General features: G+C 37.1%; 12 protein-coding genes and 1 pseudogene across 17 annotated transcripts; 5 read left to right on the top strand and 8 right to left on the bottom strand.

Annotated features, from left to right (window-relative positions):
• Positions 1-6,915: 6,915 nt before the first annotated feature.
• LOC119630140 (U1 spliceosomal RNA) lies at positions 6,916-7,047 on the bottom strand (annotated as a pseudogene).
• Positions 7,048-40,964: 33,917 nt separating this feature from the next.
• Positions 40,965-143,618, top strand: LOC101741678 (A disintegrin and metalloproteinase with thrombospondin motifs 7). Of its 2 annotated transcripts, none has more exons than XM_038018510.2 (20): positions 40,965-41,467; positions 77,373-77,759; positions 86,698-86,917; positions 101,581-101,743; positions 111,437-112,039; positions 112,121-112,297; positions 112,383-112,633; positions 125,174-125,287; positions 131,688-131,834; positions 133,013-133,083; positions 133,637-133,803; positions 135,082-135,269; positions 136,228-136,358; positions 137,197-137,319; positions 137,982-138,130; positions 138,717-138,832; positions 139,179-139,293; positions 140,374-140,548; positions 141,298-141,434; positions 141,860-143,618. In XM_038018510.2, the coding sequence occupies exons 2-20, from the start codon at positions 77,564-77,566 to the stop codon at positions 141,992-141,994; spliced, it is 3,378 nt and encodes a 1,125-aa protein (XP_037874438.1). In that variant the 5' UTR covers positions 40,965-41,467; positions 77,373-77,563; the 3' UTR covers positions 141,995-143,618. The 2 variants fall into 2 exon arrangements, with proteins under 2 accessions (XP_037874438.1, XP_037874439.1); XM_038018511.2 differs by lacking the exon at positions 40,965-41,467 and adding an exon at positions 76,466-76,616.
• LOC101737958 (G kinase-anchoring protein 1) lies at positions 143,608-150,421 on the bottom strand. Of its 3 annotated transcripts, none has more exons than XM_004929601.4 (7): positions 150,292-150,421; positions 149,881-150,097; positions 149,305-149,421; positions 148,955-149,144; positions 147,082-147,387; positions 146,485-146,624; positions 143,608-145,651 (listed from the first exon to the last, which is right to left on the bottom strand). In XM_004929601.4, exons 2-7 carry the CDS (start codon positions 150,055-150,057, stop codon positions 145,565-145,567), a joined length of 1,017 nt encoding a protein of 338 aa, XP_004929658.1. In that variant the 5' UTR covers positions 150,058-150,097; positions 150,292-150,421; the 3' UTR covers positions 143,608-145,564. The 3 variants fall into 3 exon arrangements, with proteins under 3 accessions (XP_004929658.1, XP_004929659.1, XP_012548802.1); XM_004929602.5 differs by having other exon boundaries at positions 149,881-150,093; positions 150,292-150,393; XM_012693348.4 differs by having other exon boundaries at positions 149,881-150,108; positions 150,292-150,392.
• On the top strand, positions 149,636-154,703 carry LOC101737826 (leucine-rich repeat protein 1). 3 transcript variants are annotated; one of them, XM_038018513.2, is made up of 4 exons: positions 149,636-149,702; positions 153,147-153,238; positions 153,788-153,942; positions 154,202-154,703. In XM_038018513.2, exons 1-4 carry the CDS (start codon positions 149,651-149,653, stop codon positions 154,614-154,616), a joined length of 714 nt encoding a protein of 237 aa, XP_037874441.1. In that variant the 5' UTR covers positions 149,636-149,650; the 3' UTR covers positions 154,617-154,703. The 3 variants fall into 3 exon arrangements, with proteins under 3 accessions (XP_037874441.1, XP_062530696.1, XP_004929657.1); XM_062674712.1 differs by lacking the exon at positions 149,636-149,702 and adding an exon at positions 150,719-150,873; XM_004929600.4 differs by lacking the exon at positions 149,636-149,702 and adding an exon at positions 151,584-152,584.
• Elp1 (elongator complex protein 1) lies at positions 154,694-163,591 on the bottom strand. Its single transcript, NM_001195077.1, is given in 8 exon segments — positions 154,694-154,758; positions 155,222-155,372; positions 157,213-157,417; positions 158,075-158,294; positions 159,172-159,338; positions 160,118-162,566; positions 162,660-162,882; positions 163,253-163,591. Coding segments are annotated over 8 exon segments (3,819 nt in total).
• A 2,927-nt stretch (positions 163,592-166,518) lies between these two features.
• Positions 166,519-172,030, bottom strand: LOC101737548 (large ribosomal subunit protein mL65). The gene is made up of 5 exons (XM_004929598.4): positions 171,339-172,030; positions 170,960-171,098; positions 169,425-169,566; positions 168,516-168,671; positions 166,519-167,356 (listed from the first exon to the last, which is right to left on the bottom strand). The coding sequence occupies exons 1-5, from the start codon at positions 171,776-171,778 to the stop codon at positions 166,587-166,589; spliced, it is 1,647 nt and encodes a 548-aa protein (XP_004929655.1). The 5' UTR covers positions 171,779-172,030; the 3' UTR covers positions 166,519-166,586.
• A 766-nt stretch (positions 172,031-172,796) lies between these two features.
• On the bottom strand, positions 172,797-179,223 carry LOC101737692 (beta-ureidopropionase). The gene has a single exon (XM_062674711.1). The coding sequence runs from the start codon at positions 175,533-175,535 to the stop codon at positions 174,378-174,380; it is 1,158 nt and encodes a 385-aa protein (XP_062530695.1). The 5' UTR covers positions 175,536-179,223; the 3' UTR covers positions 172,797-174,377.
• On the top strand, positions 172,823-173,868 carry LOC733143 (eukaryotic translation initiation factor 2 subunit 2). Its single transcript, NM_001044213.1, is given in 1 exon segment — positions 172,823-173,868. A coding segment is annotated over 1 exon segment (933 nt). The 5' UTR covers positions 172,823-172,889; the 3' UTR covers positions 173,823-173,868.
• Positions 179,224-182,867: 3,644 nt separating the features above from the next.
• LOC134200914 (uncharacterized) lies at positions 182,868-183,797 on the top strand. The gene has a single exon (XM_062674795.1). It carries the CDS (start codon positions 182,868-182,870, stop codon positions 183,795-183,797), a length of 930 nt encoding a protein of 309 aa, XP_062530779.1.
• A 4,012-nt stretch (positions 183,798-187,809) lies between these two features.
• On the top strand, positions 187,810-195,126 carry LOC101737405 (microfibrillar-associated protein 1). The gene is made up of 9 exons (XM_004929597.5): positions 187,810-188,965; positions 189,134-189,327; positions 189,475-189,686; positions 190,016-190,128; positions 190,322-190,503; positions 191,281-191,405; positions 192,887-193,030; positions 193,179-193,275; positions 194,277-195,126. The coding sequence occupies exons 1-9, from the start codon at positions 188,893-188,895 to the stop codon at positions 194,460-194,462; spliced, it is 1,326 nt and encodes a 441-aa protein (XP_004929654.2). The 5' UTR covers positions 187,810-188,892; the 3' UTR covers positions 194,463-195,126.
• A 3,756-nt stretch (positions 195,127-198,882) lies between these two features.
• LOC101737118 (uncharacterized) lies at positions 198,883-202,781 on the bottom strand. The gene has a single exon (XM_004929595.4). The coding sequence runs from the start codon at positions 202,633-202,635 to the stop codon at positions 201,955-201,957; it is 681 nt and encodes a 226-aa protein (XP_004929652.1). The 5' UTR covers positions 202,636-202,781; the 3' UTR covers positions 198,883-201,954.
• A 1,613-nt stretch (positions 202,782-204,394) lies between these two features.
• On the bottom strand, positions 204,395-210,611 carry LOC100862799 (acyl-CoA Delta(11) desaturase). The gene is given in 5 exon segments (NM_001309565.1): positions 204,395-204,789; positions 205,440-205,625; positions 206,545-206,750; positions 209,019-209,149; positions 210,382-210,611. Coding segments are annotated over 5 exon segments (999 nt in total). The 5' UTR covers positions 210,587-210,611; the 3' UTR covers positions 204,395-204,518.
• A 5,489-nt stretch (positions 210,612-216,100) lies between these two features.
• Positions 216,101-222,405, bottom strand: LOC119630094 (uncharacterized). The gene is made up of 3 exons (XM_038018406.1): positions 220,918-222,405; positions 220,654-220,833; positions 216,101-216,175 (listed from the first exon to the last, which is right to left on the bottom strand). Exons 1-3 carry the CDS (start codon positions 222,403-222,405, stop codon positions 216,101-216,103), a joined length of 1,743 nt encoding a protein of 580 aa, XP_037874334.1.
• Positions 222,406-281,897: the final 59,492 nt, after the last annotated feature.

Genomic DNA, 281,897 nt, shown 5'->3' with positions numbered 1-281,897 from the left:
TTTTTTTTTTCGCGAGATGTTTTCGAGAAATTCCTTATTTAATTTTCAAACTTGGAGCTATGACTTGACTTTATACTAAGAATATGTAGTAATCTAGTATGTTTTAGGAATATCACCTGCGCGACCACCCACTTCGACCAATAATATCCTGAGCGAGGAAGTTTTAGCTATCCTGAATAAATCAATGACCTGCTTGTTTCTACTTTATTTGACTGCGATCGCGTCGAGCTTTTCGTCGGCCGACTACCCGATGATCTTCAATCGGAGACAAATATTCCTTCGTAATAAGTTGACACTACACAATTGGCATACGTCCAATATTGACCATGCGATCGTAGTGTTAGATCATGCCGCTGACATTTACCTTCTTCCTCACACATTTCCTTTAAAAATACATTTCTCCTTCTGCAGGATAGCTGTCAGAGCACCGTGTTACGCAATACCGTCTTTACCATAAGGGCACACAGGGCCCGTGCCCAGGGCCCCCATTCTCAGGGGGCCCCGAAGGACCGACAATTTCTCTCACACATTTATTCTCAAAACATTTTTGTTCGGCACATTACACTTTTTTCACAAATCAGTAATCTTATCAGAAGGTATTTTCAAGGCATGTACTACGCCATTATATTGATGACTACGCCTATTTCTACTGTACTAATTAATAATATTTCCGAACGCATCCTACCTAATTTACTTAGCACACCATCTAGATCCACCATCACGATAACGGTTTCCGTTATCGTGATCCGGTAATCGTAACCAAAAAACCAGTAGCATTCTAATGTCATTAATGATCCATTCCGACAGGAGCCCTCTTCTTCGATATAGCGAAGGCGTTCGACAAAGTCTGGCACAACGGTTTGATATACAAACTGTATAACATGGGAGTGCCAGACAGGCTCGTGCTCATCATACGAGACTACTTGTCGAACCGTTCGTTCCGATATCGAGTCGAGGGAACGCGTTCCCGGCCCCGTCACGTCACAGCCGGAGTCCCGCAAGGCTCCGCCCTCTCCCCGTTACTATTCAGTTTGTATATCAATGATATACCCCGGTCTCCGGAGACCCATCTGGCGCTCTTCGCCGATGACACCGCCATCTACTACTCGTGTAGGAAGAAGGCGTTGCTTCATCGACGACTTCAGACCGCAGCTACCACCATGGGACAGTGGTTCCGGAAGTGGCGCATCGACATTAACCCCACGAAAAGCACAGCGGTGCTCTTCAAAAGGGGTCGCCCTCCGAACACCACGCTGAGCATCCCTCTCCCGACTAGGCGCGTCAACACCCCCGCCCCCGCCGTTCGCCCAATCACGATGTACGACCAGCCCATACCGTGGGCCCCGAAGGTCAAATATTTAGGCGTCACCCTCGACAGTAGGATGACATTCCGCCCCCACATCAAGACGGTACGCGATCGTGCCGCCTTCATCCTAGGACGTCTCTACCCGATGATATGTAGGCGAAGTAAAATGTCCCTTAGAAATAAGGTGACACTCTACAAAACTTGCATACGCCCCGTCATGACCTATGCAAGTGTAGTGTTCGCTCACGCGGCCCGCATACACCTAAAATCATTTCAAATTATTCAATCCCGTTTTTGCAGGATAGCCGTCGGAGCCCCGTGGTTCGTCAGGAACGTCGACCTCCATGACGACCTGGACTTAGAGTCCATCAGTAAGTATCTTCAGTCGGCGTCCATGCGCCACTTCGATAAAGCGGCACGACACGAGAACCCTCTCATCGTGGCCGCCGGTAACTACATTCCCGATCCTGCGGACAGAATGGAAAGCAGTCGACGTCGCCCTAAACACGTCATCTCGGATCCTCCCGATCCACTAACGGTGCTTTTAGGTACTTCAAGCACCGGTCACCGTTCTCGTCGAACCCGTCGCTTGCGACGAAGGGCTCGACGAGTAAATTAACTCTCAGACACAGCCCACTGAGTTTCTCGCCGGATCTTCTCAGTGGGTCGCGTTTCCGATCCGGTGGTAGATTCTGCGAAGCACGACTCTTGCTAGGGTTCGTGTTAGCAACATCGTCAGGTTTGAGCCCCGTGAGCTCACCTACTAAAGTTAGGCTACGCTGAAATAGCCGCTAGGGCTATCAGCTTAGGTAGGAAAAAAAAAAAAAAAAAAAAAAAAAAATGACATTTTATATCATACTGTATTTGATTATCTATAATAAATGGTCATACTCAGTAAAAATATCTTTTTTTACTTTCCAAAAGGGCCTCAAATTCTTGTGTGCCCAAGGGCCCCAGCCTAATTTAAGACGTCCCTGGTGTTACGTGAGGAACGTTAATTTTTACATCGATCTGCGGAACCCATTGAAATGTATATTAAGACAGTGTCAGCAGGTAATTTTAGTCCAGTTATGTTCAGATGGACATGACACTTAAGACCGCTGAGCTTCTCAGTTTTCTCTGCATCAGATTTTCTTAGTGGGTTGTGATTCCGATACACTCAGTTGCACCCGCAAAACCATCCGCCCTTGATTTTTTAGGTCTCGATCCCAAAAGAAAGGTATTTAACAAAACGTTATGAAATCTTCCATTGCTCTTCAGTTTCATTGATATTTCTGTTTCTGTAGGTACTACAATTACCTTTTACCAATATAGTAGGTGGTCTTAATGTAACTAGTACCTACTCATTTTTTTAAATACCGCATACTCCTTTTTTTCTCCTTTTAGTTAGAAGGTATATTTCACCAAATAAAAGCTTATCGTGTCCATAAACGTATAGTATTGTAATCATGGTAGGTATTATAATAAGACTGTTTGGACCATTAAGACTGTAAGGATGTAATTAAAACTACTGTTACGGTTTAATTTCGCGATTATTTTAAAGGTATATTATTATTTGCCAGGTTTCAAATGCTTTACAGTTTTTGCGAGAATAAAAATGCGCAATACTACTGTAAAAGTAGTTTTAATAGTACCTCTTCTTCCTTGCGTCGCATTCCTCAATGCTGAGGACCGTGACTCTTCTGTATCACTGTATCTCGCACGACCACAACCTTTATGTTTATGTGTCTGGTGGTGTGGAGGGCGTTGTCAATTGTGGAATCACGATCCATGGGAACTTTTTTTTGGGGCCGAGGGCCGAGCCTCCAACGAGGTCCCCACGCCTAGGGGGCGCCCGGAGTATGTGGGACTTGATGATCTGCAGATTTTGGGAGCAGACCGCGGGCTGAATGGAGAGAGGCGGACCTGTGTTAACTGTATCAACGACTCGTGATCACGGAACAAAATATTATACCTTTCAGACGCAATACATGATGAGCAATACACGATGATTCTAAATTCGGACGGAGATCGGACTGCGACGAGGGTGTAAGAGAAGTCGTTTAGTGGATAGAGCCCTAAAACATCTTTGGTCAGCGGTCAGATTACAATATCTGCAGATCGTCAAGTCCCAAATGACCCGAGCGCCTCCTAGGCGCGCTAGGCTGATACGAGGAGACACCTCGTACCAGGTTCGGATCCAGCCCGAAAAAATCGTGTTTCGAGAATCTACAGTACAGTACAGTACACTTGCAATGAAAAAAACGAATCGTACGAAAACATTTAAAAGTTTTAAACAACTTTCCATCAAATTCATCATTCAAATAACTCGCCTTTTGGTTTGTGCAAATATAATAAATAAATGTAAATAGTATTTCCATACAGTATAATAACCTAACAAGAAATTATTTTAATTTGTCTACCGACTTAAGAAGACTACACACCAAAGGATAACTCAAGTTCAATCATCACTGAAAACTACTATTAAATTGGTTGAGTCATTCTGAAACGCGCAAATGCACAGAAAAACTGACAAAATCTATTTAAGCTGTTAATATACATATAGAGATTTAAAATAGATTCCGCAAAACCGCAGGTAGCTGCAATTCCTCTTGAAATATAAATAACCACATCATTTTATTATTCTTACGTCTAGACAAAACTATTAGACAGCTAAGAAGTACAGGTGTTTTCCTGACCCTTATTGCTCACTAAATTAGATTTCCAGTGAATAAACAGAGCTATACCAGGCTTCTTGTGGCTTATTGCAGTAAAATTTATACTAACAAACATTTGGCAAAAGTGCTACTTTGTGGTTCGTTCCGTAAACCTCAAGAACATAATGTTATAAATGTAGAAATATACTGTTCAATTTTCGTACAGTTAAAAATTCGTTTCACTTGGCTCGATGCCACGTCTAGATTACCATCGTAGTTTAATTATTTTAGGTTCGTAAAACTTATGGACACAGTCAATGTAACGTTTGTCATTCGCATGACTTTAAGGGTCGCTTCACAATAAATTTTCAAAGTAAAAAGCTCACCTCAAATTGACACTAACAATTATTTTATTTTTTGTTGCCCTTGTAATCAGACGAGCATACAGCCCACCTGATGGTGAGTGGTCACCGTCGCCAATGGACTTCAGCAATGACAGGGGCAGAGCCAAGCCGCTGCCTACCGCTTAATGCTCTCCACAAGCCTCGTTTGAAGAAGGATATGTCATAACGCTCGGGAAACACCGTGGTGGAGAGCTCATTCCAAAGCCGGTTGGTACGTGGCAAAAAAGGTCTCTGAAAACGCACTGGTTAGTGTTGAATTTACACGCAATTAAGTTTGAAGTTTCAAATTGAACTTGCTTGACTACCCTACTCTTCAAACTAAACTATGCTAAATGATGGCATCCAACAGCGAAGGCTTGTTGCACACCGTGCGTCCACTGCATACATAGAAATTAGGTGGGCTAGAAGCGAACTGAATGCTTAGAAAGGTGATGGGAAATATTTACTGGTGGTAGGACGTCTTGTGAGTCCGCACGGGTAAGTATCATCACCCTGCCTATTTCTACATTGAAGCAGTAATACGTTTTGGTTTGAAGGGTGGGGCAGCCGTAGTACTGTTAAAACTGAGACCTTAGAGCTCTTGCCTCAAGGTGGGTAGCGGCATTTACATTGTAGATGTCTATGGGCTCCAGGTTCCTAAACATTAGGTGGGCAGTGAGCTCGTCCACCCATCTAAGCAATAAAAAAATATATCTGAGATTTGCTTGAAGAGTTCAAGGTTAGCTTACAATATTTTTAATTTAAATTCGATATAAACCTACTGTCAATCTGTAATTAATGAAGTTTCGATATTTCGCTTTTTTTTTATTGCTTAGATGGTTGGATGAGCTCACAGCCCACCTGGTGTAGTGGTTACTGGAGCCCATAGACATCTACAACGTAAATGCGCCACCCGCCTTGAGATATAAGTTCTAAGTTCTCAGTATAGTTATAACGGCTACCCCACCCTTCAAACCGAAACGCATTACTGCTTCACGGTAGAAATAGGCAAGGTGGTGGTACCTACCCGTGCGGACTCACAAGAGGTCCTACAACCAGTAATTACGCAAATAATAATTTTTCGGGTTTGATTTTTATTACACGATGTTATTCCTTCATCGTAGAAGTCAATTGTGAACATTTGTTAAGTACAAATTTCATTAGAAAAATTGGTACCCGCCTGCGGGAATCGAACACCGGTGCATCCGCTTGCCCTAAACACGTCATTACGGATCCTCCCGATCCATTAACGTTGCTTTTAGGTACCTCAAGCACCGGTCACCGTCCTCGTCGGACCCGTCGCTTGCGACGAAGGCCTCAACGAGTAAATTAACCCATAGACACATCCCATTGAGTTTCTCGCCGGATCTTCTCAGTGGGTCGCGTTTCCGATCCGGTGGTAGATTCTACGAAGCACTGCTCTTGCTGGGGCCAGTGTTAGCAACGTTTGCAGGTTTGAGCCCCGTGAGCTCACCTAAATGTCAAGATGAAGCTGAAATAGCCTCTCAAGGCTATCAGAATAGGTAAGAGAAAAAAAAGATATTTCGCTACCACTGAACTTTTTAGAAAAAAAGTTCTAGAGGTTTGATTCAAATTTTATTACATTTCCAAACTTGTTTCGCCAATTTTTCTCCAGTCTGTCAGTCGATACGGTCACTGACTTCGACAGGCGTCTACATTTACATTAAAGTATTTCAAAATTAAATTTATGGAAAAAAATGATCCTAATTTCACTTTTATGGGCCCGTTACACTACGGAAATAAACTCAAAACAATCGTAAAATTGAATGTATTTGTTTTATGTCTTGTAATTCAGTGGCTTAAATATGAGTGTAATTTAACAATAAGTACGATAATTAATGTGCATGTATAAAAAAATACATTGCGACCGAATAAAAATATCAACAATCATGTATGAATAAGCTGCATATTTATTTGTCGGTAATGGACCATCGTAAAATGTTTTAATTTAATAAATTTGTTTAAAGGTATATTCTCGGGATATTTCTCTATCATATTATAGCATTGTATATATAATATTACATATTACATATTATATATGTGTATAACAGTGATTATGTGACAGTGACTAAAAATCAGGTTATCTTTCTGTCGTTTGACTTTAATAATAAAATCTGGATCGCTTTGAGTCGAATTACAATTTTTTTTGTATTATTTGACATATTTAACGCGCATTTTAAGGGCAGCAAAATATATAAAATTATATAATTAGTAGTAATAGGGAGTTTAGTGAACCTTGGAGCTTAAGCTGTGACGAGTATGGAAGGACCATCCTGCCTATTTACAATCGCGAAGCAATCTTGTCGGTGTGAAGGTTGGAATAGCCGGAATACAATACTTTTGAGACTTTGACCTCATGTCTCAAGATATGTGGTGGGATTCATATTGAGGTGCTCATACGTTTCGCTAATCTTTTAAAATTGAGTACCAATAAAAGAAACAATAATTTAAAAAAAGATATGTGGTGTCGTGGGACACCGGATCAGAACGAAGTTCCTTATTATAAAAATATTAATTTTAAGTTCTATTCGAGGTATAAAGAAAATAATTATTCGGGTATACAATACATGTTTTATTATGATTTTTTATTAATTACAATAAAAATAATCGCAAGGGTCAACCACTCCGCAGTGCAATGGAGAAGCCTCGCCCTGGGGGAATCGCCTGCATGATCATGGTATCCCCTAAGCCAGGTAAGTATGATTTAGCAAGAGAAATACAAGAAACTCTATCAACTGTGTAAAATCTCGCCACCGCGATTTAGGAATTGTTGAATTTACGTGCAGCGACATCTGTTGATAATAAACTGTATAGAAAAAATCTTACGTTACGGACGTTTTTTCGCGGTTGGGGTACCCCTCCGCATCGTCCCATAAGAAACTTGGTTCCAAAACAACGTAACAATTTCCAAATCTACCACATCATCACATAAAATTGTAAGCATGGACGTTTGCCTTGTGCGCAATTCAATTAAGGGTTTGCATGCAATGTTCATTTGTCTTGATATCAGATTTCAGTGCACCATGCAGTCGTCTCAAGACTTCAACTAATTGATGCGTTCTTGATTGATGAGAACGATGGCCTTTATCTCCATAAAACAAAGGGAGCGATTATAAATTTTACAATGTCGTTTGTTAAATGGGTCAGATTATTATCATTCAATGATTACATTTGGTAGTAAGCAGTAAGTGCGTAAGCCTAGCACGAGACAATTGTAGACAATTGATGCGCGGAGAAGTGGTGTACGGCGCCAGTTGTGATGTCACCGATCCTTAAATATTGGTCTGATTTGACTGTAGGTACATACATTTTGATGGGGATTAATTCACAAACGACTTCCACGATGACGAACTAATATCGTTTATAAATTTGCATAACAATTGGTAATAGGTGGTCGTGGGTATGGTATAATATAAGACACAAAAATATTCATAGAGGATTCGTAAAATATATTTAAACGTATGCTGCCGTAAACTTTTATTAGAAAGTGTACTAGAACAATTTTGTGGTTCGTTAATTTAATTATCTGTAATAGTCTAGTCAGTTAGTCATAAAAGTGATTTTCCAAGCCATTATAACGGAGTCTAGCTTCTTTGCCTTATATACATACATATGTATATCTATGCACTAGAGGTAATTGCGTTAGAAAAAACATTAAATTTTTTGATTTAATAATGAAAAATTCTTTTTTTTTTTTTCGAAATTAGTACATAATGACAATGGGAATTTAGGGTGAAGTGACAGAACTAGCAGTAAATCTAGAGAAGATATCCATGGTTGGTGTAGGTTTTAAGTTTCTAGAAACTTAAAATTAGCAATCATGTCCTACATTACTATTTTAATGTCCATCAGCTCCATTACAATGTATTTGATTACATCATGTCGCATGTTATTTGTCAATATTAATCACTCGCTGGCACGCAACATCTTGCACTTATTCCCGGCATTGTCAGTAGGCATAAATGTCAGTAACCCTCGACGAGAGTTGGGCCTTAGATTCACCTTCCTTAGACGTATTTAATAAATTAATAAAAAAAGATGTGTGGTGTCTTAGGACACCGGATAGGAACGAGGATCCTTATTACAAAAATATTAATTTTAATTTCTATTCGAGGTATAAAGAAAATAAAACTGGAGGTTTCGCAACAACCCACGGTCATTCGGTAACGTGCGAACTTATTGTGGTACACTTCATTCACGCTTGTTTGCATAAGAGTTAGTGTATTGCGCAAACGAACGCTCCGAGATCGTGGTCAATGAATGATAAAAAAATATGTTATTTTTGTACGTTATTACAAAGTTAAGTCGTACACTGTATGCATTACTAATAAAAATCTTACGTTACGGACGTTTTTCCCCGGTTAGGGTAACCCACCGCATCGTCCCATAAGTAACTTCGTTTCAAAAAGCTTCAATAATATACATCAAATAATTGTTCAAATAAATAGATACGAGTACATCGAGAGGACGGCACATTTAAAATAATTAGCTATGCGTGTTTCATACAAACAATGTAGTAGGCGCCACATCTCATCGGGATGCACCTCAGGTACAAGGTACTCTACTCGGTGCTCTAAGTACGTAAAATAATGTCGGTTCCCATACTTATACACGGGATTTAAATCGAAGCCAATTTTCGTTACTCGCTCTTTATACTATTAAAATTTGATTGAAATGTCTAATTACTCCTAAAATGAATCAGTTTTGAATTTAAAAGTAAATAATCCTTATGTTCCGTTTTCCCTTTACTACATTCACATTTACTTTGTCTGATTACAAATCCTGTTTTAATAGAACATACTAGTACAGTTGCTTTTCTTATGTGGGAATTCTATAAAATAATTATATTACTTCGCATTCGTAATTCAACGATATTTTATTAGAAGATTCTATTTTTCTGAAAGTAATTTTCTGCAAAAAGTATGTGATTAGTTTATGAGTAACAGTTAGCAGTTAGCAATATATTTGTACAATGTAAGAGAACTGTTGCTAAGCAAATAAAAATCTCCTAGCATTTTTACTGCAGACCAATTTGTTAAAATTCAGTAAGGTTTTAAAGTATTCAGTTTATTTCAATCGTCTAACTTTTTTTGATGAGTTTATTGTTCATAATTTGATAGTGAATTCCCAGTGGAACGTTTTGCAATTAACGGCGAGCCAATGTTAACGAGTCGAGTTGAACTGCGGCTAGACGAAGCATTCGTATTTACCTAGACTAAATTAAGAACAATTTACAATATGGCCGTTTTAATGTTTGCAGACAATTTGGTTCACGGTTCGTTGGCGAGTATGAATTTCTGTATGCGCTAACCTAAATTCCTAAATGCAGCTTGTCACAAATTTTCATGTCTTGATAGTTTCTGTTATTCATTTAATATTCTAGTTATGATTTATTATTCTAATTCAGTTCGAATTATTTGTTTATTTATATATGTATATTCTTTTATTTATTTTCACAATCAATTTCAGTGTAGATATGTATTATTTGGCAGTGCAGTTTTCAATAAAAAACTTTTTTTTTCTTGTTTTACGTTCTAACAACAATAGTAAATTTTTATTAACTTCATTATTGAAAGACACACGTCAAGGATGCGTGTGAGCAACGTGTCTTGTTAAAATATATAAATGTCTAATCAATCGTTCATAGAATAAAATGTTTCATTTAAACCACCTATAGGTAGTGGATTTTTTAATATATGCCAATACATTAAGAGTTTGAATACTAACAACCGTTTATATTTCTTGGTACCAACTGTTCAATCACAAATTTTAATTCTTAACTTCCAAATTTATATGCAGGGTCCTATCTTGTATTGTTGTTTCTTGAAATACATTCAGTAATAGATCGTAGGCGAATGTGTCAATCATTTAAAAATGTTTGCTCTCACAATTGTGTAATAATAAAAAAAATACATTTTTAAATGAATTCATTACGTTTTTTTTTATTGCTTAGATGGGTGGACGAACTCACAGCCCACCTGGTGTTAAGTGGTTACTGGAGCCCATAGACATCCACAACGTGAAATGCGCCACCCACCTTGAGATATCAGTTCTAAGGTCTCAAGTATTGTTACGTAAGTGATGTACGCTATTTCTGCATTTTAGACAAAAATACTGACTTTTTTAAACACTAGCCTTGTTGTATCCTAATTACGAATACTCATTTATATGATGATGTCGAACATCTACAATCCGGTAATTAATATTAATTCATCTACAGACATCTACAGTTCTTAATGAGTTAATAAATATTTAAAAAAAATTAACATCAGTATCTTCTAGAATTAGATAAAAAAACTTTGTAAATCTGTTGAATTGAAAATGATAAAAATACGTAGATCCTTAATTTATAACCCATTGAAATTTAAAATATGCCCATGAAAATAATGGCTCATTCAATTCCTTGTGTTCCATCGATCGTGTATAATGCCATCACTTATCTACATGAACATTTTTAAGACACTAGCCTCGAGAACTATGACTATTGTTTTTTGCATTAATCAAGATAACATTCTTTACATTGAGAGCTTTTAAAATACTATCGTATCGAATGGATTTAAGTCGTGCCATATTTTCTTTTGAAATCGGATGTGTAATTAAAAAAGTAATGTTGCACAAATGTGTATTTATTTTGGTATGACTTTTGACTATTCATTTCAAATTGAAACATAGTCGTAAATCTGTCGCTAAACGATAGTTGTTGTTCCAAATTTATGAGATGTTCTTCCATGTCTCAAGGCAATGGAATTCATGTCGTTTACGAGCTCGTATAACAGATTAATGCCAGGCGGACTGTGAACAGGTCAAGCAATCGTATGACAGGATTCCATTTGCAGCCGGATGGACTTTTTATCTTCTCAACTTAATGAACAAGCAACTTTTCATTGGACTATTGAGACAGCTTCTGAATTGAGACGGACAGCAATTAGATTGCGTCAAATTAGTTCATGATGTTATCGAAACTGTTATTAATGGGTTCGATTGTTCGTCACAGTTTTTTTTTCTTCTGGAACCTATTTAATTCATGGCTATCCATAAACGTATCTCACCTTTTGCGTTTAGAAAGGCCTTGAAGGTCCTTAGTGGATGATAAGTATGTAGCTTGCCACCCATTATTTTGTGACGTGAAATCGTCCAAATTCATACTGATGACGTCATTGAGTTCAAATCGGGCGACATAAAGTTCATTTTCGAGTCTAATATAGAAACGAATTATCCTAAACTGCGAATTTGTCTTAAGATTAATCTAGAGCCCTTATATGATTTGTGTCAATTACCGACATACACTTACCTTTTAGGTCACATTGTTGCTTAGTGCAGTTACAACTTAATTGGCTGACAGCGAAAGGCTCTCCGTGTCAGTGCGCTAAAAAAACATTAAATTCCTTATTCACAGCAATATTTTATTTACACATTTTAGAATTTATCGGAAGGTGGTAAATGACTTAAATTATTCAACGTTAAAGGATTGTGCATAATGGAAGAAGTATTGTTCATTTCTATGCAAATTAGATCCTTAATAATGCCAGTTGGAAATCTGAAAATGTTTTATGGTATCTTTAATGAATCATATGCGGTATATACATATATATGACCTTGAGCACATGCGTTTTTGTTTCACAGTGCTTAGTAGCTAATATTACTCTCAGAGCGGAGCGTTCAAATTCTTCGTTGCAAAAACACACATAACGATAGTATTATCAGTCGACAGAAAGCATTGACATTTAAAATACGTTAGAAAGAAAAGAGAGCGCAAGGCTGAGATAGAGGAGGAGGAAGGGCTAGATTTAAATCCTTAAGGTTTTCTAAATATCTATATCAAACCATACATATATTATATTGTATTGGCTTTGGTGTAATATTGGCTTTTCATACATTTATCCTATTAGATGTCAGTATTTTTTTTGGGATCGAGGTATTTATTGAATGTAACCCAGGGGCCTTTTTAGCTTCACCGGGGCGGGTGGGCGAATATGAACTCGGTCAGGAGGGCTTGGATTCGGGCTAACCGCTATCCGAGTAGGCACTTAGGTAAATCGGAGGCCCGAATGAGATCTACTTCGCGAATGAATCTACTATCAGATTGGAAACGGGACTCGCTGAGAAAAATCCGCACTAAATTCAGTGGGCTGATGTTGTTATCAATTATAAAAAGTCGCAAACATATTTTTTCCTTATACGTTTATTTACAACCCAGTGTTCAAGTTACATTGTCAAGGAACCTTTAATAATGTAATCTTCTAGATTTGGTGAACTAATAATAATTGCCATATTTAATTTTATCCGTAAAGTTATATAAATAGCGTGGCGTGGCTGAAATATGGTAGTTTATTAACAGTAGAATTAAATGGCCTGCTTATTTACAATGTCTTGAACCTGAATAAATTTATGTTGCGGCCTTAATTCTAAACTTAATGCAGCTGAAACCATGAGATACAAATAGTGTATTATTAATTTATAAACTATGAGTCTCTTAGGGTTCGTGATAGCAGTCACATATAGTTATTGGTAAACATCGGAATCTAAATAATTATTGAATTAGCTTTACGAAAAAAGTACGTGCACGTGTGAGAAATCTTCGGTGTACGTTACATCGCCGACCAGATGCAGGAGAGCAGGCTCAGATATTTGGTAACGTAAAAAGGCTACATCGGAAATAAGACGCGGCTACTCATCCTCTTCGTTCGGAGACCTAGAAGAAGACTTAAGACAACGTGGAAATATGTAGTGTTGACGGAGAAGAGGGAATGCAATGCTACTGACGATGATGCCGAAGACAGAGCAAAGGGGAGTAGATGAAACAAGGAAAGCTGATCCAACCACCATGCGGGATGAACAGCTAGGAAGAGAGAAGGAACTTTACGAAAAAATACAGGTAAACTTAGAAAATTACCTCTAGCTGCTAAGTCATCTAAAGTATGAAAATTTGCTGCTATAATTAAATTTAAACGTGCTTTCCCAAATGCTTTTTTGTTTTTTGTTTTTATTGCTTAGATGGGTGGACGAGCTCACAGTCCACCTGGTATTAAGTGGTTACTGGAGCCCATAGACATCTACAACGTAAATGCGCCACACAACTTGAGATATAAGTTCTAAGGTCTCAGTATAGTTACAACGGCTGCCCCACTCTTCAAACCGAATCGTATTACTGCTTCATGGCAGAAATAGGCGGGGTGGTTGTACCTACCCGTGTGGACTCACAAGAGGTCCTACCACCAAATTCTAATTAATTTTAAGGGATATAAATAATTCAAATGCATATTGGTAGAGACGGATGTCACGGAAGTTACGGTATCCTTTGTGACTCATGTGTAGTGTCGCGGCCTTCACCGTCTGTATTGTTCCATGTACTTTTTTTGTTGCTAATTATAGAAATGTCACGGATGAGACAAAACATACTTTTTTCTAAGGCTATAAAAAGACATAATATTATACCTATTATTATGTAGAACCTATATTTACACATAAGAGACCTATACCTAGAGACCTATTTGTGAGTCCGCACGGTAAGGTACCGCCACCCTGCCTATTTCTGGCGTGAAGCAGTAATGCTTTTCGGTTTGAAGGGTGGGGCAGCCGTTGTAACTTTTTTTTTTTATTGCCCTTGTAGGCAGACGAGCATACGGCCCACCTGATGGTGAGTGGTTACCGTCGCCCATGGACTTCAGCAATGCCAATACTTGAGACCTTAGAACTTATATCTCAAGGTGGCGCATTTATGTTGTAGATGTCTATGGGCTTCAGTAACCACTTAACACCAGGTGGGCTGTGAGCTCGTCCACCCATCTAAGCAACAAATAAAAAAAACTTACTAAAGCCATTGACGACATAATATTCAGTCTCACATAATAGTTTAAAATTTTACCTTTTAACGTTAAAACAATATCATTTTATACTAACATTTTTTCAATCCTTATTATTCATACCATTATTAAACTATAAGCGTCTGTACACTTTCTCGTGAATAGTCCTTTAATAGCAGAATGTGACACAGACTAGACGAAATTATAAGGGGTCCGATTTTTTCCTGCGGAATCCTAATAGTTAGATTATTTATAGCCTTGTAATGTCTGGAACCTGTTTTAATTATTAAGTGATTGAGAAAGTTGAATAGTCAAAATCTGGTATTTTTAATACTGATGGATTTTGTTGATTCTATGATTAACAGACATGTTAATAATTTTCAGGTTTTCTTCTTATAGATAACAGCCTGCATTAATGTTTATTTTTTAAATCTTAAATAACTTTTTAGATCTACTATTCATAGGTTGGTGTCAATTTAATTTCACATGCTAAAGCACCAAATAATTGTGTAATGAGGCTATGGATGGCTAGAATAAAACGAACGTAACTTCAAATATCAAACATTTTCAAAAAAGAGTCGATGAAATATACCTAATATTAAACCTTTGACTATCATGAAGGCCACTGGTGCCCTACGCGGCGTATTGAAGTAATTACGTCGATTTCTGTTACAAAGCGCCTGAATTGTATAACTTTGCCTTTTTTTGTTCTTATTGTATATTATAGTCTTTTAGGTCTCTTAAAAATAGATTCATTCTCATAAAATGTGTGGTGTCGTGGGACACCGGATAGGAGCGAAGTTCCTTATTATAAAAACATTAATTTTAAGTTCTATTCGAGGTATAAAGAAAATAATTATTCAGGTATACATTTTTAATTATGAATTTTTTATTGATAAAAAAAAAAAACTACTTTACAAAGTTATCAACTTTATTTAATTTACAATGATTTATAAAAAATATATAATAATTATATACAAAGAAACAGCTATTTATATGAATAATAATAATAACTGTCATCACGTAGACTATACATTAAAAACTGTATAGCCATCATACTAAGACTATACATAAAATTAAAAATCTTACGTTACGGACGTTTTTTGCCGGTTAGGGTACCCCTCCGCATCGTCCCATTCCAAAACTTCGGATTCGTCTTCTCCAGAAGTCTACTAGATATTCCGGCGCCTTAGTAACAGAAATCGACATCATAACTTCAGTGCGCAACGTAGAGCACCAGTGAGCTTCATGTTAGTCAAGGGGTTAATAAAATAAAACGTTTGATATTTACCTAAAGTAAACATAAAATTTCGAGATGACAAACTATTATTTTACGTTGAAAAATGTATTATATATATATATTAGTTAGTAAACAGGACCATGCGTTTTATTCGTATTGTATAGAGCATCATCCTAGTAGAGCTCGGTGATCTGCCCACGCCCAATGATCCGACCATTACACGCTTGATTACTTTCAAATTATCTCTTTGAACATCCACGTCGCTATGTCAGATGACGTTCTATAAATGGAAATAACCAAATGAATTTTCCTATCGATCAATTATAACAAACTATAGGTAAATAAAATAGAACTAAGTATCCTCGTGCTGATAGAATTTTCTTTCTACGTATAACATGCAGGATTTTTTATTTTTTATTGCTTAGATGGTTGGACGAGCTCACAGCTCACCTGGTGTTAAGTGGAAACTGGAGCCCATATCTACAACCTAAATGTGCCACTCACCTTGAGATATAAGTTCTAAGGTCTCAGTATTGTTACAACGTCTGCCCCGCCCTTCAAACCGAAACGCATTACTGTTTCACGCCAGAAATAGGCAGGGTTATGTTACATACCCGTGTGGACCCACAAGAGGTCCTACCACCAGTGAAAATTGTAAAAGAAAACCGGGACGAATTCCTTAATGTGTAAAATTATGTTATCAGAAAACCGTTCTGTATCTGCATGCAAAGAGTGCATCTTGTGAAATGCACACACCCATGTCGCGTTTATGCAATTCTTAATGAATGACATCGTTGTAACAGAGTGCATTGAATCGATTCATTAGCATGGGCACAATGGGCCTATCGGTATCAGTCTGCTTGCACTTAAGACCCTCTAAAATTAATGCTTATGCATAAGTATGATTGAACTTACACAGCTGATGCGTTGGCGAGACAAAGGTAATGTCGAAGTATTGGTTAATGATATGCTCCATTTCACAATACCAAAGCAAACATGAAATTACACGAGCTATGAAAGGAGTGTAAGCATTATGTGAGCGGATCGCTTATCGATTTGATTTCTTTAAGTTTATTCGGCACTATCACGTTCGAAGAAGAAGAACTAGGTATTATTGAAAATTTCATATGTTACATTAAATCTTAAATAACTATTTTTCAAGAAGTTGGCGTCAAAAGTAATTTGATTTGGCCAATAGTTTTAAAGAATTTATATGTAATACCAAGCCTTTTTGGAAGGTCTTCACAAATCAGGTTACAAATTGGTGGGTTGTTTAAATTAGGTGTCCTTCATACTACTACTACATGCTGGTGATCGGAAATAGTAGGAAATCTAGGAGACCTGGTCTAATTAAAATGGACTTGCCAGAAACCTAACATGAAATGCCAACAACAGAAACATACCGGTCCGCAGAGAACATACATAACAAAAAAAAATCTATAAATATTATAATAAAATTAATAGTATTTTATGCTTCATATTAAGTCGTCTGTTTATTGTATCTGTATTTTTTATTTTGAGGTTTCATTAATATTTTCACTTATATCAAAATCTTTATAAATATAAACAATAGTAATTTTACGGTTTAACTTCGCCATTGTAATTGTCATTATATTATTTCCGAAGTTTCGAATACTTTATAGACGGTAACGTCAAATTTAAACTGTAAAAGTAGTTTTAATTAATATTATGACTCCCGAAAACCGAAGAAAATACTAAATAAATATGTATATCACACATCAAAAACTAACATAACTTCCAAAAGTAATATACCTATTTATAATACTCGTAGTACTGCCTTATCTTTAAAAGCGGCGCCTATATCACGACACAACCAATTGTTTTAAAATATCGATCCAATGTATTAATTTAAAGCACAATGGATGATTGACGTATCAGCATATGATATCTTAAGTATAAAAATTAGATTTTCCTGTGGGTGGCGACGTGCGCGTCTCCTACGCTGATACTGTTAGCAACAGATGCGCAAAGGAAGTTGACTCAGACGTAAGCACTCAGTTCCTTAGAAAATAAATTTCAATTTACTTAATATTCAGAACGGACGGTTGGACCTCCGCAAATCGTTCTGTGCAAACATTATTTTCGACAGGATCTGACGATACAATCGGTGCATTGGACAATTAAACCATTATGGCCTGACTTGGAAGAGCATTGGTTTAATTGAATCAATCACAAAAATATATTCCATTAATTCTTTTAAAGCATAGCCGGACATCGCACTAGCTACATGTAAAATTACCTATGTATCATCTTATCTTACTAAATCACGATTTCTTGTAATATAAAAATAACCACGAAGAAATGGTTATTGATGGACTTGATAGACCGATTTGCCTACCCTGAATGTCAGAAGAGCTAGTGTTACACCTACTTTTTTTATTGATTGAATTTCATTTTTTTCCTACCTAAGATGATGGTCTTAAGAGACCACTTCAGCGCAACCTTAACTAGTAGGTGAGCTCACGGGGCCAAACCTGCCGACTTTGCTAACATTAACCCTAGTACGAGCCGTGCTTCGCAGAATCTACCACCGGATCGGAAACGCGACCCACTGAAAAGATCCGGCGAGAAGCTCAGTGGGCTGTGTCTGTGGGTTAATTTACTCGCCGAGCCTTTCATCGCAAGCCACGGGTTCGACGAGAACGATGACCGGTGTTTGAGGTACCTAAAAGCACCGTTAGTGGATCGGGAGGATCCGAAATGACGTGAATTAATCCGTGAATTTATACTACACTACTTTTCACTATCTGTGCGTATTGAATTACTAACTGCGTGGTGCAGTAGTAAACGCCCTGACCTCTGGGCCGAGGGTCGTAGATTCGATTCCCACACGCCGATCTTTGTGTGGTTGTGTAGCATGTTTTTATGTAGGTACGTATATATTTCAAAGTGCTATGTGTGTATCATGTATTAGGTGTGTGTATCAGTATCTGGTCCCCATAGTACTGGGAAACCTAATTTGGGATCAGATGAACGTATGTGAGTTTTTCTCCCGGTTCTTCTAATATAAAATTATGGATACGCCCTTAGTCACTACTAATCTTTTACAATAAGTATACTATTTTTATCATTATATTAGGATATAATCATACCACTTACTAATAACATATACAAAGTGTACAAAAAATACACAATACCAAGGATTTATTTTAAATAATAAATTAAATATGAATTAACTATAAATAATAAAGTATGCTAAAATTGCCAGCTCTGATTAATTCTGAAGTCGGATATTTTTTTTATTTAGGAAGGAAGGATTACTGGTGGCCTGAATGCCTTTCCAGTTTTACCGGGACAGGTGGGCAAGTACGGGCTCAGGCAGGAGGTAAAGTAAGGTAAGGTAAAGTAAAGGTAAAAAGTACATTCAAATTTCATGACCCGACTGTACCGGCGTTCGAATACCGTAGGTAGGTACAAAGTTTTCCAATGAAATATTTACTTAAGAAATTTTGTTCACTAATAAATTCCACAGTGGAGAATTAACATCGTGTGATTAAAATCAAATCAGCAAAAAAAAAAAATTGTGTAATTACTAGTAATAGGGCGTCTTGTGAGCCCGCACGGGTAGGTACCGTCGACCTGTCTATTTCTGTTGTGAAGCATGCATTTCGGTTTGAAGGGCGGGACAGCCGTTGTACTGTAAAAACTGAGACTTAGAATTCATGTCTCAAGGTGGGTGGTGGCTTATACGCGGCTGATGTCTATGGACTCCTGTAACCACTTAACAATAGGTGTACCATTGGTGGGTGAGCTTGTCCACCCATCTAAGGAATGCTATTTGCAATTCCAACTCGAATGCAATGAAAAAATGCAATTGTTTGTATCTATAGAATTTATCTTTAGAACAAAATACACTATAGTTTAAGGTAAGATAAACAATTGTTAGTGATTATATTAAGGCTGGCGATCCATGGAAATAAAGAGATAAACAGATTCTGCACTTTTTTCTCGAAAGTCATAATATATCGTTAAGTTTAAAATTATAAGGTAAAACAGATCACCCACTTTTTCTACGAAAGTTTTGTTTAGGTACATTAGATTTTCTCGTCAATATCGATTCTTTATAAAATTACTCAGTTGATGGCCTGCTGGTTGAGCTCTTTGTGAATAAAGCGCTTCCTATTTTGAGTGAATTTTCTTGTACATACGTGAGTCATACAGAACGAAGGATAGAAGTTATCGACATTTTAAAATTACCACGGAAACGATCGAAAATTCTGATTACTGAAATGGTAGTGAGCTCAGTAATATGACAGTTGTGGTCTTGAGAGGCGTGCCTCGAAAGTAAACATGAAATCTTTTAAAAGTTCTCATAAACACCATTAGTGGGTAGGAAGTATGGCGTCGTTCCACTACCCGTTGCTATTAAACATTTCACTTAGACAAGTTCAGTCCAGTTGGACATACGAGCTCATAGAATAGCTGGTACTAAGCGGTTACTGAAATCAACCTCCAGCTTTGAGACGTGAGGTTGAAATTCTGGTTGCTATGGAGTAACATCGTGTAATAAAAACAATATTAATTTGCATAACTGCTTCTGGTAAGTCATCTAGTGAGCCTGTACGGCTAGATACCAGTACTCTGTCTATTACTATTGCCCCGAAGCAATAATGTGTTCCGGTTTGAAAGGTGAAACGGTCGTTAAACTATATCATTGAGACACAGACCTCACATTTCAAGGTGGGTCTGGTAATCAGTTAACACCCGGTGGGCCGTGAGCTCTTTCGCATATTTAAGTAATAAAGAATATTTTCTACCGTCGAATCAATGTCAATCCACTATGTCTTAAAAGAGACCGTGTCGTTGAAGATTTGCAGTCGTCGTGGCCTAAAGGATAAGACGTCCGGTACATTCGTGTTGAAGCGATGCAACGGTGTCCGAATCCCGCAGGCGGGTACCAATTTTTCTAATGAAATACGTACTCAACAAATGTTCACGATTGACTTCCACGGTGAAGGAATAACATCGTGTAATAAAAATCAAACCCGCAAAATTATAATTTGCGTAATTGCTGGTGGTAGGACCACTTGTGAGTCCGCGCGGATAAGAGGTACCACCGCCCTGCCTATTTCTGCCGTGAAGCAGTAATGCGTTTCGGCTTAAAGGGTGGGGCAGCCGTTGTAACTATACTGAGACCTTAGAACTTGTATCTCAAGGTGGGTGGCGCTTCTACGTTGTAGATGTCTATGGGGCTCCAGTAACCACTTAGCACCAGGTGGGCTGTGAGCTCGTCCACCCACCTAAGCAATAAAAAAAAAAAAATGTGTGCGTGTACTAGTGTACACACGTAAGAAGTGAAACTTCTTTATGGCCTTATTTTTCGAAAAATGATCTACATGCAACTTTCTAGAAATTGGTTAAATAAAGTTAAATTAGATAAAGTTTAAACAAAAGGATTTTATTATCATAGACATGAATACAAAAAAGATGGCGCGTAACGGAAAAATGTGACGCGTAACCGAAAAATGTGACGGTAAATTTTTTTCCAACGCCGATAAAGAAGTTTCACTTCAAAAATGTGTGCGTGTACTAGTGTACACACGTAAGAAGTGAAACTTCTTTATGGCCTTATTTTTCGAAAAATGATCTACATGCAACTTTCTAGAAATTGGTTAAATAAAGTTAAATTAGATAAAGTTTAAACAAAAGGATTTTATTATCATAGACATGAATACAAAAAAGATGGCGCGTAACGGAAAAATGTGACGCGTAACCGAAAAATGTGACGGTAAATTTTTTTCCAACGCCGATAAAGAAGTTTCACTTCAAAAAAGATACGGAATCCCAACATTTTTTTCAGCCATATTCATACATATGAAATATTGGTCGTTGCACACGTACTTGTGAAAATTAAGTCAAATTAAATTATTAATTTGATTATGAATATGATTTTGGCTTTACAATAGTGTGCTTCTTTAAATTGAGGAAAATTGTTTTGTGAGGTATTATTAAAATTAATTAATTGAAATTATTTTTTGCAACCATAATAATATGAGCCAGTTCACAACCTTGGTCATCAAAGGCATGAAGCGTTTTTTTTATTTTTCTCCATACGACTCACATTAGTATTACGCTTACGCTTGTTCGTCTACGTTATATCGGCAATAAAACCCGCGAAATCGTGAATCTCATGATATCACTGTGGCGTACTAATTAAGAACAATTACGAAAGATTAGCGGCTATAATTATCATTGTATTGTACATGAAAACTGTACGAGTATCTGGGAACCAGTTCCCTTGGCGCACGGCGAGATAATTTTCCATACGTTAAGTTTTACGATCTGCTAAAAATCGAACGTTCTTTAGGCGTTTTCACAAGAGGCACCGCGATTAACCGTGTCGGTGATGATGAATACTAATTGCACACATCAGTAACTCAGACTGCGAGGCGCTTTGTTTTCAGATCAATCACGGCAGAGTTAGTTGCGGGATCTGTTTATCTGTGCACTCGTTTAATTAAACTAATTAACAATGATCTATTTGATAGCCGTGTGAATAATAAATAGTCGATACTTTTCGAGGCATTTCGTAAAACACGGGTCGTCAATTTCGCGTTAGAAACTTGGAATATTTTAAAGATGTTAACAAAGAGTGTCGAAGAACCTGTTTTTGGTTTGAACGTCGACTACTGTATATAATTGCAAATTGGTGGATAGATATTATGTATTTACGTAACAAATAGTTGTGGATAATATAAAGCCCGTGAGCTAATCTAATGTGTTTCTCGACAAGTTACCTAACTTTGTTAAATTGTGAGAAATAAAAACTTAAAACCGAGTAATTTTAAAACAATGATAATTGCTGACGTGCCGACAAAGCTTTCCGTGGGCGTATATTTATTGGTGTGCACGGGTGAATAAAGCTGTACAATAGAGACGGTAACGGCCCGAGACTTTTGTGACCAACCCAGCTCGCATCGTAAAATTCATATTCCTAGGCGGAAGGATTTCAGTCTCGAACATTACCTAAACAAAACTAGGGCGTCTAGTTTCTCCCGAGAAAGCGTTTCATAAACACAGTCAATTGGTCTAAACGAGAGAATTTTATTCTGGGACGATGAGATCATTAGGTGAATGGCCGGTGTCTGAACGATTTTGTGGAAATAGGTCGCTGGGACTCCACCATGACATTGATTGGTTCAAAACTATTAAATGTAAATGAATTTCGAGCAGTTATTCTTTTTCAGTAACCTGAAGGCATTGTGCGCTGATGAAAATTCAATATAATCTTCAAAACTGACTGAATAAATTAACAATTTAAAATTAAGTGAGAAATGATAATAGTATTCAGTTTCAATAATCATTCAGTTATTCTACTTTTTGACATCCTTATAATGATTTCATTAATACTCGTAGTAATATAGCATCTGTTTTGTGTACAAGTTTTTTGACGCCATTTTATTATTGAAAAGAACATTAAATAGAATCTATACAATTTTAGATACTTCTCTATTGAAGGAAGTTATCTTATGGTTACTGAAAATGTATTTTGGATCCCATTTTAATATTGCTAGGAATCTGAATTTAAGGTAGACTTTTTTATTGCCCTTGTGGGCAGACGAGCATACCGCCCTTCTGCTGGTGAGTGGTTACCGTCGCCCATGGACTTCAGCAATGCTAGGGACAGAGCCAAGCCGCTGCCGCTGCTACTGCACTGTAGATTAGAGTATAATTCAAAAAATCTTGTAATGCATATCGCCATCGATAAATAAGTCTACCAAATAAAAAATCGCTATAAGCTTGATTGATGTCGGACGCGTTTTCATCGAGTTACAATTAAATAGTGAGCTTGGAACTTGAAATTTGGATCTCATAAAATGGCCCCTGGCTATTAAAAGTACCAAGTGTGATATTTGATTTGTAAAACTCATTTGTTGCGGGGCCCAAGCATGCCAATAAATACGAATAAATAAGTTCGTTAATTATTTACATATAAGTAATAAATAAATATAAATGCGTCGATTAAATCGAAAAACCGCGTGAGGCCGTGTTGATGGGCACTAAAAAAATCGACGGTGTGCGACAACGAATAAATTAAACCTATGTTATGTTAGCTATCGTCAACAGCGTTAAGGTATAGTAGAATAGACTATGCTTTATTGTACAGCAAAATAAACGCAAATGCAAAACCATTAAGTATCAAAATACAATGGGCGACAACACGTTAAGAGTGATATCTTCCAAACAACTATCAGGTGAATAAGAATAGCTTCAGGAAAGAAATTGACCATGGTGTACTTATTGATATAAAAAAAACACATGTTGAAATAAATAAATATCAGCAGTATAATGAGAATATTGCTACTTTACACATAAAAAAATACATAAATATAAATAGTTACGAAAGAATTTTTGTATATACTAATTATATTTTTTTATTTTTTTATTGCATAGATCGGTGGATGACCTCACAGCCCACCTGATGTTAAGTGGTTACTGGAGCCCATGGATATCTACAACGTAAATGCGCCACTCATATCACTCTAAGGTCTCAGTATAGTTACAACGGCTGCCCTACCCTTCAAATCGAAACGCATTACTGCTTCACGGTAGAAATAGGCAAGGCGGTGATACCTACCCGTGCGGACTCACAAGAGGCCCTACCACTAGTAATTACGCGAATTATATTTTTTGCGGGTTTGATTTTTATTACACGATGTTATTCCTTAACCGTGGAAATCAATCGTGAACATTTGTTAAGTACGCATATTGCTACTTTATCCATAAAAAAATACATAAATATAAATACTTACGAAAGAATGTTTGTCTATACTAATTAGAATTTTTTCCTAACACAAATTAAACAGATTAACTACTAATTGTATAAATAATTATTTTTAATAGGTAATTTGAAGGGAAAAATGAAAGGCATTAATGATATCACACTAACTCAGAGCTAGGGCACCGAACTCTACTTCACCCTTACCCCTTTCTCTATTTTATTAAGCTTAGTAGGCCATTTCTCAAGTGATCAAGACTTTGACACGGGAAGCTTGTTGATGAATAGTACGCAATCAATCTGGTTGATTGGTGAAATTGATAGCGGCGTCAGACTGAGTCTATGACTCTATGTGCTCCAAATTAATCTGACTCATCTGGCTATTGGCTACGCAGTAGGGTAAGCCGTGCTATTGCTGATACAAAAAGTTCATGGTACTATGACTTACGTTTTCAGAAAAGAAGAACAGACTGAAAAACCGATGAAAAATTTTGTTTTTATTTAGAATAATCATAGGGCTTGTAAAATTAAAAGCATACATTGTGGTACCATTGAAACCGCCAGTAATGTGCCGATGATTGTCACAGAATGTCAAGCATTGTAAAGTCGTCTCCAACATAACTATCATCATTGAAATACTATAATAGTAAAATGATAAAAGAATGAGTATTTTGATAAATAATAGTGAAATTATATAAGAGTGTGTTTTTTCAAAAACACATTTAATAAGCGCCATTTTATAATATATTTTATAGACCGGGTAGATATATAAAAGTAAAATTAACGATATAAAAACAACTAAATATATATAAGCAACGAACAGACTAAAGATCTAAATTCAAATGAATCTATAATAAAAACAACTTTTATATGTGCTGCTCTCGATTTTGCCTATAAAGTAATGGCACAGTTATAACAGATCAAATATGTTAAATAAATAACTTGTCATGCATTAGCACCTGCGGAGTGTTACAGTTTACTTGAACATTTCAGACTTCTGGTTCATTCAGAACGTTCATTCAGTTACTATACGTATATTATACAGTCAATGAAAATTCGGAATCCCGTTAATTCGTGTTAATACTAACACCCGGGAACTTTTACGAAAATATACATTTTTATTATAAAAAAGTTTAACCGTTCCAAATTAAATAATTAATATTAAGTTTTAGTTAGTTCCATCCGTTTCTATGGGAATTCGTACAGGAAAATTTAATTTCTACAATTTTCAACATATTAATTAGAATAAATTAATAAAAAACATTAATTAATAATAAAAAAAAGTAAATAAAATTTATGTCATGTGCACTAATATTCAAATAGGTTATTTATCCGTATGATTACTCAGTTGGGACAAATGTGGCGTTGTGAATTATAAATTGAAGAAGAAATGTAAAAATTATGTCATCGATTTTTTTTCGCCATCCCTTGTGTGAGCACGCGAACGTGATGTGATGGTGATTATTTCATTACTTCATCAAGATGCATCCTTGAAACGGCTAGCTGATGTCAGCTGTTAGATATACGATACTTTATTGATTTACGTACGTTGACCTACTATTTATTAAGTATCAAACCTAGTGATGTTGTATTTGATGTTAGGGTTCACCAAAGACCATGGGTACTTTGCCTTGTAAATACCATCGCTCACTTTGAGACACAATGTCTTTTTACTGGTGGTAGGACCTCTTGTGAGTCGGCACGGGTAGATTTCGGTTTCAAGGGTGGGGCAGCCGTTGTAACTATACCGAAACCTTAGAACTTATATCTCAAGATGGGTGGCGCATTTACGTTGTAGATGTCTATGGGCTCCAGTAAGCACTTAACACCAGGTAGGCTGGTGAGCTCGTCCACCCATTTAAGAAATAAAAAAAAGCGATTGTATTGGAATAAAAGCCATTCTGATTTCACAAATGTGCTATCATAGAACAGAAGATATTTGACAGGTGCCTGAATATAGCTTACGACAGTTTCAAGATAAGCTTGCATATATAGTACAAATTTCGAAAAACAACATTAGGACGGTCGGTCTACCGAGAAATATGACCCGCTCGGTGAAAGATTTTCCCTTTGTCGTATACCTCTACATTGGTTACCTGCGACGGAACTATTGCAGCCTTCACATTTCATCATCAGCGTGTCAAGAACTTTGACTACCACAGCTCCCCCACTCTCGCAGCTAAAAACAAGTCATCAACAGACCATCGCTGCCGACCCACCGCGCTTCCGGGTCCTACGGCACGCACCCTCACTGCCTCATCACGCCACTACAGCCCATCGCAGTCCACGACCGGATCATCAACGCTTCGCAGCTCTGCATTATATGGACTACTCACGGTACTCACGCAGCATTTAATCTCAGTTTCAACTCACCACAGACTTCGAACACCACTGGCACTTGTAAGCTAATTTCAGCACGGACAACGCAAAAACTTAACGGCACGAACTCCGGTCTCGGAGGGCAGAGATGCGAATACCAGCAAAGAAGACAAAAGAATCGTTATAACAGATGCTACGTAACACAAACCACGTGCACTGAAACACCCGCATACTCGGATTCGTCTTGTGTCCTCACAGTAACGTGAGCATATATATAAAAACTAGCAAACACGTCACCCCTGTGTAGAAGACAGGGAGGCCACAGGGATAGCGGATTCTTTTTGCAGATGATATTTACAACAGGACCTTACTATAGACATGCTGTTTTTAAAATGAGTAAACATGTGAAGTTTATCCGTGTAGTTAGCAGATAGTAACGTCAAATAAAAATACTTGACACACTTCGGTAAACGTGGGCGGTCTCGGTCTATGAAAGTGGCGCCTGTCGTAGACCGCCGCCCCAATCACAAATCATACAATTTGGCAGTCGGCCGAACAAAGACTAAACAAATATAAGACAGCGCAGAGACAACAGTTTTTTACGTTACATATTATGTTTATAAATAATTTAAAATCCCGATTCGAATGTGATTTTTGTTCAATTAAATGTCAAGCAACAAAATAATTAGCTCTAAAATACATTTTTTTCAGTCTTCATTAATTATGTGCTCCAATTTTAACGCAGCCCATATACGTCTGGCGGAAAACCGCATCCTGAGTTCGCGTTGGCCTGTTTCAGTTGACCATTAATCGTATTTTTTGATAATTTTAATAGATCAGTTGTCAATTACGAGTAAAATAAGCAACATCTCAAGCAAAGCTGACTCGTTTTTCCCAAAAAAATTTTGAAGCATGTTGAATTTGGTGTTTTTGTAACCCTTACTTCATCTGTGTATTTACCAATTTTATAGGCATACTCATATGACTTACACTTTCAAGATATTACATCATAAACATATTTTGGATACCCCACTTTGGAGCGTGTATCGAGTGAACGGTCTACTTTTGTTAACGAGCAGCGTCTCCCAGACGGGTTAGTTACTAGGATGAAACGTTAGTCTAGTATAAAATTAGCACCGCAATAGCCATATAACGTAATATTTCAAGCAATTTACGTTGACACGTTTAGTGTCACAATAGCAGAAAGTAAACCAGATTGTGACGAAATCTTGTTCATTGTTTTAATTGGCTTATGACGCGGAAGTGATTGTCGTTAATGGTTTCTATGATGCTGACTCAAATTGTTTAAGAACTATAAAAAACTATGTGAAATATGGCGGTTTTGCGACATAAGACTCATTACTTATTCGTGTAATATAAAGTGCTTGATTCGCAACGACTCCATTCGTAAACGACATTAGAAGTTGCATTAAGATTCACTTAATCCTTGTCGCATTAATAAATCACAGTGACTAGAATATCTTTTATTGAAGAGAGTTGAAACTGTCTTGAGTTAATTAGTATATTTATTGGTTCATTAGACACTTTTATTGCATGAAAACTGGTAGTCATTTTCTTTGAGAAATGGTGTAAGTAAACACTAAGCGGAATACGTATTTCTCGAGCCAGCAATAGTTAGTGGTTTATTTGAAGTGGCGTCGCCTAGTACGGGCTGCGATGTTATTACAAGATATAATGTCCAGACACGAGTTGTTTTTAGATTCACTACACTAGTACAGTATTAGAAGCGTATGTTTTTGTGCTAAGTCTAGCTAAGATAAGGAATAAAGGAAAGGAAGAAAGTGGCAAATATGTCAATTTTATTTTGAAATAAGATTTAAGATCTAAGGTTTACAAACGAGATCAAGTTATAGTGGTTACTGGAGTCCATAAAACGGAGACTTCGATATTGCGACTCTCCTGGAAACACGAGGTTGAAGTGTCAATCATATTGTACGAAAAAATACTCAGGAAAAAAAAAACTGTTTTTGCTCTGTATTTTTGAGCTAAAATAGTTAAGGTATACAGGTAGCTAGATAGGTGGTTATCTATTTGGGTATAAAGATGTGTTGCTACCACGCGGAAGAGATTTGCGTAACGAATATGTTATTTTTGTACTTGGCAGGAAAAACAAATTTAAGTGATCTGATCTGTACCGAGTAAATTTTTATTCATATTAAACAATAAAATTTTAGTGCATTTTTAGTAACAATAAAACGCACGAGGCGAACGCAGTTCTGAAAATTAATAAAATCGTGAAACAGATTCTTCTCTTTCATACAAGCTCACGGTACCGGTACTTAAATACTGCTTCTGCTGCGTAGATGTCATGACTTTTTGATTTAAAAAAAAAGGGGATAACTTCTATATTTTAATACAACTGTGAAATAGATTTTCATAGAAATGGTAGGGACATGGGCGGTGGGTTTATATTAGCTCTTATCTCCAAATACATGTACGCCTTGAGCCTGTAAGCCCAGTTAAAAAAACAAAGAAAAGAACTGAAATCATAATTTGAAGACTGGGCCGTAATGTCAGCCGGCAAGGGCTTAGATAATCGTCCAGACTATTTCTTGAAAAGAATCTAGAGTTTTGGGTTGAAGGGTTGATTATTGACCTTTACTTCTATGTGCTTCATTACTCATTACAATTCAATTTACTTCAAATATTTCATCTACATATTATTTTGGTGTCACCACACATAAATAATTCTATGAGTAAACAAATGAAACCTTTTACGAGGTAATCTTGCTTGTCAAAGAATTCTAGATAATAACAATATAACGAAGAGCCAAAAGTCATACACATGCACATTTTGATAGTTTTTTTCACGGCCAAAGGCAAAATGGAAATGCAATATTTTTATGAATATCTATTTCTTAAGAATTGTATCACAAGAGGTGTATGCAATCTTGTTATATATATATATGTACATACATAAAATATTGTAGCCTGCGAGCTATTGATCGATTCTTTTAAACTGTCCATTACAGTACTGAATTACAAAATTCCATGTCTAAGGATAAGCTTACATTTGGAATTGCATGTAACGACCACGTGTTGATGCTACCGTCATGGTTTTAAAGTGATATGAGTAAGTCGAGTGATTTGATCTGACAACTGGTTGACACCTATCAGACCACACGCGCTCGAGAATTAAGCAATTTTAAGAACGTTTATTTCGACGAGAGCTCCTAATTCATTCGAACAAATTTCACGCTCGGCTCAAGAATTTGCTTGGATTCTCCCTTTGTTAATAATGTCCTACGTTTGTTTAAAAATATAACTTTTCGTGTTATTTGGTGAAATTGATATAAACTTCTCAGTGTGAAGCTATTTTTAAGCTATTGCATAGCTTTTATCGCGGGCCTTGAGCGCGGCGGAATCATGAAATTCCGTAACGAAAAAAACCTTACACCCCTCACTCCGCCTACCATGTAGCTCGCGTTCAACACATTCACACGTTGCAATTGTCATTCCGATAGAGGCACCCGTCACGTGCGGACGTGCTCATCGTCCACTCGATCGCCCGGTCTTTGTTCGCCCGGCTTTTGTTAGCCCGGCCATTGTTCGCGCGGCCTGTGTTTGTGGTACATCTGCCGACTAAGTGCTCTTTCTGGAAGTTTTTATTTGTTTTGTTTCCTTTTGTTGTTTCTGTGTTCGTGGTACATCTGCCGACAAAGTGGTTTCCTGCAAGTATTTATTTGTTTTGTTTCTTTTCGTAATTTCTGTTTTGTTGTGCTTTTTCTTTGTCCTGTATTCAATACCACCTGTGTTCAATAGAACCGCTCAGGTCCGAGAAGTTGGGGCCTCGCCGCAAGGCGAGTGTTTTCAAGACCCGGGGCCGCCCCACCTGGGTACTCAGCGATCATGGACGCTGTATTCGCGGAATTCCTCCGACTTCGCCACCCACAGCTCGCCTCGGAGTTTTTGGCCTTCAAGGCCAATCACACTGCGAGCCCTCTCGAGGACTCCGCCGCGCTCGCTGCTCCTGCGTCGCCTGTACCTGCGTGCAGAGCTTCTGCATTGAGCACCGCAGCCTCTGTCGTGCCTGCCGCTCCCGTGTCGCCTATACTGGCGAGAAAAGCTGCTGCGTCGTCCGCCGTGACCATCGTTTCAGCTGAGCGATCATCCGCGGCCTCCGTCGCGCCCTCTAAAACACCTACACTTGCTCGTAGGTCGCCTGCACCCGCCTCCTCGTGCTCCGACTCTGACTCGGACATGGAGGTCGACCTCGCCCCCGCCTCATCGACGGATGGATTCACCCTGGTACAGAAGGGTAAGAAGCGTGCCGCGGAGTCTCGAGCTCCCGCGGCCGCTAAAATTAGCAAAGCCGTGAACGCGTCGCGCCCCCGCCCTCAGACTCCCGTTGCGCCCCCAGCCCGTGCCACTCCGTCGCCGCGTCCGGTGGCACAAAATAAAACCCAGACCCCTCCCCCGGTTATCCTTCAGGAGAAGGCAGCTTGGGATCGAGTTTGCCTGGCCCTTAAGGCCAAAAATATAAATTTCACGAATGCCCGTAACCTCGCGAACGGCATTCAAATTAAGGTTCAAACACCCGACGACCATAGGTCCCTCTCTTCTTACCTCCGTAAGGAGCGTATAAGTTTCCATACGTATACGCTCCAGGAGGAGCGCGAACTCCGCGTTGTAATACGCGGAATCCCTAAAGAGTTAGATGTAGAGCTCGTAAAAGCCGACCTGTTAGAACAAGGCCTACAAGTGAATTCTGTGCACCGTATGCACACCGGTCGCGGTAGGGAGCCATATAATATGGTTCTAGTCGCTCTCCAGCCTACCCCCGAGGGTAAGAAAATCTTTAACACACAGACCGTCTGTAGGCTCTCTGGTATCGCTGTCGAAGCCCCCCATAAAAAAGGCACTCCTAGCCAGTGCCATAACTGTCAATTGTACGGGCACTCTTCCCGTAACTGTCACGCGCGCCCCCGATGTGTTAAGTGTTTGGGCGATCACGCCACGGCCCTCTGCGCTCGCGACCAAAAAACCGCGACGGAACCGCCTAGCTGCGTCCTGTGTCGAACACAGGGTCACCCCGCGAATTACCGTGGTTGCCCCCGAGCCCCTACAATAAATCGCCGCGTCGCCCGCCAAAACCGCCTCCGAGCTTCCGGCCCAGACATCAAAGCCTCGGCACCCTCTGCGTCGCAGGCTAAGCCAGCGTTCGTTCCGGCGGCGGTGCCCAGTGTCTCGGCCTGGGCAAAACCGCTGCCGTACACGAACACGGCTACAACTCCCTCCTCCGCGATTCGTCCCGCCCCCGCGACTCGTCCCTCTCCCGCGACTTGCCCTCCGACCGCGTCCGACAATCTCGCTTTAGCGATCGACTTCTTTCAGTCGATCAACTTTGAGCGCGTTAACGCTTTGGGCGACGCCATTCGCGCTGCCTCCACTGCACAACACTTTATCGCCGTTGTGCAGGAATACGCCGACGTATACGCGTCATTAAATACGTACGTCCTCCCCTCACTCCGCCGGTAATCAATGGCGTATATAAGTAGAATAAAGCCCCTATCCGTAACGATAGGATTTTTTAACGCTTACGGTCTCGCAAATCAACGTGATCAGGTTTCTGACTTTTTGCGTGACCACCAAATTGATATCTTTTTAGTGCAGGAGACCCTACTTAAGCCCGCGCGCCGTGACCCTAAAATCGCGAACTATAACATGGTCAGGAACGACAGGCTCTCTGCCCGTGGTGGTGGTACCGTCATTTACTATAGAAGAGCCCTGCATTGCGTCCCGCTCGATCCTCCCGCGCTCGCTAATATCGAAGCATCAGTGTGCCGAATCTCACTGACGGGACACGCGCCGATCGTTATCGCGTCCGTTTATCTTCCACCGGATAAGATCGTTCTAAGCAGTGATATCGAGGCGCTGCTCGGTATGGGGAGCTCTGTCATTCTGGCGGGCGACCTAAATTGTAAACACATCAGGTGGAACTCACACACCACAACCCCGAATGGCAGGCGGCTTGACGCGTTAGTCGATGATCTCGCCTTCGATATCGTCGCTCCGCTAACCCCGACTCACTACCCGCTAAATATCGCGCATCGCCCGGATATACTCGACATAGCGTTATTAAAAAACGTAACTCTGCGCTTACACTCGATCGAAGTAGTTTCAGAGTTAGATTCAGACCACCGTCCCGTCGTTATGAAGCTCGGTCGCGCTCCCGATTCCGTTCCCGTTACGAGGACTGTGGTGGATTGGCACACGCTGGGCATCAGCCTGGCTGAATCTGATCCACCATCGCTTCCGTTTAGTCCGGACTCTATCCCGTCTCCTCAGGATACCGCTGAAGCCATAGACATCGTAACGTCACACATCACCTCGACATTAGATAGGTCATCGAAGCAAGTTGTAGCGGAGGACTTCCTTCACCGCTTCAAATTGCCCGACGATATTAGGGAACTCCTTAGAGCTAAGAACGCCTCGATCCGTGCGTACGATAGGTATCCTACCGCGGAAAATCGTATTCGAATGCGTGCCCTACAACGCGACGTAAAGTCTCGCATCACCGAAGTCCGAGATGCCAGATGGTCTGATTTCTTAGAAGGACTCGCGCCCTCTCAAAGGTCTTACTACCGCTTAGCTCGTACTCTCAAATCGGATACGGTAGTAACTATGCCCCCCCTCGTAGGCCCCTCAGGCCGACTCGCGGCGTTCGATGATGACGAAAAAGCAGAGCTGCTGGCCGATACATTGCAAACCCAGTGCACGCCCAGCACTCAATCCGTGGACCCTGTTCATGTAGAATTAGTAGACAGTGAGGTAGAACGCAGAGCCTCCTTGCCACCCTCTGATGCGTTACCACCCGTCACCCCGATGGAAGTTAAAGACTTGATCAAAGACCTACGTCCTCGCAAGGCTCCCGGTTCCGACGGTATATCCAACCGCGTTATTAAACTTCTACCCGTCCAACTCATCGTGATGTTGGCATCTATTTTCAATGCCGCTATGGCGAACTGTATCTTTCCCGCGGTGTGGAAAGAAGCGGACGTTATCGGCATACATAAACCCGGTAAACCAAAAAATCATCCGACGAGCTACCGCCCGATTAGCCTCCTCATGTCTCTAGGCAAACTGTATGAGCGTCTGCTCTACAAACGCCTCAGAGACTTCGTCTCATCCAAGGGCATTCTTATCGATGAACAATTCGGATTCCGTACAAATCACTCATGCGTTCAACAGGTGCACCGCCTCACGGAGCACATTCTTGTGGGGCTTAATCGACCAAAACCGTTATACACGGGAGCTCTCTTCTTCGACGTCGCAAAAGCGTTCGACAAAGTCTGGCACAATGGTTTGATTTTCAAACTATTCAACATGGGCGTGCCGGATAGTCTCGTGCTCATCATACGGGACTTCTTGTCGAACCGCTCTTTTCGATATCGAGTCGAGGGAACCCGCTCCTCCCCACGACCTCTCACAGCTGGAGTCCCGCAAGGCTCTGTCCTCTCACCCCTCCTATTTAGCTTATTCGTCAATGATATTCCCCGGTCGCCGCCGACCCATTTAGCTTTATTCGCCGACGACACGACTGTTTACTATTCTAGTAGAAATAAGTCCCTAATCGCGAAGAAGCTTCAGAGCGCAGCCCTAGCCCTAGGACAGTGGTTCCGAAAATGGCGCATAGACATCAACCCAGCGAAAAGTACTGCGGTGCTATTTCAGAGGGGAAGCTCCACACGGATTTCCTCCCGGATTAGGAGGAGGAATCTCACACCCCCGATTACTCTCTTTAGACAACCCATACCCTGGGCCAGGAAGGTCAAGTACCTGGGCGTTACCCTGGATGCATCGATGACATTCCGCCCGCATATAAAATCAGTCCGTGACCGTGCCGCGTTTATTCTCGGTAGACTCTACCCCATGATCTGTAAGCGGAGTAAAATGTCCCTTCGGAACAAGGTGACACTTTACAAAACTTGCATAAGGCCCGTCATGACTTACGCGAGTGTGGTGTTCGCTCACGCGGCCCGCACACACATAGACACCCTCCAATCCCTACAATCCCGCTTTTGCAGGTTAGTTGTCGGGGCTCCGTGGTTCGTGAGGAACGTTGACCTACACGACGACCTGGGCCTCGAATCAATTCGGAAATACATGAAGTCAGCGTCGGAACGATACTTCGATAAGGCTATGCGTCATGATAATCGCCTTATCGTTGCCGCCGCTGACTACTCCCCGAATCCTGATCATGCAGGAGCCAGTCACCGTCGACGCCCTAGACACGTCCTTACGGATCCATCAGATCCAATAACTTTTGCATTAGATGCCTTCAGCTCTAATACTAGGGGCAGGCTTAGGGACCCCGGTAACCGTACTCGTCGAACTCGACAAAGAGGTCGACGTGCAACCTAACCCATGCATCAGCCCGCTGAGTTTCTCGCCGGATCTTCTCAGCGGGTCGCGATTCCGATCCGGTAGTAGATTCATTCGCGAAACAATTGCTCTTGAGTTGTTAGGTCTCCTTCGGAGGCGCTCGGGCAGTTGTTAGCAAATCCCACCCCTCTTGGCTGAGCCTTTGCTCGCCCACCTGTCCTGGTGAAACTGGAAAGGCCTTCGGGCCACCAGTAAACTTTCAATAATAAAAAACGTTGCAATTGTGTAGTGTTTGTGAATAAGCGCGCGGCGTGACGTCACACTGCATGCGCATCATGAAAAGTCTGCCCATCTCTCTTTCGCGCGTTCTAGCTTATGAGTGTGAAGGGGACAGTTAAGGTTTTGCTTTTATTAATGTTTAATATAGCGTGATCTTGTTTTATTATTGTTTTAATATTAAATTATCATTGTCTGATTATAATTGCATAAGTTGATAAAAATGCTATGCAATAGCTTTACCGCGGCAGTTCCCGAGTGCCACACGTTTTTTTTTTTTCATTAATATATAGAGAAGTTAGAGGAACTATCAGAACATAGTGCTAGGCAGCTATCAGCAATGATGGACCTTAATTTAAAACTGAGCTGAACTTAAAATTTCAGAACCACAAACAAACCGAAATGTATGATGGATAAATTCTAGCAAAAATACAAGACTAACTTCTGCGGGTTCGAATTACCAGAACAAGTTGCGGTTACACGTCTGATTTATTGACTCATTAAATAAGAAATCAATTTAGAATGATTTTTATTAAGAATTCATTCATGAAATCAAGACAGCATCGAAAATAAGTAGTTTTAAAGAATATAAAGTAAGGATTGAAATTGCAGCGAACTTTTTGATTACTTTACAGTTTTTAACGCAACGACCAAAACCTCGGGAATTATAGAATAATTGTAGAGTATAATATGCGAAATGAAATGGTAAATTTTTTTAAAATATTTTTATGTGCACCATTGATTTTTTTGATGCTTACCAAAACTTTATAACTATTAGTGAGTATTTCCTCGAATTACTTTTTTATAAACTTTAAAAAACTTAATCGCGTTTTTCACATGTGTAAGTCTGTCAAATGTTTCGAGAACAGTCGATATTTTAGAATGAAACCAGTGTACCGTAAAAAAACAATATCATGTATCAACAAAACATATAAGTATAAATCTTCTAAAACTGTAATAAATGTTAATGAAATTGCCAAGTGAAGTTTGTGCTCACACAACTACTGTAAGAATAATCCACGCGTAGTTTGCTTGATGTCGTTTCAAAGATCTGTTTAAAAAATAGAAACGCCAAATAAATTTGATGATGCGATCGAGAGGGGCCCTAATCCTGGCAAATGGTTTCGATAAATCAGTTACAACGTTTGGTGACATCATCGTCTGTGACCTTCCAGTTAATAGTGTTGTTCTATGATAAGTAGGTTGGTATCGGTGTCAGTTAGTGGGTCGGGATCTCTTCAATGACCGATGATGTTTTATGAACGTGTATTTCGGTAATGACTTTTATAACAGTTTCGTGAATAAATTTATATCGTTGTTCGACCTTTTCAATCATCAATACATCGACAGTTTGTGGTTTGCTTTCGAAGATTTATTCGGAAGATTAAAGGAAGTTGTAATTGATTTAATATGATTAATAAGTATTATTGGCTCACACTACCAAAACGTCAAAGGTTATTGTATATCTAAGTATAATTAAAAATACTAGTGTTCCCCCCGAAGTTGAAATTTGTTCATAATTAATTTAAATTATAAGTTTGAACATTATTATGGTTCTATTCTCACATTTATATAATCATTGTTCTTTAATCACAGATTTCACCAAGACTAGACTATAGACAAATAATATTAAAGACAAACATAATCTTTTTGCAATTAGACCAGAGACTAACAATAAACAAAAGAGTATAGGTATATGCGTGTGTGTGTCAAATACATGGTAGTGCATGTAATGTTTATTTATTTATTGATTTATAGATTTTTATGCATAAATTTAAAAATATATTAGCATTATGCACTCCTTCTCTATATCCTTTATAAGTGTGGGAAATTTCATACTCCGCAGTCCGCGCAATTTTCGTACAAAGTTTTTGCTTCACGTACTAATATATAGATTAAGATGTATGACTATTCAAAATCTTTTGGATTCGTCGAGGCCCAAAAGTTAAAATTAATTATGTACTCGTGTCAAACTATGCTACTATGCCGGTGGTCACATCCTATAGACACGTATAAGTTTCTCTACGGAAATACGTACTTAGCACCTGTTCTCAAGCGATTTCCACGATGATGGAATAACATTGTGAAATAAGAACTAGGCTTGTAGAATTTATAAATTTGCGTAAATACTGTGTTGGTAATGCGAATTGTAAGCCCGAATGGGTAGGTATCACCATCCTACCAATTTCTATTGCGAACCAGTTGGGCGTTCGTTCCAGTTTGAAGGGTGATGTGGCAGCCACTTTACACTTTTTTTAGGTCTTTATTTAATATATTTCATTCTTTATTTGTTACGTGCTAGATGTACTTGGAGCTTACACCCGCAGTAAATGTGTAAAGAAAGAATATTTTTCAGACAAAGTTTTTATTTTTATTAACATTACACAACTGAATAAAATCTACACATATTAACATTCAACTTAAATAGAAACAGTATATAAATACTGACAAAAAGCATTCAAAATTTATAAAAGAAAAAAAAAGAAAATTAATGTTTAACATTAAAAAATATATATTTAATAAAATGAGCTCTACCGCTCAGTGCGGATCGCGAATCTTAAATTTATTTTAAGTGAGGCTAGAGAAGCGTAAAAGCGAAAAAAATTCATCACGTATACTATTCAGTCAGTTCAGTCAGGGAAGATATACGATTGACAGGAGAATTGTAGCCAAGATTACTTTTAATTTTTGATTCATTGAAAATTTTCCGATTACATAAACGTCTGCCTGAGCGCGGTACACTTATGTAAATACATTCAAGTGTATCTGGGGAATCTGTTCTTTTATGTATAAGCTTATATAGAAACACAATGTCAGTTACTTTACGTCGTGTTCTGAATGACTGCATCTCATAAAAATAACGATTCCCTTTTTTGCGAAGGTTTTTTTTGCTTAGACGGTCGGACAAGCTCACAGCCCACTTGGTGTTAAGTGGTTGCCGGAGCCCATAGACAACGTTAATGCGCCACCCACCTTGAGATATAAGTTCTAAGATCTCAGTATAGTTACGATGGCTGCCCCACCATTCAAACCGAAACGCATTACGGCTTGACGGCAGAAATAGGCAGGGTGGTGGTACCTAGCCGTGCGGACTCACAAGAGGTCCTACCACTAGTGAAGTCGCGGGCTCAACCTGAGAGAATATGCTAATATCAGCTCTAGCACTAACAGCGCTTCGCAGAATCTACTACCGGAATCGCGACCCACTGAAAAGATCCGGCAAGTAATTCAGATTTTTTAAAATATTTTTTTTTACGGTATATTTTTTTTTGCTTTTATGGGTGGAAGAGCTCACAGCCCACTTGGTGTTAAGTCGTTGCCGGAGCCCATAGACATCTACAACGTAAATGCGCCACCCACCTTGAGATATAAGTTCTAAGATCTCAGTATAGTTACAACGGCTGCCCCACCCTTCAAACCGAAACCCATTACGGCTTGACGGCAGAAGTAGGCAGAGTGGTGGTACTAACCAGTGCGGACTCGCAAGAGGTCCTACCACTAGGGAAGTCGCGGGCTCAACCTGAGATAATATACTAATATCAGCTCTAGTACTAACAGCGCTTCGCAGAATCTACTACCGCATCGGAATCGCGGACAGATTCAGATTTTTTGAAATCAAAAATTTTACGGTAATTTCCACAAAATTTCACGAATAGTATTTTAGTCTTCTGTAACGACGAAAACTGGAAAGTAAATAATAAACGCAAGCTTAAGCTGTAAAAGTAATTTTAATTATATGTACGACTAATGAAAACCTAAAAAATACAATTATACGTGGTTTTGGTAATAAACATTTAAACATAAACTTCACACATTTTAATGTTCTTTTTTTTGCATTTAATCACTTTTGCGAAAGACTTATGTACAATATCGTTAATAATATCTTAAAATACGAAATAAATTTGGGGCTAACATATACTACGTCAATTTATTGTTGCATACATTAATTCTGAGGTATACTATTTATTCAGATTTTTTATCTATTATCGTTTGAGTTTTGGAATTAAATTAAATTATTTTGTTGGTCGAGTGCTTGATGTCATTGACTACTACTAGTTTCCCGGAGGTACTGGGTGCGAATTCCGTTAGGAGAAACTTTGCAACAGATAATTGGTATTAGGAGTCTCTATTTGTGTTTCTGCCATTCATAAAACAGAAGACAATCCAACTTACCGTTTAACATATTTATTTTGATATTACAATTATTTGAAAATGTTAAAACATAAAATGTGTCTATTAATCGGGAAGGCAAGAGCATATGTGCCGCCGACGTTTGTATACTTATGTCGGAAAAACGCATGCAAGCTCCGCTTAATTTTAAAATTGGGAGAAAATTTGCAACAGAAAATTGGTATGAGGCGTCTCTATTTGTCTTTCTGCTTTTCATAAAACAGAAGACAATCCAACTTACCGTTTAACATATTTATTTTGATATTACAATTATTTGAAAATGTTAAAACATAAAATGTGTCTAATAATCAGGGAGGCAGGAGCATGTGTGCCGCCGACGTTTGTATACTTATGTCGAAAAAACGCATGCAAGCTCCGTTTAATTTTAAAATCGGGAGAATCTTTGCAACAGATAATTGGTATTAGGAGTCTCTATTTGTCTTTCTGCTATTCATAAAACAGAACACAATCCAACTTACCGTTTAATATATTTATTTTGATATAACATTTTTTTTAAAATGTAAATCCTTGAAAATTGTAAAACGAAAAATGTGTCTAATAATCGGGAAGGCAGGAGCATGTGTGTCGCCGAAGTTCGTTTATGTGGGAAAAGCGCATGCAAGCGCCGTTTAATTTTAAAATCGAACAAAACTTTACAACAGATAACCCCTGGGTCTGCGGAGGGACTTCTGTTCCCTCTGTATTTTGTACCGTATGTTCCATGGGGAGTGCTCTGAGGAATTGTTCGAGATGATACCGGCATCTCGTTTTTACCATCGCACCGCCCGCCACCGGAGTAGAGTTCATCCATACTACCTGGAGCCACTGCGGTGATCCACAATGCGTTTCCAGAGATCTTTTTTGCCACGTACCATCCGGCTATGGAATGAGCTCCCCTCCACGGTGTTTCCCGAGCGCTATGACATGTCCTTCTTCAAACGAGGCTTGTGGAGAGTATTAAGCGGTAGGCAGCGACTTGGCTCTGCCCCTGGCATTGCTGAAGTCCATGGGCGATGGTAACCACTCACCATCAGGTGGGCCGTATGCCCGTCTGCCTACAAAGGCAATAAAAAAAAATTAGTACATATTAGGCGTCTCTATTTGTGTTTCTGCCATTCATAAAACAGAAGATAATCCGACTTACCGTTTAATATATTTATTTTGATATTACAATTTTTTTTAAATGTATATCCTTGTGAATTTTAAAACGAAAAATGTGTTTAATAATCGGGAAAGCAGGAGCATGTGTGTCGCCGACGTTCATATGCTTATGTCGGAAAAGCGCATGCAAGCTCCGCTTAGTTTTAAAATCGGGAGAAACTTTGGTACAGAAAATTGGCATTAGGAATCTCTATTTGTGTTTCTGCCATTCATAAAACAGAAGACAATCCAACTTACCGTTTAATACATTTATTTTGATATTACAATCATCTGAAAATGTTAAAACATAAAATTTGTCTAATAATCGGGAAGGCAGGTGCATGTGTGCCGCCGACGTTTGTATACTTATGTCGGAAAAACGCATGCAAGCTCCGCTTAATTTTAAAATCGGGAGAAAATTTGCAACAGAAAATTGGTATGAGGCGTCTCTATTTGTCTTTCTGCTATTCATAAAACAGAACACAATCCAACTTACCATTTAATATATTTATTTTGATATTACAATTATTTGAAAATGTTAAAACATAAAATGTGTCTAATAATCGGGAAGGCAGGAGCATGTGTGTCGCCGACGTTCTTATGCTTATGTCGGAAAAGCGCATGCAAGCGCCGTTTAATTTTAAAATCGGAAGAGTAGAAGATCGACAGCAGCCGTGTGCGCGCGAGTAGTCAGTGGCCCGCAAGACTCCGCGACGCGCGCTCACTCTCCGAGCTGCTCTGCCCACGCTGCCGCATCCGACATTACCCGAACGCACTTACATCCAATAATACACCTATAAACACCGTTAATTTAATATCAAATAAATTAAAATTTATTTTAGACGACGGTAATCATATCTCTATTTATAATACACGTGTTTAATAATAAATATATATATATCTGGCGCGAACTGAATTTTGGTGCCGCGCATCCACGTTTTTCACGACAAATGAATAAGAAATTAGCGTATTGAGACTTCGTTCTTCGCAAGAAATTTCACTTTTTACTAACGAAATTCGACTCGCCGGTATCGTCTACGGAGCGTCTACTAACGACTCCGACGCATGAAACGCAACCTTCACTGGAGTGAGTATGCACCCGTCTTTTTTTTAAATGGTTAGCCAGCGTTAAGGTATTTTTATCTTAATTAACCGAGTTTATCAATTCTATTGAACCTGAATTATGATCGCACACTAATTATGTAAATTTAAAAATTTAAGTTAACCTTATACACACGTATAAGTTTTTGTAATGAATGTTGTAATATTTTTTACATCTTAAACATCATAAAAGCGATTTCATTATAATATACGAATGTACTATAATACGTATAATATTTGCTATAACAACATAAATAAACATAACCCGTCGCTAAGTAATTGCATACTACTAACTGGTGGTACTTTCTATTATCCAAACACATACTTTATCTCAGATCTTTATCGCACGTCAAAACATATTGAGTCATTAAAATAATCCTTTAATTATGTTATGTAATACTTAAAAGTAAATAAATATTAGATTTATTACAGAGTTATTATAATATATAGATAATTCTATTTTTTTATTCATTGACACACTTTTAATACATTGCTTAAATTACTTGGGAATTATATGGTGTGTTTTGTAAATTTTGCATAATTTGATTATTAGAATTGTGTCTTTAAGAAAGATTAATTAAGAAATATCAATTATATCGTAAAAAATTTAAATTGCAATAATATCATACTAAAACTATTTTAATTAAAATGCAAATAAATTGCAAAACTCGTTGACTCTTATAAGGTTCTTGGGAGACGTAGACATAAAACTACTTTTACGGTTCTACTTAATAAATACTTAAAAGTATATTAAACCGTAAAAATATTTTCAAATATAAATATATTAAATAAAATTTAACGAGGACTTAATGGCGTAGAATCAGATCGCTGCAAAAAGCTATCTAATAATTTATGCTTAATTTAATTTGACTCTTCTTTGACTTGAACTTGAAAATTTTAAGATTTAGAATATATTTGTTGACGCAATCGCGGTGCAGCCATCAAATTTTGTAATTTCATAGTAGAAGTGTTAATAACCTTTGCTTTAAATTTTTTCGAACAAAGTAAATTTATGGAGAAAGGAGGCACATCTAATTTGCCTTTCTAACATGAACAGTTCAGCTTCAAAGAGCTGTTATCTTCTATCTTCTTCTTCTATATATATATATATATAAAAATGAATTGCTGTTCGTTAGTCTCGCGAAAACTCGAGAGCGGCTGCACCGATTTGGCTAATTTTGGTCTTGAATTATTTGTGGAAGTCCAGAGAAGGTTTAAAAGGTAGATAAATATAAAAATCCTCGGAATTAAATAAAAATAACAGTTTTGTTTTTTCTTTTATATGTCCCCCGTCGGACGGATTCCTTTTATTTGTTTTAAGTTTATTTTATACAAAGGTTTACGTTTAGGCACTACGAAGTCTGCTGGGTCAGCTAGTAAAAAGATAAAAATAATAATTAAATAATCGTATTTTTGATTGAGCGTTAAATTTCATAAAATTTTGTCTTTCATAAATTTTAACAACAGCCCACGAACCTATTATAAATGTAATAGCAAATATATTGCTCATTTCATCAATTATTTGAACAAGGTTTTAACAGTTAACTTTACATAAAAAATGTAACGATATTTTATATACATATTAAGAACGTTAAAACATTTAACGTTTTTGGAAATTAGGTTTTATGTTACCAAATCGTAAAAATGATGATCTGTTTTAAACAAATTAATAATACTTCGAATGAATTGCGGCCATTGAAAAAATTCGAAACCGCTAATCGCCGAGTTATAAGGTTGAAATTAAAGTAATCGCAGACTAATTTAATGTAAAATCAATCGGGTTGAATGTCCATATTAATTTGCATTGCGTAGACCCAAATAGCCACTAAGCCACTGCGATCATCCAAAAACGGAGCCACTGCGATCATCCACAGTGCGTTTCCAGAGGTCTTTTTTGCCACGTACCATCCGGCTATGGAATGAGCTCCCCACCACGGTGTTTCCCGAGCGCTATGACATGTCCTTCTTCAAGCGAGTCTTGTGGAGATTATTAAGCGGTAAGCAGCGGCTTGGCTCTGCCCCTGGCATTGCTGAAGTCCATGGGCGACGGTAACCACTCACCATCAGGTGGGCTGTATGCTGGTCTGCCTAAAAGGGCATTAAAAAAATGCACCTTTGTTTACATAAAAAAATCAACTATCAGAAGCTAATCATCCTTGAGATAAAAAAAATGGACAGTAATAAAATCGTGTCATATGCTCTGTGACATTTGACACGACTCGTTTGAATCCGTTCGCATTCGCGTTCCTCTTAGATTCATATTTGTCAATTTCTTACGAGTATAAAGTTTTGATCATTGCGTATTTTACGTGTTCCGATATTACGAGTAACAAAGAATTTTTTTATTAGTCATTTTTATTATCTCATAACTTATTCAAAATTATTCATACATAATTATTCATATTTCAGAACAATAAAATTGATTCTTAATCAAGTATAGACCCATCTGGCATTGATATGAAATTAAATGATGGGTTATTCAAAGTTGTGATTTACATTTGAAATATAAAAAATGTGTTACCAGAAACTGATAGAACTGACACGGTTTACATATATACATACACCGATGTCGGTTTCATACTTTTTTCAATTTCCGAGATTACGAATATTTCAATATCTTCATACGGACAATGCTGTTATTTTTTTAATAAATATACTAGTGCATATTAATTGATATTTAATTTGATATTTGTTTAACATATAAATACGAAAATTTGTGAATTTTGTGTACATGTTGGGCGGCGTTTATCCAATATTAATGAATTTCGGTACATTTATTTGACAATATACGACAGATGACACGCAAGTCATTTCCCCGAATGGCTTGTATGTATTTCATGTAATATTTCGAGAACCTATCCGTAAAATGTGGCTAGATTTCAACAATAGACAATCTAATATATAATAGTGAAGATTATGTGTTTGTTTGTTCTGGATTAATGCCTTTAAGATCTTAGATTCAATTTACTTCAGACTTGGTACAGTTGTTTCATGGACACCATAGAAGATTTTTTTAAACATAAAACAAGTAATAAATCTGTCGCTTCACTAGTTCCACATTGAAATTTCTTCACAAGTTTTCCGTACTGAAATTTTAAATCAAGAGCATTTTTAAAGCGAAGTGAAACTTTTGGCAAATTACCTGATTTTTCACATATAGTAGGTACTTTAACAACTGTATTTTATTAGCGGAATAAAATTCCCAATAAGTATATACACATACATGTTGTTGCCTTCTAACATAATGATGAGAAATTTAAATACAGGTTAATCATTATTTTAATTAAAACAGGAATGCTATTTTAATTCGACAGTCATAGTGGATTTTTCGGTAACACAATAAACAGCTCACACGAAATTAGAATGAGTACATAGTCTTCCTTATAGGCAAATTTAGTACAACGAAATATTTCAGTCGCCCCTTCACTGTTAACATCAATTAAAAATACATTATTAATTTTCGCATGGGACTCGTGAGAACAAATGTAGACGCAAGGGTTAGAGGTTGCCCTTGACTTTTAATTTAATATTCGTAATTTATTATTATTGAAGTTGAAGTAAATAAATTATCACGATATGTTAGTAAACGTTAAATTTATTAATAAAGAAATAATATTAATTTCACTTCACAAACTTCAATAAATCAATGTTCGAATACACAAACCAATGGATGTTGGGAATGAAGCACAATTCTTTTTTCTCAACGTTTCGAGCTAACATGCCGGCTAACCGATAAATAACAGACCGAATTAGAACAGAGATACATTTTGTATTCTTTTTTCACTTTAATTTTAAAATGCAACCTAGTAACAAACACGTTGCAGCAGCGAATGATATCGTTTGTATTACGTCAATGAATCGGTTTAATGTACCGAAGCAATAAGTACAGCCCTCACCCTGAACTCACGTGGCTCGCACAGCCGCGGCCCCGCTGAAGGCTAAGATAAAAACAAGAGGCTACAACACACTATCTGTAAATAATAATAAATATGCGTAATGTTTCACTTTCAGTTTTTTTTTTTCTCAACAATGAAAATCGATACGTAAGAATATAAATTTTACAACTGTAATACACACATTCAACGAATGCTGGCTACAAAAACAAATGTATTTCAGGCTTCGGGTATGTAGAGTAAGAATATTTAATGAATTTTAAATTCTTATTTCTTCCGTGCTGTGCTAAATGTGATATTCACCGAACAATGTGTATGAAACACGAGATCGTTTTTTAACAAAGATAATTTTTAATAGTTTTTTTTAAATAGGCGCCAATAAATTATCTGTGACGTCGCATTGAGTTGTGATGATAAAGCGGTCGTTGAACACTCATGAACTTGGTCCGTGGCCTTCGTGGCTTACACCGGCTTATTGTTTAGACATTGTCACCAATTCAATGTAACTTTAGTAATTTGATAGTAAAGGGTAATGCTATCGATTTAGAGAGTATTCAAAATACGAACAGTGGTCGTACAATGGGTTATTTTAAAATAAAGACATCTCTAACACTGCAAATTCTGTCAACTGGCTTACATCCAACCGATTATTGAACTTTGTAAAAATACGAAGGAAAAATTCACGCATAACACGAATACCTTTCCACTATACAAAATTCTGTAACTAAAACATACTTTTATTTTGATAAGCAAATATTCAATACTACTGCGTACATTATGAGAATGAAGTCGAATTTCCGCATTATTTACAACTGTCTCAAAAGTTTTTGTATTCTACAAAAGGGATTCAAATAGAAAGGTACAAAACATAAAATATCTAGTACATGATTAATCAAGCGAATTATAGATATAGAATTTGTTAAACAGAGGTAATAGATATAGATGTGGTGTACGTGCAGAATGGGCGCGGTTGTTGGTCAAATTCATACGTAAATGAGGTCGTTTTGCAGCCATTGTATAGTCCACCCGATCGTAAGTGATTTTCGTCAAGCTGACGACAGCAAAGGGCGAGGTAGAGCCAGATAAAATTTTGCAGCCTCCTACTGCCACCACTTTTCGATTCCCTCGATTAACGTCCATAATGAACATCAACACCAAGAGCAGTGTCTATCGTTCTTCGTAAATGATTTCATAACTTAAACTCAACACCAAAATTTGCTCTTTGACGTTGAGGGATAAGTGAGTTTTATCAACGCATTAGATAGTATTAATTAAATGGATGTCATTATTTTTCCTGCTCAACAAATTGGGTATTAGTTGGATATTTTTACATTATAGTATAAGTGGTTTAATATTTATTAAATACATGACCAATTGTGCGACGAATTAACAACAATGTTACATTAGATTTGGGTCGTACGTGATCGTATCCGTACCATCGAACGAGTTCGAATCTAAATCCGTTGGGACCCGTATAGCCGGCCCCGATATGAAGCTTAAAATATATTTCGGTAAACGATCACGACATATCGCATAGTTAACTCTCGACGTTACAGTTCCCTTAGTGACAGAATCGCGGCTTTAAAAACAGAAGCCTGACATATTGGCCTAATTTTCACGGTTCAATAAAACGGTTTCAACTCCTGCTGGCTTCCCTGAACTTGCACGCGTACGAACCGTAATGCGGAACCAAAATAGATCCCAGAATACATTGACTAATAAAATACATATTATGACGACTGGCCATTTACATGCCGAATGTTAGAGACGAAAAAGTAAAAATGATTCTTTATTTTCTTTTTTAATTCTATTCTATTCAGTGTTAAATTGAATTTGTTAAGAAAGTATCATGTATTATTTTACAAAGTATTTTTGATATCAATTTTTAGATTATAAAAAAATTTCAATCAGACATGTAATGGTTTAGTGACGTACATTTGGTATACATTACTTTACATATACATACGTGTACATCGGGGAGTTGTGTTGTTGTGTAGATTTTTATTTTGGGCGAGATCTCTGCACGCTGGCGTACAGTCGTTAAAATTTAACTGCTGGGCCCAGCCCGTAGTAATACTGGCCACATTGTATAGTTGTGTAGTTGGACAAGTAGCTGCGATGTAGATCAAGATCAAATTGCTAGTATTTATTTAATTTGAAATATAGCATGAATGTATTTTATTTATACATTTTTTTTATGTAAAAAGGATCAAAAAAAATTGAATGGCAATTTCTCAGATCGCGGACAAAGTTTGCGGGAGGGCTCTTGGCGATTCCATACAGCTTAAAGGTATTTCATGCGCGATCAATTGGGCTTATAGCAGACGTGCCAGCAATCTAATCTAATCATGAGAATGAGATGCTGGGGTATTATCATCGACACACACGCATTATTGTCCTAAATTTGTTCTATACGGCTCTTTTCTACCTCTTTGACTTTAATTTCTATACCTTATCTTTCCTTTGCCCTTTTTAAATCTGTTTAAGTGGTATCGATTGCGATATGCAACTGTGATATGATTTGAGATCATGTGTGGCATTGGATGTATGGATTATTGAATTCCAGGCAGTGACACGATGCAAAGCTGACTTTCAATAGAATATTAGAATACTTTATTAATTACATAACAAAATTAACCCAATACGATTTCAATTTTTTTTTTTTTTTTATTATATTTTCATAGTATTATGTTTTCGATTTTCTCTAGTCGTAAACATAAATAACGCTAAGTACTTTTACGGTTTAATTTCGCGTTTCTTATTGTCATTACATTAATACTCTACAGGTTTCGTGATAACCACAGTGTTTGTTATTCGTCGACTTTTGATTATTTTAGTGACTACCGTCTATTTTACATCAAAAAATTTTTCTAGACTTTTACGGTTCAATTCTATGATTTATGACGACGAAAAAGCAAAAATAAAATAAAAATAGTTTAAATTACATGTTATCATATTAAGGAGCGTATTGATATGGTGACCTAAGATATACCTACGACCTCCGAAATTGCTTTACAATCAACTGAAGATTAAAAAAATGTGATGTAAGTTTCTCGTATACATGTACTAACCAGTTCTTGTGTAAATTAGTATTATTATTCTTTTTTTTTTATTGCCCTTGTAGGCAGACGAGTATACGGCCCACCTGATGGTGAGTGGTTACCGTCGCCCATGGACTTTAGTAATGCCAGGGGCAGAGCCAAGCCGCTGCCTACCGTTTAATACTCTCCACAAGCCTCGTTTGAAGAATGACATTAATTGTTGGGACTTCCTTTTCCTTATTCCTTCCTCAATCCCCTATCCACGCCATCTGTTGACACTACGAGAAAAACTACGCGCGTATGAAAATGGCGCGAAGTGTGTAAAAAAAAACTAAAACATGGTGCCGGTGCAAAAACAATAAAATTGTGATTTGTTGATCAATCAGCACATATAACTCTCGCCAGTGAGAAAATTGAATAGTGCATCAACGAAATACAGAGTGAGTCCTAAAACTTATCCTTTTCCCAGTCCCAAACATCTAAATTCAAAACATATTTAGTGGTCCTTCGAGCCGGATAACCTATGGTAACTAGGGGCATATTCGTTAGAAAACTCTAGTTCTACATTTCATTTCGCTTTAATCTTATCCTAATAACAATATAACTATTATTTTATAATATTATTTTACTATTTAAAGCATAAAATAACAATATTTTTTTTATAAATCTCAAGTGACGTAGGTAGTTTAAGAAATTTCTCGGTTGTAAAAATAGCATTCATTTGCAACATAATTTTTGTATTCAAATTCCAATTATATTTGTATTGTTACTATAATTTACGTATTCTATAATGTCAGAACTCAAATTAAAACTCCTAACAAGTCAACGTGAATATGTTTTTAAGGACATACAAATACTTTATAACTTATCACAACAAATTGCATCAGATTCGTCAAAATTATCTCAATTCAATGTTCGATACAAACGTCTAGATGTTTTACGGAAAGAATATTTAGATCTAACTAATCAAATAAATGCGATAAAACTTGAAATTAATCCTAAAGACAAAATCGATATGCAAGTTGTTAAGGCATTTGACGACATGTATTACGCGATATCGGAAGCGTGCAACGCCGACCCCGGCGACGCCGGCGCACTCGCGTCGCATTACGTCTCACCCAAGCCGTTTGGTCAGCAAGTGCGTTTACCAAAAATTAATTTAATCAAGTTTGATGGTAGAATTGAGCAATGGCGGACTTTTTATGATACATTTACGTCGCTTGTACACGAGAATGAGAATATTACAGCAATTGAGAAATTCCATTATTTAATATCGTGTCTATCGGGTGCTGCTTTATCGATTGCCAAAGGGGTACCTGTTACATCTGATAATTATCAAATAGTTTTCGACGCACTAGTGGGTCGATTTGAAAATAAAAGATTATTAGCTACATCTTATTTAGACAAAATTATACAATTTCAGCAATTGAAAAGTTCTAACATTAATGATTTATTGACATTAAATAATTTATTATACGAAAGTGTCAATGCCCTCAAGGCAGTTAACATTCCTAATCTTGGTGAATTTATATTATTCTATTTGGCGTCCCGTACTTTAGACAGTGACACTCGTAAAAGATTTGAATCACAGTTACAGGAAAATTCAAATAACCTACCTACTATAAACGACTTACTAACTTTTTTACAAAACTATGTTAAGATACTAGAGGTTAGTGAACCAAGCTCGCCATCTGTTGACACTACAAGAAAAACTACGCGCGTATGAAAATGGCGCGAAGTGTGTAAAAAAAAAACTAAAAACATGGTGCCGGTGCAAAAACAATAAAATTGTGATTTGTTGATCAATCAGCACATATAACTCTCGCCAGTGAGAAAAATTGAATAGTGCATCAACGAAATACAGAGTGAGTCCTAAAATTTATCCTTTTTCCAGTCCCAAACATCTAAATTCAAAACATATTTAGTGGTCCTTCGAGCCACTAAATATGTTTTATTTATTTTTTTATTGTACGTATACAACAAACTAATAAACAACTCACAAATTATAAGAGTACACCTCGCAATGAATGTTTTTCTAAAAAACCTTATTTGAAATCAACATCATTGCCCGTTAATTCAAATATATCTTCAAGTGTCAACACCGGCGCACCGTGTAGCTGTTGTGAACAACAACATAATCTATATGTGTCCTAAATTTCAAGCTTTAGGCATACAGGACCGGCTTAATTTAGTGACATCAAAATCTTTATGTAAAAACTGTTTACGCCCAAATCATAACATTAATAAGTGTTATTCAAAATTAAATTGTTTTACTTGTGGACAACGACATCATACGCTTCTCCATGAGGTCAATACAGCTGTGAGTGGCATGGTCACAGTTGACGTACGCCCGGACGAGATCACACGTAATCATACCTTCGAGTCTAGCACTGCAGCCTCCACTAATGCGTATGTGGGCTACAGTCGCTCGGTGGTTCTTTTGGGTACTTGTGTAGTTCGCGTTCGTCATCCTCGCAGTACTAATCAATCATTTCTTGTACGTGCGTTGATTGATAGTGGTGCTCAAGATTGTTTCATTACCAAGTCATGTTGTCAACGTATGGGCTTACCATTACGTCGCTGTCCATTAGCTGTAGTTGGTCTAGGTCAAAATGCTGTACATCACGTGACTGGAGTTACTTCTTGCACTGTACTTTCTCGTACTTCAGAAAATCCTCATTTCAACATTAATCCTATCGTAGTAAATACTATAACGAGTAAAATGCCTGCTACAAACTTACCTACTAATCTTCGTGATTCTTTTAAACATCTGGTCCTCGCAGATGAGAATTTTGATAAACCATCAAATGTAGATTTACTACTTGGCGCAGAACTGTTCCATAGTATTTATGACGGTCAACGCGTTCAGCCCAGTCATAACCTACCGGTAGCTTTACACAGCGTGTTTGGTTGGGTCATCACCGGCAAACTTAATACAAACTATTTACCTCCGCCAACAATATCTTCTCTCTTAGCATCCACACGTTCTCTGGACGAGGGACTCAAGCGATTCTGGGAGATAGAAGAACCTCCAAGTCAGGTTATCTTAAACCCTGAAGATATTAAATGTGAACAAATGTACTCAAATCTAACGTATCGTAATCCCGACGGCAGGTATGTTGTACCTATGCTTCTCAAAGAACCTATCAGTCAACTAGGCGATTCTTTCAACCAATCTTTCTCTCGGCTCGTTAACCTAGAACGACGCCTTGATCGAAACTTAGAGTTGAAAAAAGAGTACACCGCGTTTATGCGCGAATACAAGTTGTTAGGGCATATGGAGCTTAGCGCTGACTCGAATAAAATCGGGCAGTATATAATTCCTCATCATTGTGTCATTCGCCCGGAAAGTACAACGACTAAACTTAGGGTTGTATTCGATGCTAGCGCCAAAACTACCAATGGCAAATCTCTTAACGATCTTGTATATACTGGTCCAAAACTTCAAAACGATATAGGAGATATACTTACAAAATTTCGGTTGCATGCTGTTGTTTTTACTGCCGACATCAGTAAGATGTATCGAAACATCGAACTCAGGCCAGAAGACCGAAAATGGCAGCATATACTTTGGCGCGATTCTCCTTCTGATCCTGTAACTGAGTATGAGCTGAAAACGGTAACCTACGGGGTTACGAGTTCCCCTTATCTGGCAATACGTACTCTGCATCAATTAGCCTCTGACTACGAAAAAGAGTGGCCCTTAGCTGCTGCTAGTCTTCGTCATGATACTTTCATGGATGACATCACTGTTGGAGCTACATCTATTGAAACTGCACTGAAACATAAAGAAGAGTTAATACAAATGTTAGCGCGTGCTAAGTTCGAATTACGTAAATGGAGTAGCAACTCACCCGAATTCCTCACCCAGATACCAACGGAACATTGTCAAGTTCCAAAAACATTTTGTGATGAAAAACAAAAACAAAGTATCAAGATTCTTGGAGTCCAATGGGATCCAGCTGATGATAACTTTACTTATGCTTTATCAGAACTCGCTCCAGGGAATACAAAACGTGCTATTCTATCAAACGTCGCCAGAATTTATGATCCACTCGGATGGTTGGCCCCAATGGTTCTAATAGCTAAGCTTACCTTACAAGAACTATGGCGTCTTCAGCTTGACTGGGATGAAACTGTACCGTCAGATATGTTGTCTCAGTGGCATCTATTTACATCTGAGTTTCACTATCTGAAGGATGTTAAAATTCCTCGACTAATTGTACCTCTTCATTCAAAATCATACGAACTTGTAGGTTTTTGTGATGGATCTACCAAGGCTTATGGTTGTTCTGTGTACTTACGTATAACTACCGACAGTGAAATTACATCTCACTTGCTTATTGCAAAATCTAAAGTAGCTCCATTAAAAGTTCTTACTGTCAACCGATTGGAGCTATGTAGTGCTGTATTACTAGCAAAAATGTTGAAGCATATTAGTAATTTACTAAATGAAACTCAAACCTCAAACATAACAATTTCAAAGATATGGGCATTCACTGATAGCTCAACTGTACTATCATGGCTGCAAACAGCACCTCATCGTCTTAAAACTTTCGTTGCACACCGTGTCGTGAAGCTGTTAGATAATTTGTCTGTCGAAAATTGGTATCACGTGTCAACGTATGATAATCCAGCAGATTACTGCAGTCGTGGTCTTACCTGCTCTCAGCTTGTGGCTTGTTCCACTTGGTGGACAGGACCCAAATGGATAGTCTCGAATTCTTCTACATGGCCGGTGTCTGAAAAATTACCTTATTTAAAGGAATTAGCCGAAGTAAAATCCAGCTTCTTGTGCCATGTTCTTTTGGAATCTTCTAACAATAGTATTCTAACTCAGTTAATTGAGAAGTACTCTTCATTGTTGAGGCTACAACGCATCTTTGCCTGGTGTCGACGTTTTATTGCAAACGCAACTCGTCCGCCAGAAAAACGTATCAAATCTTTTTTAACTTTTACAGAACTAGAAGACTCTCTCTTTACCATTGTAAAACATGTTCAATCTCTTACATTCGCTAGCGAAATTAGTGCGATTAAAAGTGGAAAATCTTGTTCTCGCACTATAATAAAGTTAGCGCCAATTCTCGATCAACGGGGTCTGTTACGAGTGGGGGGACGATTAAAAAATGCAAACTTGCCACAATCAGCTATAAATCCGTTATTGTTGCCAAAAACCTCCCATCTTTCTCTGATTATTATTGATTATTACCATCGTTTATTTCTACACTGTGGACCTCGTGCGTTACAATCTTTAATTCAAAGAAAATTTTGGATCCTAGGTATTCGTAATCTTATTAGATCGCGGCTTTCAAAATGCGTCACCTGTTTCAAAGTAAATCCTATACCCCTTCAACCTGTAATGGGTGATCTTCCCTCTATCCGAGTTCAAGCAGCTCGTTGCTTTCAAAATATAGGTGTCGACTTTGCAGGGCCTTTTATCGTGAAAGAAAGTCGCAGACGAAATGCCAAAACATATAAAACTTATGCCTGTATATTTGTCTGTCTAGCGGTTAAGGCAATTCACATTGAATTGGTAACTGAGCTCTCCACCTCGGCCTTTATTGCTGCTCTAGATAGGTTTGTGTCCCGTCGTGGCTTATGTAGTACCATTATTTCGGATTGTGGTTCGAATTTCGTGGGTGCTAAACGCTATCTTAGCGAGATGCATCAATTAATGCTAAGTAAGAATCTTGAAGTTGAGTCTATTTTGATAAACCGGGGAATCCAATGGAAACTAAACCCGCCAACCGGAAGTCATTTTGGAGGTATATTTGAAAGTAGGGTAAAATCGATGAAGTATCACCTGAAACGGGTAATCGGAAGTCAAATATTAACCTTTGAAGAGCTAACAACAATTCTTACCAAAATCGAAGCTATTCTCAATTCACGACCATTAATTTCGGTATCTTCTGACCCCAACGAGGTAGACGTATTGACACCTGGGCATTTCTTGACAGGGAGCCCTCTAGTGAGCTTACCCGAGCCTCTCCTTGCTGATATACAAATGTCAGTTCGTTCTAGATGGCAGATGCTACAAAAGTTAACTCAAAGTTTTTGGCGTGTCTGGCATTTGGATTATCTTCATACATTACAGCAACGCGCTAAATGGTTTAAACAACACGGTAACGTTAAGCTGGGAGATATAGTTATGATCGTGGATCAAAACCTTCCACCGTTGGAATGGCGTATCGGCAGAATTAGCATAATTCATCCCGGTTCTGATGGCGTAGTACGGGTTGTCACTGTCCAAACAGCTCACGGTCTGCTGCGCCGACCAGTTACAAAGTTGTGTCCTTTGCCATTTCACGAAAACTTGTAACCTTTATAATTTACTTAATACTATTATCTAATTTAATATAATAGTTTATTTATTCACATAATTATTATTTTTATCTTAATTATTACTTTATTCTTAGCATATTATTATCTCTAATTCACTAGGTACCTTAGTTACCACAGCTTATTATCTTATTAAAATCTTTTGAAATCCTCCAATGATTTCAAGTGGGGGGAAATGTTGGGACTTCCTTTTCCTTATTCCTTCCTCAATCCCCTATCCACGCCATCTGTTGACACTACGAGAAAAACTACGCGCGTATGAAAATGGCGCGAAGTGTGTAAAAAAAAACTAAAACATGGTGCCGGTGCAAAAACAATAAAATTGTGATTTGTTGATCAATCAGCACATATAACTCTCGCCAGTGAGAAAATTGAATAGTGCATCAACGAAATACAGAGTGAGTCCTAAAACTTATCCTTTTCCCAGTCCCAAACATCTAAATTCAAAACATTAATCAGTAACATTCTCGCAAGTTTTTACCGACTTAAAAGTGATTTCACATGTAGCTATGCATTTCTATCTATACTTAGTCTGGCCATAAATACTGTTACAATAAAAAATAAAAAAAAATGTATTGCAAATAACATTTATTACTTTTACAGTCTGTTAGTTTAATACATAAATATAAAACAATTTAAAGTATAAAAAGCTTATTCGAAGTGGTCTCCATTGGCTGCAATACAGTCCTTAAAACGTTGAGACCAGTTATCAATAGAAGCATGCACTCTTTCCATGGGAAAATTTTTCACTGCCAATCGTACGGATTGTTTTAGGGATTCCAAATTATCATGGCGTTTAGAGCAAGCCGTACTCTCTAAAACTGACCATAAATCATAATCCAGCGGATTAAGATCGGGACTAGACGACAGCCAGTCTTCAGCTCTGATGAAGTCCGAAACGTTCGTTTCCAACCAAGGCTGCGTAGACCGAGCTTTATGACCTGGCGCCGAGTCTTGCTGGAAGGACCATTCTTGATTATTGAACATGGTGTTGTTAAGGAGCTTCACCGCCTTCTCAAGAATGGTATCTTGATACACTTGTGCCGATGTTTTGATACCTTTTTCACAAAAGTATGGCTCAGTCACTCCTTCATAGCTAATCCACCAAACCATCACTGAAGTCGGATAGTGCCCACGTTGCACTCTGTCAACTAATTGGGAAGCTTCCTTAGAGCTTTGAGCATCAATACGGTCGTTTTGTTTCTTAAAACGTTGCTCAAATGTAAAAATGTTCTCATCCGTAAACATTATTTTTCTATGACCTCCCTTTGCGTACCGCTTCAGTAGTTGCTTCGATTTTACCACCCTATTCCAGTACGTCTCTTATAGGCTGCAAGTCCTAAGTCATCTTTTAAAATACGCGGCATGGTTCTAGGTGCTATCTTCATCTCCCGAGATAAAATATTTTGTTTTCGGACAGGATTTCTTCGAATTCTTTCCCTTACTGCTTTGACCACCTTTTTCGTACGAACACTACGTGGACGGCCAGATCTTTTTCTGTCACAAACAGAGGAGGTCTCGTTGCACCTATTAATAGCCCGGTACACAAACATTTTACTAATACCAAGCGTATGGAGTGTTTTAAAAATTGCATTTGGCTCCATACCTACTTTGTGTAATGCAATCACAGCGATTCGGTTCTCTTTATCACCCCACTCCATTTTAATATCGCAAAATAATGTACAATGTATTGGCGCCAAAATGAGAAAACTCAATGAGCTATCATATAAAAATGACAGATTCCAAATTCAAATGTAATATTTTGTTTATTTTTAATTGTAACAATATTTATGGCCAGACTAAGTATATTAATACGTGAAGCAAAAACTTTGTATCCCTTTTTACGAAAATTGCGCGGACGGAGGAGTATCAAATTTCCCACACTTATAGAGAATATAGAGAAGGAGTGCAGAATGATAATATTTTTTTTTAATTATGCATAAAAAAATCATTAAATCAATAAAGAAAACATTACACACACACTACCATGTATTTCTGCGTTTATTGTCAAACTTTTGTTATTGTTGAAAGTCTGTGGTCAAATTGAGAATAGATTCATATTGTTTGTTTTTAATACTATTTATCTATACTGTAATTTAGGCGAAATCTGTGATTATATTATAGAAGTCAAATAGTGTTTGACAATATAACCATAATAATGTTTATAAATAAAATTTCAATTAATTTATAGTCGAATTTCGACTACTGCGAGACCACTAGTTATAATTAAAACCTTTTTTACTTCTTATTTTTTTTAATTAATTTCGTTTAGTCTTTTGTGTGGACCAATGTGACCCTGCTTATCTGTCCACAACTGCACAACATTTATGTATATCTTAATGATGAATGAGTCATTACAATTATTATTGTACCTATCGAAATATTAATGATTAACAGTAACGCGTCGCGTTAATTTCATTCCGAATACAGTAATTTCGGTTTCTACAACTCAGCTCTGTGTTGTTCCCTGCAACTTTGTTATAATCTGATGATAAAACATTTTAGATATAAACCTATTTGAGATATTTAAATGCAACCGGTTTTAATATTGCTGCGTATTTGCGAAATCATTGTTGGTATGACTGTAACCCTGCTGCGAAGCGGTCATGTTTACTGGTTTCTTGATGGGACAGCCTTATATTGTTATTCGACCTCATGTCTCAATGGTTGAGCTTGCCCACACAACCATACTATACAGATACCATGTATTGTTTAAGCATTCTTATAATTTGCAGATAATCGTTACTGAGTTGTACGATCAATCTATAATTATAATAGTAATTCGAGAAAAGATTACCTTGTCAGCAATATATTTGTTTTCTTTCTGTCTACAGCTATAATTTTAGCCTTAATATTTTGTCAAAAATATATAGCAATTTCAAATATATAAAAAAGTAGGTTTTAATTAGCGTGAATCATTATTTAACGTAACTAGCGATAAGGTGTCAAAGGGCAGAACTCACAGACAGAATAACTTTAGTTCGAAGAATATTTTGCAATGGAACAACCTTGATCTCACCATGCAAACGCGCTAGGTGCTTCACGGCAATTATATGCAGAAAGCCCTACAGTGCAGGTTCTCAGGCCTTACCACAAATACTCAAGATCTTAATTAAGGGGATATAGGGTAATGAGGGCGATATTACGGACGATGAAGAAGTAGTCCGGCAGTAAAAAAATTCGCATAGCCTAATATAAATTCGTCAAATATCCCAAAATCCATTGCTATTGTATCCGAAACAGAAATTTGAAAAGTATTGATCATGGCACAAGCAGCAACTAGGTATTCAGAACACGAATAATTTAGAAAGTCAAAACAATTGCTAAGTACTAGTTTACTAGTCCAGTATTAGTTACGTGATGAAAAATTAAAACATTTGTACTGTATGCAGATATTTTAGTTATTTAAAAAAAAGAAAAAAATTTTTAATAAAGAAAATATATTTTGTATTTGTTGTTTAATGCTGTTCCGCAATATCGTTTCTCCACGTTGACACTGCTTAATGAATAATAAACAATTGCATTTGTGCTGAAAGATGTGAACGCAACAACTTGTTGGCATTTAAGCTGTAGTATTGGATACAAATGAGAAGAACAAACACAGAAGCGTGGTCTTGTCGCACACTTTGTTTGAACATAACACTGTTCCACTTAACCCTGTTCATCTCGGTATGCAATCCAACACCGGGCTTCTTTCTAGCTTCGTACTATACTGACTTAACTCACATATAAAATGTGAGGTAATTTACAATTTATTCGTAGAAAATATATTCTATTTCTTGATAACAGTAGCTGAATAGTTTAATAGTAGTACACCAATAGTCTGCATCGTTCAAGAAGCCTTTTATGAATTAATTTATATCGATTAGATGGATAAGTGATTGCGGGTTGAAGTTTCAATGGTTTTGTATATTGATGGTGCTAATCTGCGCACGGGAGCCTTAGATTGTTTCGCGACAGTAATAAAACAGTCTAGTTTTACTGGTGGTAGAACCTCTTGTGAGTCCGCACGGGTAGGTACCGCCACCCTGCCTATTTCTGCCGTGAAGCAGTAATGCGTTTCGGTTTGAAGGGTGGAGCAGCCGTTGTAACTATACTTGAGACCTTAGAACTTATATCTCAAGGTGTGTGGGCGCATTTACGTTGTAGATGTCTATAGGCTCCAGTAACCACTTAACACCAGTTGGGTTGTGAGCTCGTCTACCCAACTAAGCAATAAAAAAAAACTTAGATACATAACATGCTCCCAAATAATTACGACAGAATATCGATACAGAGTTCCTTAGCAAAATGACTATTTTAAATAATTTTATTAAAATATTTTAAGGACATAATGTGTAAAATACTACATATCGTGCAGGTCAAAGTTCATTTGGAATCCATTTCCGAGAACATAATTTTTATTGCCCGCATATCTTTAGTACCTTTCTTGTCGTAAACTTTATAATTTTTTGCACAGTTTATTGGCCGAGTCGCTTACGGAAGATGTTTATGAAGGCATTTGCTAGTCGTTAACAGCTTAGGATTTTTTTCGTAACCATAATGAATTGTCCGCCTAATTAATACGCGAGTCTTTTATAAATTAATATGTGCTAAAATGCGAACCGATCATGTGCTTCCAAGAATCTGGAGCAATGAAAACTCGATTCTATCAAATATTCTATAATAATAACATAAAGTTTTTAAGAGCTCTAATATATGAATATAACTTATCTCTAATACAGTGTATGTGTTATTTAAATGATATAGAACGAAAAGAAAATTTAAAGTGTTTGATATCTAATTTGCATGAAAACGGTATTGTTGTACAACTATAATAGATGCAAATGGATTGTATAACTTATCATTAAAATACGGAGACTTAATATTGAAGAACTAGTGACATTTTATTTAACAAAGTATTCCTATTTCAAAGCTGACGATTGAAATGGCGATTTTAAGCCGTTGTAGGTTTGAATTTGTTGGTGAAAGATTATAAATAATGCAGGCCGCCCACAGTCTGCTGAGTTCAATGTAAGGTACGTTTCGTTTCACGATTTTCTCTCAACAATCAGAGACAGATTTATGGATCCATTCCTTGGCCCACGCGTTACTTCTCGTTAGAGGGAAAAAGAGGCATCCTATTCGCTTTAAAAGATTATTCCACAGAGATAACATAAACTATAAATCAATACTTGCGGTGCGTCTATAATGACGTATAATCGAACCGATAATTTGACACGTGTTTAGAACTGCGATAATAGCCATATATGACGAAGCGAATGGTTTATTAAAAAACTGTGGCGACTACGTGATTAATAACAAAAGAACGACGCAAAAATTAGATTTATCAATGGTAAAAACGTAGTTCTGACGTATTATTAATTATGATTCTACTGTATTAAATATATAAAAAAAAAAAACTGTACTAATTTATATGTTCATTCAGTCAATTCTTATATATACAGCTAGTTTTTAATATCTACTGCAAAATACTATAATATATTTTTTAAATCGTAGTAGAATTTTCGTTCACCTTTATAAAAAATTAGAGATTCAAAATGAAACTTCTAAAACATTTAAACATACATAATATTCAATAAGTGATATGGTTCCTGAATGCAGTTTATTATTGTCCACCTGCTGATGGTGTTAACTCACTAGTGAATGGGATACAAAATGGTTCACATTTTATCGACAACTACGAAAACTGCGTGACTTACAATTGAACGTGTGCTTCACTAAATGTATGGAGAAATGAAGGTAAATAAAATGTGAATTAAAAGAAACAAATAATGACAGAAATAAACATTCCATCACGAGATGTTCTTGGTCTTAATTAACAACAAAAACAATTGGCAAGACCGATTGCAGAAATACAAAACAACGTTGATAAAAAAATAATGTAAACAGACTGCACTGACTGTAGCGAGGTCAATTTAGTTTAAAAATTAGTAATTAACACTATTAAAGATTTATGTTTTTTGTACTTACTTCAACACTAACACTTCATCTTCTTGCCCTTAAATGAGAAGCGCAGCATGTTCTCTTGTCATGCTGCATAAAATTTGGCATGAGTTTTACAATCAACCAAATATTTTAATCAGAAATTTTTGACATCGCAAAACGAATACATATAATAAAACGAAACAAAAAAATTAACATTATATTTTTTATTAAAATATTCTAAAGCCAGTCCTATAATTATGATAATCGTAGATTGTATCGATAGAACATGTCTCATCACTAGCGGTCGACCTTTCTGTACGCAGCCCGGGTAGTCACCGAACGGGTTGTAAGTCGTCGAACGTTTCTTAAGGGCTCCTACACACTCTACGATTGATTTAAAAAAAGTGATTTTATTTTAGAAATTCGCGTACTCATCAGTGTTCAGTCAATCAAGAGGTTTCAGGTTCGAGTTTAGCCTCGTACCACTGTGTAGATTGGAAGCCTATTCTAGGGAAGTGCCACTTGCTTTAAAAGTTTTTCTTTAAAACAATTACATAATTAATATTTAATTTAAATTACTCTCTGGCAATTGAATTACTGAATATGTTTATGCAAATAAAGCAGTCACGTGGAACTGTTAGGGAGTATAAAGCTGATTTTAATTTAATTTGACACAAATATCGTTATCATATTAATTTTAATTATCGAATACGAACATTGTTTTTTGTTACTGTAGGTAGACGTTGATGTGATGGCTCACAAAACGCCCTCCCACTGGTAATAACGCAACTTAAGATTTATTTTATTACATAATGTAATCATTCACTATGTCAGCCGTTCGCGAACTTGGGCTCGAAACACTTATAACTGACCTTGGATTTACTTGAATAGTTTCGTAGATGCGGATACAACTATTCTTCTATCCTTAGCCCTCCGCCTCACCAGTCCTTCAATCAATGCATGTTGATTTGTTTCATTTACAATCACGTACTACAGATTAATTTGATACACACTTTTTTATAGTATTATGCGCTGCCGTCGAGTCGGGGTCAGTAGAAAGGCTCACACCTAGTTTTGGCGATCGTAAAAACCATCGCAGTGCGGTAAAGCACTCTAGTGCATCACCCAGAGTTTAACTAAAGAGAGACCGGCTGGCGGAGTATCACGTTTTGATTCGGAACGTTTGTTCTGGTTCAACGAGGTATCTCTAAGAACCAGCGGCACCAGCTGAGTAGCCCATCAGGCTACCGATCGTGACGGGTGAAGTCGCGTCGTTTTCTCCAACGACAATCAGGCGTCTTTCAAATGACCACGTATGGTTGTAATGTTGACAGTGATCGACCGTCCTACATGTACCAAATTCTGTCTTCTGCATCGATTTTAAAATTAACTATGATCGTTTTAGTATCGTATTAGGGTATACACATTTTATTATGTTTTTTTTATTGATAAAAAAACTACTTTACAAAGTTATCAACTTTATTTTATTCGCAATGATTTTAAAAGAATATATGATAATAATATACAAATAACAGCTATTTATATGCATAATAATAATAACCGTCATCACGTAGACTATAGATTAGACACTGTATAGCCATCATACTAAGACTATACATAAATAATAAAAATCTTACGTTACGGACGCGTTTTCTCGGTAAGGGTACCTCTCCGCATCGTCCCATAAGGAACTTCGTTCCAAAAAGAACGTAAGAATATGTACTATAGCTTTCAAATCAAATCAAATCAAATCAAAAAAATTTATTCAACATAAATGAAAGTACATACTTGTTGAACGTCAAAAGAACTACCGCCAATTCACAAGAACTAGCCTCCGTCCTGAGAAGAATTGGCAAGAAACTCAGCGGGCATGTCTTTTTTTTTACATATAAAATTATTATTTATTTACTTTTTAATATTATTATTTTTTTAAATATGAATTTTTTACACTGAGTATTATAACGTAACAATTACTACAATATTGAAATGCCTGGAGCGAGCAACTCATTCCCACTTTGTGCAATCTTCTTTCGTAAGCGGATGTAGATTGGTCGGTGTGCTAGCGCCCTTAGACGCGGCACGGCGATGCATGCAAATCGTATGCGGCTGACAATCTAATTAACACTATATCGCGTGCGCCGTGTTGTTTGCTGATACTGCATCCAATTAATTCGTGTAACGAAAAGTAAAACATTTCAGTGAGCCTCGTTTTTGCATTTATTTGCGTAGTTATTTCAACAAGCCGTATTTCAAATTTAGATTCAAGCTCTTCCCCCAGCTTTACTTATTACTTAAGTATATAACTAAATTCCGTAACAAGAAAAAGTCGATTGAATATATCGATTTTTTCTACTCACATTCGATTACATAGTTGTATCACAATTACTATATTTGCACCAACAACGAACTAACAATTAACACATTTATTTTATTTTATTTATTTATAAATTTGCTTCGATGCTTATGCACTTTATGCACTTTGACACATATTAATAAGTAGAAGTAAATGTTAGGTTTGTAAATGTTTTGCTTTTTATTTATTTATTGCATAAATGGGTAGACGAGCTCACAGCCCGCCTGGTGTTAAGCGGTTACCGGAGCCCATAGACATCTACAACGTAAATATCGCCACCCACCTTGAGATATGAGTTCTAAGGTCTCAGTATAGTTACAACGGCTGCCCCTCCCTTCAAACCGAAACGCATTACTGCTTCACGGCAGAAATATACAAGGTGGTGGTACCTACCCGTGCGGACTCACAAGAGGTCCTACCATTATTAATTAATTATTATGCTTATTTAAAAAATCTTCCAACATATTTAATTCATGAAAGTTCATAAGAAACAAATAAGTTCCATGATAGTTCACGGAAAATAAACCTTTAATATTAATCAATCACGTCCTTCGGAACCGTAAGTTACTTGCACATTTACATAACTCGCCATTTACAAACGTGAGAAGCTAGTTTACTGCTAACTTACTAATTGAATAAAATTCCTATATCGGCACGTTAGTTATTCAGACATAATAAATTACATAATTTACGAGAGCGCAGGTTGAACTCATTCGTTTCGTCTAGCATTCAATGTTGTCTGTAATGGGGTACGTCTCATACAAAGTCGGGTGCGAATTTCGGAGTTTTACTTATTTAAAACGCGTATTGGGTAATTCGAAGTCGATCCTCGTACGGGTCAACGGTGCGACCTACATTTATTTTGTTGTCCTATTAACATTCTTTCTGACAAAACCGGTCTACGGGAGTAGGAACTAAATGACGTGTTTTACGCATGTCTAATAGAAATAACATAATTTTAATCAAAGCACGCGCCTCGTGTTTTAATTTAATAGGATTTGTTTTATCGGATGCCGCGTCAGATTCACACGTGGATTGATGATTCGAAAACAGCGTCCAATAAACAAATGCAACTATGATACTGATTTCAATCACGTTACAAGTTAATTAAGTCATTGCGATACCATTATTTCTGTGCACTAAAATATTTTCAAAATAAACCATAAGGAAGAATGGATACGTTTTATTAAATTTCCCCTTTCCTTGCATTGTGACCTGAATAAAGATCTTTATCGGTGCTATCGAATACAATAGAACATTCTACGATATGTGTTCCGATAAGTCTCAACCTACGCGCTACATGCATAAATGCGCACGCGATCCTAAAACGTTATTCTCCGAAATTGACAGACCGCTGTAGAAACAGCGAAATCGCAGCCAATGTCATCAAACGCCTGTTCTACTCAAGTTTCATCCATCCGCCTCTAGTTCGTTTGTGTAGCATTTGAGAAAACCAATTCACATTATAAGCAGACTATTTTACTATATTTAAAAGTCATTCAACTTTGTGTATGTTTGCGATTTAACGAAAAGTGTTAGTCACGTATCTATCACCTTTGCTTTCATGATCGGTTGAAATAGTTTCAAACAATAAGTCTTCCGCCAAGATTAAGAACAACACTGTTTGGTAATATTTGTATTAGGTACGAAATTAGAATGAAATCAGGCTTTAATAATCAAGTATTTTTTTTCTATTAAATGTTTCTTTTAAAGACATTGATTGTCATTGGACTTTGTATTATTATAATTTTTTTTGGTATACTAATATTGCAAAACTCAATTATCATTCATTAACTTGATGTAAAAAACCCAGACCAATCTTTTTAAATATCTCCCAAGCGGATTTCTTCAATTCACGTGGCCTACTGCCCAGATATGATTAAGCTACACCTCCGCTACCAAAACAATGGATATGAATTATTCATGTATCAAAATAAGACTGTCAGCATACCCCTCTTTTTCACACACACACCCGTGCTTCATAATGAGTTATTTAAATTTAGCGTTCTCACTAACCTAATAATAGCGTTAGCGAAAATGTTATGACGGGTGCACGTAGACGCGAGCCGATATTGCGATTCCGATTTTTATTTATTGTAAACAAGACTTTTTTGAGATCCATCAACACTAAAAGCATAGGTTCTGCGCCCAAGTTTACATAATACAGCAATTCGCACAATTTTCATTTATTTATGTTAAAGTGAATGTGAAACTGTCCAATTACATGATAAAGCAATGAACGACGTGATAAAGTGATCACTTGTCTCTGTCAGATCTGATTGTATCTGAGACCGGTGATTTAACGAGTGACATGACGTATAACAACTATATTACTCGCAAGAGAACCTTTTAAAAATACTTGTGCCCGGTGGTCAAAACCACCTGAAGATTTAGATTCATTTTAATGCATTACATTGTCCCTTTTGTTTTGTTATTTCTTCTTGTAAAACTTTTTTATTGACAGTATTTAAGCTTGGTATAGAAAATTGCCTTGAATTATTTTGTCTTTACTATCTATACTATTATAGACAAATATTAACAAAATAGACAGATAAATAAAAATGCGTACCTACAAGTACATAGTTTCTTCGCTTGTAGCGTTATGTTAACGATAAGAAAATTATATTAGGGAGAATCATATTATTGATAACCACTTGCCGGATTGGAAAACAATTTAAATGTCGAATTAGGTATCTGATAGTACTATTTTTGGGTGTCAATAGGACGACTGGTGCCCCTTAAAAAACATCAGTTATCCATCAACTTTGAGATATGAGATCAAAATTAAATAAAATTAAATCTCAATGTTACTACGAGAACGCTGATCCTCGCCGAATCAATACGAATTAATATTAATTTGCTGCATAAATAGGAAACGGTTTGCTGTGATTGGCGGCGGCTTTCTCGTAGTAGTGTCTATGAGCATTCATTGTCGATTCAACACCGATTTATCTGCGAGTTTGGCTACTTGTCTAAGTACACAAAGAAGATATGTATACAAACGGTATTTGCTAGTAATAAATTCTTAATCCGAACGATGATTGCATATTAGCACCGTAGATTAGCTAGACAAACACTGCAGAGTCGAGACTTGGCGATTTAAAATCTTGATCTAAAAGTTCAACACCCGAAACTGACTTATCGCCAACGTCATATCGAACGTTGATAACGTAATTTTCTTTCGTTTTGTTGATGTTTGGCTAATAATAATGTGCGGCCGTGTTTTTCATTCGTTTATTTAAAGGCTTGGAAATTTTTACGTTTAGTTTTCGAAAAATCGACTGTTGTCATTTCCCGTTCCCCGGAAACCGAAAGAAAACTATGATTTTTTTTATCAATAGAAATGAAAATTCAGTTTGAAATCCCTTTAACATACTCTTTCTTTAAACCAATGAATATTCAGTAATTTTTTTGCGAATGATCTCTCTCCTCACTATTTTTTAACGGAACCCATAGGCGCATTAACGTGAATGATTCCACAGCAGTAGGCAGTAGCTTAATTATGCCACTCGCATTGCTGGTGTCCGTGACTATTTACTATCAAATGGACCCGGTGGTCGTATGCCTACGAAAACACGAAATCAAGGCTTTGGAATGACAGACCTCATTTCGCAACATGATAGGCTTTACTGTTAACGGCAGATATGAGAGATGTCGGCAATCCCAACGAGTACAATGGTGTACAATACACCATTCCATTAGTGCTCATTATAGAACCAAAGGGGAGAATCAATAGTAAAGTGAGGCGTTAGCAACCCAAACGCAAGCACGATGGAGAAGTAATAGTTGACGGGATCTAGGTAACATGATTCATAGTCAAACAGACTCTCCATCTTTTGATTAATAGTTGGACAGACCTATTTATAACGGCGGATCCAGGGGGGGGGGAGTCATGACCCCCCCTGAGCTAGTTCCAGGACTTGAACTAACTTGGACTAATTGAGGAACATCATGATTTATTTATTATCTATTGTTATCAAAATTAAATTATAAGTTCTTAACTTGCCCACGACTATGTGACCCCCTCCTGGCGCCAAAGCTGGATCCGCCCTTGCCTATTTACTATGTAAGATCTGACGAAACAGAAGATAGTTTGTTTGATCTTCGACGTAAACGTTCCGATCGCTTTAACTGCTTTAACTGAATACCGCAAAGTGGGATGGACAGCCGTCATTTGTTCCCGTCATTGCTAATGGCTTTTAAAAGTGACGGACTGTCGTATAGACAATGGCCGGAAAAAAACAACTACACTGAACAGCTCGCCGAGACTGCCTCCGTCGCATGCTTCGGATTCTTGCCAGCTTCCGGGTGAACATTCTAGAATTGTCACTCCCGGGAGCCTTGTTGTGATGGAAGGATGTAATGATTGATTCATATCTTTAACAGATAAATCATCAACGGATTTTGTTATGTACAAAATTGATCAGTATCTATTCAAAAGTTTATATACATTTTCATGGTTCAATATTTTTACAAGAAAACCAAAAGGGTTATGAACCTTACATTTAATTTCATGATTTATTTATTTATTGCTTAGTTAGGTGGACAAGCTCACAGCCCACCTGGTGTTAAGTGGTTACTGGAGCCCATAGACATTTAATGTACCATGTACCATGAGTACCAGTACCATGAGTCTCTGAATGTTCTAAATAAGAAATAACTCCTATTTTGGTCATATATAGATATTATTTAATCGAAGAATTTTGCTTAAGCAGAATAAATAACACATGATACTGGTTACTGGCCTATGATAATATTTACTATAGGTATGCCTATACCAAAAACAAAGTAACATCTTCCTAGCTCAGGTATTAATATTGCACTCCTAAATGAAATGAGAAGAAAAATAGAATGAACCTCAATGTCAAATTGAGCAACAGAGTTAATAATTCAAGAAAAAAATCAAAGTCAATTGTTCATACAGCGCATTTAGTCAAACAAATTCTGACTCTCAAATGGAAATGATCCAGCCGCATCCAGAGGATTTAATGAAAAGCCGTTAACGAATTGGTACCCACTGTATAAAAATAAGAAATGTCAGATTACTTAAACTATGGAGGAGGTGACATCGTGTAAATCTTAGGAAACTAGACATGCCCAAGATAGAGAGATACCAGGAATATTTTGGAGGCGGTGTTTCTTGGTACAAGCAGCTATTCCACCCAATAATATTAACGTAACAAGACCGGTATGTACAAATGAAATAAACTAATTTATTAAGTACTAGCTGACCCGGCAGACTTCGTAGTGCCTCAATCGATAATTAAAAGACCTAAACTTTTGTATAAAATAAACTTAAAACAAACAAAAGGAATCCGTCGGAAAGGAAAAACAAAATTGTAATTTTTTATATATTTTCGAATATTTTCATATTTGTCTACCTTTTAAACCTTCTCTGGACTTCCACAAATGATTCAAGACCAAAATTAGCCAAATCGGTCCACCCATTCTCGAGTTTTAGCGAGACTAACGAACAGAAATTCATATTTATATATATAGATAAACTAAGCAAATACATATAAAGAAACTTCTAAGCAAAAAATTCGTTAATTTTTTATTGTTATAACAACTTGGTTTCAAAAATTGAAAATGATTTTTAAACACTTGATAGACATTATCGATTCTAAAACAAGACGTTTGATACTTGAGCTACAACCATAAGTTTATTTTTAATAGCAGAAGTTGTGCATTCCGAAGCCATATATCATTATAAAATGACACGAATAATTATTTAAATAAAGTAATTATTAATATTATATTTGTAGATTATGCAACAAGTGAACAGACGGTTAACAATTATTTGGAAATTAACTTGGAAGCCGATGAGTGAAACAGTTGTCTAACTGAAATAGCAGTTAAAGAATTCGATTCTGTTCCCCACCGAGGCTAGAATAGTTATGCAGCTACCGTGCTTACTTGACAATTTCGTGTTACGTAAAATAAACATTTATAGATTTCGTAGAATTACGAATATGAGAATAACGTTTTATGCTTGACGTTTATGGTCTCTAGGCTTGCTTTGATAGAAACTAATGATCACACGATTTATTTTTAAGTCAGGAATCTTACTAATCTATTCCAATTTTTTTTTCTGTCACTTCAGATCTTTTTCCATGTATTTTTATTGCAGAGTTCAGACGTACTGGAATCGTTGCTTTTATCCACACCACGTATCCAGGAAACATTTATAATTTTTTTCCTACCTATGCTGATAGCCTTGTGAGACTATTTCAGCTTCAGATGCTAACGTGTAGGTAAGCTCTCGGGGCTCAAACCGGAAGTGTTGCTAACACTGGCCCTGGTAAGAGCAGTGTTTCGTAGAATCTACCAACGGATCGAAAACGCGACCCACTGAGAAGATCCAGCGAGAAACATAGTGGGCTGTCTCTATGACAATTTCTAGATAATATATGCCTTTTTATATATACATACCATGCGACTCTGAAGTAACATCCTCTTCATGTGATTCCATAGCGCTGCATTCACTTCATTAGAAAAGGGCCCATGTATGCAGGTTTATCTGTATCCCTTGCAGTGTTTATGTCCATGATCGATGGTGACTCAGAAATCATCAGGCATCAAATAGCCTGTGTGCTCATCTGACTAGCAAGGTATTAAAAAAAAATTGCGTCACCGCTCAAAAACCTTCTTATTCAAAAGTACCGTTGACTATCTCGGCAGCCCACTGAGTTTCTCGCCGGATCTTCTCAGTGGGTCGCGTTTCCGATCCGGTGGTAGATTCTGCGAAGCACTGCTCTTGCTAGGGTCAGTGCTAGCATCACTCCGGTTTGAGCACCGTGAGCTTACCTACTAGTTAAGGTTACGCCGAAATAGCCTCTCAAGGCTATCAGCTTAGTTAGGAAAAAAGAAATACAAAACACCAAATTTTCGTCTAAAGACTTAGCTATTTCGAGCAGTATAGGTCCTTGGTGTGTAATATGTATAAGGCTATACATTAATTGGAGCTGGTCGCAACCGGCGCTACCGGTTCCCACAATGGCCGCAGCCTACAGACAAGACAAAGCCGCTCGCGAGACGATGACGGATGCCGGCAGCATTGCATTTTTAAGCTAACTCCACACACTCGAATTAACATTCCCGAAATATCTTATCAAAATTTTCGTATACTCAGAGTTCGGTGATTGAAAAGTCATTCATATCGTTTGTCATTTAGTTGATAAATAACCATACGACATTTATATATTTTATAGCATTTATTATTTATATATTTACAATATTTATTGGTTTACTGGTGATTTTTCAATATATAATTTTGCGGGTTTTTTTATTTATATTACACGATGTTATTCCTTCACCGTGGAAGTCAATCGTGAACGTTTGTTATGTACATATTTCGTTAGAATAATCTTAAAGCATACATACTTGCTTGCTTATGTATACTCTAAGAGAAAAATTGGTACCTGCCAGCGGGATCCGAATACCGGTGCATCGCAAAATAAGAATGCACCGAACGTCTTATCCTTTAGACCACAACGACTTGCGACGATATTGCGAGAACCTAGATAGATTCGATAAGAATATACCGAACGTCTCATCAAAAATTAACCACGGACTCTTACAGAATTGTAAAATACAATTGAGACTTCACATTTCGGTCACATATTATGAACATATACTTAAAAAACAATAGGCATACTTACGTTTGAACGCATTTATTTTTTCGCCCACAGTTTCAACCTCGTGGACTACACTTTATGTGGCGTGGGCAGAGACCTGTGCTCTGCAGTGAGATGAAAGGCATCATTAATTCTTTCCTGGAGCTAAATAATTTTTAATACCGAATTTCGATAAAATAGGTTTTGACGTATAAACGCAACAGATAGACAGAGCTAATTTCGTATCATACTATTTGTATGGATATAGTATCTTCTTCTTTTTTCTCTTATCCCATATTAGGTGGGGTGGACACAGCATATCGTCTACTTTACAACCGGCCACTTGCCTGACATTAACCCTTCTTAGGTCACAAGTAGTATAAACATTATATGGAAATATACATAGTATTTTTATTTATTTAAATCATTAGTAAAAAATGTAACTTAGGTAAACGAAGAATAATCGCAATTTCTCCAAGAATATGAAAGTTATTTGCTCTCGAAATACGTTTATCTAACCTAAAACAAAGTAATCTGGTTATTTACTTAATTGTAACATTTAAGATCCCCGGATTATCTCTGAACGAGATGAGCTAGACATTATCTCAACTGCTCACGTATTACTTGTTCAACATACGTGCAAGTCTTGGACTCAGTAGGTATGACACAAATATACTAAATCTATGCTAAATCTATTACAGAAAACTATAACGAACAGTTAAATACAAACTATAGTAGACTTTCGATGCCATTAAAAATGGACTGAATGCTTAATTTGAAAATTTTGAAGCCGTGGTGGCTGCAATGCTAATACGCCTAAAATACCAAGATTTTGTTCAGGAAATACCAGGACGATTCGACTATGTTGGTGTTCAAATCCCATAGGTAGGTATAATTTTTTTGTAATGAAAAATTACCTAACTCATTTTCACGAATAACTTCCACGATGAAGGAAATTATACGGGTAACATTATATAATAAATATCACACTTATAAAAATTGTATTATATTTGCGTAATTACTATACAATTGTGATATAGATTTCAAGTCTAATGGTGGGTGCCGGCATTCACGTTTTGATGTCTATGGGCTCCAGTAACCCAGGTGAGCTCGTTCACACATCGATGCAATAAAATAAAAATACACATAGATTGATTAGACCCACGTATTCACATATTCAATTCATTAGCTCTGGTTACAGTTTTTTTATTTTTTTTATTTGTTGAATGACCAATAAAACAGAAACCTGTGTTAGGTAAATATAGATTTAAAATTGCTACTAGCTGAAGAGAATCAACGAAGGAAACCTTTTAAGAACTAGCGGCTGATTCTACATTTTCGAAATATTTCGGTAGCTTTTTTTTTCCTACCTAAGCTGATAGCCTTGAGAGGCTATTGCAGCGTAACCTTAACTAGCAGGTGAGCTCACGGGGCTCAAACCGGAGTGATGCTAGCACTGACCCTAGCAAGAGCAGTGCTTCGCAGAATCTACCACCGGATCGGAAACTCGACCCACTGAGAGGGTCCGGTGAGAAACTCAGTGGGCTGAGTCTATGGGTTAATTCGCTCGTCGAGCCCTTCGTCGCAAGCGACGGGTTGTTGTATCTAAAAGCACCGTTAATGGATCGGTAGGATACGTAATGACGTGTTTTGGGCGACGTCGACTGTTTACCATTCGATCTACAGGATCGGGTATGTGCCGGTAGCAGTTACATTCAATGTAAAAGTATGTGTCGGTTAGACAGTGGCGGCTTGTACCCCTTGCGTTCATGAGTGACCATGACTATTCACCGTCAGCGCAGTATGTTCGCCTGTCGATGTATAAACGCATTTAAAAAACGCATTAGACATTTACATCGTGAACAAAAATCAGGTCACATTTACTGGTGGTATGACCTCTTGTAAGTCCACGCGGGTAGGTACCACCACCCTGCCTATTTCTGCCGTGAAGGAGTAATGCGTTTCGGTTTGAAGGGTGGGGCAGCCGTTGTAACTATACTGAGTTACTGAGATCTTAGAACTTATATCTCAAGGTGGGTGGCGCATTTACGTTGTAGATGTCTATGGGCTCCAGTAACCACTTAACACCAGGTGGGCTGTGAGAGCTCATCCACCCATCTAAGCATTAAAAAAAATTAAGGCGCCAGTTAATTAATTACTTTTGGAAAATTTAAAAAGATTATTCATTACATCATAATAACTCGCTGAGTTATATATGTATTTACAGTGATAAGGTGGTTTTAAATTTACGTTATCTTTGTGTTTGATCAAGATGTCGTTTCGGAAGTCTAGGTCGTACGTCATTATTAGACTAAGTACAAATCGGGTCAGCATTAGATTAGCTACAAGTGTATCTTTTCAGACATATTATCTACAAACTGATAACTGTGGTACAACTTTTTAGCTGGAAATCAGAGTTGTAAAGATTGCTATATTTATTTATTTTTTAGTGCGATAGTAACAGTTTAGTTGTTAGGCGACGTGTAGACGTCTGAATAATACGTATATTAATAAGAAAGTAATGCTGAAAAGTAATTATGTATATTGATTTAAATATGTACATACATACCCCGCAGACTTTGAACACAGTATAATTTTAAGGTGTTAATTGTAAATTAGTAATGTATGCAATTTAAAAAAAAAATAAGCGTCTCTGTGTAATTAAAATAAATAAAAATTTAAGCTTTTTACTGCAAAACTATGAAGTTATATAGTTATGATGGTTTTAAACAAAAAAATGTATGTCTGTGTATTTGTCCCGGCTAATTCCAAAAACTGATTCTCATGTCTCAAATGTCTCAAGTCGATGTCTCAAACCCTAATACCGATTTTGACGGGGCATTAATTGGCAGATAACTAATATTGTTAAGAGTAACTTAGGTTCCTCCTCCTCCTCCTTCAGTCGATCGCTCATTGCTGAGCATCGTAATGCGCCCGCCTGTGACCTTTTTTTGTAATTTGTAGCCACTTTTGTCGGTTAGTGGCACAGTGAAGTGCTTGGCTTAGTATTACGTCCAGACACTCGGATACTTGTCACTCCATCGTTTTCGTCTCCGACTTCTGGATCGTCTTAGGTTAGTTACTTTTATTGTAGAAAAAGCATTTAGGGTTCCGTGCAAAATTGCAAACCCATTAAACTGATTCAAACAGGGAAGTATTATTAATATCAAACAAAGCGTGTCAAATTACGAGTACTTTGTGTAATAAAATCGTTTAACGTCAATTTCAACACAAGATTCGCCAACCATATACAAATGTTCAACAATGTCAATCATGAATGAAACACGAATTACCGGAGTCACTTGAAACATCCAATTCACTTGCTCAAATACGTATTTAAATCGACCTTTTTACCCTCGCTGTTACGCAATCGATATTACAATGAGACTTGGGCAAAGATTTGAACAAGTGTAAGTTAGAGATCGCGCGACATATCGTTGCGACGCTTGTGATACAGGTGCTGGTCCGGCACGCGGCTAATGTAAATGATACATGCTTACAAATTATCGTCATGTTTGTGAAGCTAATCGGGTAATATTTTCACTGGTGGTAGGACCTCTTGGGAGTCCGCACGGGTAGGTACCACCACCCCGCCTTTTTCCGCCGTAATGCGTTTCGGTTTGAAGGGTGGGGTAGCCGTTGTAACTATACTGTGACCTTAGAACTTATATCTCAAGGTGGGTGGCGTATTTACGTTGTAGATGTTTATGGGCTCCAGTAACCACTTAACACCAGGTGGGCTGTGAGCCCGTCCACACATTCAAGCAACAAAAAAAAAATTGTAAAAAAATATATATAAATTCTCCTTTAGGAAGTTAAAGACGTTAAATTGATCGCAATGACTGAAACATAAGGGCGGGGTCTGTAAAATCGCTTAAAATCAAATGAAACACAGCGTTAAATCAGCAATGTTAAAAACAAATTATTAAAACAGCTAATTAATGTACGAAAATAACTGCAGTAATTGCAATTGCAAGCGGTATTACATAAAAAACAAACATTAAATAATAAGCTTTTTTTTTTTATCAGACATCGAATAAGAACTCTGCGCAAAAAGTAATGATCTAAAGTTTTTGTAAAATAATTTGTTTGTTTGTAAGGTACCTAGTAAATTCGCTAAGATTTGTAGTAAAACGCTGGCTCGAAAGTGAAACTGTCAAAGAGACAAATTCTTAACCAAGACAAACGATATTTTATTTCATTCAATAAGCATGAAAGTATACTAACGCTTTATCGTTACGCGCGTATATATTGAATTTTAATGAAACATTTTTAATTTATGCATACGAAGAAACATTGTTTACTTAATACTAAATCAATACGAGTCCGTTTTGTAGTCCGTTTACGTCTCGACAAGCAGTATTTTTTTAAACAATCGTGGCGCCATACTTTCGTTCTCTCGTCAGTGGGGCCACGCGGTGCAACAAAAACCCTACGATAACGTATAATGGACTCACTTAGGGCTGACAAATGATCCAGTCTTAATAATAAACGCATATTTATGCATAAATAATTATAATAAGATGTTATTGATATAGTGTATCTATTATATTTAAAATTATGGCACATAGCCTGTTTTTTGTTTAATCTACTGTTTCTTTTGTTAGCGTCAATTCTTTCGTTGCCAGCGTAACCCAGGGTACTACAGCTATGTTTAACGTTGAATATGCTCACAAGTGCTCAAAATTGGCAGTCAGTAAGCATGACGACAATTACATTGAAAATTTGCTTCCCAGCATTAATTTAGAAAACAGTACTTAATAAGAGTCCCACACAAAGGGATTTTCATATAATTTTAAAATAATCTATGAATGGTAAAGAAAATAACTAAAATAAGGGTCAACCCTAGACAGGTGGCCAGAAGCTGGCGCCTGTCTTATCTCAAGGCACGTGGGCTCCACCATCGTCCTTCCATCATCCTAATTCCCGGAATGCATTCCACACTTTTACAAAGACATTTTACGCTAAACTTCTTATCTCATCGAATACTGGTTCCAGATTATGGTTCGCTCTCTGATATTCTGAACATTTAGGTTATATATTATGTGGGTAACACTCTGCATTCAAGTTTATTTATTTATGGTTTATTCGCCAAAGCCTGTCAATCATTCTTGTTTTATACAGATTCATATGAAGAAAGCGTCGCCTTATAAAGTGCAGTCGACTATTCAAGAGTTAATGTATCAAGTTTTTATGTCCAGTAAAGTAATATCTGGCACTGCAGCGCTGTGTCCACTGTCTTTACTATAAATATTTCAACGATTTTATTTAAAACAATTATTTTTGCTATTAATAGAGTGAATTAAAACAGCATGATTTATAATCTTAATAAATGTTGTACGAGAGTCAGCGAGAAATTATCGTAATTAAAAAAAATAAAAACTGTAATCAACAAACCAGTTATATTTACATGTTTTATTATATTCTAACGTTATTGATCACATTTCCAGACAACATAATTAAGCTACACAAAGCAAATAACAATTCTATTTCGTAATTTAATCTGAGACTTCGAACTTTAATAGCTTACATGTTGATCCGGGAATAGAAAATTCAATATTTATTATTTTACACGGCTATATTTATAGAAATAATGTAATTAATAAAAAAATTGTAATTAATTGAATAGTACTATTTTTATTTAATGTCACAACATAATTTGTTAAATATGATTAATAATTCATAATAATTCATTCGCAGCGATCTAAAACACAATAAAATATGAAATACACGATAATGTTTGAGAGGGCTTTAGAGATAATACGTATCTAATTATGAATAGTTATGTAACCCATGGTTCTGCGGAGATATTATAGTGATAGCAATCTGAGACAACGGTCGTGTACATCGTACACTATAATATTATATTAGGTTTGAGATCATTGAACGGATTTCGTGAAAATTTAATTCTTTCTAATTTAGTTCTTTACATATTTCATAACAACGCAATATTTTCTTGTTGGTGGTGAGTAATTTTTATTAATTATGTTTTAGATTTCATAATTAAATAGTTTAAATCTTTTTTTTTAATGCGTAAGAAACTTTAAAAAAGTTTGTAATAACACTTTTAATATTCGGTGTGAGTTTGTGTACTGCACAACGCAGTCCTGGTTTTATTTTCTGAGGCAGTCAGATTTCTCGAGAAAAATATTTGATTTTCAGAATCTGATTCTTTTTCTGACATTCTTAAATGTTGACAAAATGCATGCGAACGCTAAAGATCTGAATAAATTGATAGTTAGGTGTGTGATAAATAACAATAATTAATAAATATTTTTACATTCGTATTTTTAGTATAAAATGTTTTAATTCAATTGTATGTTACATAAAATACAACATAATTCTATGATACAAATAAACATACACAGACCTAGTAGTCTACAGAATAAGAATTAAAATAAAAACGTGATATAAAAACAGCAATAAACCGAATATATAAAATCCAAACATTTTACGAACAACAAAATGAATATCTTCGAGTGATTACCATAAACGGCTTATGATTGTGTGAGAACTAGTTATTTTGAAATAAATTATTTCACAGCTGAGTTATCAGATGTGTTTTTTTTTAATTCAGTCAGTCATTCATATGTTAAATGGCCCTGCGGACAACCTTCGATATGAAATTAATTGAGACTAATTGATGTAGTGTGATATGATTTGACGTGACGTTTTTGTTTTGATTTTTATTTTTTGTTAAATGCTATTTATATCTTTACAGGTAGTCAATAATGACAGCAGACCAGAGTAGAAGAAGAATAACGTTCTCTTTATCAATATCCAACTACAAGCATAAAGCGTCCTAAATGTCATTGTATTTAATGACATTTTTAGTGAACACGAATCAGTAGTGCCGTGGTTATGTTAGGACACTGAACTCAGTAAGATTAAAGTTTCAATCGAGAGACAGCGATGCGCGCGAGTGAATCTCGGGTGCTCAACAAGATGGAAGTGCGGTGTTCATTGTTCAAACTCTTGCTTTTCCAAATGCTGGTAGCGTGGTGCGACGCGAAGCACGTCTGGACTGATGACATGACGAGAGTGGAGCTTGGTTCCGACGACGTTAACCGAGAAGTCCAGGATAGCATAGATACATTTATGCACACTGGTGAGTTTTTTTTATTTTTTTATTGCTTAGATGGGTGGACGAGCTCATAGCCCACCTGGTGTTAAGTGGTTACTGGAGCCCATAGACATCGACAACGTAAATGCGCCACTCACCTTGAGATATAAGTTCTAAGATCTCAAGTATAGTTACAACGGCTGCCCCACCCTTCAGACCGAAACGCATTACTGCTTCACGACAAAAATAGGCAGCGTGGTGGTACCTACCCGCGCGGCCTCACAAGAGGTCCTACCAGTAATATTAATGACAATATTTATTTTTTAACGGCATATTTTGTGGAAGTCTGATAGTAATATAATTGTTTATTTTCAAACGTTCAAGGTGGGATCAAATTAAGGAAAATATTCAACAATCATATGAGAAAAAAACAGTGTTTCTTTTTGTTGAATAAAATAACTAAAAAATAATCGTTTTTGTGACAGTAGAACTACAACCAAGTATGCTGTGATGTAATTGTTACGATGGACGTTGAGTACAAATTTAAATGAATTAATGTGGAATTTATGCGTAGAGCAACGTTTCAACAATTTTAATAAAATTGACATCTTCTTCATAGAAACGGACACCGTGTGAATAGAATTTGAGAAAATTAGCATTCGAGCCGAGGTAATTGTTAGTCTGCATGAATATCCGTAGTTTGTCAGGTAGTGTATTCTGTCGTTTATATTAATTCATCACGTGCCGATGGAATAATAAAAATTAAATTTTTCTACCCGAGAGAGATCATGTTACGAGAAAAAAATAAAAAAATCCAAATCTCGCGTCTGATCAAAGAGGAATTCAAAATTGATATCTCGTAAACAATTAGAAGTGACGGGTGACATGGGTTCGCAAACGTAAGGATTTTAAACAAGATGGATTTCTTCAGTTTTGCCTTCGTGTTCCCATGACGCCGGACCTTTTTGTGTTTGTCAAATAGTTTGAAACGTCTGTAATTGGATTAAGGCTTCCCGGTACCTACGTATACTTGGAATTGGAATATTTGGAATTTAATTTTAATTTTTACTTATTAAGGAGATTAGCGAATGTCCCAGATTTATAATAAAACTAACCGTACTCGCCCGCTTCGCTGGACATTTAAAAATAACATTATTATTTATTGTAATTATTATTAAGGACTGATGTTTCCCGAGCGCTATGACATGTCCTTCTTGAAACGAGGCTTGTGGAGAGTATTAAGCGGTAAGCAGCGGCTTGGTTCTGCCCCTGGCATTGCTGAAGTCCATGGGCGACGGTAACCACTTACCATCAGGTGGGCCGTATACTCGTCTGCCTACAAGGGCAATAAAAAAAAATTCATATAAATATTAGCCTATCCATTAAGTACATGTATTTTCTACATGGATACCAAGTTTCAAGTTAATCGGATGCATGGTTCAGTAGTTATAACCGAACATCCGTAAAAATCACTGTAGATTTATATATTAGTATAGATGACGCGCATTCGAGAATAAATAAATATGAATTCTGAAGTTAAATAAATGCTTGAATATCAACTTACTTACCACAAATACATTTTATGAATTGCAATGTAAGAAAATCTTTTTGTTTTATTATTGACACTTTTATTGATGATCAAATCGACTTTGAGTTTCTTTATGAATTCTATAATATTATGTTTCAATTTTTACGAACAAAGTTTATGGGCATACGGAACATCAAGCGTTTCTCAGATTTCGGATAAATTGTCGTTAAACGGTAAATTGGGAAATTGTATGCAACCTAAATAGTGTCATTGATTTCAAACTTCAATTTTCTGTTATTTTAATATTTAATCCCAAAACTCGAAAATTAACTGTGATTAATTGTTATTTAGTTCGAGTTCAAACTTTTCTTGAAGCATGAATTAGCAGAAAATCAACTCTTGAAATTGTATTTAATGCCAAATACAATGTAACTTAACTACATATAACACATTTACCAAAAACGACCGTTTTTATCAAACATTCTGTGCTATACAATATTCATTGACAGAAAATTGAGAACGTAGTTTTAATAACTAATTTCAAACCTCTGGCATAAGTATCATAATTATGCAAAAAATTACCCGAAGCTTCGACCCTTTGATTTTTTGTGTCACCCGCGCTTAACCACATTTAATTATCATTATAATATAAAAAAGTAATCAAAGTCATCTAGGAAAATCTGAAAAACGAATTGTGGACTTATAGTCACGGCGCCGGCGCGCGGCAGTTCAACATATTTCTGCATAATTAAAAACAAAAAAATATCTGAAGAACTATGTGTTACTAGAAAAATTCATTGAAGACATTTATCTCTATTTCAACATGTACGTATGTATACAAATAGTCAATAATAACTAAGTAACAATTTAAAAAACATTTTTTAATTATTCCGTTATTTCTCCGTTTTATAAAAGCAACTTTTCCAAAACAATCCGGCTTCAAAACAACAAGGAAAATTAACAAGCCATTTGATGAGAGCGCTATAAAAGATTTAATTAAAATATTACCGAATTTTTTTATCTCCATAAAAAAGTAAAGTATAACGATCTTGATTCGTTATCGTGTAAATTCAATATTTGTACGCGGAACCTTATCTTCGTAGTGCAGAAAAGGCGCGAATCCGTTGGTCGGGGTGACGTAGGTGGTGACGTAAAACTGTCACTTTACACACGATATTATGTGCATTGAGGCCACTCAGTCCTGAACGTTTCATAAAATCATGCACATTTTAAACGAAACATACCTTTACCATATTTTGTTAGTAAAATATGATTGGCGTTTTACGTCAGATAATAATTCAATCACACCAACACATGTATTTTCATTAAATCGATCTTCTTCGTCTTAAAGTTTCTGCAATAATTTGCACACTTAATAGAACTGCATGTAATTTATTTTGGGGAAATCAGATGTCTAATAAATACGATCTGAAGCCTTTTAATGTTACCTTTTTATTCGGGGCCTTTTTTTTCTTAGTGTAGTTATTAAATATCACCGTTTCTAAAGATAGACGAGCGAACGATCTTATCGTGAAAATTAAATGTATTTAGTCACAAAATAAATAGTTACGCAGCACGTATTTTTACAGGAAACTCGTAAAGAGTTTGTTCTTGTCACATCGCCGTATACACGTATAATGCCACAGTTTACATACTCTGATTATGCTCGAAAAATGATGTAATACCTACATCTATATTGTTGGCTCGATCTACTTTCGGGTGCCAATTTCATTTTCAATTTTTTTCACGTCACGTTGAGAAAAACGATCCATTGCGACCCTATTAATCTTAAATATTTACCAGAGGCCATCACACTTAAAAAAAGTTAAAAATTCTAAAAACCGATAGATATCGATAGACAGCGATAGAAATAGAAAGGACGGAGGAACACTAGTACAAAAATGCAAATGTACCATGTTTTTTTTAAATTTCAATGGTGATTTAACTATAAACAATTTACAAACATCTTCGAGATTATCCTGTAGCTAAATTGACTTGAAATAGGTTTAGGATCATTAAAATTGACCTTGACCAGTCTACGGACCCCAAAATAATGAATATGATTACTGCAATCCCAATATGGAGGCAATAACAAACGTAAATATCTCCAAACTGCTTGTGCTGTGGCATTCAGACGAAAAAACAATTAATTCTGTTAGATTACAGACACATTATAACCACGGGGGTTCTGTAACTGTCTAGGGACCGTTCTTTGTTCTTTGTAGTATAATGTAACTTACGTAAGACACTGGATGTGGCGCCCTATTGCGTTTCATTCCGATTTTATCACGCCTCACAGAAGTTTAAGTACTTCGATGAATATAAAGTGATTTTAAATCAGATAAAGATAATGGAATAAGTGCTCTTTCAAATCAATAGGTTCTACTAAATCGTTGTACAAAAAAGTGGGCTATGTTGGACAATTTTAGACAGTTTTGCTTTCCACCTACACGCGCACACGTGAGGCGCTAAGCAATTAGGTCGGTTTACAGAATGGCCAGGCGGTTTCGTGGTATTGTAACCGGTAATAACAAATAATTTATTTCATCTTCCAGTTATAAAAATAAACTTTAATCATTCGGCTACACAGCTCTTGAGTGCAGATTGCCATTTTCCCTATTCTTCTACTCCCACCGTGATTGTTTTGTCCACGATCACCCGGCTTCTCGGTCGAGAGCCTACTCGAAGCACGTCAAACGCTAACTCGTATTTCCAGGATACCCGCTGAGTCAGATCCTATGTGGGTCGGCGATATAACCTATCACCGGCAGCTCTATCGCAAGACGCACGTAGAGAGCAACTTACACGTCGTCTTCTTGGTCTCCAAAATGGCATATACTGAAGAGGACCTGAAATACTTGGGGGGTCAAAATTTTAATGAAACCCTTATCTCAGCTCTAGGCTCAACGACGACGGGCAGGTGTGGATAGATAAGACCATTCTTGCTCATGCACCGCCACTTGCTTCTACGGGATGATGGACTCGCAAACATCGCCCGCCACGTCTTATCACTGTAGAGCATTGCAAACATAAAGCTTATAATATTTAATATTTACGCCGATAAATATTACATGTGAATGCTAACATTAAAACAAATGAAACTTGAAGTTTCAGTTGTATCCAAGTAACGGCTATTCACTGGAACGTGTGAATGCTTTGCAACAAGAATAGCCAGACCGACGATACTTGCTTGTGCCGGCGTACATCACGTCCTACCATCAATTTATCTCTAAATAGTATAAAGCAAAGTCGTATTTTGTTTTTCACTTCGGGTAAACTATGCAGCCGATTTCGATACGGTTTCCACGAATAGAAAGAGCGAAAGCCGATGAGGGTTAGTGTAAATAAATTGGTCAATAATTTGGACAAAATGGCGAAATCATGACGGTGTTATATTAATAAAACTATTTAGTTGTGTTTATATCGCTAATGTTGTCTGAATCTTAACAAAAATTGTTATCCATGCAAGTGAAGCTGTAAGCCTAAAGCTAGTGATCTATAAATTGTATAAATCCGAAAATTCACAGATCGGTAACTGCTTATTTCAACATAATTTATTCCTGTGTGAACAGGGTATAATTTATGAAACTTCTTATTTGAAATTTACAGTAAGTACACTGCGTAATGCAAGGTGTAGTCGAATAAGGTAACTAGATCGGACAATAACATTTTTTACCATGTTAGAATACGTTGTTGGACCAATATGGTTGGCAAGTACAAGTGGCATGTATAGAACTTGTGTGGCCTTAAATGCGATATCGTGTGTCTAGCGCCGTTTGGTCGCTGACGGAGCACGCAGAATTCATATGAATTTGTTCATACGATGAGCGATAAAACTAACGAATGCAATTGTTTGTTACAAAATAGAATTTCATACCGAGAAACCGTTTTCTATGATTTTTTCACATGGCGTTAACATATATCAGATTTCATATTGTTTCACTTTATTTAAAGAACCTTCTAAATTGAAATTTGTCACAACAAAGGTGAATTATTTTAAATTGAACATTGAGAAACATTGAATGTATGGTACAACCTAGGGTCCCTAGAAAGGCAAACTATCTGATTAAAGCCCAACGCGTTTATCCATACTATTCGATGTTAATTTGAAAATGCATGAAATGTAATCTATTCGTGCTTGTTGTTAGTGACTAGCCTCATGGTATAAAAATAAAGAAAATTCTAGAAAAATGCTTCAAATCATTTTTCTAGAGAAAACTGTGAATTCAATGCATTAGGAAAAAATTATCAAAATAATTGAACGTTTAAGCTTAAAACTGAAATAAGGAAACACAAAAAGCTTATTACCATTTAGTATATATAGGGCTATATATATATACGAGTATTTATGTGCCAAGTACACAATAATTCTAATTATTCTTTTTATCAGATGGATAACAGATTCAATATCTTTTATGATTATTTCGAAAAAGTGCAATTCTTAAGATAAATATCGCAATAGTTAAGATTTTTATTTTCGATTAGTGTTTTAATTACGTAAATTCACCTGTCGTGCCGTATTCATTCACGGCTAAAACTATTTTATCGGCGACGTAAATCAACGTCAACGTATTCCATAAATAGAAAACGATTTTCGTGTAAAACGTCACGTACACATTAATTGTCGAACATAGACCTTTAAAGTATTGTCGAAGATACGTATTATGTCATTAAGATTATAATGATTATACATAAATTTATTTGAATGTACGGAATGATGGCGCCGTGCTATGGCGCCATGTTCAGGGCGCAGGGCACGACATTGACCCGCGCTCTCGTACAAACGCGCCCGTCATGCTAATTATATCGTTACATTTCTTTGTTTCTTTCATCGTTTTTAGAAAAAAAAAACAATTTAAAGTACTCTCATACAAAATCAGACTCGATTAATGTTTAAGTAAAGGGTTTTGTCTATCTACGGATTCAAGTAAATAAAAAACTTACGTGATGCAATTTAGCGTAGTATTCATTATTATTTTTTTTAAAGGAAATCGAGTTCTATTTTATTATAATAACAAATTTTCGTTTTACGATGATAAATTTAGAATAGAATATGAAATTTTTCTTGCCTCAATTTTTTTTCTATTTTACCATTGAACACTAATTTCAGGGATATTTGACAAATTTAATTTAAAAAAGTTGAATTAATAAACGAAATTATATCACGAACAGCGCTATACTGGATAACATTTAATCAGAAAATTTAAGTTTAATCTTGCCAATAAAAGAAAATGCATTCATAGTAGAAGTGAATTGAATTATTGATAATTTAAAAAAAATTAAAACAAGTAATAATTATGATAATTAAATTCATTTCGAATATCAGATTTCTGATATGGTTCGATCGTAATTGCATCATCAGTTACCACGCGTGATTTGTTGTATGATGGTTTTATTTATTTACTACCATCAGCGTTTACCGGCCGTCGGGTCAGTGGTGCTGCTGCCTTTGTTTGTTTCCGTTTTTCCTGGAAAGCGCCGTCATATTCGAAACAAAATGCAAATGCTATTAACGCAAAAATCAATGGCAATATGTATGCAATGTAGGTTAGCTTTCGTTTTTAGTTAGTTTTGTTATATTTTGAATCTTTACAGCTGATACAATAATTCAATACCGTATTTTTATGATAGTCGAACCTCGGGGTTTGTGTTAGGCGATTAGCAACGCGTATGGACATCACTACCTACATTGAAAGGTGAAATGGTAGTTTCAATTGTGAAATTTTCTGATCAGAGGATACACGGCTGTTCGACACGGGTATACTGAAGCTACTGTTTGCCACTATAAATGACCATCTCAGATCGATTTTTCGGAGATTGTTTTTTTGATCATACAAGATCGATTTTTTTTATTATATGTAATTGAGTGCACGAGCTCGCGTCTAAACTGATATAAAGTGATTACCAGAGCTCAAAACATGAAATAGGCAGGATGCCATTATTATTATTTTTTTTACTTTTTAAGATAGATTGATTATTTTGTTGTGCCATGCTGTTCCAAACAGACAAAAATGGCTAATTCTAGTTACTGTCTGATATCAATTCACCCGATTGATGATAGTATCGATTAAAAATTAACTGTGTGTTTGATCTAGAATACCACTACTCTATCTTTTCCGGTATATATCTTAAAATAATATTAAGGGATTCACTGGAGAATAGTGGAGTAGCATTTTCTGAGTACTGTATCGAACGTACAACGATCGACATTTTTAATCAACAGCAACCATCCTCCATCCATCCATATCTGTCACAATATAGTCATGCATTCAGGTTCGAAAGGTGCAAAGCCAGAATACAATATAATTGAGACTTCTTATTATTGTAATATAATGTCATAAAGCCGGCTACACTCTTTATTTCATCTTCCCAACGTTTTGGCTGTCTTCCTTTTTTTCTACAGCCATCCCGTGGATGCCACTCTGTAATTATTTTAGTCCATTTTTCGTATTTCTCTCTTAAGATATGTCCTGTCCATCTCCACTTCAGCGTTCTACTTATTTTGATTGCGTTTTTAAATTTAGTAAATCTTTTTATTTCCGACAATCTTACTTTGTCTCTTCTCTTGACACCAGTGACACTTCTTTCTATGCTGTTCTGACATACCTGTATTTTATTCAGTCAGTCAGTATTGGAGTTGAATGGCCAAAAATAGAGAATATTGGCAATCTTTAGAGGAGGCCTTTGTCGATGACAATGTCGAGACAAGCTGTTTTGAAAACCACACCGAACGCCGAACGGAATACTTGTTTATAAGTTGCAGTTAAATTTAATTTATTAAGTTAGTAATTAGTAAGTAAAACAGCAATAAAGGCTTATTATTATTATTAATTTCACAAGGACGGTAGCGCCATTTTCATTGTAATATCTATGGCTTCCGATAACAAGTATTAAGGCTTAGCACCAGGTGGCTTGTGAGCTCGTTTATCCTTATCGTTCAATAAAAATGGCCGTAAATCCGTCTTCCTATCTTAACACGTCTTTAGACTGGATACATGATTGATTCGCGACAGAAATAGAAAGTAGTTACTACCTACCTACCTGCACTCGGTCAAAACACAAACAACGTAAACAGATAAAGTTTTTGATAATAGAAAAAAAAATCTAATGATAAAACGTACTCGTATTTACTGGTGGTTGAACCTCTTGTGAGTCCGCGCGGGTAGGTACCACCACCCTGCCTATTTCTGCCGTGAAGCAGTAATGCGTCGTAACTATACTGAGACCTTAGAATTCATATCTCAAGATGGGTGGCGGTATTAACGTTGTAGATGTCTATGGGCTCCGGTAACCAATTAACACAAGGTGGACTGTGATCTCGTCCACCCATCTATGCATTAAAAAAAAGTTGCATCGGAAGATTTTAATCCGAGATTCCTTTAGACTTTTAATTTCCAAGATGTAAATGATGTATTTAGATCATCATGAAATATTAAGCTCCCATCGTTCACACAGGTATCTACTCCCATCGACACCTGGATACGTCGCAGGTGCAAGTGGTGCGCCCGTTGAAAGTGACCCGTGATGGTGAGCTGGTCTCCCACGTGGTGGATCACTCCCACGAACACGGGCACGCGAGGGCGCGCCGTGACCTGCATCACACGGAGCATCTGCAGCCGCACTCTCTTCACTATAACCTCACCGTTGACGGCAGACAAATCAGGCTGGACCTAAGGTAAATTAAACATACCATAATTATTATATACCATGATAATCTCTATATAAAAAAATGAATTGCTGTTCGTTAGTCTCGCTAAAACTCGAGAACGGCTGGACCGAATTGGCTAATTTTGGTCTTCAATTATTCGTGGAAGTCCAGGGAAGGCTTAAAAAAGCTCGGAATTATATAAAAACAAACAATTTTGTTTTTCCTGTGATTGTTTCCCTTGATGTGTCTTTTATTTATCGATTGAGGCACTACGAAGTCTGCCGGGTCAGCTTGTAAATAATAAATATTAAATATTTACTAACAATCACGCCACGTTAACTGGTCCCGTGTTAAGTTCGTAAAGAACTTGTGTTACAGGTACCAGATAACGGGAATATATGTAACATTTTTATTATACACATACACGCGGTAGGCAGCGGCTTGGCTCTGCCCCTGGCATTGCTGAAGTCCATGGACAACGGTAACCACTCACCATCAGGTGGGCCGTATGCTCGTCTGCATACAAGGGCAATAAAAAAAAATAAAAAAACCTATATTTTAATATACCTACATCCATAACCCTGGAAAAGACATTTTATATTTAGCATACAAATATCTTCCCTTAGAGGGATTCGAACCCGCGACCCCCTTGTGTAGTGACCATGTCACTTACCACTACACCATACGGCCGTTAAAAATACTTATAAATACTTTAAAATTATTTTATTGCCTTCGACATGATAAATATTTGATGCGAATATAGAAAATGTTGGATGACGTTTAAATTCATTGTGAGTAGATAGGTGTTATTGCCTAACAGAGAGTACCGACAAGAGATTCGAATTAACAAAACATAAGAAGAAATTCAAAGATTTTTATTACCAATTTGTCATTCCCACCCTTCAAACCGGAACCCATGGCTGCTTCTTGGCAAAGCTAGGCCCGGTGGCGATATATCTATGTAGTGTGCCGCTAAGAGCAGTTCCATCTTTTTTTTTTATAGTATTGATGGTTGGACTAGCTCACGGCCCACCTGGTGTTAAATGGTAACCGGAACCCATAGACATCTCGAATGTAAATGCCACCACCCACCTTGAGACATAAGTTTTAAGGTCACAGTTTTTACAGTACAACGGCTGCCCCACCCTTCAAACCGAAACGCATTACTGCTTCACGGTAGAAATAGGTGGGGTGGTGGTACCTACTCGTGTGAAAAAAAGTTCGACATAACTGTTTAAAATGTACTTAATAGCCTGAAAGTGTATCGATTTCGTGAGATTTATTCCGTTGTCAAAACTCTTAAAATAAAGACATCTTCATGAACAAACATCCGTCTTCAGATGCACAATCACAGGTTTTCACGTCAAGAAACGGATCTTATCAAATACTTATCTGTAGTTATACGATAGTAAATACAAGAGCATACAACAAAGATAACGTTAAGTTCATGGGCATCGTGTGCTTAGAGAAGAGCAGCTGATCGTGAATTTTCAGTTACAAAACAAAAATCTTTAATTGAAATGCGATTAAAATAAAAAATAAAATATTGAATTATTTAACTAAAACTACTTTTACGGTTTCGTCTCGTGTTTTTTATTGTTATTACAATATTATTTGCAAAATTTCGAATACTGTACAGTTTTTGTGATCATCATTATCATTATCATCATCATCATCATCAACAGCCCACAGTCGTCCACTGCTGGACTCACAGTTTTTGTGATCACCGACGATTAAATGTCATTCGTTGACATCTACTATTCGCTGACTGTTTTTTTAAATCTTTACATCAGTAAAAACCATACATTTTGTTAGTATTACTTATAACCTGACATATTAATATCTGACTGTTTATTACAATATTTTTTCCTAAGTGCCTACTGCAAAGGCTATTAACCAGCAGTCCCTCGATCTTGCTTGATATGATGCTCAGAGGCATTAAAGCATTTTAAACCTGTAAGGCATTCGAACCGTCGGAAATAATATAATGGCAATAAAAACCGCGAGATTAAACCGTAGGTAACAGTTTTAATTGTGGCTATGACTCGTCAATACCGACAAAAATTATATAATACCATTAAATTTCATTTTGTTGAAGTTTATTAAATTAATTTTTTATTTTGAAATACAATTAATAATTTTTTTGCCTTATAAATCATGAAAGATAAGGAGAGAGATGTGCGTGTGCGCCACTATCTGTTGCCAGCGTCACTGACACAGTTTATTTTTTGCCTATCGCGAATCGTCCGACCTTCTCAAATATTTGAACTTGGCTTTTCTATATCGTACAGCTAACTTTTATCACGTCTCTCGAACCACGACGCGAATGTTGTCATTTGATATATTTCATCACACCAAATCGATTTATCTTCGATTTAGTATTGTAGAAAACAATGTTCCTTTGTGTGTGTTTTTTGTTGTTTTACAAATATATATATATATATATGTGTTGTGTAGTTCAATGATCTCGAGCAAAAAGTCTAAATAATCAATCACATCAAATTAATATTAGTCACGGTGCGACTCTGTATCATTTGCGAGAAACCAATTGGAAACTGACACAATGACATGCTATCGACTTGAGTACCACATGCAATATGGCCGTGAAAATGACACTGTTTTATAGACTCGATTAGTTAACTTAAATCGTACAAGAGTACAATTGGGAATCAAACAAAATCTTTTTTGTGCTCATTTTTAAATGTCTCCTAATTTGTTTAACTCGTTAATATAATTGAAACTAATTTTCGAGATCGCTTGTGAGATGTTCAAAACCAATCGGAACCTATGATGTCACAGTTACGAAGCACATACAACATATCGTCGTTGTCAAACCAAAATCTGCTATGTGCACTTGTTGAGATTTTTACTTTTTGACCTTTTCGTACAGTTCACACAGCCCTATCTACCATATAAAAAAAATTGTTATGTATCTATAGCCTTAATATTTCTCTATAACTTTCATTTGATATGGTTCTTAAAAATTCACCTTCATATAAAATTTTACACGAAAATGTTTTTACTCGTTAATTCAAAATAGAGTTTTTGCACGTAGCAGATTTTGGTTTGACAGCGACGATATATGAAAATCACCGCTGAAGCCGAAATGATACATGCTTATCTTAATTTAAATGGAAGATAAAATTAAGTTGTCAAATCCTGCTGATGCACTTACTCCTGTCCTAATGTACAGCTTATATTTATTATATTTCGTTGCAGAAAGCTGCGCTAATAAAGTTCTAGCGTTTTGCTTATACTAGTAAAATTTATCACTTCATATAGTAAATCTTATATTTTATTGACTCAAATTAACTCGATCTTACAATGTGGTAAATATGGACACCCAATTATGTGTGTGTGTGTGTGTGTGTGTGTGTGCGTGTGTTTGCCTGTGTGTCTCGCAGTTGTCGCGGCGCATCATCTTGTTAACCGTCTCCAAAAGGCGGAGCAAGCTCCCAATTCGAACCGTATTTTACGTTGATTTTTCCTGTACGGTCCCTAATTCCCAACCTTATCTCAAAATACAAAATTAGTAACGAAATCTACCAACTGACCTTGGGTATTATATATGTATTGTATTACAGTATTAGTCGCATGTCGAGCCACTCGTTTCCTCAGAATATGCACATAAATCTTTTAAATCCGTCTGCTGTTTTTCAAATAAAAATTTTACTAATACTCCTGTCGCAACTCAAGACTAATTGTATTTTTAAAGCTATGAAATCCATTGCGAACGTTCTTCTGCAATGTTTTATTTTATTTAAATTTCCACGAACATGCTTGTTTTAATTAAAAATAAGATGTGTTTTAATTCAATTTAAATGGAGCTCCTTTTAATTCATAAATGAAAATCTAAATGCCAATTTTAAAAATGTTATGAACACGTTGTATCCCTTATATATAGTATAAAGTACTTTTACGGTTTAATCTCGCATTCAATCGTCCGTGACAACGAAAACTGTAAAGAATTCAAAACTTTTGGTAATAATAAAATGACAATAACAACACGAGATTAAATCATAGAAATAGATTTAATAATGTTATATGTGATATATCTATTTACCTTTCATAAAAACTTTTTTCACATTTACTGCCTAAAAAATAATTGTCAAAATCAATAACTATCTTCAGCCCTTTGCCTTTATTGTCATTACGACTTTAACAAAAATGCATGCATCTATGTTTTGCATTAGTACTGTTTGATACGAAATTATTAATTTCAGACAAGTTGTTGGCTAGCCGCCGAATACACATACTTCTTACTGAGACCAATAAATTCTGCAGGCTATTTCCGTTCCAGTTTTTCACTTCTCTACAAAACTTATCAACTAAACCATGTCTGACTCACTTTGTTTTAGTCTAGCTTATGAAATCATTTTAATATAATAGCTCTAGTATTGTTTAAGATTAAAATTCACATTCTTATCTGCGTTTTTAAATAAAAAATGGATTATTGACGCTATATGTATTATTTGGTTCGTTATTTATCCAATTTAATTGAATTTTGTACAGTTTTATTTTGGTCATGTACGACACGTGGCTCTTGGATAGTTTCAAAAAATTGGTGTATTTCATCTATAGTAATATTTCGCAAGTATGGATTTCAGCACTGTATATAAATTTGTTTTTTGTTTGTTTGTTTTTTCATTCAAACGGCGATTATGCGATTAAATAGCTATTTTGTAGATATAGTTGTTGTACGTAGTACAAGGAAATCGAATAGTTTCAACAGATGTAGGTATATTGACATTCTACGATAGGATTATGCACTAAAATATAGTATTTTATTCGTATCCTTCGAGTCGTAGACATAATTATAACTACTTTTACAGATTTGTTTCGCGTTTTTTATTCTTATTACATAGACTCCGTTCCGGGCACATTCCACTCAATGAATTTGCTCATTTAATGGCGAAGGCTTCTGATCCCAAGTGTTCAGTTTGTGATGTTGTGAAAGATGCTACTCACATTATGATGAAGTGTGCGCGGAACGATGATTTGAGACAACAATTCTTTGCAAAATATACAGATTTTCGATAAGTTACAGGTGTAAATTACGTATTAGCCTTTCCGGAATCCGAAATGGCTGTCACATTTTATAAAACAGTTTTGGTGGGCCTTCAGAGACGATAACAGTTTCCTTTATTGTTTATATAATTATTTTGTTACTCTCTTTTGTTGTACAATGGAGTGGCATATTCACTAGGTGAATAATCTTCTTAAAATAAAGACAAAAAAAAACTGACTGACTGACGAACGTCGTTCGTGTCCACATAAACTGTTATGTATTCGTATGTTCGAATCGTCAAAAATAATGACAATTAAAATGCGGAATTAAACCGCAAAAATAGTTTTAATAAAAAAAATTAAATAGTTTGTTTTCGTTTGAAATTTGAACAAAATAGATCACAAATGTTCGATAACAATAAAAATCAACGTTTTCACACTCCATAAGCCTCTAAATATTTCATATCACAAGAACTTCCCCTGAAACAATTCAACGAAACATTTAGCAGTTTTGATAAATTTTAACAATTTTCAAAATGGCGACAACTAAAACGACATTGTAGTTTCAAAAGATAACACTGCATTGAATAAATCAATTACATATCTAGTTAACCTGATCAAAGAACCAATGCTTACAATTTTCCTAATCGAGTTTAATGCTCGTTTTATCTCAGGTTAGATTTAATGAATTCCTTATCTGGAAGGTATAGTCGCATTCTTGTTCTTAATATTAAGTATCGATAAATCTTCTATAGCCGCTACTAAAGCCGATAATGTTTTGATGAATTTATGAAGAATGATTTTAATAAAGGAATTCATGAAAATTTCAAGTTTTTATTTTGCTAAGATTTAAATAGATCATAAAGCTTTTATATACGCTGCTGAGACGTGGACCGTGCGAGACGTGAAAAGGAAGAAAATAGACGCTCTGGAAATGTGGTGCTGGAGAAGAATGCTTGGAGTTTCGTGGACCGACTTACTTCAGGAACTCGGCATCAAGCAGCGTCTATTTGGTATATATAGTACAGTCTCGAATGGTGAATTTCTTCGGACACGTTTCGCGACGAGATAGCCGGTCCATAGATCGCCTCGTTGTACAGGGAAGCGTTGATGGTACAAGACCGCGCGGGAGGCCACCAATGCGGTGGACCGACCAAATTAAAACTGCAGTGGGAGGTCCCCTAAATGAGTGCAGTAGAATGGCTTCGAGCAGGGAGAGATGGCGCGACATCGTGAGACGCATCAAGTCTGCCCCTTCCAACACTACATGACGATCACGACCACTCTGTCAAGAGTGACACGACTGAGAAGAAGAAAGCTTAATTTTAATTTTCGTATGATTTAGTCCGGAAATTGAAAGGTTAAACTATTTTTATGCAATTAGTGACTTATGTATGTCGTAACAATTAATCAGTTCAGTTTAATTTAATTCAGCTAACGGCTGAGTTTAATTAACTCTTACTGGTTAGTGTTACATAGTAACAATGTGTATTTGTACAGCTTGGAACATTTAATCTTCGTTCATTTCAAAATCACTTTTCTGTATGCTATATTTATCTTGTCTTCAGAATAATTTTTTTCCTGGCTGAGCTTTTGCTCGCCCACCTGTCCTGGTGAAACTGGAAAACCTTTCGGGCTAAGAAAAATCCTTTAATCCAAAAAAAAATATTTTTATAGATTTATTATTTTTATGGTATGTGTAATATAGTGATAATCATCAAAATTATAAAATCGCAAAATATTGACGGCGAGTCAATAAAATTGCTTAAAGACGAGGTTCGAATAATTGCACTGACAATTTAAAATTTACGGTTTTGCTACAATATTGTAGCCTGGATTTATTGAATTATTTACAATCTCATCTATGAACTTTATTTTAAACAAAATCGCCAAACTAGTATCCGATGCGACAGTGTAATTGGGCATATATAATTCAACTCGAAATCGCCGAGACTATAAAACGAAATATATTGAAACGATCGGCGTAATTGATCAGTTTCGACCAAATCCTTGATGGTTTTAAAACGTAGTCTTAATCGTTCGTAATAGGTACGCTAAAACGATATAATCAGAGTCAGAAATCTTTGAACCTAGACTCAGGGGATTTGTCAGATGTGTAAAGGATATCCTATTTAACAATGGCTAGTTATCAATATGTTTGTTTTTATTGTATTGTTGTCTACTTATGTGGATACCGTTTTTTTTTTCCTGGGTCTCGTAATTTTATTTTTATTTTTAATATTATTTTCAATAGCCAAAGCTATGTACATTAATATGGGTTTGCTGAGTGCATATACCATTTAGATTGCAATCCAGATTAGATCTAGGTACTACTTGTACGATTTAGCTAATTTGTACTGTAACTGTATTGTAATTTGTTTTATGCATCAATAATGGTACTGTACTGTATGGTATCAATAATGGTACTTACTGGTGGTAGGACCTCTTGTGAGTCCGCGCGGGTAGGTACCACCACCCTGCCTATTTCTGCCGTGAAGCAGTAATGCGTTTCGGTTTGAAGGGTGGGGCAGCCGTTGTAACTATACTTGAGACCTTAGAACTTATATCTCAAGGTGGGTGGCGCATTTACATTGTAGGTGTCAATGGGCTCCAGTAACCACTTAACATCAGGTGGGATGTGAGTCGTCCACCCATCTAAGCAATAAATAAATAAAAAGAAAGTTCGAGTCGACTGGAAAATTCGTTTCGCGGAAGCGTTGTTGCTATCACTCTCATCACACTCGCGCCACAAACTAGAAGCCGCTCGGGCAGTTTTTGTACTTAGTTTGCACGACAAGAATTGCGAAAACATATTAATACTAGGACACTTTCTCGACTGAACATCTGGTTGGTAATCGCTTGTGCCTTTAAGGCTAATAAAAAATACACATGATTACCTCAATAAAAACCGTTATCTTCATTCTTAAAGGAATGGGGCGCGGACGGTGTGACCCCGACGAAATTTTTGTCTCGTGTCAACGAAAATGGTGCGTCAGGTTCATACATTTTTAATGGCAGCAGGACAAAAAGTTGACAGTCTGAATGCTGTTGTATGTCTGTGAAATTCAACTCATACATATTTATGCGGCAATTATTGTAATACAATAAGCGAAGTATATCGCAAGGATTATGTAAGATTCCTTTTGTACGGATTTGTATGCCGGTAGTCGAGTAAGATTAATGACCCGAGTTCAGTTTTACGTGTATTTTTTTTTAGTAAACTGGCCTTAGGCAGCCGCTTTCCATGAGCAACCTTGAGACATTAAGTCGAACTCTTAACTGTATTAGCATAACAGCTAGCTCGCCCTACTGAAGACGTAATTAGAATAAAAATAGCAATTAGTGTACAAAAATGAATAGCAATAAAGTACATTTTTTGTATTTTATCTTTGACGCATTTATTAGCCAGAAAAATAATGTCAGAATATTACGTACGAATAATGTAAGTAGCCAATTATAGTTCACAAAAATACGCAGACGGACTATTATCATGTTAGGTGCTCCAACTAAATATTTCAAGTTTTTCTGCTAAGTGAAACACGGCCTAACGACACAGCCCACATGGTTTTCAGTTACCGGAACCCATAGACATCGCGATGTAAATTATACGACAGATATTCTCCAAAACTAAATTACATATTTGAATGGTTCCGTGAACTGTTAGCGTCAGGATAACCGTAAGCTCGTTTCAATTGATATATGTTCATAATTTTAATATTGCCGCGATCTTTATTTCTATACTTTTCTTAACATAAAACCGTCCGTTTCCCGCCATACCCCATACATATACGGGCGGCGCGCTCTTCGTATATTTCTGTTATATAATGTGTTCTAGAAGATCTACGAAATATAATTTTAAGGCCAAGGCTAAACTGCAAGGTTAGACTTTGTTTATGCATTCAGCGATCAAACGGCTGAAATAATTTTGCTTACTTTATATCAGACTTCTCTCAGATACAAGCATATGTTAAATGTCATCGGTTCAATCTTTATACTTATCAAGAAAAACGATGTGTAGAAAAGTTGTATAATCACAATTTGATTATTAATTTATTAAATTCTGCAATTAATAAATAATACGCTGCAAATTATCCAGAATTCTGTACCGTGTATTTTTTTTTTTATATCTTTTTGATTGTTCAATCCATGATACCACATCTCAAATTTGCGATCGTAACTCAAAAATCCTTAAGTGGTTCGAAATTGCGAAGATCTTTTTGCACGATCAGGAAATTTGAAGATGTTATCTAAAGAAAATATTCCTAATATATGTTATTTAGATTTGAGTTAAACACAGTGAACGGGTTATAAATACACGCATTTGTTATATCGATACCTCAAGAGCAGACAGGTTCTGAGTTTCAAGTCATTACGTTCAAAATTATTTGCATAACAATTAGCGTTTGTGTAATCGCTTTGAATTTACTACAATTACATTTCAACTTAGTCATTGAAGTTTAATGTTGCGAAAACAATTTGATAAAAGCCTTTAATGAATTCAAGGTTGACTACTAATATATAATTTTTACTCAAAATGTGTTTGTGAATCGCTGGATTATAACGGCGGTGAAATTTTTTAAGATTTACACGTATTTTTAGCTCAGCTATGAATTGATTCAAGAAGGCACTGTCTAAGTTCAAAGACCTTAGCTTGCAGTAATAAAATAAAGACATTGCACTGCAGGACGCCAAAACCGCAGGGCTCTGGAAGAGATATTAAACATATGTACATAAGTACTGTATAACATCAGCAAGTGTTATCCGATGCGACATAAAAGACCAGAGAAAACAATCCATCGAAACAACTTTTTTTTTTGCCAAACGAACTTCCATATTTCTTTTATTCGAGCTGGGTTATATTATCGGTGCTCAAACTTTCGCGGCGGACGCAACAAATACTAAGTAATAAGGCGATCACAAAATGTGAGTATCGAGTTATTATTGTACTGCAAGTTATTTGGAAGGTAACAGCAACTCTGATCGAGTCACGCACCGATTCCTTTACAGATGCGGTTATGGAGCACTGTGTAATATCGTAATAATGCCTACGTTACACCTTAATCGGTGAAAGTTAATACAAAATTTCGTATGCCGTTAGTATTTTCCATTATTGTCAGCACGAGCGCTATCATTCCGATGGGGTACTAAGCAAACTGTGTTCTTTATAAGAAAAGTGATTTCGTATACACGATTTTCTTTTGTCGCGATATTTCAAATCAAACTCAATTTTTCATTCAATTTAATTTTTTTTGCGTGTCTTTCTGACAGTAGCTTCGTGAGGCTATTCTGTCTTCGCCGTGACTGGTTATGAGCTCACAGTGTTCAGTTGCGGTAGATGCGCCGAATCTACCGCCTGATCGGAATCGCCAACCATGGATCTTCTATCCAGCGAGAAACCCGGTGGGTTAAATTTTAAAACAAGTCGATTGCGCTCTAATTTTAGGGTTCTGTAGAGAAATTGGGAAATAAAAACCTCATCCTTGAAATTACGTCTAATCGATCTATGCGTCTGGATGTCCATATACATTTAATATAGACAGTTGACTCCGAGACATTACTGTCATTAGTACTGCATACATGAAATTACGCCTAGTCGATCTATGCGTCTGTATGCCTATATACATTTAATATAGACAATTGACTCCGAGACATTATTGTCATTAGTACTGGGTACATGAAAGGATATAGATACAAGCTATTTGTGAACCGCAATACGCAGTAAATTCACGAAAAGCAACAATGTCCGTGGCGCTCCGCTATATTAGTTATTTCTGTCACGAGACAATTAATCTGAATAGCGTGATAATCACTACAACGAAACCGAGACTTCGACATTCGACAATCTCTGAAGCTAAATGATATGTTTTCAAGTTTTAAACAATAGTCTTTGTAGTGCCTATCACCGATTACAATTGAGCAGCAGACCTTTCCTTTTTTAACCAATAAACTTTTAATTACTAAGAAGCTAGATGGACAGACCTAGTAAGGAAAGCACTTAGTGGTAGTCTATACCATGCGATCCATGCCACCCAGGATCGAACACTGTGGAAGAAATTTACATGTAGTCGCGATCCTCAGCAGTGAGGGAACGATATGGAAGGGAGATGGACGCATTATGGCGCATCTAGTATTAAAAATTACTCAAGCCCATATACATCACTACATGGATACCGTTATCTTTCTTAATGCGAAGTTGAAGTCTCAACTGTATGTTATAGTAATAGTAAGGTATGGTTTGTTAATACATTACCCAGCCTATTCTATTAATCTGCACACAGCAATAATTCAGTTCTAGATTATTTTTTATTGCTTAGATTGGTAGACAAGCTCACATCCCACCTAGTGTTAAGTGGTTACCGGAGCCCATAGACATCTACAACGTAAATTCGCCACCCACCTTGAGATATAAGTTCCAAGGTTTTAAGTATACTTACAACGGCTGCCCCAGCCTTCAAACCGAAACGCATTATTGCTTCACGGCAGAAATAGGCAGGGTGGTGGTACCTACCTGCGCGGACTCTCAAGAGGTCCTACCACCAGTAAAGTAGTTTCATTGCAAGACTTCTTTTTGTGCTATGTCTGGACTGTGTTGCCGCGTTCGTTAGTACATATTATGTATTTAAAAAGATAGTGAAATGGTAGGCAGCGGCTTGGCTCTGCCCCTGGCATTGCTGAAGTCTTTTGGCGACGGTAACCACTCACCATCAGGTGGGCCATACGCTCGTCTGCCTACTAGGGCATTAAAAAAAACGACATTTGGTCTTTATGGTGTTACAATAATTTCTCAAAATTATGAGTTGTTACAAGGTATTATATCGTAGTGGTTATAGCGAACGCGTACAGACAGACGCACATTCATGTCAACACAGCCTGACACGTATCTAGGCCGACCATGTTTGCTCCACTAATTGCCGTAATGAGCCTTATCTGTGTACTTAGAGCCTCGGTGGGCACTCTGAGTGTTTGCCTGACGATCGACAGTTCGACCCGTCCAAGGCTGATAGTGTTCATGGTTACCAGCAAACAATTACAAAATATAGGGAATTGAAATTCGAATCCTTTTTTGCTTTGTACGAGTATTGTATAAGATTTTTTTATTTTATTTTTATTAGTTAGATGGGTGGACGAGCTCACAGCCCACCTGATGTTAAGTGGTCACTGGAGTCCATATACATCTACAACGTACATGCGCTACCCACCTTGAGATATAAGTTCTAAAGGCTCAGTATAGTCTCAGTAAAATTAGTACTACATTTATATTGAACAGTAGCATTATTAATGCTAAATTGATATGAAACTATTATTAATAGTATATTTAGTGTAAATTATTGATTCCGATTCTAGTTTTGTGGCCGAATTTCCCAACGATTAATCCTTAGACTAATAAAATATTTTTCAGTTATCATTTTTGGGAATATATTTTAAAACACGTAAACTGTCAATATAAATTGAATATAATCGTTAATGAAATCTAGGATTCTAATGATTAACTATAGAAAATTTGTGTTTCGACTGTAATAGTCATTCGATACGTGACGATGTAAGATAATAATATGTATTTTAAACTCTGTGTAAACGTTTACCCGCGAGATGACCTCAAAAGATTTGGCGGCTCATCTCTGATCTCTAATGAAATGGCTTTCATTTTGACACCTCCATAAAGCTTATCTCACGAAATGTTATAATTAATAATATGTATTAATTAAAAACGTGAGGATTCCGGATACAACGGTGATCTTCAAATAATATTATTTCGGTTTATCAAATTAGGCACAATATTAAAATATCCCAAGGCTACTGAATGAATTTGAATGAGTGACTCTTTCGTTATGAATTTGAAGTCGTACTCTGCAAGTAACGGAATCAAAGCGTTTAAATAGTACTAGAGGTCCCGCAGTAGTCGAAATTCGACTCTAATTAATTGGAATTGTAAGTTTGTCCACTATTATGATTGTATTTTATACTTCTATAATCACAAATTTCGCAAAGACTACACTGTAAAAAATATTAACAAAGACAAACAATATTTAATCTATTCTCAATTTGACAACAGACGTCAAGAACAAAAGTTTGACAATAAATAGTATGCATGCGTGTGTGCGTCAAATACATGGTATGTAGTGTGTGTAATGTTTTCTTTATTGATTTAATGTATCTTTTATGCATTATTTAAAAAAAATATTAGCATTGTGCACTCCTTCTCTATATTCTCTATAAGTGTGGAAAATTTCATACTCCTCCGTCCGCGCAATTTTCGTAAAAAGGGATACAATGTTTTTGCTTCACGTATTAATATATAGATATCTATTTTTGGACAAAATAGAATTGCTTATTATGGAGGCCTCTGATCGGAGTAAAACATGTATTTATTCCTCACATGGGCAAAAATCAATTAATACTTGTAAATACGTTCCGCGGTTAATCCGTAAGATTGTGTGCATTCTGTTCGGAATCTAAGGTTGACTCGTCTTGTTCGATAAATCTTGATTGTGCCAGTGCGAAATCTACTTTTTATGGTCGTCGTTTGTAGCCTTAGCAGACAGATTCCTTGGCCGATATGCGCTTAACTCGCAACTTAAATTTATTACTACGGATCCGCACTTTTAATGTTCGACTTTTAGTTTTTACTGGATAAAATTAGACAAAACTATGACTTACCCGTTCTAGGCATTTTGGGTGCTGTAAAATTCTTGCGATGAACTTTTGTAAAATGACAATCAGTATTATTTTAGATACAAAATCTTTTAAAAATATTCAAGAGCATTTTAAAAATCTGTTTACAATTTTGACAATTCCGAAACGACAAAGAACACGGCGTCACATTATCCACGAATAGGTTTATAAATAAAATCTAGATTCTTGATGTTTTTGTTCGAGCACCCGCATGCCCGTTCGTTTTATTTGCGGAATGGTCTCGCAATAATTATACAAGCGCCGGAGAATTTCACTCTCGCAGGATAAAGGGTAAAGACTGCAGTGAGCTATGAGGACCCGGTGTCCGCGCCGCGGCTGGCAATTCTAATTACGTCGCATAGGCTCGCTCAGTAGCGAGTATAAATATATATGAAACAAAACACAACGTTGCGAAGTTATTCCTATATGTTTTGTTATGTTCTAATTGTTGCGAACAATCATGTAGATTTGAAACAACGTTCAATATATGTTTATAATCTGTCACATATTATTCAAAGTATTTTTAATGAAAGTCAGAAAAATTGAAATTTTGGAACGAAGTTCCTTATGGGACGATGCGGAGGGGTACCTTAACTGTGAAAAAACGTCCGTAACGTAAGATTTTTATTAGTAGTGCACACAGTGTATGGCTTCATTTTGTAATAATGTACAAAAAATAACATATTGTTTTATCATTCATTGACCACGATCTCAGTGGGTTCGTTTGCGCAATACACTAACTCTTATGCAAACAACCGTGAATGAAGTGTACCACAATAAGTTCGCACGTTACCGAATGACCATGGGTTGTCACGAAACTTCCAGTTTTATTTTCTTTATACCTCGAATAGTACTTAAAATTAATATTTGTATAATAAGGAACTTTGTTCCTATCCGGTGTCCCACGACACCACACATCTTTTCTTTCTTCTCTTCATCTTTTTTTTCTGTGTTTATTAAATCTCTACAAAATAGATCGTTTGTAAAAAAAAGTAATTCTTTGATAACAGGCCGTCGGTGACATTCATTACTCCCGCAATGGTAGTGGAGCGACACAGCGAGCGCGGGCGCACGCGAGAACAGCCGAGGATCGAAGCCACGGCCTGCCACTACACGGGCTCTGTACGCGGACAGCCTGCATCCAGCGTAGCTCTTTCTGCTTGTGATGGACTTGTGAGTATACCTAAAGTATTAAATCGTCTTAACAGGACAAACTATACCTAAAGAATTAAACGTCTTAACAGGACAGACTATACCTAAAGTATTAAACGTCTTAACAGGACAGCATATGTAAATTGCACGAGAATAATTGAGGCCGTTAGCGCATAAGCGGCCTAATCTTACCATAGTCAGCATGGAGATAATGAGTTTTAAATTTACTTTTATACTACTTAGTAGGCAAAAATAATACGCGCAAAAATAATGTTTACTGAGCAATCTGTTATCTATGGATGAAACTAGGGATAAGACGGTTTTGCATCAATTTTTTTAAATTTATAATATTTTAAATAAATTGCAATATATAAGCACGAATGTGAAAAATTTTGGACTAGGCCACTTTTGCTCTAACGGCCTTAATTGTTAACCGTTATCATTGCTATCATTTACCCAGGAGTTTCAATAATGAGAAAAACATTAAAGAGAAACATTCATGTCTATCTGCTTTTTGGAGGCTTGTTATTCAAATTGAGAATGAGTTCAATCAATATTTGTTACTAATTTAAAAAAAATTATGCTTAGACTGGTGAAGGGCGTGGTGTTAAGCTATTACCGGAGCGCATAGACATCAACAATCTAAATGCTGCCACCTACCTTGAGGCATGAGTTCTAATACTTAGTTCTATAGTATTATACAACGGCTGCCCTACCACTTAAACCGGAAACCGGAACCGCTGGGCGGTGGTAGCTACCTGTGCGGGCCCAAAAGGCGCCCTACCACCCGTAACTGATTAGTCGCAATCGTGTAAATCATGGGCGTAGTCTACGAGGAACAAAAACAAATTGATCAATTGAATATTTTGTGGAAATCACCAACCGCGGTTCTCCTTAATCGATCGTAACACGTAAAACAAAACAAGGGATATTTCAGAGAAGGGACAAACAGCTGCCAGTTAAAATTAATGATATGAGTCTAACCATCGCGTGGTGTGCGTTTAGGCTTTGGTTGCCATTCAAATAAAACTAACCAAAAAACTTCATCAAACAACAGATCCAATCTTTTATTCGTTTTTATGTCTACCATTGTAAATCGTTAATTTTATCGTTTGATATAAATAAACGGATAGCACTATTAATCACGGGATCGTGTAGAAAACACGACTATTAATACAAGTACATACGGGTGAACGAATTTTAAGTTGGTAATCTATGGGCTCACTAGAGACACGCACGTGTTGCAAATAATGAATGAACGCAAAAACAAACGCGATGGCTTTTTAATGTATGTAAACAACTTAGCAATTTACGGTTTATAGAGTGTCAATATTGGAAGGTAAAAAATTAAAGGTCAATATAACCAAATCATGACAAATATAAAGGTATAATGGCCGTCCCCTAACGTATAAGACTTTGGGTATGTTTGACATAATTATGTGTATGTCCATCCTCGGATTAAATTTTCTTGAGCTGGTTCCAATTTTGAAAATAAATTTGTATCCTATTATGAATATATCAATGGACAAGTAATATTAACGTTTAATAAAAAACCAACACCTAACAACATCAGATATCATATGCCGAGTTAGTTGGTAGTGTCGACATTGTATTCCTGTCCATTTTCTACCGTGAACCAAGCTTGCGTTTCTGTTCGATTTCAACCTGTCTCAAGGTGGGTAGCGAAATTCACGTTGTCATCATGGCATCCGGTAAACACTTAAAACCATATGAGCTGTGAGTTAGTCTTATGTATGAACCAATAAAAAGTTGCGTAAGATGTTGATTCTTCGATGATACGATCACATAATCAACAACTATAGCGTCATAAGTTTGCTGCTTCTTAAAATTTCGTCAAACTTCAAGTGAAATCTGTCAGTTACTTCGCTTTTTTTAAACCACCGCTTTTATATTCTGAATTGCATTTCGATTTTTTTGCGAAACTGGAAAAGAAAGTGAAACAGTTCAGATACGTCAAATATAATAAATATTTGAATGAAATGGATAGATTAAATTTAGATCTAATTAGACACGCATTTCTAGTTCTCTATGGGCACGTAGTAATTCTGAAATGTCCGCTCTATTTGAAAGCAGATATTGATGATCAAAAGTGAAACTTTTGTTATAGTGATGGCAACGAATACAAAGCTCCGTAAATAAATCGTTGATCTCTCGTAGATTTTGTCGTTTGAGCTTCCCAAACATAATAAAGTAAATATCCTCTAATTTATATAAATCTAAGCAAATTGTGAGCAATTATCCTTCTGTTGTACTTCGTTAAATAGACTAAAGCTATTATTTCACATTTATTTGCCTATACCCATATTATCATATGTCCAAATAATACTTGTTTGAATTTAATGTACTTTCTGACTAGTTTAATAAAATAAATTATTTTTCGCATTTAATTTTTAAAATTTTTAAGCCCTTCAATTTTAATCTATAATTTATTTTTAAATTAATTTAAAAATTAAAAATAACACACGAACGAATGGTGTATTTTTAATTTGCATGAGTAGTCGCCTAACATCACGGGCTTGTGCCTTTACAATTCTTCAGTTAAAATTTACAGATTGAGGTTGTTTCTAGCCCCCATTTCCACTTTTTAGGCAAAATAAATGGGCGAAAATACAATGATAATATTTTTATGATAAATAAAAATATTTTGAATATTAATAATCTACCAGAAAATTCGGTGAATAGAAAAATACTTTAACAAACAAAATGAATAGAAAAAATAAAATCACCTATTTTACAATTATTTTTACTGGTGAGAGGACATATTGTACGTATTGAGGTATTATATACTTGTATGGGTGGATACAACCACTCTACCTATTTCTACCACGAAGTAGGCAGACGTTCTTCTCCGAAAAGTGGGAAAGCTATTAAAAAATATAGTTGAAACTTCGCTCTTAAATGCAAGCGGGATGATGCCGTTTAGCTGGAAATACCTATAGGCGTAGGGACCACACTACGTGGCCCGTGAGATCGTTCACCCGATTACGCAATATAGAATAAAATTCAAATATTACCTATGCTTAAAACAATATAAATTTGTAAAATAGTTTAAAAAAATTAGTACATTAAAGCAATACGATTTAAATTTTTTTTATTAAAACTTACTTTAAATATCTAATACACCTACTAACACAGAGGGCCTATAGAGAACAAAAAACTAATAACATGTTTTGGCCAATAGTACGTGGGCGTCCCGATTGTATAAATTATTCCTTGTCTGAAGCAAACCTTTTTAACGGATCGATTTCGATAAGATACATAAAATTATAGTGCTTATTACATATACATTTGATCACATTAAGATAGTACTTATTAAGATTGGTTAAATTGTATGAAATCGGAAGAATCAGTACAAGATGCATAATGCAAAAAATTTACAAAAAGGGGTTTTCCTTTTTGTAAAAAATACAACAAAATTTTTTTATGAGAATGTCATCAATGTAGTCGAAGTCAGGTAAATATATGTACATTATGAAGGATAACTCAAAAAGTACTAGTCAGATCCTGATAAAATTTAAATGGGACTACACGGAAAGCACCAGTTTTGAAATCAGCTAAAAGGCATATTGCTGCCATAGCTTTCAAACAACTTTTTATTTCTCTAGACGAGTATGTGAACTCTTAATCCACATGATATTGTCTTGTTACCTTAGTCGATTGACTTCACGACTTGAATGCCGTCATCAGTCTTACAATATGAGTTTTTCAGTATTTTGAGTCTCAGATGTACAATGTAAGGGTTGTCACACGGGAAAAATAGTAAAAGCATATATGAACCGAAAAATAAATTCAGATATTCAGTCAGGGTTTTAGATACACCCACGGTGTGTCTCCCCAGATGATGTCTTCTGGGATTTTCCCGGGGATGAAATCCCGTCCTATCATCAGGGCGGGTACCGTCGAAGGCGGACTTTCGGCGCGCACTATTGCGGTACCGTAGGTATCGTCTAGCCGGTGTGGTCGAGCTCCATGTGGTTTAGTCGGTTCCCTCTTCTTCTCTGGAGGTGCCAGAGTCCGACATAACCCGGTCTGACTTACCCCCCTCGATCGGGTATCACTAAATGGATTCCCCAGCCTTAAAAAAGGACTTTAGATACACGAACAACAGTACACAAATTCTGTCACCGAGTCCGATGTCCATAGACGGGTATATGTATCTTACTTCCTGTACATAAGGGAAAGAATAAACTCATTTCCAATGTAAAATATAGTTCATTTTATAACTTCGAAAATCTTGTTACAATTTTAATGGAGCTAATTTTTATAATTTTTACAACTAAATTCGTATAAATCTTAATTAAAGTTACATCCAGAATTGGAAATGAGGCTCGTTAAAGAGGACTCTTGAGTAACTATGGGATTTTTTTTGTTGAAGTTTTTTTTTCGAACAAGGAATTTAATATTCATTCGGCGTATACATTCATACTTGAGACTATAAAATGATGTTCTTTGAAACTAGTTAACTACAAAAAAGGTTTTTGGTTTAATATCTACCTAGTTGGTGATTAGATCTCCCTGTAAAGATAGTAAAAAAATATTTATATATATTCATAAGCATTCTCACCTATCTTATCTGTCTTCACTATTTTTAGTTATTCCGCTCTTAAACAATTGCAAACATCTCTTTTTAAAAAATTGACACGCAATCGAAGCGAAACTTTCAGAATTATTTATTTCATTGCCGCGCAAATTTTTAGATGTCCACTTTTGCTTATTTTTTGTATTGCTTTATCGACTCGTCTAGTTCTAAATCGCAACGGTTCTAAAGAAGAATTTCTAGATTATTATGTTGGCGTGATATGTTTATCGTGTTCATGCATCCAATTTGAAATAATAATTCCAATATTTACGTGAACGAGCTCATGAGCTCACCTGGCTTGAGACATGAGGCCGATTGTGTTATATTACAGCTATCCGACCTTAAAAACTGGAACAAATGATTGTTTCGCGACAGAAATAGGCAGTGGCTTGTAATGTTTAACCTTAAATGCGTCGGTCACACTATCTTTGGAGTCTAGTCATGCCCTAATATCAGGTGAGTTATTAGGCTATAAGCCTAAGCAACTAGAATAACATTTTTATCACATCTTATTTATACATTAAATTTACAAATACTGGTTTAGGTGTATTATACATCTATTTTGAATCTGTCATAATTTTTCTCAGCAAAATTTAATAGGCACATTTTGAAATCACGTACGCGGAAACATTGGTTCGAGTACGAAAAAAACCTCATATTCTTCGTAATGCGTTTATCAGATTAGTAAATTGACGATATAATTCGTTTATTAAAAAACATGAGAACATCTCGTGCATGAATTGTTAAAATTTTAATTGAAATATTTTAGATTTTCGAGTACACTCTAAATTAGTCGTAATTTTTTAAATCACATTTGCTTATTGATTACTTAACCGTCTTATTATATAATTGATAGAAGTTGTTGTCTATGGTAATTTATGGGCATGGACAGCAGGACCATGTTGTTGCCTTGAACGCGCATCAAGCCTTGAAAGAAAAACACGGCATAGAGGTGCGTAAAACAATGCGCGAAGTTCTTTCCATCATATTAACGTAACCAAAGTGTACCTGAAAGCATCTTGTTGATACGTATCGTATTAATAAGGACGAGCTCCCATACTTTTAAGCCATACCGGGGAATCATTGGCCAGAGTACTTACATCCTGTGGATAATTGAGTACAATGGCCCAACGGATAGAACCTATTTCTTATTCTACTGAAATACGAAATCTTCAAACTTTAAAAATAAACTACTCGTGTTTTTTTTTCTGAATAGTCAAGTATTAATAGTAAAATTATCGTTATCAGCTTCAGGAAAGTGAATGATCGTGGAAGAATTGCTGAAAACAGTTTGTCTAGCGAACTGCATGTAAGCGTTTTGCTACAGGTTGTTTTGTACTTACGATAAAACATAGATAGCAACGCTCGACTAGAATGAAACAATATAAGATCGGTCAAACAGATAAGATATCATATACAAATGCAAAAAAAATATCAGTGCATTTTTTTTTCAAAAAGGATACAATTCTTCAGTTTGTAAAATTATTTTTGAATGTCAAATTTATAAAAACTGTATCTTCGTTTTTGTGAAATACATGTAATGATTAGTTAGATTAGAATAGACGCTCTAACTCTATGATTATAAATCGATTTAATTGTGTACGTGAATGCAAAACTGCACTCATGTCTGACGAAGCTTAATCTTACCCTAATTCATCTTGTGAAGGTGCGCATATAACGCTTTGCGAAGCGATCCTGCCATTAACGTTCATGTTTCTATTAAAATAATAATTGGAAGACACTCTTAAAATAAACTAAGCTATTTTTTTGCTGTTGCATGGAACAGGTAAAGTATTCAAGGTGATCACTGTAGTTTTATTGATGCCGAGTTATTATTCGTGAACACAATTAGTTTGTTTTCAGTCATGCCTATTTTTAAAATCACATATAAAACTTGAATTAAGGTGCATTGACATGGATATATCAGAATGAAATTGAAGCATCATAAACTATGTAATAAAATTTATTTGCATATTATGAATAACTACTACCGACAAAAAACTGTTAAATATTTTTTGTATCCGGCCAGTTCTTGTAAAGAAACCGTGAATTTATTTTAGTTGTGATTTCGAATTACTGTATTGATCAAAAATAATTTAAGTAGTCTGAAGACGAGCCTTCAATGTATTGTTTCATTTCATTCAATGTTTATTAACCATTGCGGCTTATAAAATTATATAACAATACATTATTACATTTTTATAGTGTTACATTACGCTTACTTTGCCCGCGTAAATTTTGATTACAATACGTACGTCTTAGGTCAAAATGCTTTGATACGGATTGCATAAGCATCACATCAAAAAAGCCGCCACTTTAGGTATTGAACACACTCGCGGCCAGCTGGCCAACTCAAGTGCCAGCATCCGCGTTGATTGAACATTTCACTTTCTGCTAATGCCCTCAAGTATTGTGAATGACCACGGCTTCAAAATCGGTTACTGTTAATGATGCAGATGCCTTTATATACTGTATTACATACGTCCAACCCTAACTTGGATAATAATTACAGTTCCGAATACGTAATAATTTTAAAAGCAGATCTTAACGACTGTCTCGCAATTAATGGCAAGTCTTTGACAGAGATATAGTTAGACATGTCAAATAATACCTATTTTTGTCATAAAACACCCAATATGATTTACTTTTTATAATTAACTAATTCGTTATCTCACAAGAGACGAAACATTTATTATTTTTCAATCTTCTCTAAAAATCATAACTAAACTATCAATACTAAAAGAACAAGTCCAACACGTTTTTTTTTTCTTTTTCTGAAACCCAAATTACCGAACATGTTTGTGCAAATTAAGAGAACTGTTACGTAGGTTGTACATAACAGAAACATTATGACATGCACGACAACTTCTGATATTTATGCCTTGATTGGTACGTTTGCATGATAAACTGTATACGAAAATAATACTCTATTATAAAGGCACTTGTTGCCAAACGAATTTGGTTATTAATCACATACTAATAATAAGACAATATAATGAGCTTATTAAATTGCGCAGCGTACTTTCGCGGACGGCCTTGTACCGCAAGGCCGGCGACAAACAGGCTGGTCAGACACGAAAACCACGTTTGCACTAAGGTTTAAATTATGGTATAATATATTAAGATCAGATGGGCGCTTGTATGACTCGTCGGAAAAGTTTAAAATTAAAATGTATTTCGAAGTCGCGCACATTGTAGTTTGACCAGTATATAGATTTTGAACTGTGAGATTTTGAACTGTGAGCGCTTAAACTTTGTAGTGCTTGTGCGTAGTACTCATAGCGTATTTAGTGTTAAACAATTCGCAAAGTCACAGAAACGACAGTGAATTCCACAGCCAACCTTGATACATAAGATTAATTACATTAAAAATCCCTTCAAAATTCATCGCATGACTGCTTCTCAGCAGAAATGTTGATACGGCCGTGGTAACTTGTGTGGTCTGAACTCACTGAGTTGCTCGCCGGATCTTCTCAGTGGGTCGCCTTTCAGATCCGGTGGTAGATTTTGCAAAGCACTGCTCTTGCTATTGCTAGTGTTAGCAAATTATCTTAGGTTGAGCCCGTGAGCTCACCTACCCGTCCGGGGGTAGCTGGGATAGCTTCTTAGGCTAACAGCGAATAGATAGGGAAAGAAGTGCAGCCTGGCAATTTGACCCGCTATTTTTTTTATTTTTATTTATTGCTTAGATGAGTGGACGACCTCACAGCCCACCTGGTGTTAAGTGGTTACTGGAGCCCATAGACAACTACAACGTAAATGCGCCGCCCACCTTGAGATAAGTTCTAAGGTCTCAGTATAGTTACAACGGCTGCCCCACCTTTCAAACCGAAACGCATTACTGCTTCACGGCTGAAATAGGCAGGGTGGTGGTACCTACCCGCGCGGACTCACAAGAGGTCTTACCACCAGTACAAAACAAAAGTACGCTACCACAAGTAAGGCTATTATAACGTCCGTGCTAGCATATGGAATCTTCTATTATAAAAATCTTAACTAGTTCCGTGGATTCAGTGTTTTTCCCAATGAATATAAGAACGTTTTTTTGTCATATCATCGGAGGCATTGGTAAAGCCGGAATATCGTACTGCGAACAGCCGTACTATTGAGTGCGAGGACGGCCTTGTAATGGAAGCTACCATATTCACGTTTATATTATATCTTTGTGAGGAACGTGGTTTTATTTTTCAAAAGGCGATCCAGCTGCCCTATAGTCAACACGGCCCTATGGCTATGTTTGCGAATGTCTGTACCAACAAAAAATCTGATAGATATTTTAAAACTGTGATTTAGGATCAAATACACTTCGACACTACATCATCATTTTTTTGTGATACTATTAATATCTGTTTACATGAATAAGTTGTCTATAGATATCTTACCAAAACTAATTGCATTAATTTATCGTAAATATTTTAGATAAATTACCTTCGCGGGAAAGGTATGCATCTAGCCCATTAAATAGCAGGTATAAATTATTGTACAACCATTTATAACTGGATCAAGATATTCATTGAGATGAAATAGTATCCATTAAATTTCGCGCAAAGCCGCCTCTGGTTTGTTATCAATCAATTTATCTAGCTTTAGCCTTACTAACCACATTGATGTGTTGACCCATAACTGGTTTGGCCGGTTTGGACCTCAATGAATGCTACACCATTCAATCATACTTAAGACGTACAGAAATATTGAAATTTAAAACCCCCGTTTTTACAGGCAATGATTGAACACATTAATCTTTGAAAATAGTGAACAGATGACATGCACCGGATTATATCTTTAGTTGTTGTATTATATCATCTTCAAATGACGCAAATGAGATAAAGTGTCAGAAACGAAATATTTGCATACGAGATTGATATTGAAACTGTGTGGCAAATGATCCCTAACTTTTATATGAGGTCAAGTCAAGTTTTATTAAGGCATAAGTTCCGTGTATCTACATTTCCGTATTAAATTAAAGTAGACACTCATTAATATTTAATCTAAATAACTGAATTACAATTTATCAATCTAACATAAACATTATTTTGACTCCTAATGCTGTCTTGTTTATTTTAAATTTTTGATTCATAATAATACAACAATATTTTTTTTAACTTGTCCAACAGGCGGGCTTATTAAGGACAGAACAGGGTGAATATTGGATTGAACCTTCTACCCAAAAACCGTCTGATAATTCAGAAGGAAGACCACACGTTATTTTCAAACGATCAGCAGTAGACAAGGTTGCAGCATATCATAGAGCAAAAAGGGCTGTAGATAAAAATACCAATACCAACAGCAAAGTTAATCATGATAAAGACACCCAGAGATACACCAGCCAACACGCGAATCTCAGAAATTACCGTGAAAGTAAAGAAGAGAGAGACAGACAACGTAGGGAATATTTAGAACAGAGACAAAAAAGACTAGAGGCTATGAGGCGTAACCCTGTCGAATATAGAAGACAACAATCAAATTTACGAATGGAAGAAAGAAGAATGCACACGTATCCGAAAAGCAATTCGATTGAAGGTAGCAGATCATTGCATTCAAATCAGGGCCGTAAAAGAAATCAAAACAAAAGTGAAAGGCGATTGCGACGTAAACACCGAAGAAGAAGGAAACGTGCCGCGAAAAACTGTGGTACACGACAGCCGCCTTATCAATGGAAGCAAAAAAAACTTCACACTTCCGAGTTAGACGACAACAAGAAATACCGCTATAATAAGGTAATATTATTTTTCAATTCTTAACGGTTTTTATTATGAAATATATTTTCTGAGCGTATTTGTTTATTATCTCATTTTCAGAACAACCGGTATAGCCGCCATCATCCAACCCGCTACAATTTAGACCCAAACAGGCGAGCGCCTCGTTCCGTGAGCAAGCCGCGGCACGTTGAGGTTTTACTCGTCGCAGACAAATCCATGTCGGAGTTCCACGACCAAGACAGCTTGGAAATTTACTTGTTGACTATAATGAATATGGTAAACTATACTACACGCGTCTACTTGAATTTGTATAAATTTCAATAATCAACATTATCTTGATTAAATTTAATTTTTTGAACAGGTATCTTCTCTGTATATGGATCCGTCGATTGGAAACTACATTAAAGTGGTCGTTGTAAAAATTATCCTTGTCGAAGAGTTAGCTGCCGCACAGGAGCTAGAAGTGTCTACGAATGCTGATTCGACACTCGCATCCTTCTGCCGTTGGCAAGAGCAATTGAACCCAGACAACGATACAAACCCGCATCACCATGATGTCGCTATTTTAGTTACAAGACGCGACATCTGCAGCCAGCACGATTCTCCTTGTAGGTACGAACTCATTTTGAATTTCATTTTTCATTAATAAAATGTACATAGTGCATATATTTTTTAAAGACCAAACTTCTGTGACTGTATACGTAATATTCGTCACAGTTTTCTTGAGTTAGTGAAACCCGTTGGTATTGAGTACATTAGCATTTCTTTTTTTTTTTTCTCGTGCGAGCTAAGACAAGGTCAATGGCAAGTGAAGGCGTCTGTTAGTAATACAAACAGATTGACGATGAGTAACCGCCGCCAAAATAGAACACTTTTGAATTTAAAACTACACCTGGGTCCGTGTACGTCGACGATTCGCAAAAGATTCCCAACTAAAAATTGAATGAGTTGTTTTCATTTTGAATTTTACTGCTTTTTACCCGCAGCAGATTTATATTATAAGTATTGCAATTGATTTATATTATACATTTTTTTTAAACAAAACGCAATTTATAATAACTCAACTGTTTCTAACGGATATTACGATGTGTTTTTTTTTTTATAATTTTGAGTAACAGTCATTACTCATTATCTACTTACTGTATTTTTCGTTTATTGGGAGATTCTGAAGCAGTATACAGACCCTGGCCTTTTCAATGTTGTTGAAGGCCACTGACGATCAGAATACCTTTGATGCCACGTGCGGCATGAAATAGTCACGTGTCCCAGTTTGAAGAATCAGACAACCGTTATATATCTAATGAATTGAGTTATATATCTAATGAATTGAGACTTCGACCTCATGTCTCAAGGCGGATAACGGCATCCACGATGTCTATGGCCTCCAGTAATCACTTCACACTAAAACGCACATGTGGGCAATGATAAAAAATAAAGTTTTATTACTTTTTCTTTAGCCCAAAACACGTAATTACGGATCCTCCTGATCCATTAACGGTGCTTTTAGATTCCACAAGCACCAGTCACCGTCCTCGTCGAACCCGTCACTTGCGATGTAGGGCTCGACGAGCGAATTAACCCACAGACACAGCCCACTAAGTTTCTCGCCGGATCTTCTCAGTGGGTCGCGTTTCTGATCCGGTGGTAGATTCTGCGAAGCACTGCTCTTGCTAGGGCCAGTGTTAGCACCATTTTGGTTTGAGCCCCGTGAGCTCACCTACACGTTAGGGCGAAGCTGTCGATTGGAAACCACATCGGCCTCACAAGGTTATCAGCATAGGTAGGAAAAAAACTTTTTTTTCGCGGATATCCGCGATATCGTATACATTATATTTATTAATATATATCCCAATTTTTATATTTCGTATAGTTGGTGTCGACAGAATGATTAAGAAAACTCTTATAAAAAAAAAACCATATTTGACCCTAGCAGTGCTTTGATTACGTTTTTAATGATTAAACAATATTAATTAAGGCCTCAGTGGCGGATACTTGGCACCGTAATGTCTAACAACAACTGCTTATTGTTAAAACTCTATTGTAAATACTCTTACATCATTCGTCATGTTTTTATCTCGCTTAGCAACCTTGCATTGTGCAACACACTTACCTATTTCTCCAAAACACTGAAACGATAATGCTTTTGTATTTACGTCATCAGCGCGATTATCATTGTTAGTCAAAAATTCAGATGTTACGTTTTATCCATACTATCGAGATCAATGTTATCGGTCGATCAAAAATAATGATGAACATCATTCCTGTAAAATAATTCTTAGATTGATTTTCATTTTTGAACAAGGGCGAATGTTGCTGTGTTTTTAAATGTAAATAATTCAGGAGAACACGCGATTAATATATAATCATTGGCAAAAATCTTCGACCGTGCAAGGTTGATTGTTTTATGTACATGTTTTTGTATGTATTTGCGGATGGCTAACGGCGTTTCGCACTGATCGACCGGTCACTTCAAACGCGCCGACATTAAGGCCAAGGATGTCAGGTGTGTACAAATTGGGCATTCATTATATTTAACAAAAAGCCTATACGTTTGTAACATTGGATAATAATTACAAGTACAATTTTTATGGTAATGAAAACTTTTTTGTAGCGTTGCACAACATTTATAAATATTCGCGTACCAGATTCAAGAAGATTCTTATTAACAAATCAGTAGGTACTACTAGGTACGTCAAAGCTGTATGATTGTTATCTACTAAACTGATGAAATCTAATATTTTGATTTTACGTTTTTTTTTTCTCTCGAGAAAATATTTTCGGACTTTATTACGGGCTCCTATTTTATATTCTACGTGTTTTTAAAAGAGTTCGGATTAATCATGCACGCTGTCTGCACATTTATAAACAAATTTATTTCAAGGAAATGATCAATAGATTTTAAAGTTATCTATTTCGGTATGTTTCAAGGCGGCGGCGCTAAACTGGAAGCGTAAATGCAGTTAACAAAATATTTTAGTTTCAACAAGATATAACGGACAACTGTTAGCCCGTAGACCTGTTTATAGTGACGATAAGCAGACCGATCAGTTACGTAACTTTCTACACTCCTGCCTATCGATTTAGATTGAGCTATTTATAAAAAAAAAAAAAATCGTGAATCTTTTAATGCCTAAATAGAATTCTTAATTTATTTAAAAAGTGTTTTCTCGATCGTTAATCGATTATTGTATTGTACCTACTGAAAAATCGACGATTTTATTTTTCTCTGGTACCTCTCTTTGTGCTCTCGGAGAAATTGATCAACTGTACGGAGAATTGCGGACGAAGCAAAATTTTGGGACACAATCCAATTTCATTGCGACGTCTTTTGTTAGATATCTATTTCAAAATGCTCAACAACAGCTTTATGTGTACAATCAATTATTTTAAAACCGTGAACGAGAATGATAATGCAATACTTAAATCATTAAATATGTATGATAATTAAAATTATTGAAGGAGAAAAAAAAAACGCCTTCAAAAACAAGGAATTTAACTGGTGAATTGCGGTATACTACCGTCGAGGGTCAGAACCGGTGTGAAATGAATGCAACGAGGAAGCTCGATTCGGTAAACGGTACAAACAAGTGACCGAATGTTCTCGGAAAGCGGCAATCAAAAGACAATGAGTTGTTTTGTAACGGTGTCGGTGACGGACCCGCGGGCGACTCCCATGCATTATGCATCTCCCATAAGATCGGAGTCATCAATATTTAAACACATTCGAATGACTTTTACGGAGAGAAAAAAAACCTGCATAATAATGCCGTTCGTAAGGGTCTCGAAAATATCTCGATTGCCAATTACCTCGATTCGTAATCGATTTTCAATACGTAAACATTGAAGCATTCGGAATCACTAAATGAGCATTCGTAAATTAAATTTAACGTATCTTTTTCGTCAAGTCTATTAGCGGTATTCGCTTACGATATCTCGTAACGACCGGAAATCGGCACCGGTAACTTAATTCAATCAACGACTCTACTAAAATCTGTTAAAGTTCTTAAACGAAGGCTAATTTAAATTATTACCTGTTCACAAATACGTAAACGAGTAATGCGTAATATCATTCTACGTAAAATAAAGGTCCTAGGGTAAATAGAGTATAAATATATATAAAAATGAATTGCTGTTCGTTAGTCTCGCTAAAACTCAAAAACGGCTGGACCGATTTGGCTAATTTTGGTCTTGAATTACTTGTCGAAGTCCAGAGAATGTTTAAAAGGTAGATAAATATAAAAATGTTCGGAATTATATAAAAATAACAATTTTGTTTTTCCTTTGACGTGTCCCCCGTCGGACGGATTCCTTTTGTTTGATTTAAGTTTATTTTATACAAAAGTCTAGGGTTTTTATTTATCGATTGAGGCACTACGAAGTCTGCCAGGTCAGCTAATAGGGCAAAAATATGAACGCAATTTAAAGATAAAAGAAATAACAAAGTTTCATCTAAGAAACCTTGAATTTTGGATTTTCTGAAGAATGCCATATGTTAATATTATATGGTAATGTGTCGGCGACCGACAGCGGACGCCACGCTGTCTCGTGTCTCTGCTACGGTCGTACTCACACGCTTATCGCTCCTGCTATGTGAACGCAAGTATTGCAGAGCAGCGTTTGACACGTAAAAGCATAATAAACATTCGATTACCACAAAACAAATGCGAAATTATAATGCGTGGCTTTCAAGGTGGGTGGCGCATTTACGTTGTGGATCTCTATGGGCTCCAGTAACCACTTAACACCAGGTGGGATGTGAGCTCGTCCACCCATCTAAGCAATAAAAAAAAAGCTTTATTTCGGATATTCAACTCGAATATATTCCTCTCATTTATGATTGCGAAAGATCGTGTATAAAAATTAAACCTTCTTTTCGTACAGTCATTTAGAAGTTCTCATATGATTATGACGCTCGCTTTTAGTAAAACGAAAAGCTCGTAATATATTATCTTTAATTATTATGATGAACATTAACTAGCATAATCTACAAGCATTAGCTATATTAAGTATAAAATAAAGCGAAATCTACAAATAAAAAATTACGATAAAGAATAATAAATTTAATATATGTAACTTTCTCTGTTTATAAATGCCGCCTAGAGTCAGTCATCAAAGCCTCCAGCAGCCGACGCGACTGGGATTTCGCGGTTGTTAACGTTTTTTTTTTCATTTACAACGCTACGTGTGACCAAAGCTTCTAAACAATGCCGTGTTTTATTCCTAAAGCAGCATTTCGAAATAAACAATAGAGTAGAATTTCAGAGCAGCTCCGAGTAAAACGTATTGAAAGGTACATCTTTACATATATTTTTTACTACTGTATACTAAATGATATGAAGAGAATTTCACCGAAACCACCCGCTTTGAGACATGAGGCCAAAGTCTCAATTGACTTTTAAAACGGCTGTCGCATCCTTGGTACAGTAGTAAATGTCCATACAAGTTCAGAATGCTCCTAAACACTAATACCTACATGTATACTAACATGTCACGGATTATTGCATAAAGTTGGATCAAAGCCCAAATTCGAAACATTTTTAACAAATAATATTATATAAGTGCAGCTAGAATTCAAAATATAAAATTAATCGTTCATTTAATATTAATTTTACACATGCAACAGGTCGATGTCTAAAGCGAAAAAAAATCAGTATCGCAATTGTAAACGATCGCTAGATGAATTTAGTAATTCCCGCGTCACATCCGAGAGTGATTCTCCATTAAACTATGAGTGCCGGTGTAGATAAGGCTTTTATTCATCTGGCCGACCTTACTTCTACGAAATCTATAATAAAAATTTAATAAAACCACGTTATAGTGGCGTCTATCGGTTATTGGCACAGTTTCACAGAAAAGACATCAACGGGTTATTTATATTGTCATATTATTTTTTTATAAAAATGCGGCACGTGTCGTATTTTCTCGAACTCAATATATACGTAGGTATCGTTAAATTTTAATCGTACAATCATGACGTGGTCTCGTTTTAATAACAAGGGAATGTTTCCATCGTAAATCAATAATTTAAACCAATACCCTAGCTGTGTTATAAAGGCAAACCTCATGTTCCGAACATCGAGTTTGTTTTTCATATCAGTGTATTGAATTTATTGCATAGAATTTATAGAGATTTTCGTTGGCTTCCGCATGGCTGTGAGTCAGCCACCAACGTATATTATTAGCCGGCTATTCCCGCTCTTGTAGACTTCACAGATTAGTGAAATAGCTTTCGTAACGTATTTATTTGAATTAGTCTACAATTGCGCTGTTTTAGATGCTATTAATGATAGGTGCGTGTAAAAAAGTTTCGCGGTAAGTACCTAAACCAATTAAAGCTTATTACCGATCTGCATATTTTTAACGTTCACAAGACTTACAGCTTTGTACATTGAATTACATCAACAAACTAGAAAATATCATTTCAAGTATTTATAATTGTTTTTTGAGATTTACTACAAGACAAACCGTAAAATGGGGCGATTAGGGACAAATTCCAACTTTATGAGCAATTTTAAGGTAGTTGTTGATGTATATAATGCTATATCAGGATCAAAATGATTGAGTCTTGGGGGCATCTTTGTTGTCTAATTTAAAATTATGCAACTAGCATTCCAGTTTAAGCAAAAAATGCAAAAATAGGTGTAATCCCTATTTACCCGAAAATTGCGGTTAATTGGGACGAAATGAGAAATTTGCTAGGGTTGGCACTACTTTTATTTTTATATATAGTTTTAATTTATTTATTTATTTAGTTGCACCAACAAAGTGATCATCAATAAAAAAAATTGAAAAACTGACAGAAATACATGGCAGACATCACCTCAATTATAGGTGCTCAATAACAATATATATATATATATTTATACATATATAGTGGGCTTTCATAAAAACGGTTTATATTTCTCCGTTCTTGGTAAGTACTTAGGGGCTGATATTTCTATCTGGGTTAAGAGATTAGGTGTGTCGGTTATTCCATGGATTAATCAGATGAATACCCCCACTCTGAACAAATATTAAATATTTTATTATGTAATACTTAGACATTTTTGTCCACCTTGAGATTTCATTGATCTTGTTACATGTCTCTGCAAAATCGACTTACTTATATTAAATTGCTTATCTATTTCAACTAAAGACTTATTCCCAATTTCGCTTCGATAAACCAGATTTTTACCAACAAATTTAAAAAATATTGTTATAACTACATAGACAACCCTACAAACCTGTACCTATTTATACTTAGGTCGTTTCCATTTCACGTATTCTCATCCCAATTGACCCCTTTTTCGTTGTTATTTATACCTAAGACGTCCCCAATATCCCCAAAAACAACAGATTTTTACATGTATTTTTATTTAATCAAATACATTAAAACCAATAACAACTGAGACTTACCTTTAATATATATGCTGGTCCAAACACTAAATAACGTTTATATATCACAGTCGTCTTCTATTATTATCAAATAAATAAAAGAGAGCAAAGTTTCTAGCACTAAAATAATTACCACCACAGGAAGTTAATTTGAAACGCAATTTTTTATAAGTTAGCAGCTATTATCATGCATATTCAGAGTTGTTTTGTGAACTTTAAACATTCTACTATTAAACTACAAAAAAATGGAAGATTTTGCAACGAATATAAAACTTATATTGAGCGTCGAAAGATTTTCCCGGTTTTTTCCCGATTCGCCTTTCAATCCCTAATCGCCCCATTTTACCGGAACTTTGTTTGTTGTCAAAACTACTTTTACGGCTTAATCTCGCGTTTTCATTGTCGTTGACAAGTGACAGTTGTCAGTACTCAAAACGTCAGAAATAAAAAAAATGACAATAAAAAGGCAAGGTCTAGCCATAAAAGTAGTTTTGATCATTTAAACGACTCGCAAAAATTAAAGAGGATATTATGTAGTAAACTTTCTTATTCTGAATATTCTGTATCGATTTTTAAACTGTATGCGCGTCGCACACATCGTTACAAATTATCCCGTCAGTAACGCGTGACGCAGCCATTAATATTTATCGACTGACTGACAGTTTAACATGCACGATCACTACCGTTTTTATCGATATTGATGATTGATTAAAATAAATCTAATATTACACTCGTATACTGCGATTTACATATCTGTTCGCCCGCTTAAAGTTGTGTAAACATGATGTGCGAATACACGCTAGGGTTTGTTTGATCTCTATGTTTTCCGACGCGAGTTTTTATTAAAAACAAAGTAATGTAAATAGCTGAAAACGAAAAACGTAATAAGTCCGAAATAAAAAAAAATCGATATTTGTATCGTTTTCAATCAGTAAAATTGTAAATAAATTCATTCAGCATTATATTAACATCGTCACACGAGACAGCGTAATCGTTAGGTCCTTTAACGGATCCGACATTACCGAAAAAATATTTACACGAAACGATAAGTAGTTGCTCAAGACCATTTCTTATGTAATGTTTGTAATGTAATATTTGTAAACGTTTGTACGTAAGTGACATGCGAAAACGAAACTATCTCCACTTCGTGTCACCAAAGATAGACAGTGATTATGATTATCAACAAAATGTTCATTTCCGGAATGTCATATTCAACGTATATTTGCACGAAAAAAATAATAATATTAAAAAATGTTCACATGCAGTCTGAATAAAATTTATTTTAATATTATTTTTATTGCCTTTGTAGGCAGACGAGCATACGGCCCACCTGATGGTAAGTGGTTACCGTCGCTCATGGAAATCAGCAATGCTAGGTGCAGGGCCAAGCCGCTGCCTACCATTAAGTACTCTCCGCAAGCCACGTTTGAAGAAAGACATGTCATAGCGCTCGGGATACACCGTGGAGTTCATTCCAAAGCCGGATGGTGCGTGGCAGAATCGATCTTTGGAAATGCACTGTCGATGAACGCAGCGGTTCTAGATAATATGGATGAATACTGCTCCGACGGCGGGAATTTTTTTGGAATGAATACTATTTATCCGTTAGAATCACTAATTTACGTTTCATCTACGCACCATATTTTTTACGGACGCGTCATTTTTGCCAAAAAGCAAATTTTTCCTAAAAAGTATTCTTCTATATCGTTCCCTCACTACTGAGGATCGCAACCACATGTGCCGTTCTTCCACTGTGTTCGATCATGGGTGGCATAGACCGCATGGCACAGACTACCACCAAGTGCTTCCCTTACTAGGTCTAACCATCTGGCTGGTGTTCTGCCCACGGCGCGCTTGCATTCTATGCGACCCGTAATTGTGAACTTCTCTAATTCATGTCTGGGAGACCGCATGATGTGTCCGAAGAAGCTCATAACACGTTCCCGGCACATGGAAGAGAGCCTTTTTCGGATGTTTAGCTGCCTTAGAATGGACTCGTTTGTTCTCATGACACTAAACATACACACATAAAAAGTATTAACGAGTAATATTAGACCGACCGAAAAGATTTTTTATAGGCCTTAAGCCTTGTTCGGACTAGGCAAGTATTTTAGTCGAGTACCGAGTAATTTAGTAGCTAAATGTGTCTGAGCACCAAAAATTTAGTCGAGTAGGCTAGTAGATAATTTAATCAAGTCAATCCATTTTGTTCTATTTTTTCGGGCGAGTAGCGAGTAGTTTAGCCACTAAATTACTCGGTACTCGACTAAAATACTCGCCTAGTCCGAACAAGGCATTAGTGTTACTGACTTCTAAAAGCGAATCACCTACTATAGGTTGTGTTTAAATGTTGACAATAATTTATTTTTTTCGATTAAATAAATCCAGTGTGCAATTGATCAGTCGTTAACGTTTACTATCTCTAAATACCTTAACATTATATTGTAACATATTAATTAATAGCAGCGAGCTTTGAGTCTTTGTAAATAAAAGTCTCGAATTTCTCTCGATCGTGTACTCCAATGTTTTTGTTTACTTTTACAAACTGGAACACGGCGTAATATTTGATGTATTTCAATGTTAAACGACTCGGTAACAATGTAATAGTCTAATTTTAACATCGTAACTACGTACGTCTCGAACTGAGTACATTAACGCTGCGTATATTAGACGAAATAAAACTTAATATTTCCCGTGTAATACAAAAGTGTTATCGTTGTTATTGTTTCATTACAACGTCTGTCTGGTGTAGTGGTAAGTGACATGGTCACTACACAAGGGGGTCGCGGGTTCGAATCTCGCCGAGGGAAGATATTTTTGTATGATAAATATAAAATGTCTTTGCCAGGGTCATGGCTGTATATTAAATATACATATGTATGTGTGTAATAAAAATCTTACATTTATTTCCGTTTTCTGGTACCTATAACACAAGCTCTTCAGGAACTTAGCACGGGACCAGTAGATAACGTGGCGTGATTTTTAGTAAAAAAAAAAAAAAAACGCAGTATGTTTTGGTCGTATGAACTTGACATTATGGTGGTTTAGAATATCATTAATGCACATCTTACGGTGGGAGTCGAAAAGACGATAAGGGATTTACGACAAAACAGACAACAGCGTCCTCTGAATATTATAAAAAGTATTATTATTAATATAAATACAGTATAAGTAAATATAGTATAAATATTATTAGGGTATTTTATTAGGCCATGCGATTCCCACCATCTTGCCTATTTCTGCCGCAAAGCAACTATTCCTTTCGATTTAAGGGATGGTACTACTACTTTGTAGCAGAATCTCAAGGTTAGTGGCGGCATTCAACTGGTGATATCTTTGTTGGCCGTTGACTAGATTAAGTCCGGTAATAATATTTTAATAAAAAAAATTGATCTCAAAGGTTCGTCATTATCAGCCCATAGACATAGATGCCCCTGAGATCCGCCACAACGACCAGTCGACATCCCGCATTCTGCATCCATTAGCAACCCGCATTCAGCGTATTCCACCGACCTTAATCGTTTTCCTTTGATATCTCTTGAAACAACAGGGAATGAACCGCATGAACGATGCATACAACCTGGATTCCTTGGACAGGACCCCTATGCCTGTCGCAATTGTGATTTCATTTGCAACATACACTATATTTGATTGAAAATTTTGTTTTATCATTGATGGCGCCTTATAAATGTCGTACCAATAAAAATAGCTCAGAGCATTTATCATTTAACGTTTACCATATAAAATTGAAATTAAATTCTTAATATGCATTTGTAAATTTTTAGAATTCTATTTCCTCATGTTCTATCTCTATTAAATTACCCAAAAATAAAATTTCTTAGTATAGATCTTAAATAAAGGTACCCACTCACAAAACAGGTTTATTTATTCTTACTTACTAAAACCGTTTCCATGAAATCATGTGATTAATTAAATTACTTTATCAGAAAATCCGTTAAACATACTCAAATGAGAATGTTTTTCCTGTACCTATTTAATGAGTTCATAAATTAAAATATTATTATTTAAATATTTGTTCGTATGTTTAGATGTCTGTTACATAAACGCGCAAAAAACAGTGAATAAATTTGGCACAGAGATAGCTTACAGCCTGAATGTGTTACAACATTCTGATAACAACGCCAGACTATGTCGGGAATATCGGTTAGAATAAATACGACCCAGTGTTTTCTTGTTCGTGATTTTACATACCAATGACCTATATACAATCCGACTAGTAGTTTATGGATTAGAGAGAGTGACAAGTAACTCTGTATCCCGGGGAAATGCTACGAGTTTCATTCTCTTTTAGTTGCTTAATTCGGATGACTCCATGGGGCTCGTCTAATCTATATATTAATACGTGAAGCAAAAACTTTGTATCCCTTTTTACGAAAATTGCGCGGACGGAGGAGTATGAAATTTTCCACACTTATAGAGAATATAGAGAAGAAGTGCACAGTGCTAATATTTTTTTAAACTAATGCATAAAAGATACATTAAATCAATAAAGAAAACATTACACACACTACATACCATGTATTAGACGCACACACGCATGCAAACTATTTATTGTCAAACTTTTGTTCTTGACGTCTGTTGTCAAATTGAGAATAGAATATGGTTTGTCTTTGTTAATATTTTTTATAGTGTAGTCTTGGCGAAATTAACAAATATAAAATACAATAATAGTGTACAAACTTACAATTCCAATTAATTATAGTCGAATTTCGACTACTGCGGGACCTCTAGTTTGAATTAATACTTAAAACCGTAAAAAATAGAAATGTTTTGGACATGTACTCTTTTGATCAGATCGTTGATGTAGTGATTAGTAAGCCTGATCGATATACCAATGGGTTCAAAATCGAATCCGGAATCTATGTAAATTATTTTTGGTTATCTTTTTTTTTTTTTTTTTTTATTGCTTAGGTAGGTGGACGAGCTCACAGCCCACCTGGTGTTAAGTGGTTACTGGAACCCATAGACATCCACGACGTAAATGCGCCACCCACCTTGAGATATAAGTTCTAAGGTCTCAAGTATAGTTACAACGGCTGCCCCACCCTTCAAACCGAAACGCATTACTGCTTCACGGCAGAAATAGTCACGGCGGTGGTACCTACCCGCGCGGACTCACAAGAGGTCCTACCACCAGTAAAAATCTTCTAGGTGTATCTTCTGGGTGTATGTAGACAATACATGTCTGGGGCATATTTATACATGTTATTATATTTATTATTAATCCCATAGAACCAATAAAAATAGAATAAAATAGGAAAAATCAAATCAATAATATAAATTTACCTGTTATATTATTTAAGCAGAACATAATATTAAAATCCTATTTTTTTTGTTAACGAAGTATATTTATTGCGAACGTTACAATGACTTGCTTCAAATAAATAAGAAGGAATTAATCATATTATGTATATAATAATTTTCTATAAAACATTTTATTTGCCTTTGTAAGCAGGCAAGCATACGGCCTTATGCCTTATGGTGGGTGGTTTCTGTCGCTCTTGGACGTCAGCAATGCCAAGGGCAGAGATAAGCCGTGACCTATCGTTATTATGATGAATGACCTCAAGATGGATTGTATCCCATCGAGAGTCTTATTTAAAGAAGCGGAAAATAGGCAAATCAGATAAACAGTAAGCCGAATATTACCATAAAACCTGTACCGATAAGAGCGCTGCATTTCCAATACTTGATTTTTTACGCTACTAAATTTGGATGTACTAATTAAAAACTTATGATAATTTCTTATTCACACAGTACTTTGGGTGTAGCACACGTAGCGGGTATGTGCAAGCCGGACCGCAGCTGTTCTGTGAACGAAGACAACGGAATAATGCTCGCTCACACAATTACACACGAGCTGGGACACAAGTAAGTACAGTACACCTTCCATTCAAGTTCGCGTCAATTAAACATACCGTATTCATAGTATTTATTTCGGCTTTTGCAAGTAATAAACTCAATAAAACTACTTTATCGTATTAATCTTGCGTTTTTTTTTTATTGTAACTCATATATTCGCTTAGTTACGAAGGGCTGAATATTGCAGTATTCGGTATACTAGTATACTATTTAGTATTCAGTACACAGTATACTATATTGTATGCATACAGTATATACAGTATTCGAAGCGTCGAAGCTAATGTAATGACAATAAAAACGCGAGATTAAACCGCAAAAAAGTTTTAATGATATCCGACACGTATCATTGCTAATCGTGTGATCACCTAAAACTATTTGATAAAAATATATTTAGCGATTTCATATGAGAAAACCTCGTCAGAATATTGACTTTAACAATTCCTTTTTTTTGAGTGATTGACTAACATGATTTAATAAAATAAACCATTATTTTCATTTAATAAATTTAATTACAGGTCCCTGTAAAAATATATATATTTAAACGGCCTATCAAAATACATATTTCTGTAAAACTTAATTAGTATGAAATCGAAGATCAATTTGAGGTTTTCCTGTTGTTTAGAATTCAACATTCGTAGATTTTTTTTTCAATGTTTTTTTACTTCTAATTTCAAAACTAAATATTTCCTGAATCGTCTCGTTATACTGATCGTAGGGCGCATTGTAAGCGTATACGGATTGGTATCATCATCTAATATGAATATAAAATAAAAACATGTTTACATAGAATAAAAAACAAGGTTTAATTAGCTAATATACTGCATTTTTGGTGCCGCGGTAAATGCATAGCCCGTCTGCTAACTACTTTCCCGTAAATTTCGAAGTGCATGAACCATGAACACAATTAAACGACAAGTACAATGTGTATACCAACCAGTCTTCGCCCAGTGTTCAAAATTCCATAATAACCGTAATTTCAAGATTTAGATCGATTTTATGCATTACACTATCAAAATTTAATAGAAACAATAATTAAATAAATGTAGTTGAAAAAAATTTAATAGCTAACCGAATTTAATAATTATTATTTTAATGCACCTTTTTTTATTAGATCCAAGTAATATGATTATTAAATTAAATGTCGTCCTTGATACGTTTGCAAATTTTCAAGTCAAACCGACGTCTTGAAGTTGATGAAGATTATTATATTGAAATAATGCATGACATAGATATTTAGGACAGTTTAAACTAATAAAACGTGTTCAATTAATAATAAATCTGTTCAAATTTAATAAATGACCATTACAATTTTCAACCGAAAGGATAAAATTATTGTATCGGTCCTTGATACGTGTCGAAATTATAAAGTTAATCGGATGTCTTGCCGTATAAAAATTAAGTTGACAGATTACACGGCATAGATTACATATATACAGGTCAAACTTAGAAGAATGTGTTTTTTTTTTCTCTTAGATGGATGGACGAGCTCACAGCCCACCTGATGTTAAGTGGTTACTGGAACCCATAGACATCTACAACGTAAATGCGCCACCCATCTTGAGATATAAGTTCTAAGGTCTCAGTATAATTACAACGGCTACCCCACCCTTCAAACCGAAATGCATTACTGTTTCACGGCGGAAATAGGCGGGGTGGTGGTACCTACCCGTGCGGACTCCCAAGAGGTCCTACCACCAGTGATTACGCAAATTATAATTGTGTGGGTTTGATTTTTATTACACGATGTTATTCCTTCACCGTGGAAGACAATGTGTTAAATAATACCTAATAAATCTGTTCAAATTTGTAAATCGAATATTGGTTTCCTTTTTAGTTACGGCATTAGTTCATCCCGTTTCAATTTCCGAAACGATTTCTTTACGTCTACAATCACTGTCTACAATCCAGTATGTATACAAGCCGCGTTACATAACTTTCAAGTGGACCAACTCATAATATTTCATAACGTATTAAGATCGTACGTTATAAATAGCGAATGTTTTGACTTCTGTAAATTCGCAATAGACGATATCTATTCAATGTTTTATAAACCCATAAAGTATTTAATGTACGATAAGATAACAGAAATGATTTAAACCACAAGGATGATTTATGAGTAGAATTCTGAGATATCCGTTTGTGTAGAAAATTACACAACTCAACGTTAATACGAACCATAAAAGATAATAAAGTTTATTAAAATAAACTGTTATGCTATTTTTAAAAAAATTATTAAAAAAATTGCCATATGCTTGACAGCATTGAAAAAGAGAAAATTCTTGTAAAATATTTACACCGATTCTTTACCTTTTCCAAACCATACAGCATGCGTGTTATATAAATATTTTGCATCATCAGATTCAAATCGTCGATTTAACATAAATAGGTCACTTATATATTTACTATTTTCACTTATATATTACCACAGAAACATCACGGATCCATGATCTCTACGACCGCTCGGAGTTGATGTGACGTATAGGTACAGATAGCAACGTCAGTCGATATTCAGTGATTTCATAACTAAAATATTCGAGTCAATAAACGAGATATTATTCTAGTATTATTACCCTGTAAATAATGACTACAGCTGGCAACATAAAGTTTAGTTTCTCGGGTGGCATTAGAAACTAAACTGAATCCAGCACAAGTGAGATTCACAGAGAAATAAATTTCAATAATAGAATGCTACTCGTTGCTCATATATCATTTTGACCCACTTCAGAAACTCAACAATGAACTTCGAAATAATCACACATAGTAGTAATGTTAGCATTATTTTGGTAATAAGTGCAAGTTTTATTTGGCAACCGTTCGTTGCCTAGCTGTTCGTTTATCGGTACTGAGTCATGTTTCCGAGCCGAGATTACCGCAAGGACGTTACTTTCCAGATATAAAATTATGAAACATTTATAACATGTGCTATAATACGTATGCTAGATCGTTGCGTACGCGAACACTCCTTCACGCTTGCATTATTAAGAAATTGGCACGGACCACAGGTGCCGCGTTAGACAACACCCACCGGCCACAGTCGTAAAACAAACAAATATTATGTAAGACGCGCAAACATGGTGACAGCCATTGACCTTACCCTCGTACTCTAGACGTGTGAATGCATCATTCGCAGCGAACAATGCACCCGGTGCATTGACACCTTGGCTATCAACCCACACAAGTTCGTTGTTTCTTTTTTCTTATCTCCAATAATAATAAGTAGTTTAATAAACATAATATTGTAGGTACGTACTTAATTTGTAGGCGACACTCGTAGACGCGCCGATACAATCATGAACTCATAAGAACGTGTGGGTTTTTCTCGTCTTTAAGGGTCGCAAGCATAGTTGAAAAAAAAGTACGGTTTGATTAGTTTACAATTTCAGTTTAATTCACAATTTCACTATCAAGGAGGACCGCGACTTTATTTCTTAAATTAAGCACTAAAAAGTATTTTCTACTGCAAAAAAAATCATGTAATGTTGTATCAGAGCTAACAAACAATTTTAGTGTTATTAAATTATTTTTTCCGTCATGCATTTATTAATTATATCTTGAATGGCTCGTTCACTAGTTTAATATGTGTTATGTTTTAATGTGGAATTGAAAAATGGCAGGGAATGAAATAGCAATCAATAGACAAGATGAGTTATACTCGTGGCAGGTGTCCATACTGCGTGGGTAGATATCACTAAAGTTCAAAGGTTGGTCAGGTCTATCTTGCACAATTAAGACTTAGAGTCTATGTCTCAAGATGGTTGACGTAATTCACGTAGTAGATGTCTATGGGTATTTTTTTGTGATATTGCTTAGAGCGGTAGACAAGCTACCTGGTGTTAAGTGTGTACTGAGGCTAATCGACATCAATAACGTAAATATTGCTATCTGCCTAAGATATGAGTTCTAAGCTCTCGGTTTTTACAATGCAACGACTGCCCCACCCTTTAAGACGAAGCGCATTACTACTTTACGGCAGAAGTAGGCAGCGTGGTAGTACTTAACAGTGCGAGCTCACAATCTAGTCCTATCCCCAGTAACTATTAAACATTCAACTGAGTCATGAACTCATGTGTACAAACTTAAAGCCACTTTTACGGTTTGGCCTCACGTTTGGTACTTTGACATTTTCAACTTACTAATTTTGGTGTGCAGCACAATATTCTAATGTCGATGTATAGAACCTTACGAATCCGTGATTAACTAAATTTTTACACTAATCCAAATGTAACAAAATAATTTATTGTAGAATAAAACTAGAAGAATATCTGTAGTATGTTCAAAACTAGTTAATCTGCGACTCGCAAAAGCTATCTTAGCACTCATTATTAACTGGTTCATAAAAAGCTCTCTAACCAACGTTTGATTAATTGCCATAATTAAAATGAATGTTTAATTACGAAGCAGATTGATAACTGATGACATCTGTGCTCACGACCGCAACGGTCATACTTTAGTTAATTATAGCCCTTAAAATGAAAATTTAATAATAAAATCATTTTGAAATAAAAGTCTCTTTTAATGAGAACCTAGGTAGGTACCTCGGAATGTACCTAGCATTTTTCAAACATAGTTCATTCTAGAGCGTCATCAAAGATTTCTGTAATCTTTGTGAACTTAGAAATAATCACAATCTCTGTTACATAAAATATGTATTTGAATACTATTTCTTTATATTAATGATTGAATGTAATGAATTAAATCACAAATCAACCTCTTAAAAATCGAATAAGTCATTGGACGGATACGAACAATCTCAAAAACACATCTAAGTAGAACCTTTCAAATGCACTTACTTATTGTATCATATCTCTGTAACAAAGGTACACACGATAATATAAACTAATAGAGCCATTAAGTTAATACTCTGTTGCAACATAATATAAAAGCTATTACCGTTGCAAGGTCGTTACAAAATCTTGATTAATGAACCATCACACGTTAATCGAATAATTTCAATAACAACCATCACATTATCATAGTTAAATTGTACCATCACATAAATCACATATATGTACCCACATAAAACTTTAATGAAAACGAAATTAATCAATCATCGATAGCGCAGCTTCATTGTGTAAAACTAATTAGTTCAGCGTGGTGAATTGAGATAACTGTCAAGATAAGTCTAGATTTTTTAATTGACATAGCAGACATGCGAGCATACAGCCCAATTGATGGCAAACGGTTACTGTCGCTTGGACGTCAGCAATGCCAGGAGCCCAGCCAAGCCTATCGTCATTTTTGCAGTAAAATTATAACTAACCAAGCCCAAAGTCTGATAAGTGAATGTCATATTCTGGCGGTAGCTGCGAAGTCCTCCCCAATCAAAAGACATTACAAATGTTGCGCCGACCAATTGATATAATATAATAAGGTCACTCAATTTGGAATAATGACTGATCTATTCTACAGTTCAGCATTATGGCTTTGCAGCATAACTAAGCAAGTTAGTGGAACCTACCTGTGCGGACTTACAATAAGTTCTACCGCAACTAACTATTGCTAATTTGATTTCTTTCGCCAATTCATTAACTTGTGTTACAAGTACCAGATAACGGAAATAAATATAATATTTTTATTATACATACATATATTTAATATACACCCATAACCCTGGAAAGACATTTATATTTATCATACAAATATCTTCCCTTGGCGGGATTCGAACCCGCGACCCCCTTGTGTAGTGACCATGTCACTTACCACTACACCAGACGGCCGTTTCTTAAATAAACACTCATAATAATGCGTTACGAACAAAATGTACTGACAATCGAACCTTAGTGCCGGAAATTATAAAATCTTCCACTACTGGGCCGTATGGAAAAAAAATACATGTGTGCAATTCACACGTGGTAGAAGTGAAACCTTCCAAAATTAAAATACAATTATCCTAAACGTCTTAAGTATATGTAAAATTTTGTCATTAGTAAATAATTGTAAGGTAGCGCCCTCTGAATTGATATTTTAATTTCACGTATAATCCTAAATTAAAATTCACTACAAGAGCTTTCATACACACGTTAGTATTAAAAAATCTCACAGATGGCGCTGTATTAAATAGTATGTATATTTCTGTCTCATTCTTTGCTGGCTTCATCCTACACATTTTTGTATTTGTGTCTCTTACCTGTCGTTTTTTCCGTTGCATCCGGTTTGAAATCACAACGATTCTAAAGAAGTTTTCACTTCAAAAAAACTATACGCAACAATAGCCTATTTGATTACAGGATTTGGCAGATAATTACTTGACGCTCGAATATCCTTTGTACTTACTTCCGCTTTGATGTTTAATGAGATATTCACTTACTATTACATAATAAATTAGCACTAAAAAAGATCATGTACATGAAAACGACTATACCTTATTTGGAAAACTTTAATCAGTCCTACTTAATGTTTTTTTTTTTAGTTTCGGTCTTTATCACGACACCGAAAAGATAGGCTGCCAAAGACGCGTGGGCTCCACACTGCACATCATGACACCTATATTTGAAGCAGACACCGTACAAGTAGCCTGGTCGCGTTGTAGTAAGCGAGACGTCACCAATTTCTTGGAGTAAGTATACCTTTCATTGTTTATGAAATAATAAATTATTTATACTATATTATATTCGTCTCTCTTAAAAAATAAATGACAAAGAATATATTATAATAATATAAAAATATTTGGGTTCATTGAATGAAAAAAAAAGTAGATTGTCTCGTAATTAAAACGATATACTTACTCGTTATCATTTGGAAAGTTTTGTTTCTTAATAGTGTATATGTATATGCATATAAATGTGCTCTTTGGTTTTAGTTAAGTTCAAGCAAATATTTATAACATAAATATTATTCATTTACGATCACAACACGTTCGATCCTAAGATATATCTAATTGCAAAAAGCTTTTAACTTTTATGGTGAACGCCAATGCTCAGTGAGTCTTGAGTATCTCTTGAAATTAATACATTAAATTAAACTTAGACAGCCTATAATACACACAATATTTTCTATTGAAACTCTAAACGTATTTCTATTTTAAGTACTCACTTCTAAAGGTTTATGTTCGCTAAAATAGTTGAACATGAATTGTAAAAGCTATTTAGTTCATTAAACATTGCTAATATCGGGTTTTACTGCGTTAATAAAGTTGTAAGTTGAAATCCTACACGTTCATAATTATCACTGATAACTTTAATTCGGCCAGAGGTGAATACCGGATGTCGTTACGTTTAATCTCAAAAATATTATTTATTAATAGTCAAACGACATCATCCATCAATATTTTAATGACCATACCAAATAAACGCGGCCGACTTGTCGTCGTCAAACACAATAATCATCATAAAGAAACGGATTACGGCCGCTTTCAGACAAATTAAATTTTGACATGTAGGCACATAAAGAGTTATGAAGAACGTAGGCAGACGCATAAATGACTCGTTATTTATGGGTAAGGCTTTTATTACACGCCCACGGACCGTTGTGCAAGCAGCGGGGAATAGGCGGTCCCTAAACTATTGTAGTGAAGTAAAGGCGGTCGTAACCACACAAAATGTGCAGTGTGGCCGTTTAAATGACCACGCTACCGTGCATTACGGCTCATTTGTTCGATTCACTTAATGACGTGTGAAAGAATGAGCGATCGCTCAGGTTTCCAGCGAACACAATAATACAGTAAAAGTCAGTAATCGTGCACTTAGGTATTTTCTATGTTAAGCAATTTTCAATATAGGTACTTGTTATTTTCAGCGCCGGTTTGGGTGAATGTTTGAGCGACAGACCATCACAAGACGAATACGTGTATCCAGAAGTACCAGCTGGTAATAATTGACTTAAAACTAATGCTAGACTCACCTTTGCCCAAAACAGGACATTACGGATCCTCCCGATCCATTAACGGTGCTTTTAGGTACCACAAACACCGGTCACCGCCCTCGTCGAACCCGTCGCTTGCGACGAAGTGGTCGACGAGCGAATTAGCCCATAGACAGCCCACTGAGTTTCTCGCCGGATCTTCTCAGTGGGTCGTGTTTCCGATCCGGTGGTAGATTCTGCGAAGCATTGCTCTTGCTAGGGCCAGTGTTAGCAACACTTCGGTTTGAGTCCCGTGAGCTTACCTACACGTTAGGGCGAAGCTGAAATAGCCGCTCAAGGCTATCAGCATAGGTAGAAAAACAAAAACTCTCCTTTTAGATGCGGTCAGTAAATACACGTAGGTAATGATTGATGTAAAAGAATATTGGTATTATTTACTTACTTCTGATCATTTTAAATGTTGATCGTTTTATTTTACTGCAATGCCTTTTTTATTATTTTGTTATTGTTGTCCTTTTGCCTATTACACCCAATTTTAATTAATACTTTTCGATGCAGGCGTAATGTTTGATGCGGCTTCACAATGTCACCTGCAGTTCGGCGCGGAAGCCGGCCTATGTTCTAAGCTGTCAGAGTTATGCGAACACCTATGGTGTCTGGTTGACAATGTGTGTACTACTATGATGCGTCCTGCAGCACCTGGCACCACTTGCGGACCCGATATGGTGAGCTTAGCAGCTAAATGAAATAAATTTCGATACATCCGGATCCGGATTCTGAGGGCATTGCTTTTCTCTTCTTTCTCTCTTCTTTTGTGTCTTTATTTCTTATTTACCTACAAGAAACTGTTTATTATGTGATAAATGATGGTATTATCATTTATTATATTATATTAATCAATAACAATATGTGAAACAGTCATGGGTTTTAATAGGAGCAGCTCAAAATCAATTATGAATTGCTGTTACCTCTGAAATGGGTCGAGACTTGTCTCAGGCTTGTCTGTCTATTTATACTAAAATTTCCGTTTCGTTTTGATTGGTAGCAGTAGACTAGCAGCTAGTAGACTATATCCAAGTTAGATTTTTGGTTAGAGTCGATACCTATCTTAATTGAGATATTTAGAATTAAAAGTCTGGATGTGTTTTGGATACTGAAGAGATAATCTTAGCTAGGGGCTATAAAATGTAATGTTTGTGAAAAAAAACTTACAGTTAAAAAATTCAAGCTGCTCTTGTTTATGAGCTCGAGTATAGTCCGATGCAAAATATAAGCACAATTGTGCAATACTAAGAAGCCATTCGGATGTATATGGTCTCTCAACGCTGATGTCGGTGTATCAAAAGAATACTAAGTATTTGTTTGTTGAGTCTCCTATCACAGCACCTATGAATGTCAATAAGTTATTGCACGTTCCGAGAATAACATTTATGCAAAAACAACTGTAAATTTAAACTCACATATCTATTTACGCATCCAACTTACCTAGGTTTCAACGATTTTCGAACTTTGTGTTTTTAACTTTGCCATTGTTTGAATTTTCTTAATGACTGAATCAAATATATTTTTTATTTTTATTACTTAAATTGGTGGACGAGCTCACAGCCCACCTGGTGTTAAGTGGTTACTGGAACCCATAGACATCTACAACGTAAATGCGCCACCCACCTTGAGATATAAGTTCTAAGGTCTCAGTATAGTTACAACGGCTGCCCCACCCTTCAAACCGAAATGCATTACTGCTTCACGGCAGAAACAGGCAGGGCGGTGGTACCTACCTGTGCGGACTCAAAAGAGGTCCTACCACCCTAACCGCCTGCGGGATTCGAGCACCGTTGCATCGCTAAATACGAATGCACCGGACGTCTATTCCTTTAGACCACGACGACTTAAATTAATCTAACATAACTTCAATAATTTTCATATCTTTCAAACTAATCATGACTGACACGTTTTTGTTGAAACCTTGCTTAAATGTAAGCGAATTTATATTCTCTTAACAGTGGTGTCAGAATCAGACCTGTGTGGCTCGGACTCCTTCACCGGCGCCTCGAGACGGCGGTTGGGGTCCATGGAGCGAGTGGAGTGAATGTTCTAGAACTTGCGGCGCTGGAGTATCCACCCAGTCGAGGGAATGCAATAACCCGGAGCCAGTCAATAATGGAAACTATTGTATTGGAGATCGTAGCAGGTCAGTATTGAAATCGAAAATAAATAAAAAATCAGTAATCTGATTATTATTTAATAAATAACATGTGGAGATGGTGTATTTGCCTTAATATATGCATGGAATAAAAAAAACCGCTAATGGACACTTAGTGTGTGGCACCATAGCATGGATCTTAGTACAACAGTAGGTAATCGCTCAATTTATAATTTTGTATCAAATATTATTTTCTTATAAAATAAACAATGTTAGGATAAATGACGATAATTTCGTGTTAGAACTAAAATTAAATAAATACGACTAATTTTTATTTATTCATATAATAATATATATATTTTTAAAGGATTTTATGACCTGGTTACTAAGACCTTTAAGTCATGTCTTTTTAATTATTGTTATGAAAAATGATAATATGGTATTTTGGATTTTACTGGCGGTAGGACGTCTTGTGAGTCCGCGCGGGTAGGTACCACCACCCTGCCTATTTCTGCCGTGAAGCAGGAATGCGTTTCGGTTTGACAGGGTGGGGCAGCCGTTGTAACTATACTGAGATCTTAGAACTTATATCTCAAGGTGGGTGGCGCATTTACGTTGTAGATGTCCATGGGCTCCAGTAACCACTTAACATCAGGTGGGCTGTGAGCTCGTCCACCCATCTAAGCAATAAATAAAAAAGGGGTGAAATGAAAGGAGATGAAATGAAATGAAGATTATGAGATGTAATCTCAGTAAAATGGTGGTCATTTACTGAGATTTTTTCAGTGGACTTTTTGGAGGCTCCCGAGAAGTTTCGTTCAGCGGCTTTGTTTCGTTTTCCTAAATTTGTGCAATTTCACAGATACTAAATAGTTAATAAACTGCCGTTATTACATATTTAAACCTAAAGAAACACTAAATAGATAAAATAAAACAAATCACACAACTTCACTCCACGCGTTCCGGCCAAAAAGTCTTAATAAATAATCAATTTTATTTTACACAGGTACAAAGTGTGCAACACGGATCCGTGCCCTATCAACGAACCGTCATTCAGGGAAGTTCAGTGCTCCAGGCACAATAACATGCCATATAAGAATGAAACTATAGATGAATGGGTTCCCTACTTTGATCAAGGTAAGTCATTGAACTGTAAACTATTCGTTTTGATCGTATATTGTAATATATCAATGGTGATCTAATTGGATGAACTTTCCAGTAAAAAACATAGGTATGAATGACAACCTCTTTGTAAAACCTTAAAGGCCTAGATTATCTATACTAATATATAAATCTACAGTGGTTTTTACGGATTATATTATAACTTACCTTATAACTTATAACTAACTAACCTTACAACTACTGAACCATGCATCCGATTGACTTGAAACTTGATATCCATGTAGAAAATACATTTACTTAATGGATAGGCTAATATTTATATGAGTGTTGGACTCCGTAATAATAATGACAATAAATAATAATGTTAATTTTAAATGCCCGGCGAAGCGGGCCAGTACTAAATAAACTACTAGTACTAAATAACACTAAATAATATTGATTTTTTTTTTTTATCTTGAGGCCTGAAGGCCTTTCCTGTTCCATCACGAACCAGGCTTAATCAGGAGGGATCATGCCTGCTTATTATTTAAAGAATCGCAGGTTCGATACAAAGGACCTATTACATATTATAATGTACCTAGGAGTTATTGACACGATCGTGAGAATCATATAACATAATAATGTTCTTCGGGATTCGCTGTTGAAAACTGTTACTTTTATTTTAATAAGACGAATGACGCTTGACCTTTATGCCGCCTAGCACCTGAAATCAACATGACCTAAAAAGCAAAAAAAAAACCGAGAGACCCGGTTGACGACAATTGCTTTTTTTTTATAAATAAAAATAGACTAATTTGTCTTTAAATTTACATTCCTTAAATAATTTTGGATAACGTAATTGAACGTATTTTAGATAAACCTTGCGAGTTACAATGCGTGCCGCGCGATGGTACTGATGTGGAGATGTTGGGAGGATTCGTCGCAGACGGTACTCCTTGCAGGCAAGCGATCGGGTCGCGGGACATGTGCATTTCTGGTAAGACTTCAATGAATCGGTATTCAACATTTTCAAAAGTTCATTACTTCTGACCAATAAGAAAGGTTTTAGTGAAAATAATAAAGTATTTCTACCAATAATAATAATAAATATAATTTTTTTTAAGATTTAGACCTGACCCACGATACTACCGCCATGTGGTATGTTGATTCAACCATTATTTTTCCAATAGTTGTATCGGTACACGGTTTGATAGCGAAAAGTTTCGATCAACAGTTTAAGAAACTTTCGTTATCCAGCTGGGTTAGGAGCCTGATACAGAAGACAGTTATCCTCGATACGGCGCGTATTGTGAAGAGGTTTCTAACTCTGGAATCCTAACTGCTAGTGGCTTATGTAGTAGTAGCGCCATCAGCGGCAATTTATTTTTATATAGTGTTTTAAAAAAATTGTATTTTTAATAAATTTTAATTAATTTAAAAATATTGTGTAATTAATAAGATTTTAAATAAATATAGATAATAATAATTATTCCAAACATAAATTAGGTACAAAAAATAAAAATAAAAATAAGAAAAATAACGAGACTTGGAAACGGTTACCGGGCTTAGCAATGTCTAACAGTAATGACAATTCTGGTGACAATATAGTCGATTCTTTACGTTACTTATGGAATTTTTAATTCGGTGCATTGCTCGCAGGTGTGTGCTACAAAGTAGGTTGCGATTGGATTGTTGATTCTGACGTTGAAGAAGACGCATGCGGCGTCTGTGGGGGCGACGGAACAGCATGTAAAACTGTGCAAGGGATTTACACGAAAGGCACAACTAGACAATCAGGATTCAGTGAGGTAAGAAACATTTCTCATGTTGTATTTGTTATTTTAGTTATGTGTTATTTGTTCTACACACACTCATCACTTTTTATTATTATTCTCATTATCCTCTCGCAGGTCTGCTGGAAGAGATTTCTTAAAGAAATAAGCAGTGCCTTTGTACATAATTTTCCTATTACTCTGTATTATGTCCTCTTTTCTGTGTGTACATAAATAAATAAATAAATAAATAAACATTGCGATATCTTCAGTTTTCCATGCGAGTCAATTAACTTTTTCAATTAGTCGTCCGTCACTACGAAAACATATAAATACTTGTAAATCTAGTGCTTTTTAGATAAGAGTAAGAAATGCCCAATAAAAACTGGACACTTAAATAAATTACGCAGAAATCATAAATGTAAAATAGTTAAAACTTAGTCTTATTTAGAATTAGTTACCGAAGTTACATTTTTGTATTATTGATTTGTATATACATATATGATTTAGACTCTTTGAGAGTCTTCATGTAACACACGTATAAAGCTTCCATAACTCATCTTGAATAAAATTAATTTTAAATCAATGCAATGTGATTAATCATTTTAATTTCCACGCACAGGTTGCAATTATACCGGCAGGTTCGAGGAACGTGAAAATACAAGAGAAAGTTAGCCCTGGAAATTATATTTCGATCGGAAGTACAAAATCGAGAAGAATGTTTCTTAATGGAGCTCGGTAAGGAATTGTTTTTCGTCGTGTGCATATTAAATGCATACATGAATGTATACCGACGCTTGAAAGGCAAACGTGACTAAGCGACAATGCGTGAACTTTACAGTAGACTAATTTAAAGTTCAAATACCTGAAAAAAATTATATTTCAACGAATCTAGCTGTAGGATTGAAATGATTTTAATAGACCTACAAATTTTTTTTTTTTGCGCATCGAATATGGTTATTGCCTATCATTTATGTACAAAGCAGTTATTGTCGCTTAATCACGTTTGCCTTTCAAACGTCGATATATACGTACATGCGTTGTGCTGGTTTTTGTTGTTGCATAATTCATTTTTACTAAATAGAAACGCCACGTTGACGGAGTACTTCGTGGCTGGAGCTCAAGCTATTTACGAACGAGACCGTGACTGGGAAAAAGTTCGAATATCGGGACCGCTCGCCGAAGATATAAAAGTTTATGTGAGTTTACTTATGAGTTTACAGCTAAATGTCCTATTATAATATTTAAAAAAAAAGGGTGCTTCTAGTGCAAGTTCTAGTGCAATGTTTATTGGGAAATTTGAATCACATTTCGAAGACAGGCTTCATTTTCTTCAATTTATTTTATTAAATTCACAGTACAAATCCGTAAGTAAGTCATAAATAAAACGGTGCACGTCCTTGCTTACAATATTTATTAGGCGTGATGCAATAAAGTTTTTTTATACAAAGTCACAATCAAACTTATGTTGTTGTTCCTCATTCTTTTCCAATCCCTCTAATGCCACCTAAGGGAGTAAGAGTTACATAATTATAAAGGCCACAATAACCATGATTTGTTTTAGACGTCTATGAAATTATCTAATGAAATACGTACATAACAAATGTTCACGATTAACTTCCACGGTGAAGGAAAAACATCGTGTAATAAAAATCAAAACCCGCAAAATTATAATTTGCGTAATTACTGGTGGTAGGACCTCTTGTGAGTCCGCACGGGTACCTAGGTACCACCGCCCTGCGTTTCAGTTTGAAGGGTGGGGGTAGCCGTTGTAACTATACTGTGACCTTAGAACTTATATCTCAAGGTGGGTGGCGCATTTACGTCGTAGATGTCTATAGGCTCCAGTAACCACTTAACACCTGATGGGCTGTGAGCTCGTCTACCCCTCTAAGCAATAATAAAAATGTGTGCGTGTACTAGTGTACACACGTAAGAAGTGAAACTTGTTTATGGCCTTATTTTTCGAAAAATGATCTACATGCAACTTTCTAGAAATTGGTTAAATAAAGTTAAATTAGATAAAGTTTAAACAAAAGGATTTTATTATCATAGACATGAATACAAAAAAGTTAAATTAGATAAAGTTTAAACAAAAGGATTTTATTATCATAGACATGAATACAAAACAGATGGCGCGTAACGGAAAAATGTGACGCGTAACCGAAAAATGTGACGGTAAATTTTTTTCCAACGCCGATAAGGAAGTTTCACTTCAAAAAAATTATGTTTTGTTTGAGACACTAAGTTTGTCAATTGACCTAATTTTTTTACTCCAGCAACGTATATTCCGAGGACGACATCGCAACCCCGGCGTCACATACCAGTACACGGTCGACAAACAAAGACTTCACAAGAAACACAGCTACAGACTGTCCGAATGGACGCCGTGCTCCGTCACCTGCGGAGTTGGATACACGAGAAGATATTACGAATGCATTGATCAACATCAACGTACGTAACCGCATTACACTGTAGTCATGATTAGAACATAAATATAAGCGATTGAAATTGAAGTTTTTAATGCATACTTCTATGGGAGATGAGACTTGTACACATAACTCGAGTTAATGAAAAAACATTGTATTTAATGTAAATCTCATTCATCTCAGGTTATCTTGAAGGATGAAATTTATTTGGTTTAAGCGTCATTCCGCTTAATACCCGACATTTATCTTTGTAATTAAAGGTCCGTTTCATTTGGTATTAGTATTAACAATTTGATGTTTTTAATTGAACTTCAAATAAGTTTATCCCATTCAATAGCTGAAATTTTTGTTAAGCCAATTAATACAATTTTTTTAAATTTTATTTGGCACTTCTGTAAATTTGCAAAATATCGCTTAAACTAAATAGCCTCTCACTCCTCGATATGATATTCAGATATCGTTGATCGGCAAGTTCTTCCTCGTTTAAACGCTTCTATCCTCCGAATAAAACTAGCCTATTTTTTTCTTTCAAAGCCTCCCTTCATTCCCGTCAGAAACCAACCCGACCGTTGCGTAGGTCAGCTAACGTAAAATAGAAAAAAAATTGTAGGCAGCGGCTTGACTCTGCCCCTAGCATTGCTAAAGTCCATGGGCGACGGTAGCCACTCATTATCAGGTGGGCTGTATGCTCGTGTCTGCCTAATAGGGCAATAAAAAAAAATTACAGTTAACTTATTCATTACTTTAAACTACAATTAGTATAAATTATAACAGGAGTGGTAGAACAATCCCAGTGCTACCACATCGAGCCGCCGCGACACCAGGCCCTCATGAAGCAGTGCAGGAAGCCGGCGTGCGTCCACTGGTGGGTCGGCGCGTGGAACCCTTGCTCTAAGCTTTGCCACATGCCGGTAATTTGAAAACGTTTTTACTTACGTAACATAAAGTGACGTAACACACAAAGTGACGTAACGTAACGTAACACAAAGTGACGTAACATAACATCTAGATCTATTAAGTCTAAAATTCAAAAGCACATACTTTCAGAATTAGCTGGTAGGAATGACGATTAATAACTTATCTAAATTAACTACGCTAATAAACAAATCTGAATTAATTATATAGTGGTAAGACGTAGTCTAAGCCCTTCTGCAAATTTCTATTGCAAGACCATCGTGCATTATGGGTTAATACCACAGATTAAGCTAATCCTTTAGTTTTAAATACTAAGACATCGAACCCACCCACATTGGAATGTGGTTCTCGATAGCCCCTTAACCAAAATGTAAGATTGATGCGTATATTTTACTAATACTTTTCGTTTTTTTCTGAACAGGGCGAGGAAGTCACTAAAGAACGCAGCGTGTACTGCGTCGATAAAGTAATGAACAAAGTAGTCGATGACAGCGAATGCGGCCAAGTGATTAAACCAATAACGACCATTAAATGTGCGGACGTGCCTGCGTGCTAAACGATCTGCACAAGAAAAATATGGTCCTAATAATAAATGTAGTTTCATAAATAAGATTCGCATAACAATAATGCGAAAATTAATTATTGAAATTATCGATTATGTGCGCTAAAGCACAGCCCTGACGGCCGAGCCGTATACCAAGACCCTTGTGGTTTGAGGGTTTCGTACGTTACAATTGTCGGCGACGTCCTGTGTAAAGAAATACGATCGATTCGTATTGAAATAAAGGAGCTGATTATAGTGGTTTTTATTTTCGAAGTGATAAGTGAAAATGACACTTAATGACGAATGCAGTGGATAAAGTATCGAGTGTACTTGTTTATGTAAAATAACCCATCGAATAGACATTATGCACTTACGCGTTTAAGTACTCGAATAGCTCACTTAGTGGTGAAGTGCGAATCTCGCAAGTACATACATAATAATATAATTCTCTGCAATTACCACTTACTGCCATATTAAGTAGGTTATACATATAGTTCATAACATAGTCTCTGCTTAGATTAACTAATTAATCATTAATAATATATTCTATAACGTCAGTATTAAAGTGGTGTATGTATTCTTCTATGTGGGTACAATTCATTGAAAGGTTTTATTCATTTAAAATATAAAATATTTGGACCAAAAATATTATAGAATGCAAATTTACGTTGCCATAATCACCGGTACCGCCAATATGACACTTGTATCATAATAAGTAAGTTTATTTTAAGTTCTTTGTATTCTTCAACGATTCATCATAATGTACAAATTAATTATCCAAATAACCCCTTTATACGTACATCATATTACATTTAACATATTCGTTGTATTCTTTTAGGAGCATTCTATTTTAAGTGAACAACTATAATGGCTAGTCAAGACTTAAGCATTTGTTTCATAGAAAAGAAATGCAATAAAAATGTTTATCACAATGTAAAAAAAAATCCATTGATTCGAATGTTTAACAGGTCGCAGTTTCATCAAATAAAGTCATGTCGTGGAACAAATCTACTGATGGAATATTTATTATTAATTTTAGGATGTTTACGTAAATTTTTTTTTACGTTACTTTGTCGTGACTGTGCATAATTTAATAATTGTAATTACGTTTTAAATGAGTCGACTATTATCAAAGTCGGCAATGTGACTTTTGGTCAATTATTGGTAAATCAGAAAAACGAATTATTGACTTTGTATTCCATTGGCAGTCACAAAACTCTTCTGAACGACATCTTAGATAAATAACAGGTTAAGTATTAACCTTTATTTAATGCAGGTTTTGAACCGTATTCTTTGAAGGAGACGATTATATTCAAATCAATCTGTATTGACATATCAATAACATTTTTTTGGCCAAATGCACAGATTGCCACCTTTGATAATAGACGACTCAAATTACTTATATACCTTTAAGTACGTGTATATGACCACTGCTGTTTCAGTTCTAAGATACGTCGAGTGATTGCGTTGTCTTTCAATTAATAATACACTATATCAATTTGTACAGCGCTTCCAAACTAACCCTTGAATGCGACATTGTACCGCCAATTTAATGTTTGTGAATATTTTATAACTATGTCTAAAATTCTGTATTTAATTAGATATGGCAATAAAATCGTACATCGTTTTAAATAAACCTCTTTTTATTTCACTTCACATTCAGGTTTTTTCATCATTGATATTTTACGAGAAAAAAAATTAGATCTACATGCATAATATAAACATGTCAAGATTATAGGCTCTCTAAAACTATATAATGTATACAAAATTAAAATCACAGAACTTAAAAGTATATTTAATATAGAAATAAAAATTTCAAGTTACGGCATCTAGTGATGTCACAATTTTTGATTTTTATAAAACATTAAAGAGTTCGTATAATAAACTAATGTCAAATTCGGGACTCTCTACATCCCTATAATCATTATACTTGAGAACTATGCTAGCCACTGAATGGTGATTTTTACAAACGAAATATGAAATAACATGGTAATTAAATAATAATAAAAGTTTTATCAAAAAAAAAAATTTAATTGAAATTCGAAAATGAGATTTATCACATTAAAACATTTTCAGGTTTTAACTAACACTTGCTGCAACAAAAATAACGTGGATCGATTCCAGGAACATGTTCTTCGTGATTCCATAAATATAATATCTACGCCTAATACAATAGCGTCCACCAAAAGTAAATTACTGAGTTTTCAACGATAGAAAAAAATCAAAATTATTACTCTCCGAAATTTAGATAATAGTTATGAAGTGTTTTAATACCTATTTAGATAATGGATATTTGAATACCCTACTCAAAATTGGAATCATCGCCTTATTTATTTAATTTTATCATTGTTATTGAAGCGAAACTTCTAATGCGACTTGCACCAAGGTTGCGTTAAATGTTTAACGCTACCATTGAACACAAAGAGACAGAGCGAGGGCGAATATTTAAAAATATATATTTATTTATTTTTACATCTATAATTTAAAACATATATAAAATAAATGTTGAAGATGTCGCATCTCTTAAACACAGCATTCCTTATTACAAGAGCAATCTGATTTAAGAATGAAAAATGAAGAAAATCACAATACAATATCGAAAAAGAAGTTTCACTTCATACACATGCACCAAGTTCGTGACTTCTTTAAGAAATTCGAAATCGACAAGTGATACTAACAACCTCGATATTATTGAGGTTTTCATTATTGAATTTAAATTAACACAATGATCATTATATGTTGATATTAAAATGCTTCTTTTCGCATAATTCGATCATTTAATGTAAAACAACAAAATTACATTTTTATCATAGCAAAAATTTAATAGGTTTAGAAGTTAGAAGAAAAATTAATCAAGAATATCAAATTAAATTTGGTGATAAACAATCCTTAATACTTTACTTTGATTTTATTGTAACAAGTGAACCTTAAAAAATTTCTATGTTTCAGTTTCACAAATGCAAAGTGTGAGATCAGAGTGTAGCAGAATAAAATTTTTTTTTAATAAAAATAATATCACAAATATTATAGTTTTTTCCTTGAAGAAATGGATATTATACTGGTACTTAGAGAACAATAAAAACAAATTTGGTTTTTAATTCGACATTATATTTCATCCTAACCCACTTTTGTGATAGAATATTACAAGGGCCAAAATGATATATGGTGACCTTGCACAGTACTAATTGAAAAATTTTTCAAATGTTAAATTAAAGTCAATAAAAACAATAAAATATACATACATAATAACTTATATAATAAATAATACAAAAATAATATAAGAACCAAAATTGTATATTTTTATTCTTTCTAAAATTTACTATTCAAGTAACAAGACAGACTATTCGCAATTACAATGCACGCAAGAATATGTATGGTAGTGCGACACGAATATATTTATTTAGAACCTCAGCACCGAAAATTTAAAGTTGACCTATATAATAATTTAAATTTCTATTTTCGATACACTTACGCGCGAACTTAATTTTATACATTTGAAAAACTTTAGATCAGTCTAAAAGTGAAAAACAATGTTATCTTCTAAATTTACCTACTGCAACAGGGATGCTGAGTAGCGTCGTTTCATACATTCCCTGCACCAGATTCTTTTGTGACGACAGCCTCCGAAGAAACGTCAAATCTTATCTTTTTCTTTTTTGTTGAATTTTTCTGTAAATATAACAATTTCTATTGAGAAAATTATGAAAAACCTTATTGTAATGCTAACAACAGTTTTGTGCTATATATTTTAAATAGTTTATGACTAACAATAAGGACGGCAACAAACACTTTTGATAATGACATGAGATATAAATAGCAAGAAATTTTCTACTGTGACATGTACTCCACTCTTGTAATTTCATCCCTTTCTTACTCTGGTTAGTCTATACTAATATTATAATGCTTAACAGTTTGTTTGTTTGAACGCGCTAATCTCAGGAACTACTGGTCAAATTTGAAAAATTATTTCAGTATTAGATAGCCCATTTATCGAGGAACGCTATAGCTATAACATCACAATGCAAGCGGAGCACCATTAAAGAATGTATCAAAATCGGGGTTTTTTTCCCTTTAAAAGAACTAAAAAAAAGTCCGCGACAGCATATGTCTATATGTTAAGGTTTGCTCACTATAACGTTTTTTATGCTAACCAAATTTGTTATAAAATAAAGCATTATTTGTGAAGGTGTTTTTATAAAGATGATATTAATCTTTATCCTAATAAATACGTTATTCATTACAAGATTGACACACATAAAACACCCAAATCACTTCAAGATAGGCTTTGACAATTATAGATTTTTCTGGATTTCTCCAAGAGGTTTTTATATTATTTTAAACAAAGCTTTTAAAATAAAATAAAAAGAAAACAGATAAAAATTGATTTTTATGTTTTAGCCCAGTTGTTTGCGACTTATGAAATCCCTTAAATTTTTCATACTTAATTACCTTATCAATGAATAAAGCTCTAATAAAGAATGAAATAAAAAAATTCAAATTACCTTGTCTTTAGCTCTTGGATCTGTGTTTTTAGATCGCTCCTTTTCTAACTCTGAGTGTAACGTAGCTATTTCTGCAGTTAATTCAGCTTGTACGGAGTTCAGTCGCTCCACTTCTACTAATACCTCTGCTTTATCTCTCACTACAAATCGAAAGATAAGAAAGTTTCATAAACATTGCAAAATTATTCTAATTTTAAACTTTCTTTAAGGTTGTGAGATAAAGTTCGTATTTTTTTTTTTGGATTTTAATTTTTTCATTAGGTAAAGTATTGGCCAATAGCGGCAATAACGAGTACCTCGTCGCGACGTGTACCTACACACAACAAACATCTTAAGAGATTAAATAATCACAGGTGAGAAACTCCTCCATAGAAACTCTACCGAATGTGAACTAATGAATTATTACCATCATAAGAATAATACATTTACTAAAAAGAACAGGCTGTATATAATTATATGATAATAAAGAGCAATACATTGTTTCCTTACTGCACTTATTTTGTTTTTTTAATAAACTTAATCAGCAAAAAATTTTGAAATTTATTCCACAACCCAATAACAATAACCCATTGGTATGATAATAATAATAAATCTTACTTTCACCCTGTCCTAGTATACTACATAGCTTCTTATTCCTAGACTTGACTGTTAACAATTCCTGTTTTAATTTTAATACTTCTTCTTTTAAACTTTCAATTTCTTTATCTTTCTTCTCTAAAGTTTCATTAAACTGAATTTTAGTTATAACTTCATCGGTCAATCTATTGTGGATTCTTTCTTTTATTTTGTTTCTTATTAATGCATCTTTCGTCTCTATTTTCACTCGTTCAAAAAATTGTGTATCTTTTTCGGGAATCTTGTCATCATCAGTAGAATTCTTTTCGTCTTCTGTATTATGATTAACTAAGGGCAATATTAAAAAAAACTTTACTTCTAATAGAAAAAAAACAAAAAACACACCAAAAACATAGCCAAAAAGGAATTGCTTATTTCAAAACAAAATCATGTAGGTAAAGGTTGGTGTTAGTTTTATATTTTATTGAATACTATCTCATTGCCTAAGATTTTTTAACTGTCTATCTGGTGTTATGATTACCAACCAGAGCCCACAGATATAAGGCCCGCAACTAAGTTCTCGCTGGTTTGTTTGATGAAATTTCAACTTTTTTGTGATTGCTTATATACAAATGATAATTCAAAGTATTGTCCATTACAAGTCACAGCTTTTTCTAACCTCTCTGGCAGAATACCTTGGCGGTAAAATTTCGTCTTTTGAGGCTATCCACGAATTAAGGCATTATTTGATGTCTGTATCTGAGCGGAACTGCTTATCAGAAAGATCATGTGCCATCGAACGGAATAAACTATGGGGAATATGGCGGGTGGGGTAGGACATACCATTTGAGCATTTCCAAGCAAGTTTCATTAGGATTGACAACATGGGACCGAGTGTTGTCGTGCAGGATAATCACTTTATCGTGCCTCCAGTCATATTGTGGCCGTTTTTCGCCATGCTCGAATTAATTGCATTGATTAATTAATTGATTTCGATGCCGCTTCCCAATTATGGTTTCGTTAGGTTCCTAGAGCCCATAATAAAAAACGCTGACCTGGACCCACATAAACACAGCATAACCTTCGTAGTGTAAATATTCGGTCGAGCCGACGATGTAGACGCATGACCGGGGAGTCCCCACGAGTTTTTTGCTGTTGGGTTGCTATATTGAATCACACGTCTCACAAAATAGCTTGGCAAGTATGTAACTGCTAATACTGGGGCAGGCTGATCTTGTGTTTAGTAAACATACTATAGAGTCGTATTCAGGGTCTTCGATGGTTTTGGCTTTGCTTCACGTGGATGGTTGTGAACATCCGTCTTTGAAACAAAGGATCCAATCAGGGCACGATGTTCCGCTCAGAGCAGCATAAAGATATAGGAGAACATAAAGTTTTTGGAGCTCTCGATGCGCTTCTGGCTCCGTTTTCTACGAATGAAATCGATAAAGCTACACTTCCCACAAATGACGCTTGGGTAACACAAAATTAGACTGAAAATGTCTGCCACAGCCAAAAGTATATCACACAACTCAACGACAAAATTACCTGTGTGTCAAAGCAGTTTAAGTCTAAATTTCGTTCATATTAGTTTATATATGTTAACATCAACCAGCACTTATTGCTGCATCCATCTATAGCAGCATGAACTTAGTTACGCACAAAATATCACATTTGATAAATGGATGGGTTGGTGCTATTCTTGGCAGACACCACATAACCAAATTTTGCAAGCAAATTATTTTTATTATATTCCTGTAGCAAGATTGATTAAATTACTTATACTTTAAGTCCCCTCACCCAATGACACTTCTAGCATCACATAAGGACACATTTTGGTCAGTTTAGTGATCCTATCTAACCCTACCAGCTGCACAAGTTAAATTTCAAAGTAATCATACAGTATCAGCCTTACATTTTACATCACTATTTTCAGTAGAATTCACAATGCCGTTGAACTGCTCCAGACACATCACATTTTTCTTCTTCAACTTCTTAACATTACGAGAAACTTCTGCAACTTTGTTTGCTGCATCAACATCCTTTTTCAATTGTTTATATACATCTTTCTTCTCTTCATAATCCAGTTTAGACAAAAGAATAGCCTAGTAAGATAAGATTGACAAAGTAAAATAATATTATTTCAGTGTGATTAAATAATTATAGTTTAATTATGTGGTCATAATGCATCTAAATAAAAAAAAACAATTCATAATAATAACATTGACCTGTTCTTTACTACTTTTTAATAGAGATTATTTATACCTGATGGAGTTCAGATTCAAAATTGCCATCAACCATTTCTTCATCTTTTTGTTTCCATTGTGCCCATTGTGCTTCAGTAGATTCACCAAGTTTAGTCTTCTTCTTCTTACCAGCTGACTAGAAAATGACTGCCTTCTTACACAGGCACAATGCACAGTGAAATAATATGTTTGAATATTTCTGTCATTATCCCCTGTGTAGCTTTCAGATCTTTAAAAATGTAAAATTTATAATCTAGTGTTTTCAAACGTTAAATTAGTTGAATTTCATATTTTTGCCATCCAAAGGAGGGTACTCCTCCTACCTGATTATAAATGGTTTGTCATTCTCTGACTCACCAAAATAAATGACATATTATCCTATAAACTTTATTGGTTGGCAACCAGTCTGGCAGTTAGGTAAGTTAAGTCAAAAGAAATAAACAGTAGTTATGGTTTTTATAATTTAAGAATTACAAAAAAGACAGTGTCTTCAAGTGCTGAAGACACTGTCTTTTTCTGTTGTCTGAAAAAGACAGAAAAGGAATAACAATTTTCGGCAAATAATATATTTTCGTGAATCTGTACATGTTTTTACCTGAGTTTTACAGTTGTTGTTGTTGTTATTATTGTTTTTGGGTTTCTTCAGAAGTTCTGATTTTTTGGCAGAATTAGTTTTGGCTTTTTTATGTTTTTGTTCATCGCTATTTGTTGGGTGATCATCATCTTCTATCATTAGACCAGCAAAACGAGATTGTACGACAAGAGCAGCCATTTTTACAGTTTTAATTTCTGAGTTCTGTGTGTATGTCTATCTATAATAAAACTATGTTTTTAAAACATATTTAATCACCTTCGACTAAAAAAGCTCCAGTTTTTACTTTTTCTTTCAATATTATTACAAAAATGTTTAATTGACAGAAAAAAATATCTTTGACTAGTCTAATTGTATTAGTCTAGATAAGTTTAAATTTTAACGAAATCGTTTAATACTAATTATGGTGCCCACCTTTTACAGCTTTTCAAAGTGAAAAGTAGTGAAAACAGTGAAAAGTGAAAACACTGAATAAACAGACTGCAGACACTGACAATGTTGCCACCTCAGATTATTTTAAGGCGCTAGGCCAAGAGAAAAATGTCGCCAGATTTCGGAAATTTTGCTACTAAGAAAACGGGTGGTTTCCGCTAAATTTTTGAACTTGAATCAAACTAAAGAAACCCTAAGTCGATTATGTTTAGGGTCAGTTTCATCAGTTCCGTAATAAGAGATATTATCTACTATTGGTTAAATGATAGTTTTGAATGAACGATTCGTTAGCTATAGACTACGGGAACTCATCTGGAAATTGTAAAACTGGCTCATAATATTCTATAGGTAGTAAAATAAAACCACAATAATATGTTTATTTTTTAAACAGAAGAGTAAAAATAAGAATTAGAAGATTAAAAATCAAGAGAAAAAATGTGAAAATTAAAATTCTAGACTATCAAATGAAAAATCTTCTACAACATCATCATCGGTCTTACTCGTAGATGCTACCGTCAACGATGTCGACGCTAAAGGTGTTGATGGCTGTCGTCGTGTGGTTTTGTAAGAGCATTTTTTTGACCAATAGCTGCTAGAACATCGCTTAGTAATTCATAGTTGAAACACTAGCCATCAATAACTTTAAGCCTATTTTTTATAAAAATAATGGCATTTAAAAGTGGACCAGTCATCCTGTTTCGCAGTTTACTTTTTACAATGTTCATTACACTAAATCTTTCGATACCCGCATTAGAACGGGGCAAACTAAATACAAAACATTCATTAACAAATGACTTTGCCTAGGAATTCTCCGGTCATAGAGTACCTAGGCTGAAAACATCATCATGAAATTCCGGAACATTGAGGGATTTCCCTATCAAAAGTATGTTGCCAGATTCCTTAATGAAAAACCACCAAAAACCACTAAAAATAATGAAAACGATAAATAATGAAAAAATACCGCTGAACGCCTCGAAAAATCACCAGTTCTGGTGGGAAAACCACCAAAGTGGCAGCACTGGACACTGAAAAGATTATTTTTTTAAGGGATTTAAGACCTTTTGCGCGAACGCGAGGAGTGAAGTTGTGTGATTTGTTTTATTTTGTCTATTTACTGTTTCTTCAGGTTTAAATGTGTAATAACGGTGGTTTATTAACTGTTTAATATTTGTGAAGGTGCACAAATGTGGGAAAATGAAACAAAGCCGCTTGACGTAGCTTCTCGGGATCCTTCAAAAAGCCCACTGAAAAAGTCTCTCTCTCATTTCGTTTCATTTAATTTCGTGCCATGCCATGTTTTAATATTAGTCAACTTCATTTCATTTCACTTCATATTATCATTTTTCATAAAATTATGAATATAAATTAAAATAAAACTTAACCTAAAGGTCTTAGTTACCAGGTCATAAACTCCCATAAAAAAATCAAACAGTTTGAAGTTACCTACCTACAAACTTTATTCATTCAAAACAAAACAAAATTTAAAACTCAAAACGTACCGTACCAGATGTGCTGATAGTCTTTCTGACTCTTTTTATAATTTGATCACATTCATAAATTATCAGCTATATTTTATTTTTCGCGTGTACTTTCGTAACCATATTGTTTTTGTTTGTTGGAATAATTAATCTTTGCTTGATATAAATTACTCGAGCAACTTTATTAAAAGCAATCAAACGTTTGAGATTTTTTTAAATAAGGATTATGAAAATACAGTGCCAAATAGAAGTTATAAATAGATTACATAGTGCTCTTAACTTAAGAAATAATGGCAAATACTTAAAATCAACATTAGCGTTGGGAAAAGAGCCAAAAAGTGAAACTGAATATTTCATTTTACATTTTTCGTCACTTAACAAAACTGGAACTAAATATCGTGTGAAATCTATTAAACAAGTATTTGTTAAGTATATAAATGAAGGAAAATCTACAATTAGGTTTGAGGAACCCCCATACGATTTGTGTATAAAAAGTGAATCTATTCAACTAAAATGTTTCATGAAATTACTACGCAGCTGTATCACTGGTGACGAGAAAGCTTTACATCTTTCACCCCTCTCAAGCTTAAGCGTTACAGCTAAAAACAATGCCCCTGTTAAACTTGTTATTAGTGATAGAAGTCAATTTCCTGCTAAAGGTCTACCTAGAACCTTACAGTCTTTGTACCTTAGTGGTTTGAAACTATGTAATTTTCGGAGGGACATCTTATTACTCAAACACCTTGCTGTTCTTGATCTAAGCAATAATGAAATTGAAAAACTGCCTCCTGAATTTGGTAAGAGCTTAATATCAAAAGATGCTTATTTTTTTATCTTTAACTTACAGTAGTTCAAATAGTAAACTAATGCTATTTTTTAAGAAGAATTAGGAAAGGATTTAAAACTGGTAATGCGTTTATTTTAAGATTGTTGTAAAATCCATATAAGTTAGGTTAAAATGGACATTAATGTTAAATAGCCATTGGGGCTCAGAAACCACAATGTGAATATTGCCTATTTCATTTAACATTGATACTTAGTATTGCTCTTAATTGTATGAATAGACTTGTTGCTTTACCTTCAAAATGTTTTTGACTCACTAGTCCGTAGAAATAGGCTGGAGAAAAATATTTTTATTTGAGCACTGACATAAATAGCCTTGATGACATTTCTACCCTTAATTTTTTTTTCTATGAATGACCTGTATCAATACATAAATATTTTTTGATATTAATGAGGAAAGTGCTACTTACGTAACCACCCGCAACGAGCATGATTAGATAACATCAATAATAATGGTAAAATATTACCATAATATTATGCTACCAGTGTAATAATTACTATATTTTTTAATTTCAGGAAGGATGGCCAACTTGTCTGAACTACATTTAGCAAACAATCAACTTGGTGTAAGAGGAGTAGTTGATTGGCGTTGGTTACTAGGACCTCAGGTACTGAATGATTGTGCAATAATCAATTATTGAATGCTAGTTGCAGTAATAATATTGCAACAATTATTGTCTTATTTTTATTTTAACAAATACTAAATAAAATTAAATGGAAAATCAATTAAGCATAAGAAGTTATTTTAATAGGCTTTTGATGAACTGTAATGTAAGGAAAAATATTTGCTCAGATAATTATTGTGTTACATTTTATGAAGCATGGTGGCATGCATGGTAAAACACGAATGGGCAACATGGGTAAGGTATCTTGGCTATTTCTGCTCTGAACCAGTACAGCAAAGGTTGATGACACTCACATTGTGTATCCACTAATCAGTCAAGCAGCTGGGTTGTAAGCTATAGTGTAATAAAAACACTAAAACATAAAAACAAAATATAGTAAAAAAAATCAATACAAAATATAATTGTACAATCATTATAATATTGTGTTATTGTATCAAGAAATATCAACACAATCACCTGTTTCAGGGACTACTTTAATAGGTTTAATATGGATTGTTAAACATAATTTATTTGTTAATTTTCTTTTAACAGATTACAAAAACTTTAAAATTATTAGATCTCACTAGTAATAAATTGGGACATCTTCCAAAAGCCATTTGGAAACTAGAAAAATTGGTAACCCTAAAAGCAAATGATAATATGATTTCAAGACTACCTGCAACTATTGGACGCATTTCCACGTTAAGGTATTCTATTCCAAAGTATTTACAAAGAAGCATACCTTGCCATGACATTATTAAACTTAATGAAACTTAGTTATTTCTAAGATCAAAACCAATGGCAGAGCTATTGCTTCGAACTGCTTGGTATTTGAAACTAGCAGGTAGCATCAAACATGATAATAGAGACAAGCCTGATCACATCTTTATTATCATGCATATAAAATATGTATTATGAAAAATTTGAAATACTTTATTAATTTACAGTTCAGTATTTTTATTTCAGATATTTCACAATCTCTAGCAATGAACTGCAATCTTTGCCATGTAGCCTAATGCAATGTAGACTGGAATACATTGACATATCCTCAAATAAATTTGACAACAAGCAAAATAATTCTACGTCAGATCAATATTCTCCGTGGCAATTTTATGTCGGAAGTTTAGTACATCTTAGTGCAAAAATAATATTAAAACATAAAATACATTATGCATCCAACATAATTCCCTGGACACTTGTTGAGTTTCTGGACAATGCTAACATGTGTGTGTGTGGAGCACCAGTAGTAAATTACACACATTCAATAAATAAAGAATATGACCTCAAAGACTATTTTAGAACTGTAGTTTTTAATAACAATCTCAGTGTGGTTGAATTTGAGTGCTATTTTTGCTCACCCAAGTGTTTCCTAAAACATTAGATATAAATGAAAAAAAAAAAAGATATTTTTTGTGTAATTTATTGTATTTCTTATATTTCATTTAAATAAAATTGAATTTAACTGAGACCTTCTAATTTCCAATTAATCTCCTGTATTACAGGTGGTATTCTGAAATGTAGTTCTGAAACAAAAAAAAAGTACCATAATGAATCATCATCATCATCATCTTCATCAGCCTATAGCAGTCCACTGCTATTAGACTTAATTTTCCTCTAATCGTAATTACCTATGATGCTGAAATTGAAACTACAACAATTACTCAAATATTATACATATTACATAAATAATAACAAAAATTAACACTATTAATTATGTATCTAGATGAGGTGTAGATAGCAGAATAATAAAGACGTCCACATATATTTGCTATAGCCCTTGTAATAGTAGTAGCTTGAATGTGTTACGATTTATAGAAAATGTTATTTCATTAGCTTTATTTACTTTACTCAGCTAAATTTGTTTTATTCTTTTAAACAATCAGGGCCAAATCACACATGGTCATTTGGCAGCACTAGGAGTCCATGTACTATGGGAACTTCAGAACACAGTCATAACACTAACTTGGGAGATTATATAAAACTTACCTAATGAAGCAATGCCTGGTGGTAACACACTAGATCCCTCTGATATATTATGTGCTGTGATAGTTGCATTTGTAGCTTCTAACATAAAATCATTTGTCCAAATATCTTTAAAACTGTCTTTCATTTCATTTAATAACTTCTCTAATGCCTTCTAAAATAAACAAACAAAATAATAATAATAACCAGACTGGATGACTGTACTTAAAATAACCGACAATTTTAGTAAAGCCATTGGGATGGAATTTGAATTTGAAGTTTATAAATGTGCGTTCGTAGATGTACAGACAGGTATGGCTGTAAACTCAGATTATTAGATAGAACTTAACTATAGTGTCCTCAAATATTATTGTGAATCGGAAACCTACAAGTACCTTGGTATGTTCGAAGTGTTCGGAGTGCTGATTATAGTGGATGCAAATATAAAACAATCGTTTAGAGATCGGTTCTTTAGTCGTCATAAATAAATACATTTACCAGGTTTAATGGTTGGGTCATGCCTATGTTAACATGATAACATATTCTTTTGGTTTACTAAGGTTGACACAATTAGACAATTGGACCGGTTGGACGCACTAGAGAGAAATTTCAGGAGATTGTTAACGGTATATAGAATGCATCACCCATGTTCATCTGTGATGTTTTATATTCTTCGGAAATGCGAGGGTCTTAGTATGCTGAATGCGAAGCATCTACATAACCGAGAGATATACAACCTTAGGGAATATTTCCTTGAAGGTAAACGTGAATATCTATCGGGATGTCGTTACAGTCGATAAGGGACCAACTCCACTATCCTTAGCTACGAAGAGGCCGAAGCTGGAGAGTATTTCGGATCGCAATGCCGCATGAAAGAGCAAGGAGTTACAAGGTAGGTTCTAACGGACTCTCACAGGTCCTGATGTGAACTATTTAGCTTCCGTGGCCTGGTTACGATTCAGTAACCTCTTTGGGGAAACTGAAGGTTTCATTTTTGCAATTATGGACGAAGTTATCATGACGAACAACTATTGGAAATATATACTAAAGGATGGGACGGTTAACATTTGTCGGGCATGCCACCGTCCGGGGTTCTATTAGGCATTTACTGGTGGCAGGACGTCTTGTGAGCCTGCACGGGTAGGTACCACCACCCTGCCTATTTCTGCCGTAAAGCAGTAACGCGTTTCGGTTTGAAGGGTTGGGTAGCCGTTGTAACTATACTGAGACCTTAGAACTCGTATCTCAAGATGGGTGGGGGCATTTACGTTGTAGAAGTATATGGGCTCCGGTAAACACTTAACACCAGGGTGGGCTGTGGGCTCGTCCACCCATTTAAGCAATAAAAAATAAAAAAACATATTGCTTCTGGCTGTTCTCGTTTTGCTAATGGCAAGTACTTGTATAGCTATAATAGATAGGATTATCCATCAACAAGTTCAGTCCCCGATAATGGTCATTTTACTCTCTACCGGGATCGATCTGTTATCACGGATAGGTCTTTTGTTGCTAATAAGCCAGATATTGTAATAATAATTCGGTCTGCGCGTCGAGCATTATTGGTTGATAATACTATTCCTCATGACGAGAACCTCGTGAAGGCAGAAAAGGACAAATTAATAAAATATTTAGACTTGGCCCACGAGACTACCGCCATGAGGCATGTTGATTCAACCATCATTGTTCTAATAGTTGTGTCGATACGCGCTTTGATAGCGAACAGTTTCGACTAACACCTAAGAAACTTTCGTTATCCAGCTGGGTTAGGGACGTGATACAGAAGGCAGTTCCCTCGATACAGCGCGTATTGTGAGGAGGTTTCTCACTCTAGAGTCCTAACCACAGGTGACTTGTGTCGTAGACACCGCCATCAGCAACAATTTATTTATGATAATATATAGTTTTTTTTTTAATATTGAATAATTAACAAGATTTTATATAAATATAGTAGACTAATAATAATATAAAACAACTGTAGGTTTGATTTTACAGTAGTCTACTATGATATAATTTACCTGCAATATGAATGCTTCTTTGTCCATATTAAAGCAAATCAACCCAACAGTAAGATCTTTAACATGATTTCTCAAGTCAAACGTCGATGTAATGAGGCAGTGTAGTGCAATAATTAATCCAACGTCTTCATACTGCGACCCTTCTTTGAGAGATGCTATTTTACGTTCGTGTTTCCTTCGGTTCTTGCTTGAACGGTATGAACGGCTACAACAAAATAAATCTCTTACAGCAAATATATTTATTTGCAAAGACAATTTTAAACGGCCGTCTGGTGTAGTGGTAAGTGACATGGTCACTACACAAGGGGGTCGCGGGTTCGAATCCCGCCAAGGGAAGGTATTTGTATGATAAATATAAATGTCTTTTCCAGGGTTATGGATGTATCTTAAATATATGTATGTGTATAATAAAAATCTTACATTTATTTCCGTTATCTGGTACCTGTAACACAAGTTCTTTACGAACTTATCACGGGACTAGTTAACGTGGTGTGATTGTTAGTAAATATTTATTATTTATTATTATTATTATTATAAAATGTTGAACACGAAGTAATGGGTAACTTCAATATATATTTCTGTGCTTCTAGGGGTTTTATATACATTATAGCGACCCGCCCTCGCTTCGGAAACTGTAATTTATTATTGATTTTTCCACTATGTAATGTACATAAAAACCTTCCTCTTCAATCACTCTATCTATTAAAAAAACCGCATCAAAATCAGTTGCGTAGTTTTAAGGATTCAAGCATACATAGGGATATACGGACAGAGAAAGCGACTTTGTTTCATTCTGTGTGATAACAACTTAATGTCTAATTATATTATATTTTCTAAGGGTATTATTATCAATTCTTTATACCTCGAACCTCTAGAAGACGACGCCAAAGTACTCCCGGCATCTGAATATAGATCCGCATCTTTATTTGTGTATATATCGTAGAGATCAACTGGATTGTCCCTCTTTATATTTCTCACGTGAAAAAGTCGTTCACGATGTTTTAAAAATGTGCTCCGATTAGTTTCTATTAAATCTGTCATATTTTGGTATTCTTCAAGGAGAGCAGGTAGTATGCGTTCCTCTAAAATATTAGATTAATGGATTACGATCATTGTACAGATAATGCGAATAGGTCAGTCACGATTAAATCCAACGTCAAATATAATTATAATACTTTTGAGGTCAGTTGGATGTTTTCTACAACGAAGAAATGATCGCCATGTATTAACTTCATCACAGCTACGCACTTCTTAAATCTTTCACTTCATCAACGAAGGTTAACTGGAAGAGAATGCCTGCATGGCGTTAAGTTCGCCTTTGTACACTATTTTGTGCAATAAAGAATTTTCAATCATTCATTCATTCAAGAAATAAGTAATTCGGAGCTTGGAGTTTTCCTGCGCGTGATCGGATCGCGTATAAGAAAACTTGCAAGAATAGCATACTAAACGATATAGTTTGCGTGGTTTAAGTGGCAGTGGGCAGGGCACACTAACTACTTTTGAACAGATGATGACGTTAGAGCCAAAAACTTCTTGAATGGTGACCGCTGCCTATTACAAAGCGCGCCGACTACTTCCTGAAGGTCGCGGGAAAGCGTTGGGTGCGTGCAGTGCAGAGACGTTTAGTTTGGCGAACCTTGGAGGACACATATGATCAACAGTGGACATGGACTGACAACTATGAATATTTGAGTCTGCAGCTGTCAATACATTCAGCTAGTATCAATCTGGCCCTTACGCCGCTTAGGCTACCAGCGAATAGGTATAACAAAAAAACAATATTGAAGTTTATCCTTAGCTTAGACCAAATTAGGACAAAATTTTGAGCAGATGTTACCCACCTACTATCATTTCTTAGATTAAACACCTACTATTTTCCTTTTGGATAATGGCTCAAGTACCTAATCCCAACACTACATTAATTATATTATGACTAATACTTAACAATAGAAATACCTTTCAATTGTAGTTTATCATATAGCGAACAAAGACGTAAAGCTTTTTTGTAGTGACTAGTTTCAACCGCATAACTAATGCACTCCTCAGGATCGCCGTAGAATTGTTCTAAAATGATTAGAGCTTCTTCGTGACGTTTTTCTTCTTTCAGTGCAGTTACTAGCTCCCTGTCCAAGCAAATACATATATTATTAGGCAGGGGCTTATTTTATTATATTATAATGTCTAAATAAATGGATTGTCTAATGACAGCTAACACAATCTTTACAAACACCTACAACCTAATTTTTATTTTTCCTACCTAGCTGAGAGCCTTGAGAGGCTATTTCAGCGTAACCTTAACTAGTAGGTGAGCTCACGGAGCTCAAACCTGACGACGTTGCTAACACCAACCCTAGCAAGAGTCGTGCTTCGCAGAATCTACCACCGGATCGGAAACGCGACCCACTGAGAAGATCCGGCGAGAAACTCAGTGGGCTGTGTCTAAGGGTCAATTTACTCGTCGAGCCCTTCGTCGCAAGCGACGGGTTCGACGAGAACGATGAGGTTGAGGTACCTAAAAGCACCGTTAGTGGTGTGGGAGGATCCGAAATGACGTGATACAACCTAAAATTTACATGTACCAGTCATCAACCCGAACCTGTGTGCTTAGCTCATATTTGTATGGAATGGGATCGTTTGCCTACGTTTGCCGTTAGGGGCGCTGTTCCAACTGCATACAAAATTGGGTTACCTTTTACGCTATCGAGATGGTTAAAAAACTGGCACTAAGCACACTGAATCCGAGCGACATCCCTTTAACGATATCGAGTTGCGCGGCATTGTCACATTCCTTTGATGTAATATTTTATGACTCAGTTCGCACGTTTGTAATGGCCCAAGTATGATATATTTAGATTAGTTAGATATTTACCAAATCTCATATTAAACGAAATGTAAAACATACCAGCACAACACTTTGAATTGTGCCTTTGGCCAAAAATAGGCTAGTTTGATCGCCAATTCCCATTCTAGAGCTTCTTTGTAACATTCAATAGCTTTGTCATTATTATTAGCTCTTTCATAAATAATAGCAGCTTCTGTGTAGTATTTCTTCAATTTCAAGTGTTGTCCATAATCTTCAGAAATTTCCCTGAAAATTTCTTCTTCAAAAGAAAAATGTTTCAACGCCTCTTGATACAAACTATGATATTTTACGAAAGTTTTCAGTTCACAGTGACGTGTTGGACCGCACAGTACAAGAGATTGCACTGCTTTATCAAATCTTTTCAATTGCTTATTTATTGTAAATCGTTTGTAATTTTCGTCCATTTCATTTAACTCATTTAGCATAGGAATGTATTCTTTTGGATCTTTCTGTGACTTAGTTGCTACTAGCAAAACTAATTCAAAATCATACATCCCGAGTGCAATGTCAAATAATTGGGTAACATCTACCATATACAACAAATACTTGAGGGCTTCATCAGAACTTACAGGAATTTTCTCACCAGATGTCTCTTGTTTTTTTAAACCTTTAATTATTTCCAAGGCTTTTTGCAAGTCATCTACAGTATTTTTCTTTACATAAGTTGTGAGAAGTGGTAAGATTTTAGTTGCCTTATCTGATCTTTTTTCTATATGAGCTCGAAACATTTCACAAACAATATCAATCTTTCTTGAAATTTCATCAGTTACAGCAGGTCTTTCAGCATAATAATTTATACTTGAATACATTGTTTTTGTAACATCTATATTTTCTAAATCAGATAAAAATAGATTCAGCCAAGAATTGTTTTTAATGGAATGTAAAAATGTGTCAATATTCGCTATAAACTTTTTTGGATTGTGGTCAAAAATAAGGTTTAAATTGATTCTCTGTTTCCTCATCAAATCAAATGCTTCATAGTACTTCAAGTTATCCAGATATTTTCCAATAATTTTAAGAGACAGAGGTCTGGGTTGTATTGCTTCTATATTGCCTCTTGGCATCTGCAAAATAGTTCTAGTATCATTTGGTACTATAATTACTAATTTGGCACCTCGTTCAATTTTTCTTTTATATACATAATCAGATTCATTTGTTTGGTATTCCATCAGAGCTTTCAAACCCAGTTTGTTCTTTTCCACACACAATAACAAATGTTGTAAGGTAGTCAACAACAAGAAATCCGTATGTATGAAGAAAGAACTAACATTACTGAGAACCTGTACATTATCAATAAACAAATGGCCCTTGTGTGAAAGTCCAATGAAATGCAAAGAGTCTTCAATAGGCAATATACCAAACCTGGGACATGGTACTTTAAATAATATATTAGTATTTTCAAGAAAACCACCAATATTGTATTTATGTATATGACCAGTTATAAACTGCAAGAATAGTAAAGATTTATTTGTAGGATGTGCTTGTATTTGTGTCACAACACCTCTTACATGTACACTGTTACTTTTAACAAGTTTGTCATTCACCATAGTCAGTTCTATAACAGAGGTTGACTTTTCATCTGTCATAGCACACACTATTGTTTGAGAGTCTACCCAGAGCCAGTGATGGTATTGGAATGGAAAATCAGATTTGTCAAATTGCTGAGAGTTATATGCTTCATAATTGAGTGGATGTTTCTCTTTTTGTGAGTAAAAAAGTAATTTGTTATCTACTGTAATTACAAAGAATGAATTTGGGTTAACATTTTCGTTTTTTGGTGCAAAACATATTGCCTGTGCAGTAGATTCCAATTTTATTTCAAGTGATGCCATTGGTGGAGGTACTACAGTTTGTCTAAATCCAGTGATCAATAATTTATCTCCATCAATAGCAACTACAACAGCATCATCATTATCAATATTACTTTTACTGTGATCAATATTCCAAATCCATGAATATATCAAATAAGATCCATTTTGTAAAATAATATGCATTTTTTTGTTGTTTGATATGTCAAAATCATTATCCCAGATGATTTTATTGATGCGTTGATTACTTCTAAACAACAATGTTTGTTTCAAATACCAATGGTAATTTGATGTTGTGTATAATAATACTTTTTGTGTGTTTGTTTCTGTATCTTTACATTGCAGAGTTAATATTTCAGAGTCCGAGCTCCACATGATATTTTCAACATATGTACCATGTTCTACTGGAATACTGAACTCTCTATGTTTGAGACCATTCTTTTCAAAAAATGTTACTTTATACTGGTTTTCAATTTTTTGTGTTGTCGTGATTACATTCCCACTTGGACGCCATACAATATTGTCTTCTAGACCTTTTTGCTTTTCACTTGTGTATAGTAAATGACCTTCTCTGTCAAAAACTTTAAAATGTCTAAGCCCATCCATTGCAAAACCAATGGCATACAAATTACCATCTCCTCTCCAGGTAATTTTAACTTTATCACTGGCAGTCGAGTCGTCTAAAAATATAAATAAATATTTAATGTCATAAATAAACTATAATCAATTATAGCATTTACTCTCATGTGCATTAATTCTAGAAAGGGTCTCACCTGAAACGATGTCATTTTTTATTTTAGCTGCCTGTTTCCCTTCAGATCCATGAAACTGTGTTTCTTTTTTGCCCCACCCAACAGTTATAAACTGCTTCTCACCAAACTCTTGATTGTGCAATTTAATTTCATTAATTGGATCATAAGTGCAAGACAACAGGACCATGTGCATTTCTTTAGTGACAATTGCTAATAATTCTTGATCAGGACTCCATTCCATGGCCTGTAAAGTAAATACTTAATCAATAAAAAAATCTCAGGCTTTCATTTATTTATTTAAAGGCACTAAAATATGTGTTCACAATGCTATGAAGGTATAAGAGTGTACATTAAAAAGCAAACCGAATAAATAATAATAAATTTCTGAAATTGTTGGTGATAGTAACACAAAGTTATCGATAAGCCTAAATCAGGATTAAACATCAAAAACAACCATTTCATCTGTATTTTTATTCTGCACAAAAATCACTAATTCTTTAACACTTTATACTTTTTCTTTTCCCGTCTGTCCATTGTAATTACTTTTTATCAGAAATTATCAATATTGTCTTATAGCAAATCCACATTTTCACAGTGAAAAAACTTTAATTTACCAGTAATCCAGTATTGAAGATTCCAACTGTTTCACACGTGACACCGGAATCACCTATGGCTAATAACTCTCCATTCGCAAAACCGATGCATAGTGAGTTTTGAAGCGACAGGTAACATATATTCACAGGGCTATTTTCAGGAGATATGTATTCAGAAACATCCTTAAACCACTTTTTCTGGCAATTTTCATCAAAATTGCATAAAATAAGGTTATTTCCACAAACAAATATATCACTTGATGAGCCTCCGTCGCCACGGCCATGACATATTACAGCTTTCTCTTCAAAATGAACACAAAAATCTCTGATAGAAATATCCCAAAGTTGCAGATTCTTCATTTTCAGTTTAAAAATCACAACAATGATAACAAAAACACATGAGTATTTTTTTTTGTCGAATCGACCAATAGATTTACAAAGGGCACATAGCACATACAGCCTATTATTTTAAAACAAAGCCCTGAAAACATGTATGTTAAATGAAATGGAACTCAAGGAAATAAAATGAAATTAAATAAATAACTTGATTTTTACAAAACAAGAAAGGTGCTTTTCCAAACCTAATGAAGCTAATTCTTTATATTGTTGTAAAAGAGTAAAGCCACGTCTACACCTTATAAAAGAAAAGTGAAATGGAGAAAAAGGATTTTTTTTACCGTAGATGAAAGCAAACAAACTAACGACACAAAATTGAAAAAAAAGACCGGTAATAGCGTAACTTCAATCCTAATTTTCCGCCCAAAACAATGTCAACTATGCACAATAGGAAATAATGATGCTCGATATTTATATTATATAAGCGGATCGCAAGTCTAGCTTAAATGAATCACTCGGTGCACTCCATATCTTAGTAGTGTGGTTGTTGGTACGATGCTTTTATGGTTGGTATTATGGTTGGCATTACAACAATGCCGATGTTCAATCTTGCATGCATGTATAATTTTTTTTTAAAATATGTACCTAATCAATTCATTAATAAAATAAAATTGTTCGAGAATCCCACGATGGAATAATGGCATCGGGTCATAAAAATGAAACCCAAAAATTTTTATAGCTTCCATAGTTCTTGGCTGTATGTGAGTTAAGCTTTTTTTTAGGATAGCTGGTGGCCCGGAGGCCTTTCCAACTTCGGGACGGTTGGGCGAGAACGAGCTCAGCAAGGAGCGATGTGGTTAACTCTGTTAACTGGTCCGAAGGAGAACTAATAACTCAAGAACAGCTACTTATCCTGGTAAAACTGGAAAGGCCTCAGGGCCACCAGTAATCCTTCAATCACAAAAAAAACAGCTGCTTTGCATATATTATCGGATCGGATACGCGACCTGCGAAGGAGAACCATCAAGAAATTGAACGAGTTGGTGCCATTGGCTAGTTTCACGTCGAACTCTTCGATGAGCACGGTGACCTGTGTTACGCGTGCTCCTAGGGTTAGAACTAGAAACGTCTAATAACCCTGAGAGCTGATCGGGTCGATCTGCAAGGATGTGTTTAATGTGTCGACGGTGACTGGCTGTTGCGTAGGCCAAATCAGCTAGTGGCGGCCACGGTTAGGGAGTTCCAAAAAGTCGAAAACTTGGAGAGGTCTGGATTCAAGCGAGATCCTACCCTGGCCTGCTGTTAAATATTGTTTATAACAAAGTTTAACACGTTTTAACTTTTTTTTAAATTGCTAATCTCAATTAATGATCAGATCAACGCCGAAGTACCGATTGAGTCGCTACTGATATGCATTGCTGAGCCGGTAACCTTTTCCAAGCCTCTTTATTTTAATTTTGTTGAATTTTTGTAATTCGTCATTGGAATAAATGTTTATTATTATTATTACTATTTACAAGTTTATAAAGGCGAGTTTAAAAGAAATTCATGTAAAAGTAATTCATATTAATTACATCTATGACTCGCGATAGCCGAATAAATACTACAGAGATTATTATCGAAGTATCGTGAAAGAATAGTGATGTGACCGTCGCGATATGCAAAACCTGAAGGTGGGTACCATTTTTAGTTACGTGCTAATCTCAGTTTACTACAAATGCTAAGTGTATTGATATCTATGGTTTACAAGGCTTCGACGATTATGGGCGAACACGTTGTAATAAAAAATCAATCTCGCGAGATTTACAAATTTGCGTACAAAACTACTGGTTAGGCGCATTGACTATTTGTGCATGTACGTATTTCATTTCAGTATGCTTATCTTTGCCCCGAAATAGTCATGCCCTTTATCTATACAATTAAGGCTCCATACTTCGTCATAAGGAAGTGGCAGCATAAACGATTGCAGATTCTTACTTCATTTTCGTCGGTAGACTGTATTAATTTAAGCGGTAGGCAGTGGCTTGGCTCTGCCCCTGCCATTGCTGAAATCCATGGGCGTCGGTAACCACTCATCATCAGGTGGGCCGTATGCTCGTCTGCCTTCCAGGGCAATAAAAAAACCTTTTAAATCATAATAAAAATACCAATCAACACGCTTTTTTTTTCTACCTATGCTGATAGCCTTGAGAGGCTATTTCAGCTTCACCTTAATATGTGTAGATGAGCTCACGGGGCTCAAACCGGAGTATTGCTAACACTGACCCTAGCAAGAGCAGTGCTTCGCAGAATCTACCACCGGATCGGAAACGCGACTCACTGAGAAGATCCGGCTAGAAACTCAGTGGACTGTGTCTATGGGTTAATTCGCTCGTCGAGCCCTTCATCGACGAGGACGGTGACCGGTGCTCGTGGTGCCTAAAAGCACCGTTAATGAATCGGGAGGATCCGTAATGACGTGCTTTGGGCGACGTCGACTGTTTATCATTCGGTCTACAGGATCGGGTACGGGAACACGCTAATTATCTAAGAACGTTATGGTAAGCACTCGACCTATCAAAAGCATTTTACAAAAAAAAACGTTTCGTGAATTATTTTTTCTCTACCTATTCTGGTAACCTGTTTTTTTCTACCTTTTCTAGTGACCTTAAGGGCCATGCTAGATTTACCGACGAGTAGTTGAATTCACGAGGCTGTAACCTAGGACGTTGCTTACACTAGCCCTAGCAAGAGCAGGGCTTCGCAGAATCTACCACCGGATCGGAAACGCGACCCATTGAGAAGTTCCGACGAGAAGCTCAGTGGGCTGTGTCTGAAGGATTTATATAAGGATTTCAATTTTGACTGGCAATGACAGTTTGTTCTAACACTACTAGACAGTTTCTTTTAACAATGTAATTTTGAAATTTTGTAAGATTTCAAGAAATGGGATGGAAATGATAATCTTACAATTTTTTTAAATCAAACTAGTAATTTTTTGTTTATTTTTGTAACTTTAAACGATTTATTCACGATGATTTCAAACTTCAGGGTAGTATGTTGCTTCAAACTTCTTTTTGCTTCTGGGATATTCCCTGAGTACTTTGGGTATGTAAGGTGATATATGATCATCTAATCTTCTATTGAAGGGATTGATTCCACGCTCAAATGGCCTCCTTTTCGCTTCAAAGAATCTTGTATTATGTTGAATCTTGTATATTTTTTCCCAAAGGTAGACTTCAGGTATCAGACTATGTTTGGGTCTGTTAGACACTAAATACTTGTACCTCTCCTCTAACCAACAGCGCCTATTGTCATCTTCAATATCGGCTATCACCTTTTCATCTTTACCTAAATATGGTTTCATTGCATGATCGCGCTCTACCGGTGCATTCATGTAGAACTGCAGTAACATTATTAGGACGTCTTCATTCAGACCAAGCACTTTTCCATTCTCAATCGTTTCATACAATTGAAGAGGTTTCGTCCCGAAACATATGTTATGTTTGGGATTACTGTCTACCGTATCATTATGCATAACAATTGTATTTAATTGGTATGCATACAAAGACCAAAGTTTACCATTAGTGATCACGGTTTGTGTCACAAGTGGGTACGTCAAATCATTGAATGTGGTGAAACCTTGATAATTTGCTTGAGCTAATAACCAACCAAAGCTAGCTTTCATTGCTTGACAGTGTAACGCCTCAATATTATCTTGCTCGCCAAATGACGTTTTCCTGTCTAGTATATGACCACGACCATGGTATGACAATAAACCGAATTCATCTATATCTCCTGGCCAAAAACCTAGAACAATACAAAAAATTAAAATCGTATAAAATAAAATAGTAAATTAACATTAAAATACAGATTATTGAGATTTGAGTACATCATAGTGAATTAGTTCAAAAGATTGGTTTTAAATAAGGTTTCAATTTTGTGTACCATAAGTCGTTTATTATGTTAATCTATTCAACTAAAAGTTAGTCTACAAGGGCATGCAATATTGTACTTCTCGAGCTGCTATTACTACTATTTATTATGTATCGTTCTTCCATATTTTCTTTTATTTCATATCTTCAGAAATTGTGCGACATCATCAACTGTAACTTCGAACTTTTTTTTTCGAGCCGTGGGCCGAACCTCCTACGAAGTTCCCGTGCCTGGAGGCGCGCGTTTTATGTGGGACTGGTCCGCGACTCCGAACCGCGGGCCCAAGGTTATTTTTAGGACGCTACCGCACTAAGCGACTTCCCTACATTCTCACACCCGAAACCCGATATCCGCCCGAGGTCAGAACCCGGTCAGAGTAGGGTGGTTCCCGGGGTCAACACTACAACAAGACTCGCGGCGCTACTCCGAGGACTCCTGATCGGGACGTCGAGGTGATAGTCGACAACCAACGATGCCGCTCTCCGCGGTATCTGTAACTTCGACCTGCCCCAAGGTGGAGTAATTCTTCGTTCAATTTTTATGCCCTTTAGTGGGGGTACCGGTAGGTCCTGAACTCTTGTTGATGCATGTAGACTATAACGTATGTACCCGAATATACGCTTGCCTGTACATTCAACTCTATTGGAGCATGTACAAGAGGGGACTTACCACGTACTTCAGCAGTACCCATCTGTGGAGGTGGTGGTTCTTGGAGACTTAATAAAGCCAGTAATCCTAACATTACAGAGGAAAGGCGGAAATTTAACGCCGCTCCAGGTCGAATCCGAGAGCTAATGCCAAGGCAAAGACTCGGCTGTTCCCTTGGCATTGCTGACGTCTATTACCGAACCACACACCATCAGGTGGGCCTTACGATCGTCTGTTTACAAAGACAATAAAAATATGAAAAAAAAACAAAAAAGAAGTTTCTCCATTAATTGAACATAATTAAATAAAGATCCTACAATAATTTTGATAATCCTAATTAAAGATTACTTAATCGCACATTTAGATAACGAAATTAAGAACGTACCTGGTATATTAGTTCCATGACGAAATTCACGAAAGTAACCAACACTGCCAGGTATAGTAGTAAACTTATCAACTTTGAATGCCGGATTCTCTGCTTCACTATATGGGATCAGCGGCTTTAGTGGGTGGCGATTTCTCAGAGTTAGTATTGGTGACCCTAGTTTGAAAATTAGGTAATTCAATTATTTTTGTCTAGTCATTAGCTTTTTAAATAAATTTTAATAGTACTTTAGGTGAAATTATAATACTACTCATCTCATATCATTAAAATGAGCGTCACCCGTTCCCTTAATACCGAAGGTCGTAAACCCTCATTATGGTCTATAGACCACCTAACGGTAAGTAGTCAGTGACCACTATTTATAGGTAGACGCAGAAACATAAAAGTCATATTAATAAATATAATTTTTAAATATTTAAATACTAAGTGTTCTTATAACTTTGGCAATTGGTATCAAGAATTTGATAATACAAAGCTATAAAACAAAGTAATGAAATAATTGTCTGGAATGAAATCTTATTATACAGTACATAGTATAGTAATATGCTATGTACATACAGCTTTGCTTTTTTATGAATGAGGGATTACTGGTGGCCTTTCCAGTTTCACTAGGACAGGTGAGTGAGGAAAGGCTCAGCCAGGAGAGGCGGGATTTAGTAACAGCCGCCCGAGCTCAGAGCTCCAAAGGACAGTTAACAAGTCAAGAGTAGCTAGTGCCTTGCAGATGTGGTAGCTTTGCTACTAGCTTTGTAGCACATGGAACTCTGCATAAAATAGTTAAGTTGATCTGTTACGCTTTGATAGGCAAACAAAAAAACTATTACACTTTTACCTTTGAATTAAAGTATGTGATCAAGTTTTAATTGTTATTTAATTTTTACGTTGCTATTGAATTTTTTTTATTCTTACCAATATATTGCACAGGCCTATCTGTACTTTCATAATGTGTACTTTTTGGCCATTTATTTTCTTTTCGCCATTTTACTGTTGTGGTCGGGGGATCAACACCACCAATATGCCAAAATGCTTCATGACGAGCATCATAATCAATCTGTAATAAATAATAATTATGATTGTTTAAGCTGTGTTAATGGTCACCTATTTTCTAGAGCATAATGCAGAACTGCTGAACGGCAGAAGTAGATATGGCAGGTCTGAATTACAGTAAGAACCGTACGTCCATGAATAACATTTCCTATCACTTCATAGTTAAAGAAATGAATTAATTTCGCAAATGACAGAAAAATACCTTATAGATATATGCAAATTATTGTAAAAAAATAAAATTCACATTTCAAGAAAAAAAGAGGACAATTCAAGATAAAATCAAATACCTTCAATGATCTAGAACTGGCATTAGACAAAACAAATTTCTCCAGCATTGAAAAATAACTTAAAAACATCATGTGAATAGAACAGCAATTAACTGGATAATCAACTTGCACAGCTAGAATCAGTTGATATTGCATTCTTTATATATTTATAGTATCAGAAGGCAACAGCTTGGCAATGGCCCCACACTGCTGACTTTCATGAGCGATGGTAACCACTCACTGTATGGTGCATTTGCTCATCTGTCTACAATGACATTCATTAATAAAAAAAACTTAGTAAATTTACATTGGCAATACATGTAATCAATTATGCTAGACTTGAGCTTGTCCATTATAGTATCCAGTTCCTCATTTTAATTAAGAATATATTGCCAGCTATGCATAGTAAAATAGCAAGATCATAGATTTCAAACTATTTCAGACTTTTTTTTAAATTATATAAGTATTTCTTAGAATAAAAAAAAAACAGGTAGGTAAAATCAAATAGGTAGTTTAGAATGGATTCAAGGATGCTGGAGGAAAAGTATAACAATAGTCCAAGAATTTCCATAAGCTCTCAATTCATTATCCCCAACTATACACGGTTTTTGCTAAAAGTATTATGAAATTTGGAGATGCTTATTTACTCAAAACTGCTCATTTGCCTACTATATATTCTAAGAATCTTATTACAATACACAATCTCAAATTACGTAACAGACAATATACCATACAATAGATATCATTGGTAAAGTGATTTGGAGATTTTTGTTTTATAATATTCTCTTTTGATATGGAAAATTGAAGAAAAAATTGAAGGATTGTTAAATATACTATTGATAAAGCATGTTTCAATTAAATATTAATTAAATTTGCCACATCTGTCCCTGTGGACGGTGTATAATGTCATTCTGAACAAATATACATTAGAAAAATTTTATCTCTCTGACAGTAGTTGTAATTATAGGAGCATGTTTTAACATGCTCATAACATAACCTTTACTTATAAAAAGTTACCCATAAAATTATTGTTATCCTAGTATAGACTAGGATAACAATAATTTGTTATCCTTGATATGTCGCCTTGGTCTAAAGTTTCCATGTATGCTAAGTAATTATTAAATCAAATACCTGTGTTGACAAAATATGAGGCAAGTTATCACTGAGATTGTTCATTATAATTCTGTTTATTTGTCTCACAACACATTTTGTAATTGTATCTTCTTGTTGCATTTTTATAGATTTATCTTGTAAGAATTTGAAGTTCCTCCTGAAATTTTTTTTAAATGCTTGATAAATTAATAATAAACTTAAGCTTGTATCTAGGTTTATAAATTAATCAAACAACACACATTTGATCTTGTTGTGAAGGTATCAAGTAGTCAATATCAAGTAGGCATTTTAGTTTAACCAAACCAAACCAACTAAATATTTTTGTGTAATCAATGTCATGTTTCTTTCCAATTGCGTAAATTGACAATTATACTTTAAACTAATTTCAATTACTTACTCAACATCAGTTAATTCAATAGCTATGGCATCTTCTATTTGTGGTTTGATTTCTTGAAGAATATTACTAGCTTGTTGTTCGATTTCATTGTATGCTTCCGGAAGTTTAGCGACCGGTATGAAATGACTCCTAGTATAATACTGTACTAAGGGCATTGCGTTGTACGGAACTTTATCATTGTTCAACATTATACACTGCCATCCATAATAACGAGGCATATTTAAGGCTATTTGTTTCTCTTCTATCGTGTTTAGTTCTTGTATTTTGCTTTGAAAACTTTGTCTTCGACGCAATAATTTTCCTTCCCGAGTCATATCCAGTATAGGGGGATACTCCGGTGTCTCGGTGTATTCACTTTCTTCAAGAGCCGTAATAGTAGAGTATCTTGGAATGGCATTCTTTATTTTCAATAATGATCGGTGTAATTTAATTATATGCATATCGAATTGCAATTCGATATACCCATAAATCAGAATTCCTATTGAGTTATTTGTTTCTTAGTTTATGTAGATATCTCCTAAGAGAAAGTGGCGATAAAAATTTAATTATTTTTAATTTTTAATTATATTTAATTTTTTTTAAAGTATGAAATTGGTAATTGATTTGCTTATTTTATTTTTGGAAACTAGACGTTTTGACTAATTTTAGGTTAATTTGACTTTGACTTTGACTGACTTTTTGAGACTTTGACAGATATACACAGTAATACAGACTAAATCATCTCTAAACATATTAAATGTATAATCTATGCTCTAAACTCTAAACTCTTTGAGAATTAGAACAATTTTTATGTATTCTCTTTATTTGAGAGTAGTACCTAAACAGTACGGTACTCAATGCTAAATGTTTAAGATCGTCTTAAGGTACTCAATTGTTTTATTTTACATTGAAAGTTTAGAAATAATACATCATTTAAATCAAATCATCAAATATATCACAAACAGTTCTTTAACGTTTTGTTCTTATTTGTGCGATATTGATAATTAATTAATTCAGTTTCATGAATGTGATAGTCATTTGGGTTGAGTCACCTCTTCTACTTTCCATAAGTAGGAGAGGTGACTCACTCTTTCCGGAAGGAAAAAAATCTACCTTCCAAAATGATATACTCTAAGCTCCGCCCTGCTTCTCTCCTGTTGCGACTTTAGCCACAAATCAACTCAATGCTCCAGTAGATTTTATAGTACTTTACGAGTAAAGCACCAGAATCAAAAATAATTGTAAATATTTTATGCTTGCATTCTAATAGAATCTTGATTTTCTACTATCTAAATATGATTTATTGGTCAGCTGACTCAATCCCCGGTTGCCATCCCTCCATACAAAATATTAGTTTATGTATAGACACGACTACTAAAAGAAGCCTAGATATCATAGACGTCAGTAATTGCGAGAGAAAAAAAAATTACGGTACGGTACATTTTTGAACGACGAATCTGATGCAACTTTTTGACATTATTTTGACATTAGCCTTCTACAATACTGCTCAATCGTCTCATATTCTAACCAAAAATTTAGTTTCCTTTACGAGAACAACGCCTTTTAGTAAACATGGACGACGATATGATATTTGATCCTTCGTTGAAGAAGAAAAAGAAAAAGAAGACTGGTTTTGATTTAGAAGCTGCTCTTGCTGGTGAGCAAGGTGAGAGCACGAGTATGGAGACACCCGCAGATACAGGTGACGTCGACGCGCCCGAAGACGATAACCTCGATTTAGACAATTTTGGCAAAAAGAAAAAGAAAAAGAAGAAGACGTTTTTCAATCTCGGAGAATTAGAAAATGCCTTGCCTGAAACACCGCCAACCGAAGAACCGGAAGCGCAGGAAGACGAAGTAATGGATGATCTAGATTTGGATATAGATTTCACTAAGACGAAAAAGAAAAAGAGGAAGAAGGATAAAAATGTAGATGAACTGGTCACAGAAGAAGATGTCAGAGGAGAAGATCAAGAAAATGTGGAAGATGAGCACGGTGAATGGGTTGGAAGTGATCATGATTACTCATATGACGAACTTCTAGAACGAGTTTTTGATATTATGCGGGAAAAGAACCCAAGCATGGTATCTGGTAAAAAGCAAAAGTTCATAATGAGACCACCCCAAGTAGTCCGAATTGGTACAAAGAAAACCTCCTTTGCCAATTTTACGGAAATTTGTAAAACTTTGCATCGGCAGGCCAAGCATTTGTTGGATTTTCTTCTGGCGGAATTGGGTACTAGTGGTTCAGTGGATGGAAACAGTCAACTAATTATCAAAGGTCGCTTCCAACAAAAACAGATAGAGAATGTTTTACGTCGGTATATAAAAGAGTATGTAACATGTCATACATGCCGCTCCCCTGATACAATTTTACAGAAAGATACTAGATTATTCTTCCTTCAATGTGAGACATGTGGGTCTCGTTGTTCAGTGGCTAGCATTAAATCTGGTTTCCAAGCTGTGACTGGCAAGCGTGCTGCCATCCGTGCAAAGACTGCATAGAAAATTAGTGCTTAGTGATTAACTAATTTTACAGTAATGGTTTGGGGTACATGTGGTAATTTTTAATAGTAGATTGTGTTTTTATATCTGTCAACCTCAGCCAACATGACAAGCTAAGCATTATTGTAGTAATTAATAATAAACAAATTAGGCAATTTCAAATGAATTCAGCACATGTTGTGGTCCTCAGTTTCAATAAACATAGTACAGTAACCCAGGTGTTGACAACACAATGTGAAATACATATTTATTTTTATCAAATGTGTCCCAATTGAATCCCTATATTTATGTATAACTCACATCTGTATTATTCTCATTGATACACAATGTTTTATAAAATATTGTTTTATTTTAATCTATTGCATATAATAAAACATTTTCTAACAATTAACAATCTTTATTAAAGTCTGTAATGCAGTGAAACACCAATTATGTCTAAAAATTAAAGTAGACTAAAACAGAGTTTAAATTTAGCAGAATTAACAATATTAACAGATCTGTTCAGTAACACTATAATAAAATTGTAGGATTCATGATTGGTAAATTGAATCTTTATTACTTGTGTACCACTTGAGGTACATAATCATGCTTTATAGCTTCATTTAGACTTTGAGCATATAAGTCAAGGCGTTGAGTCATAGTGAATCCCCACTTGTCTTTAATTTGGCGACACAAGTTTAGATCAACTTGGGCAATAAGTAAACCATCCTTAATTCGAGACAGGCCTGGAGTTCTGCTACCATCAGGTGCTGTCACATAGCTAGAACCATAGAAGTGTCCAAAATCTTTATGTGCTGGTTTTCCATCTCCAGATGTAAATTCATTTGGGAATGATTCAGTTCCTACTCTGTTTATAGCACATGTATAATAACTGTTGGCTATAGCTGCATTGCGAGCTTCAACTGCCCACAAATGTTCACTTAAACCTGAAACTGTTGCTGATGGGTTAAATACAATTTCAGCACCATTGATACCAAACATTAGCCAGTTTAGTGGATGGTGACGACCATAGCAAATATTGATGGCAACTTTACCATATTTTGTTTCAAATACTGGATGACCAGTATTACCTTCAAAATAATATGTAGATTCATTGAAATCTCCAACCCTTGGAATGTGGTTTTTACGGTGTTTTCCTATTACCTTTCCAAATTCATTGATAACTACTGCTGTATTCCAAATAGTATCTCCATGAATATCATCTCGTTCTAAAATTGGAGATATGATAACCATGTCATACTTCACTGCAAGCTCTGCTAAAAAAACTGTGCTAGGGCCAGTCAACACAGGTTCTGCAAAGTCACACCATGGTTGCTTTTCTCTTGTACAAAATGCAAAGGGCATGTTCCAAGCTTCTTGTAAACAAAGAATATTAACTTGCTCTGCAGCTGCAGCAGATATGATCTTTTGAACCTTTTCGAATATAGCTAGTCGTTGTTGAGTAATTGGGTTATCAGTAGAGATAGCAATAGAATGTTGTATGAGGCCTAATCTTACAATGCGAGGTTTCCTGCATTCTTCTTTTCTTGCAGGAAAATCATAAGCTTTTATTTCAAATCCATTGCTAGCGGCTTTTTGGGCAGCAACGGAACTGATAAACAAAGCACATTGGTCTATTCTTCCATAGTGAATTCTATTAAACTCTTCTAGTTCTTTACCCTTTAATGAATTTGATATTACTTCATCCAAACTTGTGAGTTCTGCAGAAGCCATTTCTTTGTAAGTTAATTGTTCCCCTTATTCTTCTTTTTAATCTTTTTTACAATTTTAAATCACTAGAGTAACAGATAAACAATTTACCAGTTTTAAGTTCCCTATAATTATGTACCAGTCCGGTACACAATATATAAAAGATATTTACTAGATAAGGGTAACACTGTATAGCGTTTTAATTATTCGATAGAGTAACTTGTCTGCACTATTTTAGGTACATCTGCACTATGTAATGTTGAAAGTAGTTGAAGAATGATGAATGTGGTTTGAAATTTGCACTGCCACTTCGATTTTGATTTCAAACGAATCCAATGAACTAAGATGTGAAATTGGTCGGGTTAAAAAAATCTTCCTTAAATTCGTAAGTATTGCGATAACTAAATACCTATTTAAAGTTTCGAATAAACAAGTGATAAGAAGTTAAGATAATAGAATGAGAAATAAAATGACCTTTTATAGATTAAATTAGAGACATTTATAGACAACACTATTTGTCCTTTCAGTTTTTTGATCAGTATTACCCGTAGACCTATATATAGTATATTAACTGATACAGGGCATCTCAAGCCATAATTTCAAGGTATGTACATCAAAGTGAACTAACATTAAATATAGTGTAGGTACTATTATCTATGGTGAACAATGCAGTTAATGTTAGTAAAGGTAACTAGTTACTTTTAATATTAACCACCGAAAAGAAGATTCACCATTAATTGCGTGAAACGAACTGCACTGTGTTATTATTCAAGCATTACCTACCTCTTGGGCCGGGGAATTCCCACAGAACGGGGAATAGATTATAAATAACTATTATTTGACAAAATTGAGATGATTACATTTAGCATATTCTTTGTTTACTGTATGTTACCCTTGTAATGTTGCGGATAGTAGTAAGTAAGTTTATAACGTTACATTAAAGTGCTCATTTTGAAACAGTGGCTAGATTGTTCGGATTAATTGTATTATAATTAGTACTTATAACTTTTAAAATTATCTGTTGCAAATGATGTGACAAAAAAAACCAGCAGCGTAACGACAAGTTCTTTTATTTGTGCAAGAAAGCAGAAAGCAGGTAGAAATGGCCGGCATGGCTTGTTTTATTAACACTATCCCCCCTTCGTTGGCTTTGGCTAGCGGCAGTGGCGCAGAAGGGGGAGTGTTAACATGGCTTGGCGGCTTAGCTGGCGGCAGGGCATGACAGCTGACGTCACGTCCGTTACATTCGGCTATCCTGCAACAATTGCTCCCGCAATGGGGAACACACAAAAACATTTAGCTCTCTAAAAGTCGTCGTGGCCTAAAGGATAAGACGTCCGGTGCATTCGTATGAAGCAATGCACCGGTGTTCGAATCCCGCAGGCGGGTACCAATTTTTCTAATGAAATACGTACTCGACAAATGTTCACGACTGACTTCCACGGTGAAGGAATAACATCGTGTAATAAAAATCAAACCCGCAAAATTATAATTTGCGTAATCACTGGTGGTCGGACCTCTTGGGAGTCCGCATGGGTAGGTACCACCACCCCGCCTGTTTCCGCCGTGAAGCAGTAATGCGTTTCGGTTCGAAGAGTGGGGTAGCCGTTGTAAGTATACTGAGACCTTAGAACTTATATCTCGAGGTGGGTGGCGCATTTACGTTGTAGATGTCTATGGGTTCCAGTAACCACTTAACATCAGGTGGGCTGTGAGCTCATCCATCCATCTAAGCAATAAAAAATAATAATAATAATAATAATAAATCAATAAGGTCTTCAGTTTCGAGCTGCTCATCGGAACTACTAGCGCTATCGGACATATGGGCTATACTTTTATAGGGCCTTAATGTGAAGTTTTTATAACCTCAGAAGTAGAGTTGTCAGTTTGTTTTTGTAATAGCATATTAGCAATTCCTAATATACACTCATCGGTATGTATTTCCATAGAAAGCATAGGATCATACAAAGCTAGCGTAGGTTTGGCGCATAACGGTTTTCCAGTTGTTCGAAACTCTCGTTTTGTTCACGGCCCCACACCCATGATTTGTCTTATTATTGTTCAGGGGTTGGGATATTGAAGAACTAAATTTTAAATCTTTAAGTATACGAATTTCCTGTTGCAAGAAATCTTAATGTTACAACCAATCTTTCTTTTGGACTTATACTATCGTAGAATTAAATATGTAATAGATATATAATAGACGATCGTAGGATAGTACTCTGCTTTTGAATAAACGGTGTCACAAGGTTTAATATTAGGTCAAACGAGATCGAATCCATTTATAGATATTTTCTGAAGTCTGCTGGTTCTAAATCACTCATAATGTTCATATTTGCTAACACTCCGCACAGCAATAAATATTTCTTCACCGATATTCTTGTTTTTATTTCTTTTTATTTTGAGAAATTGAAAAAAAACATAAAAACAAAAACAAAAAAATTGTTGTTTAACAATACTGGGGCCATCCTCTTACGCACACGACACGTCTTACTTCGTCGCGTTTAAACTGACAATTGATTCAGTAACTGAATTTAGAATAGTGTAACCAGAAGCTTCTAAATTTGCTTCTGAATTCTAACGTCTGAATTCAGCCAAGTGCAATAAACTTATAACATGGCTTGGCGGCTTGGCTGGCGGCAGGGCATGCCAGCTGACGTGACGTCCGTTACATATCATTAAAAATGTCGGCTCGTGGAAGCGACGACGAAGGCACTACGCCGAAAAAAAGAAAACTTATAAGCAGAAATTTCGTGATGAAATTCTAGGGGTTGGCCGGTTAAAGCTTTTCTCAGATGTCGCCAGCGTAGCTTGTTCCCTTGTCACAGAGAGCCGCCATTTTGTGTGTTTTGCGTTCGTGATATTTCGGCATTTTGTGACTTTGATACGGTTCTTATTACTTTCTAAGTAGTGCTAAACAGTTTTACAACATGTATCCAACTGAATAGTTAAAGAATTGAAGGAGGAGTTGAGAAAACGTGGTGCATCTTTAAGAGGAAAAAAAGTGGATTTTGTCGAAAGGTACAATGTTGATGTTTTATTTTAACTTAGAAGACTTCTCTCAAACTGTTTCCGGTAGCTATTATAATAATATTAAATTGTGTACCTTAGGAACTTTATTCTTTGTAGCATGTGCAAAAAGAATTGCTCTTAATACACACATTACCTACCAACTAATGTGTTATTTTACTTTTTTCAGATTAGAGCTATATGACCAAAATTTTAATTTTGAAACAAAATTAAAAAATTGCTCTAGCAAAATATGTTAATATATATGATTTGCTAGTGGAGCCATGTGGCATTTTCATTAGCCAAAAGCGACCATATCTTGCTCCATCTCCTGATGGTGTGTTGGGCGAAGAAACTATAATTGAAGTGAAATGTCCATACGCTAGCAGAAAACATGAAATAAATGTAACAACGGTGCCTTACTTAGAACAATGTAACGGGATATTGTTTCTAAAAAAAACCTGGCCATATTATTATCAAATCCAAGGGCAGTTATACTGCTCAGGCAAAACATACTGCAACTTGGTCATTTACACCTACAAGGACATCAAAGTGATTTATGTTGAAAAAGACAATAATTTTATAAATAATAATATATGTTAAATAAATCAGATATCTTTTATGAAAATATTTTCAAAGAAGCATTTTATGAAAAATATCTGTATTATAACTATACACACTTGTCGAAAATAAAAAATCAGGAATATTTTTAATTATTTTTATTGACAATTCCTTCTCTAAAATTACATAACATTACACATATGAAATTAATTGTTCTCTGTGAACCCTCTGACTAACTAATTTTTGATCTATCTTTAACTGAACACCTGGGATTTGTGATTTACCTTTTAAAAAAGATGGGATATTTATACTAATTCCTTTAGGGCGGATTCGACCAAACTTAAATTTAAACTCGAGTAACTATACGAGGAATAACCTATTCCATGATTTTAATCTCGAGTAAATTCATAGTCGTTTTTCCACGTATACTTGCGCTAGGAATAACAATACGCGAATAGCAGAGTGAATGGTGAACAAAAATAAAATCCGGCAAATAAATGTTGTTGTTCAACGGCATAGTGTAAGAGCATACAAATCGTCAACTCGATTTTGCCGTATTTTAGTGTGAAAAAGTAGCTGTTGTGTAAGATATCCAGCTGTCAAACGTATTATTTTTATTTCTTGTTTGTTTGAGGGAATTGTCAAGTTTTGTCGTGTGGTTTTATCTTTTTTCGTTTAAACGTTGCATTCAGACTATTAATAATCATTTAGTGCATTGCGTTGACTTGAAATTAAAACAGAATAAATATTTATGAAATGACAGAAATCAGATGTTGGACTGACAGACGCCATTACTTTATTCTAGGAATAGCTCCGTTATTCCGTGCGAAACGGCGGTATAGTAGCAATTCCCGAATAGGCCCACTATTCTTAGAATTGTAGTTGGTAAAACGTAAAATTGATTTACTCTCGATTAACTGACGAGTTATTCTAAGAATAAGATTTACTCTTGTTTGGTCGAATCGACCCTTAGAGGCAAACAGATCCTGTACATTACAACCTCTGTGTGCCTTAATACTATCTCCAGAATCACAAATCTGCAGCAGCTTACTTCATTCTACTATCTGTCGATCACTTGCAGAACCAGCGTAGCCGTTTGAAACATATGATAATAATCCCCCTGGTGAAGCTCCTACCAAAAATTTTCAAGGTATTTTTATGTTTATAAGAACTAAATGACGCTTTTTGAGCATCAGGTTGACTAGGCTTCTGTATGCCTATTTCAGTCCCATCTATAATGACCCTTGTGGAGGGATAATGTGTTCTAAAACAATTAGGCATATAATAATTTACTAAGCTGGCTAGGCCAAATGTCAATTAGGCTCTAGATATCACTGACAAAATTTATCCATGTTACAACAATATTAGACTTAGTTTTACTTACACCGAAAATTTTACTTAATTCAAAATCTGTTGTGTTTCTTCTAAGCTTAATTAGTAACATTAAAAATTGATGTTCTATTGATATGCCGACCACTCTACTCCAGCGATACCTTATATCATTTGCCATTGGCAAAAATGTGATTAAAACTAATGAAAACTTAGATGCTGTTTCCAACCCGGTGTAGTATTGCATTGTCTCATCGTCTACAAGTAATAGCTCTGTAGAGAACAATCTTAATATATTGGATGTTTGAGTTCCAATAGTAATATGATGCCTTGTAATTGTTTCATCTATACTAGAGTTATTATTTTCTATTAGAATTTCTTGAGACATTTGAATCAAAATGCATATTGCTGTGTTCTTCAAGGGGTACTATATCTTCACAGTGTTGGGAAGTGTTGGGCAGGCTAAAAAGTTGTTTTTTAAGGTTACGAGTTTGTAACCTTTGTTCTCTACTTTTTGTTTCTTCAGAAACTGGTTTCATATTCCATGAAAATATAGATGGTACAGCACCTTTCTTCAGATATTTATGTTAATGTTTGACACCTACAACATAAAGAATAACATTTAAATATACTATAACAAGGAAACCTGACCATAGTTTCAAAATATTTGTTATTACAATGGATGCAGCGATTTAGATGGAACTTTCAATAGTAACGGCTGATAATGAACAACAGCTCATGAGGAATGTGTTTCCTCCAGTCTGATTTTGTGTTTGTTACAGCATAAATCTACTTGCAAAATATGTTAGCAACTAATAGTGTGCCTAACTAATTATTATTGGATTTTTTTAATAAGAGAACAAAGATGTTTGCTGCACCTAGTCATGCATTATAAATATTTGACAGAAAGAAGCATACCTGTGTATTTACTAATGTTTTCATAGTCAGATTTCACAAAGTGTTTACGACATAACCTCGAACTTTTTGTGGGAGTACTTTTTTCGCGTCAAATGGCCTTTAACCACAGTCTTCCAATTTTCTTGTCCTTCGGGAATTGATTTACTCAAATTTCTGAGCATATTGGCACAAAACAGCGCGTCATTGTGTTTAAAATAATTTTTAATCAAAAATTCCTATACAAATATTGAATGTTATGGGAACAATGCACACCAGCGCCACTTTGACAGTTGCCAACCCCATTCTAACGCAGAATGTGAAAGAAATTTCGCGAAATTAATGATATTAAAACAAAAAAAAATGAAATAGATTAATCACAAATACCATCAAGGGCAACATATTAGCACGCCAACCCATTTTAAGAAATTCTGCTAATAGTATAAATTATAACCCAAATTAAAAAATGATGAAGACTTATGCACACAATATATAAAAACGAACCCTTAAGTGACAGTGATACAGATATTGACTGACAAATTATAATTATAACAACAAATTACAAATTATAGTGATTATTAAATACATCGATAATTCCAATTAAAGTATGTTTTTTTCAATGTAAAAACACTGTAATGAGATTTTACTGTAGTTTCCTAACGATCTACTGTAATTTTACATGCGGAGCACTGTATTTTTTTAAAATCAACCTGGCAGCACTGCACATCACTATTATATGTATGTATAGTTATAGATATATGAAAGAAAAAACGCGGGAAACCTTTGAATTTGGCGGGCGCGGTTTTTGTTTGAATTTGTTGAAAAATATTTTTTTTTAATCTATTAAGTGATCAGAATAGTTAAAACTTGTATATATTTGTAATTTTTATTATTATTTAAATTTTTTTGTATTTTATTCTTTTTTTCTTCGAGTTGGGGTAAGTTTTTTATATTTATATGAACGAGCCTCCGGACCCGGGGGGCACAGCGCCCCCCGCGGTTGCATTTGTCACAATCTCCAACGAATCCGGAATGGATTCTGACTGCTCTTTGGTGTCTAAAAGGAAGCTGAAGCGTAACCAGCTCCACAAAATTTGTAAAAATTGTAACAAAAGGAAAAGAAAAAATAATACAGAAACATTTAAACAATCGGACTGTCAATGCAAAGACGAATTTACTGAGAGCACTATTGATTTGCCTGCACCTGGTCCTTGCACTGATACATCTTCAAAGCCCGTTCCTCCCACTGATATGTCTCATAAAGCCTCCACACAAATTGGTAGGGCTAGTTATGATGCCAATGACCACGGCCCGTTTGTGGTACACGTGCAGAAAATACAGTCTGCTGATGATGATGGTACAACATTACACCCAGTTGTGTTTGGCAGATTTTTAAAAAAAAATTTTTTCAAAAATATTGTTAATGGAAGTTTGAAACGTATTGGCCGAAATAAAATGACACTTTCTTTTAATAATTATACAGACGCTAACAGCTTTGTCACTTCAAACTGCTTAGCTACAAACAACATGAAGGCTTTTATCCCAACTTTTAACATTACGAGGATGGGTTTAGTTAGGGGAGTCCCAACTGAGTGGTCCCCTGAAGATATTATGCAGAACACTAATGTACCCATTGGGTGTGGGGAAATTCTGAAAATTAGAAGACTAAACTATAAAGTCATGATAAACAACACACCCACATGGAAACCTTCGCAAACAGTCGTGTTTACATTTGATGGACAAGTTTTGCCCAAACGTGTATTTATGTGTTATAATTCTATGCCTGTTAAATTGTATATATACCCAACCATCCAGTGCTTTAATTGTTGCCGCTTTGGGCACACCAAGGTCCAATGTAGGTCAAAGCCCAGGTGCTTCAAGTGTGGTCAGGGCCACACTGGAGATACTTGTAATGTGGAGGAAGACTGTGTATCTTGCTGCTTATGTTCTGGGCTGCACTTTGCTTCGAGCAAAAAGTGTCCAGAGTACGTGAGACAAACAGATATTAAAGTAACAATGGCAGAGAATAGCTTATCCTATATTGAAGCGTCAAAATTACATCCCCCCATTTCTAAATCATTTGCTGATATTGTATCCTCTCTCCCAACTAAATCTGTTCCTGGTGGAAATACAGTATTGCCTGGTTCACCATCCTCACGTACAATATCTTATAAAAAAACAGTCTTCACTAAACCCAGAACTCCTCCTCAACACAGTAAAGGTTTTGATCATGTAGCACATGAGTCTCTTGTAAGGGACTACAATATGCCAGAGCCTTCTAATGGATGTGCATTACCATCCTCGTCTAATGCAAATTCACAACAGACAATAGCAGAGTTAATTACTATATTGATCAAATTACTTTCTGAACCCAATTTATCTATACCGTCCCACGCTGCTAATTTAATTCGTACTTATACTAATATTAATAATGGCCAACATGGACAAGTTAGTTCAATGGAATTGCCGCAGTATTATAAACAAAAAGCATGAAATTATACATATTATAAATACTTTTAATCCTTTTATATTTTCTCTATCTGAAACCTGGCTAAAGCCAGATTTTGTATTCAAAATCCCTGGTTATTCGTGCTTAAGAGAAGACAGGGCTGATGGATATGGTGGTGTATGCCTACTCATCAGAAACTCTAGCACCTTTTCTTCCTTCCCTCTCCCTTCACATAGTAACTGCTTTTCTGTCATTGCAGCTATTGTTGATGGTATCTGTTTTGTCTCTATCTATGTCCCTCATCCCTCCTTGCAAATCTTCAATGAAATTAAAAACTTAATTTCAGTTCTTCCTCGGCCTTTCATGATTCTGGGTGATTTCAACTCTCATCACACATCTTGGGGTAGTTCAGTATCTAATAGTTATGGTTATGAATTATTAGATATCTTAGACATGTATAGCCTGTGCATTTTAAACTCGGGTTCTCCTACTCGCCTCACAAAGCCTGGTGAAGTAATTAGTGCCATTGACCTGTCCATTTGTACTCCCCAGTTAGCATCTTCTCTATCTTGGTCTACTTTGTGTTCCACTTATAATAGTGATCACTATCCCATAATCATTTCATTTCCCTGTAAAAAAAAGGATACAATGTGTATTCAAAACTCTCGCCTCAAACACAAAATCATAGACTCTAAATGGAGTCAATACACGTTATTAATAGAAGAGAAAATTAATAATTGCTCAGAAGTTAATGTCATAGATAATAATTATTTCAAAGCTATTTTGTTAGAATCGGCTGATAATGTTTTTCCAAAGAAAAAGCCGCGTAGTAATAAGTTGTCATCTCCACCGTGGTGGGATGAAGAATGTACCAATGCTATACAGAAACGCAAGGCAGCAGAGCGTAATTATCGCAATAATATGTCTATGAAAAACTACGAGGCATTAATGACTATAATGAAAGAGGTTAGAAAACTATTTAAAAAAAAGAAATTTGACGGGTGGAGGAAATTTTGTAGCACTATATCACCTGAAACACATGCTACTGTCATATGGCGAAATATCAAAAGATTTAGATCAGCTGTCAATCCTTCTAACGCATTGTTGCTGCCTATAGAATTAGCAGATCAATTCCTTGATCGTTTGGCTCCTCCTTCTGCTCCACTCAACGATCCTATCCTGTCTTATAAGCAATATAACTCTGATGCCCCTTCTCTAAATCTAACTTTTACGTTAGTGGAGTTAAAAGGTGTATTAAATCACGTCAAAGACAGTGCTCCAGGGGAAGATGGGATTCCATATTCCTTTTTGTCTCACCTTGGCGAAAAAGGATTAAATTACTTTTTAAATTTAATAAATAAAATTTTACTGACAGGTGACATTCCACCGTCATGGCGAAGTCAAATAGTATTGCCATTTTTAAAGCCGTCTAAGGTACAATCTGATATCAAATCATATCGTCCGATAGTTTTGTCATCGGTGATCACAAAAGTTGTTGAACATTTAATTAAAAATCGGCTTGAATGGTATATAGAAAATAACGAATATCTGTCCCAAACTCAGTTTGGATTTCGAAAAGGTAAAAGTGTGGGGGACAATTTAGGCATATTAGTTACGGATATTCGTAATGCTTTCTCAGATAAAAAGTCAGTAGTTGCTGCTTTTTTGGATATTAATTCGGCTTATGATAACGTTCTATTACATATTCTAAAAAGTAAATTAGATAAATTAAAGGTTCCCGATTTTTTAACTAATTCCATTGTAAATCTTCTTTCGGAGAGGAAAATTATTTTAGATGTTGGCGGCCCTTATAAGCCTAGTAGGCTGGTATGGAGAGGTTTGCCACAGGGGTCTGTTCTGAGTCCTTTATTGTACAATATTTATACATATGATCTAGAAGGTTCAGTCGGAGATTCAGCAAGTTTATTACAGTATGCCGATGACTTGGTTATTTATGCCTCTGATATGTCTGTAAGTACTGCTGAACGATATGTTTCCTCCTCTTTATCTTTGCTAAAAATCTGGATGGATGCAAATGGCCTTGATCTGTCTCCCTCAAAAAGTACTGTTGTACTTTTCACCAAATCCCGTACTCCTTGCTCACTTAATATAACATATGATGGGGATATATTACCCATTAGGAATCAAGTTAAGTTCTTAGGAGCTATTCTTGATTCTAAACTAACGGGTCAACCACACTGCGAATTTGTGGTTAGTAAATGTGAGCGAAACTTGAACATGCTGAGATGTCTCGGTGGGGTTTGGTGGGGTGCTCACCCGGCTACACTGAGGTTGGTGTATAATGCTGTCATTAGAAGTGTACTGGATTTTGGGACCTTTTTCTTAGACCCAGGTAATGTGGCTGGCTTTAGAAAACTAGATCTCATACAGTCTAGGGCTTTGAGGATTGTTTCTGGTGCCATGAAATCGAGTCCGGTTAATGCTCTGCAAATAGAATGTTGTGACCCTCCTTTAAACTTAAGACGTCAATATCTGTCCGATAGATTCATTTTTAGAATTGTTCAGTTCCATAATCATCCCCTCATTTCGAAACTAGAGTTTCTTTCTAAAAAAGTACCCTCTTCACATAAACCTTTACCTTGTCTGTTAAAAAGTTTCCTGAAATTCAAACAATTACAAGCCCCAACTCATTCTTTTCAGGTGCTTCCTTTATTTGGCGCTTCTTATGATTCTCTCTTACTTTCTCCAGTGATTTGCTTTTCTCTTGGCATTGAAAAATCTGATTTTAATGCCAATGAAAATTTTAATTGCAATGTCAATAGTAAATGGCCTAACTGGCATCAAATTTATACAGATGCATCTAAACACTCCAGTGGGTGTGTTGGTGTTGGAGTGTATCACAAACAGTACAACATAGTTCAGAAAATTAAATTACCTCCGGAATCATCGGTCTTTACCGGTGAATGTTTTGGACTATTAAAAGCTCTTGAATATGTGCTGTCTTTCAAACTAAAAAAAACCGTTGTATTTACTGATTCCTTAAGTGCATTACAGAGCTTAGCAAAATTTTCACTAAAACTTAACCCTTTTTTTCATGTAATATTTGAATGTAAGAGAAAGCTGTTGCACTGCCAATCACACAACTATTTAGTATCATTTTGTTGGGTACCTAGTCACTGTGGCATATCTGGAAATGTGAAAGCTGACAGTTTGGCCAACAGTGCAACTGTGACCGGTGACGTATACCCGTACAAGAATTTTGGCCATGATCTTGCTGCTTTGCCCGGCATATGCCTCCACAAATCATGGAATATGTGTTGGGAAGAGAGCGGCCGGATTAAGGGTCGTTTCTTGTATGCTATACAGTCTTCCGTTCCCAGGAAGCCATGGTTTGCCAAATTGTCGTTTGGTAAAACCGCCACTTCTACTATAATTCGTATGCGTCTGGGACATAACAGCCTTCCAGTTCATTTGCACAAACTTGGTATCGTAACTAGTACCGCCTGTGAGTGTGGCGAGAGTTATTGTGACCTGAATCATATTTTCTTTGCTTGTTCTTTATATGATCATTCTTCCTTATATACTTCTTTAGTATCTCTCTCTATTCCCCTTCCTACTAATATTTCTTTACTTCTTCGAGATTTTAATCCCCTTGTATATAGTATTTTAAGTAGGTTTATTTTAAATAATAACATTAAACTATAATTTTGATTTATTTTCCCTGTTATATAATTATTCTGATTTTTTTTGTAAATTCAATTCGTTCTAAATCATTTATGTTTTGTTGCGATAAGTTTCCTTCGTTTTTTATTATTTATAAACTGTAAATAAATAAAACGGCGAATTATAAAAACGTTATTACTTGACGCTGGCTAATGCACAAAACGTGCCAGAGCCAAAAATAAAGAAGAAGAAGAAGATATATGAAAAAATTGTGTCCGATTTTTAGGATGAGTGCTCCATAATGAATTTAAATATATTATCATATAGTTATTAGTTTTGGTGTATCTACTTTCTTGAGATCCTATTAAATATGTTATAATTATTATTTTTGTATGGTTTAAGCGGGGTAGCATGATAAAATAAGAAATGTTATATAAGCAATCATATTAAATCGATATCAAAGTCAATAACCCAAAATCCTGGTGGTAGGACCTCTTGTGACTCCGCGCGGGTAGGCACCATCGCCCTGCCTATTTCTGCCGTGAAGCAACAATGCGTTTCGGTTTGAAGGGTGGGGCAGCCGTTGTAACTATACTGAGATCTTAGAACTTATATCTCAAGGTGGGTGGCGCATTTACGTTATAGATGTCCATGGGCTCCAGTAACCACTTAGCACCAGGTGGGCTGTGAGATCGTCCACCATTCAAAGCATTAAAAAAAAACCGGTTGAACTGACGTGACAATGACATTTGGTGCGCTAAGCATGACGGATTTTCGGCCTCATTAGACATTTACGTATATTCATGTTTCATTTTATGTACGCACTGAAATACTGTTATATTGTTTTCCTGCGAGTTACAGTGCTGACTCGTGCTGAGTAAGAACGAGATAGATATATGTTTATGTGTGTGCCTTCAAAATGGGTGTTATTTGTATAAGCAATTGTACGTATAGAAAAATATGTCGTGTCCCTACTATATAGGTCAATGAAACGCACTGAAGTATACTTTAAAGGTTTATGTATAAACAATGTTCTACAGCTTGTCCTGTAGCCATGTATGCAAGCCTCATTAACACACTACACCATCAGTGGTCACTGTTGCAAATAAATTTGCAAAAAGTCTTCAACAGGATTTTTTTTTTATCAAATTACTTTACTTCTTATTTAGTAAATGTGAAAAAGTTATGACTTTCCTCTTCGCTTAAAGCAGTTTCATACAACAGATATGGTTTTAGTTTTAAAACAAAACAGCCTGTATGACCTTTGTTCCTTTGGTCAGGGTATTTGCGTGTTTGAAAAAAATTTGTTGAAGTAATGTCAAATTCTGTATCTTATCTGTGGCTAGTACTAATCATACTAAACGTATCGTTACTGTAATTTAGGATAATAATGGGTAAAATATCTTTTAAACTGAACAAGGCTTTGTGAAATCAAGTAATTTATATTTAATGAAAATTTAATAATTGGGGTCTAGTAGCTACTATCATTGTTTTATAAACGAAAACACTGGCAAGATGAATGTCCTACCAGCACAACCTACAGGCATTCAGAGTACAGCGGGAGCAATTCCGATAAGAAATGAAAAAGGTACGATAATGTATTCCTAAAATGAATTTAAAAAAAAACTGGCTTTCAAACTTCCATTCTATAAAAATAAAGTTAATTGATTCGAAATTTTCACATTAATCAATGCAGCTTAGTTGAAGCATTTCCAAAGTTTTCATTTTATTTTACATAAATTGGCTTCATTTTCAGGTGAGATCTCGATGCAAAAGGTGAAAGTTCAGCGATACATATCTGGAAAAAAGCCTGACTATGCACAAGGAATGTCATCATCTGAGGAATCAGATGAAGAAGATTTTATAGAGCAACAAAGACCTGAACGGAAACAAGTTTTACCTCAAATAATCACCCGCAAAGAAGAACATCATAGCGATTCTGAGAAAGAGGTAACTTATAAAGAGCAACACTAATGAGAAATACTATAAATGGACTGCTCTCTGCAGCTCATCTTAAATTGTACCTCATAACAGAAGTGTCAAGGTTAATTGCATCTTTTTCACTTCATTGTAGAAATGTATAATTTCACTTTTAAGGTTGATGATCCTCGATTACGACGTCTCCGTAATATTGCACAATCACCGCCGCGTAGAGCCGAACACAAGCCTGAAATTATTGATGCAGAACCTGAAGCAGAATCTGAGATCAGTGATCATGACGTGAGGGATAGTTCCGAGAGTGAAGATGAACTGGATGAGGAAGAGATTGAAAGACGCAGACAGGCTCTAAGAGCAAAACTTGCAGCCAGGTAAATGTAGAACATATTAGTTTTTAAATTCACAATAATACAGTGAAATAGATAATTTTAAATGAATTATGCTTTCAAATATAACTCCTGAAAGAGTATATGGGACTCTCCACCCAGCCAAAAGGGAGATTGCTGTAGTTGAAATGTAGTGGTTTTCACATTGTAGTATATATGAGTTCCAAGTGTTTTGAGTTCCTTCACTATGCAATCACTATGCAATAAAAAAGGAAGACATTGTTAGCACAAGTGTTTTTTTAAAAAGGTGCATTACGAACTTAAATATTAAATACGTCTGAATGTAATAAAATTATCAATTTATTAAATGGTAGGGAAGCTGAAAAAGAAGTACTCGGTAGAGATGAAGATGAAGAAATGTTGGAAGGTGACAAAGAGGAAAGCGGCTCATCAGACACAGAGTACACAGACAGTGAAGAAGATACTGGTTAGTATTCAAATTTTATAAAACTTGTAAATATTACTTAGAAGCGTCAAGTAATCCCTTCAAATTAAGCTTCATATTTAGTGGGCTTCTTCTAAATGGAGGTAAGTAAAAGTAAAGAAATTTCAATATTGCATTTCACAGGTTATGCCATCATAGTACACTGCATAATTTATGTATAGTTGGCCTTTTCCAGGGCCAAGGGTGAAACCAGTATTTGTAAGAGCATCGGAGCGTATGACAGTGGCAGAGAGAGAACGTAAAATGAAACAGCAGAAAAGAGAAGAGGCTGAAGCTCGGAAAGAAAAAGAAGAAAGGCGACGGGAAGCCCTTAAATTAGTAGAGGAAACGATTCGGTCTGAACAGCGGGGTGCTCAGGTTTAGTATCAGGTTTTAAAATATAAATTTTATGAAATCAAAATCAATATGTAATAATTGTTTTACTAACGATTGTCGGTAACCTTGTATCATCATCATCATTATCCTGCCCTTCTCCCAGTCACCTGGGGTTGGCGCAACATGTTTTCTCCTTCCATACTCTTCTATCATATACCATTTCTTCGCTCACTCCCCTCCTACCCATATCGTCTTTCACACAATCCATCCATTTCTTCTTAGGTCTACCTCTTCCTCTAAATCCTTCCACATTCATAGTTAACACTCTCATAACAACCTCATTTTCATTCCGTCTCATCACATGTCCATACCATCCCAAACGTGCACTCCTCAGCTTCTCTGTCACAGGTGCCACTTTCAGACTTCCTCTAACATAACCTTGTATATAAAGTCTTAAACATGTTGTTTACATATGAACGTATATAAATGTGGTGTATTGATGCTTCACTTAATATCAAAGTATTAGGAGAAGGCAGGTGGTTCAGTAGGCAGCAGCCGGGGTTCTGCCCCTGACATTGCTGGCCCAGTCCATGGGCGACGGTAAATACTCATCAAGGGGGCCGTATGCTGGTATGCCTACAAGGGCAATAAAAAAAAAGTATATTATGCATCAATAGTCTGTTGACTGCTGAAGTTTTAGATGATTTATATTTTCTTATAAAAACGTTGATTAATAGTGATGCGAAATTACGAATAAAACAAATATTTTTCACACTGTTTTTATTCTTCACAATTTCAATCTTTTAAACATACTTTTAGGGAGAACAAAAAGAAGGGAATATAAATGATGTATGTACAGATGATGAAAATGACGAACTGGAATATGAAGCTTGGAAGTTGCGTGAAATGAAACGTATCAAACGAGATAAAGAAGAAAGGGAAGCGTAAGTTAAAATTATTCATTTGGAAGCTATTTTCTTCTACAGTAGGCGCGCGAGTTCATGTCCGTCCTGAGGAATGCGGTAGTGCTGTGACCTAGTTAATTATGGTGTCGATAATAACTACCGATTTAGTCAATAGCTGTCAATTTGGTTTATTGTAACTAGGTCATTTTGCAAATTATAAAATAAATGTGGTAAGTAATTACTTATTTATTTCTAATAGAGAAAAATATTTTTTAAATTCCAATTCAATTACTATCAGATGAAAAGATAACCGACAGATCAGAGTCCGAATCAGTGTAGGTTTTTTTCTACCTGAACTTGTTGGAAGCGAAGTAGTCGTAGTTTATTCACCATGAAATAACACAATAGCGTTAGCGTAAATTTTTGATATCGATAAGCGCGCGTCACAACTGTCAAAGACAACACTAAACGTCAGACAAACGCGGGGAGGCGGACGGAGGCGGGGCGAGCTGCCCCCCGCGCGTCACCTCTGGCCCCGATGGACACGAACTCGCGCGCACACTGTAGGTTAATTCAACTGTATCTGCTATACGGTAGAACAGTATTCACCATCAATACGCAATGTCGTCAAAGGCCTTTAAGAGATATACTGTAAGATGGGAAGCAGTATTCTCTGAACATTACAGTAGGTAGAGCTAGTGTGCCTGGCTAGAGCAATAAAAGCTAAGTTACTAAGTGAGAATCTGAGGTCCTTAGATTTGCCGAGTATTATTATTAACCCATGGTATATATGAGTCGACTATTATCAAAGCCGGCAATCTGACTTTTGGACAATGATTGGTAAATCAGAAAAACGAATTATTGACTTTGTATTCCATTGGCAGTCACAAAACTCTTCGGAACGACATCTTAGATAAATAACAGGTTAACTATTAACCTTTATTTAATGCAGGTTTTGAACCGTATTCTTTGAAGGAGACGATTATATTCAAATAAATCTGTATTGACATATCAATAAAAATTTTTTGTCCAAATGTACAGATTGCCGCCTTTGATAATAGACGACTCATATGTAGTTAGTACAAGACTTATGCTTCACTCTGTTTTAAAATTAATAGTCGTCTCATATTTCAAATATGAGTTCCACGTTTTGGGTTTTGATTGTGTGAAGTAGATGTTATGCTGATAGGCTGAGATATGCTAAGATTTTATCCACGTAGATGTTATTCTGGCCTAAATTATCTCAGACTGCAGCTGATGTATTTAGTCAATCCCGTGTCAGGACTGCAGCTGATAATGATTTTCTATCAGTGATTGTTATTTGAAATCACAATTTATTTTTTAGATCGCACGATTAAAGAATTCAGTCTCGGAATTTTAATAAAATTAACTATGTTAAAGTTTCACAACGAATAATGTTATATTAAAGAGACTAAAGTTTTAGTCAGTATTAAACATTTTTAATGTATTTTAGTGGCCGTCGATTTTTAGTCAGTGTAACATTTTCATTTTTATTTCAGAGCCGAAAAAGAGATGTTAACTCTGGAACGATTACGCAACATGACCGAAGATGAGCGACGCCTCGAACAACGTATCAATCCAAAGGTTGTCACAAATAAAGCAGTCAAAGGAAAATACAAGTTTCTGCAGAAATATTATCACAGGTAAAATTCATACTTTAAAAATTGTATTAAAAATAATTTTGCTTAATAAGAAAATTATTAAAGTTATTAACCATAAAATTTGAAGCATAAAAACTTGCTTAGTGTGAAAACTATTAAAATTAATAACGATTATATTTTCTAATTTTAGAGGTGCCTTTTATTTGGATAAAGAAGAAGATGTTTTCAAACAGGACTTCTCGGGTCCTACGCTGGATGATCATTTTGACAAGACAGTTTTACCAAAGGTATAAATTTTCTATAAGTTTCAAGAGTAAAATAAGTAAAAGTAGTGTAAACTATACGGATCAAAAAAATACAATATTTTTTTCGGTCTGATTTTTCTAATCAGGGTACGATGGAAATAATAAAATTATTTTATTGGTCCTTGCTAAGTACGTATTCAAATTAAAATTGCTAATCGGATGAAAATTACAGTTGAAATATTGCGTTGTATAAATAGATACAAGTCGAGCTAATAGAAACGTGTTAAATTCAAATGTGGCTATATTACTCAATATGGGTCGCGATATTCAAGTTTGTGGTCTTCAGTAACTATATAGTACCGAGCGAGCGAGTGAGTGACTTGGGGATCTAGGGGCGAGCACGAATGACTATCGAAAAAGTATGTATTCATATCGCTATCCAGAAAAAATGTATAGGATTTAAATAGTGCCCCTACCGTCCGTAAAAAGAATTAATTTCAGCAACACGAATGAATTTACATACTTCCGTACTACTTCCCAATCGAATCGTCACGTTCTAGGAACTCGAAACTTTCATAATTTATCGACATACGGTAACGTAAATCTCGAAGGCTGGCTATCGAGTACTACCATAAATTGTAATTTTACTGGTGGTAGGTGAGTCCGCGCGGGTGGGTACCACCACCCTGCCTATTTCTGCCGTGAAGCAGTAATGCGTTTCGGTTTGAAGGGTGGGGCAGCCGTTGTAACTATACTTGAGACCTTAGAACTTATATCTGAAGGTGGGTGGCGCATTTACGTTCTAGATGTCTATGGGCTCCAGTAACCACTTAACACCAGATGGGCTGTGAGCTCGTCCACCTATCTAAGCAATAAAAAAAATATATTGAATAGGTGGGTGGACGAGCTCACGGCCCACCTGATGTTAAGTGATTACCGGAGCCCATAGACATCAATAACTCTCTTTATTAAACAGTATTTTTTTTCTTGTTTACCTTTATTTTAACAGTGCATTAACTATTCCTATCCTATATTTGTTTTAGGTTATGCAAGTCAAGAAGTTTGGACGTTCCGGTCGTACGAAGTACACACATTTGGTCGATCAAGACACTACGGAGTTCGATTCCGCTTGGAGCAATGAAACCTCAGCAGCCAGACTGACTAACTTCCGCGGGGGAATGAAACAAGTATTCGAGAAACCTTCGGCGAAGAGGAAGCACAATGTTTGACACCTGTCAAACTTGTTAAGGGGACGTTGACCTTGTCATCAGTAAGGCGTTTTAATACGGTAGCTCTGGATGCCAATCAATGTTGATCAGGGAAGGCGTGAACTGTTTAGGCTGTCATCGTTATTAATCACGTGGTTTCTGTGGTGTACCCGTTTAGTAAAGACGTTTTTTTGATACGACCAAAATCGCAACCAAAATAGGTGACCGACTCGTGACGTCACTAAGAAAAGTATCAGAGTCTCACTTATAACTGAATCTTGTTTTCATAGACATTCAAACTGATTAAGCTATTGTTGAAGAAATTGGACCAACTTGAACCAATTGTTACGTGTTATTTAAATTTAAAACGAGATGGTAATGGCGCGTCGCATTTGGATGATTCTCTGAAGTTTGCACAAGTGACTATGCAAAATATTGCTTACGTTATTGATTCAGTGTTGTGACGTCACAAATGTCATGTATCAAGATAGCGTGAATGTTCAAAAACAATGAATTAATTCCGATTTTCCTGTGAAAAATTTGGTCCCTTTTAGATTAATTTCTATTTTTTTACTTGACTTTCATGAACACATCCATACCGTGATAGCGTATTACTTTTATTATTCGTCGAATGACTTGAAAAAATTATAAATATGCCAATAAAACTGTTTGATCCCAAAAAAAATATTTTATTTATTTAAATTTTCTTGTTTTTTTCATTGCTATAGGTGAGTGCTATTAAGAGGTTTCTAGATCTCACATATATATCGATACGCAAAAGGTCAAAGTCTCGATATTTTTTTTTTATTTTTTTTATTGCTTAGATGGATGGACAAGCTCACAGCCCACCTGGTGTTTAGTGGTTACTGGAGCCTATAGACATCTACAGCGTAAATGCGCCACCCACCTTGAGATATAAGTTCTAAGGTCTCAAGTATAGTTACAACGGTTGCCCCACCCTTCAAACCGAAACGCATTACTGCTTCACGGCAGAAATAAGCAGGGTGGTGGTACCTACCCGCGCGGACTCACAAGAGTTCCTACCACCAGTAATTACGAAAATTATAATTTTGCGGGCTTGATTTTTAATACTGTTGTCTTATCTTTCAAATTGAGTGATTGCTTCGTGGAAGAAAGAGACAGAATGATGAGACCGACCGCGTGACTCCTTTACCGTTTAAAAAAAACCACCCGTGATACACACGTATTGCATATTTGAAATTGGAACTTGCGGAAGATTTTTCAGGATATGAACCTCGGAGGTCATAGACAAAGAAGTCCGGTCTTTGAAATTCCGTTTAATTACGTGGTCGGGATTGGAAGCTAAGAGTGATTTAAAGCACTTTTGAAACTGCCAAAGAGCATAATAATTAAGATAGGGCATTGTTTTGTATATAAATTGTACATTAAATGAAGTAAAATTTTGTTTTGTTAACGTTTACAATTTGCAGTGTGGGAGATGAGTTTTATTATAATACACGGGTAGCCAAGCTCACGAGCTACCTGGTGCTGAGAAATTACTACCATTATATGTATTACCACTTTGAGCCATGAGTTTGAAAATTTAATTGTCATGAAGATTATATATATTTTTTATTGCGTAGATGGGTGGACGAGCCCACAGCCCACCTGGTGTTAAGTGGTTACTGGAGCCCATAGACATCTTCAGCGTAAATGCGCCACCCATCTTGAGATATATGTTCTAAGGTCTCAGTATAGTTTGAGAATTCGCATGTTATTTTGATTTCTTTTAATAATAATGGGCATCTACTCTATCAATGAGATGCTATCTATTGATGGCATGCATTGCTATGAGGATGATAGCATGGGGGATGCGTGATATCTCGGCCATCAGTCTCTCTCGAAGCGTGGTACAAGAGAGGCGATCAAAACTTGTGTCTGAAGTGAAGAAAACTGGGGCGTGTCTCCAAGTGGAGTGACTTGAATTCTGTTCATTTGTTTTAGTCTGGTATCCATAATACAAGGAATCTTAAATTGGGGCTGGATGACTGCGTTATTTGTTTCCAGTTATTATCATTATTAATTTTAGGGTTTTTTGGCGGGAACGCGAGGAGTAAAGTTGTGTGATTTGTTTTATTTTGTCTATTTAGTGTTTTTTTGTTTAAATGTGTAATAACGGTGGTTTAATAACTGCTTAGTATCTGTGAAAGTGCACAAATATGGGAAAATGAAACAACTTCTAGGGATCCTCTACAAGTCCACTGAGAAAGTCTGAGTAAATGACCACCATTTTATCGAGATTATATTTTCATTCCATATCATCTCATCTCATTTCATTTCATTTCATGCCATGTTTCATAATATTAATCAATTTCGTTTCATTTCATTTCATTCCATATTATCATTTTCAGAGTCAATTACTACATTAATCAAATTACTTTCTCAACCTAATTTATCTTTATCGTCCCACGTTGCTAATTTAATTGATACTTACACTGATATTAATAATAGCCAACATGGACAGTTTCCTTCGTTTTTTGTTATTCATAAACTGTAAATAATTAAAACGACAAATTATAAAAATCTTATTACTTGACACTGGCTAATGCACAAACCATGCTGGAGCCAAAAAAAAAGAAAAGAAAGAAAGATTATTTAATAATCGACTAATTTGGTACCATGAAATTATACATAGTTATAACAGATACATACTACAAGTGAATTAATACAAAGCTACGCGATATCACGCTTTCACACAAGTTTCAGCACTGTACCCAGATACAAATAAAGTTAAAATCTTTTATCGTCGTGGCTTTAAAGTCTGGCTATATAAAGTTTGTAACGATAGAAGTTGCCTAGTAAATCCTCCGAGGTCATTTCCCGAACAGGGTGCCGACACTGCCGACAGTGATGAGATATTGTACCTTAGACGAAAATGAAATTTATAATCTTTGATTAAAATATTCTGTTAACCTACCTACCTATAATAGCTTAGTGATTGCTTGTGTATGCTTTATTGTATACCAAAATTATATAATACAAAAATAAATTCAAAACTTTTAACACCTAATGTGACAGTTATAGACAATAAATATATTTGAGAGACAGATAAACGCACGGTAAACTCGCTCTTATGTCTTTGCTAAAATCCGCAGATATCTCAAGGTGTACGCTGATACCCCTTGAGACGTGAGGTAAAAGACCTTACTATAATTGTGCGATTAGTATAACAACATACCAACAGATGATTTAATGTCCACGCCGGTGAAACGTTTTTATATCGATTAATTATAGACGATAGATAAATAGATATTTTTGGTATCAGCCGTAAACAAATTTATGACGAGGCTCTAGGTAAACGAATGTCCAATTAAAGGAAAATAATGTGTTCATAAAATTGTAAAAAACACATTACAACATGGTTTGGGGTTACAATAAAAGTTTTAGGAAACACGATGTGCGAGCCGGTTAGACGTTAAAAGTTTTAGTTCCATCGCGGCCATTAGACAATGTTTGGTGTGTCGTGGCTTCGCCTGGAGTTGAATTAATGTACGTGCCTCTTTTATATGCGAAATGTACTTAAAGCCCTTGTAGTTGTTGGGTTAAAAGCAACAACACACAGAGAAAGACGGCTAGTTCGATGAGTAATATGAGAGTGGATACTTACTAAACCCTCTCTAATCTAGGTAAGCCTGATGTCTTAAGTTTCTACTGGAGTTTGAGGTTGTGAAAATACCTGAGGCGAGTTCTAGGCAACATTTATGTGTACAATTAAACATTAATGACACGTACGCCGTGAACACTATTTGAACGTACCCACGATTCGTTCTTGGATTGAACACTTCTGATATGGAAATTTTGCTCAAATAATGTACCCCGTGGTCGCTTGAAAACTAAATAGTCAACAACGACGTATTAGATTAGCGATAAAGAAAGCTGACGATATTCAATTGCGCAAAGGTGCTGAACGAAAGATCGCCAGGGCAGCAATCACGTTAAGGTATACTTACCTAGCGTTGCTTAACAGTCATAGAAACGAAGGGCTCCTTCCACAACCCTAAACCTCATAGGCACAACAGAAGTCTTTAAGCTACAAGAGCCAGGGGTGGAAGATATCCGTCATCTACCGTACTCGCCAGACCTAGTGCCGACAGACTTTTACTTTTACTTTTACAAAGTTTGAATGACTTCTTGACCGGGAAAAAATCGATTCCCGAAAGGCAGTGAAAAATGCCTTCTAAGAATTTTTTAGCCCCCATACACTTGACTTCTTCATGAAAGGCATTGAAAAATTACCACCGTACTGGCAATGATGCATCGATACTATGGGTGCATATTTTGATTGATAGAAATAAAATATATTTATAAAAAAATACTAACTTTCTGTACATATAATAACCGGCTATTTCGTAGGTTAGGTAGGTAGGTTAGGTTAAGACCTTAGATATAGTTTTCATTCGAAAAGATAAAGTACAAAGAGTAGGTATGCCACAGACTTTATTGAAGTTACACCGACTTTTCAATCTAAGCATTTTGAATATGGGTTTTTAGCAGGTTGCTGATAGTAGCATGGATCTGGCTGTGGACCGCTGCGACTGTTCGCGCGACTCAGGGAATATTTACGTCCGTATTCTGATTGACCTTGTCCTTCGTGATCAGAAAAATTCCAACCTATTAATTGATTTGTAGTTTGGTCTGAATAGTATTTTTCGTTGGGTGTTTTCATTTTTCTTGCAATGAGGTACTGACTTCGTCCGCCATTTGGTAAATCACCATATAACATTTTTTGTACTTCAGCTTCAACTGGTTTCATAATTTCATCGTTTTTTAAACTGTTAATAGTTTCTGTTATAAACCTGCAGAATTGTGTATCATTTTTTGGCCTATGAACTTTGTACGTAAATTTTATAGGATCCTGTTGAGGGGCCACTTTTCGACGATTAACATTATTTTCTAAATGTTGCCTAGAAAGGGTTCTTAGTAACATTTCTATTGGTTTTCGAATAACATCTTCTAAGTGGTATCCTTTGTAATTTGCTGAAAACTTAAGCCTTTTAGAAATTTCCTCATGATTTCTTATGAACCAGGCTACACGGCTTTTAGTCTCTTTTTCAAAGTTTTCACTTAAGAATTTAATTATATATGGATTTGAATAATCTAGTGGCATTACAATTTATTTTTAAATATGGTATTAAATATTTAAAGTAAAATAAAACCTACGCTATAACTATGTATATTGTACACAAACCTAGAAGTAAATAACATGAAAAGTCGAACTGACAGATAACATTTATAAAAATATGTTGTAATGAGTTCTAACAAATGAATATTTATGTATATTTTTAGTGTTTATAACAGGTACTTACTGCTCACGTTTTTTACTGCCGAGTTTTAAATGTAATCACAATTATTGGAGATCCTATTTCGCAATTAGATATTATTATGTACCCAATTTATATCTTAATTATTTTTATTGCTTAGATGGGTGATCGAGCTCACGACCCACCTGGTGTTGAGTGGTTACCGGGGCTCATAGACATCTTTAACGTGAATGCCGCTATGCGTCTTGAGAGATGAGTTCGAAGGTCTTAAGTTTTACAGTACAAAGCCTGTCCCACCGTTCAAACCCAAACGCATTACTGCTTCATGGCAGATATAGGGAGGGCGGCGTACCTACCCGTATGGAATCAGAATACGTCTTACTTACGCAAATTAAAATTTTGCAGGTTTGGTATTTATTATACGATATTATTCTTTTACAGCGGAAGTTAATCGTACGTATTTTATTAGAAAAATTGGGACTTGCCTACTGGATTCGAACACCGTGGTATCGCCTGATACGAATGCAATAAAATAATTCACTGAGTATGAACATTTATTGCACTTGGTTGTCGACGGTAGATAATTAATCGATGCGGATAAAATATAGCTTATTAAACTGAAGGCGGTAAGTTTTTTCTGATTAATTTGGGAGTCGATTAACAATGATACTGTGACTAGTTGCGGTATTAGTCTCGTTCGACTTTAGTTGACAAGCGACTTTTGGCGGGTAATTAGCACCAACGATAATGTTATTGCTATTAGACCGTATGATTTGAGCGTGACCTAAGCGGATGTTAATCGGTTTAACTAATGTCATAATGATGTATTACCGTACCGTAGTTTAGCGATAGTATAAAGGCTTCGTCAAACAGAACGCATACTTAGCGCTGCGTTATAGCGTCGCGTTCTAACGTCGCGTTCTAACGTCGCGCTCTTCGTGTGTCATGTCACACAAATTGACTTGAGTCCGACGCTCCTTGACGCAACGCATTCGCCAAATCATAGCGCCTTTCGATAGCAGTGTGAAAATTTAAAAGATGTCGAGTGATTCAGATGTGGAAGAATTGTTACTTTTATATGCTCTATCACGGTCACAGAAATTTGTTCCTTCAATTTTATCTTAATTGTTACATTTTTATAAGAATTATCCTTCGTATTGTATAAGCATGGGTATTTCCTAACTAATTCTATTAATTTTTCAGACATTATCCAGTATTTTAACACACATTCACTCGGACGCTAAAATAAAATTTGTAAAAAATTACAACGCCTGACGTCAAAGCGTCCTAACGCCGCGACAGAGCATTGCGACTGCTAGCGCTGGCGCTCTGTTTGACAGTATATTACCATTGTAGTACAACACGTCTCGGCGTCATAGCGTAGCGCTCTAACGTGCGCTAATTATGCGTTCTGTTTGACGAAGCCTTAAGTGATTTTTTATGATTAGGAGAAAGTTGCCGGATTTCCACCTAGGTGAGATATATCGACAATAAAGACCCTAGTCACTCAACAACCTGCGCCCAAGCGCCCAAGTCGAGTTGAGTGGTATATACTCGTGCTAAGTGGTATAATGAGTGTGCACGGGTAAGTACCACTATAATTTCGCGGTAATTTCTGCCGCGAAGCACATTTAAATTAATTTCAACTTAAACTTCATTGTAGATTGACTTCATAGTACTTGTTGAATATCCAAATTTATTCTAAAAGAATCCACAATCTTGAGATGAATCAGCAAAACAAACTCAGCGAACTCTTTTGTATTGCATAATTATATGTAGCAGTTTTGCGGACTTTTGCGTTTCGGCTTGAAGAATAATAGTACAACCGTTAAGCAATATAATTAATATTGCAAGTTTAATGTTTCAAAGTCTGTGATGGCATGTTCATCCAAGGTAATTCAAAATTAAGCTATATTTAGAAAATAAGTTATCCGTTTGGTATTAGTGATTCATTTTTTATGTTTTATTTTGAATTTTAAGTAAGGCATGCGTATCGGTAATTTATTAGCAGAAACTGTTGCGGAAATCGGCCTAAAATTTATCAGGATCATCAACACCATGATGTCTGTGAGTTTGTTTGTTGATCTAGTTCGACAAAGAAAATCCTGACGATCTTAATATAATATAGGTATAGTTCACATGCAATGTTGCTGACGATGATGTCGAAGACAGAGCGAATACTTATAATCAAGGTACGAAAATTGAAAGGAAGGAAAAAATTTGTAAAGTAATCAATTCAAACATTTTGTAGGTCCTGGAGGGTCTGAATCTTTGTAATGGTCAGGATCTGGATGAGGTCCAGTACGACTTTTCACATCTCTGGTTAAACGCCACACACGGCCGCACCTATGCGGGTTTCTTCTAAAGAAACTGTCTTCCAATCTCCATCCATATACCCATCCGCTACATTCATTAAAGTAGTATTTGGCTTCTGGAGCTATTTTGCTTCTCTTCGACAGATATACCTTTCTTCCGAAATTCGGTATGTCCTTGTAAATTATAGCCTTCTGTTCTGGGGGAACCGGTCTCATTATAGGATCAGCCGAAAGATCTGTATCTGATCGCTTCAGTCGTGGATCTTCAGCAGGATCGCCCAGGCCGACGTCTACTATAGAATTACCTTTTTTGATAAACGATATTCCTGGTATCTCTTTTACATCACGTATAGGCTTACGTCTTCTATTGTATCCGGCTACCTCGTGATCTCTTGTTATGGTTGCCATCCCTCCTATCATTACATTTTCTAAAACGTCTGATTCAAAATAATCTTTTGGCTCTCGATTGAGGGTAGCGGCTTTTTTCAGTTTATTGGAATGTATACGATTCCATTTCATTCGCAAAAGCGCTGTTTTGTCATAGTTCTCGATTAAAAATTTTATTACATCTGGATTCGTAATATCGACAAGAGGCATTTTTATACTCTTAGTACGTATTTCAAACTAAACAACATATATATCACAAGTAATAAATTACTGTAAACTTGTCCAAACAGAAATATTATCATAAAAGCAAATGTATATCTACAATGGCTACGTTTTAATGAAATGACAAATAATGACAATTTCAGTACCTATCAGATAATTTAGTAATAGGCCAGAACGTTTCAAGAAGTTTCAAGTCTGTCAAACTAGCTTATAACTATATTTCAGTTAGATGTGTGAAAACAACAAATCAATTTTAAAATTTAAAATATGGTATTTAACTGAATACTTATACACTGAAATAGATATGAGAATAAATTAAGTTATTAATATATTCTCTTAGCAAATGGATAAGTTTAAAACGTCCGTATTGTCCTCTATTTTAACGAATGAGCTTTTTGAACAGAAAAAATATACACAAAATTTTGATTGACGTTTATAAGCAAAGAGTACGTATAGTATATTTTCTATGGTCTACATTTTTAAGCAATCGTGTCAAAAAGAATTTAATTGTTACGTGGATTATATAGCAAAGTTTTGCTTACACTAAGCATTTTATACAGAGCACAAATTCCAGACTAACTGAGTTAAGTCAGTAAGTTTATTTGGTTAGACGAGCTGAGAACGAAGTGTCATCCAGAATATTTCATAATGCCACTTATGGACGTAAGTAACCCTAAAGTTATTAATTTTCTCATAGAAAATTACGAAAAAGAAAGCAGATTACGTGCTAAGTGGTTTAATCTGCACAAGGAAAAGATAGAGAAATGCGCTACGCTAAAAGTAGATACTAAGAATTATACTCATAGTGATATCGCCGAAGCTACTATGATCAGTGGCATGGAAGCTATCACACGAGACCACGTTTCTGCCGTAATCCATAGATTCAGAAAACCAGTTCCAGATTATTTATTAGCTAAGGTAGAAACGGTTAGAAAAATCCAACCTCCAATGATAGCCGCTACAAGTTCAGAAAAAGATATATTAAAAGAAAGTAAAAAATCATATTTAAATATGAGGAATAAGAGAGGTCCAGACGATAAGTATCTGTACATGGAGAGTGAAAACTGGAAATACGGTTGGAAGTTGAATGAGAGTGAATTGAAATTGAGAGGACCAGAACATGGAAAAATAAATCACCTGCTACACAGCTTAGTAAGCCGTGTAGGACCCCAACCAGATCCAGTGCATTACGCTTTGCCCGATACCGGCTACGAATGTTGTGGTGGAAGTATTTAAATGCATAATGCGTGCAATGTTTTTGGAACGAAGTTCCTTATGAGACGATGCGCAGGGGTACCCTAACCGGGAAAAAACGTCCGTAACGTAAGATTTTTATTAGTATATTTATTTATTATTTAATGCACACAGTGTACGACTTAGCTTTGTAATAACGTAAAAAAAATAACATATTTTTTTATCATTCATTGACCACGATCTCAGAGCGTTCGTTTGCGCAATACACTAACTCTTATGCAAACAACCGTGAATGAAGTGTACCACAATAAGTTTGCACGTTACCGAATGACCGTGGGTTGTTGCGAAGCCTCCAGTTTTATTTTCTTTATACCTCGAATAGAACTTATAATTAATATTTTTATAATAAGGAACTTCGTTCCTATCCGGTGTCCAACGACACCACAAATCTTTTTTTTGTTTACTTAAGTAAATGAATTCTATTTTCAATAAAATAATTCTTAAGTTTTTTGTATTATAAAAGAATTAGTTTAACATTCGATGTTTTATTTACATAGCAATTACTTACACACAAAGATACATCTAGATTTCGTATAATAACATCGCATAAGTTTGAACAATTTTATTGGCTCTGTAGTTGATTTTAATAAAGCTCTTATGTACTAGTTTTTGTTTGCTTAATTTGTCTTTGTAACTAGAATGGGAAAGTGCACCGGTGTTCCATCGCCTAATTTCTTGGCAATAGCATTTATCATCTCTGGAGTAGCTTCCTTCAGATCATAAGCCCAACCTATTTTCTCGAACAACTTTATAAATTTAGTGCCAAAATTGAAGAAATCGAAATGCTCTGCAGCTTTGTAGTCGAATGGAAAAGCGTGATGATAGTTATGCCAGCCTTCACCCAGTGTGCATATTGATACGAATCTATTTTCAGCTGGAACTATATTTCTGGAAATAGGAAAGTTGACTGAAATTAAAGCTGTGATTTTTAAAATAAATTATTTTACAATTTTACATACATATGGGTGTACTTTAACACTTTCGGAAAAAACTTCAATAAGTATCGCAATGCCGTTAATAAAATTGTTTATTATTAGAGTAAATATATATTTGAAGTCATCGTGGCCTAACGGATAAGACGTCCGGTGCATTCGTGTTGAACGATGCAACGGTGTTCGAATCGCAGGCGGGTACCAATTTTTCTAATGAAATACGTACTCAAAAAATGTTCACGATTGACTTCCCCGGTGAAGGAGTAACATCGTGTAATAAAAATGAAACCCGCAAAATTATGATTTGCGTAATTACTGGTGGTAGGACCTCTTGTGAGTCCGCCCGGCTGGGTACCACCACCCTGCCTATTTCTGCCGTGAAGCAGTAATGCGTTTCGGTTTGAAGGGTGGGGCAGCCGTTGTAACTATACTGAGACCTTAGAACTTATATCTCAAGGTGGGTGGCGCATTTACGTTGTGGATGTCTATGGGCTCCAATAACCACTTAACACCAGGTGGGCTGTGAGCTCGTCCACCCATCTAAGCAATAAAAAATATATATATCTATGTATATAAAATAAATATAATTTGATTAAAAGAACTTACTTATTATAAGGTTTGTAACCAAATGTATGCGCAAGACTGTTCACAGTGAGCTCACTATGAAACATGCCAAGAAACCTTATGAAGCATTGCCATGCCACAGCACATTTCCATTCTTCGTTCCACAACAAAATCCCCAACATTGTTGGCAGAATATAGCAGAAAACTAGCTTCAGGGAGTTGAAGTTTCTGAAATAAGTTGTAAATAATGAGTCTTTTTTATCCACGAACATAAATCGATCTGGTTGGCTATAAATAGCTACAGCAAGACTTTTCATAACAAATTGGACCGCTATCATTCTGTTTTGTTGCTGTTTATGTGCAATTTATTGCTGTTATTGATGACAGTGACATTGTTAATGTTTAAACCATTTGCTTGTCTCATAGCATATGATGGTAAACTAAAAATATATTAATAAAAAACCCTAACTCAGGATCTTGACGGCCATTCCATGTACATTTTACTCGTTTAACTAATTCATGCGTGTCTAACTTCAATTGAAATGGATCGATGCCAAATAAAAGTTGCCAAAAAATATTCAACTTTTCTGCAAGGATCTTTTACTGCTTGCGCTGAACAGACGTGCCTATAGGCAGGCCATCTGGTCAACGGAGCTCATGGACATCTTAACGTCGTTTATTTATTTCTGAGTTTTGAGCGGAACTTGTGGGATATAGACCCACTTGGAGGCGTAAGGTCGAAGCCTAAATTATGTTTTAAAACGATTGCACCACACTTCGAATTTGAATGCATAATTGTTTCGTAATAGAAATACAATAACCAACATATATAATATATTTTGGCGATCGCAATTTCTAATTCCGAGAATGTCCAGTCTCTGGCGTATTCTTAACGCATCTTTTACAGTACCTACGTTGGGAGTTGTAGCCCCCCAAAAACAGATCGGGCAATTTGTTAAAGATCGACACCAGACACCTTAGAACTCATATCTCTATACTATACTGAGACCTTACAACTCGTATCTCAAGGTGGGTGGCAGTATTTAGGTACGTTGTAGATGTCTATGGGCTCCGGTAACCACATAAAACCAGGCGGTCTGTGAGCTCGTCCACCCATCTATGCAATAAAAAAGCCAATGTAACTTACTTGTCATAAAACCTCAGAAATGGATCATTTTCAATATCGCTCATATCAATTTGTTTCCCTCTAAGTATAACTTCATTATTCTTCTTCATCATTAACCAGCCAATGTGTGAGAAAAATAATCCTCTATTCGCGTTATGTGGGTCCGCGTCGGTATCACTGAATTTATGATGTATTCTGTGATCGCGTACCCATTGGTATAAAGAGTTCTAGAAAAGATGAGAGGTGCGAATTTAATATTTGATATAAAAAAGACAGAATATTTTAGTGAAAACCTTGTTTTGTATTGGTATCGATATTTGTAATACATTCAATTTTATTTTGATAAGAAAAAAAATTTCACACTTCCTTAAGTAAGAAGCAACCGTACCTGCGTAGTATCTACATACATACATCATTAAAGAAAAAACAGCGTTTAGAAGGAAATGTGTTAATTACAATATTTTTTTATAAAACTTTCGTTTTCTGAATTTTTCGTTATACAATTTGTAATTAGCCGATGCTATAATTTATCCTTCGAACTTTGCTTTGTTTTAAATTCGTTCGTGATCTCAATAATAAATAAAGAATTAGTAAGTTGGTGTCAGCTATATATTTAGCAATTCACCGTGGCTTCTAACGAAGCTTAAATCAAAACAGGTATCGTCGTGGCACAGAAACTTTTCTCGTAAGTTGGAGTTTTCTGAGAGTTCACTTTGCTTGTTACGGTAGGTACTTATGTAGTTAATAAATTAAATATGTTTATGTCCAGACCAATATTTTACGATTTTTTACCGTACTTAAACATATTAAGGGTTACATTATAATGTACATTATAAAGGGTGTGATTCTGCAAGATTAAATTGTAGAGATATTGTAGGACCTCTTGTGAGTCCGCGCGGGTAGGTACCACCGCCCTGCCTATTTCTGCCGTGAAGCAGTAATGCATTTCGGTCTGAAGGGTGGGGCAGACGTTGTAACTATACTTGAGACCTTAGAACTTATATCTCAAGGTGGGTGGCGCATTTACGTCGTAGATGTCTATGGGCTCCAGTAATCACTAATACCAGGTCGGCTGTGAGCTCGTCCACCCATCTAAGCAATAAAAAAAAGATATTGTAGTACATATAATATATTTTAAATTTCTCACTACATTTGTATATATGGAGAGGAAATTACAATATCATATGCCGTAATATGACTGACTTGGTGGTGCAGTAGCTAGTCCCGCTGACACACGCGCCGAGAGTTGCGGGTTCGATTTCTACATCGAGAAAACATTCGTAGAATGAACAGGTTTGGTTGCCCTTTACTTTAATTTCTATATATGGATATACTTAAACGATATATCAATCTCTTGTTTCCATAGTACAGAGAATCCTAGTTTAAAGCTAGATGACCCTATGCGACTCGTCCCTGGTTACAATAATAATAATTATTATTAGAATTTAGCTCTAGATTAATTATTTCCGCAGTATGTACATATATATAGATTTGTTACATGAGAAATCTAATATACAATAATATGATGTATACGTCCATATATGTAGATATATATCTCGCAGTTTTACACCCTATAATTATTTTAAAAATATCAGGAATATTGTATATGTAATGTTCAATAATTAGCAGTTAACTTTATATGGGTTTTATTGCAATTTCAGATCCCGTAATTTCAGTGATATGATAAGAAACGAATTTTATATCTTCTGTATAAATAAACTATTATAAAAATATAGTAATTTCTAAAAACAAACAACTTTCTAAGCTCAAAGATTCAAAAAAAAAATAGTCTGATTTTTGTATGATAGATACTTGTTTGAACCTACAAACTCTGTAACTAGATACGGCAAAATTTACCAAAACGTAGTTATTATTGAACCAGAATCTTGCCCCGGAATACGAATAATCGTACCGAGTTTCTGTTGAGTTGGGTAATCGACGCACGAATACACAGAGCAAATGAGCAAATAAATCTATAATACTGATTTCATTTCCACCAAATGTAATGCTTTTGTTTACCCCCGAAACGAACGGCGATATGGACTATTTCTGCTGCAAAGTAGACAAGCGTTCTGGTTTGAAGGGCGGGACAGCCATCACATTGAGACTTTTTTTTATAGCTTAGATGGGTGGACGAGCTCACAGCCCACCTGGTTTTAAGTGGTTATTGGAGCCCATAGACATCTACAACGTAAATGCGCCACCCACCTTGAGATATAAGTTCTAAGGTCTCAGGTATAGTTACAACGGCTGCCCCACCCTTTAAACCGAAACGCATTACTGCTTTACGGCAGAAAAAGGCAGGGCGGGGGTACTTACCCCCGCGGACTCACATGAGGTCCTATCACCAGTAGAAGAACCTATGACCTCTTGTTTAAAGGTGGAAGAAGAGATTCACGTGACGTGAATGGTTACTTAACAGCCGGTAGTTCGCAAGGTCGTCCATGCAACCAGAGCAAAAATAAACATGCAACGTGATTATTTTATTAATTTACCTGACCAGCAGCGGAGAAGCATAAGAGCAAAAACAATTTTAGCGGGAGTTTTGCTTTGTACGATTTGTGTGTCCATAAGCGATGTGCTCCACCCGTTATGCCGAAACCAGTCGCCACGTACATTATCGCAGCTAAAAAGTAAAATTATTTTTATACCTACTATTTTTTGCTAGCTTAGTCAAACATCAGGGTTCACGGCCAAGCGTTAAGTGTTTATCGGTAGGCGCAGACATTAATTACACTCTGAAATCTGAGGCATCCACTTTGATACTTTAGTATAAAGTTTCAGTTACGCTGGATTGATAACTAATTCCATAAGTCAAATCGGAAAGCATGTTTGATTCGTTGTTAAAACAGACAGTATGTTGGCATTGCTCCGTTCCTTACGCAATCCTACTGGTACTAGTACTCAAGAAATAAATTAGGGTTACAAAGTAAACAAACTTCCCCCGAATTAGTAATTTCTTTGTGTCATCGGTGCCGTTATCATACATATACTGAAAAAGAAAATTTACAGGCAAATTAGTGTCGTAAGACTGCCTAAAACAAGACCAATGAGCCGATCTAAGAGGGAAGGCGTTTATTTCTCCGGGTATTTGTTTTTGTCTCGTATTTCCAGCACCCATAACACGGAAAATCTGAGTATGGTCGTTGAATGTTGGGGAACACTCATTTATTTACCTCCTCTTATTAGATTGCATTCAACGATTATCATATAAATTATATACATATATAACTAATCAGAAATTATTGAATAATTAGAAAAATACATCGGTAATTATCAATTAATTAAACATTTAACTGATCATTAATTATTCTGTAGTTATTATATGACCTATTTATAAATAGGTATTACTTTATACATTTATAGTACTTTCTTCGGTTTTTGCGAATCATAGACGTAATTAAAAATACTTTTGCGGCTTAGTCTCGCGTTTTTTTATTGTTATTATTTTATATAATAGAAGTTTCGAATATTTTACAGTTTTCGTAGTCGCGGACAACAAAAATGTTCTTAATCGAAATTCCAATATTGTCCAATGATAAATTTAAAGGTACTATTATTACTATAAAATTATCTATTTTATTCATATATTAATCAAATTTCTTTTCTTTTTATTTGTTTAGTAGCTACTGTCAGACTTTTGAGTTATTAATAAAGATGTGGAAATAGTCCGTTTTTTTTAAATATCAATGATAATGCCGCATAAGAGAAAAATTTAATATATAATCTTGATCTAAGTCTTCGAGTGTTGGTGATTACGTTCGAATTTCGACAGTTGGGGAACGATAGTTAATCATTAATTAACGTATAATTTATTATATCATTACAGTATGTGTAGCATAATTTATCATCACTTACCGAAAACAACAGTCTGCCATTTTACTGGGAAAGCAAAGTTATAACACCAATAAGCTCCGATGACATGGTAAAGCGTTATTATAATAAAACTCGGCCATTTTATATCGTTTTGGAAGCCTAAGCTTTTTTCAAATGTTCTGAATATTTCACTAAGCGATCTCTCCGGTGTAATTTTTTTTTCCATTACTTTTTTATCTCTCTCCATTCTTTTGTGCTGGAGTTTAAAATAACTTCCTTGTTCGAGTTGTGTCCGAGGCAATTGTCGGCAGGTATTTAATTTCGTTAAGCGAACATTTATTCAAAGTACACTTTCGATTGTTTTGATGGCATACTTGGAAAAATACAGGCCAAATGCAGATTAGAGTATGTTGTTTTTTAGTTACTAGTAAAAGAATTAAGGATCCGAATATTTTCTACTACTGTTTTGGAATATTTTTGGATTCTAGTAAATACAAATTACTAAACGAAAATTTATTCAAAGTACACTTTCGATTGTTTTTTTATTGCTTAGATGGGTGGACGAGCTCACAGCCCACCTGGTGTTAAATGGTTAATGGAGGCCATAGACATCTACGACGTAAATGCGCCACCCACCTTGAGATATAAGTTCTATGGGTCTCAGTATAGTTACAACGGCTGCCCCATCCTTCAAACCGAAACGCATTACTACTTCACGGCAGAAGTAGGCAGGGTGGTGTTACCTATCCGTGCGGACTCACAAGAGGTCCTACCACCAGTAAGATGGCATACTTGGAAATATACAGGCCAAATGTATATTAGAGTATGTTGTTTTTGGGGTACTAGTAAAGAATTAAGGATTCGAATGTTTTCTACTACTGTTTTGGAATTTTTGGGATGTTAGTAAATCCAAATTAATAAATTGTATTTTAATAGATTGTTATGGGATGTTCTTATCGCGGTTAGTAATATAAAAATATTCGGATGCATGAATTCGACTAGTGAGTATCTTGCACCTTTAATCAGTATCTCGTCACGGGTGTCTTCGAGCACCATCCAGAGGTACCATATCCGCGATTACTAACAGAAAGACAATATTGCTTTTTATTGTTTATATTGATTGTTTTGCGCTGTTAGACGGCAATACAAAGAACGAGATCTGAAATGTCATTCGGCAACCAATAGATCAGAAATATTGCAATGGTATTAATGCAAACATGGTTACCACTAGTTACCTTACTAACCACCTTATCAACTAATCCGTAGCAGTAATCTCTTTGCAGCTATTTTTTTCCTTCCAAATTATTCCAGTTCGCGTCCCTAGTTTTAGTAATGCCTACTATTGTAAGTTCACGTCAGCGGGCTATCACCAACGACCAACTTCTACTCCGGGCATTCATGCGTTTACATTCTGAAGGCTAGGATGAATATGACTTCCCATGGATATAATTAAGAGTTCCACCTTAAATTTCAACGTGGGTAGGAGCATTTATCTTGAAGTCTATGGAAACCATCAGGGAACAGGTGGACTGCGAGTGAGATCGCCTATCAGTGTAATAAACCAATTATGTATGAAATACTGTACTAGAAGTTTCCGCTAGATAGATGTTTCTTTTTTAACGTAGCATTGGAATTTCCCACAAAATATGCCTAAATTATAACGTGTAATGTGATCGAATGTTACCTACCTATATGTTAATATCTTTAGTATTGTAATAATCTGAATATACTGGAAGGAGAACAGAATTAAATTAAAGTTTAAAATCCAATTACATTGTTTAGTACAACAATACATTACACATCAAATTTTGATGTAAATTGTTTAGTTGCATTTCATTATATGTATATCGTTTATAACATATAAAATACTCACACATAAAATTCTTCTTTCTGATTAGAATGTGTTGCGAAAGGTTCATTGTATAATAAAAATAGATATAATACAAGACAAGATAACAAAAGAATAAAAAAAAAATCAGAATATCATTTTTTGTAAAACAATTGAATACATTGATATACTTCTTGTACAATATTCTTTTGATGGGTGATTTTTATGGTTTCTAATAACAACTAAAATACATTTAAGACATTTAACTTTTTTTTACATTACCTCAAATGAAAACAAATTTATTTTTCTCATTTTTATTGGTCAACCGAGGCTACGTTTTTATTACGCAGATTTATATTGGTGTCTGGAAGGATAAAACGGGCTCCTACCGGCAAATAACCGTCGGCTAAGTTACAATAATCTTAGAAAATCTGTATTAATGTACCGGGTATCGGTAAAACGCGGTTTCTTTGCGAAATTTATCGCCGCCCGTGGTGTTACTTATTACCAGAGCTCAGCCAAACTTGAAAGGTAAATTCTCTTTCTCGGCTTTTATAAAGCTTTGCTGTTTAGTTTCCGAGGGAACCATTTCAAATCTTTGTGCTTTTCTCTCGCTTTTATTTATTTTCTTTGGATGTCATTTTTATTTTGTCTAAGTGCTTGAAACCTATGTGGTTACACTCAAGCCCAATCTTTTTTATTTCAAATATGGATGACTTCACAGCCCAACTCATTTTAATTGATTATCGGATCTTGTATGTGAAGAAGTAAAGAAGAGTGAAGATGAACAGAAGATCATCGTCAACGTCCTACCCAACGCGCTCAAATCTGCATCGCTCCAACCTGCAGTTCATCACCCCTGCCTCGATAGGCAGGGAGTCACAAGCTCGGGCAGAGGGGGATTCCCGAGGCCCGTCCCTCCAACCCCGTAAGGGGACGCGACGACCTTAAGATGAATGTGAATGTCACCGTTCACCTTGAGATATGAGGTGAAGGGTTGGATCTAGTTTCGTAATAACAGCTGTCTATAGTCCGTACACTGGAACCCAAAATCGTATTACTGCAGGAATGGGCAAGATCTTCCCGTGACGGGACATAATAAACAATTTATAGTAGGCCAACATTGTTTTTACTCTGTAGATCTGTAGATTCGAATGTATCTGTTCTGAATTTTATATCTATATAAATTAATAGAAGCCCATCGTCATTTTAGTGATTTAATTTGACACGAAATAGTTCTCTTTGTAATTTATGTTCACAATATTTAATCGCGAATATATTTAATTAAAATGATCATCGCAACGCCAGTTTTGCGCTCTGTTCGATATAAGAGAATACGATAACAACAACGCTGTCAATAAGAATTTATATATATATACGTGAAGCAAAAACTTTGTATCCCTTTTTATGAAAGTTGCGTGGACGGAGGAGTATGAAATTTTCCATACTTATAGAGAATATAGAGAAGAAGTACACAATGCTAATATTTTTTTAAAATAATGCATGAAAGATACATTAAATCAATAAAGAAAACATTACACACACTACATACCATGTATTTGACGCACACACGCATGCATACTATTTATTGTCAAACTTTTGTTCTTGCTGTCTGTGGTCAAATTGAGAATAGATTAAATATTGTTTGTCTTTGTTAATATATATATATATATATATATATATATATATATATATATATATATATATTTTTTTTTTTTTTTTTTTTTTCCACAGGGAAAATCGCCGGATCCCCATCCGCACAGCAGGTGGGGTATGTGGGAGTCGAACCTCACTAAAAACTCCTGCCGCTCACAGCCGGCGCCCTACCCCGGACCGGGTGGGAACCCAGTCGGAGCTATTGAGACGGCGGGACAGGGTTTACGCAGTGCACATTACATCCATCCCGCCGTCCCCCAGACGCCGGACCGGCGGCCGCCAGCAACACGACCGCCGGTTCCCTCGGTCGACGGGCCAAGAGCCCGATTGATAGCGCCGCGCTACACCTTCCCCCGGAGCGGTCGGGGGAACGCGACCTACCACGCCGCCCCACGCCTAGGTTGCTCCCCGCACAAAGCGGGTGGAGCTCGAAGCCCTTAGGGGGCCGGGTCACGGACGGGACCCCGGTCCCGACCCCCTGCTCGGCGGCGGCGGGTTTCTGCGTAGTGAGGAGAGCTTTGCCTCACTCGCCCCGCCGCCTCCTTCTGCGAGATGGTGCACTCGCAGAAGTCGAGCATAGCCTTCCAAGACTCGTCGCCGCCAAGCATCGACGCCACGACGCCAGGCAGCGACAAGTCTGGTCCTATCTTTGCGACAAGGACACGGCGCTGCACCTCCCATGCGGGGCAGACAGCGAGCGTATGCTCCGCCGTGTCCAGGTCGTGTCCACAATGGTGGCACCTCGTCGTCGGCTCAGCTCCTATCCGGTGCAGGTACTTTCCGAAGCATCCGTGCCCAGTCAGCACCTGCACCAGACGGAAGGTGAGGCGTCCTCGGCCACGATTCACCCAGTCATAAAAGACTGGGTAAACCGCCTCGACGGTCCGTAGACCCCACGTGGGGTTGGCCAACCGCCTCGACCACGATTCGAGCACGGACCGCCGAGAATGGGCCTTCCTTCCTAATATTTTTTATAGTGTAGCCTTGGCGAAATTTGTGATTATAGAAGTATAAAATACAATCATAATAGTGTACAAACTTACAATTCCAATTAATTATAGTCGAATTTCGACTACTGCGGGACCTCTAGTCTCAATAAATGCGCGATTGTTTTTTGTCTATATTCAAATCATACCAGTTTCCTTTTGTTTACTGATAAATACCGCAACGGAAATCAATAAAGTTCGAGAGATATTTGCCTATGAAATGTGTGTTTACGAAACAATATTTTATTACAAAAAACTGCGTGAATTTAACGCACTAACAGACATGAAGAAACATATACGTTTTTTAACGCTGTGACACCCTTAATGGGCACCATTATTGGAAAACGTTCCTTTACGTTGCTTTATTTACGCTCTGAATAACCCATGATTGTGTTCTTGGCTTTATTTTGTAAAGGACGTCATTACTGGAATGGTGTTCTTTTTAAGAAACGCTTCGATAATCTCGAACCTCGTTGTGCTAATCACGTTAGTACGTAGTACTACTGTGCTATAATTATGAACATACTGCAGATGATTACTGTTTTGAATTTAGATATATTTGGGATTAGGGAAAGGATAAGTTTTAGGACTCACTCTGTATTTCGTTGATGCACTATTCAATTTTCTCACTGGCGAGAGTTCTATGTGCTGATTGATCAACAAATCACAATTTTATCGTTATTACACCGGCACCATGTTTTAGATTTTTTACACACTTCGCGCCATTTTCATACGCGCGTAGTTTTTCTTGTAGTCTCAACAGATGGCGTGGATAGGGGATTGAAGAAGGAATAAGGAAAAGGAAGTCCTAACAATTACTTAGTTTGAAAATTGGCTATATAAATAAATAAATATGCAAAAGACTAACTACACCAAAGTGCTCATATAGGCGGACGAAATGTTCTCGCTGCTACTACTGTTGCTTGTAGGTCCAATCAAATCTATACATATAAATAAAATTGGAGTGTCTGTTTGTAATAATGTAACAGTTTAAGGTTTCATCTAGACTAAGCTACAGATTTATTTTCTAAAATAGATTGATCATTTTCGGTTAGCATTCATTATATTTTCTTTAAAAAAACCATTCTAAATTGAATATTCATTTAAATCAAATATGAGTTTTAACGTGTATTTTACAAACCATTAATCCGATACAAAATCTACTAAACGTATGCAGGTCGAAGGTAAAATGTAAAATCGCTCAGAAAAACCCTTAGCTTTCTCGATGTAAATTTAATTCGAAAGCACGGTCATTGCATATTTATTACATCGGACAAGGGTGGGCACTAAATTAATCACAAACAAACCATTTCACAGCTCGCGGAGCGCCCAGCTCAAAGGATCCTGCCTTGAATTCCGGATACAGCTATTTATTGATTCATGACATAAGTATTGCTACATTTATATGTTTAGAACATAATTGAAATTACTTGTACGGCCTAGTCTTAAAGTTTGCGTTGTCAACGTCGACTAAGGTATCGTGATGTCGACATAATATAACATTTTAATTATGTCAACAACTCGCAAAAATCCAGGAAATACTATCTTTAGAACAAATTGTAAATTATAGAGTACAATAAATACGATTTCCTTTGTAATTTGCATTTTTTTTTTTTTTTTTTTTTTTTTTTTTTTTTTTTTTTTTTTTTTTTTTTTTTTTTTTTTTTTTTTTGTCAGGAGGAAATCGCCGGACTCCCACCCTCCACTGGGGATGGAGGATAGGGCATGTCGGAATGAAAAGGCAAGGGGAGGAGAGTGAAGCGTTTAGTGCGGAGCACATCTCTCCCATCACCCCTCTCGGTCGGCAGGCTGTCCGAAGCCCGCCTAGATGGCGCCGGTTTGAATTGGTTATCCTACGAAATACCCCGCTGGGTCAGAACCAGCGTGGGTCGAGGATAGCCGGCCTTCCATCACCCGGATGCTCTTGCATAAAACGCGTGCAGAGCAGCTTGCACGTCGTCTTCTTAGGCCCCCTTCGCCGGGCCCCAGACCGACATATGAGGGGGACCCGAAACACTTAGAGGGCCAGGGCTAGGGCGAGATCCGCCTCCCTGGCCCCCGCTCGACGGCGGCGGGCTTGTGCGTCTCTCACGCGCCCCGCCGCCTCCTTCTGCGAGATGGTGCACTCGCAGAAGTCGAGCATCGCCTTCCACGACTCGTCGCTGCCGAGCATCGATGCCACAACACTCGGCAACGACAAGTCGTTTCCTATTTTTGCGACGAGGACACGGCGCCACCCCTCCCATGCGGGGCAGGCAACGAGCGTGTGCTCCGCCGTGTCCAAGTCGCAACCACAATGGTAGCACTCTGCCGTCGGCTCGGCTCCGATCCGGTGCAGGAACTCACCGAAGCAACCATGCCCAGTGAGCACCTGCGTGAGCCGGAAAGTGAGGCGTCCTCTGTCACGATTCACCCAATCCACAAGAATCGGGCGAATCGCCTCGACGGTCCTACGACCAGCCGAAGGATCGGCCAGCCGCCTGGACCATGCCTCCAGCACGGACCGCCGAGATTGGGCCCTCCGCGCTCTGACCACACTGGGGCTGGGACGCGCCACGCCCCGGGCACGAAGGTTAGCTCGCCACTGATAGTCAGCGGCCAGCGCCTCCGCCTCCAGGACCCAAGGCGGCATCCCAGCCAGTACACACGCCGCCTCAAAAGAGATGGTGCGATAACCACGGATGACCCTGACCGCGATGGTGCGTTGCGGCCGTTGCAGCAACTTCGCTACCCCCAGGGCCAGGGACTGGCCCCACACGGGTGCCCCGTATAGGGCCATTGATCGCACCACCCCCGTATAGAGACGGCGCGTCACCTGGTCAGGCCCCCCGACGTTGGGCAGAAGCCGGCTTAACGCGCCGGCCACCCCCAACAAACGAGGGACCAGGTGCTGAAAGTGAGCACGGAAGGTCCAACGACTGTCCAGAATGAGGCCGAGGTACTTTAACTGCACCCCGACCCCGATCCGGACGCCTCCAACCACGATATGGGCATCGACAGGTGGCACTCTCCGGGGCCTGTGGAACCACATGGCCTCGGATTTACTGAGCGCCACGTCGAGGCCCAATCTCCTGATTTTGCCGACGACATGCGCTACCCCAGCGGTGGCAAGACGAGCAGACTCAGCAAAGCTCCCTCCCCGGGCCACGACCAGCGTGTCGTCTGCGTAACATATTACGCTTAGGCCCGGGAGGAGGGCACCCCTCAGCACCCAGTCATACCCGATATTCCACAAAAGAGGGCCGAGTACCGACCTCTGTGGAACACCGCGCACGACCGGGAACCGATGTACGACCCCACCGTGTCCGGTACACGTGACCGATCTGTCCTCCAAGTAGGAGCCGACCAGCCGGCGAAGGTAGAGGGGCACTCCGTGTCTTTCCAGCGCCCCCCCTATCACGGACCAGGGCAGGGTGTTAAACGCATTGGCGATGTCGAGCGACACCGCCAAGGCCACCCCACCCCCACAGACGGCCTCCTCCGAGAGGGCCCGCACGCGAAGGATCGCGTCCACCGTTGAGCGGCCCTCTCGGAAGCCATACTGCTCCGCCGACAGATCGGGTCCCACCCCGATCAGATGCTGGATGATGCGGGCTGCCAGAATGCGTTCCAGCAGTTTGCCCACCTCATCCAACAACACGATGGGACGGTACCCGGCGGCAGTATCCGCCGGGCGCCCCTCCTTTCTCAACAGCACAAGTCTGCCCGTCCTCCACGATGAAGGAAACCGTCCCGACTCGAGGCAGGAGTTATAAAGCCTCAAGAGTCGGTCCCCTAGGGCACCAAGAGCCAAGGCCCAAACCCGGCCATGGACGCCGTCCGGGCCAGGTGCAGTGTCCTTTGCGCACATTTTGCGTACTGCCACACGGAGCTCCGCCCTTGTTATATGGGGCACCTCAGCAGGGGCGTCGCCGTCGTATTCCGGCGGCGCGCCCATAGCGGGAGCGACAAATCCCCCCTGCCCCTGCGGGAACAGCGCCGAGACGATGTCCCGCAGCTGCTGAGGCTGGAGACGCTCCGTGATTGGGGGGGCCCATGGGCGCATTTTATTGCGCACCATGTGATAGGGTCGCCCCCACGGATCCTCATCCAGCGTCTCCAGGAGACTCTGCATGTGTTGGTCCTTGGCTCTTCTGATGGCCAGCTGCAACGCCCTTTGTGCGACGCGAAATGCGCCGTACAGCTGGACCTCTACCACCGCGAACGCCACCGGATCGTTGCGCCGCGGCAAGCGACGGCGGCGATGCCTCGCGCACTGGCGCCTCGCCCGAACGCACTCCACGCGGAGTTGCGCGATTTCGGGCGACCACCAGTACACTTGGCGATTGGGAGGTCGAGGGCTAATCCGGGGCATCGACACGTCACAGATGCGACGCATCGTGTCCCGGAACCACCTCGCTTCGTCCTCGACCTCAACTGGGTGTGGACGCATGGGCGCCCACGCCGCCACCGTAGAGGCTTCCATCAGGAGCTCCTTATTCAGGCGCTTCAGTGCCCACTTAGGGAATGACCGGGACGCACCACGGGGGTGGTCCCCGTGGGCGTCCGCGACTGCGGAGCGGGCAGAGAGATCAAACCGAATATATCGGTGATCTGACAGTGTCTCCGCCCCCTCCAAAACTCTCCAGTCGCGGATACGGCGTGCGATGGCCGGGCTTGCGAACGTAACGTCCACAACAGACTCGCCCTGCCACCGCACGCACGTCGCAACCGACCCTCTATTCAACAAATAGAGGCCGGTCACGTTCGCCCACCTCTCCAACAGCCTACCACGAGCGTCCGAGCGGGGGGAGCCCCATGCGACAGACTTCGCGTTGAGGTCCCCCGCGAGAATCACTGGACGAGGAGCGAGGCGGCGAGCAATCGCCCCGATTCCGTCCAGGAAATGCCCGAACTCGACAGTAGGCCTATTCGGAGAGAAGTACGCCCCGATCACGACGGTCCCTTCCAGCTGCACCGCGACGAACCCTTGGCCCCTGGTCACCATCGCCAAGGGGGGGATCGTCGCGTCTCTTCTTATGACTATGGCCGCCAGGCCGCCATCGTCCCCGAACCAGCAATCATTTGCCGGGGGAACGAAGTACGGCTCGGCGACCACAGCCACGTCTATGGACCACTCCGCCATGCTCTGAGACAGCATGTCCTGAGCTCTGGCGGAGTGGTTCAGGTTTCCTTGGAGGAAGCGATAGATGCGGTCCATTACTGTTGAACCACATCCATCGCCCCCTCCTCTTCACCGCTGCCCCCACCCTCCGGCACCGGCGCCGCAGCGGGGATTGCAACATTGGCCAGTGCTCCTCTGGCCAACCTTCTCTTCTGCCGGCGCCTTGATTTTCGGCGCCGGTTGCGTTCAGTATTAACACCGGACGGGAAGCAAGCCTTGCCTCCCGCCCGGTGGTTTGCCCTACGCCCAGCCGCAGCGCACAGAGCGCAGTGCGGGGCGGCCGTGCAGGACGCCGCTTTATGACCCGGTTGGCCGCAGCGGAAACATAGACCGCTGCGGTCAACTAAGCTGGTGCACCTAGCGAGGCCGTGCCCGGTGCTAAAGCACCGGAGGCATCGCCAGGCACGTGGTTCTTGGAGACGCACGTGGGCCGCTATCCAGCCCACGCGCAGTCTCCCCGGATCCCCCATTGACCTTCCCGGCGGAGGAGTAGCCAAGGAAGTGGCAGCCTCCACAGGGCAGCGCGCCCACGCTGACCTAGCTCCGGAGTATCCTGAGCGAAGTTCGCCCACGGTCACGCTCTCCAAGGCACATCCACCTTGGGCGGCTATCGCAGCTGCCACCTCCTCCTTGGTGGCGCAGTCGTCCAGGCCGGTGATTCTGATCTCGGCCATCCTCACCGGCCTGTGCACGCGCACCTCATTCTCCGGCAGCGCCACGCGGAGCGTCGCCACTAGTCTGTCTGCGACACCAGAACTATCCGCACCGGGACACTCCAGCAGCTTCGCTCCATTGGCGGTATGCCGGAAGCGGAGGCCTTCTTCTGCCCCGATTTCTGCTAAGTTGACGGCCGCGCGCGCCTGGGCCATCACCTCATTATAGGTGAGGCCCTTTTCGGCGGCGGCTGGCAGCAACGTCACTACGACGGCAGCCGACCGCGCTGCGCGCGTCTTCTTCTTCTTGGCGTTCTGCTTCTTGTTGGTGGCCGGTGCTCGACTCTCGCGAGGAGCAGCCACGGCCACCAGCTCTGTGCTTCGGGCTGCAGCGGTCAGCGCTCGACCCCCTCTGGGAGCTGCCAGAGCCTCTGTCTGTTGCCTACCTTTCTTGCCCCGCTTCACCACTTCCGTCCAACCATCGTCCATGCTTGACGGGGGAGGAGGAAGGGGACGGGGCTGGGATTTCAGGGCAGGATTTTGGGCACCCGTACCCCTGTTATTTTGATTGCGGCCTCCACGTCGTGCCAACCTTGTGGATGAGGTGGGGGTGGAGGTCGGCCGGGCGGCCTGGCCCCGCGGGACGGCGGCGTTTGTTGGCGCCGGGACACAGTCTCCGGAGCCATTGGAGGAGCGGAGTATCTTCTCGAGGCTGGCAAAGTGCTTGCCAACCTCAACCGCCACCGCCCGCGAAATGCAGGCCACCATTTCCTCTCTGCTTGGGAGGGAGTGGTCTACTTCTTCCGTCCCAGCAGCCATGTTGTATGGCCTCTGTGACCCCGCAGCACGCGAGGGCGAAAGAGGCGGCTCTGCAGGCCTGGGCCGCGGTAGCGCTGGCCACTCATCCACCATCCTCGCCAGTGGCGAACGGATGTCCTCAGCCCGCGCTGGCGTAGGGTTTAGCTTTCCTCTACGTGCAGATGCAGGGGCGGCCGATATCCGCGGAGGTGGCGCAGGTCTTAGCTCAACCCTTCGTGGAGGGCGAGGGATCGCAGGAGTAGGCGCCAGCGAAACAGGGGCCTCGGAGGTGGGCTCTGGCATGGGTGCCACCGCACTCATCGCGGACCGCAAGTGCACAGTAGTATCCATCGCCCCCGCGGGGGGCCCAGTGCATGGCAGCGCGGGCCTCGGCAACAGGGGAGTCCCTCCCCGCAATGCCGGGGTGTCTCCCGGGATGTGACTCTCTCTGGAGTCAAACTGAGAGACGTGACCTTTGCTCTCCACCTCTCGGCTCGCTACCAAGTCATGGAGCTTGGACATGGTGGGGATCAGCCTCGTTTTAACCATGGCGGCTGCCTCCCGGAGTCTTTTCCGGTAACTGCTGCCTGGCTCGGCGCCCTTGGCAGCCACAGTCGACAGCAGCTTACCCAAATTAACAAGTGCAAGGTCGAGGTCCCGGAACGTCTCGTCCCCGCTAGCCAGGGACGCAGCCGACGTCGACATCGACTCCACCGACGTCGCCGGTGACACTGCGCCCCTCCTCCTTACTGGTGCCCACTGGGGAGCAGGCATCGCGTCTTCCGACGCAGCAGCAGACCCCGAAACCATCGGAGTCACCTCCTCGATGGCCATCGTCTTTTCCGGCACCTCAGTGCCGGAGGATGACGCGCTGCCGTCATTGGAAGATGGCAATGGGGTTTTTATTCGCCCCCTCTTTTTCCCCACCGATGGTCTGGTGGGGTTGATTGCACCCGAGTCGCTGGCGAGCGCAGAGCGCATCGAGCCGGCGATCGGGGAGCGCCTCGGTTCGACGGGAATTCCGCTGCCCGTCGCACAGCTTCCTTCATCCTGACAATTGTTGCCCCCCCCAGAATACGTGGGGCAGCGTGCTTCCACTGAGGTGGAAGCACGGAGGGATTCTCCGCCCGACTCGCGGGCGGTACCCTCCTGGGGTACTAACTTTGCACAATTGTCCATCATGTCTATGAATTCCTTTTTTATTAACCAGGGGTTTGGTCCCCTGGGATCTACGACACCCTCGGGACTGGAAACCCTCCAGCCATACATCCCATCGCCGGGTGTCGAGCTTGGGATTGGGGCATTTTTGAAGAGGTTTGCATCCTCGCGGCTTCGACCAGTAAAGGCAGAAGCCCCCGTTCCCCATGACTGGGGTTTACGGTTTGGCCGACGGTGGCCGGAGCCTATCCATCGCCCACAACGCGGTGCGGAGCCACGCCGGCGAACCGGTACCTCCCATATCTGGAAGGCTTTCCCCTGTAGCCGAAGCCGGGGACATGGCAACCCGCAGCCGGAAGACACAAAAGTGCCGCTGGCTCATCAGGCTCCCGAGAGTCAATCCCTCATCCCCAGAATGGCACCCTTTGCCAGTGCAAAGGGCGTGGAGAGGGTCCCTCGCTCTCTCTTAAGGTAGCCCCTGCAGAATGCAGAGGCGTCCGAGGAGAGCTGGGTGCAGTTCTCTTTGTCGCGGCGTCCCACACAGATTCCTCTGCACGCGATTTTAGGGACGCACGCTTAAGCCCCACCGCCACGACAAGGCGGAACTGCATTCGGTGGGGTAATTTGCATAATAACTATTGAATTCCGGATACAGCTATTTATTGATTCATGACATAAGTATTGCTAAAAACATTTATATGCTTAGAACATAATCGAAACTACTTTTGCGGCTTAGCCTTACGGTTTGCGTTGTCAACGTCGACTAAGGTATCGTGATGTCGACATATAACATTTTAATTACGTCTAGGACTCCCAAAAATTGAAAACAATAATATGTTTAGAACAAATTGTAAATTATAGAGTACAATAAATACGATTTCCTTTGTAATTTGCATAATAATTATTGAATTCCGGATACAGCTATTTATTGATTCATGACATAAGTATTGCTACATTTATATGTTTAGAACATAATTGAAACTACTTGTACGGCCTAGTCTTAAAGTTTGCGTTGTCACCGTCGACTAAGGTATCGTGATGTCGACATAATATAACATTTTAATTATGTCAACAACTCGCAAAAATCCAGGAAATACTATCTTTAGAACAAATTGTAAATTATAGAGTACAATAAATACGATTTCCTTTGTAATTTGCATAATAACTATTGAATTCCGGATACAGCTATTTATTGATTCATGACATAAGTATTGCTAAAAACATTTATATGCTTAGAACATAATCGAAACTACTTTTACGGCTTAGCCTTACGGTTTGCGTTGTCAACGTCGACTAAGGTATCGTGATGTTGACATATAACATTTTAATTTTTACAATTAATTTATTTATTATAAAAAAAAAGAACACAATATTCCTAACCTAAAAGTACATGTTATTATCCGCAACATGCTTCGTCAGATTACAGAAATAAAGTTATCAGCAACATGCTTCGTCAATATTTTAATTATGTCTAAAACAATAATATGTGTAAAACAAATTGTAATAGAGTGCAATACATCGATTTCCTTTGTAATTTGCATAATAACTATTTACCAAACACGACTGTTACACACTTAAATAATGTTAAGGAGCAAACGTAAGACAGGGTGTAGTGGAGGCAACTTGTAAGGGCCCTATGCACAAGCGGGGTACCCTAAGACTACAAATAGAATTTGTTATGAAAACATCCAAATTAATTATCTTTGCCCTAGTTTGTAAATCCGCTTCTTCTATAATTTATCTGAAATTAAAATTTAAAACACGATTGTTTTGTCTAAATATGATACAAAAAGCCAGTTTTATTCGATGTAAGGATTCTTATGCATGGGAAAGTGATCAAGTTTTAAAATTTATAATAGAATAAACAAAGTCACATACATTTATAAATGAACCCCGATAATATTACGCTCCTTTTTTAGGCGGTCGTGGGAGAGCAGATACCTTAAATATATTGAACGAAGGTTTGTTTCTCGTCATAAAAGCATATGACACCAAGTTCAAGAGAAGGTAAGCTTGTAAAGGTATGTTGTTGACAGTCTCGAGGTAAAGAGTATTAAGTTTTACCAATATTTTAAGTAACACTAAAATATTTAATAATAATGGCATCGTACTATTTTATAAAAAGCATCTATTTAATTTATCGGATCGGAAGTATGATCAAAGACGTGCGTACTTTTTTGTTTGTTAAAGTTTATTTTGTGTATGTGTGTGTTTTTTTTACTAAGATGGGTGGACGATCTCACGGTTCACCTGGTGTGAAGTGGTAATTGGAACCCATAGAAGTCAACCACGCAAATACCAGCACCCACCTTAAGACATAAATTCTAAGTCTCGGTTTTATATAGTACAACGGTTGCCCGAACCTTCAAACCGAAACGCATTACTGCTTTACGGCATAAATAGGCAGGGCGGTGGTACAGGCTAAGATCCCCTGGGGAGCCTGGGGGCTCCTATGAGGGCCCTTATGAGATGGCAGTCTCATTCCGGTGATGGTCGCGGGGACACCTGACGGGGTCGAGGCTACGCTCCACACTACCGTCACTAGCGCGCTCTAGCACCAAGATAATGGAGCGACGCGGCGGCGGCTGCAGTTCGCCGTGCGGTCTGCGTTGGGGTCATCTCCCTTGTTGCCGGACGTTCTGTGGAAGTGCAACCCCGTCAGGGGTGTAGCGCGATCTGACCCGGAAGGTTGGTTCTGACCCCGCGAGGTATTCCGAAACATCAATGGTATCGTCGACGATCGCCTCGACGACTCGTCGGTCGGGCGTTCTCGAGGTGGCGCTGCAAGTCTGATTGTAGTGTTGACCGCGGAAAACCGGACGAGAACCGGAGATTAGACGACGAGTGCATGGGGGGTTGTTTGGTGGGTAGAGCCCTAAAAACATTCTTCAACTCCCAACATCTGCAGACTGTCAGACAGAAGAATCACAGAAGCATGCACGCACAGCGATTTTGTTTAGTTTTCCTAAATTTGTACACTTTCACAAATGCTAAAAAAATATTTAGGTATATAACCGTTATAAGCCATCATTATTACTCATTGAAATATAAGTTCTAAAGTTTCTTAGTTACTCAACCTTTTCATTGAGTCGTTTTACTAAAAATATAAGTTTTATGGAATTTCTCATTTCCCAAATCCCGAGGTACCCTTGCCGCACCTACGCTCTTTATGATTTATGATATTTCATGATATTTTAGTTTAAGCTAAATTCATTTTCTACTCAAAAATGTTTCAAAATTAATATCTAAATCGGATGTAAGTACACCGAATGAAACTATACGCGAGTTTTTTTTATTATTATTCATTGACCATATGTTCCCACTAAATGAAGAGATCGGCTTTATACATATAATTAATGAAATATATTAACATTGACGATACCAATATACCAATGACATATTATAACATAATTCGGAACTATCTAATGAAACAGATACGTTGCCAACCACGTGCCGAACTTTACTCTTCACCTTTAAACTTTATCGATCAGAACTTTATCAATCGGCGGACCACTGCGATGTTCCTTTGTTAATTCTAATGAACACCCTCGTGTACTGGTTTCATGGAATACTCAATCTAAATCCCTACTGACTTATAATATTGTATAGGAAATATTTTCATTTCCATAATTATTCAGTGAATACTTATACAATGAAGCGAGTTATAGCTGCCTTTAGGAAAACAACTTGCTTATTTTAATATTTTGTTTAATAAATCATGCAGAGGGAGTAGAGGGGGAAGAGGTCGACCGAAGAAGACATGGATGGAGTGTGTGAATGACGATATGAGAGAAAGAGGAGTGAGTGTTGAGATGACGGCTGATAGAAGAGAATGGAAGAGAAAAATTAGCTGTGCCGACCCCACCTAGTGGGATAAGGTGGAGAAAAAGAAGAAAGAAGTTTAATAAATCATGCAGACCTATTTCATTTGGTCCCCTTCTTGGTCTAGAGTCTAGAGTCTTGGTCTAGAGTGTTTTATCGGTACTGCTATTTTAAGCGTGATAAAGCTAAAGTCTCAAAGCTCATACGTCTAACCAAAAGTAGTGTTTCCGACTAGATATTATCAAAGATTCTCTGTGTAATAATTATGTCATTAAGATCCTCCAACCAGATCTGTGACAGACAACTTACAACCTAAGTCGGCGGATAGAGATTTATAATTTGGCGAAAATCGTTCTTAGATTCTTTAAATATATTATTGTTTTAAATTAAGCGAAGTAAGTGATAGCAGATGGGAAATTTAATATGAAGAATATTTTTTATGGTTACAATAACCCATTTTAAATAACTAGTTCGTTCTTTCCACCCATCAGTGAGGTGGTGGTAGGACCTCTTGTGAATTAGTAGTAGGACCTCTTGTGAGACCGCACGGGTAGGTACCACCACCCTGCCTATTTCTACCGTGAAACAGTAATGCGTTTCGGTTTGAAGGTTGGGGAAGCTGTTGTAACTATACTGAGACCTTAGAACTTATATCTCAAGATGGGTGGCACATTTACGTTGTAGACGTCTATGGGCTCCAGTAACCACTTAACACCAGGTGGGCTGTGAGGTCGTCCAGCCACCAGAGCAATAAAAAAAAGAAGGTGGTATATTGCGGAACAAGGGCACAGCGTTCACACCTTCACGCTGGGCATACAGCAAACGTATTACTCTATAGTGAAGTAGTTAGTGCATCTGACTATTGCACCGAGGGTCGTGGGTTCGATTCCCGCATCGGGCAAACATTGTGTGATATACAGGTTAGTTTGCTCAATCTCTGGCTGTTCATTATCTATATACGTATATATTTAAACATATATAAGTGTAATATATGTTTATCAGTCTCTGGTACCCATAACACACATTTACTTCGCTCGTTTTATGTTATACTAGCGACTCGCCCTCGCTTCGCTTCGGAAACATTAAATTTTATTATTGATAGCTGAGTCCCGCGATGTAACCCGCGGTTATTGTCGTACCGCGGGTGACACCGCGAGGCGAAGCTAGTCTAAAAGAAGTAGCCTAAGTTACTCCTTATATCCTTATATCCTTAAGTCCCGTCAAAATCGTTCCACCCGTTCCAGAGATTAGCCGGAACAAGCAGACAGACAGACAAAAATTGTAAAAAATGTTATTTTGGTGTATGTACCGTATATAACTATATATATTCATATGCATGTAGTAAAAACCGGCTATTTCAATATTACAAACAGACACACCAATTTTATTTATATGTATAGATATTTACTATACTACTTTGAATTTCGAGAACAGGTTTTTGAATGGCTACATTAAATCTAGATCGTAAAAATACACGTCAGGTTTTTATGACGGTGATCACTATGAGTAGCGATAAGGACTGCGCTCCGTAGAGAATCTCTTTGCATTGTTAAGGTGAGCTCCCATTCAAGTGCCATATTAATATTCATTCCATTCATTATTTCCATGACTAAGCTATTAAAATCTCGACGAGAAATTTTCGCTACGGTACGCGGTATAATTTTTCAATACAATGCTGTGTCATAATTCATATTTAAAGTAAATTGTGATTTGTGCTATTTTGATAAGTTATTGGTATTAATAATTTTGATGATACGAAATCTATATATTAATAAGTGAAGCAAAAACTTTGTACCCCTTTTTACGATAATTGCGCGGTCAGAGTATGAAATTTCCCACTTTTATAGAGAATATAGAGGAGAGCAGAATGTTAATATCTATATATTAATACGTGAAGCAAAAACTTTGTATCCCTTTTTACGAAAATTGCGCGGACGGAGGAGTATGAAATTTTCCACATTTATAGAGAATATAGAGAAGAAGTGCACAATGCTAATATTTTTTTAAAATAATGCATAAAATATACTTAAATCAATAAAGAAAACATTACACACACTACCATGTATTTGACACACACACACATATATACTCTTTGTTTATTGTCAAAATTTTGTTATTGCTTAAAGTCTGTAGTCAAATTGAGAATAGGTTAGTATGTATGTTTATTTGTCTATAGTGTAGTCTTGGCGAAATCTGTAGCAATAGGACCATAATAAAGTTGAAACTTATAATTTAAATTAATTATAGTCGAATTTCCACTACCAGGGGACCACTAGTAATACAAAACCCTCGTATCGGATGCGGCGGTGGTATTGCCTTTAGCTTCTACGATTTAGGTTCTATATCACCTCCTGTCTATTTCTAACGCAAAGCTATCCTCCATTTTGTTTTGATAGTTGACTATTCAATTTTATGACTAGATTTGTTTTTGGTCGAGATACTTATTCGAATAGATTTTTACACCGTTGCGAATTCTTCAGTCGTATTTGTAAGAAATTCAGGCGACAATGTAATCTATTAAGCGGAAAGCTCTAGATCCCAACGGTCTTAAGCTAGCCTAACTTTGGACATTTCGATTACACTTTACTGGGTTCTACGAGTATTGAGAGTTTTTCACCGACACCGGCTATTGTAACGTTTTGCGAGTGAAGCTTGACACAAACGTGACATAAAACGAATTCGGAGATTTACATACATAAGTTTAGTTTTACCCCTCGTCGTAAGTTCATAAATATTGAGTGTATTATTTATGTCGTAACTATAGATCGTTCACCGTAAGTTGTCCCCTGCCGTGATGTTGGCACTATTACTTGTCATTTTTGTCAATCTGTTGTTGTCAGATTGTCTGTTGTGACGTGTGCATTTAGTTTTTGTGTTAATATTTAATATCCTTCAAATTAATCATGCCAAAGCCATTTAAAAGCAGTGCAAGAGAGATTGTGTTGAAGGTTCATGCCTTTTGTGAGAGAGAAAAAGCAAACCAAGCACCGTTAATTAGACTCGATCAAGTGCGAGCACGAGTCGCCGCAATGACAGGTTAGTAAAATGGGGATACAAGCTTCAGACACAATGCCTTTAGTATGGGTAATAAGAATTTACTGACATAAAGAATTAAAATAAAAAAGTACACATCTCAGTGAATTTAATTTATTTCGATAATATGGTCATTACTTGAGTTTATATAAATATTAAATTTTATAAAAGGATACAAATTTTATGTGTCTATTTCAGGCATGTCGGAGAAAACCGTGAGTAGAATAACTAAATAAGGTGAAGTTGCTGCCTCTACGTCTCAAAAACTCAAGTCTCTTGGAAAACACCGTCAAAAACGTAAAATGGTGGATCTTGATGATTTCGATTTATGCGCATTAAGAAATAAAATCCATGAAATTTATACTGTCAGAAAAGTTGTTCCTACTTTGAATAAATTACTTATTGAATTAAGGAATGATATAAACTTTGGTGGAGGTCGAACTACTTTGTGGAAAATTTTAAAACGAATCGGATTTCAATACAAAAAATGTGGTTCGAAGCGGAAAATTTTAATGGAAAGACACGACATAGTTGCATGGAGACGCAAGTATATCGATACTATGAGGCAAAATCGTGTAGAAGGTCGGTCAATAGTTTTCTTAGATGAAACATACATTCACGCATCATATGCAGTGCAAAAATGTTGGCAAAAAGGTGACGAGGACGGAGTACTAACAAGTGATTCTCCTGAAACGCGATGGATTATTGTTAATGCAGGTGGAGAAATGGGGTTCATTTCTAATGCTCAATTGATTTTTAAATCACAGAGTAAATCAGGAGGGGACTACCATGACGATATGAATAGAACAAATTTTATGAAATGGCTTTCAGAGAAACTTATACCCAATTTGCCTCCAAACTCGTTAGTTGTGCCGTCTTCGCGGCAAATTTTAAATTTGACATTTTACAACGCCAATCGATCTCCACGTTCGGATCCATCAAATGACAGCGAAGCTATATCGCATGCACACACACATCGATTAAGAACGGGAGCCGAGCAACACGCAACCAAATCTAGAACATTTAAACTTAACCGAAATCGACGACCGCGGGTGAAGTTAAATTATAATACATTAACAAAGGCCTAGTGATTCTAGAACAGTGCGTATGTGCATTTACACTATTTGTTGAATCCTAGACGTACATCGGGGACCTAGGATACCTTGCTGGGCAAGTTCTGTATCCATCCCCGACCAGGAATCGATTGGTTTGTCCAGACCCAGTGTGTGTGTCGCGACGATAACCGGCTAAAACAAACTACCGAGCCGGGAACTAACGTCTCACATACATTAGTCGTCATGGATAATGCTCCCTATCATACAGTACAAGTAAATAAAGCACCTACTATGAGTTCCTCAAAAGTCCAAATGCAAGAATGGATTACAAATAAGGAATTATCTTATTTACCGACAATGTTGAAAGCACAGCTTTATCAAATTATAAAAGAGCACAAAGAAGCGCCCATTTATGAGGCTGACCAATTATTGATAAGTCATGGCCATAAAGTTAGGTTGCCCCCCTATCACTGTGACTTAAATGTTATTGAGTTTATGTGGAGTCTTTTAAAGAGATGAGTAGCTAGCAATAATGTCGGCCTAGAAGCTGGTAATATCGTGAAGTTAACTGAAGAAGCTTTTTCATCGATAACTCAGGATTGGCAAGAACAGTGTGAACACGTAAAACATTTAGAAGACAAATTTTATGAACGTGATGGCTGCATGGATAATATTACGGATAAATTCATAATTGAACTAGGAAACGACAGCAGCACGAACAGACGACGCTTATGCAAGTGACAGTGATATGTCTGGTATCGTTTCTTTCGACCATAATTACTGTCAGTAAACATGCAATAAATAAATAATTTCAAATTTAAATTGTGTCATAATTTACAACCTTCCTAGTCTTTTAGCTATATATTATCTAGACATAATAAAAATAAGCCAGGTCGATATCTGTACTTTGAAGATATTGAAGAAAAACTAATATAGGGGGTCTTTATTAGAGCAACAGAAGCCAAAACAATAATTTTACATTACACACAAGATAATGGGGGGTAAAAGGTACATATATTGTTTGCAACACCGTTGGCAATGCTACCAACTTTCAAGGCAGGGGACATCTTATGGTGAACGGTCTGTAGAGATGATGGTCTTAGTAAATGTCAGTATTTTTTTAATAATTACGTCAGATTGCGCAGTCATTCTTACAAGTAATTGTTATCTACTTTTACACGTTACTCACCTTTCTAAGCAACTATGACTAAAAATTTATCAACAGGTCGTGGGACCTCTTGGGAGTCCACACGGGTAGGCGCCACCACCCTGCCTATTTCTGTCGTGAAGCAGTAATGCGTTTCGGTTTGAAGGGTGGGGCAGCCGTTGTAACTATACTGAGACCCTAGAACTCATATCTCAAGGTGGGTGGTGGCATTTACGTTATAGACGTCTATGGGCTCCAGTAACCACTTAACACCAGATGGGCTGTGAGCTCGTCCACCCATATAAGAAATAAATAAAAAAAAACTTTCGGTTTGAAGGGTGGGGCAGCCGTTGTAATTATACTGAGATCTTAGAACTCATATCTCAAGGTGGGTGGCGGCATTTACGTTGTAGATGTCTATGGGCTCCGGTAACCATTTAACTCCAGGTGGGCCATGATCTCGTCCACGCATTTACGCTACAAAAAAAATATCATTTAACACCAAGCCAGCCAAGAGCCCTTAGACATCAACAACGTAAATGCTGCTACCCACCTCGAGACATGAGTTCTAGTCTTAGTTCTATAGCACAATTATACTTACTGAGAAAACGAAACTAAAACAATTCTATTATTTTTATTCAATATGTAGCTTACCTAGTATAATAATATATAGGTTTCTATTACCTAGTAAGATAATGGAGAAAGGAAAACATTAATTCCCACCTCACACGCGAGTCTCTCAAAGTAGAATTGCTCTTTTTTATTTCTTATGTTTTACGAGTTCATTCGCTTACTGATTTAAGTGAGTCTTGTAACACTGAGAAAGTTTTTGTTCATTAACATGAAACTCTTTAATTTCGTATGAAAAAACGAAAATGGCATTCGTCTAACGGTATGTGGGTAACATCCACTTGTAAGCACATTAATTTGATTATAATCAATTACTAAATTGCTGGTAAGGTGGTTATGGGCTTAACGAATATTTTAGAGATATAGCATTAGGGTGGTGTTGAAGCTGAAGGATCGCATTTTAATATCACCAAACATATTTGTTGGTTATTGAGGTGGTTAGATGGTGCGATGACCTCCGCACGGTGGCCGGCAAGAAGTGGATGAGGAGAGCCGCAGACCGGCCTCAGTGGTGTATATTGGGAGAGGCCTATGTCCAGCAGTGGACGACTGTGGGCTGTTGATGATGATGATGATGATGAGGTGGTTCAGGCATAAAAAATCGAGGAAACAAGAAAAAGGGCGTATATTTTAACAAGAAATCACAATGGACCAATTAAACAGCGCGTTGCGTAAATATTAGTAATAAATATTCATAGGCCGGTACAATATTAGTAATAAATATTCACTGACTTTATCGGTATTTATACTTTATTTACCCCTCGTCCTTTACACATATAATAGACAAGAGTTTGAAGAAGCAAAGCCAGAATGATGCATTGAAGAAGCTAAACCAGAATGATGCACATAACTTTCTGAAAGAGCGTTAAATGAAATTCCAAGAGTAAATATCGATATTTTTCATTATTAAACCAGCGATTCGGGTCGCTTTGTAGACTTTGACTTTGTAGATTTTTCTGTCTTTAGAGGCAGAAGAACTCGCCCGTCTCGTGGACGTCAGCAATACCAAAGCCAAGTCGCTGTCTACCACTATGTACCTTCCCCAGACGTCATTTGAAGAAAGACAAAGAGACCTTCAAATAGCACTGGGTCTTGTACGGATACTTACTATTCTTACTGATCCAACTTTCGGTCTCTTTGGAGAGTGATGTAGCCGTAGAGCTAAAGGATTGCTGAAATCGGAAGATAATCTGAATCACGCTACCGACATTTTTAAGTTAATCTTCTATGTTGTTGTTCTGTGTTCGTGAATTAAACCACAACCATCGCTATAGTGGAATTGTGAAACTAACTTAAAAAGCACACACAATTTAAAATTAATATTAAAAATACACATTATATGTCAGGAAATTTCTTCAATTACCGACAATTGGAGGACAAAATTTTACTTAATTTACTGAACGTAAACCTTTCGGTACACGTTCGTTTTGCATATAAGCCGGTGTAATATACGTTGTCCACGAATACGACATAATGTGGGTCGTGCGTTCGATATATTTTATACGTTTCTTCTTCCCCGTCGATTTCCCTGTACTGGTGTTTATCGTCCCTACGGTACCGTAAACAGAAAATCCGCAGCCCGTAGGCGGTACCATGATGTCTCTCATATCCGGAGATTGAAATACGGAGTCCGCCATAAATGGAAGTCAATAACACGGGGGATCGGAATAAACAAATTTAATTTGTCAACGCACATGTGTTTTGCCTTTTACTACCTTCGAGTTTCTTGTAACAATGTTTATTTAAGGAGCCTATATGTTTTGTTTTTTAAGTAAATAATGTTATAGTAGATGAGCGAACAACCAGAACCACATCTTATTCTGTTTTGAACCCTAAGGCGCAAACCGTACGGAAGCTTTTCATGAAATTCGTTTTGAAATCTAATAGGTGGGTCGTAAGTTTTAATCTTGAGTTCAGAGAATGTAACGTGCCTGTTGTCAATTCGGCTTATAAGAACCTGAAAGCTTCTCTAGTTCATTGTATTGTGCATTCTCTTTTGAAGGATACATTAAAGGTTATTATAATGCAATTAAAAAATGTCATGAAATGACCAGTTTTCAGTCAGCAGACTGGATGAAATTATTTTCTTAGAAATATTGCAGCCGTTTTAAGACTTTTTACTACTTACATTTGATCAATACCACGTTTAGGAACAAGAGAAGGAATTTCAAGTCATTTTTAAATTTAAGGTTTTTTTCCATAAAAGCTATATGCATTTAAATTATAAGAGTTTTTGACTAGACATCCTAATTTAAAATTGAAAGAGTCCTTCGAAAGCCATAATTACGAATAAAGTTTTGTTACAAGTGCACAGTGCAAACACAAAGCTCGAGTCGTGTGAAAGTTTCCAGGTACCTTTGTACGGGACCTACTGGTGAGAACTTTTTACAAACATTGGCATGTTCCCAGCCTGGAAACTTACCTCACATAATACTCCTTGCACGTCTAAGCAGTCCCCAACGAAATGACTTTCGTGCTTGTTTGAGCGTCCTTGTATGAGACCAATATTTTATAGGTCAAAAAAGTCATTTGATAGCTTCCTGAAGTTTGCGATCAAAATCGTGTCTTCAATACTTACTTACATAGCACAGCTCGATTACAGTTTTAGTTTTAATACGCTTTTGTTATTTTGCGACTGGATTGTGTTAGATGTTGTGTTGTTATAATGTAACAAAATTAATTTGATTGACATTGTTTAGATATTTGTTTTAGTGTTATTCTGTGAGCGCAATTATTTAAATATCTATTGACATTTGTAATGGTTTTGTTTTAATTTTTTTAAAATTTAATTCCTATATATATTATAATCAGTAGCGGGTGTTTTAACACAAGAAAAAAAAATGTTTTTTGTGCATGTTATGTGTACGAGCGATTGTAAGAATATGTCGGGGATAGTTTGTTTACATTTCATTGTACATATGTTTTTTTTTTATAGCTACCAAATCCAATATACATATATCACAAAGCGAATGCCATGCATCCTGAATCATTATCCAGAAGTCTTAACTTTATTGTTTAATGGCTATCCCATCGGCTATTCCATTGAAACACGGACAGAAAGCTGCTTCGCGACAGAAATAATGGATGGATGGAATGGATGGTGCTAACAACCCCTGTAGGTCCACATTACGTACGTGCATACGTTAGTGTTAAAAAAAAAGCTTTAATGTTGTTACGCGCTGGGGTTCGGGATAAATAAAATTCCACCAAAGTACAACTAAAAACTGTATTCAACGCTTAGAACACTGAAAACACTTCACAAACACTTTAAAACTCTCATTTTGCTTCTTTCGCATCGCTTCAGGTGATCCGTTCGCTGTTTCGCCTCGAGTAGTTCCTATTACTAACTGACTGCGTGCCATTTCTGCAACGCTTTTATAGTCGAGACGAAATCCCTAGAATCGTCGAGAATATTCCACAAAAGTCTAGCATTGTGTGTTTCCGCTATCTGACAATAGATGGCGTGGTACTTCTCGAGCGTTCTAGATACTACTAGATCCTTCGATATTCGTTCGACTATTCGGCGATAGATGGCGTTATTCTTACCGGCGTAACAGTATTAATTAGAACGCTAACATATTTGTTTTTTTTTAAATATCTTGAATGCGTTTTATTTTTAAATCCCGCTCAAATAAACTTAAAACAACAATTAGAGCCTTTAGTCTAACTATAACGTGAATTATTTATGAAAGTAGAGTTCGTATTATTTTCTTTGTTATATTCTGTTAATTATAAAAGTTATAATCTATACTCTGTTCAGTATAAAAGTTATAGCATGTGGTATTATTTATTGCAAATGAAAAGCAATAATTTATTATATATAGCTCTGGACATAATTTGTGAGCAAGCTTAATGTTTACGCACCAAGTTGGTTTATTTACACCGTAACCGCATTATACATTTTTCTATATATTTTATTTAGGTGAAATAATTGATTTGTTGTTTCAAAATACTCTCGGAATAGTTTATCGCTTTAGTTTAAAAAAATTAGCGTGTCTGTATGCGTCTATTACTTAATCAAGTTACAAGAAATTGAAAAAATGGATTGTAATTAAAAAGATTGGAAATTTATTATTAGCAGTAAAAGTCGGCCACACTCCATTGTGGTTTTCTCGATATATTAATGATTTATTGTTTGATGATTGACTGATAGTATTGCTGATTATTATTTCAAGAGGTTTTAATCAGATGAATAATAACACGCCAGTGTTCTGATCTGATCAAAATAATCATCAAGAATAATTCAAATATTCACACTGATAGAGTATCGACTACAATAGAAATAAGTCCTTACGGATCTACCCGATTCACTAACACAGATTATAGACGCCTGCAGGCAACATTAGCAGGCTTAGGTAGGTTTGTGGAGAGTACTTAATGGTAGGCAGCGCTTGGCTCTCTCGTGCGCTCGGCCCCTGACATTGCTGAAGTTCCTGGGCGACGGTGATCACTCACCATCAGGTGGGCCGTATGCTCGTCTACCTATAAAGGTATTAAAAAAAACGATACTCGTCGATCTCGTCGATGAGTTCACCGTGAAACCTAACCCATAACATCTGCCAGCTGAGTTTCTCGCCGGATCTTCTAAGCGCGATGCGATTCCGATCCACTAGTCCTTGAGCTATTAGGTCTCCTTCGAAAGCGTTCGGGCAGTTATCAACAAATTCCTCACCTCCTGGATGTATTCGTGCTGTGCTACCAGTTCTGATGAAACTGGAAAGTCTTTCATACTATTAGTGAAAATTCCTGCCTTAAAAAAGACAAAAATATAGTTTAATTTTTTAAAATGACTTCGGTGCTTAGTTACCTTAGTCAATAGACATCACGTGCGCATGTTGGCCGCCTTCGTAAATTACTTCGAATTCTCAGGTTTTATATTTATATATACAACGGCTGTAAAAATAGGCAGAATCGTAATTCTAGTCCGTGCTAATTTACAATATGTCCTCGATATGAGTAAACCAGGCATAATATTATTCGGAACACGTAAAAAAATTTAGCACATAAACAAAGTTAATTGAAGCGCGAAAAATTAGAATAAATATGCTTAGGTAAGTAGTTTTACGGTACACAGCCGTTTATCTGTGTATGCCTTCCAGTCGGTGGTTGTGTGTTTAATGATCCACTCTTATTTTATTACCCTTTTATGTAGTCAATGACTATGAGAATTACCTACCAAATTGCGTGGCCTAGAATTACTGCTTTACATAGCTACGGTACAAATGGAACTTTTTCCAGTGTTTGATAACGAGCACCTGATATGCAGTGATTATTATATGTGTTGATTTTATAATCCTTTATCGATATGATATTGTTACACGCTGGGTGGGGTTCAGGATAAAAAAAAAAATCTACCGACGTACAAATTAATACTGTATTAGCACTTAGAACACTCACAGAACACTTTAAAATTCTTAATTCACATCTTCCGCTTCGCTTCAGGTGATCCGACCGCTGTTTCGCTTCGAGAAGTTCCGATTACTGACTAATTGCGTGCCATCCCTGTAATGCTTTTATAGTTGATACGACATCCCTAGATTTATCGAGTACATTCTGGGCAAGATGAGTAGCTTCGATGTGTGTTCCCGCTATCTGACAATAGATGGCGTTATACTTCTCGAGCTTTCTCGACGTTACGAGTTCCTTTGATATTCGTTTCGGCTATTCGGCGATAGATGGCGTTACTATTATCGGCGTAACAATATCTATATATGTATTTAGAATGAGGAATCCTTGAGTTTCCTGCCGATTCAAAAGCGCTTGTGAATGTCTATTTGTATAAAAATCTATTTTTTAATGTAAGTCGTTCACAAAATATTTTCGCTTTGTCGTTATCTCTTCATTCTTGTTGCACATTGTCCCATTGTGACATTGTAGTTATTCAATTAGTACTAGGCTGGATAGGCTTTCGTAGGTTACCGGGGTATGTTATCTTTGAACTGAATAGCTTTGTATTGAAGACAGGTCGATTGCTGATTGCAGCCTAAGGCCTTTGGAGCTTGTTCGCACTGTCCATTCAGACGACTGAGGCCAGCAACTTTGAACATTGTCCGGAATTTGATTTAAGCGTAGCGCAGCGAAATGAATTTGTTCATTTTTTTAAAGCCTTTCCATTTGTATTTAGGCATTAGGCAAATTTAATACGATTTGTGATGTCAAAGTGGGTTCTGAAGTTTTTTTCTAGTCAATAACATAATTCTCAAAGTGAAACATTAATCTAAAGAAAATTCTATTTTCTTTGAAGATCATACAAGTAAAGCGAACAGCGCAACAAAAGCGCCACCGGAACATGAATGATTAATAATGTTTTGTTTTACCTCGTTCCCATTTTTAGATTCGAAGTCTAATGTGACGTCGTTCTTGACGGTAGCTGGTAAACGTAATTTGTCATCACACTTATAACAGTTATATTTAATGTGCTTCCATCAGGATCAAGGTCTCGTGCAGCCATCTCCTTTACTGGCCTATTATGCGATTTGATCTTCTTTTAGTATTATGATATGTCCCTCTCGGAACCGATTATATTACAGTAATAAGTATCGATGGTGTGCTCTGTGTATCAAGTGGGTGTTTTTGTCGAATGATCCGACGATAAACCAAACTATTTTCTAGCGTATCCTTGCGAGTGCTTTGAAAACGGAAGGCGAACGAATCCTAAAAGTTGCCTTCAAAATCCGTCACGATTGTCAGTTTTATTTATTCCAAGCTTACCTGTTGATAAGCTTGATAGTAAGTGGCTACCGATTACATTTTCTCATCACATTTTCTTTATAGTGCGGTGATTAATATATGATTGATGATACCAATGAATGATTTATGATACCAGTAAAAACTGGTTAAGGTTAAAAATGTTTTTATATCAAAATAGTTTTATTGATAACACTAAGGCTCATCAATAAACAAAGAATAACAAATTATGATCTGTTGATATTAAAAAAGTAACAGAACTATTTTATCCTTATATGTATATTTATGTACCTTTCCCATAATTCCAACTATACGTGGTAAGCCCCAAGTAGCTGGAAGAAGAGCCATGTTAAGACATGGCTCACAATAATATGGTCTTCATTCTGAGCATTTTCCGATTATTTGAAAAGGTTTCTATAATTTTCTCTTACTAAATCGGTATCTATCCGCGAATAACATATTCTAGTTCCTGTAATATTTTCGGTGATATACGCGGAAAAACAAACAAACTGATAATAACTAACTGAAAATAATCCCTTTATTATGCTCTATGTATTCTAGTTCTTTATTAGTTGTGGATTCTGCTATTTTATCATAGTTATTGATGTATATACTTGAATATCGTACAGTGACTAACTACTTAATGGATTGCAGTATTAAAAAGAATCAATGATGGATTATTTCATTATAGTACAGCTGTTCACGCCAGTATGAATAAATCTCAGGGACAGGCAGCATCAGCGATTCTTGACAAGAGACCGGATGTGTTTGACATTGTGTGTTTGATGAGTTTTAGAAAACAATATTTGGTTTGGAGATGTATCAGTTCCTGAAAGAGACTGGGGATGGTAATTATGAATAAGGTGTTGTGTTGTAAGTATTTCAATGTACATCACTCTGCTTTTATTTATGCTATCAAGAACACTAATAATTACGGTTAATAAATAAGTTTCCACAGATATAACCTATTTTAAATGTACGTAGGTATAATATATTTTCCGATTTTTTTTATTTTTTTTTATTGATTAGATGGGTGGGCGAGCTCACAGTCGACCTGGTGTTAAGTGGTTACTGGAGCCCATAGACATCCACAACGCCCGATTCAGGCACCCGCCGCGCGCTGACGTGCCCATCGACCGTTCGATCGCCCGACCTCGGTTCGGAGCACATCTGGCGTCCAAGTGTTTTCTCGGAAGTGACTACCTGTGTTAATTGCGTCGCATCGCCGTCTGTGAGCGGGCGGACCCCTAAATTCCTAGAATTCGTTCGGTAACTTAGTGGCTCGTTTGCAAGCAGACGACTGTGTGCTGTAATTAATTGCGATTATTATAATTTTGGGGCCTCGCCGTAAGGCGAGTGTGCTTAAAGTCCCGGGGTAGCCCCCCCTGGGCACGTGATAATGGAGTCCACGATCGACCTGTTTGCGGAATTCCTCCGCCTGAGGTACCCGTCGTTATCGTCGGAATTTTTAGAATTTAAGACCAATCACGCCGCGAACTCGCCCGCGGCCTCCGTCGCACCCGCCGCTCCCGTGTCCCCGATACTCGCGAGCAAAACTCCTGTGCCGACCGTTGCGGCCTCGGTTCCAGTCCTGTGTTCATCCGTAACAAACGTCGCGGCCGCGTCGTCCAGTGCGTCCACCCGATCTTCCGGGGCCTACGTCGCGCCTGCCGCCCCCGCCTGCAAGTCGCCCGCGCCCTCCTCATCCGACTCAGAGTCAGACATGGAGGTCGACCCTTGCTCCGCCGCCCCGACTGATGGATTCACAGTAGTCCAAAAAGGTAAAAAGCGCGCTGCGGAAGCCCGAGCTCCCGCGGCCGCTAAAGTAAGCAAAGCCGCGAACGCGTCGCGTCCCCGCCCTCCAACCCCCGTCGCTCCCGCTATCCGTGCCACACCGTCGCCGCGTCCGGTGGCGCAATCTAAAACTCAGACCCCTCCCCCGGTTATCCTTCAAGAGAAGGCAGCTTGGGACCGAGTTTCCCTGGCCCTTAAGGCCAAAAATATTAATTTTGCCAGCGCCCGTAATCTCGCCAACGGGATTCAAATAAAATTAACGACGCCCGACGACCATAGGGCCCTCTCAAGTTACCTCCGAAAGGAGCGTATAAGTTTCCACACTTACACGCTCCAGGAGGAGCGCGAACTCCGCGTTGTCATACGTGGAATCCCGAAGGAGCTAGATGCCGATCTCGTCAAGGCCGATCTGATAGAACAAGGCCTACCAGTAAATTCCGTGCACCGCATGCACACCGGCCGCGGTAGGGAGCCATATAATATGGTTCTAGTCGCCCTCCAGCCTACCCCCGAGGGTAAGCAAATTTTTAACATTCGGACCGTCTGTAGGCTCTCCGGTATTGCCGTCGAAGTCCCCCATAAAAAAGGCACTCCTAGTCAGTGCCATAACTGCCAACTGTACGGGCACTCTTCCCGTAACTGTCACGCGCGCCCCCGATGTGTTAAGTGTTTGGGCGATCACGCCACGGCCCTTTGTACTCGCGACCAGAAAACCGCCACTGAACCGCCTAGCTGTGTCCTGTGCCGAACACAAGGTCACCCCGCGAACTACCGTGGATGCCCCCGAGCTCAAAAAATAAATCGCCGCGTCGCCCGTCAAAACCGCCTCCGAGCTTCCGGCCCAGATATCAAAGCCACGGTACCCTCTGTGCCGAAGGCTAAGCCTGCTTTCGTGCCGGCGTCGGTGCCCAGCGTCTCGGCTTGGGCTAAACCGTTGCCGTACACGAACACGGCTACAACTCTCTCCCCCGCGATACGGCCCTCCCCCGCGACCTGCCCTCCGACCGCGTCCGAAAATCTCGCTCTAGCGATCGACTTTTTTCAGTCGATCAACTTTGAGCGTGTTAACGCTTTGGGTGACGCCATTCGCGCCGCCTCCACTGCACAACATTTCATCGCCGTTGTGCAAGAATACGCTGACGTATACGCGTCGTTAAATACGTACGTCCTCCCCTCACTCCGCCGGTAATCAATGGCGTACATTAGTAGAATAAAACCCTTATCCGTAACAATAGGATTCTTTAACGCTTACGGTCTCGCAAATCAACGTGATCAGGTTTGTGATTTTTTGCGTGACCATCAAATTGACATTTTCTTAGTACAGGAGACCCTACTCAAGCCCGCGCGTCGCGACCCTAAAATCGCGAACTATAACATGGTTAGGAACGACAGGCTCTCTGCTCGTGGTGGTGGTACCGTCATTTACTATAGAAGAGCCCTGCATTGCGTCCCGCTCGATCCTCCCGCGCTCGCTAACATCGAAGCATCAGTGTGCCGAATCTCACTGACGGGACACGCGCCGATCGTTATCGCGTCCGTTTATCTTCCACCGGATAAGATCGTTCTAAGCAGTGATATCGAGGCGCTGCTCGGCATGGGGAGCTCTGTCATTCTGGCGGGCGACCTAAATTGTAAACACATCAGGTGGAACTCACACACCACAACCCCGAATGGCAGGCGGCTTGACGCGTTAGTCGATGATCTCGCCTTCGATATCGTCGCTCCGCTAACCCCGACTCACTACGCGCTAAATATCGCGCATCGCCCGGATATACTCGACATAGCGTTATTAAATAACGTAACTCTGCACTTACACTCGATCGAAGTAGTTTCAGAGTTAGATTCAGACCACCGTCCTGTCGTTATGAAGCTGGGTCGCGCTCCCGATTCCGTTACCGTCACGAGGACTGTGGTGGATTGGCACACGCTGGGCATCAGCCTGGCTGAATCTGATCCACCATCGCTCCCGTTTAGCCCGGACTCTACCCCGTCTCCTCAGGATACCGCTGAAGCCATAGACATCGTAACGTCACACATCACCTCGACATTAGATAGGTCATCGAAGCAAGTTGTGGCGGAGGACTTCCTTCACCGCTTCGAATTGCCCGACGATATTAGGGAGCTCCTTAGAGCTAAGAACGCCTCGATCCGTGCCTACGATAGGTATCCTACCGCGGAAAATCGTATTCGAATGCGTGCCCTACAACGCGACGTAAAGTCTCGCATCACCGAAGTCCGAGATGCCAGGTGGTCTGATTTCTTAGAAGGACTCGCGCCCTCCCAAAGGTCTTACTACCGCTTAGCTCGTGCTCTCAAATCGGATACAGTAGTAACTATGCCCCCCCTCGTAGGCCCCTCAGGCCGACTCGCGGCGTTCGATGATGACGAAAAAGCAGAGCTGCTGGCCGATTCATTGCAAACCCAGTGCACGCCCAGCACTCAATCCGTGGACCCTGTTCATGTAGAATTAGTAGACAGTGAGGTAGAACGCAGAGCCTCCTTGCCACCATCGGATGCGTTACCACCCGTCACCCCGATAGAAGTTAAAGACTTGATCAAAGACCTACGTCCTCGCAAGGCTCCCGGTTCCGACGGTATATCTAACCGCGTTATTAAACTTCTACCCGTCCAACTCATCGTGATGTTGGCATCTATTTTCAATGCCGCTATGGCGAACTGTATCTTTCCCGCGGTGTGGAAAGAAGCGGACGTTATCGGCATACATAAACCCGGTAAACCAAAAAATCATCCGACGAGCTACCGCCCGATTAGCCTCCTCATGTCTCTAGGCAAGCTGTATGAGCGTCTGCTCTACAAGCGCCTCAGAGATTTCGTCTCATCCAAGGGCATTCTCATCGATGAACAATTCGGATTCCGTACAAATCACTCATGCGTTCAACAGGTGCACCGCCTCACGGAGCACATTCTTGTGAGGCTTAATCGACCAAAACCGTTATACACGGGAGCTCTCTTCTTCGACGTCGCAAAAGCGTTCGACAAAGTCTGGCACAACGGTTTGATTTTCAAACTTTTCAACATGGGCGTACCGGACAGTCTCGTGCTCATCATACGGGACTTCTTGTCTAACCGCTCTTTTCGATATCGAGTAGAGGGAACCCGCTCCTCCCCGCGACCACTCACGGCTGGAGTCCCGCAAGGCTCTGTTCTTTCTCCGCTCCTATTTAGTTTATTTGTCAATGATATTCCCCGGTCGCCGCCGACCCAGCTAGCCTTATTCGCTGATGACACAACCGTTTACTACTCAAGTAGAAACAAGTCCCTAATCGCGAGTAAACTCCAGAGTGCAGCGTTAACCCTCGGACAGTGGTTCCGAAAATGGCGCATAGACATCAACCCAGCGAAAAGCACAGCAGTGTTATTTCAAAGGGGAAACTCACCGCTTATTTCCTCCCGCATTAGGAGGAGAAATATCACACCCCCGATCACCCTCTTCGGCCAACCTATACCCTGGGCCAGGAAGGTCAAGTACCTGGGAGTTACCCTGGATGCATCCATGACATTCCGCCCGCATATAAAAACAGTCCGCGACCGTGCCGCATTTATTCTCGGCAGACTCTATCCCATGATCTGTAAGCGGAGTAAAATGTCCCTTCGTAACAAGGTGACACTTTACAAAACTTGCGTAAGGCCCGTCATGACTTACGCGAGTGTGGTGTTCGCTCACGCGGCCCGCACACACATAGACACCCTCCAATCCCTACAATCCCGCTTTTGCAGGTTAGCCGTTGGGGCTCCGTGGTTCGTGAGGAACATCGACTTACACGATGACCTGGGCCTCGAATCGATCCGCAAACACATGAAGTCAATGTCGGAACGTTACTTCGATAAGGCTATGCGTCATAATAATCGCCTTATCGTTGCCACCGCTGATTACTCCCCGAATCCTGATCACGCAGGAACAAGTCACCGTCGTCGCCCTAGACACGTCCTTACGGATCCATCAGATCCAATAACTCTTGCATTAGATACCTTCAGCTCTAACACTAGGAGCAGGCTGAGGAACCCCGGTAACCGTACTCGTCGAACTCGACAAAGAGGTCGACGTGCAACCTAACCCATGCATCAGCCCGCTGAGTTTCTCGCCGGATCTTCTCAGTGGGTCGCGATTCCGATCCGGTAGTAGATTCATTCGCGAAGCAATTGCTCTTGAGTTGTTAGGTCTCCTTCGGAGGCGCTCGGGCAGTTGTTAGCAAATCCCACCTCTCCTGGCTGAGCCTTTGCTCGCCCACCTGTCCTGGTGAAGCTGGAAAGGCCTCCGGGCCACCAGTAATCTTTCAATCATAAAAAAAAAAAAAAAAAAAAAAAAAAAAAAAAAAAAAAAAAAAAAAAAAAAAAAAACATCCACAACGTAAATGCGCTAGCCACCATATATACATATAAGTTCTAAGGTCTCAAGTTTTGTTACAACGGCTGCCCCACCCTTCAAACCGAAACGCATTACTGCTTCACGGCACAAATAGGCAGGGTGGTGGTATCCACCCGCGCGAACTCACAAGAGGTCCACACACCACAAGTAATAATACTTTTCTATTAATTAACAGAACATAAACACTTCTTTGGTAATTTTACCAGACCGTCTATTAACACTACATTGAAACTGATGATATCCACATCAATAGTTTCATGAGAAACCTACCTGAAACTTTCGCGTGTTAATTTAGTACAAAACACCTACACAAATACAAGGCTTAATGGATTACATCAGATTAGCTCAAGTCCAGACTTGATTCAACGTGTTGGAATCTTACAAAGTTCTTTAAATACCTAAATGACAAGGCCTGTCGAAAAACGTATCTTATTGTAAACGATAATGTGATTGATACCTTTAAAATCAATTAAGGATTAAAAACATACTTGTAGCATTTTCTATAATAGATTTAAGCCCTTACTTTACTTACAGCTATTAATTACCTCGAAAGTATTTTAATGCAGTTATTATTGCTGCAACTTATTGATTCTAATTGATTGATTAAATAAAAAAGATGTGTGGTGTCGTGGGACATCGGATAGGAACAAAGTTCTTTATTATAAAAATATTAATTTTAAGTTCTATTCGAGGTATAAAGAAAATGAAACTGGAGGTTTCGCAACAACCCACGGTCATTCGGTAACGTGCGAACTTGATAAAAAATATGTTATTTTTTGTACGTTATTACAAAGTTAAGTTGTACACTGTGTGCATTACTAATAAAAATCTTACGTTACGGACGTTTTTTGCCGGTAAGGGTACCCCTCCGCATTGTCCCATACGGAACTTCGTTCCAATAAAAGCTATTATACCAATAACATACTATAATAGTAACAGAATTTAAAATACCTTAAACGTTTATTTTTTATATCTACTTTTGGTATCAAACTGTATCGAAACCGTAGTTAGTAGCTTTAGTAGCAAAAATACTCCCACGTTTGGAAACAGGAAATATTAAATTAGCACTTTCAACGGGAAATCGTACAAAAGGCAAACGTACCGAAATTCCCTCATTTAGAGACCGTCCAAGAAAAACTCGGCATATTTAATTTCACCAAAGTAAATTGTTTGTTCGGACTAAAAGACTACCCTTTTTACTTCCATATCAAATTACGAGACTTTTACTTTTTAAATTACTTATTTGAATAAAACATTTTCCCTCTGCTGCTGTTGTGGGTTTACAGCTTGAAATCGTTTTTTTTTTATAATTTGTTAAAGAGACGTGGGTATGTTGTCGTTGTTAAATATGTGATTTTTTAAGGTCGGATAATATTCTGTTTGTTCTCTACAGTTTTTGTGTATGTTTTTTTTTGTACGCTAAAACATTATGTACGTTGAAAATAAAAAATAGGCAGTTTTTTTTTGTAGGATGGAAGTATATCGGTTAGTCCTGATACTTTGTGGTAAGCTTCTCACCGTGAAGGAACTCGAAGGCTCAGCAAGGAGGAAAGTGTTTACTAGTATCTCCTTGAGCGCTCCCAAAGGAGGCTCACGGGCTGCTTGGCGAGTGTATTTACCACCGGATCGGAATCGCGACCCGCTGAGAAGATCCGGCAAAAACGCAGTGGACGAATTTGACGAAGTAGCGTGACCTATAGTTTCCTTGCTGTTAGGGTAAGTACTAGTAGCGTCCCACTTATTACGCATAGTCGTAAAGAACTGATACTCTTAAAGAAATTTGAGAAAGTCAAAAAATAAATAGCTGTCTATTTCATAGCTGTTTTATAGGCGTCCATTTTGCAATTAATTTCAAATTAATAGATCTATTCTTCGTATGTAACGTAACTTGTGGACTTTGACCTTTATTGCGAGACAATGTCAATAACAATCTCTAGCAAATCATCAAAATTTGTTATTGTATAGCTGAACTCAAACGATACAAAACAAAGTTAAGAATACTTCCGATTCAAGAAGTCTGCTTGGAAACATGAGAATCTGAACCTTGAATACATTGTTTGCGACAGTGGTACGAGAAGAAAAATAATATCAAACATTTTACTACGAGAAAAACGAAAAAAATATTTAATCTCAAATTCTTAATTACCCGTGAACGTCCATGTCAAGAGCGGCCCGTCATTTGTGCGACTATATTCCATTAAACCTTTGTTTCCGTAAGCAGCAATTAAGTCAGCTCACTTAATTGGCGACTCCGTGTGAGGACCGTCTTTATGAGTTGAATATTAGCTACGTGAATGTTACCTTTGATCGTTGTACAGATAAGGCTAAGCGTTTCAAGCGTCTGTTTGTTCCGTTAAAATATAAACAGGGAAAGCTTCATTAGCATTGTTCTTTTTCATTGAGATATTATTCATTAAATATCATAATGAAAAAGGACAATGCAAAGAAAGAGTTTTATTTTATTTGTATGTATTTTATTTATCTCGTGTAATATATATATTTTTTATTGCTTAGATGGGTGGACGAGCTCACAGCCAGTTGTTAAGTGGTTACTGGAGCCCATTGACATTTACAACGCAAATGCGCCACCCACCTTGAGATATAAGTTCTAAGGTCTCAGTATAGTTACAACGGCTGCCCCACCCTTCAAGCCGAAACGCATTACTGCTTCACGGCAGAAATAGGCGGGGTGGTGGTACCTACCCGCGCGGACTCACAAGAGGTCCTACCACCAGTGAAAAAAGATTAGTTTTTGCATAAAGGAAACTGTTAACTCATATGAAAGAGTATCTTACTATCTTATATCAGTTATCAGTTACGTGGTTATGCGAACGAATAGAGACCACAACGTAAATTGCGTAACTCGTCTCGAAACGTGAGGTCGAAGCTAAACTCGGAAATTAAGCCTGTGCGAGCCTATAATAGGGGCCTACCACTAGTAATTACAGAAATTTATATATTTTGCGGATTGTTTAAGGTCCTAAGGCCCCGAGGTGGAGCAAAGAGCTTTGACACTATCCATCACGACACGATGATCCACATCGCATAGAGGGCAAGCGCGCCGTGGGCAGTACACCAGCCAGATGGTCAGACCTAGTAAGAGAAGCACTTGGTGGTAGTCTGTGCCATGCGGTCCATGTCACCCATAATCGAACACAGTGGAAGAACGTCACATGTGGTCGCAATCCTCATTAGTGAGGGAACGATATAAAAAAAAAAAAACACGACACGAGCCATCGCGATCGGTCTTAGGATATACGCTTTACTACGAGCCAGGTTAGTTCGATAGTTTTCATCTCCGCTGCGTGTCTATTTGGGAAGGCCTACTTTCGCTTGGCTGGGGTTGCTCCACTTTAGGGCTTGCCTCGAAATGTGTGTGGCTCTCTTCTGAGAGCAAGGCTTATCCATGTCACAGTTGCTACACTCCCTAAGTTCACATTTCTTGTAAAATCTATCCGTGTGAGCTCACAAGAGACCGCACCATCAGTAGAAGCAGTTCTAGAAGAAAAGGTGTCTTTAATGACAATTAATTAAAAAAGCTTACGTTTCATCACAGCACGAACTGCTAGGTGTTGTTAATTCTGTGGTCTTCTTCTTCTTCATCGCTTTCTTCATTGCTGAAGGTCGTGTCCCTGAAACTTGACCGTGGCCTGTCTCGTGAGCTGTTTCCATCTCGTCCGGTCCTCAGCTTCTCGAATGGCGGTTGCGACTGGCAACCCAGTTAGAGCGGTTACTTGATCACACCAACGGCTAGGCAATCGGATGCGAAGCTGATCCAGGATAGATTTATTTGTCCTCTTGGCCGTCCACGAACTTTCAGAACTCTGTGGTAAGAGTTCCGAAAGTAAGCAGCAAAACTAAATCAAAGATAATATCTTTCCTTTTCATTAGTATTATAATATTACGTTTTTTAAACACCAATAAAATTCTTTTGTCGTATCATTTATCAGAGCCGTCATGGTCGTCATTTAGTATCAGTATGCTCTGGGCAGATGTTATGCGCCTCACGAGCAATCGCCATTTCTCCTGCTTTGTGGTGAGCTTGGTACACTCATGCAAACAACCGAAAACACCAACAATAATGCATTGTAAATAATTGGGCACGTCCTGCCGCCTTTTTAGAAGTTCTTCGAATTATTAGACAAATGTGACTTCATTACACTCGCAGAGCACGTACAATTTTAATCTAAAAACTTAAGAATTTTCGTGTTCGCGTATCATTCAAAGTTACATTTCGTGTTTTTTATCTGCTTTGTTTAAGTAAAGTCACGTTCTCGTTTACAAGAAAATTCGTAGCTAATAAATTATGTTTGTTTATCTGTGAACGTTCATAATTTAAAAAGAATATCCGCTTGATTTTATTTGAACAAAATATTCGATGTTTACAAGATCTTTTATTTATTACCTAGTAAAGTTGCGGGCCACGCGGAGTACGTTTTAAAAAATAGAAATTTATAGCAACCCTAACGCCTGCCGCATCGGCAGCCGCGTCTGATCGCGCGCCGCGACCAATCAGGGACTCTCGTTGTCGGCTCCCGGCGCGATTCAAAGAGTAGCGACCGAGGGGCTTTTCCTTTGGCAAGCCGCGTGCGCCCCTTTTCGGGCGCCGACAGTTCACCCGCAACCACCGAAGCATACACACGAGAATACGTCCGCACCTCGCTCGCTACCATTCCTTTTCGAACTTGTTTGTGGGACCCTCTGGAGTATTCATACCCAGTGCTCCAGCTGGACAACACAAAACTGGCGCCTCAACGTGGTAAGGACAACACAAAACTGGCGCCTCAACGTGGTAAGGACAACACAAAACTGGCGCCTCAACGTGGTAAAGACAACACAAAACACAAAACTGGCGCCTCAACGTGGTAAGGAAAATCTAGCGGTGAGTCGACGAATCGTATCGGTTTTGCAAATAAAATTGTGAACTCATGATCATGGTGAACACTCGAAGTGATAACCGTGCTAGCCGAAATCGCAGGGATGATGATGCAACGGACCCGTCGTCTGTCCGCGTCCCGCGATCGGTCTCCCCGAGCGCGTCCGCCGCCCAAGAAAATGGCGCCGGTGACGCCTCGCGCATAATCTACGAGTCCTTTCGAGAAGCATCTACGAGCGCGTCTCCCGCCTGCGAAATCGGCGCTGCTGACGCCTCGCGCTCCAATCACCACAACCGATCCGGCGACAGCCACGTGGCCCCCGCCGAAGCCACCTTCTCCAGCGAGCACGTGTCAACAATAGTAGAGGCACTACAGCGGAGCCAAACAGAGGTTTTGAAATCATTATTTGAAACGATACGGCACAACACATCAACACCAGTGCCTGCCCGCATCACATGCACACGCGAACTTCGCCCGATGTACCGCGCGCTTTAGTGGGACTGCAGGTGAGTCGCTTGATGCCTTCCTGGATGCGGCCGAGGCCTATCGCGACTGCTCCGACATCTCAGATGAGAACGCCGTCCGGGGATTGTCGATGCTGTTGTGCGGCGACGCTGCCGTTTGGTGGCTGGGTGTGAAGTCCTCCATATCTTCGTGGTGCGATGCCGTCTCAGCCCTACGAGACGCTTTCGGTGATCGAAGACCTCCACACCGTATATACGCTCAACTGTTCAAACGAGGTCAACAAAACAATGAAAGAACGGACCGTTTCATCGCTGCGACGCGCGCTCTTCTCGCGAAGCTACCTGCCGGCGACCTAAGCGAGAAAGTCCAGCTGGACATGATCTACGGACTCCTCAGCCGCCGCGTACGGGAGAGACTTCGCCGCGACGAAGTAAGTTCATTCGACATGCTCCTGCAAAGAGCGCGCCAAATTGAAGACGCGACGGACGAACTTCGCTACGAGCACGATGCCTCAAGACCGACGGGAGAATTGGCAAGAAAACCATACGAGTCGACGACCGGCACCGGACGCACCCGCCCTCCGCCAGCAACCGCAGCGCGCACGGCCGCGTGCGCTCCGAGCGGCGCCGCCCCCGGCCACGAGCCCGCGACGCAGCCGCCGCTTGCTCCCGGAACGCCGCGTGTATTTGACTCCGTCGAAAGGAAGCGACGCCCGAAATGTTCGTATTGCCATTTCTTCGGTCACGAGAAGAACCAGTGTCGTAAGTTAGATTCAAAAAAAGGTGATCAATCTCATACTAACTTATTTAAAAATAAAACTCACTCGAAATCTAGTGACAGTGAAGTTAAAAGTGATCAGGCATTTTATTGTGTCGATTCAAAAGTGTGTTTTAAATTTGAAAACGACAAATCAGTAAAAGACCGTATTCATAGTTCTAATTTAGTGCATGAAACTTTTATACCTATTTTGCCAAATAGTGATGCATGCACTGATACCTACACACAGTATAAACAGCGGCGAATTCCACAAAATTATAATTTTGCTGCCCATAATTCAAATCGTTCGCGGTTTAAGGTTACTGATAACAGTGATAATGCCGATCGAGCTCGTATTGATCGCCCAGGTTCTTCTCGAGAAAAGAACCACAATATCACTGCATGCAACACGAAGTGCATAACATGTAATCGATCGAGTGACGATCGCAAAAATAATAATAGTCCGAGCGAAAACATTACTCATGTTAACCCTTCAGCCGCCACAACTGAAAATGTTAACTCTTTGGTTGCCGAACCTAAAAAAGAGAATTTTTATTTCAACAAAAATAATAATTTGGATATGTTTTCTGGCGTCGACGGACATCTTTGCCGCAATGCCAATGCAAACGGGCAATGTCAAACATTAACCTGCGCGGTCGCAGAGGATTCAAGTTTTGTTCATCAAAGATGTCCGAGCGACAGTAAGATTTGTATACCATTATTTGAAAATTATTGTGATAAAAACGGGATAAACCCGAATTTTCCGAAATATGGGAATAAGCGTGATGTAATGGGATTTGATTGTTTTTATGGTTGCGGCGGAGATGACGATCTTACGGGACCCCCTATTGGTCGTGAAGTACGGCCGATTTTTAACATAAATATACTCGGTTTTGACGGCACCGCTTTAATAGACATGGCTGCAAAATACTGCATTGCGGGTCATACGCTATACGCTCTCCTCCAGCAGAACAACCATCCTCTCCGCGTTTCCTCTCAACGAGTCAGACTTGCCGACGGTGTGGTGCGCATTATGGACGTTTTTACCACCACACTCGATGTACGCCTAGAGACGACAATTATTTCCACTCCATTCCTCATATTTCCTGAATCCACCAATAATGAAACGTTATTAGGAATAGATTTTATTACCGCAGCTGGAGTAGTAATCGACTTCAAAAAGGAGGTTTGGTTCTTCAGTGATGATGCAATGGTAAAATATAATCTGTGTTTCGAACCTAAGTCGCACAAAGTTTCCTGCGCCGCTACAGACATCCTTAGGGATGACGAAGGTACTCACCTTACGCCAGCTGAGCGGCAAACGCTCGCTGACGTACTGGACAGGCACGCACACATCTTCAGAGCAGGGGGAGGTCCAACACCGTTTGCTGAGCATCGCATCGAAACAGGTGAGCATACACCAATATCAGTACTCCCATACTGTTTAAATCCTTCGAAGAAACCGCCTGATATTATATTAGGGAAATACCATACTCAAGACCTTACCTGTTACCACGGTAATAAAGACTCCTTACCCAAACCTGTGATTCCTAAGAGGAAACGTGGACGCCCATCTAAGGCTGTTGATGTCCTAGTCCAGGAGCGAGGGCGTTCTCCAGGACTAGAGGGGGAGTATATAGCAACCCTAACGCCTGCCGCATCGGCAGCCGCGTCTGATCGCGCGCCGCGACCAATCAGGGACTCTCGTTGTCGGCTCCCGGCGCGATTCAAAGAGTAGCGACCGAGGGGCTTTTCCTTTGGCAAGCCGCGTGCGCCCCTTTTCGGGCGCCGACAGTTCACCCGCAACCACCGAAGCATACACACGAGAATACGTCCGCACCTCGCTCGCTACCATTCCTTTTCGAACTTGTTTGTGGGACCCTCTGGAGTATTCATACCCAGTGCTCCAGCTGGACAACACAAAAAATTATATTTTATGAACGTTTATTCCGCATCAAATCTGAGTTAAGACTAACTTATTACTAATCTTAATCAAACGGGAAGCGCATCGGACCACCGGTCCAGCGGATGCCGTCGTCTGCGAATTCCACAATTGAACAGTTGAGTTCGCCGAAGATCTGCCTTTGCAGACATGCGTCAGCCGAAGTGCCCGACGTAACTACCTTCCCTTGAAATTGTTGATATTCGTCTCTAGTTTCTACCTACAAAAATGTGTTTGCCCCTAACAGGTGAACGAACTAATTCTGGTCTTGATTTAAATACCAAAGTGTTTGACATCGTGCGGTTTGTCGTTCGTTGACACCAAATTTCTGTAAAATAGATCATAATTGTATTCAAATTATGCGCTGAATGGCTGATCCGTACTGCATAATAGCATCGTTCACAAATTAATGTGCTACGTGATTATGTTAATTGAAAATATGTTTCTGTTTACTGGTTAAGTCGCGTAACATGGTTATTAATTTGTGATGATGCTTGTGCGTTAATTATTTATGTCAATCTGAGTTATTTTATGTTGCGCTATATCATTTTTTTTACAAAAGTATGATGATGTCTCATTGTGTAATGATATGTTACCTATGAAGTTGTCATTTACATGAAGTATTGTTTTTTTACTGGTGGTAGGACCTCTTGTGAGTCCGCGCGGGTGGGTACCACCACCCTGCTTATTTCTGTTGTGAAACAGTAATGCGTTTCGGTTTGAAGGGTGGGGCAGCCGTTGTAACTATACTTGAGACCTTAGAACTTATATCTCAAGGTGGGTGGCGCATTTACGTTGTGGATGTCTATGGGCTCCAGTAACCACTTAACACCAGGGCGGCCGTGAGCTCGTCCATCCATATAAGAAAAAAAAAAAATTACAATTCTGGCCATTTGAAACTTAATTTATGTATGTCTGGCATTAAATACTGAATTCAGTAAATTCAATTGAATTGGGAAGAAAATGGAATTCTCTTTTCAAATTCAGTAATTTTTTTATTGATTAGTGTTTTTTTTTTACTATTTTTGTATCTATTTCATCAATATAGAGACGACAAAAATACACGTTAATGTAAGTTAATAACGTGTAGGGAGGGAACACAACAAACAAACAAACAAACGTACGACTCGTTGTTGGGTTGAACGCTTCCGACATGGAAATTTTGATTTAAAAATAAATCCCGTGGTCACTCCAAAATTAAATAATCAACAACGACGAATTAAAGGCTATATATACTAGAAGCTGACGATATTCAATCTACCGCTGAGTTAGCATCAGCTTTCAATGTTACCATCAAAACAATTTTGGCCCATTTGCGTTTTTTTAAGCCGTCGTGGCCTAAAGGATAAGACGTCCGGTGCATTCGTGTTGAGCGATGCACTGGTGTTAGAATTCCAGGCGGGTACCAATTTTTCTAATGAAATACGTACTCAACAATTGTTCACGATTGACTTCCACGGTGAAGGAATAACATCGTGTAATAAAAATCAAACCGGCAAAATTTTAATTTGCATAATTACTGGTGGTAGGACCTCTTGTGAGTCCGCACCACCACCCTGCCTATTTCTGCCGTAAAGCAGTAATGCGTTTCGGTTTTAAGGGTGAAGCAGCTGTTGTAACTACATATACTGAGACCTTAGAACATATATCTGAAGGTGGGTGGCGCATTTACGTTGTAGATGTCTGTGGGCTCCGGTAACCACTTAACATCAGGTGGGCCAGGAGCTCATCCACACATCTATGCAATAAGCAAATAACGTTGGTTTATTAACTGTTTAGTGTCTGTGAAAGCGCAAAAATGTAAAAAAATGACACAAAACCGCCGGACGTAGCTTCTCGAGGTCTTCGAAAAAGTCCACTGAAAAAATCTCAGTAAATAACCACCATTTTACTGAGGTTCTATATTATCTCATATTATCTGATCTCATTTCATGCCAATTGATTAATGTCTCAAATTAATCAAATCCATTTCACTCCATATTATAATTTTTTATAAAAAAAGATTAGGCTCTATGGTATGATACTTTTGCCTTTCTAGTTGGAAAAATAGAACTAGGTACTAAAGAAATACTCGATCGAAATGTCAAAATCCACTAATTTGTTATAGTAAGTGGCTAACTTAACATCAGGTGGGCTGTGAGCTCGTCCACCCACCTAAGCAATAAAAAATAAATAAAATAAGTACTTTTAATTTCAAAAGTCTTACGGCTATAATCTAAAATAGCTCTGGGGATCTTTGCTTTCTCTAGCACGCGAACTGCAGGTATTAGATCATTTACAATATTTTGGGTTAACCGCTGAATTCCAGCGATGTGAACGGGTCAAGGTTTGTTCCCGACATATTCTTGCGGTCACGTGTTTGCGCCGACCTCACCAGGCCCCACATATTAGGGATATCCGTCTTTTAGCTATCGTGAAATTAAGTCGAATCTAGTGTGAGCTTTTAGAACAGAATCACACAGTCTTTGAACATTCCTGATTAATGCGAATCCTTTTACGGACATGTGTGATGAGAGGTAAGATTTTTTTCTTAATATAAATAATCTTATTTTTTTTTATTCTTAAATGGGTGGACGAGCTCACAGCCCACCTGATGTTAAATTGTTACTGGAGCCCATAGACATCTACAACGTAAATGCGTCACCCACCCTGTGATATAAGTTCTGAGGTCTCAGTATAGTTACAACGGCTGTCCCACCCTTCAAACCGAAACGCATTACTGCTTCACGGCAGAAATAGGCACGGTGGTGGTACCTACCCGCCCACCAGTAATTACGCAAATTATAATTTTGTGAGTTTGATTTTTATTACACGATGTTTTTACTTCACCGTGGAAGTCAATTGTGAACATTGTGGAGTACGTATTTCATTAAAAAAATTGGTACCCGCCAGGGATTCGAACACCGGTGCATCGCTAGATACGAATGCACCGGACGTCTTATCCTTTAGGCCACGACGACTTCAAAAATCAACTTTAAATTCTTGAAATTTAAAAATCGCCGTATATTATTTCAATATTGCTGTTTCTTTAAGACCAGAAAATATAGTTTTATTTTATAAACGTCCTTATTGTATTAATTACTCGATTTCTTTTCTTTAACAACTCGCGACTCACATCATGTTATTCTACATTTTTTATTTTGTTACAGTTCATTCATTTAAAAACAATTACATAGATAAATATTTTTTAAGTCGTATAATATACTAACCCAAGTTAAAAAAAAACTAGCGCTAGTTACGACCTATAAGAAGTATTTGTTGTTGCGCAACAAAGCCTTACGTTTCTGCAGTATATTGAAGTTAAGGCTTAAATTCCGTCTGAAATGAAAGCATTGTGACCGACTGTGTAGTGTCAAGGTGGCTTGATGCGATAAAGGAGGTCGGGAAGGAAAATTGCACTAAGCCTCGGATAGACCAATTTATTGAGCCATTGTATGGCGGGATATTGACGTACGGGATGCTAGTAAAGTAAATATTTCTATTGAGGATAAAATGCAGTTTTCTTCTAGACGTCTCTTAGTAACATTCGTGTTCGAAATTCGAGTTAAAGGTAAATTGTTTTGGCGTTTTACTGATATAATATGTATGGAGGTACATTTATGGAGTAAGATAAAAGGTTTTAAATTAAATGAAAATGCTTATGAATTAATTTTGTTTCTAATGGCAACCAGAGTAATGAAATTTATTAACGTGAGTGTCCACGCTCGGGACAAATAATAAGTCGGTTTGTGGAAATAATGTTTTATTTTATCTTTAGTCCGACAATTAATAATTTTGTGGAAATTATAGAAAGTTATAAAGGGCGCCAAAGTGGTTGGTTATTGATAAAATGCACAGAAAAACTTCATTTTGCGTTTCGTTTCACGCTATATAAATCTTGAACAGTGAGTTCAATTTAGATAAGGATATTCAACTGTATTATTATGACTGATAACATTGCCAACGTCTTCATCAGTCTGTATTTCTCCACTGCTGGATGTAGACCTCTCTCATAGTCCGCCACAATGAACGGTCCTCCGTCTTCCGCATCCAATCTTTTCCAGCACATCGCCGCAAGTCGTCGGCCCACCGGGCGGGGGATGCCCAACGCTGCGCTTAACGGTACGTGGTCTCCAGTCCTGAAGGCGTCTGCTCGGCCATCGGCCATCGATTCTGCGACACGTATGTCCGGCCCATTGCGACTTTAGTTTGCTAATCTTTAGGGCTATGTCAATTGCTTTGGTTCATCGACGGATTTCCTTATTTCTGACCCAATCCATCAAAGAAACTCCGAACATACCTCTTTCCATAGCACGCTGAGCGACTTTAAATTTACGGATCAGACCTACGGTCAATGTCCACGTTTCAGCGCCAAATGTCATGACCGGTAGCACGCAAGCGTTGAAGACTTTTGTGTTCAAGCATTGCGGGATTGCTGAGTTAAAGAGAAAGGAGTTTTCCATAAGCAGCCCAGCCTAACTGTATACTTACTGTATACAACTATTAGCTTCGAGTTAATTAAACAGCTTAACTTCGAGTGCCGGGGATTCGACTTTTTTATGATTCAGGGCCTACTGGTGGCCCGGAGACCTTTCCAGCTTCACCTGGACAGATAGGCGAGCAAGGGCTCAGCGAGGAGGGGTGGGATTTGCTAGCTAGCTAGCTAGCTAGCCTGCTCCTAGTGTAAGAACGAAAGGTGTCTAATGCAAGGGTTATTGGATCTGATAGATCCGTAAGGACGCGTCTAGGGCGTCGACGGTAACTGGATCCTGCGTGATCAGGATTCGAGGAGTAGTCAGTGGCGGTAACGATAAGGTGATTATCATGACTTACCGGTCCAGGAATGATATGGTCGCTGAACATGACATTAGTTTTGTCCAGATTCATTCCTAGACCAACACGTCGCGACGCGGCATTGAGCTCACCCAGCATACAGCTGAGATCCTCCAGCGACTCTGCCATTATAAGATATCGTCTGCAAATCGGAAGTGTGAAAGATATTCGCCATTGACATTTATGCCCTGTTTACAACGTAAAGTTAACTGTAAGAGTACACAAGCACAGCGTTACAGTACAGTATATTTACTAAAATATAATGAGTAAATATTTACTGAAAGTATAACACTGCTAAAGTTATTTTGTTATTTATTATTCAGAAATAATCAGATTGTTCTCAGAGGGAATATCATATAAAGTCAATTCGATGTAAAACGGAAGCTAACGACCCAATAAAAAGACGTAGTCGTTTCTCACACGAAGAGATTATCAAAGAGAAAATGTTTTCTATTTTTTTTCTCCCTTATAAGTGTTTATTCATATTTCGTATATAATATTCTAAACAAAACGGTAAACGTATGGTACGTAACCTAGCGCATTCTTTTCAATTTACTTAGAACATTTTGAAATCTTCCGTCATTCTTATAGATATTGTTGCTATAGTATTTTAATTATGAAAGTGTGTTTATTGGATTGGCCTTTCTTCGCGCAGCAATTGAATAACATGTTTTTTGTTTGTAGATTTAAGCTTATGGTTTAGATAGTGATAATCGCTATTTTTATCCTGAAAATAATAACACGTTTTCATAGATTTAGAAAATCAAATCTAATGAGCTCGATACCGCGTCACGCACTTAATATAGTCAAATACAATAAGTAACACTTAACAGTATGCTCTTGAATTTTAATTTAAAAGTAAGTACAACATTTTATCTCCGTCAGCTTTTTACAGCCTTCGAAAATTTAGGTCTGCGAACCATTATGATTCTCATTTACATATTTCAGTTAATTTGTCACTCGGACATAGGGTCGAGAGCTTTGAAAGGAGTCGTTAAAAAGTCTGGTCATAAAACGGATCAGCTGGTACCGATCGGCGACAGATTTATCGTTTCATAGCTTAGCTGGCCGAGAGCCGTGCGAACCTTTACTACGATATACTGCGAGAAAAGATTGCAGGATTGGCAATATTTCACGTTTTGAGAAAAAAATATTGTACATTGTTCAAAGCAAAGTCGGATAACCTTATCTGATAATTTAAGACTCTGAGTTTTGGCTGTAGCTACCGCAAGATGTTTGACAGATGCCTAACTCTCTCTAAAGACATTAACAAGATAAGTTTGCATATGTACAAGTTCCGAATAATAACATTCGAACTGTATATATATTGAGCAGTTATATTTGCACAGTGAAAGATCGTCCCTTTGTCCTTTCCTCTAAAGAAGTAATTGCCAAGATGTCCGTAAGCTACGTAAGGACGTCTACCATTTAGGTAATAAAATGCATGAAATGTTTTCACAATTGTGCTGATAGCTGAGAAAATGACAGAAACTCGACTTACATCGGATTTGTTAATGAACGAAGAGAATAACGCTAACTGGATCCATATAAACAGAGATTGGAATGACTTGGTGAATAAACGCATTAAGACTAGAGCCCAAATGACGGGAACAAGGACTTCGAAAGAAGAAGAACAAGGAAAGATACCGCATAAATTTTAATAGAGATTAAGACAATAATTGAAGATTAAAATTCATGTACTTGCACAAAAATGGTTATAACGTCTACTAGCAGCCCTTGGAATACAGCATCGATTGCATTGTTAGTTTTATATTTATGGGTCGCTTCGGAATAGTATTCAGATACAGGTTCAATAATGTTATAAAATTTCCTACATTCAGCAATCTTAGAATAGTTCGCTGTGACCCGGTCTGCGTGTCTGAGAACAACATTTTTGTTATGATGTCCTGTAAATTGTCTTGAGGACAGCTGATTTGGTGTTTTGGCAGCAATAAAATGAAAAAAAAATATATTTTGCTTATTCTTGTTTAGTGAATATTTTGGTTTTAAAAATGCAATACTGAATTGAAAAACCTACAAGAACATAAATTGCACTCTCTTTTTAATGACTTTTTAAATAGAAGAATATTCCGTCCGCCCGATGGTGAGTGGTAACCGTCGTTCCCAGACATGGAAAATGTCAAGAACACAGTCAAGCTGCTGCTTTTTCTCAACGACTCTCTTCAAACTTCTCTTGGACATATTAAGACGCTCAGGATGCCAGTGAAGAGAACTTTGTTGCAAAAGCAGACGGTAGGTAGTAAAATATCTCTGGAAACGGGCACTGTGGATGAACCCAGTGATTCTAAGTAATATGATTGAACTCTGTGGTGGCGGACGGTGCGATGGTAAAATGGTGCTAACGGGATACTCCCAATGAAACATAGGTACAAAACACAGCGAGAACCGAAGTGCCTCCATAAGTTTAGAGATTTCAATAAAAAATGAAAATCAGGTGAAAGAAAATGTTGTAATTTCCTTAAATTGGAACAGAACAGAGAGAGACAGTCTGGAGTATTTGATGTTAATTACATATAAAATGCCACCGGATTTTCACAGGTTTGTCAACGGAAGAAAGATCAAATTCAAGTTAAACTTTGAAATTTGTTGTTCGCAGTTTCCAATTTGCTTACCAACTCAAAAAAAAAGGAAACATGAATCAAAAACACAAATTTACGAACCCGTAGTAGGAAATTGCCAGTATCAAAGGCCGAAATCCTTTCACAGATTTTATCGCGTGTAAAATCGGCCCTCAAGCTATGGTTTGTTGTTGGCTTAAGTGAGGTTAAGGAGTTATGTTCTTGTTTAGGACTCGAGTTAAAGTAATAAATAACATGTAATAAATTGTGTTTCATTGCAGGGAAGTTAATCAATTTTGGAACATCGTTCATCAAGTTTAACTGATGACCTCTTTGTCCATTGCACTATAGTCTGCGCATATTATTAATTAAAACTGCTTAGCTTAGCATTGAGTATAAAAAAAACATTAAGCTTTTTACCTGGTCTTTAAAAGTATACGATCTATATGGCTCATCTCAATCCATGGCCACTTACATGCAAAACTAAATAAATGCTGCAAGGAAAACTAAATGCTAAATATATAAACGTCAAGTTTGCCAAAATTCATATTTGTACCTTTACAATTTTGAAATGTATTTTTACGATCAAGCAAGTAGATGAATTTAACAAAGAAATAAATTTTAAGGGTGAATGCGGCTTTGTTGTGTCATTTCAGCTCATAGATAATACCGTACAATGGGGTAAATAGGAACAAAATCGACCTTCAGATTGAATTTTAAAATAGTTCCAATTAAATAGTCACTGCTCAACCAAAGAAATAAGTTGAGTCTTGAACGTACCTATGTGATAAAAACCGTTACATTATTTTAATTATTCATTTTAAAGAAATAATCGGTAAAATAATGGCCGTCCCAATTTACCCAGCGTCCGGGGTAAATTGACACGGTTAAGGGTTAAATTGGGATATTTGTAAGGGTTGTCAACTCGCAGTACTGCGATATATAGGTAGGTGCCATATAATTATTTATATGGACCGAAATGATGAATACAATCCATAATTTAAGCACAATACACAACATAGTGTAAATTAATCTGGTTTCTATTCCGAAGCGATGTGACGTGAATGATAATCAACAATACAATGATCAAAAAAAGTATGTGCATGTTATATTTTAGAAAATTATTATTTAATTTCCTTAAAAATCACAACTCTGAAACAAAATCATAAAATAGAATAAAAAATAGAAAAGAAAAGGACTGGAAATGCAATAATACAATTTTATTAATCAACATTTTCAAAATAATCTTTGAGCAAGAGTAAGATATCAGGTGAATAAGATAAAAAAACAGCTTTATCTGATTACTGCCAATAATAACAAAAATAAAAGAAATTCTTTCTAAGCGAAATAACTAAACTCAATTAATTCACTCACTCATAATTGGATATCTCGGATTTTTAATTAATGTTACATTTAAAATCTGGGGCCTGTTTTTATTTGTGTGTGTTCGTTGTGAATGTTAACAAAATCATGATTCGATGCGTGAATAGATTCTGAAATAACAAAAGTTTTGATTCGTTTGAGTTCTTTTAACTTTAAATTTTTTTTATTGCTATAAAGAACATACGACCGGGCAGATATTACAAGGTAAATGTCGCGAAAAAAAAGTAATTATATATATACTTTTCTTTTACCTATAATACTTACATAAACTAACTGATAAACACATTAACCTTCTTTACATCACGCAATTCAGTGATAGTATAGACTAAAAAATCTATTATAAGATATCAGTGACAACCCTAACAAGCCATCCCTATTTTGTCTTTTGGCGTTCCAATTTTGTGTTTTCTCGTCCCTAATTTTTCCAGTCTCGTTCCAAATTACCCTACATACGTCCCAATTTTCCCCAAAAAGAAAGGAAAAAATATACATTTTTTATTTTGTCGAAATATTGTATTTAAAATAAGAATATTGCAACTTACCGTTTGTTGTGGTATTTCCAGGTGTATTAAAAACTTATATAAACTGTGATCTTATTGAAAAAACAACGATAATATCACTTTTTTTAAAAGTTCTTTCAGCTGTTTTAAAACGCACTTTTCAACCACTATTTTAAATTTAATTTGACGAATTTTTGGGACCAACTTAACTCATGTTTAGTACTTCCATAGTTATCTTGGTTTTTCTTCTATACATTGATAAATATTACCTTAAAGAAAATTAGGTAGATTCCGTGCTACAAGTACTTTGAGAATCTTCCGCAGGTTTGTCCCAATTTACCCCAGGATCCCAATTTACCCCATGTCATAAGACATAGACATATACTTCAGTGACTTAAGACTTCAGTTGATGTTCGTGACATTTCATATACACAAGGCCACTGAAGTATGAAACCTAGGTTTATGCACAAAGCTCACTGACCATAGACCTATTGACTTATTCAATTCACGATGTTGCCAATAAAAATTCAAAGTTAAATGCAATAATCATGATTCGAAATTAACGTACTGCCAACGTTTTGACCAGGTGATCCGTGTGGTCGTACACTATACTACACAACAAATACATAAAAAATATTAAAATCAACACTATTTACATTTTAAAATAACAGTACACTGAGCTCGTTTTGACTAGCGTTATAACCGAGGTGAAATTAATTTGCAGTTGTCACTCTAGACCATTAGCCGTGAACCTTGTGAAAATTTCCACTGTGGTGTTGTGGAGCGTTTCTGTTGTATAAAGGTAACTTAAACTACTTATTATAAGATTATAACATTCACAAGTAGAGGCAAATTTATTATTTATCATAATTTAATTATTCTATTTATATAAATCAAAATGCAAGGTAGTTTAATAACCTAAAAGTACATAAAATATTATTAACCGCAACACGCTTCGTCAGATTATAGAAACAGAGTTATCAGCAACATGATTCGTCTAATTGTATAGATTTAGTTAATACATCCTTATTAATTGGATCCTGTGGTTTAATTACCGAGTATTGTTTAGATATCTACTACATGTATCATTAAATTCCTTTATTCGACTCAATATTTTCAGCGATAAGGCCGCCGATTTATATACCGACTTTTGTTTTATTACTTTACTGTGTACATATTAAGGTGTTATATAAATAAAGAGTTATTATTATTATTATTATTATTATTTTATTCATATTTTTTATTTCTGTAGAAGAGAATTCTATATAGTGTATACAGTTTGCACTGGCCGAAGATACATATTATGTACATGCGGTTTTCAATTCCATTAATGTATCACAAAACAAGCGAAGCGACTATGGTATTGTATAAGTGATCCTGTAATCTTATTGTAGGGTGTGTGTTTGATTTTAGATCGAATGGATACTAAACAATTTATCATTACAATTCTCGCAACAAAAACATTATTTCAACAACGTTAGAATTTATCTATCGTAAGTACGACGATTATTAATTATATTGTTCGTCTTCTATGTGATTGGATTCCTTTGATTATAATTTTATCTGATATTAATATTTTGATTCTATTATTTTATTTTGGGTTGGGAGATATTTGAAAGTTAACGCAATTGTATTTTAACTTCGTACTTTAGTTTCTAGGACTCATGATACATATATAGTACTTATAAGTGTTAATTTAACATTTAACTATACTACGAAATTGTAATATAGAAACAGATCTTGTTACGGCTTAGAATATATATAGCTTCTAAAATTAGGGAAGTGCATCCACAAAATGGTTCCAGACAATCAATAAATTAATCATAAGTTGAGAACCAAGTGCCGGACACCAGCACAATCCAGGTCACTGCTTCAACCAAACAATATAATTCCATCAAAATGAAACTTAAACACCAGTAGCTCAAGGTTTCGTTTCTTTCAGCAGAATTTTGCTTTAATTATCTTTACATACGTAAAATTAAATGGCGTGTAACGGTATGAACAGTTTATTGCTAATTCTGACAAATGGCTTTTTGGCACTTGGTTTGCTGTGAAAGGCTACATTTACGCAATTAGTTTAACCCTCGGAGAGGTCAGCCTTTTGTTTAAGATACTAACAAAATTTATTTTAAGTCAATGTTTTTTCGAGGTTTTTGAACGAAGGATGTATCCTTTAATGTATGTAATGTTATATGATCTGTATTAATTAACAGAATGGATCACGAAAGATGTTACTAGAATATAAAGAAAAACTAATTTAATAAAAAAAAATTTGTTCACAATGTCGAATAAATTTTTTTATGACAAAAATTAAGAAATTTCTCGAACCAGAGACTGGGATCAATTACTTATGAAGAGTAAGTACCGTAGAGCAAAGTATACACTGACAAAATTGAGTGGCGCTCGCCGTGGGAGCAATTTTAGCCTGTACGTAAACAATGTCTCGAACGATAGCTATTTGTGTCCCGAACTAGCCGAAAACGGCCACAAGTCGCCTATACTTAACGTAGCTTGTTTTAAGAGTTTGTCGGGAGCTGCTCAAAAGATAATGGTCCAGGGCTAAGCCTTTTTGCTCAGGCGAGCTTTTCCAGTTTTTAATCACATCTATTAAAGCCATTGCCACCGCGCAATAGCTCTAAGTTATCGCTTAAAAACAAAATTGTGTGATAAAATTCGGGTGCACGTTTTGGTTATCTAATTTGCAGTGCATTAAATTTGAATATAATTGAAGTTTGAGGTGTTCGTTAAAAATATAGATATACTGTGGTTCATACAGATCATTCATTCAAACGCGTACCGGTTTCTTTTGGATTTGAGTTCGAGTATAAATTGTACATGGCCGGACCGAATTGTTACTTGTCGTTAATGTTGTTTTTTTTTAATTGCTAACTGTTCGCCTATCTTGAGACATGAGTTCCGAGTCCCAGTTTTTACAGTACAACGGGTACCTTACCTTTAAAATCAAAACGCATTACTGCTTCACGGCAGAAATAAGCCGAGTGGTGGTACGTACAAGCGTGGGCTCATAAGACGTCCTACCACCACTAGAAATGTCAACACTAAGAGTAGAATTAAACCAAAATAGTCTAAAGAAGAAATAGTAATACGTCGTTTTTTTGGAAAATTTAATTTCTAGACTTTGCCATCAAGACCGGTAAAGTGGACGGAAAAAATACTTCGGGGTGCCACCCAATACGTTGGTCCGACCAGATCCGCACCGCTCTTGATTTCAAATTTCACAACGCCCTCCACACCGCCAGAGACAGAAACAGATGGAGAAAAATCGTGCGAAAGAAAGTGATACACATGGGCGATCACGACCCTCAGCATGGAGGAATACGACGCAAGGACGAAGAGTATATTTTCACCTTTTTACTATTCCATAGTTGGGCGGCAAACGAGACTTCGAGCAAGATCTTATTTGATTTGATGTTATTTGGGCCAATACATCAAAACTTCATCCCACTTGAGATATGAGGTATAAATTTCCACTGTCTTGTAGCACGCACCGGAACACATGACTGTTTCGCGGCAAAAATTGTTACGAAGGTCGTAATTGTTACGTTTGGTACTCGTGGTTCCTTAAAATATTAATAGTTAGTTTTCGAAATATCTGAAATAATAAAATGAATACAATAAACATGAGAATAATAATTCATAAACGTGGTTTTAAAGATTATTGTGTAATAGATACGCGGAGAAATCAAATCAGAGCATTAGATTAAAGAATAAAATATTAATATGAACTACATAAATACCATAAGATTATGAATATGAACTTAGTTTTAATATTATTAAACGAATATATTTCATGATTGACGGTATTGATATTGCCAGACGAACATACAATTCACTTCGAATAGAACAATGTTCCAATTCAATTTGCGAATAATTGAAAGTACAAGTCCAAAAACCCACTAATGGCGCTATACAAACAGGATTCGTTTTCGGCGTGACTTGGATTGTATCCAATCTAGGTTGGACATGTGCCAATTGAAACCTCTCACTTCATCCCTTCGAAAATGCCGATCGGGGATGACATTTTATCTGGGCAAACGATTTGTGTCGCGTGATCATGAAAATGTATAAGAATCTGTGTGAGCCTACACTAGCGATTGTCGTATGGAGCAGCCGATGTAATCTAAATTGACATCTGTGCCTTTCTGATGTATTGAACGACTGATTGAATTATTTTAGATAGCAAACTAGGAAATATTATTGTTTTTCCAACGTATGGCTACGTTTTTCTTGGGAATTAACATACGTAGACCATTTTTCGATATGTTGACGGGTGTTAAGTGATCCTTATTAATTTTAGTTGATCTGTGTGAGTTCGTAGACAGAGATAGATATACTATATATATGTAAATATTGCATGTTCCAATATGGGAAGTCTTACGTTGTTGCTATCAGTGTTGCCAAGTAAACGAGACCCAAAAATATTTTTGACGGTAATAATATGTATAAGCGAAAAGGTAACCATTGTTTAAAATACGCGCCGTGAATTTATTGAGACTACTTTCATTTTATGCCTCAGAGCTATCTAGTTCTATCTAGTTTTAATTTATGATTGTATGTCATCTGAAACTAGTTCAACCGTGACACTAATTTGTCATTTTAGATTTGTAGGATGACAGCTATCCCACTACTATTTTACGCAAAACCACGCCCTTTTTGCAGAATAAATAAGACATATACATAATTAGAACGCGCTATACTACATATTAGAACTAACGACTGAATATTGCAGGCTTAATTTTGTTCTTGATCTTCCTCATGGAAGTCTTTTGTGAATGGAACAATGAAAAAGTGTATGAATATTAAACAAGTCATGAAACAGCAAAAGATAAATTTCCACTTTTTTGATGACACCGAGAAATTCGCGTCGAAATGCTCAAAGAGTATCTTAATTCCGTTTTAGTGTTCGTAAAAGAATTCAAAATATAAAGAAAATACGATTTTATGGAATGAAAGCCGGCCCTTTGAGAATGTTAACTTCCTGACGCTTTTTCCCGTTCAGTAATTGGTCCATCCAAAATTTAGTTTTAAAATAAATTGAGAGCTAGTGATGATTGATTACTTTCAATTACCATTCCATTAAAATGTATTGTTAATATTCTGAATTTTGGCCTAATTTACGCCTTTTTAAATGCCATTAAGGCAATTATAGGCACTAGGTAATAATATTATAACACGTTAAACAAAAGTCATCCGTTTATATTTCTAAATTAAGTAGTAATAGTGTGAACATATTGTTGGGTCTTCCTTTTTCAATTCTTTTTTTAATCTTCTATCCGTGCCATATTATGTTGATCCAAGTGAAACTACGTATGCATCAAGAAAAAAGTAAAAACAAAAATGGCGATAATTAGAACACGGTGTCGATGCTAAAACGAAAATTTGTAAATATTGTTAATAAAGCCCTCGACTGAAATTCACCCATCTTCGGAATAGCTCAATAAACTTATCCTACTTCCGGTCCAAACAACCTTAAACACATAACACATTATTAATTAATATTAATGTATCAGTGGTAGTAGTTTGAATAGGAAATACTCAGCAACGACCTATTGGATTCTTCGAATAGGGACAATCTCAATGAACTAACGTACTGGCTTATTGAAATTTCATTTCGGCGACTCTTTGTAAATACAATATTGAATTTCCCTCAGCCTGTTTAGAATAATTTTTCTTGTTTCCCAGCTAAAGTCCTAAATGATTGTGGAGTCAGTTTTCCTTCTCTTTTCTGTTGACAGTAAAAAGAATAAACCCTTCTTGGACAGTCAAAGTTAAAACTACCATTTGTTGGACAAAATACTTCTATTTTATGTTTTGATATTTAATTTTATGTACAGAATAATAAAACAATAAGAAGTGATAGGAAAACTAACAAATCCCGTAAGTATGCATAAACATTTTGAGCAACAACCACTGAAGTATGAAACCCTATGGCAGCAACCCATGCGGTGACAGTTGACAGCTGACAGCTGACGTTGTTGCCTCTAACACAGCTCTGGGCGCTACTGGCGCGTTACGTGCGAGGCCTCGAATAAAATATAACGGCACAGCGCCTGACCATTACGTCGACAATATATTCTTCGGTGGGGTCTTAGAGAGAAATTACTAAGTGAATCGTATTCATTATAATTGCTATTTTATTTCGAGTAATAATTACTAACTAATTCACGTTCGATCGATTTTTTTTGCTTTTAATCATAACAATAAATAGTGAAGGATGAACCCATTAGACGATTACGTCCTTCTCCTGCCTTCATATCTTCATATTTATACGTAATTTATAATAGAGAATTTCCGGAAATCCCTAACTAATACAGTTTCATAGAATCAGAATTTGTTCGTGACGCACGGAAAAAATCGAGACTTCACAAGAGTGAAAACAGAAACGGCTCACTGTTAGACTAGGCTTCGTAATTTAGTGCTTCAACTTCTGGTAGTTTTGTAACGAGGCACTTTGTAACCATAATAGTGAACTTGCTTAGGTCGTTACAACTTTTTGATTATGAAAACTTGTGAGAAGCGAGAATAATGAACGTGATAATAAGATGGACTGAAAAACAAGTTGTTTTGGCGTATTATTATTAACTGCCCGCACGGTTCAGTCTCGCGTTTGTTATTTCCATTTTATAATTGAATTCAGCCCGTGACCACGGAAACTGTAGAGTTCTTGAAACGTCAAAAATAATAAAAAATAAAAGTAGTTTTAATTATGTTTACAACTTATGAAATTCGAAGAAAATACTAACTGATTTACTATCTGATAAGGTTTGTTTATTAAAATCAACTAGATGATGACCTTTGGTGGGGGGTGGGATGAGATTTTTTTTTGATAACGCTATCTTGTTGTGTCTTTAAAGCGGTTAGTTGCCCTCAATTAAGAAAAATATTATTATTATTCGCCAATAGATGTCGTGAAGAGTTGATTATTGAAAACACGAATAAAACAACATTTTCTGAAAATATTTTATAGCTAGATCGATTTATTGCCCCCGAAATCCCCTGTATACTAAATTTTATGAAAATCATTGGAGCCGTTTCCGAGATTCAGATTATATATATATTAATGTACAAGAATTGCTCGTTTAAAGGTTGTTTTTTTTATGATTGAAGGATTACTGGTGGCCCGGAGGCCTTTCCAGTTTCACCAGGACAGGTGGGCGAGCAAAGGCTCAGCCAAGAGGGGTGGGATTTGCTAGCAGCTACCCGAGCGCCTCCGAAGGAGACCTAACAGCTCAAGAGTAGCTGCTTCGCGAATGAATCTACTACCGGATCGGAATCGCGACCCGCTGAGAAGATCCGGCGGGAAACTCAGCGAGCTGATTCATGGGTTAGGTTGCACGGCGAACTCTTTGTCGAGTTCGACGAGTACGGTTCCCGAGGTCCCTAAGCCTGCTCCTAGTGTTAGAGCTGAAGGCGTCTAATGCAAAGGTTATTGGATCTGATGGATCCGTAAGGACGTGTCTAGGGCGTCGACGGTGACTGGCTCCTGCGTGATCAGGATTCGGGGAGTAGTCAGCGGCGGCAACGATAAGGCGATTATCATGACGCATAGCCTTATCGAAGTACCGTTCCGACGCTGACTTCATGTATTTCTGGATAGATTCGAGGCCCAGGTCGTCGTGTAGGTCAACATTCCTCACGAATCACGGAGCTCCGACGGCTAACCTGCAAAAGCGGGATTGTAGAGATTGGAGGGTGTTTATATGTGTGCGGGCCGCGTGAGCGAACACCACACTCGCGTAAGTCATGACGGGCCTTATGCAAGTTTTGTAAAGTGTCACCTTGTTCCGAAGGGACATTTTACTCCGCTTACAGATCATGGGATAGAGTCTACCGAGAATAAACGCGGCACGGTCACGGACTGATTTTATATGCGGGCGGAATGTCATCGATGCATCCAGGGTAACGCCCAGGTACTTGACCTTCCTGGCCCAGGGTATGGGTTGTCTAAAGAGAGTAATCGGGGGTGTGAGATACCTCCTCCTAATCCGGGAGGAAATCCGTGTGGAGCTTCCCCTCTGAAATAGCACCGCAGTACTTTTCGCTGGGTTGATGTCTATGCGCCATTTTCGGAACCACTGTCCTAGGGCTAGGGCTGCGCTCTGAAGCTTCTTCGCGATTAGGGATTTGTTTCTACTGGAATAGTAAACAGTCGTGTCGTCTCGTTTAAAGGTATAAGATCTGGAACTTTTCTCCAACAAATGCATTTGAGGCCTCATTCTACTTTATTAATAGGATATCTTCGCTCGTTGGTATTTCCAATGACACACCGAACTTGCTGGCTATTGTTATTGTCGCCTTGAGACGGAGGTGTTGATTGTTATGGCATTCCAGAGGCATATTTCGCAGATGATTGCCACCATGGTAGTTCGTGACCACGACGACTCTAGTGTTAGGCATTTACTGGACGAAGAATGTATCTGCATCACCTGTCTGCTTATTTATGCCGCGAAGCGATTGAAGGCAGTTACAGCAGTCATACAATACAATTGAGTGCTCGATATATTGTCTCGATGCTTTGTTATCAATCTGCTTGATGCTACATCATAACTTAACGAAATGGTGTTACTAAATAACGTTAAATACATAAAACAAAAATGTTTGTTTTTGTGTAAAATTGTATGTTTTCAATAAACCCTAATATAATGGCATTCACAAAGAAAAATACCTTAAGGAATCGATGGAAGCAGCGAGAATCGATAGTCTAGTTAGTTACGGTTTAACAAAACGCTGAAACAGGGACTATGACCTATAACCACAGCTCTGACCTTAACAAATAATTGGAAGCACAAAGCTTTGAAGTGAACTGGGATCATCCAGAAGCAGAGTTAACGAAGCGAAATCTGTTATAAGATATCAATAAAACAAATTATAACCGCAAGGGAAGTTGTTGAGGCGAAACGGGCTATGCACTCGGTCAGCGGGATATATTGCTTAAGGCAGGGTTCAGCGATATTTATCCTTCAGATGTCCACAACGTAAACTGTACAGAAGGTCAGTTGTTTATTTCCTTTTTATAGTGCAAATTAATATGTTAATAAATATGTTTAAGCTATTCGTGCTCGAAGCACGGTGGTGTTGTACCTTATTCGAGAAATAATGGGCTTGGAACCACACATTCTGTACATTGTGAAAATTAAATATGTTCAGAAGTAAGTTCTCATGGCCTAAAGGATAAGACGTCCGGTGCATTCGTATGTAGCGATGCATCAGTGTACGAAATCTGTACTTAACAAATGTTCACGATTGATTTTTACGGTAAAGGAACAACATTATGTAATAAAAACCAAATCCTCAAAATTATAATTAGCGTAATTACTGGTGGCACGCAGGCACGTACGCACACACAAAATCATCCACAGCTCGTCCACCCATCTATATAATAATAAAATAAAATAAACCTATCATGTTAATTACAACTATACACCTTTTGTCTATTATCTGTATTTTTTTAATTATTCCATGATTCGCGATCGCAGGATTGATGGCAAAGAAAATTTATGTTTACGTGGAGAAAAACAAAACTATTGTGTTCGTTCTATGAGAACCGAAACGGCTTTATGCATTTTATTTTGTGGCGTTAGCGATCTAACGATAAGCCGGCAGCAAGCGACGCGGAATGCGCAAACTATGCCCCGGTGTACGACGGAATTTCTTCGCCTCAGACATAGATATCTAAAGTTTAAAATATCTTTGAAACGTCTCCGTGATATCATTGCTGCGTGAAATTTCGACGATATTAAATCCGGTTACCGTTTAACTCAAATTCTGGGGCTGTAATGCATTAATAATATGAATCGGAATCATTTAGGCGATTACAAATAATTTAAAGTGAAATAATATATATATTTTACAGCTGAACTTATGGTACCTTCACTCTACCTAAGACCACTTTTTGGTTAGTAAGATCAAACTGCCATGAGACCATTTAAAAGACAAGCATTCGTTAGATCAAAGTACTACAGACCTATTAAACAATAAACAAGATTGTGAAGTTTTAAATCATTTTTGGAACGATGTTCCTTATGGGACGATGCGTCCCATAAGGACCCTAATCGGGAAAAAACGTCCGTAACGTAAGATTTTTATTAGTAATGCACACAGTGTACGGTTCAACTTTGTAATAACGTAAAAAAATAACATATTTTTTATCATTCATTGACCACGATCTCAGAGCGCTCGTTTGCGCAATACACTAGCACTTATGCAAATAACCGTGAATGAAGTGTACCACAATAAGTTCGCACGTTACCGAATGACCGTGGGTTGTTGCGAAACTTCCAGTTTTATTTCTTTATACTCGAATAGAACTTAAAATTAATAATTTTATAATTAGGAACTTCGTTCCTATCCGGTGTCCCACGATACCACACATCTTTTTTATTCTTATTTTAAAATAGTTGTATAATTATAAAATTCTTAGCAAATAATATAAAGCTATAGACGATTTTTTAGATACAAAACGAATTAGACTTTAAATCAGTTGGGCTAATATTATTATTATTTTTGCTTAGATGAGTGGGCGAGCTCACAGCCCACCTGGTGTTAAGTGGTAACTGCAGCTCATAGACATCTGCGATGTAATGCGCCACCCACCTTGGGATATAAGTTCTAAGATCTCAGTATAGTTACAACGGCTGCCCTACTGCTTCACGGCAGAAATAGGCGGGTTGGTGGTACCTACCCATGCAGACTCACAAAAGGTCCTACCACCAGTAACTCACAACACCCACTCACTCAAAATTTACGAAAACTTTCCTAAATGAGCAAATACGTAGTTTTATCATGGATTTCACCGTTGCTAAACTGTGTCGAGCATAAACCAGTGCAATTTTATCTCGTAATAAGTTTCAATGACACCGCCCCGGGCGACGAGTCGCCTAAAGTTTACAGTACATAGTGCTGCTAGCTCAAGAGATTATCTGAAACACTGGAATTTCACTGTTTCAGCATTGAACTTACAAAGCGTACGTAGCTTACATATTAATCTAGAATTTAGTATTTCGTATTTTATTTAACTGGTTTATAGTTATATATTAAGCGCACTTTAAAAAGGTTCGATGTACTAGAAATGTGGTACTGGAGAAGGATGCTCCGTATATCTTTGACTGAGCATCGCACCAACGCCTCGATCCTAAAAGAACTAAATATCTCTCACAGGTTGTCATCAACAGTGTAATCCAGAATTCTTCGATATTTTGGACACATATCGCGACGACCAGCAGAGTGTATCGAGAAACTTGTTGTTCAGGGTAGGGTCAATGGTAAGAGAATCCCCATGCGCTGGACTGATCAGGTGAAAGACCTTACTGAAATACCACTTAACGAGTGTGTGCGCCAGGCCTCGGTTCGCAAACTATGGAAAACATCTATCAAGGCTTTAATAAGCAAGAATTCCACATGACCACGACTGCTCTGCCAAGAGCAACCGGCTATGATGATGAGGTAAATCGTGTAAATTTAATGGTATTGGAAAGCTTTAAAAGGAAAAGAAGTATAAAGAAAATAGACAGATATACGTATATGTGTATTGAGTACTCGTGTATACATCTATATATTTTCGTAATTTCTTAGTTAGGTGAATGGTTCCCGTAGCTCACCCACCTTGAGACATGAGGTCGCCTGTTATATTGTAAAACGGCTGTCCGATCTTTGAAATTAAAACGCATTACTACTACTTCGCACAGAAATACACCGGATGTTGGCATATACCCACCCGTGCAGGCTTACGAAAATACCGCCAGTAATTAGGCTTTAAATTTAACGGGTTTGATTTTTATTACACGATGCTATTCCTTCACCATGAAATTCATTTGTGAGCTCGTGGAAATTGGGTATTTCTTATGAAAAATTGGTACTGGGCTGTGTGATTTGAACGCAGGCTCAAGGCTTTGATACTAGTATACAGGTGTCTTATTATTTCAGCTGCAACGATTTCAATAAAACAAACGAATACAAGTATTATTTATATACATATCACATAGTTTATGACATAATTTTCACTCATAATATTTTTTATTTCAGATTTGTATTTATAGAAAAGCATACATAGATTATATAAAAAAAATGGAATTCCTGTTTAAATAGTTATTGCAATAATGAATAGGTTTTTTTTTTTTTTTTTTTTCATTTCTTTTTTTTTTTTTAAACAATCACGCCACGTTATCTGTTGCCGTGCTAAGTTCGTAAAGAACTTGTTGTTGTTACAAGTACCAGATAACGGAAATAAATATAATAATATAATATTTGTATTATACACATACATATATTTAATATACACCCATAACCCTGGAAAAACATTTATATTTATCATACAAATATCTTCCCTTGGCGGGATTCGAACCCGCGACCCCCTTGTGTAGTGACCATGTCACTTACCACTACACCAGACGGCCGTTTTAACTCATTACCTCATTACTATTATTGTAACTATACTGAGACTTTACAACTTATATTTCAAGGTGGGTGGCGCATTTACGTTGTAGATGTCTATGGGCTCCAGTAACCACTTAATATCAGGTGAGCTGTGAGCTCGTCCACCCATCTAAGCAGTAAAAAAAAAAAAACTATCTGTATAATTCTTTACTATTTTATATTATTATTTTCCATTACAATTAGCTTATCAGCTATTAGTTTGTAGACAACGGACTACCTAATGTTAAGTATTTAATTAACTCATACAAATTGCAGCATGAATGTTGCCACCCCTCTAGGATCTTAACTATTAGGTTTCACCTATATTAGAGTAACAGCTTCCCCATACATAGACTTTCGGACCGGAATACTTAATTAACTCGTAACAGCTTAGCTTAGCTTCGTGCTTGTCTAAGCTTCGTGCTTATTAGCACTATAGTAGTGGTACCAAGCGCGCTAGGAGCACGGTCTACATCTAAAACTTACAGTCTTTAATTCAGTGTGCTTGACGAATTTTAAAATTTTATAATAATGTTAATAAGTGGGTCCAAATCATGATCGGTAATCCGACCCCAAATTAAAGATTCGCTGTGTTATGGGTACCAGAGACTGATAAACACTGAAAACTTGTATATTTTTTAAATATAGACATAAATAAATAATAAACACTCACACATAGAACAAACAAACCTGTTCATCACACAATGTTTGCCCGATGTGGGTCGAACCAAATTTTAAACAAAAACCTCGCAATCGTTTTGTGGAACTACCGTGTTATAAGAGGGTTTTGGATAATTTTTACTTTCGTGTTAGATTAGAACCGTGTTGTAAAATACCTTGTTATAGGAGTCCTGTATTATATGTCACTATGTTTAGAATATTATTTTAAATTAAATTTGATTTGGTTTTTTGTTTTAATTCCATAAGTCAATCAAGATTTCGATTCCTTTTTTTGTTTTCATGACCAATTCACCGTTCAGTAGTTTAATCTAAATGTACCGAAAACAATGCATCATCGTCATCATCAGCCCAGATTGGTCCACTGCTGGCTTCTTCCAATCCACACCACTGAGCTCGGTCTTCGGTTCTTCTCATAAACCTTTTGCCGGCCACCATTTGGAGGTCATCGCATCATCCAGCCAGGGGGCGTCCCGCGTTACGTTACGTTACGTTACGAGAACAATGTATAACAAGTGAGAATGGTGAAGTTTATAATTTACGTCTACCTTTTTAGGTAAACACTTTTGGTATTTGGCAACACAGTAAAAACACAACTATTCTCCAAGGGAATGAATCCGTTTCCATCTTTTAATGTGAAAATTTCGAGAACTGGGTTACCCCGCCTGCTTTTCTTCCTACAGACTCGAAAGTGTGAAATTACGTTAAACAGCTTATCAAATACTCGAATTCGTTCATACCAAAAGGTTTTTTTTTAGGAAAATTGAAACTGTACACGTAATAAATAGCAGTGAAAGTAGGTATTAAATTTATTTGACAGAACCTATTTCTCTAATGGTGCTGTTTATTCAGAAAATTACAAAAATGTACATTTGAACCGTTACTGATCAGCAAAAACGAAAATATTTTTTTCTTTACAAAATTCTACTTTAATCAAATGTCAGTTTAACTATTAAATATTAATGAAATTATGCAGCCTATTATACGACCATCATTTTTTTTTTTTTTTTTTGTAACGCTGGGGAATCCATTTACGGATACCCGGTCGAGGGGGGTAACGGACCGGGTTATGTCGGACTCCGGCGCCTCCTGAGAGGAAGAAGGGGAGAAGAGAAGAGCCGAGGCTTCACCTCCCCCAATTTCTCACAGGAGACTACGCCTTGAAAAAGGCGCGCGAAGCACTTGCCCCGCAGAACGACTACCGACTAAACCCCATCGAGCCCCACCACTCCGACTCCACGAAACCCACGGTACCGCACAGTGCGCGCCGAAGGCTCGCCGTCGCCGGTACCCATCCTGTTAATAGGACGGCACTCCATCCCCGGGAAAATCCCGCAGGACGTCGTCTCGGAGACACACCGTGAGCGGTGCGCAGGAGCCACCTTGCGCCGAGCCTATTATACGACCATCTTACTGGATTCTTAATCCTAGCTACATAATTACTAAAAATAGCTTTACCTAATTGCTATTTGACGTTTCATCTACAAATATTGTATGTAAGAAAACTTGATTACTCAAGTGCACTTAACATAAGTCAGCGCGTTTTTGTACCTCCCCAGCTGTGTCGGTATTTGCTATTACATAATAGAGTGAGGCGACTCGACGTTGAAAAGAGCTTGCATTTTTTATGGTTGACTATTCAGTGATTAACACTTGAAACATTTTTTGGAGTTTACTCCTTTAGAATCGATTTACATATATAGGCCCGGGGTATGAAAATTATGGGGACCAAAATCGTACTAGCATGTCACACGAAATGCGTTATGCGCCTGATTGGCTCCTGATTGCGTGATGCGTGCGCGCGCCAATCAGGAGCCAACGCGCGGCCGCGTTATCGCAGGTGACGCCGGGCTGCTGCGCCGGCAGTCCGCCACAAAGCCTCGTACTGATCGCGCGTTTCTCTCATTATTGTATTTTCATATATTTGTTAGTCGTTTGTTTTGTGTCTCGTTAATTTGTTAATAATCTGTAGTGTATCGTGTTGTCGTAATATAGAACTATTTCTCGTATTGTTTCGTTTAATTTTTTATATCCAGTAAACTCCAGTCGTGCGTCGGAGCGGACACACACACTTTTTTGTTTGAATACTAACTTTGATATTATTAAAATGGAATTGCATATTCGATGTTAGTTATGAAATCATGACAAAATTAAATTAGTTATACGCAGTTACTGGTAATAGGCGGTATTAGGCGCCATAGGAATAGGTACAATAATCTTGCCTATTTTGGTCGCGAAGCAGTTGAACACTAAACATACTATAACTGTCAAATGACCCGTTTTGAACTTTTGCATGTATCATTTTATTGCTTTTGCGCATTTGACTACATGACTTTTTCTTACCAATTAATTTACAGTTATTATACTATTTTGTTTGTTTGTTTTGTTTTGTTTATTTTGAGTAATACTTGTCGTATACCGTTATCTAGCCGCTATGGTAGAAATAGGTACCAGTAAATGTTGGTATATTTAGTGTCAAATGTTCCAGTTTGAGACAGGATGGGATAATTTTTATAAAATGCAATGGTTGTACCTTGTGTTTCAAACTGGGTGGGCATTTCCGTTGTGTTCTTTATGGGATTTAGTAACCACCAAATACCAGGTGAATCGTGAGTTCACCTGCCCTACTAAACCAGTAAAATAAAAAAATCGATATTGTCTGTGTTCACGCTAATCTCTTTATAGTTAAGCTATTGATTTAAATTTTAATGTTAAAGTGGAAGCTAAACATTTAAAAATTCATTATTAACGATGCCAATTTAGGACTACCTCCAGGACGCACATGAAGGAATAAGTAAGGACACTAAATACTAAATATGTTTAACAATGATTTTTTTTTTTCTTAAAATAAATAAATATTTACTAACAATCACGCCACGTTAACTGGTCCCGTGATAGGTTCGTAAAGAACTTGTGTTACAGGTACCAGATAACGGATATAAATGTAAGAAATTTATTATACACCTACATATATTTAATATACACCCATAACCCTGGAAAAGACATTTATATTTATCATACAAATATCTTCCCTTGGCGGGATTCGAGCCCGCGAGCCCCTTGTGTAGTGACCATGTCACTTATCACTACACCAGACGGCCGTTAATTTGAATTCCCGCTGCATCCCGAGATCGTAATGCAATAGTCATAGTCATTAATCACCTAACAACAGACGCAACTTTTTTTTAGAATAATTTACATAATTAGTAAATAACGCTAATCAGGTTTCCGCCAGTGAAATCGCAGGCTGTATGTGATTATTTTTTCTAAAAATAGATTTATCTCAGAAAAAGTCTTAATGGGATCAATTTTAATTTTGTAAAAGTCCCAGCTTAAACGTTGATGATAGCATCAAATCACTTTAGTCGAGATCAATTTACGTAATTTTAAAATAATCAGAAACCCATCTATCAAAGTCACGAGTTTAATTCGCATTAAAAAAGAAAAAAAAAACTCGTTGAATAACGTCAATCCTTTTAAAACTCATATTGAATTTCTAGGATAATGAATTCATAATGAAAATGGATTGCTGAATTAGTTTCGGGAAGTTTTGAGAGCCGCTAATGTGTTCGAAGGTATTCGGAGAATAGTCATCACGTAACGTTTGGGAAACGGGTGTTTGGCGCCATTTGGATTTAGGCGTTGCCAAGTTGCGGTTGTGAGGAGACGGGATTTCGTTAGTTTTTGTTGTTCGCTCGCTCCGTACGTTCCTAAAAACTAATTTAAAACGACCTCTTTTTTGTTCAATCGAATTTAACGAATAGCATGGTTTGCGGCTTTTTGTTGTAGATTCAGATTTAGAATTAGATTACTTATTTTTCAAGTAAATCTTTAATGTTTGAAAATTGAGGTAAATAAGACTTCTATTGGCTACTAACATTATATTCTATTGCTATGGATTTTTAAAATCCAGCGTTAAGTGGTTTCCAGTATTCTTTTATGCCATAAAAAAACGTCGAATTATTTTATGTCACGAGATTGAGTCTTAGTTATATTGTAATAAAGACTACCCTACTCTACTACTAAAATCTTAGGTCGTCTTTACCAACAAGAAACAGCGTAAACAAACCAAATCAGTACATGATTTTGTATAATTATCCCCGTCAATAACAAGATTCAAAAGAATTCGAACGCTGTTAAGAGTAACTTCAACAAATCGACTTACGAACGTCTGCGACTTTTCAACAAATTCCTCCCCGAGTTGGATTCCCGATAGAACAATAGCTTTCGTCGATTCATAATGAATAGCTTAAATTAATCTCAACGGCGGCTTAATGGCGTTTCTTTCCAAATGACACTTTGAAATTGTAATTTGATTGTAAGGGGATGTGGTTGCTCTTTTATTACGCGAAGTAAAATCTCTATACTTTGAGTCTGTGTAACTTTAAAGTGTGACCCTACATAATACGTCAAGAAGACCTTTGTATCATTAATTAGTATATCATACTGATAAGTAATAACCAGATGAACTACTTCATCCATTCAAGATAAAAGAAGTAGTAGGTTAGGAAAGAAGTTGGGGAGGAGACGACATTACGTTGTTCATTAAAAAAAATCTCCACTGTTAACGGCACGAGCGATTCCGCTTAAGCTCCCCTTCTTGCCCCCCTTCGGGAATTGGAAAAAGACACGAATTTTCGATTTGTGACTTCAAGCATTAAGGAAGAAAATGAAAAATGTTAGTACCAAAATTTATACTGAAATTTTTAATGAGCTCTGAAAGTATCTTTAACGAAAATCTGAATTTTAAATTGTTGCTTTTAATCAATACATTACTTACCAAACTATTCAAAGATCATGAAAATTCTTCTAGTTTTGATATTGCGAATAGCAGTCAAAATATTTAAAGTGTTCTCTTCTACTAATGCACTTCTACTAATCATTTTCTGACGGGTTTTAATTGGTACTATAGCTGTTTGATAAATATAAGTTTCAGGTTTGTAACACGTGCCTGTTGTACCTGTTATTTAGCCTTTTTTGGTATCTGAAAGATGTCTGATTCCAGCGGTTTTTAATATCACATAGAAAGGTTGATTTGCTACTCCATTTTTATATCATAACACTCGAATTGGACTTACCGCATTACCAATAAAACATGTGCAATATTTTTTCGGTGATCATAGATAAAAAAAAAGACGTGTGGCACTCGGAGACTGCCGCAGTAAAGCTATTGCATAGTATTTTTTATCAACTTATGCAAATGTAAATCGACAATAATAATTTAATATTAAAACAACAATAAAATAAGATCCGGCGGGAAACTCAGTGGGCTAACATTCAATGAATCTGCTACATTGTGAGTATTCCATTTTGACCACGCACTCACTAGAGGGCGCTACATGGGATAGAGACACGCCTTTGGATGCTAGTTCTAACTCTCATTCGCTCAGAATCAACGGTTTAGCTAGTTTATTTTTAATGCCACTCCAATCACTGAATGAGTAGTAGGAGTAGTAATAAAGTTCTTCGACTAAGCGATAGAAAATGGCACGCCCAACGCATTGTCATGTGATATAATTTTCTATTTTACAATTCCGTTTGTCGCCGACAGATAGCGCTTGACGCAAAAGCTGAATCGCGCTATCGTTGTGTTACCCACGAAGTTATATCACATATTTTGATAGTACATAAATCGGTGTTTAGACTTCTTACTTTAAACACTAAACAAGCGCAACGTGTGAATGTGTTGAACGCGAGCTACATAGTAGGCGTAGTGAGGGGTGGAAGGTTTTTTTCGTTACGGAATTTCACGCTCGCGATAAAATCTATGCAATAGCTTAAAAAGATGTTGTTAAATATACTCGGATCGAGATATGCAAAAAAAAATACAATTGTATAGCAAACCTGGGAAAAATGGCTTTATCTTGTAATGTAATTTGGTTGAGTAGCAGATACTCGATAGCACGTATTCAACTCAAATCGACGTATTTGTTACTCATCAATGCCACACACGAATGTCGAACTCGTCGCCATATGTGGGTATCACGTATTTTAGCAGCTGTAATCATTCGTGCGCGTGTTTTAAATGAAACATAATAAAACCTCCAAACAAAATCAACCGCAGTTGTTCAATTTCATTTGAATTATACACCGAAATAAATTAGCGGGGCCTCCGATCTGGAAGGAAATCTGTTTTGAGTACTCGAGCAATTACTACAGCCAGAATTTTTAATCTTCTCATTATGAATAAGAGCTTGGTGAGATTATGAAGGAAAATTACGAGATTAAGTGGCCGAATTCAGATTCTAGCCTTCGGTAGCGGAATTTCAAAATTACTTTTGTTGCTTTTTAAACTTACATCCTCTTACAAAGCTTCAGGTATTCTGTAAGTGGACT

This window comes from Bombyx mori, chromosome 21, assembly GCF_030269925.1.
Source record: "Bombyx mori chromosome 21, ASM3026992v2".
Lineage (NCBI taxonomy): Eukaryota > Metazoa > Arthropoda > Insecta > Lepidoptera > Bombycidae > Bombyx > Bombyx mori.
The sequence above is the reverse complement of the archived record's forward strand: the minus strand, read 5'-3'. Positions and strand labels throughout refer to the sequence as shown.

What these genes read in the sequence shown, in the direction of transcription:
- LOC101741678 (XM_038018510.2), top strand. Translation starts at nt 77,564, where the DNA reads ATGCGCGCGAGTGAATCTCGGGTGCTCAACAAGATGGAAGTGCGGTGT. An exon ending in AGAAATACCGCTATAATAAG is followed by an intron (nt 112,040 to 112,120) that starts GTAATATTATTT and finishes TCTCATTTTCAG; the next exon opens with AACAACCGGTATAGCCGCCA. An exon ending in GGTTCCCTACTTTGATCAAG is followed by an intron (nt 136,359 to 137,196) that starts GTAAGTCATTGA and finishes AACGTATTTTAG; the next exon opens with ATAAACCTTGCGAGTTACAA.
- LOC101737958 (XM_004929601.4), bottom strand. Translation starts at nt 150,057, where the DNA reads ATGGCTGCTCTTGTCGTACAATCTCGTTTTGCTGGTCTAATGATAGAA. An exon ending in TGAAAATAGTGATGTAAAAT is followed by an intron (nt 147,388 to 148,954) that starts GTAAGGCTGATA and finishes TATTGCCCTTAG; the next exon opens with TTAATCATAATACAGAAGAC. An exon ending in ATCCAAGAGCTAAAGACAAG is followed by an intron (nt 145,652 to 146,484) that starts GTAATTTGAATT and finishes TTATATTTACAG; the next exon opens with AAAAATTCAACAAAAAAGAA.
- LOC101737826 (XM_004929600.4), top strand. Translation starts at nt 152,014, where the DNA reads ATGAAAATACAGTGCCAAATAGAAGTTATAAATAGATTACATAGTGCT. An exon ending in GTTGGTTACTAGGACCTCAG is followed by an intron (nt 153,239 to 153,787) that starts GTACTGAATGAT and finishes TTCTTTTAACAG; the next exon opens with ATTACAAAAACTTTAAAATT. An exon ending in GGACGCATTTCCACGTTAAG is followed by an intron (nt 153,943 to 154,201) that starts GTATTCTATTCC and finishes TTTTTATTTCAG; the next exon opens with ATATTTCACAATCTCTAGCA.
- LOC101737548 (XM_004929598.4), bottom strand. Translation starts at nt 171,778, where the DNA reads ATGCATATAATTAAATTACACCGATCATTATTGAAAATAAAGAATGCC. An exon ending in CTCATATTTTGTCAACACAG is followed by an intron (nt 169,567 to 170,959) that starts GTATTTGATTTA and finishes TATTTATTACAG; the next exon opens with ATTGATTATGATGCTCGTCA. An exon ending in TCATGGAACTAATATACCAG is followed by an intron (nt 167,357 to 168,515) that starts GTACGTTCTTAA and finishes GTATTGTTCTAG; the next exon opens with GTTTTTGGCCAGGAGATATA.
- LOC101737692 (XM_062674711.1), bottom strand. Translation starts at nt 175,535, where the DNA reads ATGGCTTCTGCAGAACTCACAAGTTTGGATGAAGTAATATCAAATTCA.
- LOC134200914 (XM_062674795.1), top strand. Translation starts at nt 182,868, where the DNA reads ATGGGTTTAGTTAGGGGAGTCCCAACTGAGTGGTCCCCTGAAGATATT.
- LOC101737405 (XM_004929597.5), top strand. Translation starts at nt 188,893, where the DNA reads ATGAATGTCCTACCAGCACAACCTACAGGCATTCAGAGTACAGCGGGA. An exon ending in AGAGCAAAACTTGCAGCCAG is followed by an intron (nt 189,687 to 190,015) that starts GTAAATGTAGAA and finishes ATTAAATGGTAG; the next exon opens with GGAAGCTGAAAAAGAAGTAC. An exon ending in AGACAGTGAAGAAGATACTG is followed by an intron (nt 190,129 to 190,321) that starts GTTAGTATTCAA and finishes GGCCTTTTCCAG; the next exon opens with GGCCAAGGGTGAAACCAGTA.
- LOC101737118 (XM_004929595.4), bottom strand. Translation starts at nt 202,635, where the DNA reads ATGCCTCTTGTCGATATTACGAATCCAGATGTAATAAAATTTTTAATC.
- LOC119630094 (XM_038018406.1), bottom strand. Translation starts at nt 222,405, where the DNA reads ATGCGCTCTGCGCTCGCCAGCGACTCGGGTGCAATCAACCCCACCAGA. An exon ending in CCAAGAAGAAGAAGACGCGC is followed by an intron (nt 220,834 to 220,917) that starts GCAGCGCGGTCG and finishes GTGATGGCCCAG; the next exon opens with GCGCGCGCGGCCGTCAACTT. An exon ending in AGGTGCGCGTGCACAGGCCG is followed by an intron (nt 216,176 to 220,653) that starts GTGAGGATGGCC and finishes ATCAATAAATAG; the next exon opens with CTGTATCCGGAATTCAAGGC.